We start from the raw sequence: 264560 nt of genomic DNA on the forward strand, positions 1-264560 counted from the left end.
TGCCCAGCAGTTTGGTGGGTGCTCAAATAATTTTTGTGGAAGGGCGACATGTGCTGTTTCTTCCTGTCACTGGCCGGGGGTGAGGGGATTGTGTTGGGGGGAGGAAAGCGGTTTCCCTTCTAAATGAACCTTTGACCCTGAGTTCACTCTCACTTCCGAAGAAGTTAACAAATTTAGTCTCTCCGACTAGACCCTATGGTCAGAGTATCTTTTATCAGAGCAAGGATCCCACCCCCAAGAGCAATGAAGAGTAAGTCCGATATTTTCCTTCTCAAGAGGACAAAGACCAAACCAAACCCCAAATCCAAATAAACAGCTTCCCTTTCCCCCAAAACATACAGCCCCTAAGCAAACCCCAAAGCGCCACCGGAGCCCTGCGCGGCCGCAGGCGCCCCCGACACACGCCACGCCACGCCACACTGCGTTAGGGAGGCGTCGGGGAGGGGGCGCGGAGCGCGGGCCGGGCGCGGCGGGGAGCCGGGGGGCGCCGGGCGCGCTGCCAGGCCGCGCCGCACCGCGGGGGCTGGCCGCCCCTCGCCACGTGGTGGTGGCAGCGGCGGGGTCCCGGGCGCCTTCCCAGCTGGAGAAACCCGGAGCAGCCGGGGAGGAGGAGGAGGCGGCAGCGGCGGCGGCGGCGGCGGCGGAGGAGGAGCGGGGCGGGCGGGAGGGAGGGGGGGCTGGGGGGAGGGGTGGGGGGTGGGGAGAGACCCGGCGGCGGCGACAGGGCGAGAGCGGAGCGCGGTGCCAGGGGGGTGGGGGCACCGGTGCCCGTCTGGGGAGGGAGCAGGCGGAGGGGGTAAGCTGCGATTACAAGCAGGAACCGGCAGCAGCTGTGAGTCCCCGGCGGGGCTGGGGCGGGGGGAGGGGAGCGGCGCCCGGGGGCCGGGCCCCGGGGTCGCAGGGTGGGCCGGAGGAGGGGGCGGGAGGTTGGCGAGCAGTTGGCCCCGGCGGGCCGGGGAGGGGAAGGGTCCGGCGCCGGCCGCCCGCGTTCACCCCCCCTTTCCCCCTCCGCCGCCGCTCCTCAGGCCGCACCGCCTCGGGAGCCCCCTTCCCCGGCCCGGGGACGACCGACTGGGGGCCCGGGGCTCGGCCAGCGGTGGGGGAGGGGGCTGCGTGGTCTCGGCCCCCGAGAGGGGAGGGGCGACAATTTCTGTCCGCCGAGCTAAAGGGGTTTAAAGGGCGCCTCTTAAAGGGGCCGCAGTAGGGGCCCGGGGCCGAGGAGGCACCCCCCCCCATCCGCCCTCCGCGGCTCTCACCCGGGGCCGCCGGGCCGGGGGGGAATGCGGAGGAAGGGAGCGTCTGTCGGGGCGGCCCAGGGGACGGAGCCCCCGCCGGCGGGGCCGGGCCCGAGGTGGCGGGCTGGGGGGCTGGGGGGTGTGGTGAGCGCTGGCGGGCGGAGTTGGGGGGGAGGGGATGCGCCTGGAGAGGAAGGGGTTAAAGGTGGGGCCAGCCCTACAAACACGCGCACACACTCCTTACTCGGCCCCGGTCACACGCGTTTCCCTGGCACTTAATGGGGAGTGGGAGGGGGGGGTGTTGGGACCCGGGCCTGCCGCCGGGCTTTGGGAGGTCGCGGACCCCACTGTCTCAACTCACACCTCACGCCAAGCCCCCTCTCCTACGCGCACACACGCTCCGGCGCGCGCGCACACACACCTCGGACATTCCCATAGTGCCTCACGTGACACACGGCCCCGAACGTGCCCACCCTTCACACACGCTCACGCACGCGTGCACACACAAACACACACGGCCTCTCGGTCACTTCCCAACTCCATCCCCGACCCCAGCCGCAGCCCTGCAAAGGCACTCATTGACTGTGACACACCTACACTCATTCACAGACACACACACTCCCCCCACACATGCCAACCACAGACACACATTCATAAACAGGGCCAGGAGAAGTACACACGCACCCCCTCGCCTACTCTTTCGGAGCCCTGAGTCATTCCTGCCCCCTCCCAGGGCTCCCCTTTTCCCTGTGTGCCGGCACATTGGCGGGCCAGGGAATTCTTTGGCGGTCCCTTCCCAGCCCCCCCCCCCCCCCCCCCCCCCGTGTGTTCCCTCTGACACTCTGGGAGGACTTCCTGTGGGTCCCAGGTCAGGGGCGAGGAGGGCCTGGAGGGTTGCCACAGCCCTGGTGTGAGTGGGGGAGGTACTTCCTTTTCCTGAACTCCGGGATCCTGCAGGAAGAAGCTGGGAAGTTGGGCGGGGGCCCCACAGAGGACGTCCTGACAGTGGTGGGGCTGACTCCCAGTCGCACTGGGCCTTAGGGAGGAGCCGGGGTGCCAGAGGCCTGGGATGAGGAGCTTGGCAGAGAGGTACTTGGGGAAGCGAGGCCTAGGGGTGGAGAGGGGCTGAGGAGTATCAAGGCAACCCCGGCTGGGCCCTGACTTGGGAAGGCAGTCCTTTCCTGTCCACAGGTCTCCCTGGGTTCTGGAAGGAACTCTTCCCTGCCGCTAGCCTGGCTTACTTGTCCCTACTTTTCTTCCCCCCCTCCCTCCAAGTTTTCAGTGGGTTCCAGCCCCTTCCCCCAAAGGCAGCAGAGAAGACAGGGCTTAGCAGTCTGGGGGGAGACGGGGGTGGGGGCTTCCAAGCTGTCTCTCGGCTGGCCATAGTGTTCCTTGGGCCAGGTCGAGGGGTATCAGAGACAGCGTCCAGGCTGCCCTCTCCACCGTTGCTCCTGCTCTCCCAGGAGGCCCAGTGGGGGCCGAGGCCCGGGCCCTTGCCATGGAGTCCATGTTTGAAGATGACATCAGCATCCTGACCCAGGAGGCGCTGGGGCCCAGTGAGGTGTGGCTGGATGCCCCAGGAGACCCCTCGCTGGGGGGGGACATGTGCTCGGCCTCCCACTTTGCCCTCATCACAGCCTATGGAGACATTAAAGAGCGGCTGGGAGGCCTGGAGAGGGAGAATGCCACCCTCCGCCGCCGTCTCAAAGTCTACGAGATAAAGGTCAGAACTTGGGAAAGATGGGGGTCTGGCCGTGTGTGTGTTACAGTAGGGGCTCTGAGGGGCAGGAACTGGGGATCCCACGAATCCCAAAGAGGGATCAGGACCCACACTCCCGGGAACTTGAGGGTCCCCCATGACAGATGTGGCTGCTGTGGATGGGAAGGGTCAGGAAGGGATCCTCAGGGCCAAGGGGTGGGACCTTGAATCTAAACAAGATCTGGTTGCTGGGAGATGCCTCCAGGTCGTGTGGATCCCACTTGAGCAGGGGAGGGAGGGACCAGGACTTCGAGGCAGGTTGTGGGGTGGGGGCCTGAGTGAGGCTGAAGCCTGGGCAGGGCGTTGGGCGCCAGCCATCCTGAGGGCCTGCCTGCCCACAGTACCCGCTGATCAATGACTTTGGAGAGGAGCACGGCTTCTCTCTGTATGAAATCAAGGATGGCTCCCTGCTGGAGATGGAGAAGGTCAGCCTGCAGCAACGGCTCAACCAGTTCCAGCACGAGGTGAGCCCCTCGCTGGCCTCCCGGCCCAGGCTGGTCTCCCGGCCCAGGCTGGTCTCCCTGAGCTCCCTGTTCCAGTGTATTTCTAACACCTCCCGCCCCCGCCCCCCAGCCTCTGTCTCCTGGATCAGAGATGGTTGTAGCCTTCCCTAGAATGGGCTGCAGCCTCGACCCCCCCTCCACTGGGTGCTGGATGTGCGGGCGGGGGAGGCACGAGGAGCCGCTCGGCCCGCACGTCAAGGATGGGCCTGACTGTGGCGTGCCCTCCACTCCCTCCGGGCCCCATCCAGTTGCAGAAGAATAAGGAGCAGGAAGAACAGCTTGGGGAGATGATCCAGGCTTATGAGAAACTTTGCGTGGAGAAGAGCGACCTGGAGACAGAGCTGGGGGAGATGGTGAGGCCTGGGGAGCCGGGGGTGCTCGAGGGTGAGACCCCACGTGTGTGTGTCTGTGGTGTGGAGCCCAGTGGGTTCCTGTGTGTCTTTGGGTGCCCGTCGCCCTTGGGAGTGGGGCTGAGTGTGTCATTCCAGTTGTGAGTGACTCCCAGCACACCCTGGCCATGCAGTGACCTGCAGACGCCGTGTCTCTTGCCTGTGTTTGGGTCTTGTGCTGGGCTGACTCTCTGCCTGCGGCCCTGTGCCTGGAAGGTTGCGTGGGTCGAGGGCAGAGGGAATCAGGTCTCTGTGGCTGCTGCGATGGGTCTCGGCCTGTCTGTGATTCTGAGTAGGGGTGTGCAGGTGGGCAGGCGTCAGAGTCAGGAGACACGGTCTCTGACAGCTCCTGCCTGCGACCTGGGTTAAGGCATTTAGCCTCTGTCCCTCCTCTGAAAAGGGCACATGATTACCACAGCGCTGTGTGGTTGTGGGGCATTTGTGTAAAAATGTCTTGCCTTAATCATCACCAACACTTACACAGCCCTTACCGTGTGCCAGGCACCGTTGTGATCTCTTTAGACACATTTACTGCTTTCAATCCTTATAACCTACAAGGTAAGTGAGGCTGTCCCCACGTTATAGATGAGACGGGTGAAGCCCAGCGTGGTTGTCACATAGGCAAATAGAAATCCTTATGCTTCTGAGGGGGTGGCTGTGTCTGGACCGAGGGGGCCGTGTGGTCTTATAAGCGTCCCGTGTGTTCATGACAGGGAAGAGGCATTAACTCTGACCTTGCAAGGGGCAACAGCCAGAAACATCTGCATTGCAGTTGCTGGGAGACAAGACCTCACACTCATAGCCACTGAGAGTGGAGTTGGGATGTGTGACTTGGGGCCTCGGCTCAGCTTAGGGGGGGATGGCTTCCCAGACATGCGGGAGTCCTGGGTTTGGGGGGCCCTCAGGGGTTCCCTAGTCCTGGGCAGACCCTACTCCTTTGTCTCTCCGTGCAGCGGGCCCTGGTGGAGACCCACCTGCGGCAGATCTGTGGTCTGGAACAGCAGCTGCGGCAGCAGCAAGGCCTCCGGGACGCCGCCTTCTCCAGCCCCAGCCCCCCGCCTGCCCCTGCCCCACCGTGTGCTGATCTGGACCTGCACTACTTGGCACTGAGAGGGGGATCTGGCTTGAGTCACGGTGAGATCTCCGCGACCCCCGACGTCCCTTCCCCAAAGTCCCCCAGCCTAACCCCCGTTTCCGCATCCTTGGACACCTCTCCCTTCTGGGACTGATAGTCAACACCCCATTATAATGTCTTAAATGTCTCCCATAATTACCCTATCCCTCTTTACCACCTGTTCCCTTACCCAGTTTCTCCCACCGCCCCGCCCCTTACCACCCGCTTTCCCTGGCTACCCCCATGCAGTTCCCGTGTGTGTCAGCAGAGGGCACCTCCACTCAGGGTCCCCCTGCCTGTCCTAGGTGGTGATCAGCAGAGGCCAGAGGATGCTTGGAGATTTGAATGTGGCCAGGGAAGCCCTTCATGAGGCCATCTTATTTTGTTCCTGGCCTCCAGGAAGATTAGAAGAGGCAGCTCAGGCCATCCTTCCTCAGAGCCCCCGTAGAGGCATCTTGGGGAATTTGGCCTCTGGCTGGCCCTTTCGGATCTCTCATGCTGCGGTGCTCACCTGTTTCAGTCTCTGCTGGTCTGGGAGTCGGTGGAGGGTGCCCAGCAGCCGGGCCCAGGCTGACGTTATCCTCTGTCCTGCCAGCAGGCTGGCCGGGCCCCACAGCCAGTGTGAGCGAGCTGGAGCGGCGGCGGTTGGAAGAGGCTCTGGAGGCTGCCCAGGGCGAGGCCCGGGGGGCTCAGCTTCGGGAGGAACAGCTCCAGGCTGAGTGCGAGCGGCTGCAGGGGGAGCTGAAGCAGCTGCAGGAGAGCCGGGCCCAGGTAAAGGGCAGGGACATTGGGGCCCAGGACCCTGCCCAGAGCTCCACGGAGGCCCCGGGGGCTGCTGGAAATAGCCTTTAGAGGCCCAGGACTTCCTTCCTGGGTATAGACTGGCCCTGGGAGTGGTAAAGAGGGGAGGAGGGTCCGGGCAAGGTGACCACTGGCATCTGACCTCAGTCTTCCTCCCTAGGATCTCGCCTCCAACCAGTCAGAGCGGGACATGGCGTGGGTGAAAAGAGTCGGGGATGACCAGTAAGTCACATCTGAAATCCTCTCCCTCTTGACCTCTGTGCCCTGGGGGTGGCATTCCCCAGGTCCTCCCTTCGGTTCACTTCTCCCACCCTGTGTTGCTTGGAGGACCTGTCTTCCAGTGTCAGGGCTGTGCGGTTTGGCTTGCTTATGTGGCTCTGCGCGCTTCCCAGCAAGGAGGTGGCGTTCTGGGATGTCCCCTTTGCTTTCTTCTGGCACCCAAGCTTATGCCTCCTTGCGGTGTCAGGGCTTGACAGATCTCCTCCGCAGCTTTGCTGCTCCGTTCTGTGTCGCCCGGTGAGTTTCTGGGCCTCTCTGGGGCCCCGTTTTCTGCCCAGTAACAAGGCCAGTTAGTTGGGTTAACTGTCCCCTCCCTGGTGAGGAGGAAGGAGGTGGTCTGTCTCAGGATTGGTGATGCCTTGTTTCCTGCCTCAGGAGAAAGCTGAGGCTGAGAAGAAGAGGGGCTTCCTTGAGTTCTGTGGCAGCAGGGAGGGGGAACAGAATGTGCTGTGCTGGGGCGGCCCTTGGGAATCATGGAGGGAAGGAAGGGCAGCAGGAAGTAGGGAGGAGCTGTCAGTGGGGAGTCTAATGGCGGGGGCCCCTGGGGCAGCACCGGGCAGCAAGCGAGAGGGCAAGCAGCAGCCTGACAGCACTGAGCCTGATGCTTTTCACATCCGCACCCTGAACTCCTCCTCTCCCGCTTTCTGAGAAACAGAGCGCACACCTCCTTCCGCCTAAGCCTTCTCCCCTGCAACCAGTCCGTGTGGCACAGACTCCCTATTTTCATTGGAGGGGAAGACTGAGGCCCTGAGAGGGGCAGGAACTAACTCTCCATCACACCGTATACCTGGCTACGGGACCCCAGGGGGCCTCCTTCCAGCAGGTTTCCTTCTCACCTTCCTCCCAACTTCTGGCCAGTTGGGGATACCCCTCACTTCCCTCTGCACCCTGGGGTGAGGGCCTGGGTGGAGCTGTGATAGCTGGGGGGGGTGAGAACCCAGTGTGTAGGACCGGTGGGTGGGATCCCTCAAGCCACGCTGCTGGGGGGGGCGGTGTTGGGGGTGTCTGTGCAGCGGGTCTGTCCTAGCTTGTGGGTCTGGGCACATCCTAACCCATGTGCCCAAACCTAGAACACACACACACTTCTAGAAGCCTAGCTTGCCTCAAAAGTTACAGTGAAGGGCCCTTTATGGCTCACCGAGTCCCACCCCCTCTTAGCAGACCAGCAGCGAAGGCTCCCTCCAATTGGTTGAATCCAGAGAGAGGACTTTTTTTTGGCAGGACTGGAATCAGAATAGCCAGGTTGAATCCTTCCAGGGATGCTGAGCAACTTTGCCTTACTGGCTTCGCCTCTGTGGCCCCAGGTTCCTGGGCTCAGAGGGCAGTCGTTACTGAGAAATGTGGGAGGAAGGTGAAAAGGGTGGAAGGCCAGAGAAGGAATGGCGGGTCCCAAGGGGCCAAGGCTGTAAGTGAGGGAGTGAAGGAGAGCTCCTCCCACAGGCGCTTGTGGAGGTGGGAGCGTCCATGCTGCCCCAAGGCCAGGACAGCCACCCCTTCCCTTCCCACCCAAGCCGCCTACCCCACCCCGTCCCTTTGGCCCGAGGAAGCTGCGCTTTGCCCAGGGGCTGGCCTGAGCCTCTCTTACCAGAGCTGACCTCCGGGCTCCTCCCCTCCGTCCCGGACCGTTGGGACTCCGCATGGGCACCTCCTAGACCTCTCACTCCGGAGCCAGCCAGGCTCTGCCTGCCCAGCCTCAGGCTTCTTTTCAAGCAGATCATCTCTGGACAGCCCCAGCTTGGCAAGAGTTAATTCTCAGAGGAAGTCCTCACTCCCCCGGCAGTTTTATTTTCTTATAAACTCAGCTCCTTTTGGTAATTGCTTCCCGAGTGCTCCCTCCCCAGTCCTCCCACCTGAGTCACCTGCTCTCAGCTCACTTTCCCCCACCAGCCCCTCCTCTTTCTTCCATTTTGTCCAGACCCTCCAGGCTAGTGGGAATTTTACCTATAGGCTTTCCCAGGAGAGGAATGCAGGGCTGGGTTATCCGCATAGGGGTCACGGGAATTCCTGAATCCAGGCTAGCCCTCCGATGAGTCTGGTGTGTTCCTGAAAGGTGCTTATCTGTCTCCGTTTGGACACTTCCAGGGCAGCCAGTTTTATTGTGGGGGCCCTAGCTGTTAAAATATCCCCCCTTAAAAAAAAATATCCCCCCTTATACTGCCACTGCCTCTGCTAATCCTACCTGCCCCCCCCCCCCAGTGGTCCTACCCATGCTGAGGGGACAGGCCATCGAGGCAGCCCTGGCCCCAAGGATTCCCAGTCCTTCCCATCCCAGCCCCGAGCCCACCAGCTCTGAACATCAGTGTTCCTCTGAAAGTGGCCGTGGAGACCAGACCAGGCCACTCCTCCACCCTCCAGGTCTGACCTCCAGGCAAGATTGCCCTGCTGTTTGGTCAGCCCAGCACTTGGTGGCTGGTGCCCAGGGGACAGATTATCCCAGAGAAAGAGCTGTTGGAGGTCAGTCAGGGGCCAAAGGCAGTGATGAGGGAGGGTGGGAGCGGAGACCAGCCTGCTCCTTAGGATACACAGGGAGGTAAGGAAGCTGGAGGGTCTCAGGTGGGGGGGGGGGGGATGTGCAGAACGCATGCCCCCACCCTCTGAGCCCAGCTCAGAGTCGCAGGTCCTGAGTGTGGCCTTTCTGAGGGTGTGGCTAGTGCTGAGGGTGGAGGGGAAATTGTGGAGTGGGGGTTCCTTGAGGGGGCCTAGGGCTCGGGTGGGCAGGCTCAGTGAAGGGAGTGAGGGTGCAATGAGGGAGGGGAGCCCTCCAGTGAGAAGATGGGGGCTCATTATGAGTGATGAGGGAGAGAACTATAGGGCTTGCTTTTTTCCCAACGTGGGGGGCTCAGTGTTGCAGCCCTGGCCCTTTTCCGCCCCCCCCCCCACACCCCTCTCTCCGCCCACAAGCCTCTGCGTGGGCTGCGGTTAGTGGTGGGGGAGAAGTGTGAACTCGGAGAGAGAGGATGGAAACTCTGCACAGAGGTCAAGGGCAGTGTGGGGTGGGTCAGGACGGAAGTCGGAGACCCCCGTGTACCCTGAACTTAGCCTCATGCCCCAGAACCAGCAGGCCCAGGGCCTCCCCCTTCACGCTTCTCACCCTCCCTACTTCCTTTCTTTCAAATCTCCTCCAGCCAGGGCAGGGGTGCTCACAGGAATTAACCCCTGAGCACTTGCAGCCTTGGGACTCCCCGAGGGTGGGGAAAGCTCTGAAGTTGGCACCCAGCACTCCCACCCGATTGTGGTCTGAGGGATCGGTGGGCTTTGAATCTGTCTCTGACTCTGGCCTTGCCAGGAAGGCAGAGAGCAGCCCTTACCCACACAGTCTCCCTAGATGGGAAATTGCACATCCTCCCCTCATTCTTAAACCAAAGTCGTTGAGCTGGTTGGTATTTCCAAAAAAGGATCAAAACGAGTGTCTTTCCTTCTCTCCCCCCCCCCCCCATCTCCTGGGCGCTCCCAGTTCTTCATCCGGGCTGGACACTGTGTGAGGCAGTTTACCTGCAAACCCTTGTTTCATTCTCCCCGAAGATGTGGTGAAGGTATTGTCCCCTTTTACCGCTGAGCAAACTGAGGTACAAAGAAGTTAAGTAGCGGGAGAAGGGAAGTGTGAATAGCAGGCGGGCCCTGAGCAGACGGGGCAATAGTACCTCGGGGGGGTGTTTTTCTGGTTCAGGTCCTTCCTCAGGTAGCAGGCTCTTCTGTGAGGGGCGATCAGACGATTTGTTGAGCAAACCTGGTCCGTTTTGAAAGGGATGGTTTCAATATGTTAACATTTCAAAAATCTAAATAGTTCTGCGGGGCGACTCCTGTGAACCAGGACCGTCCCGGTCCCACTGGGACGCGTGCCCCCGCCACCCCCACAGCACTCAGGATCACAGCCCCGGGGCGTGAGCTGCTCAGCGTGGCTGTCTCGGGGAGGGAGCCTTTCCCGAAGCAGCGAACATCGAGCTGTGCTGGGGGCATGGCGGGGCTGCCATGAAGAGCCAGGCTCTGTGGCCCGCAAGTCATAGCTGGTCGAGGAGAGTGAAGGGGCTCAAGGCGCCTCAAAGGAAGTGGTAGAGCGCTGGCTTGTTACAGAGCGACTTCCTCCTCCCCCCGGCCCGCAACCTCAAGGCCGCTCCACGGCCCGGTGCCTGTGGTTCTCTCCCCGAGGGTCGGGCGGGAAGGCTGATGCTGGGTGTGCCCGTGGGTGGTGGAAAGTTTGGTCCCTAAATTCCCCCACGAGGGTGAGGTGGCCGGGGGCAGCTGGGGGGCAGCTCTGGGCAAAGATGGAAGGGCTGGGAATGCTGGCTTTCTGTGGGCCTCCTGATGCTGAGTCAGCTGGTGATTCTGCCCCCCACGACCAGCTCCATCTGATCCTGACCCCCATCCTGCCCTGATCCGGATGCCATCCCTGGCTTTAACCCTGCCCCTCATCCTGACCCCCAACTGTGTCCACAATCCTGATGCAAAATGAACTCTCAACCCCAGCCCTAATCTGACCCTGACCCCAGCCTTAATCCTGACCTCAAGTGCAGCCCCAGTTCCCATGCCCTGGCCCAGCGCTAGCCCTCACCGTGGCCCCCAGGCCCCCAGTGACCTTCCCTGGGGAAGGCGCTGCAGGGTCCCTTGTGCCTCCCAGCTGGTTTAGGGGTAGAAAGAGCCCCTTTCCAGAGGAGGAGGCTCCGGTCCCTGACCTTCCTCATCTCAGTGGCTTTATCAATCACAGCGAAGATTATTGCTTCTAGATGAAATTTTGCGATTCCTGAATTATTCGTGGAAAGAATGAATGAAAGGACAAGTCAGTGAAGGGTGGAGAGGTTTGCAGCGGAGGGCGTCCTCCTTCCTGCCAGCTCTGCCGTTTGCACTCTGGCTCCTCCGAAGGTGCCAGCTCAGCAGGCTGAGGGGCCAGGAGCAGCTTCGAATCCCTGCTCTGTGCCACCCCTGCTCTGTGACCTTGAGCCAGCTTCTTAATAGCTCTGATCTTCCGTATACGTCTAGCACCTTCCTCTCCCCTCCCAGAGCAGGGGTGGTGATGCTCAGGCTACTGTGGGGCTCCCCAGCCTCCTTCACCTCATCTTTCCCTTCTGCCACCCACCCATCCCCCTTCCCCGCTTTCCTGATCCTCTTGGAAGGCGGTACGTAGCTGAGTGGTCAGTAGCCTGGACCTTAGAGTCCAGGGGGCCAGAGCTCTGTTTCAGCACCTGCACTGCTCCTAGGCTTGAGGACTCTGTAAGCCCCAGTTCTGTCATCTGTAACATGGAGAGAGGGGTGGCCACCTTGTGGGGTTGTTGTGAAGATTCAGGAACGTTCTTTAGCATGATGCCCGTGGTAAGCACTCATCAAAGTTGTTGTGAAGATTCAGGAACGTTCTTTAGCATGATGCCCGTGGTAAGCACTCATCAAGGTTACCTATCATTCTTTTCTCCCTAGATCCCTCCCAGGTTCTGAGAGATGCAGACAGAACTTTCCCCCGTAATTTAGGCAGTAAAGAAGTGCCCCAGAGCAGCCGTCTGCTGCCGTGGGCCTGACCCATGCTTCCCGAACAGTCAGTCGCAATGGTGGGAACTAGCGTTCAGGTGGGGGCCGGGAAGCCAGGAAATGGAATGTGTATTCAGGTGCACGTGTGCAAGCCCTGGTTGTGTTGTGAAGTTGAGATTTTTTCCACTGAATTGGCAGTGTTTTCTAATGTGAGTCATTCAGGTCCTTAGCATCTGTAGCAGCCCGGGCCTGTGAGTCTCGAGGTGGGAAGAGATGCTTGATGAAAGGGGCCATCCGGAAGGGCCGCGGGACGTCCGGAGATCAGACCCCACCACCTTGCCTCGGGTCTCAGAGGTCTTTGTGAGGCTGCCTGGGGCTCCAGGAGGAGAACGATACTCACCTGCCTCCCCACCCCCCTCCCCACACCCGGTCGGAGCTGGGGGAGGGGCTGGGCCTTCTGGGCTAGGGGCTTCTTTCCTGCTGACCTGTCTGTTTTTCTGTGAGGGGGGTGCCAGGAGCAGGGCGGTGGAAACTGGGGTAGCTCCTGACAAGGGGAGGAAGGCAAGTAGGGGAGAGATAGGGGCCTGGGAACTGAGTGTGGCAGGTGAGATCTCCAAGGCGGGGTGTGAAGGCGACGACCTGTATCTGTCACCTGAGATACAGCAGTGACGGCGGATGGGGAGAGAGATGGGGAGACTAGTGGCTGCCCCGCCGCTCTGTCAGAGGGGGACGCTCAGTCAGGGCCCTGCTCAGAGCCCCCTCCTGCTCCTGCCACTGAGGGGTCGGCGTGATCCTCCGCAGCCCCCAGTCTGATGGGGGAGACATGGCTCCTGCACTCAGTCTGAAGAGGGGAGCTGTCACTGGGGAGTCCCCAATTTAATGTGGGACACACAGGCTGGATCTTCCAGTCTGATGGGGGAGATGCCATTTCTTCCCACAGACCCATGAGAGGAAGGTCAGGGATCACAGAACAGATCACGTAAGGGCTGAGCTGTGATAGAATGGAGGTTCCAGCACCTCGGCCAGGGTTCCCCAAAGGACTCCCTCCTCTCTGCTCCCCTCCATCCCTGTGCACCCTCAGCTGGGTACTCTCTCTCCCTAGGAAGTGGGCTTGTCCCCCAGCATCCCAGCCCCTTTGCAGTAATTTGGCTTTGGCCCAAATGGGTTAAAAATAGTTTTGTCATGGGAGGGGCTTTTGCCTCCCCCATCACCCAGCTCACCCCAGGATTAGCTAGAGAGAACCAGCCAGTGAGCAGAGAGCGTAGAGTGAAGGAGCTCAGTCATTATCTACCCTCTGCACCTCGGCTTTTCCTGCCCTCTGAAGCCCTAACCTCAAGACTTCCCCTTCTCTCCTCTAGGGTCAGACACACACACACACACACACACACACACACACACACACTCACTCTCACACCATCCCTCATACTCAACTGGCCTCACTCCTGCCTTCACTCCCTCCCTTCCACATGCATCCTCTCTCCCATGACCATTACCTTGGGATGGGGACAGGGAACTCAGGGTCTGGAGACACCGCCCCCCCAGCCCTATTCATGCCTAGCACCCTACAGCTCCTAGAGCAAGAGGGCTTCCCCTGGGAGGAGATCCATTTGGAGTGGCTGAGCCTCTCCCTGCCACCTCTGTCCAGCTCCAACTTCCACAAAGCTCTCGAGTCCCTTCTGGACTTGGGAAGGGGGCGGGGCGATCTAGCGGAGGAAACCAAACCCCTGCCTCCCAGGCTGTGTCCAAGCCTAGAACAGAGATGAAAGCAGTGACCCAAGGCAACCACAGAGTGGCATGTGAGGTCAGGAAGAGCTCCCTGGAGGGGTGCAGCCCAGGCTGGGAGCGGGGAGGGGCAGCGCTGAGACAGAGAACCTTCCGTAGTTCTGGGTCAAATGACCCAAAGAGAAAGGAAGAGAAAAGGAAGTGGGTGAAGTTTTTGCTGCATTCAGAGCCTGTTCCAGCTCCACGCAGGTGGGCGCCCGGGAGGAAGTGGGAGGACGAAAGGGAAGAAGAAAAGGCAGATGGCTGGGGAGGCTCAGTTCATTCTTCGCTTCCTGACCGTCTAGTGGGCGCCAGGCCTGGACCGGGTGCTGGGAATACAAATACAGCAACATAATGCTCCCTTTCGAAGAATTCCCAGGGCAGTTCCAGAACAAGGCAACTTCTGATAAGGGCTTATTGTGGGTCGCGCCCTCTGGAGGTGTGCGGCACACAGCAGCTGCTCGCAGAGCTCTCCATGGAAGGGCTCCCTGGCATCCCGGGAGGTGAGAGACTGAGAGCTCAGGGGCAGCCTTGAGGTGGAAGCAAGAGCAGTGGGCCTGGCGCTTGGCAGATTTAGGAGCTGGCTCTGGCAAGCCAGAAGGCCATATCTTCACCTACGGAATGGGGGTCTTAGGTCGTGCGGCACTGGTCCCCAGTCCTTCAGTGAGGACTCCTCATGGACCCCCTGTCCCCCCCCCCCAGGTTGCATTTACACTTTTAGGATTCGCTCTTTGAGAAAATTCACAGTAACTAAAGCTACTATAAATTCAGTGCCGGTTTTTGATGAATCTGTGTTTTATTCGTCGCCACAGCTTCTGCACAGATTAGAAAAACATTCACACACACCTGTATCAGATGTGCTCAGGCCATAGACAATGCCTGGTGAACGCACAGGCTCAGGGACCCCTTGGCATCCCTGAGCTCCCCAGCCCCTAGTCTGGGAGCCACTGCCCTCGCCCCAGGTCAGGTTCACTGGGAAGTGAGGGAGGCTCCCTGGAAGAGGTGGCATTTGAGATCCATTCTGCATTTGGGGTAGGAGGGCCCTGGAGGGAAGGGAGAGTCAGGGGCTGGGGCACAGCCAGTTCTCCCTCCGCAGCCATGACCCTAAACCCACTTTCCTTCTCTCCTGCACTCCCTGCCCTCTGACCCCGGGGTCAGGGCAGGCCGGAGTCAAGCCTTGCCTGGGGGGGCCGGGGTGTCCTTTAGGGTGAATTTGGCGCTGGCTTACACGGAGCTGACAGAGGAGCTGGGCCGGCTTCGGGAGCTGAGTTCCCTGCAGGGGAGGATCTTAAGGACTCTGCTGCAGGAGCAGGCCCGGAGTGGTGGTGAGATGGGGCCCGGGATGGGGAGGCCAGGAGCTGGGTCTGAAGGGAGGGGGGCAGCTGTGGCTACCGTCCTGGGGCCACGCTTGCCTTCCTTTCCCCGCCGGGTCTTTCCAGGAGAGCGGGTGGGCGCTGGGCGCCGGCAAGCCCACGGCTCCCCCAGCTCTGACGCCTCCTCTCCCCACCACTGTCCTCCCTTCCACTCTCCCGGCTTCTCTTCCAGGCCAGAGGCACTCGCCGCTGTCGCAGCGCCACTCCCCGGCCCCCCAGTGCCCCTCCCCGTCCCCGCCCGCCCGAGCGGCGCCCCCTTGCCCCCCGTGCCAGTCCCCCGCCCCCCAGCGCCGCTCTCCCGGGCCCCCGTGCCCCTCGCCCCAGCAGCGCCGCTCGCCGGCCTCGCCCTCCTGCCCGTCGCCCGTCCCGCAGCGCCGCTCGCCGGTGCCGCCGCCGTGCCAGTCCCCCAGCCCGCAGCGCCGCTCGCCCGGACCCCCCGCCTGCCCGGCCCCGCAGCCCCGGCCCCCGCCGCCCCCGCCGCCCACCGAGAGGACGCCGGCCGAGCGCGCCTACGCCAAGCCGCCCAGCCACCACGTGAAGGCCGGCTTCCAGGGCCGCCGCAGCTACTCGGAGATGGCGGAGGGCGCGGGCTACGCGGGCGCCTCCCCGCCCTGGCTGCAGGCCGAGGCGGCCACGCTGCCCAAGCCGCGGGCCTACGGCGGCGAGCTCTACGGGCCCGGCCGGCCGCTCAGCCCGCGGCGCGCCTTCGACGGCATCCGGCTGCGCTTCGAGAAGCAGCCGTCTGAAGAGGAGGAGTGGGCCGTGCCCACCAGCCCGCCCAGCCCCGAGGCGGGCACCATCCGCTGCGCCTCGTTCTGCGCCGGCTTCCCCGTCCCCGAGTCGCCCGCCGCCACCGCCTATGCCCACGCCGAGCACGCGCAGTCCTGGCCGTCCATCAACGTGAGTGGGGCGTCCGCGGGGGTGGGGGGGTGGGCTCCCGGCCTTGGGCCCCGCCCCTCGCCTCCCCGGGCCGCCCCGGGCCCTGCACTTCTCCCTCCCTGCCTTTGGCTCGCGTGGAAGGGGCCTGCACCGGACAGCGCGGGCTCGTTCGGTGCCGACGTTAAGGGCATGGACTTCAGAGTGACAGTCTTGGATTTGATTCCAGAGTTTAAGCCTTGGCCGCTGTGAGACCAAGGACAAGCTACTTACCCTCTCTGAACCTCAGTTTTCCTATTGGCCAAATGAGGGCAGTGACTGTATGATCTCATTACGCTGGAGGGTTCCTGAGAGGGAGGCAGTGAGCCCTCTGCTGTGACACCAGTGATGGAGGCCGTGATGACCGGCACAGGTGTCAGGCCCACATGGGGACGGGCCTGCTCATCCAGTTCCCTCCATCTGGCCTCAGAGCCCCTGCTCTTTACTGGCTGTCCTACAAGACAGCCTGTCTTGGGGCTCTGTCATTTCACTGAAATAATGAGTTTCCTGAATATCAGAGCCAGCCCTTGCCACCTGGAAGGACCAAAATATATTCCAAAACCAGACAGAAAATTATTTTTGGGTTGTACATTGTTTGGGATTATCCATTGCTTTGAGTTATCCGGGAGCCGTGTCTTAGTCACTCTGGGGGCATGTCTGGGTCTTGGCTTCCCTCGTTACTGCAGATAACTGCCCCGGGGCGGCAGGCCGAGCATACACACCTCCTGGGGGCCTAGGCCCTGGGTTGGGGGAGTGCATGCTGAGCTGGTGGGCGGGGAGGGGGGAGGAGGAGGGATAGTGCTGGACAAAGGGGAACCAGGCCGTCTCTGCATGTTACAGTCCTCCTTGCCCTGGGTCTCAGGAAAGGGCAGGCTGGGCTGTGGGGACCGTGAGGGAGGGCTGGGGACCGTAAGTGACTTCCCTCTCTCTCCACAGTTGCTGATGGAGACAGTGGGCTCTGATATCCGCAGCTGCCCCCTCTGCCAGCTAGGTTTCCCTGTTGGGTACCCGGATGATGCCCTCATCAAACACATTGACTCCCACCTGGAGAACAGCAAGATCTAGGGTGCCTCCCCCACCCACTGGCTGTTTCTCCATTTTCTCTCATCACCCCCACTCACTCACTTTGAATGCTGCATGAATCTCGTGGGGGGCCCCTGCCCCTTGCGACCCCCAGATACCTCCACTAGCTACCAAGTCAACGTGTGTGCCGTCTTCCCTGGTCTAGGCACCACTCAGCCCTGGCTCTTCCCTGGAAGGCCAGCCGAGGCTCTCCCCAGCTCCCTGGCTTCTGCTGGGGCTGGGGGGCAGGGGGGATCTGGGCTGGGATGGGAGAGGCATATCCCACCCAGCCTCTCCCTCTGCCTTTCTGTTCTCAAGACAGGGTTGGATCCAAGAAGGTGTCTAGTGCTTGGGCCTGGGGGAGGGGGAGGGTATCAGAGGACTCTGGGAGCTCCCCTAGCCTCTCCCCAGGTGTCCATCTTTCTCAGGCTGTGCTCTGTCCAGGGAGCACCTCCCTGTGGGGTCCCAGAGCCTGCCTTGCACACTGATACTAGTTCCTCCATCCCATGGCCAGCTCGGGGCCCTTGTCACGGGCCCCCCTTTGGGGAAGGAGGCATCTTGTTTTGTTGCCATTCCCTGCAGGCCAGTCTTGTTCTCCTCCTCTGCCCCCCTGGGGAATAGGGAGGGTGGGAGTGGAGAGGGAGGACCCTGCAGAACTGGGAGGAGTCAGCCTAAAGAGGCCGCCCTGAGGGCAGGGGGTGCGGGGGACACCCTGCACCATGACCCCCAGGCCAGGGGAGTATCTGTGCTAGCCTCCCAGGCCCCTGCGCCCCCCTGGAGCCCCTAGCACCAAGACACAGGTTGTTAAGACAGATGCTCCCCTCCACCCTTACCCTACTCGAGTCCCTGACAGCACAGGTGCCCTGGAGCCCGTGTGTGACTCGGCCTCTGTTAGCTGGGTGGGTGCCATCAGCCCTGCCTCCCAGGCCAGAACCTACGGATGGGCCCAGGGTGCTGTTGGAGATCAACTTCAAAAGAGCTAACCCCCTTCCCACACCCCAGCGACCCACATTCCCTCTGTGAAATCTACCTCAGAGTCGTACCCTCAGAAGGATGGGTAAGCAGGAGGCCAGGGGGTCCCCAGGGCTGAGGTGGGGAGCTTCCTACGGCAAGAGCCTGCTGCCCCACGATGAATCCAACTCTCCCCCGCTCCCCACTGCGAGCCTCTCCCAGGTCTCAGCCCCGGGCTGGTGGCAGTGGGCGCTACCGTCAGTGCATGTACCATTCTGATCCAACTCTTCCAGGCACCCCCCCCACCGCCTCCTCACACCCCCTCGTCCTCAGTGCAGGGGAGTGAAGAGGTGTGTCAGGCAGGAAGGGACCAAGGACTCCAGAGACACATGGCATTGTACCTTGAGTGTTCCCCCCACCCTGCCCGGGGAGGGGAAATGGGGAAGGGGCCTGGAGAGGGAGGTGGGGGCCCCTGAGCTCTCTGAACAAATTGAAAGTCCAAATAAAACTTACCTGTTCCATCTGCTCTTGGTCTGTGCCCTCCGTGGCTGGGGTGGGGAGAAAACCCTTGGTAGCAGGAGGTCTTGCAAACTCCCTCAAGGAACCACAACCACGGCAAGGTGGGCACTGGACAAATGGGGTGCATGGGGCATCCGTGTTTTAGGGTGATTCTGGAGATGTGGGTATGCAAGTGGCCACAGATGACTTGTGACATGGACTTTATGTAAAACAGATATCTTTTAAATTAATTAATTTATTTCTAAAGATTTTTTATTTATATATTTGACAGAGAGCGAGAGAGGGCACACAAGCAGGGGGAGTGGGAGAGGAAGAAGCAGGTTTCCCACTGAGCAGGGAGCCCGATGCCAGGGCTCCATCCAGGACCCTGGGATCATGACCTGAGCTGAGCCAAAGGCAGACGCACCCCCCAGAGCCACCCAGGCGTCCCAGTAGAGGGTGTCTTTGTGACAAAGCAGCCAGCCTAGCCCTGAGCTCATGTTCGGGACTCTTGAATTTGCCCTCCCCAGCAGGCCCGGTAGGTAGAGGTTTTGAAGCCTGGGGGATTCCATAGCAGCTGTGTCTTCATCCAGTGATTTCTACATGTCAGGAGCTAGGCTGGGCCTCAAAGAATCCGTGTTCCGTGTCCTTATGGTGCTGAGAGCGGGGGGAGGGGCTGGGCTCCAGGCTCAGCAGCTGCCTTGAAAGCCCCACAACCTGGGAGGTCAAAGCCAGGTCACAAACCCGAGACCTCTGCCCCAGTCAGGTCTGTGCCCTCTGTCTGCAGAAAAGGCCTGAGCTCTATTCACCAACTCTGGGTGCCTTTCATTTCCACATGACCCCCGCAGGGCCAACGATTCACTTAAAAGGCTGGGGCAATTGCTCATCGAAGGCTGAGGTTCAGCTCCAGATCCAGGGCAAACATTCCTCCCCATCCAGTGCCAAGGTTCAAACCCCAGTGGCGAGATGTCCCAGCTTTCCCTGCTCCTCTGTTGCAGTTAAGAACTACAGCCAGCTTCTAAACGTTCTTCCAAACTTGATTCCAATGCAGCCAAATCCTGAGTGCCAAGAAAAGTGAGAATAGCCATCCCTATGGGATATAGCTTCATAAACCATGGTAAAAAAGGTTCTGGAACCTTCTGGAACATGGGCGCTCAGTACGCCCTGGTGCTCTTCCAGCTCGGTCAACTCCCATGGAAGAAGGCAGCACCCAGGTTTCTGGGTCTGGGTCCTCTTTGGATCTCTGGAAGCATTTGCTAGCATTTGAGTGAATTAGGGGTGGTAGAAGGACATGAGGCAAAGAGAAATCCCAGTCATTGAGAAAAAGGGCAAAGGATGACCTGGGAATGAACTACGGGCAGGGGCATGACCTGGGTAACCACTTCTGGTCCTTGGCATGTCTGAAGGTAAGAGGGAACCCAGGTATCCCACAGCCTGGACATCTTCCCGGTCACTGGGGCCAGGGGTGCTTGGGGGCATAGGGTGCATATTCTGGTAGTTTGTCTCCTTGATTTCTAGGGACCTGGGAAGGGACTCAGGTGCAGGGCAGAAAGTTACTGGGGCCTGCAAGGAAAGTGGGGAAAAGGGGAAAGCTAGTGTGTCCCCAGCCCATGTCCTCCAGAGCCACAGGCTCTCATTTAATGCCCCCCCGAAAGGAGAGGACGTGAGAGGTGGGGGAGCTGGAGAAGAGCTGGGGAGCCCCGCCAACACTCATCCCTCTCTTCCCAAGTAGGACAGTGATCAGACAGGGCAGTGGCTACTCTGGCTACTGTTACTCTGTGCGAGTAATGTGGGGGTCACTAGGGCCTGATAGGGTGTGGGGGCAAAGGGATCCAGATCACTAGGCTTCTGGAAAGATGAGAAGGCTGGGACAACTTTCACAGGGGCAGAGTGGAGGGAAGACCCCTGTTGAGGCTGGAGAAGACACCCAAGGGACCTACTGGCTCTTGCCAGCAACAGACCCAGAGGCAGACATGGTAGGGGTGGGGGAGATTCACAGGGACCAAAGCTATCATGGGTCTATCTCCAAGCGCTCAGTGAAGGGCCAGCGCCCAGTAACATTCTCTCCAGCTCTGGCCCCTCTGCTTTCAGTCTCTCCATTACCCACGAGCCGCCTCATCTCTGGGGACCCTGCACTCCTGCCCCTCTCCTGCGCCATGGAGACCCCTGCCTCTCTTCTGGGTCCCTGTGCAGGCTGTCAGCTCCTTCCAGAAGCCAGTGTGTGTGTGTGTGTGTGTGTGTGTGTGTGTGTGAGGGGAGAAGCTGATCGCTAACAAAGAGGAGGGGTGTGTGGGTGAGTCAGCCGTGTTAATGAGAAACAACTCACCCCGCTGATTAGGACTAATGAAGAAGAACAGAGGGGGTGACATCTTTATATAGGGTAGGGGGGAGTGAAACAGCTCCCCCAGTCCCACTTCTCCCTCAGCAGGGACAAGAAACGAACAACTTTGGCTTCCCCAGGAAAAATTGAGGTCAGACACCAGGATGAACCATCAAGAACAAGGAGGATTCTAACTGGGAAGGGGTGGGACAAGGAGACTGGGGGCAGAGGCCAGATCCCACGGGGGAACCCTGAGAGGTCCTCCAGAGCCCTGCTCCTATTCCTGCCCTTCCTCCGATTTCTCTGTATTGATTCCAGAGAAATTCTGGGCTCTCAGGGCTGTGCCCCCGGGTTGCCCAAGCGCCTTTGAGGTCTAACCACATCTGCGGGGCCGGGAGCGGGCTGTGGAGGACGCGCCAGTCTCTGAGGCTCCCACGGCAGCCTGGAGAGAAGGCTTGGCTTTGGGGCATTGACTGTCTATACAGATGGTCATGACCCAGGGAGGCCTGGCCAGGTCAAGGGCTGGAGGGGGCCAGGGTGGGGGGAGGACCTGGGCATCAGCCGGCTGCCCTGTCCTTGTGGCAGAAGCAGGTGCCCCTGAGAACCCACAGCTTCACCCACCCTCCATGCCAATTGAGCCAAGGGCAAGGGCACCAGGCGTGCCTCGCAGATGTTCCAGTTGGCTGTGTGAGTGTGGGCATGGGGGGAGGGAGGGGAGAGGCTGGGAGTGGGGACAGGATGGGTGTGGGCCAACACCTCCTAATTTGCATTACCACTGACACCCTTCTTGACCAAGAAAATGGAGCCAGAAATAACAGGGGGGGGGAGGTGGTTCCCTGGGGGGCTCTTGGAGGTTCTCCTTCCTTGCCTCCAACCCCCCCCCCACAGTGCGGGGAGGGAGGCAGGAGGTCAGGCCCTTTTCCAGCCCTATAGCTGGCCCCTGGCAGGGGCGATGCACCCACTGTCACTCCTCCTTCCTCAGATTGGGCGGCACGCCATCCCGACCTCCCACTTCCTTTGGCCCAGACACCCCAGACGCCCAGCCCTGCCTCAATCCTTCTTCGGAGCAGCGTCCCCTCAGCCCTCCCTCCTCCGGGAACCCTCTCCCTGGGGGCCCTCTCGCAGCTCTCCTGACCCCAGCTCTGCCTACCTTGTTCTCTTCAGTCTGCATCTGCTGCTCTGTCGGATTGGCCGTTTCCCAGGGCAGGCCCAACCTGGGAGCTGCTCAAGGGAACATTCTGCATGAGAAATAGTCCAAACAATAGCAGGGGAACTTGTGAGTAGATTCTAGAAGTGGCTGAGGTGGACCAGGGTCCATTGTGAGACCCTGGCCCGAGGGCTATGGGGTGAGAGGGAGGGGAGACTCCCAGCTCTGTGAGAGGCTGTGTGGTCCCCCTTTACCTGGAGGCGGTTCCTGTGCCAGACCTCTCCTTTGTGAGATCCGTGGAGGAAAGGACGAGGACTGTGCCATTTAGACATCTTTCTCCCCTGCCCCAGTGACTACCACAGAGACCCCCCCCAAGCGCATTTGATGCCCCTTGATGTGCACAGAATTCACTTCTGTCCCAAACGGCATAGGGAATAGGGAATGCCGTGGCAGCCGATTTACAGGTGGGAGTCGGGCCGAGCTCAGAGAAGGAGCTCCCTCTCGGCCAGAGGGGTCCGGGGCCTGGAAGAGCCGAGTGGTGAGAGTGGAGGCACAGCAGAAGGGCCTGGCAGGGAAACCAGGTCGCGAGAGACAGCCCAGAGAGCTGTGAATGCAATGTGGGAAGGAGCGAGCGGTGAACTGAGAACCCCCCCACTTCCCCTCTCCAGAGATGCTATTTTGGAGGGAGAGAATATATGCAGTGCAGGGGACAGGGTGGGGGGGGTATGCCAGCTCCCACAGGGGTCAGCCGGACCACCTGCTGCTTCCACTCCCGCCAGCCTGCCATCCCCACTGGCCCTGGAGCTTCTCCCCGCCTCCAAGCACTTCCCTCCCTGTTGGAAACAATCTTGCTCTCTTGAGCACAAGGGGAGAAAGAACGAGCTAGAAGATTTGCAGCTGGCCTCTTGGCACCCCATTTGAGAGTCCCCTGAGGCCTCAGACCTAGGGAGAAGCTTCTATTTCCATTGCTTCCCTGGAAAGGAGATGTGGAGGGTCTGTGGGACACGAGGTGAGGCAGGCGCCAAGTACGGTTCAGCGGGCCCGAGCGCTTCTCGCCCCCAAGCCTGTACTTAGGGTCCCCCCCTTCACATCAAACCGAGGGAGTGAGTTTGGTGTTAACAGAGGCCAGGGCAGAAGGTGCTTCCAGGGCCAGCTGAGTTGGCCACAGGAGCTCTGGTCCCTCCAGGCGGGGAAGCCAACGTTGGCCCCATGGGCCAAGAAGGCTGGACAGAGGCTGGGGTCAAGTAGAACCCTTGCTTGACATGAAGGGAAATTCCTGTGCCCCAGTTCAACCCCTCTGAGGGGCCTTGACTCATTTTGGGATGAAGGCTCCAATGCCCTGGGTGTTTCTGTGGTGGCTGGGGGCGGACACGGTGCGCAGAGAAGGTGAGCGCTGGGGCTGAGCGAAGATTTTGTTTTCGTTTTTGGAGCTTGGCTCCTTCTCCGCCTGGGAGTCCAGCTTCCCCGGAAGGAGCAGGGCTGGCAGAGCCAGGAAGAGGGCCCGACTTCGAGCCAGGCAGGTGCAGGGACTGTTAGGGTCGACTTTAGGAAGGACTTCGGTGAAGACTGTGGGGCCCATCTCCCAGATGAGTGGACGGATTTGGTTCCTTGGATGTTTTCCACAACTGATGCTTCCCTCCCTCTGAGTCTGGGCTGCCCTGGGGCGCTGCAGGCCAAGGCAACAGATGAGTGGTCCCTCACTGCAGGCGGTGGGGGGTCTGAAGGCTCCAGGGAGGAGGCGGACGGAGAAGGGTGGGTTCAGGGGCAGAAGACCTGTGTCCATAAGCCACGCTGTGGGTATGGGATTTGAGGCAGGAAGCCACAGGTGAGAACGCTGTCCCTCCTCTCAGTCCTCCACCCACTGTCCTGTCTTGCTTTTCTTCCAACCTGACCTGGACCTCAGACCAGGGAGGGACAGGGGGAGGGACGGCGGCTGTGGTGAAGGGGGCCTGGCCCCTCCCCCTGTGCCTGAGCCAGAGGCCTGCAGGACCTCTTGCAGGGGGCCGGGGGACGGCGGGGGGTGGGGGGGGAGTAGACTCAAGTTCCCTGGGGCAGAGGGACTGGGTGGAGGTGCTCAGCAGAGGGGCCAAGGGACACAGGGAGCCCGTGTCATTCCAGCCAGAGCCCCCTGCTCCAGAGGGACACAGGGCCCAGGCTTTCAGCCCAGAGGGAGGTAGGTGGACGGGGCTGAGTGTGTGCCCATCACGTCCCTCCCCTTCCCGGGACCCTTGGCCTTGTGGGTGCTGCAGGCCCCGAGCTCTCCTGCTCCCCAGATGGCAAAAGCAAACTGTGGATGGGAGGCAACAGGGAGGATCCGGAGATGGTGTGAGGGGGACTGTGCGCCCGGAAACACAGGTGAGGGGCAGCGAAGAGGACCGCTTCCTCCTGGGGTCAGAGAGCTCCTCGCCTGCCTTGGCGCCCCACTCCCTCCAGGCCTGGCAGGAGCAGAGGACTGAGTGGGACTTGTCAGAAGCGCTCTCAGCCACCACCCAGCGTGAGTCCTCAGAACTCTGGGATTTCTGCGTCCTCTGGTCCCAGGCACTGTCCTAGTCCCCTACAGCGGGCACACGTGGGTCTCTTCCCCACCGTCCAGCAGACTCACCCTGTCATGCTTAGCCCCACATACACAAAGCACACGACAGTCCCAGTTACACTCATACACACACACATCACACCCTTCCTCACTTTCCAGGCTCCCAGGGACAGCCGCACTCCTCCCAGCACCCACGGACTCTCACGGCCCCGGGAACACAGCGCCACCCGGGTACGGCCCAGGTGCCACAGGGAGATAGCCGCGCGCTGCCTCGCACTCCCATGTGACCCCGTGAGAATGGTGCGTACCGACACGCGTGGGACGTCCCACATGCACACGGGCATGGGCTCCTGGTTTGGAGGTCGCCCCAGTACCCAGGGCTGTGCCGGGAAGTGTCTAATAGCTGGGTCTCCACCGACAGCCCACCGCTCCTAGAAATCACATGATAAAGCTTCCCCGCAAATGGGCATCCCCAGGAGAGCTGCACCACCAGCAGTGACTCATTCAGGCAGCTTCTTTCCCCATGGGGGTGCCTCCTTTCCCTACCTTCTCTCACCACCCTGCCCCCTGTCCAGATCCCACTTCCTGCCCCTCTCACTTCTCCTCCTTCCCTGTCACTCGTGGCTTTGAGCTGGGGTTGGTACTCAGGCCCATCTCTTTCACCCTGGTTCCCTCCTTCTTTCCCTCCTGTGGCACTGGCTGCTAGGTGCGGAGGGTGGCGGGCCCATAGCCAATCCAGGCAGGCTTCCAGGAGGAAGAGGACAAGGGGGAGGGATGCTGTGTGTTTCCGGAAAAAACATAAACCTCTCTGCCTCCTTGTGCCTGGCCTGTCCCTGGTTGGCTTATTCTTCTCCCTGGTCATCAGCACAAAGAGTCCGATCAATGCTGCTAACTGAAGGGGAGAGAAGCTGCAGCTTGCGGGGCAGTGAGGGGAGGCGGTGAGAGCACATTCTGAGAGTGAGGACCTCTGGTTCTAACCATGCTCTGGGAACATTGCATCACTTCTCAGAGCTTCCGCTTCTCAATTTGAAAAAAAAAAAAAAAAAAAGAAGGGTCTGGACCAAGTGGTTTTAATTTCCTTCTTGGCTCTGACATTCTGGCATTCTGTATTTCGGAGAGTTTTCTAAAACCTATTCTGTGGGGAGTATCCCTTGTTGCTAATCCTGATCTTTTCCCAGCACATGAGGGAGACGAACAGATGCGGTTCGGGGTTTGGGGGGCAGTGGGTACCACAGACGGAGGAACTGGAGGCTGGGCCTGGGTGTCTGTAGGTTGGGTTGGGGACCTGGCGGGCCATGTACATTTGGGGGACCTTCCAGCAGCCTCTGCTCTCTTTGCTACGACTCCTAAATTATTCCTGCCACACTCATATAAGAGGAAACAGGGTGGGAAACGGGGAAGGGAGAGAAGAAGAAGGGTGCGAGGGAGGGAGGGAAGAAGGAAAAGGCAAGGAAATGAAAGAAAGGGGGAGAACCATGGGATGAAATGAAATGAAAAGGGAAGAGAAGAAAATGTTCCTCGTGGATGCAGGAAGCAACCACTCTAACCAGCCAAGGTGCCAGGCCGGCGTGGAAGGGATGGGAGAGCGAGGGGTTCCCGGTGGTTACCGAGCCTTCTTTGTGCCTCTGGGAGGTGGGGGTCCACAGGGCACCACCCCCCTGCCCTGGGCCTCCTGCTGTTGCATTTGCTGCTCCTCTGAAAACAACTCAAACCACAAAATTGGCTTGTGGTTGGGTGACTATCAGTCACTGCTATTCAGCTTGGCTTCTGAGGATGACTAAAGGGGTTGGAAGCCCCCCTTAGCAGCCCCCCAAATTTTCAGAGAAGTCAGAGGCAGAGATGGAAAAGTGGCTTATTTTGGATGGGATCTGAGCTCCCGCAGGGTGGGCTGCAGGCACTGTGTCCCAGGCATGTCTGTGGGTCCCCGGGGTTTGGGAGGGTCACCAAGGTAGGGGGTCACATCATTCCTGGACTGCCTCATCCAACAGCTTGGAGCAGGGAGGGGCTGAGGATGAGGACCCTCAGGTCCCCAGAAGGGTCTCCTCTCAAACTACCTTTTCCAGCTCCAATTCTCAAGGGAGCCAGGAGCCAAGCTGCTGCCGAGGCTGGGATGGGGCACAGCGGGTCCCCTGGGGAGGGCCTGGATATCCGTTTGGCAGCCCAGCTGGTGCCTGGGCCTGGGACCAGGGCGCTCACTTGGAATTCCCCTCCTCTCCCCCACCCCCAGGTGGCCATGTGACCTGGAGACAGGTCCCCTCTGCTCTCTGGGCCAAGTTTTGCTGGTGGTCTTTCAGGCAGGGGCGGTGGAGATGGGAGAAGCCGGGCTGTGAATGCGCATGCCCGGCCCCAGGCCCACAGCCCGTGTCATCTAGACAGATAGTTCTGGAGTTGACAGGGTCTACCTCTCCATCCTTACCCGGGTCAGGAAGAGAGAACCCAGGTGATCCAGAGTTCCAGGTGGAGGTGGGGCGGGTACTGTCTTTTTTTTTCTTTTGGATATTAAAACACTCTTGGTCCCTTTCCTCCCTCCTCCTTCCTTCATCTCAATGTCACGTAAAGTGGGGTCAAAGCATCCTTTAGAAAGTTTAGCTATTTTTATTGATCTGTAACATCTCAAAGGAAGAGCACTTGCCAAGCAAGTACACGTCAGGGCACATCTCCAGTCCCCTCCCCCAGCCCCAGCCTCACCTATCGGAAGGCTGAGACTAACTAAGCATCCCCACAGCCCAGTCCTCCGGTTCCATTCCCGGCTTTGAACTCCGTGCGGCGGGAGGGTGGATCCTATCCCTGCTCCGTCTTCCCTTTCAGGGACTTGATCATTAAGCCTCATTTCCCCTTCTTGAGATGAAAGACTTGGATTCTTTCAGTGCTGAACTTTGGTGCCTCTGCACGGCTAGCGAAGGGAGAGAAAGGGCAACCGGACCCTTGACCCTCCTGCCCACACCCCCATCACCTGGGTTCTCGCAGCCCCGGTGCCCAGCCTCGTCCCCGTTCTGCCCCTCACTCTCTTTCTGACTGGCCATTGTCTCAGTTTCTCTCTCTCCTGCTCTCATTCTGTCTCCCCATCTTTCTTTCTGTTTCGGTGCCCGCATTACCCCTGCCTGCCCCAGGCTGGGGGTGGGCACACGTGAGTTCTAGATTGCTGACTCAGGCCGTCTAACCACACTCTCCCCAGGATTCGCTTTCCCCAAACTCCCCAGCCCTCACTTAGGGTCTGGGAACCACGACTGGGCTCTCATTCCTTTGAGCCTTTGTGCAGGTGGGAAGGTGAAGGGTCTGCACACGACCTGCCTGCGAGCTGCCCCAGCAGCTGGGGGCTGGGGGTCCCCTGGTGGGCGGAGGAGGGGGAGGAGTCGGTCTTCTGAGAAGGGAAGTGCCCACCTCCTCTCTGATCCCTGAATCCCCCAACCTTTGGGGCCTTGGGGCCGCCCAAGGCAGGGGGCTTCTTCTCACTTAAGGAGGGGGAGGGAATCCATTTACTGACCCAGGCTGCAAGGTGGGGAGGGGGGTACCGACCAGACTTGTGATTCTGGGAGGGACGCAGAGCACGCAGCATAGAAAGAACATGCATGTGGAGAAAATACATGCCTCTCGCAGGCACATCAGAAGCATGACACATTCGTCGTCCACCCCATCCTCAGCGTTGGGGGTTGGGCGGGCCAACCCCCAATACCAACAATACATGTGTGTTAAGTGTGTGAACACACATACCCCAAGCTCTGTGCTCTCGCACACACATCCCGACCTAGAAGAGCAGGACTGGGGAGCTGGGCTGAGTGGGGGAGGGGTAGGACAGGGAAGGCAGGGTAGCCCCACCCCTGCCCCATACCCCGTGCCCACCGGCTGCCTCCCCGCCTCCCCATCTCCCCGTAGCTGGCAAGTCCTCTGCCCCCTTGACTTTTCCCAGCTTCGAGGAAATACCTCCCTTTAGGGGAAAGCGAGATCGTGAGGGGGAGCAGGGGAAGCACTGACTCGGGCAGAGGCATGAGCCTGATTTTCCAGTCTGGGGCGGGGCGGAGAGAGATGGCACTGGGGACGCCCAGGCGATGGGGCCTGACTCAGAGCCAGAACCACAGAGCTCCTCCGCTGTATTGTCGTCGGGGAACAAGAAGCCACCAGGTTTATAAGAAACTGCGATTCAGCTCTGCCCCCTTCCACCCCTCTGCAAGGGACCAAGGTTAGACTCGAAGAAGAACTTACAGCCCAGGCAAGGAAGAGACTCTGCCTCAGATTATCTTTTGGGAAATCTTCCCTGGGTTTGTGAAAGAAGGATGACAGCTTCAGGGGGTTTTAGATCTTGAGAAGATCTGGGACCAGAGGATGGGACCCTCGATTTCCCCATATAAGTCGCCAAAGAAAGCCCCCTCTCCTTGCTCTCAGCCTAGATCAGGAGTTCTTAATTCCCACTTGCTGTCTTCGGAGCCACTGCGGGGGCTGCGACGGGGCATGCAGGGCTCCCTAGGACCACAAATAGTCAGCCTGGCGGTGTGGGGGCAGCCAGCAGCTCCAGCTGGCTCTGCTGCCCCCCTCTTGGCCACTGGCTCACAGGGCCCAAGGTGAGAGCAGGAGGGAGAGTGCGGGCGGGTTCTGTTGGCAGAAGGGCAGAGCTGAAGGTGTGAGGAACCTCGGAGCGGACAGAGAGCAGGAGACAGCACAGCCCGGCAGGGAGCATGCCCAGCGGCCTCCTCCCCCCATTTCTAAGAGCTGCCCAGGTCCCCTCCGAAGCAGACAGAAGCACCTAACAGCTTGGATGTGTGGCAGGGGGGCCAGTGGCCGGGGTTAGGGAGTTCAGAGAAGTGAGGAATGGCCCTGCCCCCTCCCCCCGCCCTTGCACCTGGAAACCAGGACCCCTGGGTTCTTCCTGTCGGGACCGCTTCCCCCCACTGCTGCCAGACCCAGTCTGGCCTCGACTGTGCATCTGAGCCAGGCGCTGTCCCTTCCAGGTCCTAAGTCCTACTTCCCACCCCTCCCGACTCTAAGTGGGAGGGGATTTGCTGAGTAACGGGGCTCGATTCTGCAGGGCCATCAGATGGAAAAGGACAGAAGGAGTGATTTCCCAAAGTACAGGGGCGTGCTCACCACGTGACAGGGGAGGCCTTAGGGTCTTGCCCTTCTCCAGAAGAAGGGGAAGGACTCTGAGCCAGAATCGGGTTGGGTAGGATACCATGGGAGGAGAGGAGAGGGGATCAGAACAACAGAGAGCCTGGGGAAAATTAGGCATCAGTTTCCTCATCTGTAAAATGGAAAGAACAACAGTATCGTCTTTGCAGCTGCCATCACGGGAGAGGCCTGGTGCACGCACAGGGCTCAGCACTGGGCCATTAGCTCTGTGACTTTCATCAGGTATTTAACTTCTACCTCAGTTTCCTTGTCTGCAGAACCAGGACCATGATCCCTGGCCAGCTGACCTCGCAGCATTGTGACATGTAGTGAAGTCAAGGGTACGAACGGCTTGGGGTGTTCTCTTGTCTCATCGTCCCCGCCTCAAGCAGCAGTGGGGGGAGTGGGAGAATCAGGGAGGACTTGGGTTTCCGATTTCCAAACTCGCTGGGAGTCCGGGGATGACACAAAGTATAAGCTGGACTCAGCAGGATGTCCAAGGTGGCGGGAGCCTGGAAACCCTGGTGCACAGCCCATTCCTGGGGCCCTGAGCTTTGGGTGGTGGCCTTAGGTCGGGGTTTGTGTGTGTGTGTGTGTGTGTGTGTGTGTGTGTGAGAGAGAGAGAGACAGACAGACAGACAGACAGAGACAGAGACAGAGACAGTCGTGAAGACCGTGGGTTCAGTATCTCGATTTGCAGCCACTTGTCCGGTTGCTAAGGACATGCCTGACCATAGCCATCCCTCCCCAACCCACCGAACACGTCAGGTTCTGGTCCAGTGATGGGAAAGAAATGGAAGCAGGCACAGGGAGGGGGGCAGTGATGGGCGGCCACACCAGCTTCGTGCCCCCTGTGGCTGGAGCCGTGGGTCCGGGGCTGTCTCAGGACCCTGCACGGAGTGCCAGCTGCCCATGGCCCTGGTGGAAGGAGGTGGGCAGGACGCCTTGTGACACTTTGTGGGTAACTGAGGGGGGTGGGCAGCCGACGACAGGCTCCCGGGGAAATCTCAGGCTTGTGTGTCAGAGCGGATCTGTGTCCGGGGTGGTAAGTGGGGTTAAACTCAAGGTCAGACCCAGCCAAATCCATCTTCGTGCCAACATGGCCTTGGGTGTCCTCCATTGCTGGGAGAGGGACCCAGGTGCCCGCCTGGCTGAAGAGGGCGCCGCTCAGGCCTGGTTTGTCCCGCTGCTCGGACACCGGTTGCCTGCCTGCCTTCTGCGTGTGCCTGGGATTGAAGAGGAGGGAGGTAGAGCTGCCGTCCACTCCCGCCATGAGGGGCTGCCATCTGCATAGACTCTGGGGATCTCGGAAAAGGAAATGGATTGAGCTGCCCTATGAGGGGCTGTGGGAAGACAACGGAAAGAACTTCCCAACCTTAGGTGGCTGAAGTGGGAGATGGATCTATGCTGCTTCACGGGAGAGAACACTTCCAGGTGTCTCTGAGTTCTGCACAACCCAGTCACTTCTCTCCTACCGATGAAGTGCGTGGAGATCAGCGGCCTGTGCCAGATTCCTGGGCCCCCTCCCTCGCTCCTCCTTGCCCTTTCTTTGTCTTATGCCTTTCCCATGTCCCTGTTGTGTTTCGTGACAGGAGTTGAGAAGGAGAAGAAGGAGGGAAAGAGAGAAGTGAAAGCTCTGAGAACAAGCTGCAGGGCCAAGTGGACCCCAAGCAGGACGCGGAGTCGTCAAGGTGATGAAGAGAATGAGATGGTAGGTGAATTTGTTCAGCCGGTCAAGAAATGCAGGGTAAGTCAGTGGGCTGCCTTTGCAGCAGGAGGGCTCGAGGCAAGAAGATAAGAAGGGCTTCCAGAGGGGGCAACAGTCTCAGGCTCTGGACTAGGATTTGGGTGTCTCTCGTGGGCGGGGTGGGGCCGGACAGAGGAAGAGCTGCATCTTCTTGCCTGAGAAGGAAGGGGGTACCGCAGGAAGAGGCCAGCAGGTGGACGGCAGGTAGGATTCCAAAGGGTCCCCATGAGACAGGGCTGAGGGAGACAGAGGATCAGCTGCTGGGCCCGAAACCTTCTTGTCGCACTCCGAGCTCCCCGCCCCTGCAAATGCTCCCCAGCTCCCCCGCCCCATTTTGGCCCGAAGCCCCCAGGGGAGCTACGTGGCGTTCTCACCACGGACCCCGTGCCGGCTGCGCTTCTCCCTCTGACCTATTTTTTAATCATCTGATGGGATTTCACCCCCCCAAACCAAAGCCCTGGCCCCCTGGGCCCGTCAGCTCCACAGCGTGTCAAAACTGCCCCTGTCACTTTGCGTTGGTTTCTCAGTCCAGCCGGCCCCGCCCCCAGGGCCTGAGAGCAAGGGCTAATTACCCAGCTGCCGAGCCCCCATCCCCCTGCCCCTCCACCCCCAGACCCAACGGAGGGGCCCAGCACTGCTGGGGGGAGAAGCTGGGCCTCCTCACCCTCCTGCTGCGTGGCAGGAAGTCCTTCCTGCTGTCTAACCTCCATTCTTCCCTCTGACCTGCCCCTGGCCCAATCACAGACAGAGGATGTTGGGACTGGATGGGACTTTGGGATACCCCTTGAGGGACAGAAGGGGCCAAGCAGCCTCCTGCGGTGGGTTCAGGGAAGTCTTCTGGCCCCTCCCCCGCAATCCCTGCACGGAGAGCGTCATCAGGGGCTGGTGGTGGAGCCAGGATGAGAAGCCAGAGCTCCCCGGCTGTCTTTCCATTTGCTTCCGGGTCCTCCCCATTGATGTCTGTTTCAGTTTCTGTGCAGCTCTGCTCCCAGCCCTACCACGGGTGCCCCCTGCTGTGTCCCTCACTCCCTTGTCCACTCCCTTGGCCTGTGGAGCTTCATTTGGCGCTCCAGGGCTCTCCCGACTTGCTTTAGGCACCATTTAGGAATGGATTTGTCCCTTTATCTCTTCCCCCCACTACCTCCCACCTCCCCCTCTTCCTTCCCTCTTTCAGCCATCCCTGGTCCAGCCTGAAGCCTGCCCCATCTCGTCTCCACCCCACAACCAGAGGGACAAGCCAGAGGGCCTCAGGCCGGGGACAACAGGCCCAGCACAGATTCACAGATGGAGGTCCAGTCCCAGACAGACAGCCAAACAGCCAGACAGCAGCCACACCGAGATGGAGATAGACCTCAAGATACTGATAAAGAGAGATGTAGAGACAAGCAGACTCGGAGGCCCAGAGAGAGGAGATGCGGTCGGTAGGGAGCCTGCCCCCTGGCCAAGCCCACAGATTTTTTTTGCAGATTCCAGAGACAGCTGGAAATAAGGAAGACACAGCACACCGCAGGCAGAGACGCAGGGACCCCGGGAGGCCTAGCGAGAGTCAGACAAACTGGCAGAGAAGCTCTAGAGACTAATAGGGTCCTGGGAAGCCAGAAGCAGGCCTTGGAGAGATGGTGGCTGTGCAAGGAGTTTGCAGAGGCCCTGGGAGTGGCCTTATAAGAGAGGCCCCCTGGCCGGCAGAGCCCGACCCTGGCCAGGAGTTGTACTGTCTCCGAGAGCACAGAAGCCCGCCTGTGAAGGGGTTAATTTGATTAGACCCCACTCACCCTTCATTTCACACTGCTCCCCACCCCAACCTCCCTTTACCCAAAGCCTAGGGTATTCCCCTCCCCTCCTGGTAACCGGACCCTGCTTCCTGCCTGAGATTAAGGGCCTGTCTGCTGAGATTCCCCAGGAAGGGGGGGGGGGGGGACAAAGCCTCTCTTCCCAGGGCCTCCCTGAAGCTCGGGCTTGCCCATCCATAATCTGCCATGCCCCCACGACTGCAGACTTTCTCAGGTACCCAACAGCTTAGCATCCCTTCAGGAGGTCACAGGCGCCCTGGCCTGGGAGCACCGTGGGGGGTGGGGGCGGGGTGCTGTGTGGATGCATGTGGGGTGTGTGGGGTGTGGGTCTTGTGTGAAGAGCTGGGGCGGGGGTGAGAACAGTTAGCAACCAAGAGAAGAGATGGTCCCTGATAGGTGCCCACAGAGGGCGAAGGACCGAAATGCAGAAAGACCCAGGCATGGCCTGGAGCCAAAGGGTAAGGGCTGTCCAGCCTTGAGGGGTGTGGGGCAGGGAAGGGTGAGCCAGCCTAAGGGTGAGAACCCAGAGCCTTTGACTTTGAGATGGGTCCACACTGACCACCGGGTGCTGGGGCCCGGGGACAAGGACTCCTGCAGCTGTCATGGGGGGGAGGGGATCCTACAGGTGTTTACGCTCCCCTCCTGCCCTCCCTGGCTGTTAATCCGATGGTTCCGGCCGTGCTCTCTGAAGGGCTGGCGATCTGGGCCCCAAGGGGGAGGACATTTAGGGGGGTGGAGGGTGAGCAGAGGCATTTGCCCAAGGAGCCTGGGGAGGTTGGATGTAGGACGGGAGAAGGGGTGCGGCGTGGGGACTGGCTCACAGGTTCGTCGAGCGGAGCTCTGCGGGCTGTGTGTGCACACACGTGGGTCGTGTATACGCACAGGCTGGTGGGCTTCCAGGGGCAAGGGGGCTGAGGGGCTCAAGAACTCTGGCCCTGGCGTCAAGTTGCTAGGAGCTCTTTGGGGGCAGGGGCTGAGCCTAATTGATCACTGTGACCCCAGATCCCCGGGGCTGGGCCATCTCAGAGACACGAGCCTCCAGGGAATGGTGGATGGGCATTTCAGGAGGGGAGGCCTGTCTTTTCTGAGGTGCAGTCTTACAGAGACGCTCTCATTAGGCCCATAGCCCTTAGGGGCAGGCTGGAGGCTGGCCTGAAGGACCGTTTGTGAGGGTCCCATGGACACAGAGGGAGGAGAGTAGGATGCGGGCAGCTTGGAAGAGAGGGCCCAGCCTGTGCAGAGGCCAAACCCCTCCGTGCCTGTCTTGGGGCCAAACCCCTCACCTTTACAGGACCTCACAGCCGCCTTGAGATCCAGTTCACCTCGTTTGTCCTTGCAGGTCTACTGGCTCTTTTTGCTGACAAGGGAACCAGAGAGGTTAAGCTACTGGAACAGGCCACACAGCCAGTGAGGGCTGGACTTGGGGTTCCAAGCCCGCCGCCCATCTCCCTCTGCCCCACCCCCCCGACTCACAGACAGCTCTGCCTCTGTAGATCTCCTTCTCCCTTGCCCGTCTCCCTCTCTTCTGTCTTGCACCCCCTCTTTTTAAAAAAAAGATTTTATTTATGTATTTGACGGAGAGAGAGAGTGCGTGCACAAGCAGGGGGAGCAGCAGAGGGAGAGGGGGAAGCAGGCTCCCCACTGAGCAGAGAGCCCGATGCAGGGCTGATCCCAGAACCCCGGGATCATAACCTGAGCCACCCAGGTGCCACGACTCTCCACACTTTTTAAGGAGAGGACCCCAGGTGGCTGTTAGATTCTGCGGTAAAGAAGAAATCCTCTGGTCCTGGAGCTTTGATAAGAAAGTCTTCTTTCTCCATGCTGATGGCAGCCGTCCTCAGGCATCGAAGCCCTTCCATCCACCGCCCCAAGGCATGCACATGCAAGATCGGGCCCACTGAGGGTCGTTCTATGGCACAGGGTTTGGGGGTGGAAGAGCGGAGTGGGAGAGGAGCTGAGAGTGGGATGTGTGGACTCCCTGGAGCCCAGGGTCACCTGGAGTCCTCCTTGAACACACAGATTCTGGGGCCCTGCCACAGGCCTGGGAATCAGAATTTCTGGAAGGAGGTCCCCGGACTGCTCATTGTCAGAGCCTTCTGGCACAGTCTGTGACCCACAGGTGCGGCAGGTGCTGTGTGACATCAAGGGGAGCTCACTCATTTTGAGTCTTGAAACGGCTTGAAAAACAAGCCTTGAAAACGTGCGTGCGACACCAGGGTGAAGAAAACTAGTGTCCAAGCTGGTGGATTAGGGGCAATTGTCTTTCCTGTTTTCCAAACCTCTTCCAACGTGATTGCATGACTTTTTATTTATTATTATTGTTCTTTTTTTTTTAAGATTTTATTTATTCATTTGACAGAGAGAGAGACAGCCAGCGAGAGAGGGAACACAAGCAGGGGGAGTGGGGGAGGAAGAAGCAGGCTTCCAGTGGAGGAGCCTGATGCGGGGCTCGATCCCAGAACTCCGGGATCACGCCCTGAGCCGAAGGCAGACGCTTAACGACTGAGCCACCCAGGTGCCCCTATTATTATTGTTCTGACTCGAAATGGGAAGGCAGACACTCTCGTGGGAAGAGCACTGGATCAGGAGTCAAGGGACCAGGGTTCCAGCCCTGGCTCGGCCATGAGTGGGGTGTGAGTTTGACGGGTCATTCGGTTTCCCATATTCGCCATCCAGTTTGTGTCATAACATGTGACATGTTGGAAACCATGCCTCTCAACTCCTAGACACACACCCTGTGTAGCTTCTACTGGTGGACCGGCCTTCTGGACGCTCAGCAGGTCGATGGGATGGGAGAGGGGCCGGGAGGGGCAGGGATGGGGAAGGGAGGGGATCCCAGGGGGCCTGGTCTCCTGCTCCTCCTTCCCCACCTCTCCAGCCCTGGGGCCTGGGAAGAGGGTGAGGTGGCAACAGAAGGAGGAGGTGTCATTGCTAGGGTTCTTCTTCTCACCCAAGCTGGCGGAGGGGCGGGACTGGCAGTGGTGACGCTAGGGCCATTCAACCCCCGCTTTTCACAGGCACTTTCTTTTTTGGGTGGAAGAAATTAGAGTGAGGGGGTGAGGAATCTGGGGTTGATGGCCCCCTAACAGCCCCTCAGGTTCCAGACAGACTGCCCCCAGCCACTCTCTTCCTCCAGGGACATGTCCCCAAGTCCACCTGATTCTGAGGCTCATAATCCCTCCTGCCCCGGAAACCTGGGTGGGAGTTCAGGTCATCCTGTTCAGAGACAGGGGGATGATGGCTGGATCTCTTGACCTGAAGATTAATGTGGAAAAGAGGAGGGGGAGAGAGGGAGGAACAAGACTCCATTTGGCCTTCCACAGCCAAGTACTTAGCAAAAATGTCCCCCCAAAGAGATGTCAGCATTCAAGTCTCCTGGGAAAATTAGTCATTCAGGGGAGTCATACTGAAATCTCTCATGTTTCTCAAAAAGTAGCCAAGGGTCCTAAGGTCACCATCTCTTTCAGGCCATGCTGCCTCACTTGGAACAGCCGGCAGAGACTTCCCACCTCCCTAAGGCACGGGGTAAATGGTGGGTAAAGCGCTGGGAGGGGCCAGTCCCCAGTTCTGGTGCTGTGCGTAGCTGGTCCCCGTCCTCAGGGGGTTTGCTGATTCTCTCTTCCCCCACCCTCCCCGGGTCATGCCCGCCTCCTGGGGTTCCCAGCTTCGCCTTCCCCTGCCAACCTGCCTCTCGGTTCAGCTCTAGTTGGGAGCAGAGAGTCCCCGCAGACCCCTAAGGGTGAAGCCCTGTTGGGCTGGGACGGAGATGGGAGATGGGGCCAGCCCCCAGGGGAGAAGTGAGGAGGTCTGGGAGGGAGAGTGCGGTGAGGAGAAGGTTAACCTTTAACACGATGAAAATGTGAAAGTATTTTTCAAAAACACTCTTAAAAATGTAAATCTTTATCTGTATATTGACATGTAAAAAATTCCATGACACCTTGTTGAGTGAAAAAAAAAATACACATTACAAAGCAGCACGTGTGGTGTTGATACAAAATTGTGTGTGTGTGTGTGTGTGTGTGTGTGTGTGTGTGTGCAGGGAGTGATGTCTGGAGGGGTACTCACCAAAGGTTAATCCTGTTTGCCTCTGGGGGGTGGAATTTGGTGTGGTTTATACAGTCCCATTTTTACTTTAACTGCTTAAATTTTTTATGAGTATGTTTTATCTTTATATGCAGGAAAACTCCCAAAGATGCTATTTTTCAGCTTGGGGGGGGACTGTTTTCATCATAAGAAGACTCTGTGTTAGTCAACAGGAAAGGAAAATAGAGAAAAGCTCTGGTCTGGTGGCCCCATCCCGCAGGCAGCCCCCCAGAACAAGTGGGTGTCCTTCCTGTCCTGTCCTTCCTGCTCTGGATCTGCTCCGGGCAGCTTTCCCTCGGGGGTGAGCCCTGCTCCAGCCACCCTCTCAGGTGAGGCTCACAGCCCCTCGGGAAAGTGGATCAGTGTGTTTCCCCCTTCTAGGGATGGGGCACGGGAGGCTGACTTCCAGGCAAGGGAAGTGGCTTGCCCAGGCCCCACATACCTGAGTGACAGGCAGAGCCAGGGCCAAGACTCTAAGCAGCGGCAGGTCAGGGTTGCTTCCAGAGCCTTCGCTGCCCCTGCCCCGCTTAGGGCCCTGCAAATCTGCAGCTGCAAGGATCTCCACGCGATGCCCACCAGCGGCCAGGTCTGTCTAGGGGCTGCGGGAACGCGATGCATAGGACGCAGCCCAGCTGGGTCTCTGGCCCGCAGCAGGACCACAAACACTTCAGGCAAAGCCGCTCAGCACAGAGCCTGGGGGCACGGTGGGCATCCGAGGATCTCTTGAATGTTCGAGGTCTGAGCAGCTCGGAGTGAGTGCAGACCCTGCCAGTTGGTCGGAGCTGCGAGTGCTGCCAGAAGGCCCTGTGAGTCCCATCCGGGCCATCGCCGTCACAGAAGGCTTCCTGTAAGAGGGGACCTTTGAGCTGAGACTTGAAGGATGGGTGGAATTTCCACGAGGGTCCAGAGGAGAGACACAGGCTGGCATTTCAGGTGGATGCGTGGACTCTTCCAGAAGGCAGTCTTTCAGCGCGAACTTCGCGGCGCGCGGGGACTCGCCACACCGCGGGGGCCTCCAGTCCTCGGCGGCGACTGCATAGAATTTGCAGAGTATTAGCCACGAGGGGGCGGGGTGAGGCGGGGCGGCGCCGAGGTGGTGGGGTGGGGGGAGCCCGGAGAGCTTCATAAAGCCACAGCAAAGGCGCCGCGACGCTGGTGACAGCGGCCCGCTGGAGAGGGAGCCCGGGAGCTGCTGCGCGCCCGCCAAACGCGGGCGCAGGACCCAGGCGTCCGAGGCCGGGCTCCGGTGGGGGCCACCCCCGCGCCCCCGCCCCCGGGGCGCCGCCCCATCCGCCCGCCCCCCGCGACCCCCCGCGCCTGCCCCGCGCGCGGAGAGGGGCCGGTGTCCGACGGCCGCGGGAAGGTGCCAGCCCGCCCCGGATGGGCATCGTGGCGCGGGGCTGCGGAGACATGCTGACGGGCACCGAGCCGATGCCGGCGAGCGACGAGGGCCGGGCGCCTGGCGCCGACCCGCAGAACCGCTACTTTTACCCGGAGCCCGGCGCCCAGGACGCGGCCGACCGTCGCGGGGGCGCCAGCCTGGGGGCGCCCTACGCCGGCGGCGCCCTGGTGCCCGCTCCGCCCGGCCGCTTCCTCGGAGCCTACGCCTACCCGCCCCGGCCCCAGGCCGCCGGCTTCCCCGGGGTGGGCGAGCCCTTCCCGCCGACGGCCGGCGCCGAGGGCTACCAGCCCGGGGACGGCTACGCGGCCCCGGACCCGCGCTCGGGACTCTACCCGGGGCCGCGCGAGGACTACGCGCTGCCGGCGGGGCTGGAGGTGTCCGGGAAGCTGAAAGTCGCGCTCAACAACCACCTGTTGTGGTCCAAGTTCAACCAGCACCAGACCGAGATGATCATCACGAAGCAGGGCCGGTGAGTGAGACGCGCCGGCAGGGCGGGCGGCTGGAAGCCGCGGACGTGGTTTTTCTCTCCTGCCTAGACTTTGCTACTGTCTCCGCGCCCCTCACGGTCTGGCTAAGGCTTTGGGGGACGCGGGGACGGAGTTGTAGCGAGGACAAGAAAGTTCTGGCGGTTGTTTTCTCCCAGGACATCACCACCAACAGGCAGAATTCAGAAGGGAGCTGGAGGAGAGTGGGTGCAATGAGAAGTCATCGTGGTTTAGGGGGAGGGTACCTGTGGTTTCACCCAGAATCGGGGTGTGCCCTTGCCCCACTCTCTACCTCAATGGGGGTCTCAGGGGACAGAGGGGGACTGTGTTTTGGATTTGATAGGGCAGGACCCCTCTTAGCCCCTATGCGTGGGGAAATGGAGGAGAGGGCAGGGTCTAGGTGCCCCCAACAATAACCCAGTGCAACCCCCCCACCTCTCCTCCCCCCCCCCCCGTCCTCCTCCCCCCCCCCCCCCCCGCCCACCTCTCCTAGTCTCTTTGCTGCTGTTGTGCACAGGTCAGTTTTGGGAGGTGGGTAAGCCTGGGATTTGGTGACATGGAGTAGCAGTCGCCAAGTTTCCTTTCCGGTAGTACTTTGAGATCATATGTCTGGTGTGAGTGTGTTTTGGGGGGGGGGGGTAAAGTGTGGGGGGGGTGCAGATCCAGGCACAGGCCCTGCCGGAGAGCACACATGCCCATGGGCCTGAGCAGGTGAAGCTAACCTATAGGTCCCAGCGCCCCAGCCAGTCCCCCTCTGCTCCCTCCCAGGTCTGTCCCCTGAAAGTCTGCCTCACCCCTGGCCAGATACTTTCCAGTATCTGTAAGATTCAGCCTGGGGAACCCATGGCTCCATGGCTCAGGGTCCCCTGAGCCCAGGGCATGCAGGGTAGGGTTTGGGGCCGAGGGTGCTGCTTCCGGAGAGAGCCTCCTGCGTGGGGAAAGGAAGAGAAACTTGCCCCTGGTATTTGTTTAGTAAGCAATGCTGAGTGCGCCCTGCCTGGGTCTGGCATGTGAGAGTGTACCCCCATCTTTCCTTGTGGGGAGCTGCTCCGTCTGGGGACCAGGGAGGACCTCTGTATGGAAGGGCTGTGTCATCAGGACAGCCAGGAGGTGTCAAAGGGCAGATACCCGGTGTGGGGCCTGGGGAGGGGGAGGGGAGAGTCCATGCTGGCCCCAGGGGGGGTTGGCATTCAATCTAGGCATTGCTAGGACATTCTTCCTTTCCAGTGATTTCTGTGGGGTAGCGTGGGGTTGAGGGACCTGTCCACCTAAAAAAGCTTCAAGTTGCTGAGCTGTTCTTCCTTCTCTGGGATGAGCCCAGGAAAGTTGACATTTTCTTTTAAGGTGTGGCCTTTATCCCCTAAGCTTTCTGAGAATTCCTCTCTTCGTCCCCCAACCCCAGTCCCCTCTGAGTGCTCCCAGGCACAGCCCAGGCTTCTAGTCCTGTCAAGTCTGGACAGGGGACCCAGAAGATCCTATCCAGGCCCCTTCCTGCACAGACAGGGAAATGGGCTCAGAGACAGGAAGAGACTCTTCTGAGGTTACACAGCCCACCTGTCGCTGGCAGAACGGGCACCCGAACCCAGATGGTATCTGCCTGGGTTTCTTTCTCCAGCCCGTCTCTGCCGGGAGGAAAAACAGCCACCTACACTGTCCAGAGGCCTTGATGCGTTCAGAGTGCTTTCACTTCCATTCTTTCACTGCGTGCTACGTAGGCCAAGAGGTCTCCCCATTCACAGCTAGGGGACGGCTGGTGGCTTGCCCTTGGCCACACAGCAGACCTGAACTTGGGCCTCTACTCTCGGGTGCGCAGGAAGCCCTCCCACCCTGGGGCCTGGCCCAGGTCTCCCTGCCACCTGCTGCCAGGCCCCTGCCCTTCCAGTCTCGAGGGGCGGGGTGGACACAGCATCGGCCAGCATTGGAGCCGGTGGGTGCAGGGCTGGCTGTGGGCTGCCTGAAGGCTGGGAAGAGGGTGTCTCAGGGGATGCGTCCCTGCGAGGTCACCGTCACTACCCTTGTGGCTTCCTTCTTCCCTTTATGTTCTTGCTGAATAATTTTCTCTTGACAAGTCTTGTTGTCTCCCTTTTAGATCCATAAACCTACTTTCTTTTATTATGAAAAATTCCAATATATACAAAAGTACAGGAAAAACCTCCACCCACCCATCACCCAGTTTCAACAGTTGTTACCGCTGGTCCAGTCTTGTTTCTTCTTTATCTTCACCTCGCTTCCGCCTCCCACCCCCAGTCTGCAATTATGTTAGTGATGGCGTTAAGTATTTAGTAAGTAAATCTAGGCATTATATTCTTTCATCCTTAAAATTTCTCTATGCACCTTTAAATTTGGCTTTTTAAAAATTTATTTATTTATTTACGTATTTATTTATTTATTGCGGGGAGGGGGAGAGAGAGAGAATCCTAAGCAGGCTCCACACCCAGCACGGAGCTTGACGCTGGGCTCCATCTCATGACTCCGAGATCATGACCTGAGCCAAAATCAAGAGTTGGACGCTCAACTGACAGAGCCACCGAGGCGCCCCTAAAAATGGCTTTTTTTTTTTGGACATTTTATTTATTTATTTGACAGAGAGAGACAACGAGAGAGAGAACACAAGCAGGGGGAGTGGGAGAGGAAGAACCAGGCTCCCAGCAGAGGAGCCCGATGCGGGGCTCGATCCCAGGACCCTGAGATCATGACCTGAGCAGAAGGCAGAGGCTTAACGACTGAGCCACCCAGGCGCCCCTAAAAATGGCTTTTTTTTTAAATGTTTTTTTATTATATTATGTTAGTCACCATACAGTGCATCCCCGGTTTCCAATGTAAAGTTCTAAAAATGGCTTTTTAAAAGTAAACACAACAGCATTAACATACCTGAGAAGAAATTCAAAAATATCACCAAATTTCCCTGATCATTTCGTAATTGCGTGTGCTCGCGTGCCCGTGTGTGTGATAATCCTCTCACTTTCCGTCCATCCCGAGGGACTGCGTGGGTCAGACACTGTGAGGTCCCCGTTGGAAGGGGGCAGTGGCCCCTCACCATTTTCTTTGATGCCTCCCCTTGAATCAGACCTCAGGGGCCCCATGGTGGGGTGGGGGGACAGAGAACACTGCCCCCAATTCAGTCCCACCAGCCCCATCGCCTGGGTCCCTGAGCTTGGGCTCCAGTGATCTGGGAACTCGGCGGCCATTTCCTTCCACTACTGGCTTCTGAAGAGCAAGGCTTGGGCGCAGAGAACAGCACCCTTTCTCTCCTGTGTGGAGGGTTGGCCTGCCCCTCCGTGGGCTCCAGTGACCTGCCAGTCACCACCACATCACCCACGGCCTTCTTCCTTTTTGAAAAATCCTTCCAGTCCAGGCCCACCCACAGCTGCACGGCCTTTTGCCTTGGGCTGACTCACTCCCTCCCAGATCCTTCCTCTCCCACCCACCCTAGACCCATTCCTCAGTATGGACAAGTGACACAGTCACTCTCTCCTCCATGGGCAGCAACAGGGTGCGGCGGGGGGCCTGGGGGGCATTTCCCAGGGCCAGAGACTGACCCGGGCAGCTCAGATGCGGCGGGGAGGGGAAAGTGAGATAAAATGTTGGACTGGCCAGGGGGAAGGGTTGGAGTTCAAGTTTGTGTATTTGTGGAGTTTCGCGCGCCCACCCCGGACCTGGGCTGTGTTTCTGTGTGGCACTGTGTGTACTGGGAGTGTGTCGGTGTGCATAGAACAGTTGATGGTAGACATTCTCAGCAGAGGAAGAGAGAGGCGGGTGTCTGTGCGTGTGGGTGTGTGGGTGTGCATTCATTGCTGGCAATCCCCACTTTTCTGGGTGTGATTAGTTGATTATTATAATTAAGATAACTTTGGGTAGCTCTGTTGTTAAGTAGCTCAATTTGCATGTGTGTGTGTGTGTGTGTATTAATTTAGCGGTGGAGAAAACAGTTTCAGTGCCGCCTGATCCTCAATCACTGGCCTCGCAGCCATTGTGGCCTTCCCTACATTCTCGACTCCGAGAACTTTTTAGGTCTTTAAAACAATTTTATTTTCTTGCTGAGGGGAGGGGCTTTAAGCCTGCTTTAATTTGGACTCACTGGCTTCATTTCTCTTGGGGCAGGTGGAAACAGCTTTCCTTTCTGTTGGCCCGTTGGCTAGTGGCTGTGTGATTTCCACTGAGTTGGGTCTGAGGCTGGTGGGAGGAGGAGATCCAGGACCCTGAGCGCCGTTTGCATTTCCGGAGGTCCTAGGCACTCTGGAACAGCTTCCTAAAAAGCGCTGCTAATTTACATGCCCACGAAGCGTGTGCGAGAGGACCCACTTTCCCACGCGCTCATCAGCATTCGAGATCAGTTTTAAAACATCTTGCCAACACGACTGACACAAAAACTCCCTCCTTGTACTTCGTACGTCATGATGGTGCGTTGGAGCCTCTCCGAGGTGCTCAGGATGGGGGGGGGGAGGGCCCTGCGAATCATTTCAAGCCCTGAGCAGCAGCCGAGGACTTTAGAGTCGTGGGCCCTGTCGTCTGAGGGCAGAACGGTGAGTGGTCCTTTTGGAGAGAGCTTAGGTTGGCACCTGACCCTGTTCCTTCCCAGCAAAGTGTCATGTAAATCAGGGGCTATTTTGGGATTCCAGCTGGTGGAGATTCTAGACTTTTAGGATGAAATGAGACGTCCCTTCTCGTCTCCCTTTCCCCCATCCTCTTCCGGAGTCTCCTGCATTTCCCTCCAGCAGAGATAAGCGGGGTGGAGGGATGGACGCACAACCTGGGAGACCCCCGACTCTGCTCTCTCACCAAAGAGCCATCTGCTAGGCTCTCCGATCCTCGGTTTCTTCAAGTATAAAATTGGAAATAACATTTTACATTTCAGGTGAACTGGCAGCTGCTAAGTCGAGGCCCAGTGAATATAGTCCTTCTCTTCCTTTAGTCCTACAAGGTGGATAGGAACCGGTTATAGTCCAGAAAACGAGGGCAAGCCTGACCGCTGTCATACAATGAGCTGGTGGGTAGAGATGGGATGAAAATATTGTCTCTGCTTTCATTGTTCAAGATCTCATCCCTAACCTTTGGTTTCTCATGTCAGCTGGCCTGCTGAGCCTCTGGGACCTGGAGCCTAGGGCTAGAGATCCGGACTCTTGCTTGGGGTCCTTCCGGGGGACCAGCAGGCTTTGCTCGCTCTGGGCTGCGAAAGGATGGGGTGGAGGAGGGACCGGATGAGCTGAGTTTCACATCTTTCAAACTTCTTCACAGCTCTCAGAGGAAAAATGGATAGGAGTTATGGTCTCCATTTGTGGGTGAAGAAACTGAGGTTTGGTTGGGGGATTACTTATTCTAGGGGATGGGGCCAGTAAGTCTCTCTCTCTCTTTTTTTTTCCCCTCGGCATAGGAGAGTCTGAAGAAGACAGGAATGTGGGGAGACCTTCCCAAGATTATTAAGGGTGTTGCTCTGGGATCTTCTGGGGACTAGGGTGCACCCAAAAGTGTTCCCAGGCTTCTGGAACTCTCCCTCCTCCAGGTTTCCTGACTCATGGACTGGTGTCTTTCTGCCCATCCGGCATGACTTGTTGTAGGAGGAGAGGAGAGGGGTGTGGGAATGCAAGGTCGTTCTGACGAGGGTTTGATTCTGCCATTCTGAAAATTCTGCTCTTCTTGCTTGGGTTAGAAGAGAAAAGCTTGGCCATTGGACTTGGTGATGGGACTGGTGCTAGTAGAGATGGTGGTTGTAATAGTGGTAGTAATGGTGGAGGGGATCATCGTAGTGATGGTGATAATGGAGTGGATGGTTTGGTGATGGGGACAGTGATGGCAGAGGTGTGGTTGTAAGTGATGGTGGTGGAGGTGGTGGTGACGGTGGAGACGGTGGTCATAGTGATGGTGGTGATGGGGGTGTTGGTGGAGGTGGTGGTGATGGGGCCGGTGGGGGTGGTGATGGCAGTCGTAGTGATGGTGGTGATGGGGGTGTTGGTGGTGATGATTGTTGTAGTGATGGGGCCAGTGGGGGTGGTGATGGCGATCGTAGTGATGGTGGTGATGGGGGTGTTGGTGGAAGGGGTGGTTGTAGTGATGGGGCCGGTGGGGGTGGCGATGGTGGAAATGGCAGAGATGGTTGTGGTGGGGGCAGTGCTTCCTTCTCTGAATCATGACTCTGGCACAGTGGAAGAGAATGCAGCATCCCAACATCAACTTCCTCCACTTTTCCCGGGAAACAGGACTTTGAGTGTGAGGGTTGTGCTTAATAGAGTTCTTTTTTGGGTGGATGGAAAGCTCCATCTGGGATTTTAGGTACTTCTCTGAAGGCTCAGGGCCTGGGGCAGGGCCATACTGTAGACATCAGGCCCAGGAGAATGGGGCAGGGAGAGCCTGGGCGCCGTAGGGCTGGGAGCGTGTTGGAACAGTGAGGGCCGCAGTGGAGAGGATGGGTTGGGGCCTGAGACCACACCAGGGCTTGGGGGACTGAGGCATGAGGCCTCCTGGGAAGTGGCTGTGGGGGGCTGGCTGGTGGCTTTGCTCCCCACTAGGAAGCAAACTAAGGTTAGGGACAGTGGCGCGCAGCTAACGTCTAGCAACAGACGCTCTGAAAGAAAAACATTGAAAAAGCCCCGATTCACCGTGTTGGCTGACTTCCGTGGTGTAAATGCTCCTGTGACGGCTGATTTCGAGCCGTGCACGCGGCCTCACTGACTGCAGAGTCGGGAAGAGCTGGGCAGTCGTGCAGCTGTCTAGTATTTCCGTCCTGCAGGAACAAGAGATGTAAGTCACTTCAAGAGCAGAGATAACAGTGAAATGCAGTAACCGAACTGAGAAGTGGTGATTTTTGAGTATTTATGACCTTGGCTTATGATGCAATGTATTTAATTGTAAGTTTATATAATTTAATTTTGAACTATGGAGGTATGTAACAACTGGCTGGCACACTTCCTGGTCATTTCCAGTCGGTTCTCTGGCGGGATGGAAGCCGACTCCAGCACATGACCCAAAGCCTTTGTGCAGGGGTGGCCGTCTGCGAGGCTGGGGGCTGACGGTTGTCGGTGGGTCTCTCTGCTCTCCCCAGGCGGATGTTCCCATTCTTGTCATTTACTGTGGCGGGGCTGGAGCCCACCAGCCATTACCGGATGTTCGTGGACGTGGTCTTGGTGGACCAGCACCACTGGCGGTATCAGAGCGGCAAGTGGGTGCAGTGCGGAAAGGCTGAGGGCAGCATGCCAGGTAGGAGCGCCCTGGGTAGCGGTGGGCACTCTTTTTATCCGAGACTGGGCGCCCCCTGGTGGATCCAGGAGGAACCCCCAAGCCCTTGCCCCCCTACACCTGAGATTTAATTCCCCATCCCACCCTTATCCCCTCCCACTTCTCACTCCCATTCTGTTTGTCCTCTCTTCTCTATTCCACGTTAGCCTGTCCTCTGCTCAGTCCTCTGCCCACATCTCCCCTTGTCCTGCCCCATCTGGTCCTCCCCCTGCAGCCTTTTTTGACATCGGCCTCAGAAGAGGCAAAGAAGCCCCACTTCGCCTGGGGGTCTGGTCCCCGGGGGCTCCGTGCCAAAGAGGTTAACTGTCCGCAGGAAACCGCCTCTACGTCCACCCAGATTCCCCCAATACTGGAGCTCACTGGATGCGCCAGGAAGTGTCATTTGGGAAACTAAAGCTCACGAACAACAAAGGGGCGTCTAACAATGTGACCCAGGTGGGACTCCTTGCCATCCTCCACCCCTTCTGGTTGATTCTGTTCTGTAAAAGTCACTTTTCTTTCTCTCTGGCTCATTCTTTTCCACACGCCTGGGGAGGGGGGGGGATAAGGTGGGAGGGAGCTAAATCTCAGGGACAGAGGTGGGGTGGCATTCAGGAGGACACGGGCCAAGGCAGCCCTGGGGGTTTCTTTGCCGGACCCCAGGCTGCCATCACCTGTGCACCGTGCTGGGCATGGAGTTGGTGCCAGTGGCCCCCAGAATGGATGCAGAGTCTCTCTGAGTTGAGCAATACTGTTAACAGAGCCCCATCCCTGAAACGGGCTGCTTGTGCTCATCCCTTGGTCACAATGCACATCTGGGGGATAGGAGACGGGGCAAGAGGGCAGAGCTGGTGCCCTGGAGAGGCTGGGGACTGGAGCTAGGGGGCCTGGGGGAAGTTCACGGTAGCAGGACAGGGCAGTAGACACGGTGGCCTCAGGATCCCTTTCTAGCGGGGCCATCAGGCCAGCCACGGTGGGGGTAGAGGTCCCTTCGACCCCCGCAAGCATCCGGTTCTCTCTTAGATGATCGTGCTCCAGTCTCTCCATAAGTACCAGCCTCGGCTGCACATTGTCGAGGTGAACGACGGGGAGCCGGAGGCGGCCTGCAACGCTTCCAACACGCACATCTTCACCTTCCAAGAGACCCAGTTCATCGCCGTGACCGCCTACCAGAACGCGGAGGTGAGGGCCGAGAGCCGGCCTGAGCTGCGAGGGGCAGGAGGGGAGAGTGGGGCCCACGGCCTTCCTCGGTGGGAAATTCAGAAGTTCCCTAGCCCCTGACTCAGGACTCAGGTGCCTCTATTTCCCCTCTCTCTCTAGATTACTCAGCTGAAAATTGATAATAACCCTTTTGCCAAAGGATTCCGGGAGAACTTTGAGTCGTAAGTGCCGCTGGGTTCCATTCATCAAGGACCTCCTCTTGGTTCCTCCGGAGACTTGACTTCAGACGTGCGCCCAGCATGTCTCCTTTCTGCCCCTGGGGGTGGGAAGAGGTGGGATGGATGCTTGGAGGGCGGCGAGGCCAGGGAAAGAGGGTCCAGGGAGGGGCGTGCAACACACAGGCTCACAGGTGACTGGTTCTGTTCGTGACCCCTGTTTTCTTGCCTTCTTTTTTTTTTTTTTTTTTTTTTTAAGGATGTATGCCTCTGTTGATGCCAGCGTGCCCTCCCCGCCTGGACCCAACTGTCAGTTGCTTGGGGGAGACCACTACTCTCCTCTCCTACCCAACCAGTATCCCGTTCCCAGCCGCTTCTACCCCGACCTTCCTGGGCAGGCCAAGGATGTGGCTTCCCAGTCTTATTGGTTGGGGGCCCCCCGGGACCACAGCTATGAGGCCGAGCTCCGAGCAGTCAGCATGAAGCCTGCATTCCTGCCCTCCGCCCCCGGACCCACCATGTCCTACTACCGAGGCCAGGACGTCCTGGCACCTGGAGCTGGCTGGCCGATGGCCCCCCAGTACCCTCCCAAGATGGGCCCAGGCAGCTGGTTCCGCCCCATGCGGACTCTGCCCATGGAACCTGGTCCTGGAGCTTCAGAGGGACGGGGGCCAGAGGACCAGGGCTCCCCTTCGGTGTGGACTGAGATCACCCCTATCCGGCCAGAGTCCAGTGACTCGGGACTGGGTGAAGGAGACTCTAAAAGGAGGCGTGTGTCCCCTTACCCTTCCAGTGGCGACAGCTCCTCCCCTGCTGGGGCCCCTTCTCCTTTTGATAAGGAAAGCGAAGGCCAGTTTTATAGCTATTTTCCCAATTGAGCAGATGACACAACAGAAAGAGTGTCATCAGGTTGGAGGACACCAAGCAACACAGACCTGCGACTCGGGACTGGGGGGCCCCAGCTCCCTCTGTCCCTTCTCCTTTTGTAGTTGGTTGAGGAAGAGGGGGGCCAAGAAGGCTTCTGGGGTCCACTGGCTGCTTCGGGCCCACAACGACACCTGAAAGGCGTGTCCCCTGCCCCTTCCTTTGTCCTAACTACCGTCATTTACCTGGTGCTGCTTCTGGCTGCGAGTTCCCAGCTGGAGAAAAGAAGAAGGTCTTGGACACAAAGGAGCTTCCTCTCTCCTGTGGGGTGGGGTCGGGGTCAGGGGGCGCAGGCTGGGCTCTGGAGACTCGGCTGTCTTCCTCCGTAGAATGAACTTCGGGCAGTTCTGTTTGTGTGTGTGAAAATAAAGATACCGTGGATTCGACGCCAGCTGGCCGGCCAGCAACACAAGAGGACTCCGGTGACTTTGGGGCGGCTGGCCTGGGCCCCACCTGCTGGGAGCCAGTGGGGTCCCGAGGAAGGGGCTGGGAAGGGGGGGTTGGTGCACACCTCAAGAAGCAACGTCTTGGGGTGGGGGGTGGTTGTGTGTGTGCACGCGCGCTTGTTTCTTTTTCTTTTTTATTATTTTTTTTTTGGACTGGGGAGGCTATTTATTGTACAGAGAGTGATGTCTGGATGTATTTCTTTTGTCTTCATCACTTTCTGAAAATAAACATGAAACTGTAGAATGTGTCCTGCTTTGGTGCCCTGGAGGGGGGCGCGGATGGGGCCTCCCCTGGGAATTGCCAGGGGCACCTTCTCTCTCCAGCAGCAGCTGAAGTTCCCAAGAACCGGAGCCTCCTAGAAATCCGGAGAGGCTTTGCGGAGGGGACGAACAGAGCTAAAGCGAGGCCGCACGTGCTACCTCTGGCGCTCGGGTCGACGGTTGATTCCACCGCTTCAGGCATCTGGGGACAGAGAACAGTCCCTCTGTCTGTGTAGCGCCTGACTGTGGAGGAGGGCAGGGAGGGCAAGACCAGAGGACCCGGCCGGGTGGGGCTGGGGGCTCTGCACGGAGGAACAGCCTTGATTTCTCTCTGCATTTCTAGCAGCTCTGGTTCTCCGTCTTCCTCTTAGGGATGGTCAAAGATGAAAGGAGGAAATGTAAGTGGAATCCCACGAAATTGCTGTTTTCATCGGGCAAGAACAGCCAAATACTGGCAATTTCATATGATTCACACTAGCATCTGTAAAGGGCTTAGAACAGCGCCTGGTAAACAGTAAGCACCCAATCTGTACGTTACTGTTGTTGTAATTCTCTAGCTCTGTTTTTTTCTCTCTCTTTACACACATACTAAATGGTGTTTGTAAAATGACACCTGTTTCTTTTAAAGAATGTAAGCAAAGCAGAAAAGTGGAAAGACAGCAGTAAATTTTCCCAAATTTTACCACCCATCACTATCCTTAAATGTTAAATGGGTTAAATAGATAGACAGAAATACATTTTTATAACATCGGAATCATATGGAAAATGCTTTTTTTAAAAAAGATTTTATTTTTAAGTAATCTTTACACCCAGTGTGGGGCTCGAACTCACAACCCCGAAATCAAGAGTTGCATGCTCCCCTGACTGAGCCAGACAGGCTCCCCTGAAATGCTTTTTTTTTTTTTAAAGATTTTATTTATTTATTCGACAGGTTAGAGACAGCCAGCGAGAGAGGGAACACAAGCAGGGGGAGTGGGAGAGGAAGAAGCAGGCTCATAGCGGAGGAGCCTGATGTGGGGCTTGATCCCAGAACGCCGGGATCACACCCTGAGCCGAAGGCAGATGCTTAACCGCTGTGCCACCCAGGCACCCCTGAAATGCTTTTTCTTAATAAAAACTATGGAATTTGGTTTACAGAATTTAATAATACAAAACTAAAAACCTCATCAAGCAAACCGCCAGAAACTGAAAAACCCTCAAATGAACAAACGGATCGCGGAACTCGAGATACGTTGGGGTTTTTTGGTTTGTTTTCCACGATTAAAAGCTATTTCTTGAAAGAGCGCTCTAAGGTTTAAAAAGGAGCTTATGGGAACCGTTCAGAGGTTGGAATTACTCCTCACCCCAGCTCAGGGCATCCCCCATTCCAATGGGGGGGTCATCCTGGGCCCTGGGGTGTCCTCTCTCTTCTGTTGGAGCTTGGAAACTTCGTTTCTATCACAGGTCACATCCCCTCCTTTCTTGGTCTCTCTCCAGAGGCCATTTTCATCACCTTCTAGTCAGAAGAAGCAAAAGATAAGAGGACATAATGGGTTCCATCCTCCTTGGATTTGGAAGCTCAAAATTTTGTGAATGACGTTAGGAGTTGTGTCATACTGTGCTCTGTGGGTACAGATACTCCTCCCCGGCCCCACCCCTGTGGCTGTCACTCTCTGGACTTACTAGGTATTGGTATTAAATTGGCCCTAGTTCCCTTTTTGGAAACTGTTGTCGGTGATCACAGTACTCTTCTCCCCCACTGTTTTCATTTTTATGTTTTATGTTTATTTATTCACTTATTTTTTTTTAATTTTTTAAAAAAGATTTTATCTATTTATTTGACAGAGAGACAGCCAGCAAGACAGGGAACACAAGCAGGGGGAGTGGGAGAGGAAGAAGCAGGCTCCCAGCGGAGGAGCCTGATGTGGGGCTCGATCCCAGAACGCCGGGATCACGCCCTGAGCCACCCAGGCGCCCCGATTTATTCCTTTATTTTTAGTAATCTCTACACACAACACCCAATGTGGGGCTTGAACTCATGACCCTGAGATCAAGAGTTCCATGCTCTTCTGCCTGAGCCGGCTAGACGCCCCACCCCCCACTGTTTTTAAATGGGTGTTGTTTGCTTCATTGCATGTAAGGGAAGGGGGTGGTTTTATACACCTTACATTTTCCAGAAGTGTGGGGACATATGTTTTATATGCTTTGTTATTTGACTCATAAAGGTTCATGACTGTTATGTATTCACTATTAAATGTACCATTTACTGAAAAGGTAAAATACAAAGTACTAGAATATAACTTTATATTATCTTTCTATGCGTGAACATGGGGTGTTTCCTCATTTATTTAGGTCATTCTTAAGGTCCTTCAGTGAAGTTTTACAATTTATATGGATAGATCTTGTATCTTTTATTATATTTATTCTTAAGTAGTAAGGTGTTTTTCTCTATAAAAGGTATCTTTTAAAAATGCATGTTTTCTAAATTTCTTAAAAGTAATCTCTACACCCAACATGGGGCTCCAATGCACCGCCCCAAGATCAAGAGTCATATGCTCTATTGACAGAGCCGGACAGGCACCCCTCAAATGGTTTATTATGACTGATTTTTTATATGCTGATCATGAGACGCAGCCACCTTGCTAAAACTATTATGATTTTTTAGAGATTTGCTATAAATTCATCATTGTCTTTATGGCCAATCAGATTATTTCAAATAATGACAGTTTTATCTCTTCCTTTCTAATCAGTGTGCTTCTAATTTCTTCTTCTCACTACTTTATTGCACTGGCCAGAACTTCAGGTGCTAGTTTCTTGCCTCTTGGGGGCTAATTTCTCCCTTATTTATTCCCCTTTCTCCTTATGTTGGTTTGGCATTTCTGTAATTTATTTCTATTATGTTAGTGGTTACTCGGTACATCTTAATATGTACTTTTAACCTAACAAAATCTTAATGTCGAATGATATTTTGCCTTACCTTCTGGTCAATAAAACAATTTTAGATTAGCTCTTATCTTCCCTCTCCTGATTTACTATTGTTTTCTCTCTTGATTTACTGAGTTTGAACATTTCAGTTCTCTCTCTCTCTCTCTCTCTCTCTCTCTATATATATATATATATATATATTTTTTTTTAAGTAAATTGAGCGCCAGCATGGGGCTCAAACTCACAACCCTGACATCAACAATTGCATGCTCTACTGACTGAGCCAGCCAGGCACCCCTTCAGTTCTTTTTTAATCCCCACAGATTATACTCCTGTATTACTTTGTTGATACAGTAGTTGGCTTGGGTTTGACTTTATGTCACCATTCTCTTTCTTCATTATTCCTTTTTGCATTTTCTACCTCTTTTTATTTCTGGGACCACTTTCCTACTTCTTCTTCTTCTTCTTCTTCTTTTTTTTTTTTTTAAGATTCTATTTATTTATGTAACAGAGAGACAGCCAGCGAGGGAGGGAACACAAGCAGGGGGAGTGGGAGAGGAAGAAGCAGGCTCCCAGCGGAGGAGCCCGATGTGGGGCTCGATCGGGCAACGCCGGGATCATGCCCCGAGTGGAACGTAGACGCTTAACGACGGTGCTACCCAGGCGCCCCCATTTTCCTACTTCTTAAACTAAATCCTTTATAACTTCTTATAGAGATGGCCTCTTTGTAAATTCCTCATAAGCTTATTTCTTACAAAAATTATTATTTTCCCCCTCATTATTGGATAGTATTTTGCTGAGTAAACGATTTTAAGCGGATAGTAATTTTTTCTTATTTTATATACACTATTCCACCATCTTTTGGCTTCTGTTGTGAAATCTGCTGCTACTCTAATTGTCATTCTTTTGTAGGTTGTCTGCCCCTCTCTTTCCGCTTTCCAGACCTTCTACTTATATTTGATGTGCAACAGAACCACTATGATGTGACAAGGCATGAACTTATTTTTCTTGATCATATTGGGGATACGTTTTACTTCCTGAATCTGTGTATCCATGGTTTTCATTAATTCTGAAATTTCCCAATCATTATTTCTTTAAACATTACTTCTTTCCATTCTCTCCAATTTCACCCTTTGGGGCTCCAATCAGATGGATAGCAGACATTCTCAATCTATTATTATGCATGTCTCACGACTCTTTTATATTTTTTCTCCTTGTTTCTCTTTGCTGCATTCTGTATAAATTTCTGATATATCTCTTTAATACTACTTTCAACAATATCTAATATGCTGATTAGCCCACTCATCGAAATTTCTCTTCACAGTTTACAAGGCATTTTTCATAGTCATATGCTACATTTCCATTAAGTTTTTTTAATGTTTTTTTTTTAAGATTTTATTTATTTATTTGACAGAGAGAGGGAGAGCCAGCGAGAGAGGGAACACAAGCAGGGGGAGTGGGAGAGGAAGAAGCAGTCTCATAGCGGAGAAGCCTGATGTGGGGCTCGATCCCACAACACCAGGATCACGCCCTGAGCCGAAGGCAGACGCTTAACGACTGAGCCACCCAGGCGCCCCATGTTTTTTTAATGTTATTCTTTGCATTTTTTTTTTTTAGTTTTTTAAATTCTATTATTTTTAAGTAATCTCTACACTCAACGTGGGGCTCAAACTCACAACCCTGAGATCAAGAGTTGCATGCTCTTCTGACTGAGCCAGCCAGGTGCCCCATGCTTTGCATTTCTATGAGTTCTATTTTTTTCCAAATTATGTAATCCTGATGATTTCCTGTTGCATGTTTTCCCTTATAACTGCATTCTTTATTTCTGTAAACATTCTACACACAACCATTTTGTATTTGTATTCGACAATTCCAGATAATACTGGAGAGTGTTTGTGGAGGGTGTGATAGGAGTGTTCTCTAAATGTGTTGATTCTTCGGATTATCACTCATAGTGGATTGGCCTTCTTGCACACTTGGTGGTCTTTGTAAGGTCACATTTGATTTTGAACCCATGGAAGTTTTGTAAGACTAACTTGGGGCAACTCTCCTTTACAGATGTTGCCTCTGATTCAACAGATGGAGAACGCCAAATTATGGCTGGACTTTGGCCTCTAGCAATGTAGTCAAACTTCTTGGCTCAGGGCTCCAAAAGAATGAGACAGAAGCTTCCAGGCCTCCAAAGGGTAGGTCTGGAACTGAAACTGCATCACTCCCACTACATTCTATTGGTCAAGGCCAGCACATATAAAAGGAGAGGGGAAATGATTTTCCTGCTGGATGATAGCAGTGGCATGTACTGTCGAGCCATTATCCTAGGATTTTTCCTTCACCATCAATCTGGGAATTCCCTTCATGTCTCTCTTGTGTTGGATCTCCTGTATCCTGGATCACATGTCTTTTCGTTTATTTGTTCTTTTATTTTTCTGAAGGAGCTTTCTGGTACACAGGAGATAAAAATTCTGAGCTTTTAACATGTCCGAAAATGTCTATATTTCACTTGCACATCTGAATGACAGCTTGACTGGGTATAAAAGCTTTGGTTGGAAATCATTTTTTTCTTGGAATTTTCAAGGCATTTCTGCTTTGTCCATTTCTGCATTTTAGTTTCCAGTATTGCTCTTAAAAAGTCTGATGTCATTTTGATTAATGATTCTTTGTGTTACATTTTTGGATCCTCTCCTTAACTCCAGTGTTTTGAACATTCTAGATTATATGACTTGGTCTAAAGCACTTTCCCCCCATCTATTATTCTGGGGCACTGAATGAAACCTATCAATTCAGAGACTCTGTTCTTCATTCATAGGAAGTTTCCCTTTTATCCATTCTTTTTTTCCTTACCTTTTTTTTTTTTTTAAAGTAAGCTCTATGCCCAACTTGGGGCTTGAGCTCATGACACTGAGATTAAGAATTGCATGCTCTACCAACTGAGCTAGTCAGGCACCCCTTCCCTCAGCTGTTTTTTTTTTTTTTAAGATTTTATTTATTTATTTGACAGAGATAGAGACAGCCAGAGAGAGAGGGAACACAGCAGGGGGAGTGGGAGAGGAAGAAGCAGGCTCATAGCAGAGGAGCCTGATGTGGGACTCAATCCCATAACGCCGGGATCACGCCCTGAGCCGAAGGCAGACGCTTAACCACTGTGCCACCCAGGTGCCCCCCCTCAGCTCTTTTTAATCACATGGTAAATATCTTTTGATAATTCTCTAATTTTATTTCCTAACTTTAATTTTTTTCTGTTATTATTTTTTAGAGAGTTTTCACTCTTTATCTCCTGATTCTGTTATTGACTTTTAAATTTCTCTTATCTTGTTTTCAATTCTAAGAATTCTTTCTTGTTCTTCAAATGTTTTTATACTTGTTTTATGGATGAAAGATCTCATATCTCTAAGTATATTCACTGGAAGAGGGAGTTTTTCTTCTGCTTCTTGCAGTATCTCTGTTTTTCAAGTTCTGTTTTTCTGCTTGTTTAGACTCTTTCGTATTGGAGGTTTTGCTCAAATATTTGGTATCTTTGTTCATGTTTCAGAACAAAACATAATAATATAAATAATAATAAATAATTGTAAAAAGAACAAGGCACTAGAGCTTGCACAAAAGCTCGTGCGTGTATATGGGGGAGAGATTAATCAACCAGTGAGCTTCACTTCAGGTGACACAAAACAATGACCAGATGGGGGAACTGTCAGCGGTGTGCTGGAGCTGGCTTACACCAGCTTGCAAAAGCTAAATGTGCATCTATCCCCCAATTCTGCATTCAGTGACATCATGTTGGTAGATTGAAATTGTCCATGGACATTTCAATGCACATCAGCAAATGCAAGAAGTGAGGGCACGCTTCCTCCCAGATTGCTGGTTGTTAAACATAGATTGCCACACTACTGGGAGCTGACTAATAGGTTGGGGCCTTCACAATGAAACCTGGGAGGACTGTAGAGAAGTTTTTTCTCCTAAGATATTATTCGGTTCTCCTAAGTTCTCCTTTCAAATTTTTCCCTGGCTGACAGCATTCCAAAATGGGATATGAAAAAAGAAATTGGGGGTCCAGTTTTTCCTTTTACAAACTTTCTACTTTACTCTTTGACTCGTCTTTCTCAGCCACTGTCTTTGGCATACCCGAGTCCCATGTCTGCTCTCATTTTCTTCAGAGAATAACACTGTTCTTTTAGGATATATGTGGCTGCTCAGGGTAGGAAGAAGCCATGGGCACCTCGATATCCATAATTTCAGGCTTTTAGCCAACCCACCAATTTTCAGCACCATGCTTCAACTCCACCTGTCACTGTGACTGATACTCCCAAGTCCTGAGCCTCTTATGAGTTATTTGGTGGTAAATCAGCTCACCTATTGCTAGTCCTGTTTGTAGGCCTTTCAGGGTGTAGCTACATTTTAGGTTGTTGTCCATCTTGCTTAATCGGATGCTACTCCTTCATGTGCTTCCTATATTCCAAAAATTTGTCAAAATTTGTTATCTGCTTCTTTTTCCTCTGTTATTCTCTTTGTTTCTGTGGTTCCATACATTTAAAAAAATCCCCTATTATCGTGTTTATAACCAATACACAAAATTTAAACTAAATACTCTTCATTGATTTTTTTTTTAAGATTTTATTTATTTATTCGACAGAGATAGAGACAGCCAGCGAGAGAGGGAACACAAGCAGGGGGAGTGGGAGAGGAAGAAGCAGGCTCATAGCGGAGGAGCCTGATGTGGGGCTCGATCCCATAATGCCAGGATCACGCCCTGAGCCGAAGGCAGACGCTTAACCGCTGTGCCACCCAGGCGCCCCTCTTCACTGATTTTGAATGAAAACTTGTAAATCTTTCTGCCTTTATAAGTTGGCCTTCCTCCCTCCCCATTTTAGGAAAATTTTATCTAATTTCACCTCTGATTACCTCCTAACCAGTTAGGATTTATTGTTCAGGCACATGTGTAATTCTTTGGCTAGATCTCTATCCGTTGTTCTCTTTCTATTCTTTTCATAGTAAATGGAATAGTAATTCCATAGTAATGGAATATTAAATTGGGGGTGATTGAAGACTAATTTCTAAGGAGACAGTGATCCAGGAGTTTAAATGCCTGTATTTATGATTTACATGAATGCCTGGTGTCTATGGTTATAGCTATGTCTTAAATGTTTTATAAGAGCTAATAATAACAAGAGTTATAAATAGCTGGGTTTAAAAGTAACTGCTGGGGTTAAGATGTGAAACTAGATTAAGCACTAGTTTAATTTTTTCTCAGACTCAGCCAAACCCAGCTTGTATGAGTTACTTATACTTAAATTACCAATGGTTTCTCCAAGTAGGAAAGTGGGACACAGGAATTATTTCAGGAAATATCTAAGAAAACACAACTGCCTATGCTCATATCCTTATATGACAAATATCCTCTTTTTTTTAAGTTTTATTTATTTAAGTAATCTCTACACCTGATGTGGGGCTCAAACTCACTATGCTGAGATCAGGAGTCATGCTTTTCCAACTGAGCAGCCAGGCGCCCCCTATGGCAAGTACCCTTATGTGATGAAAGAGAAATTGTGGCCTAGCTATGTGGCTGAATCATATCCAAAGACACCAAATCAGAATGGTCTTTCACTACACTGACTTGGTTTTCCTTCAATTCAATTGTGCTCTTTAGAGCTTTCATTGAGAGTTTAAATTCTGCAATTGAATTTTAGTTCTCTTTTCAATCCCATGTTATCTCATCTATTTCCCCTTCATCCTGGCCTATATTTTTGTATCTCAATTCTCTCCTAAAGATTTCTTTAATTTCTTTGAGGATGCTGAATAGCTCCCTGGAATTTTCTTTTGGATCTTGTCATGGCTAGGCGATTGAGTGAAGCAACTTGCTACGTGGGATTATTAGCTGTAAATCAGTTAAATGAATAGTTGAAGTAGAACATTTTGGGGGCAGAATAATAGATATTGTGTCTTTAGACTATACTCTTCCTTTACGAAAACTCTACCCACACCCTTTTGTTTCCAGGGATCAGGGCCTGAAGACCATGTTTATATGAGGTGACCCTGCTCTACTTTATACTTCATCGTAGCTGGTTGGAAGAAGGTAGATACGTGAAGGAATTGGGGTTAAGAGTCATTAGTTTGGGGGGCACCTGGGTGGCTCAGTCGGTGAAGCGTCTGCCTTCAGCTCGGGTCATGATCCTGGGGTCCTGAGATCGAGCCCCGCGTTGGGCTCCCTGCACCATGGGGAGCCTGCTTCTCCCTCTCCCTCTTTCTGCTGCTCCCCCTGATTGTGCTCTCTCTCACAAATAAATAAATAAAAATCTTTTAAAAATAAAAATACAAAGCTTTTAAAAAAAAGAGTCATCAGTTTGGGATATCGCTTGAGTTTGGGTTGTATAAACTGTGGTGCAACAGGGCAGCCAAATAAATGAAGATGCAGAGAATGCAGTGTATGGGGACAGGAGCAGAAGAGGGTGTGCGAAGAGATAAAGTAATAAAATATGAAAGAGGGAGTGAGTGATAGCAAGAGCAAGAGCGAGAGTGAAGAAGAACTTCCTGGTTCCAGTTCCTCTTATAGTCCTATGAAACTTCCTCTTTGTCCTCTGAGCCACACCCACGTGTTAACAATTTTCCCTTAGTTGGGAGTGGGAGTCTGGGACTACTAAGGGAACTTTGATTAAGACACCCTTTCCCAGTCATAATAAGCAAATCACATCATTGTGAGTAAGAGGATGAAGAAAATGCTGCACATTCAGTTCTAATAGTGGGAGGATGTGTATTCAGCTCATCCCAAAGTAATATCAGATGATGCGGAAACAAGGTGAAAAAGTGTGGAAGTGGGTTAGTGCGGGGGGACAGAGACCACATCCTCATTTTGCCCCCGTGGAAATTATTTTCTGTTCCATGAGAAGGTTGATCCTGTCATTCCTAGGTCGTAGTGAAGTATTCAAGGCATGTTCCATATGAGCAGCAAAAGATTATAAATCTTAGCTTATGGCCAATTCCTGATCGTGGAGTTAAAGATGAGAGAAAGCAAAACTTCAAGCTTGCTGGTAAAGATCACCACCAGGTGTATTTTAAAATTAATTATGAACTTCATGATATTTCATCTCTGAAAATTGTGGTCTGCATCTCTTAAAAATAAGGATATTTGGGGGGCACCTGTCTGGCTCAGTCTGCAGAGCATGCAATCGTGGTCTCGGGGTTGTAAGTTTGAGCCCCACATTCGGTGCAGAGATTACTTAAAAATAAAATCTTTAAAAAGAATGACATTTCCTTACATAGCCACAATGTCATTATCGAACCTAACAAAATCAACAATAATTCCTAATATGTTCCCATATTAAGTCCCCATTCACATTTACCTAACCAGTTCGTTAGTTCCCCACTTGCAATATCATCATTATCATATGTCAAATTCCAAGGTATACATGGGTATCTTTCTATATATTTTCTTCCTTTTATTCATCTATTTGCCTATTACTATGCCAATAATACACTTTTTAAATGAAATATTTTGGGACACCTGGGTGGCTCAGTTGGTTAAGCGTCAGCCTTTGGCTCAGGTCATGATCCCAGAGTCCTGGGATTGAGTCCTGCATTGGGCTTCCCACTCAGACGCCCCCCTCCCTTGTGCTTTCTCTCTCTCACCCTCTCTGTCAAATAAATAAATAAAATCTAAACACACACACACACACACACCCAAAAAACAACCAAAAAAACCCCACACTAAACAAAATATTTTACTTTGAAATAATTGTAGAGTCACATGCCATTGTAAGAAACCATAGAGATTTCATATACACTTTACCCAGGTCTTCCAATGGCAACACTGACAAAACTATAACACAATATTACAGCTTGAATATCAACATTAATACAGTCAAAAGACAGAACATTTCCATGACCATAAGGATCCCTCATGATGCCCTTTTATAGACATGTTCACTTCTCTCCACACCCCACCACCTCCTTAACCCCTGAGGGTTACCCACTAATTAGTTTGCTGTCAATTTTTCCTTCATATATTTGGGAGGCTCTGTTACTAGGTCTGTACATGTTTATTATTGTTATTGAAACTTTTATCAGTATATACTGTTCTTTTTGTCTCTTATAAACCTTTAAAAACAATTTAAAATCTACTTGGTCTGACAATAATACAGCCACACCAGCTCTCTTTTGGTTACTATTTGCATGAAATATTTTTTCCATCCTTTCATATCAACCTCTTTATGTCCTTATATCTAACATGAATCTCTTGGAGAAAGCATATAGATGGATCATGTTTTTTTTGTTCCTTTGTGATCTTTGTCTTTTAATTGATGTATTTAAGCCATTTAAATTTAATGTAATTACTGATATATTTGCTTAAAATGGATTGAAAAGTGTTTTCTCCTCTTCTATTTTCTGGAAGAGATTGTATGAAATTGATATTAATTCTCCTTTGAATTTTTGATAGAATTCTCCACTGAAATGATCTGGGTTTGGAGATTTCTTTTTTGGAAGTTTTAATATTATAATTTTAATTTAATAGTTGTAGGCCGATTTAAATTTCCTATTTTATATTGGGCGAGTTGTAGATTTGTTTTTTCCTTTGAGGAATCAGTCCAGCTTATCAATGTTACCAAATTTATGTGTGTAGAGTTATTCATAGTATTCTGTACTATACTTTTAATGTCTGCAGTGTCTCTAGTGATATCCTCTGTTTTGTTCCTGATATTGGTAATTTGAGGGTTTTTTTTTCTTTTGCTAGAATTTTGTTAATTTTATTTATCTTTTCAAAGAACCAGTTCTCTGTTTCATTAATTTTCTCTATTTTTCTGTTTTAAATTTCATAGATTTCTGCTCTTTATTGCTTCCTTCCTTTTGCTTGCTTCAGATTTATTTTGTGTTTCTTTTTTTAAGTTCTTGAGGTAGGAGCTTAAATTACGGATTTGAGACTTTTCTTCTTTTCTTTTTTTTTTTTTTAAGATTTTATCTATTTATTTGAGAGAGAGAGAGCAAGCGAGAGAGCACAAGCAGGAGAAGCTGCAGAGGAAGAGGGAGATGCAGGCTCCCTATTGAAAGGGAGCCCAACATGGGGCTCAATCCCACGACCCTGGGATCACGACCTGAGCCAAAGGCAGGTGCTTAACTGACTGAATCACCCAGGTGCCCCTAGCTTTTTCTTATTTTAAAAAAGGATTTGTTTGTTTATTTATTTATTTATTTATTTATTTATTTATTTATTTATTTTAGAGAGAGAGAGTATGTGTGAGCAGGAGGAAGGGAAAAGGAAGAGAGAGAATCCTCAGACTCCCCATTGAGTGCAGAGCCCCACGTGGGTCTCAATCCCAGGACCCAGAGATCATGACCTGAGCTGAAATCAAGAGCCGGCCACTTAACCAACTGAGCCACCCAGGCACCCTGCATTAACTGAGTTTATAAAATTTCTGTTATTATATTTCTCAGTTCTAAAATTTCCATCTGGTTCTTCTTAATGTCTTCTATTTCTTGCTAAAACTTTCCATTTCTTGGGGCGCCTAGGTGGTTCAGTTGGTTTAGTGTCTGACTCTTGATTTCAGCTCAGGTCATGATCTCAGGGTGGTGAGATGGAGCCCCACGTTGGGCTCAGCACTGAGGGTGGAGCCTCCTTAGGATTTTCTCTCTCCCTCTCCTCTGCCCCTCCCTCACTCTTCCTATCTCTTTCTCTTTCTCAAGAACAAAATAAAAATAAAAATAAAAATAAACATTCCTATTTCTTTAATGACATTTTCTATTTTTTCACTTGTTTCAAGTGTGTTTGTTGAGCTATTTTTATCAGGGCTGCTTTAAAATCTTTGTCAGTTGATATTAACATGTTTTTCAACTGTGTTGGCATCTATTGATTTCCTTTTTCCATTCAGTTTGACAACTGTCTGGTTCTTGATACGACAAGGGACTTTCTACTGAAATTTCTACATTTGGGTATTATGTTCTGATACGCTGGATCTCATTTAAACTTTCTGCTTTATCTGGCTTCTTCTGACACTGCTCAGGCAAAGAAAGAGTTGGCATCCCTTCCTTACTTCCAGGTGGAGGTGAATGTCCAGGTTCTGCACATCATTTCCGCTGACACTTTGTAGTTGGGGCTGGGGATTGCCCTCAGTGGGAATGAAATTTCTGACTCTATATTTAGCCTTGCCTTGACACCGGTCCAGTGGGTTGGAGAACGGAAAGGTCAGTCACATTTTTACAGCCTGGCAAGGTTGGAAGTCTAGACTCCCCACTCGGTCTTTGCTGGCATGTGTGGGAATTAGGCCACAGTTCTTACTGTACCGTTTGGCTCTAGTAAAGTGGATATTGCCCAAAATTATCTGTATTGCTAAGTTATCGTTTTCCTGATATCCTTTAGCTCAAGAGAACAATCTTTCACAGGGTTTATTTGTTTGTGACTGTTGGTGTTTCCAAGTTGCTGGCTTCTTCAGCAACCAGTTGTGGATATATGGAGTGAAAAGAAAACCGAGAGACCTCACCACTGTGTCATTTTTCAGATCACAATCTCCCTATGCCAGTCTGCCTTCTTCTTTCCATCTTTCAGAGCCTTTTAATGTTTGTTTCATATATAAGAGATCCAGGGTTGTTTGGGTTTTTGTTTTTGTTTTTTTTTTTTTTAGTTTTTTAGTTTTTTGTTTTTCGGGGTGTTTTTGGTTTTGTTTTTGCTGTATTTAGGGGGAATAAAGAAAAATATGTCTCCTCCATCTACTGGAAACTGAACCATCCCCAATAACATGCTTTTAATTGCTGTATTTTATATTATGTTTTGACACTTGGTAGCAACTCCTGCCTCATTTCTTTTCTCTTTCTCTCTCTCTTTCTCTCTTTTTCTTTCTCTCTTTCTCTTTTTCTTCTTTTTTTAAAGATTTTATTTATTTATTTGACAGAGAGAGACAGGCAGCTAGAGAGGGAACACAGGCAGGGGGAGTGGAAGAGGAAGAAGCAGACTCCCAGCAGAGGAGCCCGATGTGGGGCTTGATCCCAGAACGCCGGGATCACGCCCTGAGCCAAAGGCAGACGTTTAACAACTGAGCCACCCAGGCGCTCCTCTTTCTTTCCTTCTTTCTTTCTTTCTTTCTTTCTTTCTTTCTTTCTTTCTTTCTTTCTTTCTGTTATACCCATGCACTTATCTTCCAGATTCGCTTTAGACTCTCAGCACTCCACATTCCCTTTTAAAAATCCCAATGGGATTTTGATTGGGATTATGTTAAATTTATAGATTATTGGAGGGAGGGATGTACTGCATTAGAATATTGAATTAATCCATTTAAGACCAAAGTCACTACTTTTATTCATGCTGTGTTTTATGTCCCTCATTGAAGATTTATAGTTTTCTTATATAATTTTTTAATAATAATTTTTATTATGTTAGTCACCATACAGTATATCCTTAGTTTCTGATGTAGTGTTCCATGATTCATTATTTGCATATAACACCCAGTGCTCCATGCAATATGTGCCCTCCTTAATACCCATCACCAGCCTATCCCAATCCCCCACCCCCCTCCCCTCTGAAGCCCTGAGTTTGTTTCCCAGAGTCCATAGTCTCTCATGGTTCATTCCCTTTTCTTTTTACCCCCTTTCTTTCTTTTTTTTTTTTTAATTTATTTATTTGACACAGAGAGACAGCCAGCGAGAGAGGGAACACAAGCAGGGGGAGTGGGAGAGGAAGAAGCAGGCTCCCAGCAGAGGAGCCCGATGTGGGGCTCGATCCCACAACACCGGGATCACGCCCCGAGCCGAAGGCAGACGCTCAATGACTGAGCCACTCAGGCGCCCCTGTTTACCCCCTTTCTTATTTAATTTTTTAAAAGATTTTACTTCCTTGAGAGAGAGAGCATGAGTGGAGGGGAGGGGCAAAGGGAGGGGGAGAAGCAGACTCCCTGCTGAGCAGGGAGCTATGCGGGGCTCAATCCTAGGACCCTGAGATCATGACCTGAACAGAAGGCAGATGCTTAAGCGACTGAGCCACCCAGGTGCCTCGGTGCAATTCTTTTTTTTTTTTTTTAAGATTTTATTTATTCGACAGAGATAGAGACAGCCAGCGAGAGAGGGAACACAAGTGGGGGAGTGGGAGAGGAAGAAGCAGGCTCATAGCGGAAGAGCCTGATGTGGGGCTCGATCCCATAACGCCGGGATTACGCCCTGAGCCGAAGGCAGACGCCCAACCGCTGTGCCACCCAGGCACCCCCACCCAGGTGCAATTTTTATTGGATTTATTCTTACACAGTTACAGGGTTTTTTAAAAATTATAAATGGGATATTAACCAGCACTTTGTAATTGATAAGTGTTAATGTATATAGAGTCATCAGTTTCTATATATTTATCTTATATTTGGCCACCGTGCTCAAACTTTTCTTTAATTCTTTCAGTGGCTTTTTTTTTTTCCCCTCTATGAAGCATCCCCCTCCCCCACTTTTCTTCTGGCAACAGTTCTACCGGTAACTCCCCACCTCATTTCTTTGAGTAACATCTGAAGTGCACGTGTAATCTGATAGAAGTCAATCACATCTCAGGCTCCTGAATGAAAGGTGGGCACATGACCCAGACAAACCAATCAAGACCCTTTCTGGAATTTTTATGGCTGTAGTTGACTGGGAAGAGGTTTTTTCTTCTCTGGTCATGGAGTTATCAGATACAATGTGGATGCCACCCGTAGCTGATGTCCTCTAATTGCATAGAGAAAGCCATTATAATTTGGAAGACAATGAAACTGATACACAGTATGAAACCAAGACAGTTGAAAGAAAGAGCAGTATTTATCCTTGTTTCCAATATAACACTGCCATTCTTATTCCATAAGCCAATAAGCCACCTCTTCTTTAAATTACTTTGACTGTGGTTGCTCTATTTGCAACTCAAAGAATCTTGACCATACACAACTGATACCAGAAGTGGGGTGTTGTAAGCCACAGAATTTAAAAGGTGGACCTGGCTAAGTGATGTGGAAAACAATGAGAAATCATTTCTTTCCGATCTGGAAAGATTATTATCCCCATGGAAATAGATCATTTAGCTTTTTTTTTTTTTTTTTAAGATTTTTTCTTTTCAAGTAATCTCTATACCCAACATGGGGCTCAAATTGAAAACCCTGAGATCAAGAGTTGCACACTCTACCGACTGAGCCAGCCAGGTCCCTGGATCACCTAGTTTAATCTCCTGTTGTACTTTAGGGCTCAGACTATGTGCCCAATGGTGTTGAAGTCACTGGGGATTTGATAGAAAAATATCAAAATATCAGATATTGAATGTGGTACACTACTGGTGGTCTTCAGTATGGTGCTGCAAGATAACAAAAATCTTTCTTTTAAACTGGACCATCAGGGTTGGAAAATTAGCTTTGTTAAGAAAGATCTAGTCTCTTTGTGACCAATGATCTTAGACCACTGAGAGATAATTCTGTGCTATATGTAATTGCAAAAGCTGAATTTTATTTTCTACGCTAAAGTTAGGAGGAGCCAGAGAAAACAATCCATTGTAATCATAATCTGTTTATTTTTTTCCCTCATCTTCCCCTTCTTTCTCTTCTGCTACCTCAGTGTTGGGTAACTTGCTTCACAGTCTCGACAGCCTTCTTGGCTGACAGCAGCTCCTGGGGCTACAACTTCCTTATTCGATATCCTGAAGAAAGAACAAGACAGTGCCCCAGCATTTTCAGCAAAAGTCCTATGATTCACTCTGATTGGGCTGCTAAGATCGTGTGTCCATCCCTGAACAATCATTTCAGCTTGGTAGATGGGAACGTACTGATTGGCATACCCCTAGATTTGGGGGTAGAAAGCAAACCCAGATTAAATCTCTTGGCAAAGAATGGGGGGTGGGCAGAGAGGGTTCCCAAAGGAAATTCAAGGTCTCCGTCCAGAATGGATGCTGAACAGTAAACCCCAGAAGTCCATATACCAAGAGAGAATCTTAACTTAAGGCCTAGATGGATAGTCAGAGCCTGTTGCTAAGAGACAAACCACAAGAGGCCAGCTCAGAATCAAGTTTCATGACTGGGCAAGATTTCTGGCATTGGTTACTTGCACATGGCATCCCTAGGAATTGAAATGGCAGACAGCCAACTAGGATTTAAGGGAGTTGTATCACTAGAGAAATCCCAAGCCTGGCAAATGGGGGCCTCTGATTCTCAGCCCTGAGATAATTCCAACTCTAACTATGCCAGCAGGAAGTGGGGCACTTGAACAGGACACCTCCCGAGAGGGGAATTCTCTTTTAACTGGCCATGGAGGACAACGGATGAGATAAATCCAGGCAGCAGCCGAAATCAGGGGCAATCAGACTTGCTAAGAGACACCTGATTTCACTGCCAGGGAAGGGAGTCCTTGCAGGTTGTGTCCTTTTGCCTGTGGTATTTTCTAGACTGCAGACCTCTGTTATTTTCCCTTCCTTGGTCTCTTTAAAAAAATATACGTTTAAATTTTTTTTTTACAAAAATAATAAGTGCTGGGGCGCCTGGGTGGCACAGCGGTTAAGCGTCTGCCTTCGGCTCAGGGCGTGATCCCAGAGTCCTGGGATCGAGCCCCACATCAGGCTCCTCTGCTAGGAGCCTGCTTCTTCCTCTCCCACTCCCCCTGCTTGTGTTCCCTCTCTCGCTGGCTGTCTCTATCTCTGTCAAATAAATAAATAAAATCTTAAAAAAAAATAATAAGTGCTCATTTTTGTAACACCAAATAAAACAAATAAAAGGTTATTAAGTGAGACCTTTGTCTGTTTCACAGACCCTCCTCCACTGGTGCACTCTCACCCCCTGGAGGGTTATACCATTAAGAGTTGGGTGTGGGTCCTTCAGAGGTTCTCCTACGTACATATAAGTACAAACATACGTCTAAACTGTGCAAGGGAGTAAAATTGAAAAACTTAAGTCTCCCTCTATCAATTCCAAGGCCCATTCCCTAGAAGTCATCACTTTCAACCATTTCTCTCTTTAGCCTTCTGATGGTACTTCCATAATGCCAGAATATATGTTACTATCTCTGTGCCTAGTTCATCAGATTTAAACAGTATCTTCTGACTTCCTGCAGTGAAAGGGGATGAATTTAGCTTTCTTCCACTGCTTCCCTTCTTTCCCTAATCCCTGCCGGCCACATACTTATTTACTTCTTCTATCATTTACTTTCAGGGCTTTAAATCATGTATTTAAACGTCTGTTTCTATTGCCTAACTTCTCTTTGGATTGTTACCTGTATAAAAATGACTTTATTTTATTCTCATACTTGACTGATATTTTGGCTGGGTATAATTTCCCCCTCGTATCATTTAGGATTAAGTTCAGCTATAAATAAAAGACCCAAAATAGCAGTGGCTCCAACAAGGTGAATTTAATCTTTTTCTCACGTAAAAGACTTCTGGGGGCTAGGCTCCCCCCAGTTTTCTACTCTGACACATGTAAGATGTGGTCCTTGTCCTCACGCTTGGAGACGATGGGCTCATATGGGCTTTCCAGGCAGCAGGATGGATGGGGAAAGGTGCAAAGAAGGAAAGGGACAGCCGGAACTTAGTCACATGGACACACTTAGCTTCAAGGGAGGCTGGAAATGTAACCTTGATTCTGATTGGCTATGTGCCCAGCTAAAAACTCAAGGTTGTATTACGAAGGAAGAATCACATGCGTGCTGCAGGAACTGTCCGCCCTCCTGTCGGCCTGCCTCTGGGGAAACAGATGCTGGGGCAACTAGTCTTGCCATTCCCTTTGCTGTCTGCAGGTTTTCCTCCACTGTCTTCTTGCACTGGGGTTGCCGATAAGACGGCTGATGACAATCTGATTTTCATTCCTTTGAAGGTAATCTGGTTCTTTCCCCTGGATGGTTTCAAGTGAGAGAGAAGTGCATATGCAGAGGACAGATCATTTGCCCACAATTTGCTTCTACCTGCACTTGTTTTTTTCTCAGACGCCTTCCTTCCTGTGCCCTCTGTGTTCATCCACTCAGCCCTTGTGGCTGTTTGCCAGCTTGGCTCTCACTCTTCCTGGGTGACAGCATCTTCCCGTGGCTCTGGCCACCACCGTGGGGATGAATCCCAATGATCTCCATTGCTTAATCTTTTTCTTCAGCCTCTGGATGCAAAACATCCAGTCTTCTACCGACTTGACTGACCCATGGCCACCCCGCCACCACCGCCAAACGCGCATCTGAACTTGCCACTTCCTCTCACTGCACAGAACGTTCTTCTGTGTCCCTCTTTCGAGGAACCACAAAGCATTTTGCCCTTTTGCCCATGACAGAAACCTCCCATTTCTGTGTGGTCTATGCCTCTATATGGTCTTCTTTCTTCTTGAACTTCCTTCTTCCTTTCTTCCCTTGGCTAATTTTGTTTTTTAATTTGAGAGAGAGAGAGAGAGAAAGAGAGGGGGTGGGGAGCAGCGGGAGAGGGACCAGTAAACCCCCTGCTGAACCCGGAGCCCAATGAGGGGCTGGACCTCATGACCCTGAGATCACGACCTGAGCCAAAACCAAGAGTCAGACACTTAACCGACTGCGCGCCTCCCCCCCCCCGGCGCCCCATTTCCTTGGCTAATTCTCATTCACCTTCCATAACTAGGGTGAGGGACACAGGTTTGGGAAAGTGTTTCCTGGGTTCTTTCTGCTTCAGTCTCGGTGGGGTGCCCCGTTCTAGGATTCCCAGGGTATCTGGAGAGTCCCTGTATCCCATCGTCACCGTGATACTTTCTAATTGTCCAAACCCTTGTCTGGATTGTGAGCTGTCTGATGGTAGAGACAAGATCTTGTTTCTGAATCCCCAACACCTAGCAGAGCACTTGGCACACAGAAGTGGGAGCTTCCATTTTTTCGCAGTCTGGCTCATTTCCCACATACCTCCGCTCACTGCACCCCCTTTTCTTCGGGGGAATTCCCTCCTTCACTTCACGTGGTCCTGAGGAGCTGTAAGCGGGGCTGCCTCTGCTTCTCTCTCCTCTCGAAGGGGTGTATGTATGGCCCGGGCTGGGGTCATCGCAGTCTCCCACACCCCTGGCAGCAGGTACCACTGACCAGAGCAGGACCAATCCGACTCGTCCTTGGGGTCAGACGCAGGAAGCACGTCCTCCTCACGCGGGCTTTGCTGGTCGAGGTGATACAGGCACGGGGCCATGTTCCCTCCAGGTGAAAGGAGTCTCTGCAGGACACAGCCAGGCAGAGATGAGTGGAGAAAAGACCTGGGCGGGGATGGGTTCTGATGGCCTTGAGTCCCGCGTTCCAGCTCTGTCAGCTCCTGTCTCCTTCCCTCACTCCTTCTCTCACAGCGCCTTCCCCCTTGATGCCAACCGACAAATTCCCTTTTTGTTTAAATTGCTTCGAGTGGGTTTCCAACACTCGTCAGTGCAAGGCTTCGGACTAACAGAGAACCCCGCAACAGTTTGGTGAAAACCTCAATAGACGAAGTGAGCCGGCCTGGCTCCCTGGCCGGCGCTCCCTCTGAGCCTGGCCGACGCCTCCTCAGCTGTGCCCTGCGGAGACGGCGACACCCCTCACCTGCACTTACAGCATCACGTCGGAACTCCTCAGCCTGGCAAGGGAGCCCTTTGCCAGCTGACCCCAACTGCCAGCCGATGTCCTGTCCTCTTCCCGGACAGCCTCTGTGCCAGCCAGATACATGCTCCCCACCGCGTGCGCTTGGCCCGTGGTTCCAGACTCTTCTGCATGCGTGCACGAGCCGCAGCCCGAGGTGCTCTTCTTCCCCTCCATGAAGCCAACCCCCGCTCCGAGACCAATCCCGAGGGGCACCCCCTTCACCACCTCCCCGCCCCTGCCTAAGCAGAATCCGGGCTCCTTTGCTGTAGCAGTCACCCTCTTGCACACCAGTACGCCGACTGCAATTATGGTTTCCTCATCGGCCCCTCCCTTGCTAGACAGCGTTCCTGAGGGGCAGAGAGCTGCTCTTCACCCACCTCTGTATCCCCTTCTCCCAACACCCACAGAGGCTTGTCGGCTAACATGTGATGAGTGAGTGGAGGTCTTAGGAAGAGGCTTCATTTCCTTATCTGTAGATGGGAGAAATGGGGCTCTTCTGACCCCACACACCCCCACGTTTCAGGTTTCAGAAGAGAGGCAAGTCCTAGGATCATTCACCAGGACCCACTCCATGCCAAGAGGATAGAGAGTGGGGAGGCAGTATGGATGCCACCCGACTGGCCTGCGTCTACACTGGTTTCTGGTTCAGTTAGGGATGGCACCGTACTGTCTTAGAGAACTCTGATGCTGCCTGTGATTCTGAGTTTTGACCAGCCCTGCCTCCTCCCTCACTTTCCACCTCCCAGCAGTGTTAGAAAGAACCAAAACGGTCAAAACAGAGGGGTTTTTGTAAATCTCCATTCACGTGGTAGGACAGAATCATCCCTGGGGGGTGTGGGTGAGCTTTGGGGGAGTCAGAGAAGCAGCCTGGGGAGACTCTTCCTGTTGCGTGCACACCTGTCCCCTGAGTGTGCCTCTGGGTTGCTGTATGAGGCTTCCCACACCAGTGAGAGGCAGCATGGCCACAGTCTAGAATCCAGAGTGGCTGTGTGACCTTAGATAAGTCACTTAACTTCTCTGGGCCGCAATTTCCTCATCTGTAAAGTAAGGATGGTAATAGCACTTACCTCACAGGCCAGCTGTGAGGAATAAATGAGCTAGTATTTGTGAAGTCCGTAATAAGTGCTACGTAAATGCTTGTTTAGACTATATTGGGATTTCATGCATGGAAATCCAATTTGGGGAACCCAGAACACTTTTTGCCCTTAATAAGGAGACCCTTCCATAGGCCTGTGGGTGTAGGTGGTGGTGGTGGACATGGTCCCGGAACCACCTGGGGGGTGGAAAAGAGACAGTGAAATTTCTCAAGTATCCACCAGAGGGCATCCAAAGGAGCAAAAGGGCCCTCTTCACCTCGGAGAGCCCACGGGCCTTACTGCCTTCCTGTACTTCCACTTGAGTATCTGTTCCGAAGCAGGTCAGTCAGATGGCTGACAGTGCTGCCCAGTCATGATAAATGACTCATACGGAAACCTCTCCAAATTCAGGCTGTGTGTACCCCAATACACATCACTCTTACTCCTCAGAGACCCAGATACCCCCAACCTTTAGCACTGTCCCTGAACCTGCTATCCTGAGGACTGACTGGATTTCTAGGAAAAGGGGTGTCAGGAGCTTCCATGACTAGATATGTTGGTCCCCTCACTCCGACCCCCACCCCGGGAGTCAGATCTGCCCCCTAGCCTCACCCATGGGGTCCTCAGATGCTCCTAACACACCATCATGGATTCTTCTCCTACCTCTCCTCTAGCTACCCGAGCCTGACCAGAGTCTGGGCTGGGTTACTTGGGTCCAGCTCTGCTCCTCCTCTACGGTTTTTCAGAGGGAGCTGTAAGGCGGGGAGGGGAAGGGGGTGGGACCAGAGACTTCCGTCTGCCCGCAGAGAGGGTGGTGGCTGTGGTGGGGAGAACAAGCCCAGAGCCTGATCTGTAGAGAAGCCATGACTGACAAGAGACATCACTACCCCTGGGTCACAAGGGGTGGGGAAGGTGGAGGATAGGGAAGGGAGGTCTCGCACAAACTCTCTCTCCTCCTCTCCCTTCCTCCCCACCATCCAGGCCCAAGGCCACCTTTCCAGCAGCCAGCCATGCCAGGATGCAGCCCTCCAGCCCAGAGGGGGCAAAGCCACTCCGGGCCCCTGCCCTCCACGGCTCTCCCACACAGGGGGAGTCGGGGCAGAGGGAAAAGCACCCGGCTCTGGGAGACATCAGCTTCCACACCTGGCACTGTCATCTCCTGTTGTCACCTCCCTGAGCCTGTCTCCTCATCTGTAAGTGGGGGTGGGGGGGTAACGATGCCACCCAGCTCAGGCAATGCGGCGGCAGACTGGTTCCTGCAGGAGATGGAATACGCGCTTGGAAGGTTGAGAGGAACAGGAATCCTGCCCACCAGCGGGGGGAATCAAAAATAGCTCCTAAAAACTACCTAACAGTTTAGTGGGTGCAGGAATAGAGAAGACAGTGGACACCTAAGTTCCCTCTCAAAAGACGGGGTTCCTCATTTCTGCGGGGCTCTCGCCGTCAGTCTCTGAGACAGAACACAGCATCCTTCTGTCGGTGAGCGGACTGATCCCTCCCCCCCCCCCCCCCCCCGAGTTAGGGAGCCCCGGGCGCGGGAGCTCCTGCCCCACCCATCACACGCCCCGGGAAACCCGCCTAAAACCGGCCAGACACTCCTCAAGGCCAAGAAGGCCGCGCGGGCAAAGGTGAGGGTCGAGGGGGCAGCGATGGGCAGGTGCCCACGGGCATCACCTTCAGCGCGCGCCATGGCACCGACCCCGGTGGCCGGGGCTGCGGTGGCCGGGGCGGGTGCGGCGGCGGGAGCCCGGGGGCCAGAGCCGCGCCGCCCAACCCGGTGATAGGCTGCAGCCGGCCGGGTGGCCGCGGGGCGGAGCCCGAGGACTGGAGACGCCCGGGCTCCGGGGCCGCTGCCGCGGCCGCGCGGAGGGAGCGGGCGCGCCGCGTCCTCGGTCGCCTCTGCCCACAGCGGCGCGGGCGCGCCGGTTGCCCCGGTTGCCCCGGTTGCCCCAGTTGCCCCGGAGCCGGAGCCGGCTGCAGGGCTGCGGGGCTGTGGCGCTGGGGACTTGCGGGGTGGCGGGGCGGCCGTCCTCGGACTCCGTGGCCCGCGCCGGGGAAGCCCGGCTGGACGCGGGACGGAGGGCGCGGGGAGCCCGGGCTCCGGGGCGGGACCCAGGGAGTCGGAGTCTCCGCGCACACGAAGGCGGGGCCCCTCCCCAGCTCCCGCACACGGGGACCGCGCCCCCCAGCCCGCACCCCCTGCAGGGAGAGCAGGCCCACCGCACCCCTGCCACTGAGAGTTACTGACGCGAGTGGGGAGGCTACGGGACCAGACGGAAAAGGCACCACAGATGAAAGGACTGAGGGTCAAGAGGTGGTTGGATTAGGGGCGGGGAGGGCACTGTGGAAGAAAAGGGGTGGGTGGGGTCGGGTGGGAGGTGTGCGAGGCAGGAGCCACTGCGAGCATCGTTTCATACGGGGTCTGTGGACCCTTTCCAGGCTGAAATTCTCTTTCCATGTATTTAATTAAGTCGCTGCTGGGTTTTTTTTTCCTTGCAGATCACAGCGATGCAAATTGATTGCAGAAAATTTGAAAATTTGCGACAGAATTCAGAGAATTATAAGCTGCTTCTAATCTTATCACCCAGAGACAGTCACTTGTAACCAAACTGTATTTAAATCCTATCCTGCTTTCAAGCTGTAACACGATATCAAGATCACTCTCCCATATCATCAATAATTTGTGAAAGCATGATTCTTGAAGTTGTGTCATATTTAAGTGGAGGAGTACATGACCCCTTGTTTAGCCAAGTCTTCATTTGCTGGAAGGTGAGGCTGTCGATCTCTAAATAGTCTCCCGCTGCTGCAGCCAACATCTTCCCACAGGAATCTGTGCCAACGTGTAAGCTTAGTCTTTTAGCAGAAGAACTAAGAGTAGGATCATTGAGTGAATACACGAATTCTCCTTCCCAAATTTATCTGAATTCTAAAAGAAGTACCAGCTCCATGAAATCTCAAAGCAATCCTAAGGGTACACAAGAGAGCACCGAAGCCCTACCCCGCCCCTTTGTCTAACTGCTGCCCCAGTGAAGGTTCGAGGTTTTCCCACAGGCACTGAGAGAGAGACGTACCCTAAGGTGTCTATGTGTCTATGACAGGGCAACAGCAGATCACAACCACAGTCCGATTTATTTGAAATTAAATCAATCATTGTAAGAAAAACACAGATTCCCTGTAGACAGAAACAGCTAATAGAAGAACATTTGGAAAGAAAGAACATAATTGTTTTGATAATGATGAACACCTGAGAAATTAATTAGGAACAAGGTGAGTTGAGACTTGTAGTGGCTTCCCCATTCTCCTCCCTTGGGGGGAGTGACCCCACCCTAGGGGTTCACTGGGGGATGTCAACTTCAGAGCTAAGGAGCAGGAGGGAGCCCACCTCATCAGACCCACCGCTGTCAACAGGCATCGTGAGAAACTCACATCTCCGCAAGCTCCGTCATAGGCAGCATCTGAAAGTCCCTTGAGTAGGAGGTGGAAAGACTTTCCAGAAAGGGAAGGAACACACTGGGGAGGAGCCGAAGTACCTCATATGGCTTTTTGTTTCTAATCCTTGTACCAGTCTACTTGGTGAATACTATTGCCCCGTTTTACAAAGAAAAAGTACAAAATCAAGGCCAAGTTCTCCCCACACCCAGGACCTCTTCATCTTTCAGTATCATTGTCTATCTCGGCACCTCACCAGACTGCAAGCCCTGGGTGGCAGGGTGCAGCTAGGCCGAGGCAGGGACCCCTGGGACATGGTGGATAAGGGAATACGATGTAGGCTTCTAAGAGGATTTCCGGCCTGAAGGACAGGTTGGGGTGTGCTCAGAGCCGGGGTGAGAGGGCTTCATAGGACACTGCCCTCAGTCCTGGCATAGGGAGTGAGGCCCAGGGCGCCCTCCTAGGCTCAGCTCTCAACCGGTCCGGAGCCAGGCCCTGGGCAAGGCCTGCGGGAGGCTGCTGTCCTAGGTGCAGTGAGGGCTGGGAGAGGATGGGCATTCCTTGAACAAACATAGACACCCCCAAACACGTTAGAAGCCCAGACTTGCCTGCTGAAAGTGGAACCCCCCACCACCACTGACACTCAAAGCACAGAGTGCTGGCGGCCCTGGCTGACCTGCTGACCATCTGCTTCCATCCCGGGTCCTTGATGCAGACCCTGAGGATAGTTCAGGGTTATATAGCCTGGGGGTGCCCTTCATTCATGACCCACTGATCCAGCCTTCCCCAGGACCCTGCTACATGACCTCTCAAACTATTGGGTCATCTTAAATGACCTGTAACCTTTCTTTGCCCACATACACCAAACACTGTGGTTTCTCTCAGCTTGGTGGTCTAGTTGCTGGAATTTACTCGGCTCTGAGGGTTGACGTACAGACAGATATCTTTCTGCCAGAGGAAAGCGGGCTCTCTTACTACTATGGGAAGGTGGGAGGAGAGGCCACATGGAGGAGAGCAGTTTGGTCCAACAGGGCTGTGTGGGTCAGGGGAAGCCACATCTGGGCAGGGAAGACGTCTCTTGGCTTGGAAGGCCAGGCTCCCAGGTGCGCCAAGAACCCGAAAGTCTTTGCTCTGGTCCCACAAAAAGGCCAGTCCTTCCCTAGGCCCTGGGGCCCCTGTCCTCTAGAATTAGGGGCCATAATGGCCTTGGCATCATAGCTTCCATCCAGCCTGCACTAACCCACTCTGGGGTCTCCCCTTTCAGCACCCCAGCTTCAAGGGTCTGAGGGTCTTTCTGCTAGCCCCGCACAGAGAGTGGGCCAGGATTTATCACTATGACCACCAAAGGAGACATGGGGACAGTGGGAGTCAGGAACAGGCCTTCAGTCCTGACTCTGCTTTCTTTCCAAATGTTCTTCGATTAGCTGTTTCTGTCTACAGGGAATCTGTATTCTTCTTACAATGATTGATTTAATTTCAAATAAATCCGACTGTGGTTGTGTGATCTGCTGTTGCCCTGTCATAGATACATAGACACCTTAGCGTACGTCTCTCTCTCAGTGCCTGTGGGAAAACCTCGAACCTTCACTACAAAAGCTTGACCGGTGAGTCTCACCCCGGGGGGGCAGTTAGACAAATGGGGGGGTAGGGCTTCGGTGCTCTCTTGTGTACCCTTAGGATTGCTTTTATACTTCACAAGGAGCTGGTACTTCTTTTAGAATTCAGATAAATTTGAGAAGGAGAATTTGTGTATTTACTCAATGATCCTACTCTTAGTTCTTCTGCTAAAAGACTAAGCTTACACGTTGGCACAGATTCCTGCGGGAGGACGTTGGCTACAGCAGCGGGAGACTATTTAGAGATCGACAGCCTCACCTTCCAGCAAATGAAGACTTGGCTAAACAAGGGGTCATATACTCCTCCACTTAAATATGACACAACTTCAAGAATCATGCTTTCACAAATTATTGATGATATGGGAGAGTGATCTTGATATCGTGTTACAGCTTGAAAGCAGGATAGGATTTAAATACAGTTTGGTTACAAGTGACTGTCTCTGGGTGATAAGATTAGAAGCAGCTTATAATTCTCTGAATTCTGTCGCAAATTTTCAAATTTTCTGCAATCAATTTGCATCGCTGTGATCTGCAAGGAAAAAAAAACCCAGCAGCGACTTAATTAAATACATGGAAAGAGAATTTCAGCCTGGAAAGGGTCCACAGACCCCGTATGAAACGATGCTCGCAGTGGCTCCTGCCTCGCACACCTCCCACCCGACCCCACCCACCCCTTTTCTTCCACAGTGCCCTCCCCGCCCCTAATCCAACCACCTCTTGACCCTCAGTCCTCTCATCTGTGGTGCCTTTTCCGTCTGGTCCCGTAGCCTCCCCACTCGCGTCAGTAACTCTCAGTGGCAGGGGTGCGGTGGGCCTGCTCTCCCTGCAGGGGGTGCGGGCTGGGGGGCGCGGTCCCCGTGTGCGGGAGCTGGGGAGGGGCCCCGCCTTCGGGTGCGCGGAGACTCCGACCCCCTGGGTCCCGCCCCGGAGCCCGGGCTCCCCGCGCCCTCCGTCCCGCGTCCAGCCGGGCTTCCCCGGCGCGGGCCACGGAGTCCGAGGACGGCCGCCCCGCCACCCCGCAAGTCCCCAGCGCCCCAGCCCCGCAGCCCTGCAGCCCGGCTCCGGCTCCGGGGCAACCGGGGCAACCGGGGCGCCCGCGCCGCTGTGGGCAGAGGCGACCGAGGACGCGGCGTGCCCGCTCCCTCCGCGCGGCCGCGGTAGCTGCCCCGGAGCCCGGGCGTCTCCGGTCCTCGGGCTCCGCCCCGCGGCCACCGGGCCGGCTGCAGCCGATCGCTGGGTCGGGCCGCGCGGCTCTGGGCCCCGAGCTCCCGCGACGCAGGCGGGCCGCACGCGCCCCGGCCACCCGCGCCCCGGCCACCCGCGGGCCCCGGCCACCCGGGGTCGGTGCCAGCGCGCGCGCTGAAGGTGATGCCCGTGGGCACCTGCCCATTGCTGCCCCCTCTACCCTCACCTTTGCCCGCGCTGCCTTCCTGGCCTTGAGGAGTGTCTGGCCGGTTTTAGGCGGGTTTCCCGGGGCGTGTGAGGTGGGTGGGGCAGGAGCTCCCGCTGCCCGGGGCTCCCTAACTAAGCAGGGGATCAGACATAGAATATTAGATGTAAAGGTGTGTTTTCTCCGTGGGGTGCACTGTGTTTGAAGCCGGGGTTTGGTTGCCCTGCCTGACCGCCAGAGGGAATGGGAACCTGCCCAGGACGCATGGCGGGCAGCAGGAGGGAGGACTGCCCAGGCTGATAAGATTCTAGTCTGGTGTCTTCTGAAGCGCACTTACTACTTGCTTGGCACCCCCAAGCTGATATTCTGCTGTATCACCACCCTCTTAGATGTTTCTGTCGGCTTCTGGAGGTGTGTGGGAGGAGCGGTCGGCATTCAAGGCTGGGCCAGACAGGGCTGAGAACCTGACTGTCCTAGGAGTACCTCTGGCCGGGCTTTGTGGAGGAAACTGATCGGATAGGTTAGGGCACATCTGTGCACTGGAGTTGCGCTGGCTGGTAGATCAAGCCCACCGCTGCACCCCCTTTCACACCGAACCCCAGGGAAGGACAGGAAAGATACCGGGGTGCAGGGATTGTATGTGCAAACTGGGCGCCCTGAAGGATTTCTGTAATATGGACATCAGTCCAGATCACTTGCTGAGGAAGAAACTCACAACGCACCGTTAGGCAGACACCTGCTCTGGAGCGTGAGTCAGGGCAGCTGGTAGGCGCTGCTCGGGGAGCAGGGAGCAGCGCCGCTCCCCCTTAGTCACTGCCGCTGAGCAGCAGGCATGAATGACACTTGCAGAAATGTGGAAACAGCGTGTGGGTCCCATGACAGGAAAGGCAGGATCTAGACGTCCTCACGTGCGGAAGACGAACTCCCAGCTCATCGCTCCTGTCCGCACATTTGCTGCCGATGGAAGGTCTAACATCCTGAGAGTTAACTGAGCACACAGGAGCTGCCTCAAGAAGGACGGTGAGTACTTCCAGAAGGCTGACTGGCAGCGAGACACAGCGGCAGTCCCCCGTGAGCCGTAGCTCCTGATGTCCGTGTCCTTGGTAGGCCCCCTCTGGCGCTAGCCCTGGGCTAGCCTATGACCTGCTTGAATCGGTGCGCTCTGGCAGAACTGTGCCAGCTCCGGGCTGAAAGCTTGTGTTCTGTGTTTGTGCTCTCGGCAGCCCTGAGTCACCATTTACGAAGTCCAGATACCCCGCTGGCGAGATGAAGTAGAGACAGAACAGAAAGGCCCTTAGGCTACATGGAAAGAGAAGCCCGGCTGTCCCGGCTGACCCCACCTCGACTGACCTGTCAGCTGAATGCCCCTATATGGGCCACCAGCGAGACCAAGAGAACGACCCACTGAGCCTGCCAAGAGCACAGAACCACGAGGAACTAGGTGTTGGAAGCCATTTAGTTTCAGGTAGTCTGTTAAACATCAGCGAGTAACTGAAACAGGATGCAAGATGACATCACACACACGCACCCAGAAGTCCTGGAAATTAAACATTTGATTGTTGGGGGGGCAGACTATGTTTCAATTTTTTTTTCTTAAGTAGTCTCATGTGCTTATTCTTTTAGAATACCAATAACATTTAGAATCACATTGTCAAGTTACAAAGACGATCAAAGAAGATGCCATTAAAATTTTTTGTTACAGGGGTGCCTGGGTGGCACAGCGGTTGGGCGTCTGCCTTTGGCTCAGGGCGTGATCCCGGCGTTATGGGATCGAGCCCCACATCAGGCTCCTCTGCTATGAGCCTGCTTCTTCCTCTCCCACTCCCCCTGCTTGTGTTCCCTCTCTCGCTGGCTGTCTCTATCTCTGTCAAAAAAATAAATAAAATCTTAAAAAAAAATTTTTTTTTGTTACAAAAGTAATATATGTGTATATTTATAAAAACAAGCCAAACAATGCAAACGGCATAAAGATGATTATAAAAACCTCTCTCTCTTCCCACCCTATTCCATCCCCCTGACACAACCATTGTTTAGAGCTCAGTGTGTATCCTTACATACCATTCTTTACGCTTCTAGAAACATGAAAATATATACATGTGGTCATGATTTTTTTCTTTTTCTTTTCACTTTAAAATAATGAATATTGGATCATATGGTTGACATTACTGTGAACTTTGCTTTTCTTATTCAAGAGTATATCATAAAAATGTTTCCTGGTCAATAAATATAAATCTTCTTCATCCTTTAATTTTTAAAATGTAGCTTTCCTTTCTAACTTTCATCATACAGTTTAAAGAGCTCCGTTATTCTGGAAGACTTGTTGTGAAAAGCATTAGCCTCTCACGGCCCCCATTATTTGTTCTCTGAGGCAACCTCCCTCAATTCCTTTAGCTCAAAATAACATGTTTATATAGCTACTTATTCATTTTCCAATTTGGAGACGGCATCTATTTATTTTTTAAAGATTTTATTTACTCATTTGAGAGAGAGTGAGGAAGAGCACGAATGGTGGGGAGGAGCAGAGGGGAAGGGGGAAGCAGACTCCCCGCAGAGCAGGGAGCTCAACTTGGGGCTTGATCCCAGAACCCCAAGACCATGACCTGAGCTGAAGGCAGATGCTTAACCAACTGAGCCACCCAGGTGCCCCTGGAGACAGTATCTATTTACTTCCCAGTATGGAACATAAGGATTTATTGTCCTCAGCACCAATCCCTATCTCATGATCATGCTTACCTCCCCACACATTCTCAATATAATTATATCCTAAATATGGCTAGAAATGCCATACCCTAGATCAGTATTCCATGTTTACATTACTAGGACCATGTGAAACCCTGTTCATAACTGAAACTCATAGAATTCCTCTTCTGAACCATTTTTTACAAGTCATCTCTACTCCCAGCGTGGAGCTCGAACTCACAACCCAGAGATCAAGAGTCGCAAACTCCACAAACTGAACCAGCCAGGCGCCTCGAAAAAACCTTTTTTCCCTTGGAAGTTAGTAATTGTTTTTGTTCGCTTTTCTATGAATATATCGCTACTCCAATCCCAAAGTCTTTGCCAATTATTTAAATTGTTTCTCAATACTTTTGGACACATCAGGTATTTTCATCCCTTTCATCAGATGGAAGTATCTTTCCAGAACCACATCTTCCCTCCTGCTCTGATCTGGGCTGACTGCTGTCCACACCACAGCCCACCGTCACCCTAGGGAGTCCTGTGGCTTTTCTCTTGAATTGGAGTCCTGATTCCTGTGTCCCATGTCTTTCCTTTCTTGGCTTCTGCCCTCGTTTCCGTAGAGTATATGTTTCAGTAGCTTCCTGAGAAGGCCTATGTGGCAAGTAAGTATTTTCAGAATTTGCACATCTCAAATTTTTTCATTCAGTTCACACAAAATTACGAGTTTTCCTGGGTACAAAATTCTAAGAAATAACTTTCCCTCAGAGAAGTTATGGTTCATTGCCTTCTAACTTCCAGGGTTACTCTTGAGAGGTCCAAAGCCTTTCTGATTTTTGATCTTTGGCCTGTGAACTCCTTTTTCTCTCTCTCAGGAAGCTCGTAGGGTCTTTTCTGGATCACTAGCCTGGGTGTTTTGTGATGATGTGCTTTGATATGAATCCATTTTATCTTCGCTGAAGAAATCTCTTCTGAAAGCTTTTGGCCTGCTCCCACATGAGAGGGTCAAAAATCCACATTTGGAGATGGGCTAAAGCTTGGCAAAGACTTGCCACCAGGTTCGCAGACCGGGTGACCCTTTTGTCTGCTGCTGTTTGAGAACGGGGTACTAGAAACGTATTGGAAGAGCTGAGCTCATGAGTGGGCTTACCCACAGTGGACTCGTGTAGAGGTCGGGCTGGACCTTTTGTGGGGAACCCTTTCGGGTCTTTCTTCATGAACTAGTTGGAGTTTCTAAGAAGGACCCTTTGACCCCTTGCCCACGGGGCTCAAGCCTCATGGCCCACTAGAGCCTGGGCACTAAGTGGAAGAAGAGGTTTGGGGAGGCAGTCTCAAAATTTACCATGTCGACATCACTGATCCCCCTGGTTCTTCAAGGGTGGCCCCGCCCTCGGCAACATCCGGCCTCTTGCAGCTCAGAGACCATTTATTCTAATCTCTCCACACAGTAAGCCCCCAGTTTTCTTTGGGGAATTGCAAGGGAATGTTGTTCAGCTGTGTTGAGTATGCAGAGAAGCTGAGGGTGTACCTGTTTCTTTCTTTCTTTTTTTTTTTTTTTTAAGATTTTCTTTATTTTTGAGAGAGAGCAAGCACACAAGCGGAGGGAGGGGCAGAGGGAGAAGCAGGCTCCCTGCTGAGAAGGGAGCCCGATGCGGGACTCGATCCCACGACCCACAACCCGAGCCCAAGGCAGACGCTCAACCGACCCAGCCACCCAGGCGTCCGGAGGATGTACCTGTTTCTTAAACAGTCTCTTAAATCATCCTCCCTATTTTTTCCAACCTCACCTTCTCCCCCATTTCTAGAAGTACCTAGCACCTTCCATTGCACAGCTTTTGGGGAACCATGTAAAACTCAGGGTCACCCTAGGCTTCTTCCACTGCCAGGTCCCTCGGCAGCTTTCTCGGGTTGGTTATCACTCCCGGTTGGTTTTCAGCTTCCAGAATGTCACGGATCCTGTCTCCCATCTCAATCACTATGCTCGTCTTTTAATGTCTGTAGATGTCTTTTAAAAACAACCCTTTAGATGTGATAAACAGACAGAAATTTGGCTCTACCTAAAGACATGAAGTGCGGTGGAAATGATAAAAATTCAAATGACAGTAAGATTCATTTTTTCCTTATTTTTAATCCCTCTAAAAGCACTTACTACAAAGATTAGTTCAAAATGGATCATAGACTTAAGTGTAGAACTATAAAAACATCTAGAAGAAAACATAGGAGACCGTGTTTTTGATTTTAGGTTAGGCAGAAATCTACTAAACGCCACACCAAAAGCATGATCTGTCAGAGAAAAAACTGGATTTCATCAAACTTAAAAACGTACGCTGGGGGCACCTGGGGGGCTCAGTCGGTTAAGCATCTGCCTTCAGCTCAGGTCATGATCCCAGGGTCCTGGGATGGAGCCCCACATCGGGCTCCCTGCTCAGCAGGGAGTCTGTTTCTCCCTCTCCCTCTGTTGCTCCCCCTGCTTGGCTCTCTCTTTCTCTGTCAAACGAATAAAAAAAAATCTTAAAAAAAAAAAAACTTACGCTGTTCAGATGACACTTTTAAGAGAATAAAAGGACAAGACGTAGTCCGGGAGACAATATTTGCAAAACATGTATCCGATAAAGGATTTGGACCTAGAATACATCAAGAAGTCTTAAAACTCAATAATAAGAAAACAACCCAAAAATAAAAGGGCAAAATATTTGAACAGCTGCTTCGGTAAAGCAGGTTTATTCATGATAAACAAGCACATGAAAAAGTTCTAAGATATTACTCTTTAGTGAAATGCAAATTAAAGGCACAACGAGATGCTGCTACACGTCTATTAAACTAGCTCAAAACAGGGACGCCTGGGGGCTCGGTCAGTGAGGCGTCTGCCTTCAGATCAAGTCATGATCCCAGGGTCCTGGGATCGAGTCCCACATCGGGCTCCTTGCTCAGCAGGGAGTCTGCTTCTCCCTCTGCCTGCCGCTCCCCCTGCTTGTGCTCTCTCTCTCTCTCTGCCAAATAAATATATAAAATCTTTTTTAAAAATAGCTAAAAACATAAAAACCAAATTCTCGACAATAACAACTGTTGATGAAGATGTGGAGCAGTCTGAGATCTCACACATTCTTAGTGGGAATGCGAAATGGTGCAGCCAATTTTTTTGTAAAGTTAAGTTTATACCTAGGATAAGGTTCAACAATTTCACTCCTCAATATATATAGAGAGATACACACACACATAGATATGTTAGAGAGAGGTGTGGGGAAGGGCAGAGGGCGAGGGAGAGAGAGAGAATCTCGAGCAGGCTCCACGCCCAGCGTGCAGCAGACGCAGGGCTCAATCTCATGACCCCAAGATTATGACCTCAGCCGAAATCAAGAGTCAGATTCTCAACCATCTGAGCCACCCAGGCGCCCCTCCACTCTTGAATATTTATCCAAGTGAAGAGAGAGCTCAAGTTCATACAAAAATGTATACAAAGATGTCTACTGGGGCTTCATTCATAATTGTCAAGAAATGGAAATACCCCAAACACCCTTCAACAGGTGAATAGATCAATTATGATACATCCATACAAGGGAAAACTCCCCAGTAACACAAAGACATGAACTGTGGATACCCACAACCACGTGACTCTCAAACGCATGAAGGTTAAGGGAGAGAAGCCAGGCTCAAAGGGCTACGTATTGTATTATTCCGTGTATATGCCATTCGGGACTAGGCAAAATTATTGGTGATTGTTGTGGGTTGCGGGTGGGGAGAGGAGTTGACAACACAAAGACACAGAGAATTCTGGGAGGTAATTGTGTGGTGGTCTCACTGTTGTATGCATTTGTCTAAAATAATAGAACTGCACTCTAGGGCACCCTGGGTGGCTCAGTCGTTAAGCGTCTCCTTCAGCTCAGGTCATGATCCCAGGGTGCTGGGATCGAGCCCCACATCGGGCTCCCTGCTCAGCGGGAAGCCTGCTTCTCCCTCTCCCACTCCCCCTCCTTGTGTTCCCTCTCTCGCTGCCTCTCTCTCTGTCAAATAAATAAAATCTTTAAAAAAAAATGCACTCTAAAGAGAGTAAATTTTGCTGTATGATAATTATACTTCAATTAAATGCATTTCATTTCATTTCGTGGTGCTTTGGCCGGGAGAAAAAGTATGTACCCATGCTCAATCCATAGTCTTTACCTGAAAACCACTCCATACGCATTTTTAAAGTAGCTTTATCATTTCTATGGTTAGTTTTACTACAATTTTATATGGAAAGGCATTGTATGGAATAATACGATATATCACATTTAGAAATACCGCTTTATCACTTTCCCATTTTATGAAACTATTTGATCCAAATTGCTCCTTTGGTATCATTATTCTTATTGTCACTACTGGGACTGTTGGAACACTTTCATCTGAGCTACTGGAAAATAAGCCATTTTTGCATCATGCAGAATGCTGTCCCTGGAAATTTTATCCCAAGATACCCACAAGCTATTTGTGATCTTCACCTGTTGTGTAAATTTCTTATTTTTATTGGGAAACTATAAAACGGACGAGGTAGAGAGAGCATACAGTGAAACCCCATATTCTCGTTCCCTCAAAATTAGCAATCATCAACCTTTTGGCACACTTGCCTAAACTATTCTTTCTGTTATTATTGCTTGAAACTCCAGAATTCACATCTCTTCAACTCTACATTTCTAACATATGATTTTTTTTCCAGAACCACAGTGCCATTATGGTGCTTAAAAACAATAATAATAATTCTCTGGTGTCATCGAACACCTAGTCCATTTCTTTCCAGATTTTCCAAGTGTTCCAAGAATGTCTTTTTACAGTTGGCTCACTTGAATCTGGATCTGGTCAAATCCATACACTTTTTTTTTTTTGAGAGAGAGAGAGTGAGCGAGAGAGAGAGAGAGCACGGGGTGGGAGTTGGGGGGGTGGGAGGGGCAGAGGGAGAGGGAGAAACAGGCTCCCAGCAGAGGAGCCTGATGCGGGGCTCAATCCCGGAACTCCAGGATCACGCCCTGAGCCGAAGGCAGACACTTAACGACTGAGCCACCCAGGCGCCCCCGAAGGTAGATATTTAACCAACTGAGCCATCCAGACACCCCGAGTGCTCACACTTTTTATTTTTTCAAGAATTTATTTGGAAGTGATGGATATTCTTTTTTAGGTTTATTTCTGTATGTATGTATGTATTTAAGTAATCTCTACACCCAACATGGGGCTCAAACGTACAACCCTGAGATCAAGCATCTCATTTTCTTCTGCTGAGTCAGCCACGCACCCCAAGTCCACACACTTTTAATCTAGAGTATTTCTTGCTCTCACCCGTCTTCATACTATTATCTTGTTGAAGAGACCAGGCCAGTTATCCTGTACAATGTCCCATTTTCCAGATTCTTCTGTTTTGTGCCTTTGTGATGGTATCTAACTTGTTCCTTTATCCTCTGTATTTCCTGTGAACACGAAGTTGGGTCTAAAGCCTTGATTAGATTCAGCTTTACCTTTTCTGTTGGACGTTTCAGCGGTGCTAAGTGGTGGAGCTAAGTACTTCACATCGCACGCCCCCAGAAGGCCCACACTGCCAGGCTGTCCCATTCTTAGTGATGCCAATATTGATCTGTGGCTTCGGCTGGTAATCACTCGAAGCCTCCGTTATAAAGTTGCCCATCAACGTTTCATTTATGCCATGATTTAAAAAAAATAACCTGGGGCACCTGGGTGGCACAGCGGTTGAGCGTCTGCCTTCGGCTCAGGGCGTGATCCCGGCGTTCTGGGATCGAGTCCCACATCAGGCTCCTCCGCTATGAGCCTGCTTCTTCCTCTCCCAGTCCCCCTGCTTGTGTTCCCTCTCTCGCTGGCTGTCTCTATCTCTGTCGAATAAAAAAATAAAATCTTTAAAAAAAATTTAAAAAATAACCTGATCCTCTTAACGCATAGAAAAATGTGGAAATGAAAAGAGGAGAAAATAATCATTCATGTTCCTGCCACCAGAGACCATGATACATGCTGTCTTTTAGATCATGTCTTTCCATTTAGTGCATTCATTTTCCCTTGCTGTGGTCATACTGATGTAAAATTTTATATTCCACTGGAGCATAACTAAAGCTTTGTGAATGTTACTTTAATTGCAGCAACGTACTAATCGTCAGTGTTACTAAAACTTCTGAGCCTGAGTAGGGTAAGGCCGGCAGGCAATAGGGAAGAGGCTTGATTTCTCCAAAGCTGGGGGTTGGAGGGTTGGGGGATGAGGGGTGACAATGGAGAGTTTTGCTGTTACCCTGAGCAGCACTGACTCCTGCCAGGTCCCTCAGACTTTAGAGCTTCACCCCTGCTTTCACTCACTCATGGAGAGAAGTGCCCTTTGACTCTGGCATCTGTGTCTTGAAACCATCCCATATAAAAGCACAAATGAGGAATGGCTATTTATTGCAGCATTGGTTTTAATAGCAACAACTTAGTGTCCCAGCCGGGAACAAATGAATGAGTAAATAACAATAGAAATTATAAAGTTTCTTTAAAAATGTGTATGGAGTGGTTTTCAGGTAAAGACCACAGATTGAATAGACGCACATACTTTTTTCTCTCTCAAATGAGTTTATTTCAGCAATATTAATTGGAGTATAATTATCATACAGCTGTGCTGTATGTGCAGGAGCAGACTGTGGGAAGATCCAAGGTTGGAGGCCAGCAGGAAAGAGAGGGACTAGCAAGCAGAGGGTTCCAGGAGGAGGCTGGTCCGATCAGTAAATGTGGAGTCTAGGGGCTAAGAGGGAAGCTAGGTGTGGATGGGGTTGGGGAACAAGGACAACAGAGCCACCATCCCGGCTCAGTTCTTCAGTGCCATAAGAGAGTACCATAGACTGGGTGGCTTATCAACCATAGAAGTTTAATTCTCACAGTTGTGGATGCTGAGAAGTCCAGAATCAAGGGAACAGCAGACTTGGTGTCTGGTGAGAGCCCACTTCCTGGTTCACAGACGGCCATCTTCTCCCGTGTGCTCACACTGGGGGAAGGGGCAAGCCACCTCGCTGGGGTTTCTTTTATAAGGGCACGAATCCCATTTAGGACTCCACCCTTGTGACCTAATTACCTCTCAAAGGCCACACTTCCTTTTTTCTTTTCTTTTCTTTTCTTTTCTTTCTTTTCTTTTCTTTCCTTTCCTTTTCTTTTCAGTAATCTCTACACCCAGCATGTGGGGCTGAAACTCAAGAGTTGCACAGGCTCTGCCAACAGAGCCAGCCGGGCATCTCCCGGCTTCCTAATCCCATCACACTGGGGATTGGGTTTCCACTTATGAATTTCAGTGAGGAGGGACACAAACATTCAGTTTATAGCTCTAGCTAAGCGCGAGCTAGCTTTTGCCGGAAGTAGTGCGGTTTGCTCTTGGCCGTTCTCCCCAAAACATTTATGGTTCCCCTTCATTCTATCTTCTCACAAAACCCAGGGTTCAAAATGCAATGCTGATAATGGTTGGAATGATGGTTTAGTTTCAATGGTATTGGGCTCAGGTTGCCAGCTTCCTGAATCTATTTCTTCGGGAGTACACTCATATTACACTACTCTATTGCTTGAGTTGTTTGTATAATAAGTATGTATAATTTTATTTACTTGTTTGGGGGGGGCACTGTTGTTTGCCTGACATGCCATGTCCCCATCGTATACATATTTGGTTATGAACATATCCACATATTTATACACATACGCATACATACAAAGGCAGGGCCACCAGCACCAAACAACTCCTGGGGCCCCTAGGAGTAGGAGAGAATGAGGGGGCAGAATATTTATCACGTCTGAGGTCTTTTATACCTTCCTTTTTGTTTGAATATTCTTCTAGGAATACATATTTCTTTCAGAATAGAAGTAAACTAAGGTAATGTTCCCACCCTTCAGTGCTTGCTGCGCAGACCGGGCTGCCCCTGAGAATCACCTGGGGAACATTTTCAAAATAGTTAAGACCCAGGGGCACCTGCTGGCTGTCGGTACAGCATGTGACTCTCAATCTCCGGGTGGTGAGTTCAAGCCCCACCTCCCGTGGTGAGCTTACTTAAAAAAATTTTTTTAATTAAAAAAAAAAAAAAAAAGCAAGGCCCAGACCCCACCCATGGCCTTTCATAAAACTCCGCAGAGCGATGGAATGTGCAGCCGGGCTTGAACACCGCATTAGGTCTGCTAATTCCATTTTTAGTAATTTAGCCTAAAAAAAGTCAGAGGAGGACCAAGATTCAAGGACTTTCATTACTATGTTATTATGATATATTTTAAGGGTTATAAATCTAAGCCTCTTATTCGCCAATGGAATATTCCACATACTTTAAAAATCATGTTTTTGAGGACTGCGATGCAAAACCATGTATGGTGTGATCATGTAACATTTATAGAAGACAATGTTAATGATTGAAAGTCCCTGGGGGCACCTGGCTGGCTCAGTCCCTGGAGCCTACCACTCTTGTTGTTGGGGTTGTGAGTTCGAGCCCCTGTTGGCTACAGAGATTACTTAAAATCTTTTAAAAGAAGAAAAAAGATGGGGCGCCTGGGGGGCTCAGGCGATTCTGCGTCTACCTTTGGCTCGGGTCATGATCCTTGGGTCCTGGGATGGGGCCCCACATAGGGCTCCCTACTCAGTGGGGAGTCTGCTTCTCCCTCTCCCTCTACCCCTCTCCTTGGCTGTGCTCTCTGTCATATAAATAAATAAAATCTTTAAAAAGAAAGAAAAAGAGAAAAGAAAAGAAAAAATACAAGGAGAAACTGACAACCTAGACAGGGAACTTGGTCGCCACCTCCTCTCCAGACACGGGCCCTAAATTATTCTGCCTTCAGACATCCCTGCCTCCACGCCTCTTGTTCTCGCCCCTTGTGGCTCTTCGGCCCCATTCTTCCCCTCTTCCATCCTCCCCTCAGCCAGGACATTCTTTTTCAGATAATCGTCCCCTGACACACCCCAAACGCATTGAGATGGAGAAGGCGGAGAGGGATAGAGGGTGTAGTGTTTGGGCGAGGCCGTCCAGGACTGCGGTGCCGTAGGCCTGCTCTCCCTGCAGGGGGTGCGGGCTGGGGGGCGCGGTCCCCGTGTGCGGGTGCTGGGGAGGGGCCCCGCCTTCGTGTGCGCGGAGACTCCGGCCCCCTGGGTCCCGCCCCGGAGCCGGGGCTCCCCGCGCCCTCCGTCCCGCGTCCAGCCGGGCTCCCCGCCGCGGGCCACGGGGTCCGAGGACGGCCGCCCCGCCACCCAGCGCGTCCTCAGCGCCTCAGCCCCGCAGCCCTGCAGCCCGGCTCCGGCTCCGGGCCAAACGGGGCAACCGGGGCGCCCGCGCCGCTGTGGGCAGAGGCGACCGAGGACGCGGCGCACCCGCGGCCTCTGCGCGGCCGCAGCTGCGGCCCCGGAGCCCGGGCGGCTCCGGTCCTCGGGCTCCGCCCCGCGGCCACCCGGCCGGCTGCAGCCTATCGCCGGGTTGGGCGGCGCGGCTCTGGCCCCCGGGATCCCGCGAGGCGGCCACCCGCGGGCCCCGGCCACCCGGGGTCGGTGCCAGCGCGCGCGCTGAAGGTGATGCCCGTGGGCACCTGCCCATCGCTGCCCCCTCGACCCTCACCTTTGCCCGCGCGGCCTTCCTGGCCTTGAGGAGTGTCTGGCCGGTTTTAGGCGGGTTTCCCCGGGGCGTGTGATGGGTGGGGCAGGAGCTCCCGCGCCCAGGGCTCCCTAACTCGGGAGGGGATCAGTCCGCTCACCGACAGATGGATGTTGTGTTCTGTCTCAGAGACTGATGGCGAGGGCACCACGGAAATGAGGGGTGCTGCCCCCGATGTGTGAATCCCCTCACCATTTTGGGGAGATGCTTTGTATCCTTTTCTTGGCAGAAGAATTGGGAAACTTGGGGCAGCAACTGGCCTCTACACTCCCACACTCTGAACTCTGCTCTCCTCTCTCGGGGAGGACCTGCCGCTGCAAGGGGGTGGCGGAGCCAGGGGTGACACTAGCCACCGTTGCCTGGTGCTCCACTGCTGGGACAATGCTGAGTCGCACCTCTCCTTTGATAAAGGAGAGAAACCCAAGAAGGAGCCGGACGATTATGATTATGCCCGCTCTGCGAAGGGGAAATGGGAAGGGGAGAAACTGCAGAGCCGGGCCTGAACTCAGATCCCCCCGCTCTTAGCCCAGTGCTCTTCCCTGCCCACCCCACCTGGCAGGTGTCAGAAGGGCAGTGTGGTGGCCCAGGTGGCCCAGCTAGGAGGAGAGGTTACCCTGTGCCCAAATGCAGTGCTAAACGACAGAGAGGGGAGAGACGGCCCACGGGACCTGCCTTCCCCGCCTCCCAGCTTCGCTAGCTCTCTTCAGGGGTCCTCAGTGAGATGGCTTCCCACACCAGCCAAACTGGCCCTGGCCCAGCTTCCTTCTCGTCCCCAGTCTCATCCCTAATCTCATCCCTCCCAGGAGGCCACAAGGGGACCCTCCCCGCCATACCCTACAGGAGCACAACGCAAGGAATCTTCTCAGGCCTGCCCTTCACATTTGGAGGGCCCAGGACAGGAGTAAAACATGGGCCCGTGTATCATATGCTAAATACTGAAAGATGACAAACTGAGCTAACAGCTTAAAATACCTTGTCTTTCAGCCTTCACAAAATATAACTTCATTATGCCCGGAAAAGTCTGGTTGGAATTTAGTTAGGATTCTCACACTCCCCTGAGCTCCTCGCCAGTGTAGGGACACTGGCCCTAGGCCAATGGCTGACCCCCACGTCTGTCATGCTCTGGGAGGGGGAAACACAGGGGTGGGCACAGTCAATCCTTGACGGGGTGTACCTGGGAAAGATCTAGAAGTTGGTTAGGAATTCCAGGATCCCTGGTACCCAGACTGTTATCTGTGAGGAGTCGGTAGCACATTCCCTCAGGCCCTCGGATCCTAGCCCCACGAGGCACTGTCATGGTTCCCGCTCCAGGGTGTGATAGCTCTAGGGGCTGCAGAGGCAGGAGGGGTGTTAGTGGAAACGCAGGGGAAAGTTCTCTTATGATGGCTCGGGGGGGGGGGGGGGGCTGGACCAGCTGTCCTCGACAGGCAGTTACCTGGCAGGGAGGAGGCAAAGGGGGCCTGACCACTCTCCCCCAACCTGAGCAGTTGCTAGGAGTGGTCAGGGACACCTGGGTCTCCCAGAGAAGGAGTTTCCTGACCCGGCATTCTCTGACAAGTGTAGGTGGCCAGTGGTTGAGTGCACTGGCCATCTGGCAGGAATGTGGGCAGGACAGGGTCTGCACTGTCACTTATCGCTGCTGCCCAGTGCCCCCGCCACTGCCAGATTCTTGGGGGCCTAACTCTGAGTGAACAGTGGGTGCAGCCAGGTGGGCTCGGGATGTGCCTGAACTGGTCCTTTCAAGAGACCCAGGCGCCCTCTCGAGGATGCTTAAAGAATTTCACCACCTTGGTCCTGGATGCAGGCTCAGAAGACAACTCTCATCCCCGTTCCCTCTCTTTCCTGCTCCTGCCCGAACTTCCGATTTCTTCTTCCACCCACACCTTTCCCAGAACCCAACCCACCCATCATTTTGAGTGGCCCCTCATATTAGGAACCAGGAGGACCCAGCATCCTCAGGGTCCTGGCCTCATGGGGCAAAGTGACGACGGTTTGGACTTCCCTTGCTAAAGATGCTTCCAGCACCCTAGTGTATATATGGAGGGAATCCTTTCTGCAAACTGAGGATTTTGTACCATGGCGTCGGTCAGGTGCTGTGGGCACCCACCTGTGCTCCCACGGCTTGCCTTTCTTCTGCTGCAGAGTGGGGGGAGCCCGGGCACCATCCATCTCAGACACGTGCCATCAGGCGATGCAGGGAGGCAGGTGCTGGCCTGTTGGCCTACTTCCGCCATGAACACCCACTCAGCTTCAGGGGGATCAGGCCCTCACCCCGATCTCCAGGAGGGGACGGTGAAGTGCCCGTGAGAACTGCAGAACCCAGCATATAACAAATCCATTCCACCCCCTGCACCAAACTCTAGCACGTGTCCCTAGAATGTCCCTAGGATGACCACAGCCCCTCTTTAAGTGCCTGTCAGAGAGAGCTCAATACGGAATTTAGTATTTGTTCTGGCAAACACCTGCTGATAGGCCCCTGATTTACCTTTCTTAGAGCATCTGCCTAAAAGGGCTTAAAATTATGACTCCTTCCTCTGTCCCTTTGAGGTATACATGTATCTCCTATGACTCAGGAGTGTCTTTCTCAAGGACCTGAAAGCCATTCCTTTGAAATGTGGTCATCAGGAAGGATAGGGCCTGTCTCCGAGTCTCTGTGGGAGGATAGAATCCGGACTTTGATCGTTGCCAGCTAGCAGGCACCCCTGGCCTAATTGCATTTACCCTGGCCGATCCTTTGTCATTTTTCACTTCTCTGACTACTGGAGCCCCCGCTCACCCCCCCGTCCTCCCTTGGAACGCCCAGTCACCTCTGCACAGATCGAACGGAGCTCAGCTCTCCCCCCACTGTCAGTGGTTTCTGAACAAACTCTGTTTTCACCCTTTTAATGTCCGGCCGTGTTTATCTTTGACACCGAGGCTGGCTCAGCAGCCGTTCCCTTCTCTGGTTTTATTATAAACACATACGCACGCACCCCCTAAACCACCCTTTATTCAGAAGATTCGGGGAATTTGTAGGTTATAAGTATGCTTAGCCTTTTTGCCCCTGGCGACCCAGGCATCCCCATCAGCTATTCAATAGCTAAATTTAAAAAGACCATTTTCACCTCTCTCTGGATGGAGGGGTTGGGGTCGGAGGGCCCAAAGTGGGTGAGGTGAGGACTGTCACCTCTTTCTCCCTCTGCCACCATTGTTGGGCCCCAGTGTTTCCCTGCTTCTCGAGCTGAGACTTTTACTCATCCAGGGAGGTAGGTCCCTGGCTTTACAAACTGGGTACCTTCTGCCTCGCACCTTTCCTGAGCTATGACATGGGGCCACTAGGCCCATATTCCTCCTCTTTGCCCCAGGTCCGCCATATCCTCCAACCCAGACTGGGGGTCCCGGTCTGTGGGGGGTTGCCCCAAGCCCAGTGGTGAGCAGTGCTCCTGGGTGTCGCCAGGCTAGACTGAGAGAGGCTTGAGAATGGGGCCCACTATTCCTTCCTCAGACCAGACTGGAGCACCCCACCCCCATCTTCCCAGCAGCTGAAAGGCGGCCACTGTTCTCTGTACCCACAGCTGCTTTGGGCCCTGCACATACTGTCCACAGAGCACAGCCCAGGGCCAGAGCTCCAGACTCCCCTCAGCCTGGCCTGAGCACCCCGGGAGTGAGGACACACCCAACCTTGGCCGGAGGGAGGGGGTTTCTAAGAAGACAACAGTCCTCGGCAAGGAACGTCCCCAGAGGAGCAAAACCAAGCTGACCATCTTCCTGCAAGTGACTTGGCACCCAGGGCTGGGGGGGGTGGGATGCTGGTCGGGCCACAGAGGGCCTGGCTCCTGTGGGCAAAGAAGTTGAAAAATAACTTTGGAATTCGGTCTGTTTGAAACTCTTGTTCTTAAAATATGTGCGAGTGGAACATATGCCAGTCAGGTGTGCTGTTGCTCAGAGTGGAAAGGGTTGGGGAGGAGGGCAGTGGACCTTGTATTTAAATATTTTATTTATTTATTTATTTGACAGAGAGAGACAGCCAGTGAGAGAGGGAACACAAGCAGGGGGAGTGGGAGAGGAAGAAGCAGGCTCCCAGCGGAGCAGGGAGCCCGATGTGGGGCTCGATCCCAGGACCCTGGGATCACACCCTGAGCTGAAGGCAGACGCTTAACGACTGAGCCACCTAGGCGCCCCTGGACCTTGTATTTAAAAAACCTGAATGTGTGCCAGTTTTGGCTTTTTTTTGGGAATGGGTTGAGGTTCTCTCTGGTACATGGTATCAGGGGAGTGTATTTGTTTTAACTTTCACGCCCTCTGGAAATAAACTGTAGAAATGTGGAGGGGGAGGGGAGAAGAAAAGGAGGATTGGAAGGGTTGCCATAGTTCAGGGGTCCCCTCTGTTCCTGCACATACCCCCCACCCACAGAAAGTGTGACTTGCTCTGGGCACATGCATCAAACCAGAGTAGGGCTTGGGGGCCTGTCATTGCAGCGGGACAAGGTGAGGGGCTAAGGGACAGCTAATGAAGTCCGGAGCCTGGGCCACTTTCCATACATTCTCCTCTGACGTAAGAGAAGCCGAATGAAGGAACGAAGTCTCCAAACCGAAAGGGAAGGCTCTTGACTGAGACCGCACAGCTTTGGTCACAGAGCTGGGACTGGACTCAGCCTTGGTTGGATGGGGGAGCAGAACTTGTTCGCTGGTCCCTTCCAACCCCGCCCCCCACTCCCACCTCTCCTTGGACACTCATCAGCCTAGGGGTGGGAGGAGACCTGACCTCGGATGCTGGGTGTGGGGGTCAGCACTCTGTGCCAGAGGGGGACGGGGACCACACAGCTTTCCGGCTGAAGAGGGCAGGTTTTTCCTCTAGGTGCTCGGAAGCAATGGATGTATTTGAAGCAGGCCCGAGGCAGCCTATCTCCTCTTTTAAAATATCACCCTAGGGGCACCTCGGTGGCTCAGTCAGTTAAGCCCCTGCCTTCAGCTCAGGTCATGATCTCAGGGTCCTGGGATCTAGCCCTGCATCCGGGCTCCCTGTTCAGCGGGGAGCCTACTTCTTGCTCTCCCTCTGCCCCTCCTCTCCGCTCGTGCTCTCGCTGTCAAATAAATAAATAAAAGTCTTTTAAAAATAAAATAAAATATCACCCTAAAAGTCGGCATTAGAACAGAAGTGCCCCGGGGAGCTTCAAGGTGATAATCCAGGCAAAGGTTGCAAAAGGCCCAGCCTAAGCCAGGGGCAATCCCGAGAAGGGGCCGGAGCTGAGGCATCTGAGACAGAATGGACAGGACACGAGGATTAAGGGAGAGAGAGGACATGGGCTGTTTAGCCCAGGTGAGTGGGTAACTGCGGGCCTTCACTGAACTTACGCATGTGTTTTTATTTTTATTTATTTATTTTTATGGGGGGGGGGAGGAGAGGGAGAAGGCGAGGGAGAATCTCGAGTAGGCTCTGCGCCCAGTGCGGAGCTCGATGTGGGGCTTGATCTCATGACCCCGAGTTCACGACCTGAGCCAAAATCAAGAGGCAGACACTTAACCTACTGAGCCACCCAGGTGCCCTGAGATTATGTGTTTTTAAATGAATGGTCTCAGGCCAAAATGTCGGACAGTCTTTATTGGCGCTTGGAACGTCGCTGCGATTCACCTTCCTCGCAGGCGGGCGGGGCGGAAATGAGCAGCAACAGGGGCGGACAGCCAGCTCGGGCCGTCCGGGCTACATGGGGGACCCTGCTCGCCCGCAAGCAGTACACAGGTACACGCACACATGCACACACGCCTACACAAACCCACTCTCACGCGTGCTCACTCACTCCCTCGGGGTCTGAGGCCAGGCGCCCTGCCTGCTCTGTCGGCTCCCTGCCTCCGGGACAGGCCTCCTCCACTCGGGGGGGACCTGCTGAGCTGCGACGGAAGGAAACCGCTTGAGGACAAGGCCGAAGGAGCTGAAGCCGCAGGCATTTAGCAGTTTGGGAGAAGGGGATCCAGGAAGATGGGAGAGCTCGCCAAGGACTAAGCAAAGGGAGCCCCGACGGGCCAGGGCGTGGGGCAGAAGATGCTGGAGACGGGCGTGGGAGGGACGGGGGGTGGAAGAAAAGGCCATCTCTTCTCCTTCGCTCACTCCAACTGAACAGCTGGGGCCAGAGCCGTGGGCATAGGAAGCCTGGGGAGCATCAAGGGGTCCCCTGTGTCCTAGGAAGGCACTAAACGGGGAACAGGTCCTGGAGAGCCTGGAGTCTCCCCCAAGTACCCCAAGGGGGACAGAAGGGGAAATGACAGAGCAAGAAGGGACTTACATGCTGGTTGTCCAGGGCAACAAGACTGGGGAAGCAAAGATCCTGCTTCCCACCCCAAACGGGGGGTGGGCAATGGGCTGAGAGGCAGGCCCTCTGGCCAGCAGAGGGGACGGAGCCAGAGCTCTAGGGCAGTGAGCGGGGGAGCCTGGCCTCACCCGTATGTCCGTGGCGGGCAGAGGCAGGAGGGAGGAATCCGAGCCTCCTGCCCCCGAGGGGGCCGGGGCTACCAGAGCACGGCCCCGTCCAGGTTCCCGTAGCCTGGCTCAGCCCGCAGCCTCCAATACGTGTTGTTGGTCACCCACCACTCCTTCCCACTGCTGTCCGTCTGCCGCCTGGGGGAGGGAGAGGGTGAACAGCGGGAATGAAGGCCAGGGTTTCCTGGCCTCCCACAGCCTGCCGCTCGCTCGGAGCAAGAAGGCGCTAGGGGAAGGGGAGGAGAGCCTGGAAGGCAGAGACCCCGGCAGAGGGCAGAAGTACCGGAAGAAGCGAGCCTGGTGGATGATGTTGTTCTCCTCCATCACTCTACGCCTGTCCCGCTGAAGCTGCTCGATTCTTCTCTTCTGGGCCTCAGCGGCCTGTATGTTCCCCTCCTCCAGGTACCTGAGCTTCGAGACAACAGTCAGTGGAACTGCCCCCCAGACCCAAGGCCTCTATCCCCTGCCCAGCTCTGTCCCCGCCCAGGACCCATCTCCCTGAGGCAACTCCATGAAGGCAGGACAGGCCCAGCTCTGCGCGGAAACCCGCGGCGGGGACGGAGGAGCCCAGCGGTTCTAGGGTGGGGCCTGCCTGACACTGACCTCTGGTCTGGCCGGAGCCGCGTGTCCGTGGAAGGCAGTGACCGTTTCAGCTCTGCTGTCAGCTCGTTCAGCTCCAAGGCAAACTGAGTGAAGCCGAAGTTTCGCTCATGGTCTGGGGGCATTGAGTCTGGGGGGAAGGCAGGGGGCTGGGGCAGGTGGACTGTGCCGGAGCCGCCCTCACCCCTGCCCAGCCCTCCCCGACCCCCCCACTTACTGGGTTTCCAGATGCACTGACCGCTGGGCAGGGTCCCCCGGTAGAGCCCCTCGTGCCACTTCCCGGAGAGCCGGTGGAGGACGCGGCCACTCCGGCTGAACACGGCACCCTGCACCTCGTGGATGTTGGAGCTCCAGTACTTGGCCTGGGGTGGGGGTGGGGGCAGGGCACTTAGGGGCGCACCCCCCCCCTGGGGTGAGCCGCTGGGGGCGGACAGGCAGGCTGGGGGCGCCCACCTTGCAGAAGGTGATCTTGCAGTGGCAGGAGCTGTCCTGCGTGTTCCGAATGAGCACCTCCCCGTAGTGCTCGATCCAGCGCTGGCCACTCAGGATGTTGTGAATGCATGACGTCACCTTGTTCCACTCAAAGTGGTCCCCGAACCTGAGAGGGACAGAGCGGGGGAGGGCAGCAGCGGGCCGGCCCTGGGGCGCAACTGCCACCCTGAGCCGGGGAGTGGGTCGTGGGGGTCTGTGGAAGGAGCACGGGGGCCCAGTTCTGCCCCTGCCGTGGAGGATGACATATGTATCCAGCAGAGCGGCCTTCGCCGAAAATCTGAGGCCAACACGTCTCCACTCATTCGATCACGCTCCTGAGGGCCTACGTCTCGGGAATGAACACACAGGCAGGGTCCCTGCCCTTCGGTGCCAGGGACCAGCGTAGCTCTGCTCACGTCTGTTGCCCGGCTCACTCCCCACCTGCACTCACTACTCTAATAGGAGAACAGACTCGAGGCTCTGGGGCAGCACGTCTCTTCGCTGCTTGCATGAATTATTAAGTGGCAGAATCAAGACTCCCAGCCAGGACTTCTGACTCTCGAGTCCAGGAGCCTTCCGCCTGCGCGCCGGCCTCTAGCTGACGCCTGGACCACGCGGGCTAGGCCGCCTTCTCCTCTGGCTGCCGTCCCCACTTCTAAAATGACACGAGCTAATGAGGGTGTTTCAAATGTGGTTTGTGCTCGGTCCTGAGGTCAGTTTAGGTTTCTGTGGGTGTGTGTGTGTGTGTCTGGGTGTGTCTGTGCATCGGCTTGAAGTTTCAAATGCATTTCTTACTGTGAGTCACGGTCAAGAAAGTGTGAAAGCCACTGCATCACACGACCTTGATGAGCCCTTCCCGCTCTACTATTCTAAGATTTTTCACCCTTCTTTATGCACAACCCTGTAAATACAGGTGTCACGTGTACAGGCACTGCCCCACGTCAAGCAGCTTCAGGCCAGACCTTTCTGTCCCGTCCCTGCCACCTCAGCAGCAGTGGCCTGGAGGAAAGCCTGTGGGCGGGGCCTGGCTGCCGAACGCTATGAACACCCACCTGGGCAGGCTGACCACCCACCTGGGCAGGCTGACGTTAACCGTCCCCACAGGCACAATCTCCAAGGATTTGCCCCAGAACTTGTTCTTCCACTTCATGTCTGGAGGTGGGTTGGGAGAGGGAGAGGGAGACGTGAGACCAGAGAGTGTTCCAGCACCTACCCCCCGCCACGTGCCCTTCGCCCCCACGTCCACCTCACCATGCCCCCCACGCCTCACCTTGCCAGAAGATGAAGTTCTCGGACTCTGCGTGGCACGCCGAGATAGGGGGGTGGTGGGAGACCTTGGTGAGCAAAGAAGGTCTCTGGACTCTGCCTCTGAGGACCCCGGGGTCTGCTCCCGACCCCACGGCTTCCCGAAGTCCCTGCCCCCCATTCCCAGCTCCCCTGCAACCCAGAGGACCAGTTCGTTTCAGGTCTCTTGTCTCTGTCGTCCTTGGCCACCACCCAAATTCTATCGTCCTCTCTTTCCCCATGAGGCTTCACTTTCCCTCTTCTTGTTCACTCCCCCCGAGAGGCCCAGAACCCCTGTTCCAGCCTACGAAGTCCTCTAGCAGTGACAGCTGGGGCCTCTCCTGTGCCCTCCCGAGTACCCTCTCTCCCCTCACCGTCCCCTCCCTCATCACTGTCACAGCCTCCACACCACAGCCCTGGAAAAACCTGGCCTTGTCCCTCTTGGAACGGCTCCATCTCTGGAACTTGAACTCGGGTATCCCACAGCCCGCAGCCTGGCCTCTCTCCCCATTCCCTGGGGCCCACGGCTCCTCCCAAGACGTCTCTGCTCTGCTTTGTGGCGGCAGCTCTGGCTTCACCTCCTTCCCCACCACCCCCTCCCACCCCGGCTGAGATTACTCCGTCACCTCCGCCCTCTCTCCCTGCACCCCCCGACAACCCGCTGCCACCACTCGCCGCAACGCCTAGCATCGATCAGCCTCCTCTGTGCCACGCCTGGCTCCCTGCTCTTTAGACACACAGCACACACTGGCAACTCCTCATTCTAGCTGTGTCCACACACAGGCCCACTCCTCCTCCGTGGACAGACACCCGACCCATCCCCTTCACACCACATTAACGCCCCCATCAGAGGGACGGCAGAGATGGCAACTCCTTCCACCAACTTACGGCTCCCACCCTGACCCCAGTCCCCCGAAACCCACTGCCAGGCCCAGCTCTTCCCCACCCCGCTGCCTCGCACCCCTTCCTGCAGGCTCCTTTCTCCCCATCCCCCCTCTGCCCTGCAGTCTTTCCCTCTCCATTTCTCCTTCTCTCTGAACAGAAACATCTCCTGTTTCTTCCATCTTAAACAAGAGTAAATGTTGGAGCACCTGGGTGGCTCAGCCCATTAAGCATCGGACTCTTAGTTTGGGCTCAGATCATGATCTCAGGGTACTGAGATGGAGCCCCGCGTCTGGCTCTGAGCTCAGTGCAGAGTCTGCTTGTCCTTCTGCTCCTCACCCCTGCCCCTCTCTCTCTGTTTCTAAAATAAATAAATAAAATCTTAAAAAAAAAAAAAAAAAAAAGAGCAGGGGCACCTGCGTGGCTCAGTCATTAAGGGTCTGCCTTCGGCTCAGGTCATGATCCCAGGGTCCTGGGACCGAGCCCCGCATCGGGCTCCCCAGTGGGGAGTCTGCTTCTCCCTCTGCCTCCTGAGCCTCCCCCTGCTTCTCTTCTGTCTCTCTTTTTCTCAAATGAATAAATAAAATCTTTTAAAAAACACAAAAATACTTAAAATCTAAACAAAACAAAACAAAACAAAACTGCTTCAACTCTATCCCCACCTCTGGCTGAAACCCTCTCTCCCTCTTCTTTCCCTCCTGGTAAAACTTTCTGGAATCAATATGTTTCTCTATTTTAATTTAATCTTTTATTTATTTACTTATTTATTTAGAGCTCACACACAAGGCGGGGCAGAGGAAGAGAGAGAATCCCATGACCCCAAGATCATGACCTGAGCTGAAACCAAGAGTCAGTTGCTTAACTGACTGAGCCACCCAGGCAGGCCTAATTTTATTTTTTAAAATACACTCTACACCCAACGTGGGACTTGAACGCAAACCCTGAGATCAAGAGTCACATGCTCTACTGACTGAGCCAGCCAGGTGCCCCATTTAATTTAATTTTATTTTAAGTAGCATTTTTCTCTATGTTACTTCTTTTTGCTACACACCCACTGTAATCCAGGATCAGCCCCCAGCCTTTCTCTGAAAGCTCCCTCACTCAGGAAACCAGGGACACCTCCTTGAAGTCCTGGGGACCACCTGCCCACCCCCTCACCTCAGAGCTCCTCTGCCTTCCCTGCCCAGCCTCCTCTCCAGACCCTCCCCCTGGGGCAGCCCATGGCGTCACCTGTCCTCTAAGCTGGGGACTCCCGGGTCTGTCAGCCCCACCCTTGGCTCCCGGAGGAGCTCCACGCCCACATGGCCCAGGGCCTACTGGACATCTCCCCCTGGAACTCAAGCCCACACGGATAAGGAGTCTTGCTAATTCAGTCACCTGCCTCTCGTCCTTTCCATCTTGCTCACTGGCACTGCCACACACCCGCAGAATCCCCCAAAGCAGATACTCGAGGCCACTTCCCACGTCTCCCTACATCGACCACCTCCCCTATCCCTTGCGTAACAACATTCTGCGGCCCACCGAGTCTTGTCAAGAACAACGCAGACACAGCTCCCGAATCCAACAGCCACGCGATCCGCCTGCCGCCGGCCAAGCGCTGGTCCTCAGCAGCCCTTGCACAGTGACCTTCTCTGACCCACCCGCACACAGCCACCTGCGTGCTCTTTAGGGAGCCCGTCACTACTGCCGGAGACCCTCCGATGACTCCCCACGGCCTCCGAGGTTTGAAAGCCACCTCTTCTCCTACAGGGCTCCTCAGGGTTTGGCCCCGTCTCATCTTCAGCTGCGTCTCTTGCTCTTCCTAAGCATGCTCCATCTGTTCCTCTACACTGTCTGGAGCATTCCATTCTCCACCCCGCCCCCACCGTAGTACTCCTCGTTCCTCCCTCAACACTCAGCTCCCGATCAGCCCCTAGAGTCCGCCTTCCGCGAGGAGCTGAACAGCAGCCTGGGAGCTTCCAGGCTCTAGAACACGGCACCGTAACTCCTTGCTTCAAGCCGGCCCCCCACACTCGGCCCGGGGCTCCCCGGAGCAGAGGGCCCTCTGCGCTGCCACCACCACGCGGCACAGCGCCTGGCACCAAGCCATCTGCCCTGCGCTCTCCCCCGGGCCCCGGCCCCTCGACCGCCCGTGTGGCCCACCCCCTTCTTCCGGGGCACACACCTGCTCGCTGATGAAGCGGAAGCCCCGGTCAGGCCGCTCACACTCATAGGTCTCCCCCAGGACAGGGTTGAAGGGCTTACAGCCTGCTCGGTGGTACGTGGACGAGTAGGCAGACACGGCAAAGGCTGCGATGTACACCTGCGGGGGGGAGGGGGAGAGATGCCATTGAGGGGGGAGGGCAGCGAAGGGGGGGTGCCACCCCACTGCCGGCAAGGACTGGGGGTGCCGAGGTGGAACCCCGGCAGCGGGGAGGAGCCCGGCCGGGAGTTGGCGGGGTACCATGCGCTCGCAGGGGTCGGCCGTGCGGCTGGCCTGGTCCAGGAGGCTGCTGTACTCGAGCTCCTCGCACAGCCGCTGCAGGGTGTTGAGCGGCTCGTTGAGCTGCACGGGCATGGACACCTTGGACAGGTCCTTGCCGATGTTGTTCCGCAGTATGTTCCACAGGCTCACGTCGGCTCCTGGCCCGCTGGCTGCTGGCAGGCAGCGGCGACGCGGGGGCCCTGCAGCTCTCCCTGGAACACAGGCCCCTGGGGCCCACCCAGCCAAGTCGCTCTCCCTCCGGGCACGGCATCCTGACCCAGCAGGTGCCCAGGCCAGCCCCGAGGCGGCGCCCCCCCCCCCCCAGAGGGGCTCCTAGACAGACTCACTCCCAAGCCTCCCCTCTGGACTCGGTGCAGGGCGGGGCCCCTGGGGAGCCAATTGCAGACGAGCTCCTGGGGGACTTCGGGGGGCAGTAGGGCCGAGAACCACTCCGAGAGGGTGGTCCCCACGGCCGGAAACCCTGCACCCCAGAAGCCCTTCCTGAGCCCCCACCCTTATCTTCAGCTCCCCTCCATAAACACAGAAACTGATGTCAGGATATAGATTATTCAGCCCATTTTACAGATGAAGAAACAGGCTCCGAGAAGTAAAATGACATGTCCAAAGCTACACCGCTGAAGAGCGCCAAGGTGGGAGCTTCTGCCTCTGCCTCAGGCCCCAGGCGAACCTTCTCAAGAGACTGCACTGGAGGTTACCCTGGGGCCCTGAACCTGACCCAGCCCCAGAGCCACTCCTGGAACATTCTGCAGCTCACAGCTTCACCTTCCTCGTCTCCTGGGGTCACTTCTGGATCAGCATCCAAAGCCGTCAGCCCACCAGTCACCCCAAGAGACAGCCTCCCAGGGGCCTGGGCTGTGGACAAACACCACTTCTACCCCTCCCCAGCCCCTCCATGGCTGCACACCCAGCGGGCACCTTTCTGATAGCGCTCAGCTCCCCTGAGGTCCAGCACCTCCTCGGACAGGCTGGTGGTGATTTCACTAGTGCATGACTCCTCCTCCTCTGAGCCCTGGGCCGGGACAGATGACAGGCTGGGCAGACTGGGCCTCCCGGGCAGCTGGGCAGTGCCCAGGGCCTGGTAAGACCCTGTGCCCTGCCACTTTGGGAGGGGGACGCCTGGCCCTCTCGCTGAGGGGAGAAAGCTCAGGGACTTGGTGGTACACTAGGACAGGGCAGCAGGGCACTGCTGAGATCCAGGGCAGGGGGCAGGGCAGTGCTGGCGCTGACAGGCTCGCAGGAAGATGGCAGGGTGGGGCTGAGGCAGCCGTCTCAGGAGAACCAACGGGAACAAAGCACACTGAGCTGAGGAAGGGTCCCCAGCAGAGACTTCTGAGCGGGGACACAAACCCAGCAGGTCTGGACACATGGCCAGAGATAGCAGCCGAGGTGTTAGAAAGGATTTGGGAATCTACAGGTTCCAGTCCCTCTGGACCCCATCCCAATATTCCCGGGGCTCCCCCTCCCCAACCTCACCTCATTCTCAGAAGAGCTGGCAGAGAGGAGAACCTCACAGGCATCAAAGAACTCTGTGTGGGAATCCGCAAGGGACAGGACGCTGCTCTGGGACAGCTGCGGCGTCAGCTCCCGCCCCTTCATGTACAGAGCTTCCTGCTGTGGGAAGGAGGGGCGTCAGGCCGTGCTCCCCGGGGAGGGGAGAGAGCATGGGGGGATACGAAGGGGTGCCAGAGGAACCGGGAGCAAGGAGACAGGTTCCCCACGGCCACGCACTCTGCCGGGCGCTGGCTCTGAGCCGGCCTCCAAGGCTTCCGAGTGTATTAACACATCCCATCCTGACGCTCACCCTATGCGGCAGGTGCGATCATGACCTCCCACTTCGCAGGTTGGGACACTGAGGCTCAGGGCCACAAAGCGGGCGTGCAATGGAGCCAAACTGAAACCCACGGAGCCCGGTCCCAGAGTCTGTGCTCAGAACACCTAAGTCCCAGCTTAGCCAACCCTCAATCCACAATTGTGGGAGCCTGGCCCCCATCGGTCAGATTCTTTGACTCTCTGTTTCCTCCACCATGAACTTGAGGGTAAGGATCATGGCCTCACAGGACCCTGAATTAAAGGTAAAAGCACTGTGCACACACTGGCCAGGCAGGAATGACCACGATGAGGCTGCTGCATGAAAGGGGCTGGAGCTAGGCTCGCCTGGGTGGCTCAGTCGTTAAGCGTCTGCCTTCGGCTCAGGGCATGATCCCGGGGTCCTGGAATCGAGCCCCGCATTGGGCTCCCTGCTCGGTGGGAAGCCTGTTTCTCCCTCTCCCACTCCCCCTGCTTGTGTTCCCTCTCTCACTGCCTCTCTGTCAAATAAGTAAATAAAATCTTTAAAAAATTAAAAATAAAATAAAGTAGATAAATAAGTAATTTTTAAAAAGGGGGCTGGAGCGAGGACTTCTGGGCCGTTTCGGGTCTGAAGACCAAGAGTGCCTTGACTTCTGCCGAGGAAGAAGGTGCAGGAGAAACGGTCCTCACAGCCTAGCCTGGCTCCTACCTCCTCCGGGTTGAGGGAGCTGAAGGAGTCCGCAGTGGTGTCCGAAGACACGGAGAGTGAGTGGAGGCGCCTCGGGCCAGCGGAGGCCTCGGAGACCTGCAGGGAGAGGGTGAGGGGCCAGGGGCCAGGAGGACAAAGCCCTCCCCACCTCACCACGCTGCTCTCTGCACAGACTGCCTCTGCCACCCACTCTCTCCCCAGACCCGGCTCTGCTCTCCGCCCCAGGCCTGTGGGCCTCGGCCTTGAGCCCTCTCCTCCCGTGGCTCCCCGGTCCCTGAGCCTCACCCCCGTCCGTGACAGCTCTGAACCCTGGTGCAGGTCCCTCAGTCGGTCCCACTCGGCAGTGAGGGCAGCCAGGACGCTGCTGAGGGAGTTGTGCACTGTAGGGGCAGGGGCAGGCATCAGGCTCCTCTTCTCCCTGCCCCTGCCTGCCCCTGCCGCCCCTCCCGCACGCACTCACCCTTCTGGGCCAGGGCCCAGAAAGTACGCTGCAGGTGGGCATAGTCTGGAGGCGGCAGCCCGCGGGGACCTGAAGGGTCCCGGGACTCTAGGTAGCGAGACAGGTTGGGAACAGAGCCGTGGAGACGACCCACCTGCAGGTGAAGGGCAGGGGTCAAAGGTGACAGCCTCCTTCACGGCTTCCCACCCGGCGGCTTGGGGTCCATGCCCCACCTCACCCGTCCAATGGTGTCGTCCTTGGCAAAGCTCTGTGTGCACCACATGCGGCTGGTCCGCTTCCCCTTTCTGGGTCTCTCGGTTGTCACTGAGGCCTGGCACGTGGACGGCAGAGGGGTGGGGGGGGAGTGTCACTCAGGGTGGGGAGAAGGGCAGCAACCACGAAAGCCAGGAGAGAGGCAGATGGCCCCAGAGGGGGGCACAGAGACATCTGACATCGCAGAGGAAGAAGACGGACGCCCTAGTGGATGCGTGGGCACAGCAGCAGGGGTCAGCCCCAAGGGGCAGAGACACGACCCTGAGACAGTCTGGACATGCGAGGTGAGTCAGCTAGGCAGATGCGTGGCTCTCCAGGGAAGAGCAGTGTATGAGGGAGCCTGGGGAGCTGTCCCAGGGACGCGGTGGGCACGCAGGCATCTAGTGGGAGAGACCCCAGGCAGGCCCCTGCCTCCCCCCCGGCCCTCACCTGGTGCGTGGGGATAACAGGGGCCGAAGGGATTCGGTGCAGCGATTCCAGGCTCTGGAGGAGTCTGTGTAGCTCCTGGAGCTTCCCCTGACACTCAGATAGCTCTGTGGGAAGAATGAATGAGAAGTCCCTCTCCTAACACTGACCGGGGACCCCAAAGTCTGTCCCTCAGCTTCCCGTCCTCCTCCAACACTTCACCGGGCAGCCACAGAAACCGGGACCCGGGATCCCCCTCCTTGGCTCAGGAGCCCAAAGCAGTTCCCCGTCTCAGCCCTGGTCTGGCCTCACCCTGGTTTCCTGAGAGGGCTGGCACCCCAACCCCCACTGTCACCACAACACACCTGAACCCTGCTGCCCCCGTGCAGACTGCCTCCTTCCGTCCCCGCTTGCTGGCCTTCTCTCTCCCAGGCCAGCATCAGAGGCGCCTACTCCAGGACCCCGGCTCTGGAGTGCTCCCCTTTCCTGGCACTACTCCCCAGGACCCCTCGCCGCACTGGCATTCTGTATCTTCTTGTTCCTGAGTCCGGGCCTGGGGCACAAGCCCTGCCCTCCTCTCTAAGACTGGCGCTCCCCAGGGCAGGCCCGAGTAGACCCGGTGGGCTGGAGGCCGAGGCTGTCTCCTCCAGCAGCCCAGGTTCCCAGAGGCCGGGATGGAGATGACAGTCCTCCCCCTTGTGACTGTGGATGCCACCTAGACCCAACAGCATGGGCCCTGCCCACGAGGCGCAGTGCCACGGGCCCCTCACCATGAGAGCAGCGGTCTAGCCCATCACTGTCCCTCAGCCAGGAAGACACCTTCTCCCGAGGTCCAACCCCAGGTAGAGCCGAGGCGCTGCCAGCTGCTGGAAGCTGGGCACCAGGAACCTGTGGGGTGAGTCGAGGGTGAGGCGGGACAGTGCCCACCTCCCTGGGTCTCATGGTTCTCTGAAGCCACCACCCCTGGATCCCCCTGTCACCTGCCCCTGCACAGAGCCCTTCTTACCTTCCGGTGAGTGGTGCCGGGCAGCGAGCCTCGGGGCATGTCTAGGCGCTGGGCCAGGCGGTGGGCACGAAGCTGGGCCACCCAGCTCTGGAACAGGTCCTGGGATTTGATCTGCAGAGGCGATGGAGACGGAGAGGGAAGCATGAAAGGAAGGGCTGCTTCACAGTGCTCCCCAGCTTGTGCAAAGGCTCCTTGCAGGGAAAGCAAAGCACAGCTTCCCCAGCAGTCTGAGCCCTTAGCTCTGTGCCTGTGTGCAGAACAACCGAGAAGGCGGTCTGCCATCGGCCATTGTATACGATGGGAACGCCCTTGCTGTCGACCTCAGGGACAGACCCTCAGCCCCCGACCCTCTCAGGTGTGCCCAGTGTCTCCGCTAGGCTGGGGCCCAAGCCACCACTCGGCTCCCAGGAGTGTCACCTTGAGGTGGTAGATGTTATCTTCGGTGTCAAGGTCAATGCGCTGGGCCTTTTTGTTGATGGACATGACAGACAGTCGGACGTCAATGGAGCCGTGAAGCTTCCCCTTGGTGATCTGGAATGCAGGGTTGGCAGGGGGGAAATGGGACTTTTTAGGCCCCCAGGGACCACAGAGCCACCGTCTTTCTAGAGTCACCTAGTCACCTAGAGGTGACTCTAGGCTCAAGGGCCAGGCAGTGGGTTCACCCTCACCCCCAAGGCACAGTGTCGGCAGGGACTTGTCAGTCGTCCTCCTGTGCACAGAACACCCCACTACGTCAAGCCACATTCTGAACTCAAGGGAGTCACAGAGCAAGGAAGCTCTCAGGAACCCACAAGGCCGAGAAGGCAAACACCCTCTTGGAGCCAGAGCCTGAGCGCGTAGGCCTTCGGTTCCCGTTCCCAGCACGGGAACAGGACGAGGGCGCGGAAGAGAAAGCTCCCGTTTCCTGGACACTAATTTTTGTGCCGGGCTCTGTCCTGAGGGCCCTCACCAAGATGGGGGGAGTACGACGGGGGGATCGTGTTCTCTCCATCTTAGAGATGAGGGAGTTGAGGCCCAGGAAAGGAACGTGCCCAAGACCCCACATCCAGAAATGGTGTAGCTGGGATCAGACCCTGCTCTGGTGGCTTCCAGATATCCCTGCCTGCTCAGAGCATTCTGGGGCCACACTCATCCCACGACCCCCAGCAGAGGCCCTGACTCACGTCTTGCCGAGTGGTTGCATAATGAAGGATCCCGTCCTCGAGCACGAAGTATCTCTGTGACATGGCCGAGAAGGAACGAGAACCCAGGAGGCCGAGAGGAAAGGGTATGGGGAGAGAGCAACCACACACATGGACTTTTCTTCCCCTCCACACACACAGCCCCTATACTGCCCACGCCCTCTTCCACGCCCCCCTCCGCCCCTGCATCTGGCCCCTCCCTTTGCCCTGCCCACCCTACCTTGTGCCAACCCTTCAAAGGCCACTTCCTCTTCTTGAGCAGGTGGCCTTCCTGCCTCTCCGGCATGATGCCCTCTGCTCCCAGCCTGCTCCGAGGCTCCTCCACCACCTCCCACAGCTCAGAAGCCTGCAGCCCAGGACAGAGAGGTAGGAAAGCAGTGGGGAAGGTGACCAGTTCTGCCCCCCACTTCTGGGCCAAGCTCTCTCCACCCACTGCCTGCTTCCCCACTCTCAGACCTGCTGGGCACTGCTCGGCTTTGCAGACAGAATGCTCTCGGCCAAGGAGTTAGGGACCCTCTCTTGGAAGTCCATGGAGAAGGGAGCAGCCACTCCCTGCCGAGAAGGTAGAGCGCGGTGGAAGGAGAAGGATGTCACCTTGTCCTGAGGGGACCCTTGAAGCAAGAGAGAGACCCCATGAGCACCTCCAACCCCTCCTGCCTCGTCTGAGATAAGAGCTCACCCACATCTGCTCACCTGCCAGGCCTTGCCAAGTGTCCCTTCTGCACCCTGGGCCGGTTTCCCTGCCCACACCCTCCGGCTGCGGCCACCACTCGGAGGTGAACGAGCTGAACTCGCAGCAGCCCGCAGGCCGGTGCCAGGAGAAAACCACAAAAGTCTGCCCAGCCCCACCTTGGGCCCACATTCTCAGGCTCTAGGAAACACTCAGTGCTTTCTCTGGAGGATTCCCTGCGGGTGATCGGAGATGAGGCATGGGAGTGAAAAAAGAGGCTCTAAAAAAGGACGGAGGAATTCAGAGACTGGAAGCAAGATCTCAATCCGGTTTCTCTCTCTTCAGGACCCCTGGACATCCCTCCCCTCTGCTGCCCTCCTGCGCCGGAGACCCCTCCTGCACGATCCCTCGATCCCTCGGCAGAGTGCTCCTAATCCCTTCATCCCGACTCCCCACCAGTCGGTCTCCAGATCTTCTATCTTCTGCATGGGGGAAACTGAGGCCTGAGACAGCCCCCTCCCCATTGTTCCCCATGCCTCACCCTAGGATGCCTGCCTGAGACCCTCAGTCCCCCACCAAAGCCTCCCTTCTATCCACCCAGTCCTTGCGGCTCCTGAGAAGTACCGCCCACCCGGAGGGAGCAGGGGACAAGGCCCATGGAGGCACTGTGTGCAGGAGAAGGGGTGGCCAAGAACATGCCAAGGTCCACACAGGTCCCGCAGCAGTGCCCACAGGCGCCCTTGGCACCAGCCCTGGCCATCCTGGCTCCACGGGGAGATCAATAATGCATGAGGCTGTGTGTGTGTGAGACAGGGAGGGCACTGGAGGGGCGAGGCTGGCCCGAGGCTGGGCAAACGGCTCAGATCTTCCAATGGAGCCAGCAAGCACCTGAGGAGCGGAGGCCAGGAAGGGACAGGGACGCGGTGGGCTAATGGTGGCCGGGAGGTCGGGACGGAGGGGCCCGTAGTACAAGAGGCTGACCCGGGGTGGGGGGTGGTGGTGGTAAAACTCCTGCATCTGGCCATTGAAAGTTCCCAAACTCTTCCGGTGTTTGGGTACCCCTGTGCCCTTTTCCTGGCCCCGGAGGACCCTGGCCCCTCACTGCTGGCAGGTGGAGGGGGAGACTCTGTCCGTAGAGGGTGCGGGGTCGAGGTGAGCCAGGTTGGTACCCCATCGCCACTTCCATTCCCACCCCCGTCTCCGGAGGGGCAGACCCGCCAGCTTCAGGTGGGAGGAAGCCTGCCCAGGCGATGTCAGCAGATGCCAGCACGGCCCCCTTACCCCAGGGTCCATGGACGCCAGTGCTCCTTGGCCCGCGCTCCGCTCTGCCTCTGAGTCACCGTCTCCGAGTGGCCCGCTCCCTCCTCACGGAGCTGAGCAGTGGCAGCAGCTGCTGCAGGAACCAGGAAGGAAGGAGACGTCGGAGCCTCCCCTCCAGCCGGATCTCCCCACCTCCCCCTCCCCGGCCCCTCCTCCCGCCAAGCTCCGGGCGGCCGCTCAGCTCTGCCCCCCTGCTCCCGGGAGGACTCAGGGCTGAGCGGACTCCCCAGCACCGAGGTAGCCTGGGAGTGGGGGCAGAGTCCCCACTGGGCGCAGTTCCAGACAGATCACGGAGGACTGGGGAGATGCTGGCCTCAAGCCAGTGGTCGTAAAGGGTTTACTCGGACTAGCATGGCCTTGACCCCACTTAGTACCCAAGGCCATTTCCTTATTAACCGCCCCCCTCTCGTTTTACATCTGAAAATAGATTGCAAAATTTGGAGCCAGCAAAGGTATCAGGTTGACGGGAAGGGATGGATGCCCCTGGGGGACCACAGTAGACAGTGCCAACAGCGCAGTCAGCAGGGCAGCCACGGGGGGGGGGGGGGGCAGGCAGCAGCCCCCACAGAGGCCGTCATCATGGGTGATGCCCACCGGGGCAGGACCCGCCAGGGCTGGAGGCATCTATGAGTAACACAAAATTCCCCCCTTGCAGTCTCTGGATCGGGAAGGGGTCTGCAGCAGCGACCAGCTGGCTGTTAGCAAAGCCTAGCTGGAGGCAACTCAGGGACCCCCGGCCTCCCTTTCTGAGCGCCTCTGCTCTTCTGCTGGAGTACTGGGTTCAGCTCAGTACTTGATTCTAATTAAAAATCAACTCTTAAGAAAGGTCTAAACCTGGGACTCCTGGGTGGCCCAGTCGGTTAAGCATCTGACTTGATTTTTGGCTCAGGGTTGACAATGAGCCCTGCTTCGGGCTTCGCGCTCAGCGCAGAATCTGCTTGAAATTCTCTCTCTCGGGGCGCCTGGGTGTCACAGCGGTTAAGCGTCTGCCTTCGGCTCAGGGCGTGATCCCGGCGTTCTGGGATCGAGCCCCACATCAGGCTCCTCTGCTATGAGCCTGCTTCTTCCTCTCCCACTCCCCCTGCTTGTGTTCCCTCTCTCGCTGGCTGTCTCTCTGTTGAATAAATAAATAAAATCTTAAAAAAAAAAAATTCTCTCTCTCCCTCTGCTTCTTCCCCCACTGGCAGACATGTGCTCCCTTAATACATAAAATCTTAAAAAAAAAAAAAAGTCTAAACCTCATTAAAGTGAATGCAAAATGGACTGACAGCTTTACGGACAGTGAAGCTGCTTTCTGGAAATGGAGTTTTTAATGGCGGGGCCTCAAGCATCACCAGCAGGTGAAGGGTGCAATGTGGGGTTCTTTGATCCAGAAAGGATGTGGGTCACCTCCCCCACCAACCTCAGCCCCACCCAGGCCTTGGTTTACCCTACAGGATCTTAGACATCTCTCCGGAGATGCCTGTTCTCTCGGCCATTCAGAGCCTCAGCACAGCTCCTGCAGCCTCAGGAAGGCGGTGGTGGCACCCAGCAGGGTTCTGGGAGTCAGGGAGGGCCCTGGGCAGCACTGGCCAGACCAGCTCTGACATCCACGAGCCTCAAGGGCCTTTTAATTCACTTCGTATTGACCGAGCATCCCTGGGGCATACAGCACCGAGCTGGGCCCTGTGGGAAATTGGTCCTGGACCAGGCCACAGAAAAGCTGGTGAGATTGTCAGTCACAGTGGTGCCTCTCCAGGACTAAGGAAGAAGCTGTGGCACTGCCCCAGGTCTGGGAGGAAAGTTCGACAGCCACGTTCCCTACTCCAATCAAGGACAAGGGCAGGCTTCTAGTTAAACATCCTTCTTCATTAGGAACTTCTGGTTCTCCAAGATTTGGAGGAGGCCTCCCACTCAAGAGCCTCCAGACCCCCTCATTAATGCGGAATTCTGGTTTGCCCCAGCTCTTTTGCTCAGAATCCCCTGGGACATGTTAGCTACCGGGCAAAGCCGGCAGCTGCCTTCAAAAGGACAAACATGTAAGAGATGCCATTTGTGGGATTGGTCCAGGGAGGTAAGAGACCTGGACACGGAAAGAGGAAGGATTTTCTAGGAGGGGAAGTGAGAATCAGAGGTAGCCCTGAGAATAAGTCTACACGGAGGATAAGCTTGCAAACAACAAAACAGAGGAAGTACAATGCATTTCATTTTATCGTCAGTGCTCCCAACCTTTCCATAATGTGACACGCCCCGAGGGTGGAGAATGAACATCCAGGCACACCCAGGACCCTAATGAGGAAGCTCCAGGGCAGAAATTCAGGGCATGGTCTTCTGCGCAGAGAGGCCTATTCGGCCTCTTATTAGCTGCATGACCTTGGGCAGACTACTGAACTTCTCCATGAAATGGGGGTGATATGGTGACATGGTGAGAAGAAAAGAACCGGGGCGTGTCAAGTAGTGAGCACAGAGGCTGGACCACAGGCTCTCCGGAGATGCCACTCTTAGCACAAGTACCGAGGGAGCCATTCCAGCACGGCGGGCCCATGAGGGGATAGGCTGGGAGACACGTGCAGCAAGGGACAGAGGACATGGAGGCAGAGGCAACCTCCCCACATGTTCAGCTTCTCTGCCCTGGGCCCAAAGAGCCAAAAGCCTGCTCCTGTGAGGCCCCAGGGTGGGGACACTAGGGACAAAGACAGCGATTCCCAGCCTCCATTCGGAAATGGAGCGTCTCTGCATCCCCGGGGTGGTCTTGTATCTGAGGAAGTCGGGGTCAGTGAAGTCAGGTCATAACGCCACTCCCCCCCCCCCCCCCAGTGCTTCCACATCGCTGATGGACGAGGGCACGACCAACGGGGTAGAGTGTGCTTGTGGGCAGGCTGGGGACAACGGGCTGGTTATGAGTTCGGAGCAGGGTCAGGAGAAGCAGGCTGCCCGCTGGCCGGCGTGCCGGAGTCCCCCTCCTGTTGCTGTCGGATGTACCGGTCCAGCAGGGCCGTGAGCTGGAAGGGCTGGTGCTGAAGCAAGAGGTGGGTCTGGGCCATGTGGAAGGTGAGTCCGCCTACCAGCTCCCCCTGCACCGAGGCCAGGCTGGGAAGCTGGGAGTAGTTGATGAAGCCCTGCCTGCTGAGAATGGTGTCATCGATGCAGCCACCTGGAAGAACACGGGGTCAGCACGGCCCCCACAAATGCCTCCCTCTGAAAACAACGCTCCAGCTCCAGGTTCCGACACGTGCTCTGTTGCCCTTCTCCACCTCCCAGCCTTCCCCCAAATCTCGTTCCCACGCCTGCCCCACCCAGCTCCCCCTCAGTTTGGGACTGAGCCCCTCCCTTGCTTCCTAACTCTTCCCTAGAAAACCCTCACGTAAGACACCCACCTGGCCCAACCCCCACCAAGTCATGGTTTCCTCAACTTTCTTAAGGATCCACAGAGCGTATGTGTAGCGGGGTAGGGGGTGGTCCACAGAGACCTAGGCAACCAGTCTTCTCTACAGGAGAATCATCTCCGAGGATCCCCAGCATCAGGGGAGTCTGGGAAACATTGCCCCCTGCCCCTCAGTGCCCTTTACCTGGGCTATTTAAGTCTCTCCGTCTGTGTGGCTTCCTGCGCCCCACTGCTAGACTCTAGGTGTCTGAACGTCCTCTGCCTGCAGAGCCCCGTCTCTGCTTTCCCTCCTCTTCCTCCCAAGGGCAGAAATGACGCAGGATCGGGGTGCCGGTGTGGCTCAGGTGGTTAAACATCGGACTCTACTCTTGGTTTCGGCTGAGGGTCATGATCTCAGGGTCGTGAGATCCAGCCCTGCATGGGGCTCCCCGCTCAGCACGGAGTCTGCTTCTCTCCTTCCCCCCTCCCTCTGCCCCTCACCCCGCCCCCCTACCTGAGCAATCTCTCTCCCTAAAATAAATACATCTAAAAAGGAAGGGAGGGAGGGAGGGAGGGAGGGCGGGCGCAGGGTAGTGAGCCGACAGAGGTTCCGAAGGGACACAGGCAGCCCTCAACAAATGATGCTACTGACTCAGGCCCCATCCGTGAGAGGATGTCCCCCCAAGGTTGTCCACAGTTTTACCCACATGTACTCAGCAGATGGTACCCACGCCCCTTCACCCCATCCTCGACCCGCAGGGGTGCTGGCTCACCTAGCAGTGGCAGGAAAGGCACACCCTTCAAGATTCGCACCATCTCCTTGACCTTGGGCTCCTCGCTGACCAGCAGCAAGTTGTGCCCCACAAAGAGGGGCAGCAGGTTTTGGTACTTGGAATCCTCTAGGAAGGGCTTCAGAACCTGGAACAGCAGGAAAGACGGCTTCCTGGGGACAAGTGGGAGGAAGGGGTGGCCTGATGACAGGCCAAGTCAGGCCGGGGGTGCCAGCTGACAGTCTCCTCGGCCCCCAACCACAGTGTAGGCACCGGGCCGGAGGGCTGCTTGCACCGGGGGCCTGGCAGGGCGGGGCGATGGGGGAGGGGTCGAACGGACCCGATCTGGGGAGCGGCCCTGCGCTCTGAGTTGGCGGGGCAGGGGAACGTGGCGCCTGCACCCGAGGGCTGGTCCCTACCTGGTTGGGAAAGATCTTCATCAGGATCTTGTGCTTCCGCAGCCGGTGCCGGATGACAAGCTTGTCCTCCGCACTCAGAGCCACATTCTGACAGACAGCTATCATTCGGTTCTCTCGGAAAACTGCATCTATCTCCCGACGGAGGAGCCGGATAAGGCCTGTCTCCTGTAGTCAGGAAGGGATGACCAAGGGGACATCAGCCGCCCTTCTCCTTGACCCCCCTTTCTCCCTGGGGGACGGGTGCTGGAGCTCCCAGTGACACCCAAACGTGGGCCCGTCCAGTCCACAGAGCCCAAAATGCCAAGCAGAATCAAGTGCATGTGTCATTTTAAAGCATCTGGCCCACGGGGTCAAAGAGGGGAAGTAATGACGTGGAGGGCTGGGTCCTGGAGATCTACTTCATTATGGCTACGGAGACAAGATCACTTCAATCCACCACCCCAGCACCAAGGCCAGGCGGTGTCCTCCTTACCTCCTGTGGGGGCCTGGGGGGACATGGTAGGCATCGTGGGTTGACAGCGGGTTTTGGGGGGATATACTCAGTCACGGCCATCAGCTTCTGCCGCTGGAAGTGCATCACACGACGATGGCGGGTAACAGCCTTGGAGCCACAACGGACAGTCTGGAGGGTGGGCAGCCGGCCTGGGAGGGGAAACAGCAACGCTGTGACGTGCAGCCTTTGGGAGTCCTTAGCTGGCCTCAGATGGAGAAAAAGCCCACCTCTGGGCAAGACAACCACGGCTCAGAGAGCTAGACACAACACAAGAGTGGGACAAGGAATTGTCTGCTAGAAATCCTAAGTCCCCCGAACTTCTCTTCTCTTTAATGGGTGACCTTAGGTCAACTGCTTGATCTTGTGAGGCTCCCATTTCTCCAGCCCTTCTATATGCACAGAGATGGGGAAAAAAGATGAGAACAAGAGAGAAAGTATTTTTTGAACACATTAAAAAAAGGGGGGAGAGGATTGAACAATTTTTTTTCTTTTTTTTAAGATTTTATTTACTTATCTGAGAGAAAGTGATGGAGAACACGAGCCGGGGTGGAGCGGCAGAGAGAGAGGGAGAAGCAGGCTCCCTGCTGCAGGGAGCCCGATGCAGGGCTCGATCCCAGGATCCCGGGATCATGACCTGAGCTGAAAGCAGATGCTTAACCCACTGAGCCACCCAGGCGCCCCACAAATTCTTTCTTAAATGGCCAAATAGTAAATATTTTAAGTTTGAGAACCATACAATCTGTTACTACTACTCAACCGTACCGCTGTGTCATGAAAGCAATCCTAGACAATACGAAACAAGCAGATGCGGCTGTATTCCAATAAAACTTTATTTATAAAACATGGTGACCAGTCCTGCCACAAGAGGCCAACCCCTGGTCTAAGCCAGTGGTTCTCAAGGTGTGCTCCCCCCACCCAGCCAGCAACATCAGCATCCCCTGGGAACTTGTTAGAAACACAAGCTCTCAGGGCCTGTCCTGCCCTCCTGAATCAGAGGGGAGCACTGGAGGGGAGCCCAGCAAACAGCGGTTGTAATACGCCCTCCAGGTGTTGCAGATGCATGCTGAAGACTGAAAACCACTGCTCTAAGCACTGCTCCGAAGCCTTCACCCATGATCTGAAGCAACGGGGAAAAGAAGTTCCACGGCCCTCACAGCTCCCCCAGACAAGCCTCCCTTCCCACCGTTCTGGTTTACAGGCATCAGTGGCGAGCACCCCTCAGAAGACAAGGGAGCCACTTGAAAGCCGTAAGCCTAAGTGACCCCTTCATCTTCAACAAAAGGACCCTGGCGCTAGCCCTTTCCACTTTCAGCCCTTCCTAAGATTGGGATGGGATCTCAGGGAAAAGTTCAGCTGGAAGAGTGCTCTAACAACAGAGCATGGAGGTTTGCTGGGGTGAGAGTTTTTTTTGCCAGCAGCCACAAAACCTACGTTAAGAACACGGGCTTTGGATCAGACAGAACGAGGTTGGTTTTGGGGTTTGGTTTTTTTTTTTCTTTTTTTTTTTTGAGAAAAAGGGAGGGGGGCAGAGGGAGAGCGAGAATGTCAAGCGGGCTCCAAGCTCAGCAGCATGGAGTCCGACGCGGGGCTCAATCTCACCACCCTGATATCATGACCGGACCCGAAACCAAGAGTCCGATGCTTAACCGACTGAGCCATCCAGCTGCCCCACAGATGCAACCAGATTTTAATCTCTTCTGGCACTTACTAGCTGTGACCTTACCACTCACTCAACTGGTCTAAACTTGAATTTCCTCACCTGTAAAGAGGAGATGATGATGACTTCTCCATGACATGCTTTAAGATTTAAATGAGATAATACATGTAAATCATTTACCACCGTGCCTGGCCTATGTTATGTGCGCAAAATCATTCATTAAACAAACGTCTATTGCAAGCCTACTAATGCCAGGCACCACGTCACCTGCTGGCTATACTGAATGAACATGGTTCTGCCCTTACGGAGTTTGAAGTCTAATACAGGAGACAGCACATAAACAAATGCAAAATTACAGACTGTGAAGGGTAAAAGGGGTCCATGAACAGGCTGAAAAATACAGATGTAACAGGGGAAACCTGCTTTACAGAAAGTGGCCAGGGCAGGCCTCAGCAGGTGACATTTTAGGCTAAGACCGTAAAAAGGTGGCACAGCGCCAAGGTCGGGGCGGGCAGTGGTTCAAGCAAAGGAAATTAGAGGCGAGCAAGAGCTGGGTGGTGGATTACAGAAGTCCAGAGAAGGGGGACTCGGCGGAGGGAAGAAATATTGTGGTTGTCGCTGACGTTGTTGCTGCGCTTCTCTTACTACTACTGTCTGCAGTCACAGGGAATTAGACGGAGGAGGAGACTAGCGATCTAGCTGGGGTCATGGGTCATCGGGAGCCTTCTGGAGTAAGAGATTGCGGGAGAGGATCAGTAGTGGAGGAGGGGAGACAGAACTAGAGAGCACCGGACGGAACGCGCCGTGAGGACTTGGGCCGCTCCTTACCCGCCTGGGGCAGGAGACCCCCTCGCAGCATCCCAACCACGGCCGCAGCCATCGCCACCGGAAGAACAGACGGGAGCCGAGAGGGACAGAAGAAGCTAAGAATTGTGGGAAGTCCTGGGGCCGGAAGTCGCCGGCTGGAGCACTAATCCGCATGCGCCGAACCTTGCGTCTGCGAGCCCGCCCCGCCCCCAACGCCCAACCTGGCGTCCAGTCTCCTAGCAACAACGCTTAGAATCTTGGACACAGCTCTTTTCTTTCGATCCTCACCGGCCACTCTCTACCCACAATCCCCCAGTTTTTCTAGCCCCTTTGCGCCCCTCAAACTCCAGAGCCCCCGCCTCGATTTCCTTTTGTCTTCCACCCCACCTCATTAATTTGCTCTGAATCAACCACTTTCCCTTGTCCCTCAAGTCTCCTGGGTTCCGCCATCCCCGGGGCTGTCCAAGTCGGTCTGCTTTTTTCCCTTCGTTCTAATCCCATGCCAGGCCAGTAGCCTTTAAACCATGCCCGGAGGTGAGTAGGGGATGGGGTGATGAGTAGAACAGTTGGGTAACAGTGGGGTCAGGCTTCCAAGACTAAGAAATGTAACGATCGGATTCATCTTTTCTCAGCTAAGCTTGCCCAGAGTCCAGAGGAAGGGGGCGTGTGCATTACTGAAGCCCTTATCACTAAGCGGAACTTGGCTTTCCCTGAGGATGAGGATCTGTCGGAGAAGATGTGAGTGCCACGGGGAGAAAAGGGGTGCTGGACGATTTCACAGGATGACCAGCCCCCTGAGCTGTACTGGTTTGTCAACTCATCTTTGCCCCTCTCTTTACTCCACGCATTCAATCAGTGGTCATGTCCAACTGATTTTGCCTCCTTAAACATTATTCTATTTCTTTTTTACCATGCCCACTCAACTGCCTTATACAAGGCTCTAAGCCATCACCTTCCAACAAACTCCTAATTAGTCTCCCTGCCCCCAGTCCAGGACCCCGGTACTGTTGCCAAAGTGATCCTTTTAGATGATAAATCTGACCAGGTACATCCTGATAGAACCTTCCTTGGCTCTCTAGTACTTCCAGAATAAAATCCAAATGCCTTAGCATGAGTTGACCTCTGTTGCCTTTCCAGCCTTATTTCCTGCCGTTCTCCACAATTCCTCTAAGACCCGTTTTCACACATTAGCACCCTACCTCTCAGACGTGCTCAGCAGCATCACCTGGGAGGCTGTTAGTAATGGAGACTCTCAGGCCCAGCCCAGACCTACTCAACTGGAATCTGCATTTTAACAAGACCCCCAAGGGACTCAAAGGCACATTCAAGTTGGAGAAAGCCTGAATTAGCACATACTGTTCCTTCTGTTTGATAAGCCTTCTCCTCATCCCCTTCTCACCTTCCCGGTCAACTCCTACTTATATGTCACCTCCTCCAGGAAGCATTCCCTGTCCCCGGATTCAGAACTCAGTGCACAGTACTCCTTTAGTCCCTTGTACTCGTGTCCTTCATCCATTTGTCATAGATGTTTGGCCTGTTTCCCTAATAGTGATGGGCAGGGACTCTCATTTGTCTCTAGTGGGCACTCAGTAAATGTGGGATGAATGAATGAGTGAATGGAACAAGTGCTTTTCCTTCCATGGACCACTCAAAAGGGAAGTGAGGAAGGATCCTCCTGCAGAGATTGCCTCATCTCTGCCCCGGTCCCTGCTTCTACCATCCGAGCTGGCCCAACAAAGTCTTCCCTTGCCTGTGAGTCTCTCCAGGAACCATAAGCTGCTATCACCCATTTCCCAGTCCAAGGGCCCTCTACTCCTCTCACCTCTGATCCTTCCCAGTGCTACTGACCAAGATCCAGGGCTCCAGATCAACCAGTTTCATGATCTGGACACCCCTTCATGAGTCAAGAAGTTGTTCCTGACATCTCATCAAAGCCACTTAGCTTGAAACATCTTTCTTCCTCCCCCCCTCCCATCTTCCCTGCTAAGAAACCACGGAAGGGGCGCTCTGTTACAACACCTATCTGCTGACCGTTCTTCCAGGTTTCACACTCTGGCTGACCTACAGACTGTCCGCCTGGACCGGGAGGGAATTACCACCATCGGGAACCTTGAGGGCCTCCAGAACCTTCACAGCCTTTATCTGCAAGCGGTAACTTCTTGCCTCCTGCCCTTCCTCCCCCTTCACCCTCTGTGGACCAAGTCTGTTTAATCCAAAAGCAACCAATCAGGTCATCTTGCCCATTCCCTGGCGTTCAGGTAGGCAGATCTTCACTGAAACTGTTCCCAGATGGGGCGCCTGGCTGGCTTATCTGTGGAGCATGCAACTCTTGATCTCGGGGTTGTAAGTTCAAGCCCCACATTAGGTGTAGAGATTACTTAAAAGTAAAATCTGGAGGAGAGGAGAGGAGAGGAGAGGAGAGGAGAGGAGAGGAGGGGAGGGGAGGGGAGGGGAGGGGAGGGGAGAGGAGAGGAGAGGAGGGGAGAGGAAAAAAAAAGAAAAGAAACTGTTCCCAGATGAATCAGAAATTCTCTTCCACTGAAAGACCAATCCTCTCAAAAGATATTCTGAGCATGCTCTCAAATCACTGGTTTTTGTCAGACACTTCTCTTGGTCTCGAAGTTCTTTTTGGTGTCCATCCTAAATCTCTCATGTTATATAAAGCTTGAGCCCATTTCCTCTTTTGAAGAAGTGGAAGAGGGAACCAGAAGACTCCTCTGCACCCTTCAGAACCTTGAAGGCTGTTTGTTGGTGGTGGTGGTGGTGGTGATGGTGGTGGTGGTGGTGGTGGTTGACTGGCTGATTTTCAGTTCCCTCCAGGTTGAATATACGCAGCTCCTTTAAACTTTGCAAATCAAAGGAATGCATATTCCTCACCCCCTGTGTGTACCTAAGCCACCACCAAGGCCTTTGCTATTTCCCCATGGCCCCTTGGTTTCCTTCTTGATTTCCAGGCCCCTCTTTGGTTGTGGGGTGAGCAGGGTATACCGTCATGAAGTGTAGCCAGGCCCCAAGTTGAAACCTTTCACCATCCACCCAGAGAAAACAAATCATCCCCAGGTAGTGAGAACCAGTTCAGGGAGCAGGGGGGTCATTCCCAAAGTGCTGGCTCTCCGGCTGCACCAGTAGACGTAGTCTACCCAGTTTCCCCAACTCGTTTGCTTTCTGCAGAATAAGATCCAGCGAATTGAGAACCTGGCCTGCATCCCATCCTTGCGGTAAGTGGTTTCAGGGCTCAGGCCTGGGGGAGGGGGGAGAGAGAGGGAGACCCGGTCCCGCCCCAGAGAACTGGTGCAGACCTCTCCAAGCCTAATGTGTTGTCTGCTGAGGGCCCAGCAAGCCCCACTCTGCTTCCCCCACCCCAGGTGGCCATGGGTCCCCACTCATCAGCGGGCTGCTTAGCCAGGGGCGCTGGGTGCTGGGTGCTCTCCTCCCTGCCTCCAGCGGCTCTGTGATTCAGCTCTGTCTCTGCACCCCTCCCTTCCCCCACAGCTTCCTGTCTCTGGCAGGAAACCAAATCAAGCAGGTGGAAAACCTCCGTGACCTCCCACATCTCCAGTTTCTGGACCTTTCTGAGAACCTGATAGAAACACTAAAGCTGGGTAAGAATGCCCGGCCCCGGCCCCAGCTCATGGGATGAGCCTTGGCCGGGGGGGGGGGGGGGGGGGGCTCCTCTCTGCCACCATCTCGCTATGCTTGCAGTGGCAGCACAGCCTCGGAGGGGTCTGGGCTGTACAAAGAGGCAGTGGCTTTGGGCCAGAAGATGGGTATGACAGCCTCCTTCCCCTCTCCCTGGTGCGTGCAGATGAGTTCCCCCAGAGCCTTCTCATCCTCAACCTGACTGGAAACAGCTGCACCGGCCAGGATGGCTACAGGTGAGGAGGACCTGAGGGTGGGAAGAAGTGGGGGATGGCCAAGCTCCTCCTCCTAGGCTCCCTCTCAGCCTGCAAACCCAGGGTCACCCTCCATGGCACCTTCTCCTCCATCACCCCAGCTCAAGTGGAATGCTTTTTCTCTCCCACCCGCACGGAGCCAGCCCTTAGCTCTTTGGGGCTGACCGCAGGCCCATCTCCCCGCCTGTGAACCCCACCCCTCCCAGTGCGGTTGCTGTGGCTTGTGTCTGCACAGCCTCCCAGGCTCACCACCCAGGGGTGCTCTCCTGCGGGGGCGCCTCTGCTCTTTCCGCCCTGCAGGGAGCTGGTGACAGAAGCCCTGCCCCTGCTCCTGGACCTGGACAAGCAGCCTGTGGCAGAGCGCTGGACCTCGGATGAGGACGAGAAAGCCTCGGGCGATGAGGAGGAGGAGTTCCCGGAGCTGAGTGGCCCGTTCTGCACAGAGCGAGGTGGCCCTGCTTTCCAAGGCCTGCACCCTCCCTAGAACTCCCCTCTGCCCCGTGGGGCACTGGGGAAGCTAAGAGAGCTAGGGAGGCAGCCCCAAGCCCAGGGCAGCATCTGGGTCAGAGAAGGACAGTGCCACTGGGGCCCGGTATCAGCCTGGCATGCAGGTGACGCGTTCTCCCCACCCCAGCCCCAGCCCCGGCCCCTCCCCACCAGGGATGGCAGTGGGTTAGTTTGCTCAGGGGGTCAGCCAGAGACCTCCTGCCAAGGGCCTTCCTGCCAAGCCTGGGGCTCCATCTACCATCTTGGTCCCTCCCAGGCTTCCTCCAGGAGCTGGAGCAGGAGATGGGCAGACACAAGGAGCGCAGACGGCAGGCAGCCCTGACTGATCACCTTCTGAGGATGGAGACAAAGCCCACCCTCACTGACCTCCCCCTGCGGCCTGGGGGGCCCGTGGCTAAGGACAGCAGTCCCTCTGTGAGTCCCAGGCAAGGGAAGGAGACGCCCCCCAAGCCCGCCTCCTTGCCACAAGCCACCTCTACCACCAAGAAACCCTGCCCTCTGGTTTCCAGCCAGCAAAGCACTGTCCAGGCGAAGAAGGGGACCAGAGCAGCCACAGCCCCCAAGGCCTCTGTGGCCGGGGCCGCCGGCACAACCAAAACTGTGACCAAAAGAATCAAGAAGTGAAGTGTACCCCGTCCCTGCAAGCAATACCCCAGGAACAGGAATGGGGAAGAACGGGGCATGGGGTGGGCCTCCCCTCCTTCTCAGACCCCGCACCTGTGGTAGGAGCCCACCCCAGTAAAATGTCTCCCGGCCCTGAGTATGTCTTTCATGTCGTTGGGGGGCATCTCAGGGGACGCAAGCAGTCAAGGCAGTGGGAAGGAGTCACAGAAATACAGAACCCGACTCTAAAGAACACGTTTCTGACCTTTCGGGAACTACCCAAAGGACTGGCCCACCTCAGGTCCCCACCTGGCTGCCTGGGCCCTGAGCAGGCCTCACCTTGTGGAAGATGCCGTCTTCCGGGGGGCACATCTCACTGTCGCCCTTAGGGAGGGCCCTTCCAAGGTTCGAGCTGAGGACCAAAACCCCGTGGTTCTAATTCCCCCTAAACAGTAGCCCCATAGTGTGCCAGGCATGTTCTCTTGTCCACACCCGTTCACACACCTGGGGAGACCACCTCTCCTCACACACCCTTGCCACAACTTTCTCCATCTAGTCCCCATCACCCGAGTGAGAAGACCGCGCTGCCCAGCAAGACAATCAGAGGCCCTGTCGTCAGCTCAGGGCCACCCTTTGCCCTCGCCTGGCTCTTCCACCCCCCGCTAGACCCGGGATCAAGTTCACTGAGCAGCGAAATAATGAACTTTATTAAGTCAAAGGCCGAGCTGGCTGTCCGGAACAAGGCTGAGGGGACTGAAGGGCTTGTGCTGATCCTGCTGCCCCAGGGGTCCCGTGCCCACCCCAGGCCAGGAGGAGCTGCGGCGCTCAGGCATACACCTGGCTCTCCCTCTCCACAAAGGTCTGGAAGAGGGCACCCAGCTCCTGCGGGGGTGGGGCCCACTCCCCGGCCAGCAGCCCCCGCGCAGCCTCCAGGCCTTCCTGCTCCAGATCGCGTTGTTTCTGCCGGAGCTGCTGCCCCCGATCCTGCCAGGAAAGGCGGAGATGAGTCCCCGGCACAGGCTTCCCTCTGGCTTGAGGGGAGATACCTGCCACCTCCCACAAGCAGGAGAAAGGACAGGGGCAGCTAGCTTTGAAGGCAGAGACTCCTCTCCCCAACTCTAGAGTCTCTCCTCCACTCCCAGGTCCCCTCATATTTCCAGAATCCAGATTGGGGGTGGGAGAAGTGAGTCATGGCCCCAGAGTCGCCCCTAGTCCCTGGGGGGTTACCTGCTCCTTCTCCATCAGCCCCAGGGCCACCTGGTGTCCACGGTAAAGGGTGTGCCGGCGATCCACCTGAGTCTGGAATCGGGGCTGGGTCCGAACAGGGTCTTGTGCTCCAAAAGTGGGCGACAGCACCTGGGGGGCCTGGGCCACCCATGCCCCGAAGATGAAAGGTTTGAACACTGACCTAATGGGACAGAGATAGAAGGAGCAAAGGCTATCACAGCCCCTCATTCCCCCTGCCTGGCACGCGCTCCGCTGCCTTCCCCACCCTCACTGCCCTCACCTGGATGGGTCCGGGGTGGCGGTGAGGAAGTGGACACAGGGCTGGGCAGGGTCCCGGGGCAGGATGGACACCATGCTGGCCGTGGTGCGGAAGCCTCCGGAGTCCATACAGATGCCACTCTCCTTGTTCCTGAGGATGCCCATCATCACCTCGGCCGTGATGCCCCCTGTGGAGGAGGACATGCTGAGGGGCCCCCGGGGTGGAAGGGGGACCTCTGGCCTTGGGTCAAAGCCGTGGGAGAGGAGAGAGGCTGGCACCGCAGCGGCCCCCCAGGCCCCCAGCCCGCTGCCATCCCCTCACTGACCTTGGTGCTGCCGCAGCAGCTCCCGCCCGGCCTGGAAGCGGGCTTTGGCAGCCTCCATGCGCACCGGCTGCTGGGTGAGGGAGAAGACCTGCGCGAAGTCGAAAGTGCTCTGCCCACCCCACCAGCCCTGTGCCCGGGCGTGGGTCCGCAGCTCCGAGTGTTCGGCCGAGATGTCCGTGCCAATGCTCAACTGGTTGGAGATGTTGCGGGCGCCCTCTGCAGAGGGGGTGGGGGGGACGGCTCACAGATCACAAAGCGCCTACTCTGTGCCAGGTGCCGAGAACATGGTGCAGAGACCAGCCCTGCCCTCGTGGGGAGGGAGATGGCGATAAATGGGAACATGCAGCTGTGGTGAGTGCCATGAAGAGGCACCTGCTTGCATGTAAGGGGGGAACCTGACTGCCAGGGAGTCCAGGAAGGCTCCCCAGAGGAAGCGGCAGTCTAGAGCACAAGAGGACTTAAGCAAATGAAGGGGGAAGAAGGGGTCCCCAGTGGGCTCATCTCCCACCTCCTTGGGGGGTGCCTACTACCCGAGAGGTGTGCACCTGGATCCGCCCTGCCCTGTCTCCCTCCCGCCCCCATCCCACCGCCTCCCAAGGCTGGCACATGGGGACGCCTCCGGGAGGCAAGCCCCAGGGCCGGGCTCTCACCCTGGATCCTCTGTGCGGCCCACAGCCTCCCCACCGTCTCCAGCACCCATGCCTCCGTCCGGTCAGCCAGTAGGAAAGTGTTGTGGTAGCAGAATGGTGCAGGGTCCTCCCGGCAGCTGCCCCCTTGCCCATAGCGCTCCAGCAAGCCCGCGATCACGTGCAAGGCCTCCAGGGCAGAGCGGCTCCGTTCCAAGGCCAGCCTGGCATGAAGAGAGGTGCAGGGACCAGAAGGGCAGTGAGGTACCGGTGGCGGCGGGTGACAGAAGCCCCAGGGGACAGACGGAGCCCAGAGAGGCCCACGTCACACAAACAATCTGCCAACAGAGGTTGTATGGAGCGCAGTCGGGCCAGTGGTTTTCCAGCTCTGCTCTGAGGGTCCCATGAAGAGGCTTGAAACAGGGTCTCAGAGAGAGAAGCACACCGAGTCACCCAGCCTCCCTTCAACCAGAGCTGCTCTGCTGTCACTGGCTTTATACACTGGGACTTCGTAGGAGATTCCATTTGGAAAAATAAATAAATAAATATGCACTTCTATTGAAAAAAGAAATGTGAAACCACTGCCCTATTTCTGGGCCAGGGGAGGTGGGGAAGTGGCCACACCTGGGAGCTCCTTGCCAGACTGGAGATGGGGCCAGGAGAGCCTCTCTGGGGATGGCAAGGGGACACCAAGATGGGAGGCCCCCTGTGACCCCGGCATAGGGGAGGGAAGGATGGCCTGGGTCAGTACTCCGCTCTCAGACCTCCCGTGTGCAGCGATGAGGGAGGGCAGGTCCCCACCTGAGCAGATCCATGCCCAGCAGGGCTTCCCCCTCGCCAACGGGCTCCTTGGTCCACACGGCCTCATTGCCAATACAGACGCCATGCTCATTGGCGCCCATCTCGGCCCCCCAGAGCCAAGACGGGCGGCTCAGGATCACAGCGTGAGTCTTTGACACCTGGTCCACCTCAATGTAGGTGCACTGCAGGTAAGGGCGAGAAAGGGAGAGTCCGCTCAGAGAGGGTGTTGGTATTCCCATTTTGCAGACAAGGAGGCTAAATGCGAGTCTAGGTCCAGGTTGGTAGACTAGAAGGTCATGCTCTTTCCAGCACCTGCGGTGGCCTTCCCGGGCGTGAGGAGCAGAGGAGGAAGGTCTTAGACGGCCTAGATCGGCCACAGCTCCGACCCTTGCATAACGCCTAACCCACCTGGAGCAGGCTCCCAGGGGCGTGAGTGCTGGCCGGTATGAACACCACCTCCTGCACTTCGTCCCGGGGCCGGTCAGAGTTCTTGGCAAAGATCACGGCTGGGACGGCGGAGGCCGGGGGTACCGAGACGAAGCAATCGCAGGAACACGGGGCGTCGGGGTTCCACGAAGCCATCTGGGGACAGGGGGAGAGAAGTGTGTCCCCCTCGGCCACCTCTCCACCATCCTGGCCAGGGCTCAACCCCTGGGAGACCCCTCTCCCAACAAGTGTCAACAGACACTCGGAGGACCCTGCCGTTGGATTCGGGATGCTCAGCACCGCACACACACCCGACGTGCGCAGTGCGCCGCAGAGGCACCGGCTCTCGGCCCGGGCTCCAGGCTGGGAGGCAGCAGGCGGGCGCAGAGCGCACGCTCCCAGGACCGGGAGCCCGGCCCTCCGGGGCAGTCGCGGGACCCCCACCCTCCCTACCCCACCCTTTCCAAGAGTCCCATGCCCCTCTTCTGTCCCCTCTTTCTCTCTTCCCCAAAACGGTGTGCCCCTCACCCTCTCTCCCTGCAAGATCCCCGCTTAGTCCCGAGCGCCACCGCCTCCGCTTCGGGTCATTGGGCGGAGGCTCCCAGGTGACCTGGAAGGCTTTGGCCCGGGGGGCGGAGCCGGAACCAAGCGCTTGCAGTTCTTCCGTTTTCCACCAGGGCGCGCGCCAGCACTACTTCTGGGAGCCAAGCGGCCTCGGAAACCGGGCTAGGCTGCCTGCCCTTGCTCGCGCCGCTTTCAGGCGGGATAAAGGCTGCAACGAATCCGGGGGCACTTCCCTTGGGGTCACTGTGGGGAGCGGGAGCTGGGGGTGGAAAGGAGCCCACGTGAAAAGAGAGGAAAGAAAAACCGGGCAGATCTGTTAGCGCGGATTGCTGGGGCATCCGGAGGAAAAAACTCTTCTACTGGTGTCCGGGTTTGAATCACAAAGGTGCGACCTACGCCCAGCCCCTACCAGGGCGTAAGATCTGTCATGGTCACGGGGCAGGAGGTGTAGGAATAACTTAATCTAATGCATTTTTTTTTTGAGCACAAATGCTCAAAACCCACCTGAGCCCCCAAAGGTAGATTCTGCCCCACAGTGCTGAAACTCCTAGGAAATTTTGAAAGGAAATTTGAAAATTTCTAGTTCAAAGATTTGGTGCCTTTACATATAGTGAAACTAGAACAGCAAAGAAGTCTTGGCCAAGGGGGCACATACTGGTGTGTGGGTGGACTCTGATCCCAAATGTTCTGCTTTCCGGGTCATTTTCCTCTTTAAACCCTCTGCGTAACCAATATTTGAGCAAATACATCTCATACCTTCTTGCTCTGTGGAGCCCGCCAGGAATGGGGACAGGAGAGACATTGCAGATTATCTACTTCTCCCACATCCATCCTGCCAACCAGTCAGGGCTGCTGCTCAGAGCCCTGGCCACAGCATCCCAGCCTGGGGTCATTCCTGGGATGGGAATAAAGGCCAAGGTTTCCCCAGGAGTCAGGCTTGGGCAGGTGCACCAGATCAGGCTCTTGGGGGATCTGAAATCTGAGATATTTCCTAATTCCGATAGGTATCCAAGGCTGATTTTGAAGAGGGAGCTGTCCCCAAGGAGATGGGCTTCACTTTCAGAAGGGGCACTGCTACTTGCAGAGAAGAATTAACTAGAAGCTGGGCTGGAAACAGGGAAGAGCATCACCTGAAACTCAGAGCACTGGCATCTCATCTTGCTTCTGCAGTGGATCTGAAGTGTCTCTTTGAGCAGGTCACTTTTTCTTTGAAAGCCTCAGTTTCCCCAGTGGCAAAATGACAGCACTGAACTAGATCTCAATGGTTCTCAACCACAGGTGGGGAGTGGAGACGAGGGATTCGTTTTCAACCACACAACTCCCACTGCACAACAGAATACTTTCATACTCTTTCCATGGACTGCCAGCACCAGCATCACCTGGAAGCTTGTTTAAAAAAAAAAAAAGCAGAATCTGGGGCGCCTGGGTGGCTCAGTCGGTTAAGCGGCCGACTCCGGATTTTGGTGCAGGTCATGATCTCGGGGTCCGGAGATTGAGCCCTGCGTCGGGCTCCCCGCTCAGCAGGGAGTCGGCTTCTCTCTCTGTCTCTCCCTCAACACCCCCCCCCAATAAATAAATAAAATCTTTTTAAAAAGATGCAGAATCCTGGGCCCCACCTCAGACCTACTGAATCAGAAGTTGCATGTTAACAGCACCCCAGTGTAAAGTTTGAGAAGTGCGGCTCTAATACGCCCCCAAGGACATCACTTGGTGGGGTGTTGGAGAGTTCATCGGGGTGTCTTGAGAAACTGCATGGGTGACTCTAATACGCCCTCTACCGGGTGAAGACAGCCAGACTGTTCGGTTCCTGAGATGCTTTCCAAACCCATACTGCTAGGATGCTGAGCTGTCGAGCCTGCCAGAATTAATGGAAAGTGAAGGTTGCTTCGGCTGTCGACCGGGAGGTGTCGTGAGGTTGCTGTCGGAGGTCATTCCAGAAGCAAACGTCAAGGCCGTGTGCTTACAAAGGTGAGCACCCAAAGCGGCGGGGAGCCGCGCCGGCCCCCCTCCTGCACTTCCCTGGCCGCCCGCGGGGGGGCAGGAACGGGCCTGAGGAGAAGCGTGTGTCTGTGGGCCACAGCGCCGCCCCAGGCTGCGGTTGCCAGGTTGCCGGCTCCTCTGTCACTTTTCCATTCCTGATTTCACTCACCAACCCTCGAGGGCCGGCCGGTGCTCCCACCTCCCAAGAGAGGAGGTGGCCGCTCAAAGCGGTTGTCCAAAGGGTCAGCCCACATGGCCTGATTTCCCTAATTCCTCTCTGGCCCCTCCAGGATCGTCCTGCTGGGGGCGCCAGACCTGAGGGGTCAGTGGTGGCCTTGGGCTCTGTGGCGCGCGGGGGGGGGGGGGGGGGGAGGCAGGCCCGCCGAGCAGCATTACTGCCAATGCGGGCCAGTGAGCAAACATCAGAGCCCCACCAAAGGCCCCCGCTAAGAATGCAGGTCAGCAGGAGGAGCTGCGAGGGGAGGAGGGGTGGCCCCAGCCCTGCCCAGACAGGCCCAGCCGGCCCCACAGCTGCCCTCCTGTCCCTGGGGGCAGCGATGGGCTACAGGAGAAAAGGGCTCCCCAGGTTCCTGGGGTCTAACTCCGGCAGAACTAGGAAGACAAAAGAGGCACCCCATGGAGTGGGGCCAGCAAGAGGTCCCGGGAACACAGGCCTGCCCCTCCTCCTCTGGGGCTTCGAAATCCAGGAGCAAGAGAAAGCAAAGAGCTACTCCCCCAAAACCAGTCAGCTTCCATCTGTAACCCCTAAATCATGCTGACACCCCCCCATCCCAAAGTGGCCTTAAACTTTGTGACCCCAGATTCTCCCAAACAGGTGATGGGATGAGCCAACGTAGGTACCAGATTTGGCTCCAGGAAATTGGGTTAGGGCTGGATGGGGAAACAGGAATCTGACTAGGGAAGATTACGATTGTGGCCAAAATGTCGGCTGGGAAGGTGAAAGAACACAGTACGCTAGCCTGCCCCTTGGGAGCGCGAGCTGCTCCGCTGTCACCCTTCCTAGCTTTGGGCCTCTGGACTCACGAGGGTTTTCACTCATTGCAGTCATTTTACTCGTTTACCCGGGAGAGCGTGTGCCGGTGGGCATTTCTGCACATCCCAGGCCGCCCGGTGGGTCCAGCGAGGGTGCGTTGCTGTGCACTGTGTTTGTGTAACTGTGGCTGGCCCTCTAGCTGGGTTACAGCGGGGTCCTTCCCTCCTACTTTCCAGCTGGGTGGGAGCCCATCAGATATCTTGGCTGCCTTTCATCGCCTTGTCCCTGATAGCGATCATCCTGGGTGAAGAAATCGCTGTCAGTCACCCCCGCCTCACTCACAGCCAGAGGGACCGATCACACCCCCACGGGGGCGGGGTGACCGACCAAGCCGGGAGGCTGGCTCTCTCGCTCTCTCTGGCAACGCAGGGAACCGGCGTTCTTGGCAGGGGAGGGGAAAGAGGGGGCTTATACGTGGAGGAGGAAGGAAATATCTAGAACCTTCTCATCCACAGGCAGGGACAGTCAGCCCAGCTATCAACCCTGAGGGAGCTCCTCCCTCCTCCCGCACCAGCCACCTCCTGGGGAAGGATCTGACCCTTCCATCAGCTCGGCCCCAAACAAAGGGAGGAGAGGCTGCAGCAGGGGTGCTGATCAAAGGAAGTGTCCACCCCACCCTGCAGCCGGCCTGGTCCTCACTGCAGGGGGACACTGAGTCAAAAAGGAAACCAGAGCTGGAAGACAAATGAAGCAATGATGTGGTTGATGACTTTATTATGGCATAAAAAACACAGGCTGTTTCTTCCTCCTCCTCCCCCCCCAAAGTGGGTTCACAGCAGTTAAAGGAAAAAAAAAATCCTACATTTCTCCTCTAGGGGGCTGCCTAGAAGGGGGTAGACAGCCAAGCAACCTAGATCTATAAAGGAGGGGTGCAGAAGAAAACCCATCCAAAGCCCTCACCCACACCCTCAGAGCTCAAGGCCTCCAGAGGGGGAACATCAGTGTCCCCCCACCGCCCCAACACCCATTCGGGAGTTCCCCTTAGAATGGTCACTGGGGAAGGCTGTCCTGGTGGCACAGAGAGGGGGTGGCTGGTTTCGATGGGTGGAGGAGAAAGGCATCCCACACCCACGGTGCCCTCCCTCTCTCCCCCTCTCTCCACCTGGCCAGGCAACCTGTGGGCCCTGCCAGCTCTCTCCTGCCCCCAACCCTCTCAGCAAGGAAAGGGACCTCTGGTTGGGGTAGCAAGAGGTAGGGAAAAGAGGGAGCAAAAAGAAAGAACATTACTTCTTAAACTACCCCAGGCCCATGAGTCTCTCAGGGAGAGTCACCCTGTCCCTTTTAAGAAGGGCTCCCTTCTATGCAAATGCATATTCCTACCCAGACCCCAGACCCACTTCCCATTTAGTTCCCAGTCCTGGGACTGGGCTCCAGCATCCCCAAGGGAGGAAGAGATGCTGTGGGCCTAAGTCCTAGGACCTTGGATGGGTGAACAAGGTGGGGTCTCTCTAGCTGGAGACCCCAGGCTCAGTAGAGAAACACACACACACACACACACACGTACAAACAACATGCACACACACATGCCCTAATATTAAATAAAATACCTTTTGCTTATAACTTAAAAATCAATACACAACTAATCCTCGCATAGGGCTCTGGGTGGAGAAAAGAGGGGCAAGGGGTCAAGGGAGGTCAGAGGGAATCTTAGGGCCTCTACCTCTAGCTTGAGAAGGGGTACTAGTTCCAGATCCTTACCCCTGTCAGCTTCCTTCCCTTTGCCTGGCTCCACCCCTGCTAGGCTCTCTTCTTCCCTCTCCAGTCCCCACTCCAAGATCACAATCAGGATGTATTTCTAGCATCTAAAGAAGGGGACAGGAACTGCTTCCTGGACATCACGTCAGAAGGCAGACCCCTTCCAGTGGGAGAACACCTCCTTCATATGGAAGGGGAGTCCCCCTGCCCAGAACTGAGATGGAAAGAAAGGAGCCTCCTAACACACACTCTACAGGAGGGGCAAGGCTTGCAGGCAGCAGAGAAAGGGGAGGGGAGAGAAAAAAAAGAGTGGGACTTAGCTTCTCAGTGAGTAGAAGCCGGCTGGGCAGGGGCAGAGTCCTCCACTCTGAGTGGGGACCCCTGGAGGTCCCTCTGCTGGAACACCCCACCTACTCCCCAGGCAACCCAGGTAACCCTCTTCCTTCCGTCCCTAAGGGGGAAGGCAAAGGATGGGGGTGGGGGATGCAGGATGAGAAACGACATCAATTCTAGGGTGGGGGCTGGGGCTTCTGGTTGCCTTGAAAACCTAGATAAGGTAACAGATGGGGAATGTGAACTACGCTGAACTTTATTTTTCATAAAAACCATGAGTTAAGGACTGAATCCGAGTTAGAGAGGTAAGGGGTTAGTTCCTTCCATTGCCTCACCAAATCCCTTTCTCTCATTTTAGAAGGGGAATTTTGCCCTCCCCCTCCCAGTCTAGCTCTCTCCTCCACCCCACTGCTCTGGCTGGGAAGCCGGCAGGGAAGCCGGCTGGGATTCTGGCCTCTTCTCCTCTTCCTTTATGGTTCCGTCAGGGTTTGGAAGGGTTAACCAGGAGGCATATCAAAGGAGTTATTTCTACACCGATAGCCCTCCCGACCAAATAGAGACCCCTCCCTAAGGGAACCCCTGTCTCCCCTACCCCACCTCAGCTCTCCCTCGGGAAACCATAGGGACAGAAGCACTATAAGGGGGATGAAAGGGACCTGGGCCGCAGGGCGGGTCCGGAGGCGCTTTTATGTCCCGGTTCCCAGGCGCTGAGGACGTGTCCAGACAGCTATCCCCAGCGCCCGCGGCGGCCCCACTCCTCTCTGCTCCGGGGACGCGCCATCTCTTCCAGCAGGTCCCCTCCGCCCTCCAGCCGCGGTAGGGGTACCCCATCCCATCCCCCCCAGCCCGGGCACAGGAGCGAAGTAGTGAGGAAGGGGAGGCCAGAGGGGCGTGCGCAGCCCCGCCCAGCTCAGCCAAACACGTCTCGTCCAGCCCCAGAGACTAAAAGAACCCCTAGCGCCCGGTCCCCCTGACCCCGCACCACTTTCCCTCCCCCTCAATAAATAACCACCTTCTCCTCTGACTCAAGTCGCTCCCCCCAGGGCATCAGGCCGGGGGGCTGGGGGGGGGAATCTCTTCTGATGCCCCCAGGGGAGATCAGCGTGGGGGGCGGTACCGGAGCAGCTCAGTTGGAGGGAGCCACGCCGCCCTCGGCCTCCCGCTTGCCTTTGCCCCCGGGGGGCTCCACCGCTCCGCCGGCCTTGCCCTCGCCAGTGGCCGCGCCGGCAGCCTCCTCTTTGGCGCCCTCGTGGGTTTTCATGTGTTTGGCCAGGTGGTCGCTGCGCATGAAGACGCGGCTGCAGACTGCACAGGGGAACTTCTTGGTGCCCGTGTGGGTCTGGAGGTGGCGCTGCAGCTCGTCGGAGCGCGTGAAGCGCTTGCCGCAGAAGAGCCAGTTGCACACGAAGGGACGGTCGCCGCTGTGCCAGCGCAGGTGCGCTTTCAGGTGCGACGTCTTGGCGTAGGCTTTCCCGCAGCCCGGGATGTGGCAGTTGTGCAAATGCTTCTTCTTGCCGCCGTCGGGCCCGCACGGAGCCCCCAGTCGCTCCGCCTCCAGGCAATTGGGGCAGCGGCACACGGTCTGGCCGGAGCTGCGGGGCACTGACCGCCGGGAGCCTTTGGGCCGGGCTGCTCCATCCAGGCTGGAATCCAGCCCCTGGGACTCCGGGGCGGCCGCTTCCAAGGCCTTAGGCCCGTCGGGAGGCCCCAGGAGGTGCTGCCCTCCGGCGGCCGGGAGGAGGTGGTGCGGGTGTGGGTGGGGCGGCGGCGCGCAAAGCTGGTGGTCTCCGACGTAGCCCCCCAAGCCGGCCTGAAGCGCCCCGGGGTGGCCCGGTGAGGTCAGCGCGCCCTGAGTGTGGGGGAGGTCCATCCAGCTGGTGCCCGGATGAAGGTCCCACCACGAGCCATCCTCCGTGCCCGGGTGAGTTGGCCGGAACCACGATTCGTAATGGTGTGACATGTCCGGCTGCAGGAGCTTGGAAAAGGGTCCCGGGGCCAAGGGACTGTCGCTTTCCAGGTCCTCGCAGGTTACCCGAGAGGAGGCCCCCGGCAGCTCATAGCCCTGCGAGAAGTCCACCTCAGGGCCCAGCGGGAGGCTCTGCAGCTCTCCAGGCTGCAGCGGGGAGGGGTAGTCCCCGGCCTCCGGGCTCGTGTGGCCCTGGTATGTTTGGAGAGGCTGCAGGTCGAGGCGCGGCGGGGAGGCGTGAGGCGCGTCCGTGTGCTGGCTGCCCAGAGAGCCGCAGACAGCGGTTAGCATTGCCGGGATCCGGAGTGGGGTGGGGAACAGGGATGGTCAGGGGCACCTCAGGTGGGACCTAAAGGAGGCAAGGAAGAGGTGGAGTGAGGAAGGTAACCAGCTCACTTTTAGTCCTAACCCAGATCCCCTCCCCGCAAAGTCCTCCTCTGCGGCTGGGCCCCGCAGGTGAAAAGGGGGAACACACCTCTGAGTGGGGACTAAAGACCAGTAAACAGAATTTGGGAGTGCTAGCAAGGGTTGAGGGTGTGAGGTTCTCAGCCAAGGGGGGAAGTCTACCTTCTCCTAGCTGATCCCTCCTACAGGACCCAGCTCGTCCCAAGAGTTGGGCTGGTCCCCGGCTGATAGGTCAGATAACACCTACAGCACAGTGCTAGAACCATCCCCACCCCTGGTGCCCAGGCCAGCGCCAAGAGCGGTGGCATTTACCCCCTGCAGACCGGCTGCCACCCCCAATGGGGGACTTAAGACCCATCTCTGCTTCCCTAGTTCAACTCAGGACACAGATGAGGAGAGGGTGGTGGTATGTTTTTGAAACTCAAAGCTGGAGGTGACCTGACTTTCCAAAGCCCAAAGCAGGTTCTGAGACATTGGAGAAAGAGACCTCATTCCATCCCTGAGGCATGTTCAGTGAGAAAGAGCGTTTCACTGTTTTGTACCATTTGCCTCCGCTCTCTGCCTGGCTGGGTTGCCATGGCCCCACCAAACCCACTTCCATGCCTGGCCCCCACCCCTTCCCCTCCGGCAGGGACTTTGCCTCCCTGGGGGGCAGCCACAGTGCCAGTTCCCAGCGTTCGTCTCCCCACCAGAGAAAGTTAAGCCTCCTCTCCTGTCCTGACCCACACAGGCGCCAGCTAGCTGTCTGGCTGCTACCCATGCCCTCCTCCCACCTAGGGGAGGCTCAGATGTGAAGCTGGGAGGGGTCAGCTTCCCCAGAGAAGGGGGTCAGCCATAGAAGAGCTTACTAATGAGCTCAGGAAGGTAAAATTGTCACCAGCGTAAGGGATGCAGAGTCAAAGTGGGAACAGTGAAGGGCAACAAGAAAAACCAAAATCACAGAAATTACCAATTACCCCAACAGATTATATAAGGAGGTGCATTCTCGGCATGGACCCCTTTTTAGGAGTTCTGCGGATGGTTCCCATGTGCAGCCAAGTGTTGAGAACCACTGCTACAGGCCCACCCTCTTCTTTAGAATAAGAGGAAACTGAGGCAGTATTTGGAGAAGTGACTTGAACAGACATTCATTTACTTGTTCAATCAACCAATATGTACTGTATGTACCCCTGTGAACCAGGTCTCTGGGTTCCCAATCCATAACCCTTTCTTTCTCTAAACTGTCAGCAACCTAAAGATGTCCACCCCCTTCTTAACCACTTATCCGTGACCGGAAGGTCCTCTTTCTCTCACCACCTACCACCTCTCCCCAAGGCCTGGGAGCCCTGGTGCTTCAGGCGCGGAGTCTGTGCGCCTGGCCTTCTCTGATGGTGGGGAACGAGGTGCAGTGGTTTAGGTCAGGGACTTCTTCCCAGAGCAGGGCTGACCCTACCACCTTCGGCCTCTGTGACCAGAGCGGGGGCCCTGGTAGTTTGGGAGGGAGGCAGAGGGGGACTGGGGCGCCTACTCAGGCTCCGGCTGCCTTACCACAAGAAAGGAACAGGGTGAAGCAGCAGGAATGGAGCCTCGGGCCCAGGCGGGGCAGCCCAGAAGGGGCTGGGCGGGAGCCGTGGGGCCTGGGACCCTAATAGCTTTTGGCGTCTGGGAATTGCCCCAGGGACTAGGGGGTGGAGAGGCTAACCACCCAGGCTCCAGGGTGGCCTCTCCCGATGCAAAGCCAGGGAGTCCAGCCCTGGGACGCAATGGCCCGCCTGCAAGGTTTCGGGAAGGGAGACAGCAGGGCACGCACTCTCGGCTTCCCGCTCCCCAACGCAGGAAGCTGGGCAGAGACACCCTTCTTCCCTCCTCCGCCGTCTCCCTCTCCCGATCACCCGCACTCAGGTGGTCAGGACTTCCGTACTCCCAGTCCTCAAGGTTCCAGTACTCCGGTTGTCCCAGTTGCTCCAGTTTCCCCGGTTTTCAGCCTCCTCGGTCCCTCGTCTCGCCCTTCGGCCCAGTTGTCGCTCGGCCGGGGCTCTAAGCCTCCTCTGATTCTTTAGGACCACCTCCCCCAAGGCCGCCGGAGGCTGCGGCGAGTTCGGGACTCATCTTTCCGAGGGGATCCCCGGAGCGCGCACCCCTCGCCGCCCCGACCCTGGCTCCTACCTCGAGGCTGCGCTCGGAACCCGGGCACGGCAGGCTGGCGCGCTACCGACGGGCGCTCATGGGCCCTGCGCGCCAGCGGGCTCTCCAGCGGCGAGGGGCAGGAGCAGAAGACGAGCGGGAGCCGCGACCAGACCCTGCGGCTGGCGGCGGGCGGCGGAGGAGGGGCGGAGGGCCGGCGGGAGGGCGGGCGGGCGGGAGCCAGGGAGCGAGCGAGCGAGCGAGGCCAGCTCCGCCCGTGACTCACCCGCGCTCTCTGCCTTCATCCTCAGCCCTGCGCTCCTTTTTCCCCCGAGTCCGTGGCCCCGCCCACCTCACCTGCCGCCGCCTTTAACCCTTGCGGGCTCGGCCGGACGGGAGGCCCGAGCGGCCAGGCCAGCGAAGAGGGGGCGGGCTCGCTAACTAGGTCGCCTCCCGCCCCTCCCTCGCTCCTCCCCGGCCCCTCCGCTCCTCTGGCGGGGGTCCTGGGCGGAGCGTTTCCCAGGCTCCGAGACCCGCCCCTCGGGTGCAAAACTGCCCCGGAGCCGGCTGGGTCTGGCGGGGGACGCAGGACTCAGACCCTGCGGGCCTGGAGAAGGGGGCGGGTCCTCGGGGCGATTAGGAGCGTCCCTTGGGCGCCGCTGGCTTCCTACCCGCTCGACCCACTCGCCCGGCCGGGCGGCGCTGCCCCGGGTACCGAGAGGAAAGGGAAACAGGACTGAGCGCCAAGGATGTGTCCGGTCTACCCCAGGCCTAGGCCGTGAGAACTTTGGGCTGCCGCCCTCCTTCACCATTCCCCCCTCCTCTTCTCTCCACCACCACCACCACCCTCCCCCGGCTTTTTCGCCCGGGCTTTCCGCCTCTCCCTCTGCGGCAACTCGGCTTTTTCGGGTGACTTCTTCTCCTCTGCCCGCTCCCCTGCTCTCCCACTTGCCCTTTTCTGCCTGCCCCTGTTCCTCTCCCGGGCCTCCTCAACTCTCACCCCCCATCTCCCCTTGGGTAGCAACCCCCGAGCATCTTAAGTCCATCTCTCAAATACGCGCCCCCCTCGGTCCGGGAGCTGCTCAGCCTCGGACGCCCTGCCACCTTTGCTCCCCTGCACACCCGGCTCTGAAAGCTAGGGTAGGCGCCTGAATGGCCCTGGGAAGGGACACTTCTGGAAAGAATTGCTCGACCCTTTGCCACGATTCTCACCTGAATGTCTAAACCCAAGGTTCTTATGTTTGGGAAAGAGTCTGGGGTTCCTTTAAGGAAAACAAATGCACGTACACAATGCAACATTCTGGCAAAATTTCAGGGCGCTCACGGCGCCCACCGAAAAACTTCTCTCAAGGTCCCACTTGGTCGAGATATCGAGCGCGGGTGGCTAGAGGAGTTCCTCCTTCTCCTCCCCGGCGGCCTGTGCGCCCCGTAGTCCGATGCTCCCTTCCCCGCCGCCTTGACTTCCCGAAGTGACTTCTTTCTAGCAGGGGAATTCTGATCGATTTCCATATTTTTTTTCTTTGCGCCGTTTGGCTTTCCCGTCGCGCTTTGCCATCGGCTTTTTAAATTTCGTTTTTTTTTTTTTTTTTTTTTTATTGACAGTCTATTACGCACGGCAGGACCAGAGTTTAGGATGATTCAATCTCACCTCTACAGCCTCAATTCCACCACCGTTGCTTTACCCGGCTCGAATTTCCGTTGGGGACATACTCGAAGTGCCACTACAAAACGACTAAACTCAATCCACAAGCCCCTTGAAAATCAGCCTCTTTGCCTGCGTGGTTTTCCCCCCAAACACACACGGTCTTATATCCAGAGTCAATGTCTGATTCGTCGGTTCATCTCCCTCTTTTCTAAGACTCAATTTCCTCATCCCGGCCACCTGAGTTCAAGCTGGGAGACTTTCCTGGGGCTTAAAGGAATTGATGTACCTAAAATACTTAGCCCCTGGTAAGCTCACAGTAAAGGGAAGATGTTGTTATAGTTATTAAACAAGTGGGGTTCCCAGCAAATGTTTGTTGGATTAAGGTATATTCACAAGATCTTTGGAAAGAAGTTGGTGGACCTAAATTCTCGCCCCGGCCCTGGACTTGCTAAGCTGATCTCCTGGGTCAGGTTGCTCTGAGCCTCAGTTTCCCTCTGGGTTAAAATGCAATTAGAGCAGTTGCCCTGCAGGATAAAAGACAGGTGCTTGGGAAGCCTGGAGGAGCTGCCGGAATGTCAGGGATTGTGCTTTCTGATCAGTAGAATTTCCTTCTTCCGGCCGCTACCACCCCGGTGCTGCAGATTCTCAAGAATCGCTCGGGATCTTTGCGGCCACTGCCACATCGACAGCTCTCTAGCGACGTGGTTTTATCTCTGTTCACTCTGTTCACAGCCACGTCCAGAGCGGAGCCTGTGACTCAGGCTCCTGTGTTAAGTCTGATGGGACCCGTAGGCTTCTCTGCCTCCTTCTCCCCGGCAGCCCACTGGCCTTCTGGCTATTCCTGAAACTACTGCTCTTACGGGATCTGAGCAGGGATCTGAGTCCCCCCTCCCATTTTTTTTCTAGGCACCAGGTTATCTTATCTTCTTGGCTCCTTCCGTCTTTCCCTGAAAAGCAACAGGGAAAGGGGTCCAGCCCCTGGATGGTAGGCTTCCCACCCCACTTTCATCCCAGGCCCCCTTTAACCTCATCCCACTCTGACTGGCAGCCACCTAGGTTCCCAGGAGCAAAGACCCTCCATCTGCCTGTGGTTCCTAATATGGTTGTCTCAAAAAATTCAGCCATCCTCCTTTCCTGCCCTGCCTAGCTTTCTTTTTTCTTTTTTTTTTTAAAAGATTTTATTTATTTATTCGACAGAGATAGAGACAGCCAGCGAGAGAGGGAACACAAGCAGGGGGAGTGGGAAGGAAGAAGCAGGCTCATAGCGGAAGAGCCTGATGTGGGGCTCGATCCCATAACACCGGGATCCCGCCCTGAGCCGAAGGCAGGCGCTTAACCGCTGTGCCACCCAGGAGCCCCCCTGCCTAGCTTTCTGCCTCTGACTCGGGGTACTATCTTCTTTCCAGGCCCCCCTCTACTTTCCTTCTTCTGATTCCAGTCCCTTCCAATTTCCACCTGCCAGATGGTTTCCTACTAAACAGTGCCCCTGGTCTGATGTTGACTAGACTGCCAACATCACCCCTGCCCAGTACCTCTTAATGTCTTCTCGAAATTGAACAATGCTGCCCACCACATCTCCCACACGAGCAGATTTTGCTCAGGACTTGGGCCATTTCTGGTCTTTCTCCCTCATTCCCCCAAAGGGATAAATAGATTTTGCCACAAGTGTCCAACCCTGCCACCCCTCTTCTCACACCTCATGTATACTCAGCAGTCATTCTGCACCTGGAACAGGTTAGGCTCCATGGTCATCATGACCACCATTTGTTTATTGAGCACCTACTATGTTCCAGGCGCTTTACACAAATATCTCTCAAATTCTATGGGCATGCAGCAAAGTTGTTATTTTTCTTATTCCCATCATACAGAGGAGGAATTCTGCCAAGGATCAAAGAAGTTCAGTGACCTGCCCAAGATTACAGAGCTATTAAACGAGACAGAGAAGGAAACTGAGTCCAGATCTGTCAGGCTCCAAAGCCCTGTTCCGCCTGCCACTGCATCTGGCCTCGCTAGGGCAGCAGTGCTGGCCCCGGCTTTCCTAGTTGCTGAAGGTGAAGGGGATCTCATTCTTAACTGATCTCCAGATCAAAGCTATCCATGATCCTGCCTTTAATAGGACAAACTGGTCCCGTCTTGGATTGCTGGGACAAGTCACAGCTCTATCTGTGGTCCCTTATAAAACTCATTGTCCTGTGGAGACTGCACTAGGAAAATATCAAAGCTGGTTTGCCTATAAAAATGGTCTAGTGCAAGTCCTCATTTTACTGGTAGGGAAACTGAACCCCAGAACAGAGAGGCAAGTAGCTCAAAGTCATCGGAAAGTTGGAAGCAGATCAGGGACCAGAACCCCAGTCCCCTAACTCCAGGTTGTTCACGATTCTTCTCCACTTCCCACCCCCACCTTCAGGCCACACTTGGAAACCTGCAAACTAATGATCTGGACCCCAACACATTCCTCCTTTCCTTCCTCCTTCCCGTTCTCCTCTCCCGTGTTCCTAGGAAACTGGACAGAATCCAGAGCTGGGGCCAACATGGTTCTCTTTCATTCATCTGTATTCATTTAGCCGACACTCACTGAGGGTTTATCTAGGGCCGGGCACTACCCTGGACATTAATTCTATTATAAATCCAAATATCACTAGCTTCCACATCTGTTTTCAGTCCAAAAGATGAAGCCGGCTGAGGCTAGTGCGTTCGTGTGCTGGGCTCTGTGTGTGTGTCTACACTTGCGTGTGTGTACCCATCGTGCCTCTGTGTACCAGGGACTTGGAGGTGGGCTGGCTGTCCCCTCTCCTCCATCACAAAGGGAGTTCCCCACGGGATATGCACGGAGTCTTCTCCCTTATCGCTTCTGCAGGTGTCCTATCATGCACGAACGTCCATGTGGCGAGCGTGCCCTGTATGTCTGTTAATACCTGCCCATCTTTTCTCTCAGAATGGAACCCCTGGTCGTCGATTAATGACACTGCACTTCTGCCCCAGATCTCAGCCCAGCCCAGTCCAAAGACCTCCAAAAGAATCCTCTTTGGTTCTCCATACAGAGCCCCCCAAGCTCTCCCTCTTATCTCCTCCTCCCAGATTCAGAGAGCATCGAGCCTTCCAAACCCTTCTCGATGACCCCTCTAGAGTGGAGACTTGAGCCTCTTGCCCCCTGAACTGGACAGGGAATAGCCCCTCTTACCAGTCCATGGAGCCCAGAGCTGGCAGCGGCAGTGAGGGGCAAGTGGGGGTGATGGGAGAGCCAGACTTTATAAAGGAGGCGACAGCCAGAGCCAGAGGGGGAGGTGAAAGTCTCGGGCAGGGCTGCTGCCAAGTCCTCACGGCCGCTCGGAAGCTTTTAGGATAATCCAGGAAACAGTGGCCCCCGGCTCTCCTGGGGGAGTGGTAGGGGGTGAGATCTGAGTCTCTGAGGTCTGCCAGGAAAGGAGGATTTCAGCTAGAGGAGGCAGCTGGGGGTGGGGGATGGAGGAACAGGACTTCCTTCCCTCCTTCCCTCCTCAGAGGTCAGACAGGCAGTGGGAGAGGGACAACGTGGTTCTCACAGGATCCAGCGGAGAGATCTCCGATGGCTGGAACTCTCCACATTCCATCTCCCTCCTTCAGAGGTTTTCTCTGTGGATTTGGTGGGAAAGAAAGAAGTACCACTTTTAAGACTTGAAACACACACACCCCCTTCTAGCCAGTCCCTCCCTGCAGAGCTCCCCATCAGAGAAGACTGTTCAGACGGGTCTCTCCTGCCTTTGCTGGAGCCTCTATTGTCCTTTCCCTCATCCCCTTTTCAGATACTTTCCAACTTGGAACCCCCAGGATCCAAAGTAATCCACTCTTTGGATCTGGGATCTCTCATTGTGAAATGGGGTGGAAAGACCGTCTCCCCAACTTCAGATGGGGTGGGACAGCTTCGGTTGGACAAAAAGAGGTCACCTAAGACCAGAGGCAGAGCCCAGCCAAGAACTTTTACAGACAGTTCAGGAATCCTGGGACTCCAGGAGAGGGAAGAGGCTGGGAATATGGCCTGGAAAGGGAGATGGGGCCTGGCGGGGAATTTAGGTGGTGGCCCCACGTCCCCAACATTTATATGAACTTAATCTTAGGGTGGTTGTAAGGTTAGGCATGTTGGCTAACAGGAACATGTCCTGGAGCAGAGGGGACAACAGACCAGGAAGGAGAAAGGAGATGAAACAATAAGACCGGTTTCCCAGAGCCCTCTGAAGCTAGCAATTCTGACCCACATCGGAGAGTGGCCTGGAGACTTTTCAAGGGGTCACCTCTCACGCTCAGCCCTAGCCCAGCACCTCTGGTGCCAGGACAGCCACTGCTGTGCACCCCTCCATGTGCACACAGAACCCAGTGACCCAAGCCTTGCATGCTACCTCCCCCACCGAGTCTAGCGCAGGGTGAGTCAGGGAGCCTTCATCCTGAACTCTTGTCCTGCCCCTCCCCCTACACCCCCAGAAAACTCTAGACTGGGGATTCCCAGTCCCTTCATTAGCTTTTCAGTAATTACCCTGTAAAGGCCCTGACAGGTCCTTCCTCTCCCCATTTCAGAGATGAGAACACTGAAGCCTGTAAGAGCACTAAAAAGCTCAGCAGAGAGCTACCCATGAGGCAGGAGAGAGTAGAGTGGCAGGGGACTTCGGAGGCAGAGCTGCACCCCTTCCTTCAATCCTAGGCCAAGTTGGGATGCCAGGGCCAGCACAGCTCCCTGGGAGAACCCAGGCGTCAGGACTGTGGCAGCCTCCAGGGACGGGCTTCCCTGTTCCTCCCCACCTTCCAGGCCAGAAAATCAGAGTGAGGGGGGGAAACAAGCTGGGGAGACCACACAGGTGGAGTAAATAATGTTAATACGGGAGCATTATCACTAGGGCATTTCCTCATGGATAAATGTCTCAAATACCAAAGGATGCCTCCAAATTATAGTTAATTACAGAGTTGATTTGCATAAATTATAAGGTGAGCATACAAATTCTTTCAATCGGTTCCATATGCTTAGGTAGCAGGTCCAGTCCAAAAGATGGGAGAAACTTGGGGTGGGGGGAAGTTGGGAGGGAAGAAAAAGACTCAGTCCTTGACCTGGACCTGCTGGCCCGCACCCCTTCCCCCAGCCTCTGGATCAGTAAAGGGTGTATGGAGACCCTGACTAGTTTGCGGAGAGAGGAGCTAGCAACACGACCCAGACCCTATTTGGCAGGGGACCCCCTTTCCTCTTCTGTTCGCACCTCCGGAACAACCGAACAACGCGCTTTCCCACCACCGATGAGGGGTGGGAGGGAGAGATGAGGTAGGCCTGCCAGTGGTGGGCACAGCGGGGCCCAGAGCTCTGTGCCCGGGGGTGGGGCTCCGGAGTCGCTTCTGGGCCGCGGAGGGAAGGGGAGGAGTGCTGGAGGACGCCAAGGCCAGCGGGTTAATGGAGCATCCAGGCCCCTCTCTTGCTCTCAGCTCCCCCCGGAGCCACCCCCTCCCCCACTGCAGTCGTTCCCAGAGCCAACCCTGGATCCCAAGTTTGATGTTTGCCGCTGCCTGCACCTTCCAGGTGGCTCCTCAGGGGCTCAGACTCCCAGACTTTTGTCTCCAGCGCCTGGGCCCATTTCCTCTGCCCTCGCCTCCCAGCCCCCACCTCCTCCCTCACCCACCTCTAGTGACTAAGACTCTACTTCCTCCTCCAGCTCTCCGGTTTGTCCCTTCCTCCCTCCCTCCTGGGCCCCCATCCCCTCCCAGAGGCCTGCCTCCTTCTGGTCCTCTGTCTTTCTCCTCCTTGCCCAGCCTCCCTCCCCCACGCACCCTGTCTCTGTCTCCGCCACACTCCGTGGTCAACTTTGCTCTTCCCGTTCGCCAACAGCTTTCTGCTGCCCCAGCTGCTCACCCTCCTGCCCTCCAACTTTCCTACCTCACGCCACCCCACAAACCCTCCCTGGATGTGGTTCCCTCCTTTTTTCCCCATATACTGCTCCAAAGACCGAAGCTACTGGATTAGTTTGAGCAGAGATGAGGAGGCTGGGCTGAAGTCCCCCAGGGGCCGTGGGTGAAAGTTTACCTTTGTCTTCTCATCCAAAAGTCAGCAAGATGGAGGAGGGAATGAAGAAAGGGCCTAAAATGGCTCCTGGGACTTAGTAAGTGCTTAATAAGTATGTGTCGAGTGGAGGAAGGACCATTGGAAGTGGGCGCTGGTCTGTGAAAATTCTAGGGACGTGTCCACTTGGTGACAGGAATTCCTTCTCTTCTGGAATAGTTTTCAGGTCTCTTCTGGGGTTTCTGCCACTTCTTACCCAACCAGCTAAGTTGTCCTTTAAACCAGTAACATGAATCATGCTGAAATGCCACTCCGGCCTGGCCCTCTCCGTCTCAAACACCTCCAGTGGCTCCCCAGTGCTACCTGGGACCTTCAACACGCCCCCCCCCCCCAATTTGGCCTCCATCCCCTTTGCCATCTCCACTTCCACTGGTCCTTGGTCAAACCCAGCCCAGCATGTCCAGCCACCAAACGCGTCCAGCCTTCCTACTTTTGCTTACTCTTTTCACCCCTGCTGCCTTACTCTGCCCCAGGAAAGCGTATCAGCCTTCCCGCTCCTGGCTCCAAGCCTGCTTTCTCCAGTGAGGTCTTCCCTTATTAGCACATCACGGGCGCTGCTCCTCAGAACTCCCCAAGTACTGATTGCCACATGCCCCATTTCCTTGGAGTTGTGTTCTTATCTTTGCCACCGGTCAGTAGGCTCCTGGAGGGCAGGGGCAGTCTTTTTCGTGCCATGGCACTCCGCCTGGCACCTTTTTCTGAAAAAGGTGGATAAGCCACAGCTGAGTGAATTAGAAAAATGTTTCCCTGGAAGCAAGGCTTCCGGAAGCTCCTCAGTTAGGGAGGGTAGCAGTGAGGGCGGAAGGCTGGGTCAGGTGGGAAGACACAACAGAGGCCGTGAAACCCAAAGATTCATGAAGGAAGTGAGCCCGGCTTTCCGGCTGGTCACACACGTGCACGCTCGTGTGCGCACACACACACGCGCGCACACACACACACACACACACACACACCCTGCCGCCCTCCCTGACCCTGGCCCCTGCTTGTGTGATGGACGTGGAAGGACCCAGCAGGATGTCTGGGACCTGCAGAGCTTGGGTGAGAGCTGAGGGATGGTGAAGGCCTCTGCCCTGTCCTGTCAGCCTGCTTGGAGCAATGAGTTGGAGGTTTGGAGCAAAGAGAGCGGCAGCCGGGAGAAAGAACTGGCAGGCCGGCAGCCGTGGAGGAGAGCAGAGGCAGAAGCAGCAGCGTCCCCTTTGTCCCTCTGTGGGCACTTAAAATCCTCACCAGGGTGAGGATTAGGTCATGCCTCAGCTCAAAAACATTCAATAGCTTCCCATTACCTACAGGAGAAAGTCCATACCCTTCCGCCTGGAAGGTAAGCCCCATTCCCCATCTGATCTCAGCCCCCTTCCAGCCTCGCCCCTCTCCCTCCCCAGGTCCCCGCCACAGGGGGCTTCTACTCTATCCTTGTTGTCCACACGTTTTTCTTTTTTTTTTTTTTTTTTGAGATTTATTTATTTATTTATTTTAGAGGGGGAGGAAGGGCAGGGGGGAGAGAGAATCCCAGCAGACTCCCCACTGAGTGCAGAGCCTGACTCAGGGCTTAATTTCAGGATCCTGACCGAGATCGTGACCTGAGCTGAAATCAAGAGTTGGTCACTTAACTGACTGAGTCACCCAGGTGCCCCTGTCCACACATTCTTAGGACACATTCTGCTCCTTGTCTGAAATGCTCTTCCTCATTTCTCTGCCTGGGAGCTGCTATTGATCCTTTGAAGCCCCCTCATATGTCCCCCTCCTCCAGGAAGTCTTCTGCTGCTCTCCAAGTTACCCTTTTCTGTGTCCCAGAGTCCTAAAATACAGAGGGCTTAACACTGATGGGTGATAGAATTAGTTGTGTGTGTGTCAGACTGTGGGCCCCTTGGGAGGTTGGAATTTTTTCTGGTCATTCTCTGGTCACCTTTGTACGCCCCCCGCCCAGCATCTCATACAGTGACTAGTAAGGAGGGTACAGTAAATATATGGACTTATTTGCATCCTTTGCGGAGGATAAGGGTTGCCAGGCAGGAGGTTGGTGGGTTCTCTATAAATCTCGTTGTCACGGTCACCCATCGATTGCCTTATAGACATCAAGACGCTGCACGATAAGCATGCCTTGACCTTTCCTCTTTCACCCCCCCCCCCCACTGTGCCCAGTGTCCTTTCAGGAATCCAAGATCAGGCTGGCAGACAAGGCACTGAGAGGCCCCGAATCCCATGCCCTGGCCAGTTGGGCACTGCCACCAACCCACAACCAGGGTCTCCCAGGGAACCTCCAGCAGGATCCCTTGAGAAGGGGAATTAGAGGGGAGGCCTTGGTATCAGGACCTGGCAGGCAAAGTCAGGCGGGTAGTGGGGAGGGCGGGCAGTGCCCTGGAAAGGGGGCCGGTCTCATTGTTGTGGTCTGTCTGGGAGATTCCTCCCCTTTTTAATTTGCTTCCTGATTGAGGGTTGGCTCTGCCTGCCCAGCTCCCCCATCATTATCTGCTGCCGGTGGCTCAGGTGCTGGCGAGCCTGGCGTGGCCCCTGGGTTATTACCTGGAGCTCTGGGGGTGGCAGAGGCTGCCCCTCTGGCCGGGGTGGGGGCCTGTCTGGAATTTGCCCCGACCCTACCACCCACAGGACAGCCATCCCGATGCCTGGCATAGTGGACACACTCAGGGTGAGGGGCTGTTTCTAGGAGAGACAGCTCGTTCCAGGGAGACTTTGAAATCTGGAAGAAGGTTCATCTGTAAAGCGCCTACAATATTGATTCACCCCGAATCAGAGCTATTCCCTAAAGGCTAGTGAAAGGTACTTAGGTTAGACATCAAGAAGAACTTCCCAGGCATGTTGGCAATGAGGTAGAGAGGGCAGGGAAGCTTGGTGATTTCCACCACGAATTCTCCCTCTATGGCAGGGTTCAGGAAGTCAAGAGTCCTAGGGGAGCAGGGGTGTCATTGACCCAAGAACCCAGGACGACTAGAACCCAGGATCTAGGAACTTCCTGTAGTGTGGGCGCTCCTTCTGGAATGCCCGGGAGCATTAGTTAGACCTCAGACCTCTGGCCGGTTGCCCTCAGGCACAGCTTAGAAACCTCGAGGGGAGAAGCCTTGCCTCTCCCTCTCCCCCGCCCCAAAGCTCCTGCCCTTTGCCCCGTCTCTGATTGGGCCTGTGGGCTTCAAGGCCCTGAGATAATATCAAGCAAACAGGAAGTGCCGAATTAGAGACATGAAGTGTGTTGTTTTAGAGGGCGCCCAGCGCCAAGCAGCGGTGCCAGGTTGGCAGCCCCGGAGCCCGGCACCCGCCTGCTCCCCGCGCAGCCAGCTGCCCCTTCACACCCTCAGTTGGGACCCTGGCGGGAGGGCTCCCGGGAAAGGCAGGGAGCGGGGAGGCAGGGCATGGCAGCGGAGGGGTTAACCAAGGGATTCTGCTTTCTCCTCACCAGCTGAACTGTTGTGTGTCGCCTCTGATTCACCCCGGGCATTTAGTCACTCATTCAGCAAATATCTGTGAGCGCTTACTCTGTTCCAGGCACGTGCTGGCCACAGTCCCTTCCCTCTGTCTCTGACACACTCCTGACTCAAATGGAAGCTGCAGGGAGACACGGGCTTCTGTCCATTCCATCCCCGGGGCTCGGAATGGGGCCCGGCACTCCATGAGGGCATTGGAGTTGAGTGGATGAGTGGAAGTAGGATGGATGGTGGAAGCAGGGGCAGGCAGGCAGGAAGGAGCCCTTAGCATGGGTCTAGCAGGGTCCCGGGAGGCTTCGGTCCATCGATGGTCCACAGACGCTCTTCTCCCCATCCTGGCTGCCCCCACACAGACCAGGAGGGAGCCATGATCTGTTCTCTTGCTCTGATGCCACCGGGGAGTTCTGCCTCCAGACGGCAGTCAGAGGATGAGGAAGGCAGGCGGGTGGGGCAACAGGGGTGCAGGAAAGCCCACCAGGCCCCTCCCTGGGGAATCGAGGTGCCCGAGGTCGCCCAAGGCCTGGGAGCTGACTGCTCTCCCGGGTCCTGGTGAGCCGCCCTCTGCCCCAGCCTCCCCCGCCCTCGGTGATGGTGCCAGGCGAGGTTTGGGGCACGGCAGAGGCTGAACCAAGAGCCACCCCACCTTGTTCCTGCGGCTCCATCCCCCCCCCATCCACACCCAAGAGGTGAGATCCTGGGGCAGTTGGCATCTGACAGCCTGGCTTCGACTCATGCCAACAGCTTGGAAGCTGCAGTAATTAGAAGGGAAGAGGGAGAGAGGGGGAGCTGAGAGAGAAGACAAGCTCCGGAGAGAAACCTTCCCCTGCCTGCCGCAGGGCAAACTACTTCAAACGAATTCGTTTCGCTCTTGTGAAACTGAAGACAATTTCCTTTTCTGTCATAAAACAAATTATTGCTCATCAGGAGCGCTGGGCTAGTGTCTCTCCCCAGGGTTTGCTCCTGCTCCCATGCGAGGCCCCCAGGTGGGCAGGAAGATGGGGAGTGTCAGCGGAGGGGGCCGGAGCACAGGACGGGATTCAGTGGGGGGCACTCTGGGGGGGGTAGGGAAGAAGATGTGGAGAGATGAATGTTCCCGTCAGGAGTGAAAGAGCCCCTTATCCCCCTCATCAGCCTCCTCCACTGACCAGGGAAGGAGCCCAGGACCATCCCGCTGGCCCTAACCCCCAAGGCTGGAAGGGACCCAGGAGGTCATCCCATCCATCCCCCTGCCTCAGCGCCAGCCTGGAGGAGGCTCACCTCCTCCCTCAGGCACCTGTTCGTTGGGTAGAGGGGCGGGGACAGGAAAGGGAAGCCCAGAGAAGCTGAGGAACTTGCCAGAGATCACTCAGCAAATTAATTAATGGCAGATCCAGGATTAGAATCCAGTGGGTTTTCTTCCAGGCCAAGATTGGAGGATGCCTGGGGACTTTTGTGAGCACTTTTGATGATTCTGGACTGCTCCGGTCAGTCCACGGCATCCGAATCCCGCTGCTAGGGGAGTGGGAAGAGGGGACGAGGGGACGGGCAGATGGAGCAGGTTTCCTCCACCCTCCACAACGGGCTCCCACAGCGAGCCTTGGCTTTGGAAAACACTTCCAGGGAAACTCTGGTCAGACCCCCCAGAGGAGCCGTCGGACTTTCTCTCTTCCCGCCCCACCCCGCCCCACTAGGCTTTCATAACCCACCCTTTCTCTTCACTGCCCTGCAACCCGGGCCAGGGCTCAGGGGAGACACGCTTCTTATTCCTGCTTGTCAGTTCTTCCCCTGATAATCGCCCTCATTCAAGCCCCCCCTCTTCAAGCCCCACTGTCATGGACTTTTCTGGGGTGTTTCTAATCGGGGTGGGGTGAGATCCAAGCCCCATCCTCTGAGAACTGCTGGCTTACCTCAGCAAGAGCCACCACACATGCCAGGAGAGACCCTGGCAGACTCCGGCTGAAAGAGTGGGGGTGGGGCGTCAGGACTGGGGAGATGGGCCAAGGCAGGAAGGGGGAAGCAAGGCCCCGGGAGGGCTTCCTGGAGAAAGCAGAAGGAAGATGTCAGGAGGCATTTGGAGTAGAAAACCCAAGCTGCAGAACTCTTGGAGATGAGGAGGAAGATGGGCCCAGGTTGGGGAGGCATCACGGTGCCTGGGAAGGGACGGGGAGCCAGGACGGGCAGGCACCTGGGAGGGTCCGACAGCAGCAGCCATTTCCAGTGATGTGGAAACCGAGTTTTAAGCCAGGGTGGATGGAGAAATGTTGGGGACTGGCTGCCAGACCGGAGCAGCCAGACGTCTGTGGGGAGCAAAGCGTTGAGGACGGCGTCCGAGGGCGGAAGGGAGACTGGAGAAGTCACCCGGCCCACCTCTCTGCCCCCAGGCACACTGTTCCTTTCCCTCCCAACCCACTGGCCAGCACTCTGTTGCTTCCAGGGAAAGTGGGGCCTACCACCTGCCCAAGCTCTCCACTTGATAACACCCCTAGAAGTTTCTCCTTGGGTCCAACCACAATTCCCCTGGTGGCCAGTGGGGGCTTGGCCAGGAGAGGGGTAGGAGGGAGACTACAAGCAACTGCTCCCCCCACCCCCGCCACTCCCCCAGTGGTTTCCCTTGGCCAGGAGAGAGACAGGGAGGAGGTGAGCAGAGGGCAGGGCTGGGAGAGGATCGTGTCAGGGCGAAGACTCTGGCTCATCGGACACGCCACGCTGGGAATCCGAGAATCCGCGGTGGGAATGGGCCGGGCTGGCAGGAACAAAGGATGAAAGGGAGGTTGTGTGGCCAGCTGGGACGTCCACACCCACTGCTGACGTACCTCAGCGCCGGTGACCTCAGCCGGCCATCAGACCCCATCTCATTGCGCTGTTCCAGTGTGGTCCCCCTGCACCCAGCCCCTTAACAGGGCCTGAGAACATCAGGGAAGTCGGTCAGACTCCCAGAAGGACCTGCTGTCAGGATGAACTTGGGGAATGACACTCCTGAGATGGACAGGGTCAGAGGAGGGGATGCAGGAGGTGAAGAGAAATGACAAACCTTAGAAGGAAGAGGGGAGAAGCGTGATGGCAGGGCCCCTTGGCCTGAGGATCAGAGTACCCATGATCAAAGGTTCATGTCTAGGTAAGGATTCTAATGATGGGAGGACAGGGCCCAGGTTGGCCTGGAATATGGAGGATTTAGGGTAGACACTAAGAAGAACTTCCTTGCTTTTGGGTAATAGGACCACCAAGAGCCTGAGTGCAGAACTCCACAGACAACATGGGAAGTGTGCGATCATGGGTCCCGTGCAAGGGCAGATGGCCACTTGCCCATCTAGCCAGTCAGGGAGCTCTGACTCTCCCACCCTGGCTCCCTGGACCCACCCAGCTTCCTGGGCTTCCTAGAGAACCCCATCACGAGCACCTCAGCTGGTCGCTTGGACCAGGAGGGATGTGGACGACTGTGTTGTTACAGGGGTGGCTGCCTCCCGCTTACCCCACTCTGGGGAAGGGATGGGCTCTTACCCTTTTTCTCTCCCAGCCTTGATGCCAGGGGCCTGGGAGGGGAGAAGCCCTCCGATGGGGGACCTCATCTGCTTCTAAAAAGCTCAGCACCCCTGGAAGCCCTAATCAGACCCTCAGGTACAGCCGCACCTGATGTTCCTCCCCCAGCCCCTCACACCTGCAGACCCAGATGGACATGGCTCCTCCCGTCCAGAGTTCTGCACGGAATCACACAGGCGGTCCCCTGCTGTCACACACACGCACACACACATGCACGTGAGTGCACACCTCGCACACCTCACACACCCACACACCCTCCTAGGTCATCACTCCCTGAAAGGCTCGCTCAGACCCCAGGGCAGGCAGGTGCTGCCGAATCCCTCCACTCACACACCCGCGGCAACCACTAGTGCACGCGCCTGTGCCCGCGCCCATGCCCCCTCACTGTGTTGCTGGGACACACGGTGGTCACACACACTCTCATGCTGACATGAGACCTTCCCCCATTCCAGAGGAGCCCCTCGCTCACGTGTTTCTATCACACTCTCTACTCCCACACTGCAGCCCCCCCAGTGAGCACCTGCTACCTTCCAGGCCCAGGGCTGAGGACACATGCAATACGGCGCTTCAAGGGATTTGCTCCAATGGTGAAGGGAGACTGGGACTAATTTATTTTTAAAGATTTATTAATTTTTTTAAAGATTTTATTTATTTATTTATTTATTTATTTATTTGGGAGAGAGAGAGAGAGCACAAGCAGGAGGAGCGGCAGGCAGAGGCAGAGGGAGAAGCAGGCTCCCCACTGAGCAGGGAGCCTGATGCGGGGCTCGATCCCAGGACACTGAGATCATGACCAAAGCTGAAGGCAGACGCTTAACCGACTGAGCCACCCAGGTGCCCCAAGATTTATTTATTTTAGAAAGAGAGAGAGATTGGGGCGGCGGGGTTGGTGTAGAGAAAGAGGGAGAGAGAGTCCCAAGCAGACTGTGTGCCGAGCGAGAAGCCCGTCTAGGGGCTGGATCTCACGACCCCAAGATCATGACCCTCATATCACGACCTGAGTTGAAACCAAGAGTCAGATGCTGAACCGACTGCGCCCCCCGGCACCCCGAGAAACCCGGACTAATTAAACAGACTGTTGCAAAGCAGAGCATCAGGAGCTGGAAGAGGCAGAAGCATAGAGGACTGGGGAGACCAGCTCAGTCTTGGGGGTCCAAAGAGCCTATCCTCACAAAGTAACAACTTTCCCACGCTTAAATAACCCCCCGCGAGAGGCTAAGTGTTTTACGTGCATCATCTTACCAATTCTTCACAACCGCCCCATGAGGTAGGCATGCATATCCCCATTTTACAGGGGAGAAAACCGAGGCTTCACTAAGTGAGAAGCAAACCCACGCAGCTAATGAAGTTGTGCGACCCAGATTCCAACCCAGAGCTGCCTTGTCAGGGCCATGTGCTCACGGCCACCATTAAATCACCGCCGTCATAGATTCGAACTTTCACACTTGTGAGGCCCTCACCTGCTCCCTGGTGCTTCTCAGCAACCCTCCCGATGCTACCCAGACCCTCCGACTCCCAGCCCTCAGGGGCACACCCAGGCCCAGCTTCCAGCCTCTGCTCTCAGGCACCCTCCCTCCCAGAAGACAGAGCCACTTGTCCCTAGAGGAGCCATAATTGGCAGGTGCCGAGGCTGCCGCCAGAGCTTTCGAACAGGCAGAAGGGAGGGAGGAGAAGGGTTCCTGAGGCAGGGGGCTTGGGAGCTGGGACGGGGGGAAGGGGGGGGCTGGCTCCAGTGCCCTCTCCTCTGCTCTGCAGGTGTAATTAGCCCTGGCAGATGAAAGGGCGTCTTTGAAAGCGGGTGAGATCCTTGTCTGTCAGCAGGGCGCTCTGGGTGGCATCGGCAGCTTATCCTGAAACCACACACGGCACCAGAGCCGGGCTGTCTGGGTGCTGCCCGGGAGGCGGAGAGGCGGACCCCAGGGGTGTGGGCCCTGGACTCCCCACTCCCCAATATCTCAGCCCTGAGCACCCCGTCTCTTGGGGCAGGAGCTTCTCAGAACAGAGAATCCTTCAGAGCCTGGCAATGCCAGCCCCATAGGCTGCGGCCCCATCTCTGGGGCCTGAGGGGACAGGGTAGTCCCTCCCCTCCCCCGCCAAGCTGGACAGGAGGCCAAGGACAATGGCTCTAGGCAGTCCTTTCATCCTGAGATCTCAAAGCGCCATCTAATTAACCCCACCCTGGTCGGGGACTTCCTCTGGAGTCCCTTTGGAGGGGTGTGGTCTGGGACCAACAGTTCCCAGATCCCAGCTTGGATAGGAGACCCAAGAGGACAAGGTCTCCCAGAATGTTCATCCTGTTTGGGACCTGGGAGTCTAGAGGACCGGCAAAGTGGGGGTGCTGACAACAAATTCTGAAAGGGGGTTGGCGACAGAGGATCTCAAGGGAGCCTAAGTTTGAGACCCAAAGGGGACAGTCTCTGATACATCCCATCTCTCCCCCCACAGACGGGTTCAAACTCAAGCAAAGGGTGAATCTCACACCGTGTGGAGTGAAAGAGGCCGGACACAAGGGTGCACAGTACATGTCTCCATTCATAGGAAGGCCAAAAACAGGCGAAAAAACCCAGTCTATGTTCTTTGAAGTCAGAGATTCCATTACCCTTGAGGGGTTTAGTTCAGAAGGGGGCACAGTAAGGGCTTTGGGACAGTGGTAATCTTCTGATCCTTGGGCTGAGCGCTCGTCACCCAGGTGTGTCCATTTGCTGGAAGTTCACCCCCTAGTTTACTTATTATTTCTTTAGGTCATATACTTATGACACTTGTCTATTTGCTTGTCATAGTTCAATAAAGGTTCACATTAAAAAAATATTTTTACACATCAAACCAAAACTTTGCTTTATGATTCCTTGAAGGGGCTCTCACAGCTGCCTCCTTCCTCGGCTGGAAGATCACAGGGGTCACTCCAGAATGGAGACCTGCTGAGGCCGGATTCCTGGCGAATTTCTTGACTATGTGTGTGCGGGTAAGAAGGGGGGATGTGGAGCTGTGCAGAGTCAACACGTTGCTATGGGATCCTGCACCCCTTTCCCTACCACCCCTCCCCAACATTCAGGCAAACACACTAATCAGTTCTACTTTGCTGAAAGCCAATGGATGCTTTGATGCCAAGGGAGCCAATGAGATGGCCAGAATCCCGGCTTGCCTCTGCCCCACCCCCTCTATCTGCTCCTGAAATCCGTTCCCAGTTCCCCGTTGGGTCCCACCCTCCCCCCCCCCCCACCCATGGTCAGCTCTGTCCCTTTCATCTCCCTCCTCTGCTTCAGGGCCTAAAAGAGGCAGCTGGGGAGAGGTGGAGGGGTGTTTGTGAAGGAGTCTTTGGTCCCCACCTCATCAAATGACATCCTTGCTTTGCTTTGTCCTTCTACCCTGGAAAAGGGCAGGAAGCATCGCATTCCTCCACTGCCACTGAGGGAGAGGGCTTTGAGCTGGACCTTCAGGGACAGCTTCCTGATAACAGGGACGTTAAGAAATCGTTGGAGAGAGGGAGGATAGAAGCAGGAGAAAGATGAAGGTTGCTTGGAATACTGACCTGCCTGGAGAGGAGATCTCCTGATAGCGTCCTAGGCTTGCTGGCATTTTACTGCAACAGACGCCCCAGCCAAGCATGAACGCAGCGAAGGGGCTTCCTCCTGGCGTCACATCTCTGGCTGGAAGGGATCCTAAATGTCGGGGTTTCCTAGCTGGTACCCCGGAACCCACAGCCATACCAGATACTGAAACTCCGCCTGTGGGTTATGTGACCTCAGGAGGGGCCCACCCTTTTCTGTTCTGAGCTCGGTGGGTGTTCCACGGGTGACCTGGTCTCCATTGGTTTGCCTGGCTCCCTGATGGAGCCTAGAGCTTACCTTCTCTAATTTGCTGGCAGATCCCAGCACTCCCAGAACTCACCTTCTCTAAGTAGCTCCCCTCCAACATGCTGAGAAGAGGGATTTGTTCTCTTCCGACCTTCCTTGGGGGTGGGGGGCAGAAACCATAACTCCCCAACTATTCCCAAGGACCTGTGTTTGTTTCCTTCACTAACTGTATCCGAAGCACCAACAACAGTTTCTGGCACATAGTAGGAGCTCTAAAAACATGTGTTGTTTGATGAATGGTTCTTAGGCTCAGAAAGTCCCTCCTCCAGAAATCCATCCTACATACATCCCTATAGCTGCCACTTATTTATTTATTTTTTTAAAACTTTATTTATTTAAGTTATCTCCTCCAACGTGGAGCTTGAAGTCACCACCACTGGGAGATCAAGAGTTGCATGCCCTTCCAACTGAGCCAGCCAGGCGGCCCCCCCACCATTGCTGCCTTTAAATTTTCAGTTGTCCTGGCCTCAGGAGAGAGGGGTCCCCTGCCATCAGTGATGATTGAGCGCCTACTGTGTACAAACCTTTGTGATATGTGGCTCTCTTCATAATTTGTCTTGGCTCAACCCGATGCTTCTTACTGTCTGTCCTCCCGCCTCCCCTCCGAGCCCAGCCTTTATGCAACGTCAGTGGTCTATTCTCCAAGAGTTACCCAAGATTTAATAAAATACAACAAGAAACCAGAGGTTTGCTATATTTGTTTGCCCATTCTGTATCTTTTTTGTCTCCATTCAAGAGAAATGGAAACCTCTCCATTCCTCCGTCCTTCTGTGCGTCTCCGGCTCCCTGCGCAGGCTTCTCTGTGGCCCGGGTCTCTGCTTCTTCGCTGGAGTCTCTCCCTTTATCTTGGGGAGTGTCTCTCTGTTTCTTCCTTGGTGCGTGGGTGCGTCTCGGGCTCCCGTGCAGGCTCGCAGGCTCGCTCTCTCTTCTCCGGTTCCTTTACAACACATAGGTAAACAGGTGACTGCGGATTAGACATAGGAAAAAAAAAAAAAGAAGCAGCAGCAGTAGCTAGCGCGGAGTGTTTTCTCCCAGGTATCAGGGTCGCAGGTAGCTCCAACCCTAACTGGGAGCAAGTCCCGACAGGTGCAACTCCTGTCCAGATGTTGCGCAACGCGAGGCGCGTGCCCGGAGCCCAATCCTGGGTCTGGTTCCCGGGCTGAGGACTGGGTGGGGGGCGGTATTCAGACCAGAAAGATTCTTTCAGGTCCCCGTCCGGGAGCCAGACGCCCGCCGGCTCCGCTCCTGCCCACCCCGGCTTGCTCGCGGGGCCGCAGGGGGAGGCCGAGCGGTGGCTTGCCGGAAGAGGACAGTTTGGGACCCGGGAGGGGAGTTCCCTGCGTCTGGGCCGTGGGGGGAGCTGCAGGCCGGCGGGGTGAGTAAGGCCCAGCGGACGCAGGAGGCTCAGTGGCGGCGGCGGCGGCGATGGGGAGGAGGGTAATTACGCAGGGAGGCTCTCGCCACAGCACGTCCCCACAAATGAGAGGCCCCGGGCCCCAGACACCACACAACAAAGCAGGAGGCAATTATTTGGCTCCAGTGGGAGGGGACAGCCCTTCGCCGGCCCACTGCCGCTGAGCACCCGGCCTCCGCTGAGGGCGCAGGGGTGGGGGTGGAGGGGCCGCTCTCGCCAGCCCCCTGTGAGCAGGGCAGGGCCCGAGGGACTCCCGCTGGGTCGCCCTCAGAGGGGGTCCACGTTTAGGAAGGCAGAGCGGCAGGAGGCCCTGGGCACGATTAGAGCCAGCCCTCAGCCAGCCAGGAGCCTCCCACAAGGCCTCAGGGGAGGCCTCCCGGGCACCCCACACGAGTGAAGCCAGGAGGGCCCGGGACGCCGGGTGGAGCACGGAAGGAGCTCTGTGGGTCCGGGGGAAGCCAGTGGCCAACATCTGAACCCCCCCTTCCCCAGCTGTGGCCACACAACTGGCAACCCGGAGGCTCTCAGGCAGGTGGGGAAACCACAGAGGAGGGAGCGGGAGCCAGGGAGATTCCAGAGCACGTGGCCAGTGCTGGAATTCACACAATTGATATGCAAATCAAACGCAAATTGGTCCCCCCCCCCCAAATCATCAGATCTGGCCCCCGTGGCAGCAGAGCATGCCTGATCAGCTGGGGGTACCCCAGCCTCTGCTGGCCTCCCTCTCCCTCTCCAGCCACCCATGTTTGCTTCAGGAAAACTGTTAGCAAGTCCTACCGATACCTTCGATTCATGTGGAAACTTCCTGCAAAGGACTTCCCCCTCCTTGAGGAGAGAGCCCAAAGTACAGATGGAGAAAAAGAGGCCGTAAGAGATTCAGGTACTTTCCCCTGTTCTAACAAAACACCTGGCGGATGGCATGGCTCCTGGAACCTTCTGACAACGGCCCTAGATTATCAGCATGCCAGCTGGGGGAGGAGAAAGAGCCCGAGCCCTGGACTCTCTGGCCTCAGCTCTGCCCCTACCTTGCTGGGTCACCTCAGTCCTGTCATTCTGTTCTCTGAGCCTCAGTTTCCCTGAATGTCCAATGGCCATCTTTGGGAAAAAGGCTCTTCCAGACATGGAGTCCTCTTTTTTTTTTTTTTTAAAGATTTTATTTATTTATTCGACAGAGATAGAGACAGCCAGCGAGAGAGGGAACACAAGCAGAGGGAGTGGGAGAGGAAGAAGCAGGCTCATAGCAGAGGAGCCTGATGTGGGGCTCGATCCCATAACGCTGGGATCACGCCCTGAGCCGAAGGCAGACGCTTAACCACTGTGCCACCCAGGCGCCCCTGGAGTCCTCTTTTTGGACCACTGCCATCCAGGGCTGCTGCCCCGAGCCAACTGTCCCCCTTGTCCTCACCAGCTCTACCCTCGCTGCCCCAGGCCAACCAAGGATGAACCCCTAACCCCTGTCTTTCTCCATCTTCGAAATCTCACTCAAAATCCACTTGAGGGAGCCTCCTCTGATTAATTCTGCTAAACTAATAGCTCCTTTACGTTGGGGTTCCCTCCGTCTATGAAAGGCTCAGCATTCACAACTCTCCCCTATGTTTGTCCTGGCTGCTGTGTTGCAGAAAGAGCTTCTAAGTCATTTTGAAAATATGTATAGTGTCCCATTGTGCTCCCCCACCCCAGGATGGAGGCAAGGACTGTTTCTCCTCCATGAGACTAAGGGCTTCCCAAGGACCTGGGTTGTGTCATTGGGACAGAGAGCCCCCATGGGGTGGGACTGTGTCTCTGCCATCAGATCAGGGCTTTTCTCTAGGGCGGAGCACTCTGTCTCCTCTATCTACCCCAGCCTGGATTTGGCGGGGTAGGGGGGACGGACCCAGACAGCCTGCCTTTCCCAGGTCTCCACTGGCCTATTCCTCATTTCTTAGCTTCCGCCTCAACCCCGGACGACGGACGACAGCCGACAGCCGGGGTGGACACTGCTGCCGTCACCCTCTGCTGCCCAGGAGTGATTCTGCCTCTTCCTTCCTCAGGAGACTCAGCTCCCGGGCTCTGCCTCATCCCCTTCCTCCTCCTTCCTCCTCTCTCAGCCTCCTGCCTCCCTCGGCCCTCTCTAGGGCCTCAGGGCAAGTATTTGCCATCTCCCTCCCAGGCTGGTGCATTCCTGGGGCTGGCTCCGGGCTCCCTGGGAGGCCTGAGAGCCCTGCTCAGCTGCCCTTCACCCTCAGGGCCGCCTCACTACCCCCCCGGAATGCCTGGGTCCCTTGCTCGCTCCCCTCCCAGACGTCCTGGCGACGCTGGGGCTCCTGAAGTCCTGGACCGCCTTCTCCGCTCCGGAGCTGGGAAAGCTATCAGATCAGCCTGACGGCCATGCTAGCTGCAGGCAGCCTCCCGCGCTTCCCTCCTCCACATCTCTGTCACCACCCCAGGGAGCCTCCTCGCCTACAACCCTACCGCCTTATATTCATCTGCGGACCACATTTTTTTTTTTGATCTGGCCCAAGCAAATGACAGCAAATGCAGTGCAAGCCAGTTGCAAAGAGGCGGGAGCACAGAGTGGCCCTGACCGAAGGGAGAGGACTCCGCATCTGGAAGAGCCTCGCCTTTTTTTCCCAGAGATGGTCGTTTGACGCTCAGGGAAACTGAGGCTCAGAGAGAAGTGACTTATTCAGGCATTCCTGGCTGGGATGCCTAGGACTTTGGAAAATTCCAGGAGCCACTGGCCTGAGTTGGGCGACAGGGGTGCTCTCCTCTTCCCCCAGACCTCGTTTAGCTGTGGCCCTTCTTTCACACAGTTTCGGTACTTTTCCTTCTCTATGATTTTCCCCTTCCCGGCCTCCTGCCACTTCTTGCTCCCCGAGGACAGGAGATGATGGAGGTCGTGGCTCTTGTGGACTCCGAGGGGAGCTGAGAGGCCTCACCTGCCCTCCTGAGAGCTCCCCGCTGGCCTCAGATCCCTACGACCAGAGTGCTTGTGTGTGTGCCCGCGATGTATACAGACGTGTTGGGCTGAAGACTGGTGACATGGGGTTGGGGGCGGGTCTGGCTGACATATTCCAGCATCACCACCTCCTCTGAGAGGAGGAACTTGGGGCCCCTCCCCCGCTCCAGCAGGGAGATTTGGGGTTGGAGAGGCCAGAGAAGAAGGCCCCGCGGAAAAGGAGGGGGTAGTCACCATCAAGAAATACATCCCATCGGTGGATGTTTATTGAACACTTGCTATGTTGCAGGCACCGAGCTGGGTGCTGGGGATGCGGTGGAGGACAGGACAGCCTGCCCTCAGACAGCACGAGGGGCGGTGCTCAAGCCTGGGCTGTACCAGCATCGCCTGGATGCCCATTAAAATGAAAGGCCCGGGGCGCCTGGGCGGCTCGGTTGGTCAGCTAAGCGTCTGCCTTTAGCTCAGGGCATGATCTCAGGGTCCTGGGATGGAGCCCTGCAGGCATCAGGCTCTCTGCTCAGTGGGGAGCCTGCTTGTCCCTCTCCCTCTGCCTGCTGCTTCCCCTGCTTGTGCGCCCACGCTCCCTGTGTGTGTGTGTGTGTGTGTCAAATAAATAAAATCTTTAAACTAAATAAAAGGAAAGGTCCCTCTTCATTCAGCAAGTCTATGGGGCCCAGGAACATGCATTTAGACAAGCATCTCCCCTTCTCTTTCCCTATGACGTTGATGCAGGTGGTCTGGGGACCCACACCGGAAAAGCCCTGGTGGCATGTCCTGGGTTGTAAGAAGAGCCTGGAGCTCTCACAGAGCCCCGGGGAGGCAGGGTCTCCCCTCATCGCTAAGCAGCAGGCCTGCCTCCCTCTTCAGATGCCGCCCGTGGACTAAGAGTTCACACACTCAGCGCCCCCCCCCACACACACCCTGTTGGTTCCTACCCCTCACCTCCCTGGGGGCCCCAGGGCACCTTCTCCACAGTCCATAAAGGGTGAGCACCAGTGGGGAGGGACGGCAGGGCTGTCTGGCTGAGACCCCTCCGACCACACTCCCCACCCTTCCTGCCTGGTCTCAGAGGGGCTCCTGGACTAAGGGTCTGGGCTGCAGAGAGAGGAGCCAAGAGGAAGGCATTTGAGAAGGAGAAAGAGAGGGTGAGAGCAAGGCGAAGGGAAAGAGGCTGCCCCTCCCCACCCCACCCCCCAGCGCCTGGCGTTTGATGCTGGGGGTGCTGAGCCATCTCCTCTCCCGGAAACCGAGGCCAGACAGATAAACACAGATGGAGGGAGAGACTCAGCTGCTTTATTTATGGGCCTGGTGACAGGCCCTCTCCTGTCTCAGAGTCCCTAATCTACCGGGCGGAAGAGGCATCCCACCCCCTCACTACCCTCTTCCCTCCCTCCTGAGACTGGGGCTCAGCCAGGCTCCAAGCCTTCCCCAGCCAGTCAGGCACAGGCCTGTGTGCCAGCTCCCGTGGGCTGGGAGAGAGTGTCCAGGTGCTCTCCCCCAACAAGACGGGGAACCCACGGACGCGGAAACCCACCCTATCTTCATGGGCCATCAGGAACCATTGGTTCTGCAGGGAGACCCACCCCCACGAAGGTGCCCAGGGACTGGAGGAAGGGCTAGGTGCCACCTCAGAGGGGCCTTCCCACCAAGAGGTCGGACGGTTCAAGTGTCTTGACTTGGGAAGTGCCTGAGGAGACCGACTGGGCCATTGGGGCCGCCCCCCTCCCCCCCCCCCCCCCCGGGCCTATCCGGAGCAGGTGCTGATGGGGGATTCCCTGAGGCCCCTAGAGGCTCAGACCCAGAGCTGAAGGCTCCAGGGCCCCTGCAGTGCTTCCCTCTAATGGCAATTAGCATCCACACAGAGGGGGCTCTGGGGACCCACGACAGTTCCTCCTTCTCCCCACCCCCAGCCCCCCACACACACGCTGGCATCCTCTTATGAAGGGTTCATTTCACTGTGGCTTTCAGAGTGGGGTCCAGCTGGGGCCAGGCCTCCCATCAGCTGAGAAACACGGATTTCTTCAGCTCCCTGCCCTGTGCCCGGCTACACAGCCCCTTCGTTCTGTCCCTTTTATCCAGGTCTACCCCAAATCTGGGTAGGGGGAGAAGTAACTCAGCCTTCCAGGGAGGCCCCAGGGTTGGAGGTCAGAGAGCAGTAAAAGGGCAGAAAAGAGGGAAGTCAGGGAGGGGGCAGATCCCTACCTGGCGGTGGCTTTGAGACTGGACCCAAGGAGCCTTGAAAGCCCCAGAGATTCGAGGATTTGGCTCAGAGGATCAGAGGGCCGGCTCCCCTGACTCACAGTGGCCAGACAGGGACCTGTTCAACTCGCCTCTCTTTTTCATTTCAGTGACTTTGGTTCATCCATGAGGTCAGGGAGGAACTTCACCAAAATGACACGCTTCCCCTCCCCCTCCCATTTCAGCTGGTCCCCAGCCTGTCTTCCAGCCCTCCCCACCTCCCACCTTCTCTTAGCGCCCTCCTCCCCCCTGGGGAAAAGGGGCAATTGGGAATCCTGGCTCAGATGTACTGATTTACTGTGAAGTCCCAGGCAGTTTCTTTTTTGGATAAATGGGCCTGGCTTAAGGATAAATGGCATTCACTGGCCTCTCCCCCTAAATCTACTTCACGTTCTCTTCTAGGAACCTCTCCCCACGGATGCACTCAGCCCACTCCCTAGGGCATCTTCCCAGTCTCTGAGCACCACCTCAAGAATTCCATCCGTTTGCTGTCTGTCCTTGTTTCTGGACTCTTGTTGAGTCAGGGATGGGCTCTATCTCCCCCGTCAGTCTGGGAAATCTTTGTGGTCAAGAACCATGTCTCCCCTATCTGACCAACAGCTCCTCCCTGAAGGGGTAGCCTTCTGGACATCCTTCCAGCACTGGGCACAGGCCCCCCTGCCTACTGGCGGGGCAAGAGGGAGGAAGGGAGGCATATTCAGTTCTCCACCCGGTGAACAGGTCACTGCAAAGGTAAGCCCAGGGAGCAAAGGGGAAAAGCTTCCCACTTTGAGAACTTTTAAGTTGAAACTGAAAAGAAGAAAGGAAGAAGAGAGAGCGTTTTCCCCCCAAGATTCTCCCGAGAGCCTCAGAGCCTTCCTCCAGCCCCACCTCCCTACTCTACTTGCTTCCCCCTCGAGGCCCAAGACCGAAGACAGTAGCATCTGTGCCATCTCTTCTGTAGTGGCATTTGCTCCCTCCTCCTCCCACTTGCCTGCCCCCCCGCCTGAGGGCCCTGGCTCCTTGCCAGTGGCCAACCTGCTCAGCCCCACCCCGGGTCCTTCCTCAGGACAGAACCAGCTGCCAAACCCGAGAGCCCCTTCTCCCCAAGCATAGGCAGTCTGGATATGTAAAGCAGCTTGTGGACCACTCTGAACTCAGGGGTCTGTCTCTACTGGGGACAGGGAAGATGAATGTGTGCTCAGCTTGGGTATGTTTTCACCGCCTTCTGTCCCCTCCCCTCCTTCAGGTGATTTTGGGACCTATGGTCTGGGAGAGGTCACTGTGTCCATTCATGCCCAACGCTCCACCACGCTGGATAAGCATCTCGTTGGCTTTGAGACCCCTAGGTCTTCTGAAGCAATGAAGCACACGGGGACCCTTCTCTCCACTTGACAGGAGGGCCCTAACATGACATCCCCCTTCATTGCTGCCCTCTCTGCTCCAGGTCCCTAAGGAGACCCACGCTGATCGCAGCTCTCCTTGCTCTCTCCTGGAGAGAACGGACCTGACCCGTCCACCTGGGTCTCAGCCAGAGAGCCCCACAGAGCTGCCGGGCGGGCTGGCTTCCGGCCTTCCTGTTCGAAGCCTGGGCTGCTGGAATTCCACCCCGATGTCTGATGCACGGAAAGTGGCTGTCTTCCTTGTGCCAGCTGCCCCGAAAGCTAACAAGAGCTCTCGTTTACTGAGCCCTTAGTATGGGCCAAGCACACACATGGTCTTCATAATCTTCACAACGACCGCTGAAGTGGGTCCTATGATTACCCCCATTTTACAGATGGGGAAATGAAGGCTGTGACAGACAGTGGTTGCCCTTCCTGCCCAGAAGGCAGCCCACGTTGGGCCAGGGCCACGGTCATTGTTGCATGGACAGCAGGAGTGGCCTACTGTGGACAGAGCTCTGCTCTGGGCAGCTGAGGGAAAGGGCGGCACGCCCACGAGGCTTTCTCTTGCCAAGACGGCTTCTGGAGCAGTGTTCAATCTGATGGGAGAGACGAGCTCCTCTGGGAGCTGCCAGGCTGAGAGAGGAGTCTGATGGTACTAAGGAAAAATCAGCATCCCCTGCCCGCTCCCCCCCATGCCCACATCCCAGGGAACACCCACCAGAGGCCTCCACGACCGCATCTCTGTCCTACGTAGGAGCCTAGCTCCTGCTATCCCATGTTCTGGGAACACACAGGGATGGGTTTCCTCTTCCCCGCGTTTCTAGAGCCAAGGACAAGAGTACACCCCTCCCTGAGGCTGAAAGACTCTTGCTGGACCCAAAGGCCTGCTGACTTCCCAGGCTGAGGGCCTCACATGGAGGGAAATTCCCCGACAGCGTGGGGGCCCCCCTACCTAGAAGCAAGGGGATGGCTGGCATGAACTCTGCAGGCATCTTGGAATTCCTTGCCTTCCCATTTCCTCTTCACCCCGGCCAAGCCCGGAGGATTATGACAGTGCGGGCAATAAAAAGTGCCTAACCGGTTGTTGACCAGCCGAGGCTGCTCCCCGTTTCCCTCCGCGGGGGCGGAACCGGCAAAGTCAGTTTCACTTTTGCTAGTGCCCAGTTTCCTGATGGTGGCGGGTGCTAGCGGAAGCGGGGCACCCGGGGGTTGCCAGTCGCTGGTCCCCGATGCTGCTTCCAAGGTGGGTGTGCCCCAGGAGGCAGACGGCCCCCAGAGAGGGGCAGAATTGCTCTTTCCCTGAGCAGAGAGGACAACACGCCTGCTGGCCTGTGTGGGAGCTGGGAGGCGGTGCAGAGGATACCCTCTGCCCTGGGTGACAGTGCCCTCCGTCTGCTTCTGCACTGGGGGCAGAAACGGAGAGTGCCGGCTCTGGAGCCTGACTGCCCGGGTTGGCATCCCGACCGTGCCATTAGCCAGCCGGATGATCCAGGGCACATTCCTTAAACTTGCTATGCCTCAGCTTTCTCATCTGTAAAGTGGGGCTAAGTGTGCATGAAGTACTTAGAGGAGGGCGGCTCTTCCTTTCCCTTCCCCAGCTCTGATTCCAGCAAAGACAGAGCCAGGCGCGGGCTCCTCACCTTCCCGGCAAACCTGCTCTGTCCCTGGTATCGTCTCCCCCGGGGAACCTTCCAACAGACTGTCCCCTCCACTGGAACTGGCCGCCCTGCTTCCTCTGCAGCTCTCCCCTCGTCCTCTTCCCCCAGCCACCAATTCCCAGGCCCAGGCCCCTCCCTTCCCAGCCTGCCCCTCCCTTCCCAGCCTGCCCCAGCCCTGAGACACCCCAGGCCCTGCCACCCGAGGCCCTCCGCTCTGCCCCGTCCAGCTGGGTGTCCAGTGTCCCCCATCAGAGTGGTGTTTTACTACCGAATCTACTGGCCCGTGCAAGTCATGTGTGGCCTTCCACGTCTCGGGCAGTACTACCCCCTTGCCCATGCCTCAAGCTCCCCATTTTGATCCAGAAAAGTGGCACAGTCACTGGGCTGCCTGCCACCTCCGACTGCACCCGGGGCTTGGCAGACAGACAGCCACCTGTCTCAGGAGGCTCAGATGGATGCCGAAAGGCGGTGGAGGCCAAGAGGCCTCCCCACCAGAGCCCCGCAGAAGCCCCTCCGGCCCTGATGCTGTCAAAACAGACATTCGGTTACAAGGTCCAAACCCGGCCAGGTAGCGGCTAATGCCGAGGAGCCAAGTGGGACTCCCCAGAAAACCCCTCACGCAACTGCTGCCCTCAGAACTCCTTTAGCCTCTTTTTCCTGCCCCTGCTCTGCCGTCTGCCATCTCTTGGGGCGGGGGGGGGGGGGGGATGCTTACAGGTGGGAGGTGGAGTGGGAGGCTGCTTGGCCCCCAGGGGGGCAGCTGAGATTTATGGGACTGGATTTTTACAGGCTGGGGAGAGGCCCCGGGCAGGAGCTGCGGAGCCCAACCAAGGAGCAAATGCGTACAAACCTCCCGACTTGAAAGCTGAGCAACGGGCAGCCCCAGGCCTGTGGTTGGTGAGAGATTTACAGCTCTTGCACAAGGCCTGGAGGGGGCCTGGGGAGCTGCAAGGACACTTCAGAGCCAGAATAACTCCCCACCAAGGCCTTCACCTTTCTCCTCTAGGAAAAAAAATTACTCACCAATAGAACAGGCTGGAGCTGCCAGAAAGATGGTTATCGCTGTAGGGACCCCGCCCACCCGGAGACTAGGTGACTCCCAACTTCCTCCCCCACCCCGACTCTCCTGTCCGCCCCCAGGTCAGGGAGAGGTGCCTGGGGCCAGGTGGGGGAAGGGGGGTGACTTCCAGAAGGGGCCTCCATCTGGAAGTAGGGACGCTCATGTTCCCATGAACCCTTTTCCCAGGAAGTGGGGGCAGGAGGGGAGGGTGGGTTCTGGCCAATTCTGGATGAGTCTCAAGATTTAAGGAACGCTTTGAGAGTATGTTTGTGGGGTAGGAGTCTTCCCTGAAGGGAGACAGGAATGGCTCAATAAGGACACAAAAACACAGAGAGCCCGGTGACCCTGTGCTTGGTGGCTACCTTTCCTTTAAGCCGATGAGCCAGAGGCTGAGCTGGAAACCTCAAGAGCAGATGGTGCCCGGCCCAGCCCCAACCCTCAGCTCTTGCCCACCAAACTCTGCTGTCAAGCTTCCCTTGGGCCTGACCCCAGGCTCTTCTCCCCGTCCATGAAAGAATTATCTAGTAGTCAATGGCCCTGTGTCTAGGGCTTGACATCACTGGGGGCAGCTCAACTAGTTTAAGGGTGTGTTTCTGCTTCCTCCCAGACTCTGGACTCTGCACCCCATCACCCTGAGTCCCCCCTCGTCTCTTGCACCTTCATGGAGCAGCCCTGAACCTCAGCTGGGTGGAGGAGGGGTGCACTGCTAACCACTTAAAAGGGCCCCAGGGAAGCATCCTGGGACAGGTGAGGAGCTAGAGCCTTTGAACTGGGCAGGAGGGTGGGGGTTGCCGGAAGATGGAAATCCTGGGCCAGCACTTGCAGGACTCCAGGCAGAGGGATGGGGACGAAGCTCCATAAAAGGCTGACCCACCCTCTCTCCAGTCTGGCCTTCCCCTCCCCACTCCTTAGTCCAGCCTCCTAAGACCAGAGCTGGCGCTGAGACAGCCAACTGAGTCATGTCTCGGGTGCCCAGCCAGGTGGGCACAGACTTGCCCATGGCCAGGCCCCACCCTGAGTGGTCGGTCAGCACTCCCCGGGAAGAGGCCAGGGGCACAAGCAGGGAGAGGACAGAGGCACTGCCCTTCTAAGCAGGGCACTGTTCTAATCCGGCCCAACGGGGAGAGAGGCTGGGGTGGGGAGGGAGCCCAGTGCTGGGCAGAAGGTGGGTAGGAGAGCAACTATGCTCTCCTTTCATCCTTTCTTCTGCTGATTGGCAAGCAGGGAAGGAAAGGAAGACTCACTTGAGGTCAGTGTTCTAGCAGGGAGGGAGCGGAAGTCAGAGAGGAAAATGGCTTTGCTCCCTTGGTCCCCAACCCCCCCCCCCCTCCTGCCACCAGCTTCAGACTACAGGCTCGAGGAGGAGTGGGCCGGGCTGGTCAGGACCTGCCTGCAGCCTGCCTTCCTCCCCAGCAGGCCGGGGGAAAATTACTCTCCTGGTACTGCTTTTTATTTTTTGAAGCCAGATCAAAGGTGGGACCCAGCTGGGAGCCCTAGTAAACTCTCAGCCATGTGGAGCCTTCAAGTTTCAGCCGGGGAAGCAGGAGCTGTGGGAGGGAGTGGCCCAGGCCCTGGTGGCCAGGGTCAGGGGCAGACAGGAGACAGGAGTGGAGCTGGGAAGTGGGGACCAGTCAAGGATCAGGGACTTGAAGAATCCAGGCAAGGCCGTGGCTGTGGTCGGCGAGGCCGTGACTGTGGTCAGCTTGGTTTCCACGGCTGCTCTCTCCGAGCAGGGACCCACCCACGGAGGTATGACTCCCTATCCCAGCGTCCAAGCCAACTGGAACGGTGTTGAGATTAGTCAAATGTCATCCCACTTTTACTTCACTGCCCTCTTCCACCACCTGCTCGGGGGCACTATTTTGTGTAGCCAGGAAGCCTTTAGATTAGATAGCTGTGCTCCCTCCTGCTGCTGCAAAAAAAAAGCACATTCCCCCTTTCCATGCCTGCCTTCAAACTAGAAAGAAAGCATCTCCTTATTTCCTTTATACTTTCTCGGTGAGAACTTGAAACTGAGAGCCAGTCCCGAGCCCAGCACCATCTCTCCCCACCTCCCTTTGTCCTGTCCACGGTGTCCTCTTGTGTAGGCCAAAAGACTGCCATTCCTGTCTGGGGGGGGGCCTCCCTCCTCTCTAGGGCAATCGTGTCTCTCCTCCTTTCTGGAACCTCACTGCCATCCCCGATATCGTGGCTGGAAGGGGCGAATGGGGTTCCTCATCCACACTGGTTCCCAGGGTGAACGCGTGTCTGGCACTATCCCTGGGGACATGTTGTGTGGGCACCCAGACACCCCCCATTTCTTCCCTCATGCGTTCTGAAGTCTGGAGAGGCTGGATCCTGACTGACACCCTGGCAGAGCCGAGGTGTAACCAACAGAACAGAGACAGAGCTCCCCGGAGCCTCGGCTGGCCGCGCGAAGCCCTCTTTCATGGTTCCCCGGATTCCCTCCTTGTCACCTCAGGCAGCAATCCTTTGCCCCAGTTCCAGCTTCTCCTGAGGCGGAGGGATGGACAGCGAGCGTGTGCACACGCGTGTGTGAGTGTGTACACGGACACACGTACCTAGGCGGGTTTGGATATAGAGGGAAAGCAAGGACAGAGTGGCACTTCACAAATTCTGTTCCCACTGACGCATTATGTGACCTCAGCCAACTCCACCCCCTTCTTAGAGCCTCGGTTTCCCCTGGCCATAAAATATGGGGTTAATTGTCCCTCCCAGGGAAGCTAGGAGGGTAACTGGGCAATGGCTCTGAAGTGTCTAGGAAGGGAAGGAGATCTATAAATACAAGTGATCATTAGAGGGTACTTTGCAGCCATTTTGTGGGTCCCAATGTATTATTACTATTATCATTGTTACCGTCATCGCCACTGTCACCCACTTCCTGAGTCTCTGCTGGCTGGGTCGGCGCTTGCCGGTGAAGCACGGATGCTCCTGAGCCCGGCATCCCAGCCAACGGCCTCACCGACCCCACAGCCTCCATACTCAGGGTGTCTGCAGAACCCTCAGGAGGCCAGTGATGGCTGCCAAGACGGGGCTTTGACAAGAGGGGGTCAGGGACCCAGAAGAGAGACGGAGACAGTGCCCACCTGGGGAATTCACTTTGTCCCTAGGATCGTCTCCAGTCGGCCACGGGAAGCCTGGACTCAGAGATGCAGACACGGAGCTGTGGTCATCGGATCAGGAGGGGTGGAGAGGGCGAGAGGCTGAGGCAGAGATAGGAGAGTGTTACCAGACATGGTAAGATGAGCTGGTGGTAGGAACTGATTCCTTGAAGAGGCAAATGGCTCTTCAAGGAGTCTTTGTAGCGGCTAGAACATTCCCTCTTTCCAGATGAAGCAGGGCATGGGCCTGGCAAACAGTAGGCACTCAATGCATGCTTGCTAAACTCAATTTATATGCTTGCCTTTCCCTTCCAGTAAGGTTAAAAAACAAAACAAAACAAAACCAACAACAACAAAAAAAACAAAACCCAGCATCTGCTTTTAGAAATGCCTTGGGTGCCCTCTAGTGGCGACAAAGGAAGGCTGAGCGGGCACAGGTGCCTTCTACCCTCAAGGGCTGCTCCCTGGGAAGGGGGGGGGCGGGGAGAGGGAGGAAGGAGGGTCTGCCCTTTCTTCCTGAGGCTCCACAGACCTCATCCCAAGGGGACTAGGGGGTAGAAAGAACCAGGTAAGGAGGAAGAACTCTGTGGGGAAGGATGGGTGGAATGTTCTTGCTGGAACATTCCATGGCAGTTGGTGGACAGCCATCGGGTCTGGCAGGGAAACCAGGGGACAGAGGGAGTAGACAAGTCAGGGCATGGGTCAGGAGTGGCATCCCTGGGCAGTGGAGAAAGGGGTGGCTGTGTGCGTGCCCCTGGGGTGCGGGGTCAATGTTTCGTGCTCAAAGAAGAGTAAGGAAACTTAGATCATTGAAATCCTAGATGGGCCAGGGAGAAAAAAAGTAATGAGATTCACTTAAACTAGTTGTTTGTACCACATTTCTCTGGGCACGTAGGAGTGGCAGGGATGGTTCGACAAGTCTGCAACTTTGATTTCTCTGTAGGTGGAAAGAGAAGGGATGAGAATGTGGAAAACCAGCAAGAGGGATATGGGAGAAGCAGAAGCTACTGGCAAAATCCTTAAGGGAGCATGAGCCAGCTTTCAAGGCTGAATTGGCTGTAACTCTTCAAAAATAAACGATAAAGCTTGGGTTGTAGCAATGAGTAAGGACCAACAAATAGTCAAGGCTGGGACGCTGACGTTCTTCTGGCTTCTGAACATCCAGGACCTGCTCCACCATTCTTTTCACAGAAGGCCCCGGAAGGAATCTGGAGCTTCCTAAGGGCAGAAACTGCACTTCTGCCTCCCGCCCTCCTTCTGGTGCTCTTGCCCATCCTTGGGGATGGATGGGGGCAACTACATGCAAAAGACAAGGCCAAGGGGGGTGTCAGGAAGCAGGAGAAAGACAGGAGAATCAAGAGGGAAGGAGGTGAAGAGGGAGACAGGGAAGGAGAAGTGAAATGGAGGTGGAGGGAGCTGGGCCTGGCAGAGAAGGGAAGTCCACAAAAAAGTATTAAAAGGATGCAGTCGTTTAGTCAGTCAACAAACATTTACTGTGCACCTACCCTATAGCAAGCAGTGTGCTGCAGGGGGTGGGGAGGGAGGAGGTGCAGGGGTGAACAAGACAAAAGTGGGGCTTTAAGGGGTGGCAAAAATGAGAAAGGGAGAGAAATCGACCACTTAGAACAAAAAGAGGCTGAGAGTAGTTGGAAACAAGAATGGAAATATCACCAAGAGAGAAAAGAGAAAGAGAGAGAGGGAACCTGCCCCCAGGCCCATCGTGAATGAGACACAGCTGGAACCACCTGTCAGCCCTGGCTCCCTGAAGACCAAGGCAAGTAGAGAGGGGCAGGGGAGAAACTCAGGAAGGGGAGGGACAGAGGTGGGGGAGGGCAGAGGGTGAGACTGTTCATAGTTTGTCACTTGGGCACCCACAGTGGAAAGATGTGCAGGCTACCGAGACATTTGGTTGCCTACTGGAGTCACCCAAGGAATTACTCAATACCATCGCCAGCCCCCCCCCGGAGATTCCGATTTTCTCCACCTGGGATGGGACCTGGACTTCAGAATTTATGAATAGCTCTCCAGTGAGTGTGAAGTGTGGCTAGGGAGAAAGTGGACATTAGACGCTGCCCGCCTGGCCTCCTTCCTCTCATGAGGATGGAGGCCATCTAGAAAGCAGCGACCTGTGGGAAGAGAAGTTGTATGGTGGTTTTGGGGGTTGTAAACGAGGCTCAAAGACTCCAACTGTCCTGACAAAGTATAAGGCACTTCTGTCCTTAGAAAGTGCTGCCTTCCCTGGGTGTGCCTTTGGTAAGAAAGGAGCAAGAGAGCCTAGAAAGAAGGAACAAAACAAGGCAATGGCGGTCTTTAAAAGGGAAGAACAATTCAAGTAACTCAAAACGGCTGCCAAGTTCTCTGTTTTTGCACCCTGTTCCCCCACCCACACACATGCACCCCCCCACTTCTGCTGTCTTCATGATGGGGCCTCTGGGGTGAGAGAAGCACAGCTGTCCCAGCTTTCGTCCCACAACAGGTTTGGCAGTGGCCCAGCAGGATATTCAACCTCACCTCCCCCCAAAAAAACTCCCTGCACCCTAATATAGCTGAGTCACTGAACTGGGGTGGAGTCCTTGGCCTGACAGTGAAGCAATCTTAACTTGAAAAATGGCATGGGAACAGAATGTATGGTCTACATAAACAAGTCCTACGTAGATGTAATTGTATGCAAATATTCATTCTTTAACTCCACATACATTTCCTGCCAGTCCTCCTGGACAGGCCTCAAACCTTCCACTGCAGCTCACAGCTCAGCGCAGGAGTCAGAAGCGAAAATAAAAAGTGTGTTAGCGAGTGAAGCCCTCTGCTATGGCTCAGCGGGAGTTAGCTGTTCAGACTTTGAGCAGGGGCTTGAAGGATGTACAGGAGTTTACCAGGAGAAAGGAAGGATAAAGTAGGAAGGGAAAGGGAAGACATAGTGCTTAGGAAATGTGGAATCTTTCCTTGACACAAAAGGGTAGGGTTTGTAGGAAGGGAACAGGGTGGGGGGAGGAAAGATCCACAAATAAGTGTAAAGGATGTGGTCTGCCTCCTAGTCCGGAGTTCGAGCTTTTTATCCAGGAAGGCATAGGGAGCCAATAAAGCATCTTAGGTAGAGGAGTGATAGCTCCTAGAGTCCGGTTTTTCAAAAGCTAAGTCTCGGAGGGGTAGACTGGAAGAGAATATTTACATTTATTCATCAATTCCTATGTACTCGGCATTGGCTCTGTGTTTTATCTTATCACTCCAACCCTTTATGATAGCGTTTTTCGAACTGCCAGTCATGATCAAGAAAAGGCAGGCAGGCAGAAAGGAAGGGAGGGAAGAAGGAAGAATAACAGGATAGAAAATATCAGCATATCACGGGTAGGAAGGTTTAGTATTGTTTGCGGAAACTTTGTTATACATTCTCGCAGGAGTGTAAGTGTACTGTATCAGGATTCAAATGTATTTCTCGCTGTGCTTTACGTTTAAAAAAAAAGAGAGAAGCCGCTGCTCTGAGGTGTAGGTGTGATGAGCCTCATCGTACAGATGAGGACAGAAGGCGGGGGGAGTTTCAGTACCCTGCCCTCGGTAAGTGGGATGTGTAAATTTCGAACCCAGGCTGGTCTGAAGCCCGAGTAGATTTCTTGCCGAAAAATGCCAAGGCAGCGCCCTCCAATCCAAGCTCTGTGTGTATTCACACAGCGCCTCATTCAAGGAGGTAAGTGGGGCAGGACCAACTCTGTCCACCCGAGGCGCTGGTCAGAGCGCATAGTCCAGGGTGCCCCAGGCGCACAGAACCCGATTATCAGAGGCAGCCCCGGGAATCTCCCTTTAGAGAGAGCTTCAGGTGATTTGGGCGGACCGCCCGTTGGAGGGGGGGGTCGCTGCAATAACCAGGTGAGGATGAACGGGGACCTGAACCAAGACGGCGAAATAATCCCTTTTCTCAGAAGTGTCACGTAGCCCCAACTCCCGCTATTGTTGGACTCCTATGCCTGGCAGCACAAAGTCGCCTGGGGGTTCATTTCCCTCCGCCGAGGCGCTGAAAGGCGAGGGACTAAATAAAAGGCTGGTGGTTTTCCACTCACCAGGCACGGGACTTGAGTGGCCGAAGAGCAGGAGGCCCGTGCCACACCAGGGCGACACTGGATTGAAGTGTAATGTATGTACTATTTATAGGGCATTTCTGGGCCTCACCCTAAGGACTTCTGATTGGCTTTAGGGGAGATCTATCACTCATCTTTTGGGTTCGAGGTGGGTGGAAGGTCAACTACGACCAATACAAAACCACTCCTCGGCTAAGCCCCTCCTCATCTAGCTTCCTGTTGCTGTCCATCAACCACCTCGTGGGCGGGACTTTGCCTCCCGCCAATTGGCTGGCGAACATGTCGTTCACTCTTCAGTAGTTTTCCGGTTGGTGCCCTCTACCGTCCATCAGTGACATTTCACAGGTCTATTGGCTAAACCAACGTCGCTCTAGACGCCTCTCTTTGATTGGTTATTAGTGCTGTCGGTCCCCAATGTACTGAACTCTTATTGGTGAAAGCTGCCGTCGCTCGGGCGGTGGCGGGCTCCGGGATTGGCGGGTGCTGGGCGGGCGGTGTCAGGCTCTCGGTGGCGGCGGAGGCGGCGGAGGCCAGGGAGGAAGATGTCGTAATGAGCGGTGGGTCCTGGCCGCTGCCGGCGGGGTCTTCCCGGCCCCCAAGGGCCGGGAAGACGGGCAGAGGCCGCAGGGACGGGAAGCCGGGGTTGGGGGTTCCCCCCTGGGGCCGGGCCTGGCGCCGGGGCCCGGCTTCGGGAGGGGCGGGGGAGGGAGGATTCCCGCCCGAAGGAGGAGCGGGGCTGGCCAGCCGGGCGGAGGCACCCGGAAGGGGGCGTTCGACTCCCCGCCCCCTCGGAGCCCGCTGGGCGGGAGGGTGGCTCTTCCGGGGGCTGGCGAGAGGTGCGGGCACCCGGGCGGGCCTGGCACCCCCTCCGCCGGGTTGCCGACCCGCCTCAGTGCTGCCCGGCCCGTGGCCATACCCTGGGTCCGCTCCGAGGAGGCGGCCGACGCTCCTCGCGCTTGCCCTGTGTTCAGGGGACCCTCTGCACTCTGACTCTAGGTGCCCGCCAGCGATTCAGGGACCTCCCGAGTGCAGAGAGGGGCAAGGGAATGCTTGAAATGCAGACCGCGCGAACCACATGGGCACTGCTGGGCATAGAACCCGACCTGGTTCCCGATATATCCCAGTGGAGAGATGGTGTCAGGACACTAGGGCACCCCCTAGGACAGATGACTTCTCGCTTTAGACTGCGGAATGGGCAGAAACCCTCCGTTTAATGTTTTTACTTGGGTCTTTGAGCACCAGCTAGATACATGCAAGCTCTTAGCAGAATTGTGAGCCGTTTAAGAGCTTGTTGACAAGAGTTCCCAGCCTGTTGGCTGATGCTCCGTCGGGGGGACTGTTGATTCCCAAAAACCAGGTGCAAACCTAAGGAATGACAGGAGAAATAAAACAAAATGGATACTTACTTTCTTCCTCCACCCCACCTCCAACCCCATTGCTGACTTGAGGTTTTCAGCCTCCTACCTGTGCTTCTTGGCTTATGTTCCCAGTGGCTTTCTAATTTTAGTTGAAAAGAAACTGTGTCTTCTCCTCTGGGCAATCGAGAAACCTGTCTTCACTGCGTTCCTTGGTTTCTATTCCAATATACCCTCATGTTTGTTTCTTAATTAACTTGATCCAGAGGGACTCCCTCTGGCTTTTCTCGGTGCACATTCTCCCAAAGTTTGTTTTTCTTGAGGTTACTTCTTGCTCACTTACTAGTTGATTCCTAGAGAAAGGGAGGGAGGAGCTAGGGATCTGCTTTAAGCAATGAATTGGCTCATGGTCCCCCATTACCCTGTTTTTAAGGGATGATTTACGGGTGATGACTGTTTGAAGGAACACTAGCATGCACTGTCTAAAACTTGCATGTTCTAACCCAGAAGGCATTAAGTATCATAATGGAGGGCTAGGTGTTGAGTTGGTGTTTGGGGTAAGACTTTTAGAGCTAGAAAGTTTGGGGTGTTAGCCAGTTCACAGGGAGGCTGTTAAAGGAACAGTGGTGGAATCCATACCATAGAAGCCATTTTGATTAATAACACAGAGAAACATGTTGTCTGCAATAAGGTATGTAACTGCAGTGTCTTGTTTTAAATTCTGTGTGCGATGAAGGGGGCAAATCTGTCAGACAACCTAGCGGTTGGGCTGATGATGTCAATGTTCCAGTGGCTTCTAACAGGCATTAATACCTGTTGGAAATGGATTCTCATTGGCTAAGGTGATTGGTAAGTTTTCAAATTCTGGTTCTTCCACTTGGTTGTAGAGAGGTTTAACCTCTTCATTTGAAAGCAGCAGCAACAAGAAGAAAAAAAAAAGCTGGTCTGACATAATTATGAACCCCCTGAGCTAAAGACACAGTGTCTTTGCCAAGGAGACCCAAGTGGAGTTAGCTTATAATCAGATCGTCACCTGACTGCCCTGTAGGGAGAACTGGCTCCAGGAAGAAGAGTTTGGCATCAGTGTTGACAGCACATAGACTGGCCAGTTTTGTTTTTGTTTTTTTGTTTTGTTTTCCCTCAGATCCTATTAGTTTGGGCCTCTGGAGCCCTGTCAGAGGAGAGAAGAAGCTGTAAGAAGATTTTAGCGAATTATCTGGGTAAAGGAGCTGCAGGGCATAACAGCAGATAGGGTAGTTCTTTGGATATCTTGGCCTCGAACTTCCTCCTTCTTCTGTTGGTTAGTAGTAGCCCTTGGAGAAGCTGCAAGATCCGTGCAGCCTGAACTGTCCTTTGCCATAGGCATGTGATAATTCGAGTTTGCTTTAAGCAAGTCTTGCCCACCCTTATGAAGACATTCTAAACTTGTTGCCAACCAGTAGACCCCTGCTATTGGCTTGAGTTCAGCAGTCTTCTAGACCTTTGTCACCCCATTTCTATGATGGAAATGTAGCATGTTCTTTTATGACTTCTCTTTGCCCCCTCCGTTCTCTGTTTACACACAAATTGGAAGCCTTGCTTCCAAAGATTGAAAAATGTAATTATTTTGGAGGGGGTGGGCAATGGCCACAGAGTGAAAGATGCAGAGAGACACTGCTTTAAAGTATGTATAGAGTATGAGAAAGTGTAGAGATGTGAACACTTCTGAGTTTCAATGATTATGTGCCGCAGTTGAAACCTTGTGGGCTGAAGACTTGAAGTAAAATCTATTTGGAGAAACTCCAATACTTTCTTATGAGTTTACTGGGTGATACATCTGGTTCCTTTGGGTAGCTTAACTGGATTAGGGAACTTCTCCTAGTAAGTTCTAAACTGAGAAAACTTGGCCTACCTGCTGGACCAAATCAGTACAAGCTGGACTGAGAAATGGACATCAGGATGGAATGCATTTGTTGATGTTTTTGCTTATTTGTTTTTTTGCTATGAATTGAGAGGGTAAAAGCATGGGACACTACCAACTCAAGGGCATTGTCAGCCTAAGTAGGGAAGGGATTAAAGATCGCCCTAGAAGAGATGCTCCTAGGTGGTACTGGTAGATTTGTTCTAGTTGACAGGATTCCAGAATGGAAAACTAATGTCTCTGCTGCCTCACGGGATGCTGGGAAGATAACCCAGGAGCAAGCTCGGTCAGCACTCGCTGCTTGGGGGAAGCCACGGCCTCTACCACATGTCTAGGAAGTGCTCTTTCTCAGTGCTCCACGGCCGCCCCTGACACGGGGGATTACCGCGCTTCTCATCGGGGCGGGCTCCCGGCTGGCGGGCTCTTGGGAGACGAGCTCTGCTCAGGGGCCATGGAGAGTGAAAGGGCTGAGTGCCCAGTTTAGATGCTGCTCAGTCTGTCCCCGTGAGCGGCTCCGAGCAGCATGGAGCTGTCAGGGCTGTTTGTGTCACCGGCAGAGCATGTGTGTAGGCCCAGCTGTTTGAATGCTTCCTCTGGACACCTCATTCCCTTAGCTGCAGTTTCAGCGTCAGAATCGCGTGCTGTACCTGGCCAGAAGCCTCACCACGTCGCAGTGCCGAGGTTGGCTTGGGTGACTGTTGTGTTGGTTCTAAGGGCTCTGAGATGCCCGTTTGTCCTTAGGCCATGATTTAGGCCGTTAGGTGGCCTCTTTGATTTCAGCCGTGGGGTTGAAGCGGCCCAGGAGCCAGCAGCAGGCACTGGCCTGCACCCTGCCACATGTCCCCTCTCTCGAGCTTCCTCTTTGGGGTATTTGTCACATCTCCTCTGGGGCTCAGTGGAATCACAAAGCGGTTTCTCAGAGAGTGTGGCTAGGGAATAAGAGACAGCAGGGTCGTGTGATTGGAAGTGGACTATTTCTGCCCCTGGTCAGTGTCTAACAAAGTCTTCTCAGATTGGCCTCAACACAGACGGAAACATTTCCCAGCCCTCAGAACACTAAATGGTAAGGCAGGCCTCTCTTCCCCGGGGGAAATGAAGTCAGCAGTCATCTCCGAACCTGTCCGCACCCAGGATGAATGCGATGAATGCGGGAGTGACTCAAATAAATGTGCCAAAGCAGAGAAAACGTGTTTGTACAGAATGCTCTTCCGGGGGGAAATGTGTGTCTTGCTTTCTTTTTTTCTCCCGATCTCCAAGACAGTTCTGAGGTCAGTATTCTTTGTACCATTTCCTGGGGCTGCTCTGTCAGAGTGCCGAGTTTCCACCGCCCCCCGCTGCCCTGGGTCCCCACTCACTTCTCCAGAGTCCCTTCTAGGACCACTGGGTGTGACCCAGGAGGATACAATCTAGCAAGTGACAGTCGCATTTTGAGGAGGGTATCCATATACCCTCCAGGTGCTCTCATTATCTGAACCCAGTCAGAAAAGAACTCCCCCCACCCAATGTATGTTAATCAAAAGAAGCATTGAAATGGGGTGCCTGCTGTGTGGTGATGAGGTGTGGGCTTGGAGCTGTTTGTCCAGGAGCGGGATTGGACCGTGCTGGTGTGCACACAGGCACTTGTGCCCTCGTGAGGTGACTGGCAGGCTTGAGAGCTCCATCTGGGCCTTCATCAGCTGAGGGACCTGGCAAGTGGATCCCAGCCTCGTGCCAGGACACGCACATCTGCGGGTTTTCTCCTGTGGTTCTTAAAACTCCCATTTAGGCTCTCCCGCTCTGCAGCCTCCATGATTCATTCATTCGTCCATTCAGAGAGAATATACTAAGCACCTACTGTGTGCCAGATAGGAGGGCTACGTCAGTGGGTAAAGCAAGGGGATATCCCTGGCTTTAGCAAGCTACATCTTAGTGGGCGACGGTAAATAAGTAACTCCTCGGTATGAGATGATGGATGAGAAGTGCTAAGGAGAAAAACAGAACAGAGGACAGAAGAATGTGCAAGGGTGCAGTTTGTATAGGATGGTTAGGAAAGTTTCAGTGAGAAGGTGACGTGTGCGTGAAACCAGACAGAAGGGAGAGAGTTAGCCAGGCTCAGTCTGGGGTCAGGGGTGGAGGGTGAAGGAGAACAGCAAGTGCAAAGGCCCTGAGAAGGAGCCAACCCCGGCATGTCGGGAAACCGCAGGGAGGCCAGTGTGGCTGAAGCATAAAGGGGAGTGATGGGATAGGTCAGAGGGGTCACAAGAGACAGGTCACATAGGGTCCTTATGCGTTGTGGTGGTGACTTTGGTTCTTACTTTAAATGCGAGAGGGGATGCGGGTGGGGGCGTTCGGAGCAGAGGAGTACCCTGAAGTGTGATGGGGCTCATTCTGGATGCATGTGAGGAATAGGCTGATGGGAGCAAGGTCGGAAGCCCAGCCAGGAGGTTTTTGTACTTAACCAGGGGAGAGATGATGCAGAACAATGTGGGTGATAACGAGGGGTGCCGGTGAAAGCAGTCAGATTCCGAATGTATTCTGACGGTAGAGCCACAAGTGTCTGCTGACTGTCAGACGGAGAGTGTGGGGAAAAAGAAGGGGCAAGGATGACTCGCAGGGTTTTTAGCACCAAGCCGCTGGAAGGACGGAATTCCAGCCACTGCATGGGGAAATTTGAAGGAGACACAGAATGAGAACGATATCAGGGGCTAGTTAGATTTGAGATGCTTGTTAACATACCCACGTGGAGACGTCAGTAGGCAGTTGGATATACAAGTCTGCAGATACCAATTTGGAAGTCATCATTACATAGAACCTGTGTATTGTTGCTTTTTAAAGCCGTGAGGCTGGATGAAAGCACTCAGGAAGCAGGTGTAGACAGAAGAAAGGTAAATGCTGAGACAGCACCCTGGGGCCGCCCAACCAATCAGGATTTGAGGAGAGGAGGACCCAGCAAAGGAATCTTTGAGGAAGTAGCTAGAGAGGTGGGTCAGCCTGGCAAGTGTGTCCTAGAAGCCAAGTGAAGAAAGTTTCAAGAAGAAAGGGGTCTGCTGTCAGATCAACACATAGAATGAAGCCTAAGAATTAATTAACTGTTAGACTTAGCAACACGAGGTCACTGGTGGCACGAGCAGTTTCTGTGGCATGGGCAAAACCTGGAGCAGCTCCAGGAGTGGCAGGAGAGGAATTAGGGGCAGCAATTACGGGTAACTTGCAAGGGGTTTTGCTTGAAAGAGAAATAATGGAACTTAGCTGTTGTAGGGAATTTTAACTTCTTAAAATGAAATAGTGGGCCCACATAAGGGTCCTTAGCTGAAGCTGGGGTCAAAGTTGGGCGCAGGGAAGACAGGATGGCTCCTTAGGTGTCTGGGTAGAGACAAGGTCTTCATTTCCACCCTCCTCCTCTGGTCTGAGGCATGAGCAAGCCACCACCCACAGCTGTCCTCCTGAATTGGAAGTCATGAAGTTCCTTTTACCCTTATTGAGCTCTTCTGTATGGTTATTATGGTGCTGGAGACTTGCTTCTCAGCGGTTTGGAGTCTTTAACTACCAGTATTGCTGCTTCCTCTGTGCAGGCCAGTTCTCTTAGCTCATTTATGAACGCCCTTTGAGGTCCAACTTTGTTCTCTTAAACTAGCCATGGCTTGCTTTTCCCTTACCAGCACTGAATTCTTCCAGGCCAGGCAACTGGGAGAGACTGGGCTTAGAAACTGTTTTGTTGGCTTCCGGCCCAGCCGAGCTGACCAAAATAGCCCGCAGAAGGACTGTTTGTGCAGAGTGAAATTCCTCCAGGGGAAATACCGTAGCGCCTGGCCAAGAAAGCCATGGTAGGAACCCATGAGGCAAAGAAAAAAAAGCCAAGTACCCCCAAGGTCTGGCTATGGAGTTTGACCCAAGTTCTCTCCAGAGGGAAAAGAGCTTCCTAAAGCCTATTGTGTTATTTCTTAGGACCCCTTCTCTGATTCCTTGTGTATCAGGAGTCGTGTTCTCAAGTGAAAGACCAGTGGAATGGCTCTCAGTCTGATGGCCAGGGCTTCAGGGTCCTGTCTGAGGCCTCTTCCTGGTGCTCCCGGAGCCAGCCCATGGAAGGACTTCTAGGACAGATACCACTCCCTGCTCTGTGATGGGTGTGAGTGCTACGAAGGGGGCGGTGGGGCTTTATACACTGGCGTATAGCAGGGGCACTTGATCCATGGGAGAGAAGAGGTCAGGAAAGGTTATTACCTGACTGAGTTATAAACCAAGCTCTGAGGACCGCAGTTGGCCAGATAAAAGAGAGCACGCGCGTGTGTGCAAACTTTGGCTCCAAGTGAGAGAGTAGTTCCAGAAATGGAAGACACTGACGTGCCTGTGGGGAGAGATGGAAGAGCAAGAGAGGAAGATAAAGGAGCGGTAGAGGGGGGTAGGGCAGATGGTTTTGGCTTTTACAAGCTTATCATAAGATCATCTGGAAGGTATTGAAGGGTATAATCAGGGGAGTGGCTGGATGGGATTTGCATTTTAAAGATTCTTCTCTCACTGATTGGAGGCTGGATTAGAGCGGGCAAGGCCAGAGGCTGGGGAGCCATTTTGAAGGCCTTGGGCGGTAGTCCAGGCTGAGCAGAAGGTGCTTAGTTACAGGGTCATGGCGAAGGGGATGGAGAGCAGTGAGTGGATTGGAAAGAGGTTTATATTTAGGAGGTAGAATCATGAGGACTTAATGAGTCACTGGCGATGAGGATGACGTTCAGGTTTCCTTGTGATTAGAAACACCAGAGAGAGGCTGGTTGAACCAAAGCCTCATCCAACCTGCAGGCGCCGAAGGGCCTCTGGGTCGTGTGCTGGGCGTGGTGTGGCAGTGCGGTGAGAGCTGGCCTGGCCCACCCTGGAACCCTCCTGTGAAGATCGACAGAGGCATTAAGCCCATGATTATTTGAAGGGTGGCGAGGGTTACCAGAGGGGTTCACCTCCTCTCAGGGGTCTAAGTAAATGACATGCTGGATCCGGAGTGGGCTCTCAGTACATTTTGCTGGAAAAAACCAGGCTGAGACCTGAAGGGTGAGTAGGAATTAGCTAGTGAAGTGAGAAGAAAGAGCTCTGAGCAAGGAAAGGGCAGCAGCAGAAACGAAGACTGCAGGGGGGCCTGTGGAGGCTGGGGATGAGAAAGCTGGGGAGAGAATGGCCAAAGGTGGCAGCTCAGTGTGGCCAGTCCTGTGGCCCGTCCAAGCGGAAGGCCCATGAAGGGCTGGTAGGTGTACCTGTCTGCCACTCAGGAGACCGGGGCCACATGCAGACCCGGGAGTCGTCAGTCTGTGGACAGTACCTGCAGCCTTGTCTGTGGGCATGGTCACTTGTGGACCGGGTATTGGGAGAGAAGGAGGGGTGCTGAGGAGCAGTAGTACTGAAGGGTGGCAAAAGGAAGAGGAGCCCACAAGGGGAAGAGGAGGCCAGAGAGGTAGGAGAAGATCCGTGGGAATTTCGAGGAGGAGGAGATAGGCAAAGAGTCAAGAACTGCTAAAGAGTGTCTGTTGGATCCAGTGATGAGGAGGTCCTCGGTGACCTGGGCAGGAGCAGTGTCAGCAGAGAGCTGCGGCTCAAGGAAAGTGAGAAAGGAGGGAAACAGTAAAGTGCTGGCGGTTTTTCCACCAAGTTTGGCCAGGGAGGGAGGAGGAAAAGGCTGTAGGTGGAGGGGATAGTGGTAGAGACGGACGATCTGTCCGTAAAAAGCCGGAGGCTCGGGATGCCTTTTCTGCAGGTGTTGGAACTAAACTGGCTTCCAGTATGAGGAAGGGAAAGTCAGAGGTGGTGCCGTCAGGCCCTAGACCCCACCCCCCAACCCCCCAGTCTGGAAGCCTTGCTTGATGCCATCGAAGTTCTCCTTGGAGCCTAAGAGAGCTACTGTTGCTTGTGTAATAAATCACGGTAAATCTTCACCAGCCAAGGGACTGTTGGGAAAGTTTTAGCCAACCTGAATTAATGAAAAGTCTGACTGACTGAACTCCTAAAGGAATGCTGCTTTTCTTTGAAGAATACTCAGTAAATCCCACTTACCGGGCTGCTAAATGTAGGTTTCAGTGACCGGATGTAAACTGTTAAAAGCAAATGGTACGATTAAAATGGTTGAAGTGAGATTATGCCCAAGAGCCCCTTTGCAGTCTTCATACACTAGCCAGCCTCACTCTGAGAAGTATGAAGACAAATTTTAGACACAATTTATGTCCGAATTACACGTTTAAATAGAAGGTTCCAAATTAATGAGGTTCAGAGTACCTTTGATCATAGTCCTGCAGTTACGTATCTACGCTACTTCTGAACCACTTTTCATTTTCAAACACCCAACTGGAAATACTTCTCTTTTCCCTTTCATGGTTAATCCCAGGATATCATTCTGCAATGGCAGGGAAATCAGTCTCTGTTTTGGTTGCCCAAGCCTGCAGCCCAGGGGCCGCAAAGCTCAGAGCGACTCTAGGAGAGATACTTACAAACATTGGTTTGAAACCTAGAGGATTATTTCAGGAGCCAGCTGGGGAGGAAAATGAAACCAAACTGAAATGGTACATCGAGCCCAGCAGTTCTGCAGCTTGCTTCAGTAAATGCTGCTGCTATAACTTCCCAACTGAGGAATCGCTCTGAGCCCAGCCCAAGCTCCAAACCGTTCTAGTCCACGGTAACAACGACCGCAGAGGGAGAGAGGAAGACAGGAAAGGGAGAGGAGTAAGAAGCACGAGGCCTGTTTTCATTTCATTTGCACCCTGTCCTATCCTAGTTCCGTTTCCTTAGCAGAAGATGTCTGCAGGAGAGTCATTCACCAATTTTAGTTAAGGGAACAGAGTCCAGGGGAGCCTCCTGGGAGGGCCCCTGCCTTCCCTTCCCAGCCTTGGCCGCCAGTAACTCAGCTTGTGTTTTTAACAGCAACATGGTCTGAGAATTTAGAAAATCTTCAAGATCATTTAGTCCAGCTTTCCACCCCATCTAGACATCCCATCTCCAACAGAGACACATATCCTGCCTCTAAACGATTCCAGGAAAGGGAGAACATCACCTCAAAAGGCAGCTAATTCCAGTTTTTGAAAAGTTCTCACTTCTATTAAGCTGAAACCTGCCCTTTTAAAGTAAACTCTACATCCAACATGGGGCTCAAACTCACAGCCCCTAGATCAGAAGTCACACTCTCTAGCTACCAAGCCAGCCAGGCACCTTAAAATCTGCCTTCTTGATGTTTCCAGCCTGAAGTCTTTGAACCACGTATGGGATAAAAGCACTGGTGGATATCACTGGCCACACCATTGCTGCTGTGCTCTGAGCAAGCTCCAATGGAAAATGCCCCTTTCAAAATATCCCTCAGAACGAAACCTGACACTCCAGATGTGGCCCAAATGTGCCGAACACACCAGGACGATTATTTTTATTCCTTTATGATTGAACTTCTGGAAATGCAGCCAAGATTGCAATAGAGTTTTGGCCACCGTATCCAGATTCTGTTGCCTCCTATTTAGCTTTGAGTCAAACCCACTGGGGCTTTTTCACAGGAGAACCACTATTAAGCTCTGTTCCATTCTATATGCATGTGCATTTTTTTTTTTTTAAAGATTTTATTTATTTATTCGACAGAGATAGAGACAGCCAGCGAGAGAGGGAACACAAGCAGGGAGAGTGGGAGAGGAAGAAGCAGGCTCCCAGTGGAGGAGCCTGATGTGGGGCTCGATCCCATAACGCCAAGATCACGCCCTGAGCCGAAGGCAGACGCTTAACCGCTGTGCCACCCAGGCGCCCCGGTGTGCATTTTTTTTTTAACCCAAGTGCAGGGTGTACTCAACGTCAAAGTTTAAACCACTGTTCATTGATTACCCACTGTGTGCTTGCTGCTCTCCACAGTAATTACTGACGCCTCCCAGGATCCCAGGAGGGTGCTGTTCTCCGTCCTGTAGGCGGCACAGTGAGCCTGCGAGGGATGCCCCAGCCACCCTACTGATGATGGCGTAACCCCAACTCTCATTTAGGTCTGGAGCCTCGTGCTCTAAAGCACTGCATATACTAGTTTTTAGAGATCTCTTTGAACCCTAATACCAACACCCAGTGTATTTATAATCCTCGGTTTTGGACATCTGCAAGTTGAACTTGTCTGCTTGGCCTTCGCTTGGTTTTCCAAACTTGAGTGGTGGATCGACCACTCTAACGCCGCCTTTTCCAGCCTCTGGGGCACAGAACCAATTTACTGAGTCACAGCCAGCATGTAAAAAGATGAAATAGAGTAGAAGAATACCGAAGTCCATCACACATAGGAAGGGCAGACTCTATTTCAGGAAATGCACTGCATGAGCACAGGACAGGGAAGCGTGTGGGTACGCACATACTGGGTCTTGACGTAAACTGTTTTTAACTGTGGTTCATGGTCTAAATAGTTTGAACACCACTGCTCTAAAGGAAAAATGTTTTTGAGTCAACTTAGATTGTTTTCATTATAATGCTGCAACTTTACTTAATTAGGCACAGAAATCTGTTTATCAGCTCATTGATCTAGCTCCTATAAAATTAATTAAATAATTACCAAAAAGCCAGTAAAAGTCACATCAAGAGTCTCATTCTGGGAAGATGACATTTGATTGAACCCAGATCACTGCTGTCAGCGTAAGCACGGCCGACTTGACACTTTGGGCTCCTTGAGTTTCGCACGCCTACCCTGCAGTGTCTCGTGCCAAGCAACACACTCCTCCCACGCTTCTGAGGAGCCGTCATCCCTCACTTTGCAGAAATGTAGCACGAATTAAATGTGCAGAATTAAGTTGTCTTAATTAGCCCACGCAGTCAGAGTGGTGCCACCTGGCACCAGTACAGTTGGAAACACACACACACACACACACACCAGCCCTGAAGCAGGCAGCCTGGTAAAGCAGCAGTCACCCAGTGGACGCTCATTTTTAAAAGATGACCATCACAGTGATAACACAAGAAGAAAACATTCTGGCAGAAAAAGCATGTGCCTCCAAGGGGACGCTGCAGACCCTCGTCCTGGGACCCACCCATAGTTTGAGACACCCTGGTTGCCCTTGCAGCAGCAAACCCCTCAGGATGGGAGGATCTCAGCACTTAAGGGGGAGGCACATCCGGCTTTGCCCCCAAACTAGGCTGTCCTGCCTGTAGTTTCTTCCCTTCTTGTTCATAAGAAGATGTCAGATACCTTGTTGAAATAAAAAGCACAGTGTATACCCTTCTCTTGATGTATCCATGCAAAACCCCATGAGACAGCATGGCTCTGCTTTTGCAACCCTGTGCTTACTCCTTACGATCATTGTTTCCTTCAGTAATTGTACTGTGCTGTTTGGTCATGTGTTCTCGGATTTTGCCAAGGATCAGTGACTGCGGTATTTCAGGATCTCCCTATATGATTTTGTCCAGAGCTGCCCTTTGACTTCTCACACGGTTTATTTCTCGGAAATAATAACCTTGTTTCTGTATTTCCCGAAAGTCACTTTCCAAAAGCTCAGGATGCAAGTCTCACTGCCTGGGGCCCTTTTCCTTAGTGATTTCTGAACTACAAGATGGCATAGATTCTCCCCCCCCCCAATTCTTATGATTTCCACTTTACTTTTATTTCTCTTATATCAGATTTAAGTTCAGAGTAGAGATTCCCTTCATTACTTCCTCAACATTATTTTTATTAAAAAAAAAAAGCAGAATAGAGTATATTGACTGAGGGAAAATGAAAAAATCCAGAAAAACCAGGAGAAAAATTCTTTAAGTCAAGCAAAATTCTACCACCAAGAGATCATGAGTTTTAACATTTCAGCATTTTCAAAGACTTTTCCTGCTGTATTCACATACAGAAATACGTACACGTTCAACAAAAACAGAATTTACTCTATTTTCATTCTTCTCATTATATTCAGTCATTAGTTCTAGTCTTGAAGCCTTTGGGGCCATACCTGTTATCCTACGTAAATTCACTTAAAGCGGTGACCCATATGCGGCAGATCGTTACCTGGGCCGTGGCGCTTTTGCAGTGAGGGCTGAGCGTAAAGCACCTCAGACTTCCTCATGGGGCAGGTGTGTCTTTGTCAGGGATCCCGGCTGAGAGACGCTTCTCTCCCAGGCTGGCTTGGCATCTGGCTATAGCAGGAGTGAGCGAGAAGCTTGGGTTAGCACTAGAGGATTAACCGGAGTTGCGGGGGTGCGGAGGACCCCCCTGCTCACCAGATGGGGATTCCGACCTAGCTAGAGGGAGTCGGCCGTGCCCTGTGGAGACAGCTCCATTAGGTCACTGAAGCTGGTCTTGGCAAAGGCTCGTATCTTGGTGTTGTCCCAGGCTTTATGATGCCCGGAGACAGGACCAGCTGCCCTCACAGCCCCGGATGGAGAAGGCAGAGGAGATACGGGGTGGCTAACCTTGAGTGGGGAGGTGTGAGGAAAGGTTAACCTCTCAGAAACAGCAGCAAAGAGAGGCAAGAAGAGTATCTGAGGCCGGTGGGCCTGGGTTCCGTTTGGAACCATCTTGTGCATTATTCCATCTCTTTCCCCCAACAGATCCACAGACCAGCATGGCTGCCACTGCCGCTGTCAGTCCCAGTGACTACCTGCAGCCCGCCGCCTCCACCACCCAGGTGAGCGGGCAGCGGGTTCTGAGGGCTGGGGGCTGCATCAGCCTGGAAGCACGCTCAGAAGCTGACATCAAACCACCACAGAAAACTCTGTACTGGCTTGCTATAAACACCCTGGGATATGAGCCCCGGGAAGGTTCGGTTGTCTGTTTTTTCTGAACGGAGAAGCCAGGGCCACTTACCTGAGGTGGCATCGTTGAGTCGGGGAAAAGCAGGATTAAACTCAGTGCCCCTTCCACCGGACCCACTGACCATACACTCCAGAGGCTCTGTCCTTGTTGCCTCGAAAGAGCAGCCCTCTCCGCTTTACCAAAGTGTTTATCCTTCCTGTGACCCAGCCCTTCCTCTTTCCCTCCCTCCCTCAGTCCTTCCTCAACTGAGGAATCAGTGGCCCCTTAACCCCTATGGGCCAGTGGACTTCTGCCTGAGAGCTGAGGATGATTCCGTGACCCCCTGAGAAGCAAGGCTGGTGGGAAGTAAGGGTATTCACACTGTCATAGGGGCTTCTAGAGAGTTCCTTCCTGAGAAAGATATTGCCTGTTCTTTCTCCCTGAGAGGAGGAGGAGCCAGCAGGGAAGGGGAAGATGTCGGCACCGTGCCGACCACAGAGGCGGCGAAGAGCCTGCCAAGAGGAGAGGACCATGAAGGGCAGAGGGTGGCCGGGCAGCAGGTTCACGTCTCACCTTTCCTCCGCTTGTTCTCTCGCAGGATTCCCAGCCATCTCCTCTAGCCCTGCTTGCCGCAACATGTAGCAAAATTGGCCCTCCAGCTGTGGAAGCTGCCGTGACACCTCCGGCCCCCCCCCAGCCCACACCACGGAAGCTTGTCCCCATCAAGCCTGCCCCTCTCCCTCTCAGTCCTGGCAAGAATAGCTTTGGAATCTTGTCCTCCAAAGGAAACATCCTTCAGATCCAGGGGTCACAGCTGAGTGCCTCCTATCCTGGGGGGCAGCTGGTGTTTGCTATCCAGAACCCCACTGTGATCAACAAAGGGACCCGATCAAATGCCAATATCCAGTACCAGGCGGTCCCTCAGATACAGGCGAGCAATTCGCAGACCATCCAGGTACAGCCCAGTCTCACCAACCAGATCCAGATCATCCCCGGCACCAGCCAAGCCATCATCGCCCCATCACCATCCAGTCACAAGCCTGTCCCCATTAAGCCAGCCCCCGTCCAGAAGTCGAGTACGACCACCGCCCCTGTGCAGAGCGGGGCCAATGTGGTGAAGCTGACAGGTGGGGGCGGCAACGTGACGCTCACTCTGCCCGTCAACAACCTTGTGAACACCAGCGACTCCGGGGCCACCACTCAGCTCCTCACGGAGAGCCCCCCCACCCCACTGTCTAAGACTAACAAGAAAGCCAGGAAGAAGAGTCTCCCTGCCTCCCAGCCCCCCGTGGCCGTGGCCGAGCAGGTGGAGACGGTGCTGATCGAGACCACTGCAGACAACATCATCCAGGCGGGCAACAACCTGCTCATTGTTCAGAGCCCCGGTGGGGGCCAGCCCGCCGTGGTCCAGCAGGTCCAGGTGGTGCCCCCCAAGGCCGAGCAGCAGCAGGTGGTGCAGATCCCTCAGCAGGCCCTGCGGGTGGTGCAGGCGGCATCTGCCACCCTCCCCACCGTCCCCCAGAAGCCCTCCCAGAACTTTCAGATCCAGGCGGCTGAGCCGACGCCTACTCAGGTACCACACGCACCCTCTGCTCCCGCCTCCCTCTCCTTCGCACTGAAGGGCTGGCGCTCCGTTCCCCCTCGGCTTGCTTTGCAAGGTGACGCTGATGCATCTCCCAGCTTGACCTGAGTGCTGGGAGTCCGTGTTGTCTGGGGCAGGCAGTGAGTGGCCATTTCTGCCCACACGTGGGGTCTCTTCAGTTCAGAGGGTTACGTACAGCTCATCCTTAGAAATCAGATGAGACATCCCTATACACCTATATTGTCCACTTTTTCTTTTTTGGGAGTCTTCTTTGGAGGGTGGGTGGGGGGCAGATCTATACTTTTTAATAATAAAATTTGCTTTTTTATGTAGAAAACTACATACTCAGAACGGTAGCGAGAATGAAACGAATTTCAGTCAGAACCATAGAATTTGATGTAAAGCAAGAAAACGAGAATTCTGGTCATTGCTAATGGCAAGAAAAAAAAATTGGAAGACACAGCCAAGCTTGATGGCAGGGACACTTAGGCTAGATCCATCTGGGATGTTAATAATTCAATAAGAATGTTCTTATTGGGGCTTCTGTGAAGGTGCTGTATTACTGTGGAATCTATTTGGCTCTGTGAGGCGGTTTTACTCTCTGTGCATGTCTAGTAAATGCCAGAGATTATGCCCATGGTGCAGATGGAGAACCTAGAACTCAGGAAGTATCCAGGAGCTCATAGGGCATAGATGACAAGAGCCAGGATTCAACTCAAATTTCTGACTTTAAACCCCACACTCTTTTCCGCTTTTCACCTTGACTTGCTGCTTCTCGGTGTGGCAGGTGGTACAGTTAAAATTGAGGACAAAGTTGTTGCTGTTGTTGTTGTTGTTTTAAGGACCTTTTTAAATATAAGAACAGAGCTCCTGCCATTGAGGAATTTATAATCCAGTTGTCTGGAGAGAGAGAACTGAGGCATCACAGCGAGTGACAGTAGTGAGTTGTGTCCTCTCCTGGGTGGAAAAGGAGTGCCCCTAAGATCAAGCTATGGACATGGAAGTCACACAGGAGGAAATCTGAGGCCTGCCCTGGAATGCCTGTGCACTCCTGGCATATCCTGTGTCGCCAAGTGATTTTCCTTAAATTGTTTAATTTACTTACTAGAATTCCTATGAGGTTCCATTACTAGACCTACCTTACAGATGAGGAACTGAGATGATGGCCGCTCAGGGGCACACATCCTTGGCGGTTCGTCCCCTCCCGTCCATGAGGTCCCATATCTTGAGATTGATGGATGCAGGGCTTAAACCCAGGTCTTCCTAAGGAAATAATCATACATATGGAGAAAGTTTTAGCTACAACATTATTTCTTTTTTTTTTTTTCTTAAAGATTTTATTTATTTATTCGACAGAGATAGAGACAGCCTGCGAGAGAGGGAACACAAGCAGGGGGAGTGGGAGAGGAAGAAGCAGGCTCATAGCAGAGGAGCCCAATGTGAGGCTCGATCCCATAACACCGGGATCACGCCCTGAGCCCAAGACAGACGCTTAACCGCTGTGCCACCCAGGCGCCCCACAACATTATTTCTTAAAGATGACGTAGTTTTCCAATATCCTGAGTGCTGTATATTATACAACTAATATTCTGTTAACTGTAGATGTAGGCAGTTTACAATCTTATAGCTAACTAAATCCCTGAAGGTAGGGCAAAGCACATGCACATTTTTTCAAGAGGTATTATATTCTGTATCAGAAAATGGGCAGTCCACAGCCTGAGGTCAAATCTGGCCCGCCCTTCTGTTTTTATAAATAAAGTTGAATTGGAATGCCCGTGTGCGGCATTTGCACTACAAGGCAAAGACCTCATCATGACCTGCAGAGTTTAAAACAGTCAACTCGCTGCCTTTTACAGAAAAAGTCCGCTGACCCCTGCTCTATATAACGAACAAAAAATGTTCTAGCAACAGAAACTTCAGATACACAGAAAATAGCAATGATACGTAAAAAGGCACGATGAGATTTGTGTATTCGTTAAGAGATGACATGAGGTTTGTTTCTTTGCTTTTAACTGAGAAACACAGTCCCAAATAACCCAGGAATTAAAATAACCCTAATCAAAATCACAGCCGGATTTTTTTTTTAAAAAAACAATTAACTTTTTGCTTCTGGATCATTTGAGTGTAAGTTGCCACCATAATCCCCGTCACTTCCAAATGTTTTATGGAAAGTGTCCCATTATTACATGCAAGGACATTCTGCATGACAACAATACAACCATCAAACCTAAGAAATTAGTGAGGAAACATGCTAATGTCTTTTGTTCCCCGGTCTTTACTTGACGTTCATACTGTGACACTTTCAAAGGCTATAGGCCAGTTATTTGGAGTATGTTCCTCAATTTAGGTTTGTGTGATGTTTACCCATGGCATGTGGATTGTGTGGTTTTTTTTTGGGGGGGGGTTGTTGTTTTTTTGTTTTTAGAACTATCACAGACGTGATGGTGTGTTCTCACTGTACCCTAAAAGTGCGTGTTTTCACTTTGTCTCAGTACCCGTGACGGGTAAAGAGATGCTTGCCAGATTTCTGCACCTTTTTTTTCTTTGTAATGAATTAGTATTTTGTAGGGAGATACTTTGAGATTATGTAAATATCCCATTCCTTATCAGACTTTTTCCCACTTTAGTATCTTTTATTATGATAGAGATTTTCTTAAAATTAAGGTTTCATTCTAGAAGAACTTTCTATTTACAGAAAGGTTGCAAAGGTGGTACAGACAGTGTCTGTTTCCCTCTCGCTTGGTTTCCCCCATTGTTAAACATCATTAAGTTACCAGGTACCTTTGTCAAAACGAAGACACCGACGTTGGCACATGACTGTTGGCTAACTCCACACTTGATTTGGATGTCACCAGCTTTTCCATTTATGTCCTCTTTCTGTTCCAGGACCCAGTCCACATACCACGTTGCCCTTAGTAGGCATGTCTCCCCAGGCCCCTCAGGTGATAGCTATTGGTCCTTGTTTTCCATGATCTTGACAAGTCGTGAGGTGTATTGTCAAGTATCTTACAGAATGTCCCCCACTCTGGGGTTATGGACTTTTAGAAAGAATGCTACAGAGGTGAAATGGCCCTGTCACATTATATGAGGAGCGTGTGATATCCGCATGATGTCCTGGTGGTGCCCTGTCCCTGATGTTAACCTTTATCGCTGCTTAATGCAGTGTTTGCCAGGTCTCTTCATTGGAAGTTGCTACTTTTCCCTTTCTTTGTTCTTTGGAAGGGAGTTGCTAAATCTCCCATCTTCGGGGGTGGGAATTAAGCTCTCCATCCTGGAAGAGAAATTATCTACATAATATTATTTGGAATTCTTCTATAAGGAAGAGTTTTTTCTTCTTTGTGCATTTACTTTTTTAATCGTTCATTTCTAGCAGTAGAGGCTCATGTATATTTATTTTATACTTTGGGGTATAATCCAGGACCATGTTATTTATTTTGTTGCTCACATCGTTCCAGCTTCGGCCATTTGGAGAGCCTTGAGGTTGGCCCCTGCATCCCCTGGCAGACTCCCACCTTTTTTTCCTTTCTTTCTTTTTTTAATCAGCTTTGAGATACTCACATACCATGAAATTACCCTTTTAACGTGTACAACTCAGTGGGTTTTAGTATATTCACAGGGTTGTACACCCATCCCCGCTGTAATTTGAGAATATTTTCATCATCCCCAAAAGAGACCCTGTACCTTTAGTAGTCACTCCTCATTTCCGCTTTCCTCCAACCCCCCTGGCAACCACGAATCCATTTTCTGTTTCTACGCATTTGCCTATTCTGGACATTTCGTTTAAATGGAATCTGACAGTAGGTGATCTTTTGCAGCTGACTTCTTTCACTTAGTAATAATGTTTTCAAGCTTCATCCCTGTTGTGGCAGGTTGTCAGGGCTTTGTTCCTTGTATTTCTTAGCCCCAGCCGGGGATTGACCGTTCTTCTTGGACAGTGTGGTAACAGTTGTTTAAGTCTGTCATTCTCTTCTCCATTTGTTTATTTATGTCTATAGGGACTATTAGGTTCTCATTTTATTTAGTGGGTTGTAATCCATTAGTATTACGATTTTGATGTTCAGGTTATCCCGTTTGGCCAGTGGGAGCCCACTTGAGTTGGCTCCTGTGTCCTTTCCCCATGTTACCCCCATTCCTTGAGGACCTTCTTACTTGCTGGTACCACAGGTGTTCCAAGCTCTTGTACTGTCCCTGCCCCCAAACCTGGAATCAGCTCTTTTCTCCAAAGAGCCCTGGTTCCTTTTACTGGAGCATGATATTTAGAAGCTAAGACCCGGGTGTTGGGTGAGCTCATTGCCCCTGGAGTGTTGCTGCTCCCAGCCCTTCTCAGCGGACACAGCCAAGAACTATATAGAAATACACATACGTATATATGTACACGCATGTAATGCCTGGATAGATAGATACAGGTGTAGACACACACGTACGCCTACATACATACACACATTTATATCTGTATTTCTCTCTCTATATCGAAACCCAAGAGTTTCCTCTGATTCATATCTAGTGCCACACATTTCACTCTAGTTTCTCCCTTTCCATATTTGTAAACTTCTCTGACAGTGAGAAACCTCGTTTCCTTTAGCCTTATTATATTCCTCTCTGGATCTCAGCTCTCTCACGTGGACACACTCCTCAGCCTGCTGGGGCAGCGACACCTGTGCCCAGCCACGGTCATCACTGCCCCACAAAAGCCCTCCTCGTCCCATTCAGGCTCTAATGTGCATATCTTGATGACTTTTGAGACACATTCCCAAATTTCCCTCCAGCGAGCCCAGACCACCTCACACTCCCACTCCTGATGTAAGAGGGAGTGCCTGTTTCCCTGCTGTCTCACCAACAGTGAGCATTACATTTTATTTCTCCATCTTTGCCAATCTGAGATGGAGGACAACTGTTTCTCATTGATCGTGCCTCCTAAGAGCTATTTTCCTTTGTTTGGTGGCCATTCACAGTGCATCTTTGGTGATGTCACCATTTAGCTGCCTTCTGATTCTCTAATTCTGAGGGCTGGCGTTGTATTTTTCCATGCTAAGGAAATTCAGTGTTTGGTTTCCATTCAACAATTAGCATTTGCTACCTTAATACGGGGATGCCTTCGGCAATGTGTGAATGTAGGTCTGGGCCAGTTGGAGAAGACTTGGATGGACCAAGAGATACCCCCACATCTCACTTGGGCGGTGGCAGGGGGGTGACAAAGGCAGGGGCCCAGTCTCTCCTGGGGCACTGACCCTTTTCTCTGGCCCTTCCAGGTCTACATCCGTACGCCTTCCGGTGAGGTGCAGACGGTCCTTGTCCAGGACAGCCCCCCAACAACAGCTGCAGCCACCTCCACCACCACCTGTAGCAGCCCTGCATCCCGTGCTCCCCATCTGAGTGGGACCAGCAAAAAGCACTCGGCCGCAATTCTCCGGAAAGAGCGCCCCCTGCCAAAGATCGCCCCCGCCGGGAGCATCATCAGCCTGAACGCAGCCCAGCTGGCAGCCGCGGCCCAGGCCATGCAGACCATCAACATCAACGGTGTCCAGGTCCAGGGCGTGCCTGTCACCATCACCAACACCGGCGGTGAGGGAGGGCCCCTGAGCCAGGGTGTGGGCAGTGGGCCTGTTTGCGCCGCCCGTGAGAACTGTGGGCCAGCCCGGGGTTCCCAGTCACCACAGCGAGGATACTGCCCATCATTTGCCTGCCCCTTCCAGCTTAAGAGTATGTCCACTTGGTCCTTAAAGTCACCCAGTGAGATAGTTTAAGACACATGTTGGCCCCACCTGACAGCTGAAGATCTTGAATACGATGGAGAAGTAAGATGTACTCAGGAAAACCCTCCAACTAAACTACACATGCAAATTAGTTTGGTACAGACCCGAGAGGTGTTCAAGGGAGGTCCCAGGTAAAGGGACTTGAGAGGAGGCTTCTAGAAGGAGACAGCCTTGAGTTAAGGTGGTAAGGAGAGGATGGAGCCTTTGGCAGTGGGCATGGCTTGTGCACTTCGGTTCGGTAGTAATTTGGTAGTATTTCCAGTGTGAAAGTGCCTTACACATAATCAAAGGAACATCGTTGCTATGGAGCAAAAATGGTTCCTTGCACTTTAGCTGGCTGTTCTTTAACCGGGTGAAGAGCACTTTTCAAGGTAGTGCAAGCTCTCCAAATCTCCTCCCGTCATCCTTGCATGAGCTTAGGGCACTTACGCATCGCGCATCTAGGTTAAGGGCACGGGATGCCTCCACCCTGAGAAACACCAGTGTGAGGTCAGTGACACTCCCCCTGCTTTGAAATGGTTTTATGCATGTCAGAGAGGACTTGATTTTGTCCTGGTTTCTCACTCTTAGTACCAAAAATCGCTGGGGACCTTCCTGAGAGCAGAGTTGGTACCTCACGAGGGCCTGAGCTTGGAGGAGTTTCCAAAGAAACACTCCAAGACAAGCCAAGACAGGAGCCTTCCCCCCTGCAGTCATGTGGGCTGTGTAGTGACTCAGGACGTCGACTGTGATCTCAACTGCCTGGGTTCAGATCCGCGTCCTACCAATGATAAGCTATGACCTTGACGTGTTATTGAGCTTCAGGCCCCTCCACTATAAAAGAGGAATCATAGTGTCTGGTTTATGGAGTTAAGAAGGTGAAGCAAGTGAATACATTTGAAGCCTCGAAAACGGTATCTGGCCCATAAAAGCGTCACACAAATAGCTGCTGCCATGACCACCTCTATGGTGGGCAGAAGGGCAGAAAGGCGTCCGGCTTCCGCACCCTCAACGGTGCCCCCCCGTGCGCTACAGGGCAGCAGCAGCTGACGGTGCAGAATGTCTCCGGGAACAACCTGACCATCAGTGGGCTGAGCCCCACGCAGATCCAGCTGCAGATGGAGCAGGCGCTGGCTGGGGAGGCCCAGCCTGGGGAGAAGCGGCGCCGCATGGCCTGCACGTGTCCCAACTGCAAGGATGGGGACAAGAGGTAATGTAGGGGTGGGGGTGGGCCAGACCACCAGCCTGCCACGTGCCCTGTGCCCCCCAGCCCTTCTCTGGGACACAGATGGAGAGGGGATGTCCTCCTCACCCTTCCCGTGCCCTCGGACCTGACCTCGCATCCTCTCTCCATCCTGTCCTGCCTCCATCTTCTACCTCCTCCCTTTCTTGGCTTCCCGTTCCCTCCGTCCCCGCCCCTCCACCCAATTCCCAGGTCTGGAGAGCAGGGCAAGAAGAAGCACGTGTGCCATATCCCCGACTGTGGCAAGACTTTCCGGAAGACGTCCTTGCTGCGGGCCCACGTGCGCCTGCACACCGGCGAGCGGCCCTTTGTCTGCAACTGGTTCTTCTGTGGGAAGAGGTTCACGCGGAGCGACGAGCTGCAGCGGCACGCCCGCACGCACACAGGTCTGCCGGCCGCCCCGCGGCACCCTCCAGCCCGCACCCCCTCCGCTGCCGACAGCGGCGTCCCGACTCCTGGCCCTGCCGAGGAGCTGCCACGCTGAGCGAGAGCTACAGACTGTTCTCAGGGGGGTCAGGATGACCCAGGAAGTTCTTTCAAGCCTAACCTTTATTGCAGTGTTTCCCAAAGGGAGGTCATTTACCTGACCCAGCCGCCACGACTTCCGCCAGAGCCCGTAGTCACTTATTTCACCAGTCCTGACGTAGAGGGCCAGGCACCCTACAGGGCTTTTTACCCAGGAACTGATTTAATCCTGGGAGTGACTCTGTGGGGAGGGCTCTTTGACTGTGCCCATTTTACTGAGGCCTGGAGAGGTGGCCGGGTCACCCGGGTAGTGACTGGTGGAGCTGGGTTCAAGCCAGGCCCTCTGGGTCCCAGGTCCATTCTCCTAATCACTTTCCCACACTGCGTTTCCTACTATTTACCAAATGATTTCCCTCACATCGTTTCACTATTTTTACTCATTTGTGTCCAGTGCCATCTGTTTGACCCTTCAGGCTTGATATCATAGTTACAGAACTATATAAAATATGAAAACGTCCGTCCATCTACTACCAAATGCCGCTGCGGGTATCTCCAGCGGCCCCCAGCACACACTTTGAGAACCGCTGCTAGAGCGAGGGCCTCCGTGAGCTGACCCCTGTCCTGGGACTGCCGTCCTGGGACTGCCGATGGGGCACAGGACCTGAAGCTGAAGCCCCTGGCCGTTGGGGGGCGGGGAGGGGGGAACAGATCTCACGGGCTACAGAGTCAATACTGACAGCAGCAGCTGGCAGGTCGGCGAGGAGGGGGCCTTTCCTAGGAGGGGGAAGACGCAGAGCCAAGGTTAGTCACAGGGATGGAGATCAGAAGGAAGCAGGTGACAGCCCTACACAGGAAGAGCCCTAGGTGCAGGTACAGGGGCCCAGGTATGGGCGCTTCAGGTTAGGGAGGAGGGATGGGATCAAAGGAGCCGGCAGAAGTGACCTCACACGGGGAGGAAAGAAATGAGAACTGCCAGAGGGTTTAGGTGAGTAGACCATAGGGAGCGGATGTGGAAGCAGGATGTGGGTAGAGCAGGATGACAAGGCGGTGCCAGCTTTACAGGGTGCCCCTCACACCTCACACGCGCTCCCTTGTCCCCGCTCCGAGTGACATGCATCTTGTCTTCCCAGGGGACAAACGCTTCGAGTGTGCCCAGTGTCAGAAGCGCTTCATGAGGAGTGACCATCTCACCAAGCATTACAAGACCCACCTGGTCACGAAGAACTTGTAAGGCCAACTGAGGCGAGAGGCCCCGAAGATACAGTCCCTCATCTGTGTCCTGCCTGGGCCCCTGGTGGGAAGGAGGTCCCTGGGCTGCCCTGGGCCCCTCCCTTCTGTTCTGCGACTGTCCCCACAGGAAGGGGCTCTGCTGCCCTGTCCTCGCCTCCTTCTCAAGCCCCTTGGCTCCGCCCTGGCCCTCCCCTCTCACCTCGAGCTCCCGGCCTGCCCAGACCGTGGACGTTGGCCGTGCCCAATGAGACGTTCTAAACCAGGACGAGTGGGAACCCTTATTTCCAAAGGAAAAACATGAATTTCACTCCGTCGAGGAGCAAAGTGAGCCCCCCCAGTCCTCTCCCCCCAACACTGCCGGAGTCGCATTGTGCCATGTCTCTCTCTCTCTCTCTCTTTCTCTCTCTCCCTCTCCCTCCCTCTCCCCCTCCCTCCCCCGCCCTGCCAGCCACCTCGGACACCCCGGGACCCCGCGCCCAGGGTACCACTGGCACCCCCCCCCCCCACCCCCGGAGAGGCTCACGGGGCTGCCTCCACTCCACATGCCCAGCCCTGCCACAGCTCTCCTCCAGCACATTCCAACTTTCTATTTAAAAAGTCAAGCTACCCACTGATGCCCTTTTTCTATGGAGAACGTTGCCTTATACTCTACTTCAGATGATGAACACTGTGTATTGTGTGTGCTTTAAAGTTTTATTTAATTGCTCCCTTCTTCCTGTCCTCGTTACTCACCTCCCCCACGCCTGCTTCAGTTTAGGGTTTGGGGGGCATTGAAGAGCATATGGATTTTTTTCTCACTCTAGCAATTCTCTTTTCTAAATGACACAGCATTTCAACTCAGATCTGGATTCAGATAAAAACACCTTCACCTCCTGGCCCTCTCCCCCCTCCCCCCATCCCGCCCCAGCCGGCCCCAGCTCTACTCGTGTACAGTGTATATTGTATAATGGACAGTTGTGTCTACTACATGTTTAAAAACATATTGCTTGTTATTTTTGAGGCTTTTAAATTAAACAAAAATCCAACTTTATTTTTAGTTGTAACTGCTTGAGGTATGTTTTATGAATTAAGTGACAGATTTGTTATCCTTTATTAACGATGTACTTTGTTGGTCAGCACTGGGCTGACAAAAATTTTTTCTTGCTAATAAATTTAGTTGCCTGAGGCAAAATCTGCAACCGGGCAGTGCAGCTTCTTTTATCTTTCCCCTCAGAGAGCTTGGAGGGGGGGACTCCAGAAGAGGGAGCCCTGGCCTCTCCCAGCCATCCGCAGGGAGACCAAGGCAGGACCTGGCCCTCCTGACCTCAGCAAATGCAGGCCAAAGAGGGCAGCGGCCACACGGACCTCCTGGCCTTGGCACGAGCCCCCAGAGCACCTGCCTGGCACCGCGGGGCAGGGCCTAGCGCAGGCGTTCTGCTTCTGTGAGCCAGTGTTCGGGGCACCAAAGCTGCCGCACGCTCTGCCCACAGACTCAAGCCACGGCAATGCCTTCCTTACGAGCGGGAGAGTTCCTCTGCTCAACTCCCCAGCCCCGGGAGAGAGAGAGAGCCAGAGGGACCTTGGCGTAGTCACTTCCCGGAGGCTAGAGAGTCCGGAGAAAAGGCAGTTCCCTAAGGCCAAGATCCCTTCCCAGGGTGGAGGGCTGGGAGCCCAGCTTTACCCAGGAGAGGACCCCGGCCACGGATTGTGGTTTTCGTCCGTCCCGCACCCCAGACAGGGCAGCACAAGTGCTGCAGCTCTGAAATTCTGGCGGGGCTCCTGGGGGGTGGGGACTGAGTTCTGAGGAGGACTTCGGTGCACGGGTGTAACGCTAGCGGGGCCAGAAGAGCATCCGGGCGGAAGGGAGAGGTGAGTCACACACAGAACGGTATGTGCTTTCTCCTTGTAACACCGGGCCTCTTCCCGTCGAAGGGACACGGCGAGGGTCGCTGCTCTGCGCAGGAGCGGCCAGGCTCGGTGTTGAGCTGTCTGCTCCCTCACTGTGTCCAGGCACTGGCGGCCTGCCTTGGCAAGCAAACGGCTTTTCCTCAGAGCCAGTCCACCCTCACCTCTAAAGAAAAGGTTATGATCTCAGAGAGATCACAGGTTCTCTGCCCCTGATCACTACACAGAAGCCCTTCGGGTGAAACCGGACCGACAGCTGCGTCTACCTGGCACCGAAGCCTCGGCCAGCTTCCATCAGTCCTCTACCTCCTCGCTGCACAGGCAGGGGGAAGACGTGAGGAGTGTTTCTCCCTCCCTCGCGTGTGGGTTACGAGACTGGAAAAGTGTCTTGCTGTGTCCTGAACTGGGATTGGTGGAAAGAAGGGGAATAGTAACACATTGCCCACTTTTTGCCACATTTCCCCCCTTAGCTTTGCTCTGTGGCACAAAGAATGATCCTTTCCTGAGAGCGGATTCCAAGCCATGTGTTTTTATGCTTCATGTGTGGAAACTGACCCAACCCTTGGGCAACCTTTGGCGATGAGGTGCCAGCCCCCAGCAAGCAGAACTGCCTGTTGGCACTCGGGATTTCCCTTCTCCAGTGAGATACTCAGGTTCGGAAGTTAGGCCTATCTCTGCCTCCCATGGGTGCCTGAGGCAGTCAGGGAGTGGGAGAGCGCATTCTGCCCGGTGTGGGTGATGGCGTGAGCAAAGAACAGGGAGACTGGTGGCAAGTGAGCCCTCCGCGGCCTTTATTCTGCCCTGATTTACTGGAGATTGCTGGTGGGGGGGAGGGGGGTATGCCTGTTGATGGCGCCATGTGGCCCCAGCTCACCCCAGGCCAGAGGCGTCCCCAGGACACCTGGTAGGCCCTGGTTGAAAATCTGGGAGCAGGCCACCCCCAGTAGCTCAAGAGTGGGGGTCATCCTGCCCAAGTTCCCTCCTCTGCCTCCTTTCCTCCTCAGGGTCATCTGCCCCAAGGCCACCCCCCCATCGCACCCTCCTGTCTGCTCAGTGATGCTCAACACTGTGGCTCTTTGGCCCCAGATACTAGGATTACACGCCCAGAGGGAAAGGGAGCTGGGTCCCTCCTTTCTGAGATCCTCCCTCCTGAAGGCAATTCCAGACAAAATACCTTCAAAAAACAAACAACTAAGCCAGCAAGTAGAGCTCAGTCCATCTTTACAATCACCTTCTGAGGGCCCTTTGAGGCCCCACACTTGAGTCTGACCGAGAGCCACAGGCAGCCATTCAGGTCCTGGACCCATCGGGCTCATGGCTGACGGAACATGGCTGAGGTATACACGGTGGCGGATTCCAGGGACCCTCACTCAGTGATTTACTGCCTTGGGAGGCTTCTTGTGACCTGACCAAGGTCTTTGGGACTGCGATGAAGTCACTAAAGGGACTGCAGTCATGTTGGGACAGGTGGCAGCTGGGTTTCCTAGTGAAAGAGTGGAAGAGGGAGAGGAAGGGACAGGAAGTGAGCCCGGGAAGATGGGACTACAGAACAGGGGTGGCTGAAAAGAAAGCAAACCACGGCGGGATAGGGCAGAGAACCAGGGCTTGAGGAGGGAGTCAAACACTGGCTCATCGCAGTCCTGGATGAGAGGAAATGAGAAGTGACCAGGGGTCAGGCCAAAAGCCAGGACCGACCAGGATTTCTCAAAGGAAACTAAGCAGCAGTCAGGTCATATTCCTTGGGTCCTGCCTGGGAACCCAGCATCAGGCACCCTTCCTCTGCCAGTGGCCCCAATTACCAAGGCAGCCAGGGCTGGGACTGAGACTGATGGCCCAATACCTCACTCAGCCTTGGAAAACCTAACATCCCTCCAGCCCATGGAAACCCTCAGCCCCAGCCCCCACCAGGCCCCAAGGCCCACTCACCATGCCTGGCACCCAGCTACGGAGAAGCTTAACGGAGGTAGTTTATGCATAAACATTACAGAAGAGCGTTTCCTGGCCGGGATTTTGAGAAAGAGCCCGAGACAGTAAGGGATGTGGTCTCTTCCAGGAAGGCACTTCTAACAAGGGCTGGGGCCGAAAACGAAAGGATGCAAATGGAAAGTGATCCATGAGCACACACAAGGCTTGTGAGAGGGGCTAGCCACACAACCATAGGCAGGCCACTCAGGGAAGGGCCAGCCTCCTCCAGATCCCACTGCAAGCCTCTGAGGACCCGGCTCCCATCTGGGCCCCCCAATACCCATACGACTCGGGGTCAGGTAGCTGCTGGCAGAGCACCAAGTACCCCCTCTTTTGTGTGTCCTGAGTGCACCCCAAGGCTGGGCTCAAGAGTGCCCGAGCTTCAGGCCCCCAGCACACCCTTCCGGAAGGCTGCATTTCACCGGCATCATTACCGCCTTCCTGGGCCTCTCCCCCACCCCCCATCCTCCTTAATTCTCCCAGGCCCTCTTCTCAGACATTCTCATCCTCCCCCATGGCTTCAGGTGCCACCTCGGGGGCTCATGACACCCAACCCAGTCTCATGAGCCTAGACCTCTCCCCTAAGCTCCAGACCTCATTATCAAACCTGGCCAAACATGCGTGTCCCATAAATCCTCACACTCAACAGGTCTGAGCGTGACATGCCCCACGGCGTCTCAGATTATCCTGGTGAGCGGATTCCCTCGCCTCTGGCCCGTTCCAAACTCCAGCACCAGGCTCCTGGCTCCCAGCTTCTGCTGTGTTTCTCGACGTCTCCCTGTCCCTGCCTTGCCCTCCCTGACCCACCAGCCACTCAGTCACCAGAGCCAGATCCCCAAACACAATCACAAAGATCCAGGTGAAATACAGAATTCAACCAAACAATTAGACGAAAAGGTGACTTAAGAACATAAAGGTGAACACATGGGAAGAAGACAGGCAGGGCACAGTCCCCCCCCCCCACAGCCCTTTTGTTTCATACCGAGAAACCAGGGTGCCCCCTCTGTATGATGAAGCATTATCACACATTTTCTATTCACTTAAGACTCTCTCGAGAAAAGATTAATAATTTTACAAAGTTGGGGGAGAGGGGAGGGTGGCAAACTGTTTAAGAAAAAGCAGGAACAATACAACATTTATTTCTCCCACGCAGACAAAACCCCCTCTGGGGTTTCAGCGGTAGCAGCAAGGCTGGCCCCTCTCTCATTTGCGCTGTGGGGCTGCTTTGTGATCCAGACACCAAATCCCACTAGGCAGAAAAGCACAACACAAGCCTACTTATTATTTTCAAGGCAGAAAGGAAAATCTAAAAAGGCAACGAATTGCAAACTTCCTTGCTAATCGCCAAGGATGGGAGAGGCTGTCGGAATCTTGTACGTTTTCTCTCCATCTGGTCTTAAAAAAACAGAAATTAGGGGCGCCTGGGTGGCAGTCGTTCGTTAAGAGTCTGCCTTCAGCTCAGGGCATGATCCCAGCGTTCTGGGATCGAGCCCCACATCAGGCTCCTCCACTGGGAGCCTGCTTCTTCCTCTCCCACTCCCCCTGCTTGTGTTCTCTCTCTCGCTGGCTGTCTCTCTCTGTCAAGTAAATAAATAAAATCTTTTAAAAAATAAAAAATAAAAAAACAGAAATTAGATACTCTGGTTCGACAACAGCAAGAAGGATAAATAAAATAAAATAAAATAAAATAAAATAAAATAAAATAAACCAGAATTGTTGTCTAAAAGCCTGGCTCTTTCCACCATCGGATCATCAGCCCTCCCTACTTGTCCGGCCAGCTGCCCACCTCACCATCTTCCTCTAGGAGAACCACGCTGTCCATTCCACAGCTCCCTAACACATCGTGCCTAAACCACATTGTTCCCTCTTCCTGGCATGCCCATTCCATTGTCCATCTGGCAAACACTTACTCAATATGACAAATCAAATGTCTCCTCCCTTTACGAAGGCTTTCGGACTGTCGGACCCCTGGAGACCACTTTTTCCTTTCTGCTCCCCTTTTCTTCACAGAAGTATCTGTTAAAGAAGTATCAGCCTTCAGATCTGCCTCTCCTGTACACTACAAACTCCTTGTGGGCAGGAAGCACGTCACCTTCTTCAGTTTAGTATTCTCAGGCCTAGCTCAGTGCCTGGGCCAAAAGAAGTCTTTAACTGGGTGGCTCAGTCTGTTAAGCGTCTACCTTCAGCTCAGGTCATGATCCCGGGGTCCTGGGATCAAGTTCCACATCTCTGATCAGCAGGGAGCCTGCTTCTCCCTCTGCCTGCTGCTCCCCCTGCTTGTGCTCTCTCTCTCTCTCTGACAAATAAATAAAATCTTAAAAAAAAAGTCTTTAACAAATGTCTACAGAATGAATAAATATCTAAGCTCTTAGCGCTCTTAAACTCTTAGAGCTATCTGAGCTCTTAGCTTTTAAGCAAACTATTAAATGATCCTAGTCTTGGTGCCCTAGCATCCCAGGTCCAGGGGATCAGAGCCCAGGAGTGCTAAGAGTGTGGCCCTATGAGCAAATCATCTGTTGCTGAAAGGCACTAATTATGCTTACACAGGTCCAAGCGCGGGGGCTTGGGAGGAGCTGAGAACAGCAATGTTCTCGTGTAGAAAGACAACCTCAACAAGAATTATGTCCAGTCAACTCTCTCAGTCATGTTGATGGAGGAAAACACTGCAGCAAAAAAATTCCAACCAGTGGAGAATCCACAGATCCACATCATTAAGCCTTCAGACATGTATTATTTCATTGCAGCAAATTGGTCTTCCAGATTCCATTTGGATCAAGCTATATCCATATAAGAAAAGATGATAGGTATCTAACGTGGGGCTTTATGAAGCTTAACACCTGGTAATGCAGAGAGCTGGGTAGGGCAGGAAGTTCCCCTTACCTGGCACAGTCCTGGGGTGCCTGCCTAGTGGCTCTTGGAGATCCCCTTCCTGTTGGTGGTGGAAACCGGGACTACAGAGAGGACTTGACCCAAGGCTGCCCCAGCCAGGCCAAAGCCAGGATGGGCACTGGTAGGTGTTCCATGTCTCAGCCCTTTGTCCACAGTCTGGACGTGGCTCTGCGCAGCCACCTGTTCCCCTGGCTTCCCCTCCCTGAGTCCCCCTCATAGCTGAGTTCCCCTCTGCTATGGCTGGCATTACTCAGGAACTAGACTCCTACTACCTAGGAAGGGCAAAACGTGAAGAAGGGAGAAACCCGGCTAAGATGAGGGAGGTCAGGGAGAGGTGGGGCAGTGGCAACCTTTCCACCTACCAGAACACTGGCTGGTGTGAACTCCGCTGCACCACGGAAGGAGAAACTATGAGCAAAGGGCGCAGCATGCTCTGACCCAGGGTTAAAGAAATGAGGCAGAGAGAGGGAGCTCAGAGCTGCACAAGGAAGAGGGCTCTGGTCTGGGATGGCTTGATCCCAAATTTCCCTTTCCCCCTTTCCATTCAGCAGTCTTCCTTCCCACCCCACAGTCTCTTCCTGACCCTGCTGCATCTCCCCCCTCCCCACTCCAGAGAACCCCCGCCCATACACTCATGCACAATACACAGCACCTATCCTGTGTGATCCACAACTCACTTCAGCCTCTCCCGCTCTCCAGCCCCAATTTCTTCCCCCAACCGGACTGCCCCTCCTTCTGTGTCTCCCCATCACCTTGCCTCAGAGTCTGGCCCCTAATTCCGTTTTCCATTTGTCCTTTCCCAGCCCACCGGCTTCCCCCCCAGGGGATACTTCCTGCACTAGGCTGCCTCCAGGCACCTGCTAGGGGCCAGCCACTTAACACTGACCACTCCCCTCAAGCCCCCATTGACTCATTCCCCGCCCCCCGCCTGGGCGGCTGCAGTCCCTATACCTTTAACAAACCTCCACGTGCGTGTTAACGGCGGTGACAGCATTTCCTTGTCTCTCTGCTCCCGCCCCCGGAGGCGCCGCCCATTGGCTGCTGGGTTCCTCTGTTCTCGCTCTAATTGGCCTCGCTCCCGGAAAACTCCAACCAATGGCCTCTCCGCGCCTCTCTCCCTCCTCCGACCCTGAGCTCCCATTGGCTCCGAGGACTTAGGACCTGTTAGCAAGGCCTGGCGACTGGCGAATTCTTCCGTCCCCCGGGTAAACTCCCGGGCTGAGAAACTGGTTCCGAACCCAACTGAACCCAGCGCTGGGCGACGCCGGGTCACGTGGCTGGCGGCCTCATGACGTGCGGGCTGCGAGGCGTCACCGTGACGTTCGGGCGACCTGGCGAGTGGCCCCGCTACCTCCACCACCTGTGCGGTGGCGGTGTTGTCATGGACCTGGGCCCGATGCGCAAGAGTTACCGCGGGGATCGAGAGGTGCGGCCACCGGGGCAGGGCCTCCCTCAGGGAGGGGTCCCGTAGTCATCCCGCGAGGGGAGGAACCCCACGGGGTGGGTTTGGGGTCACCCCCGTAGGAGAAGGGGTTCAAAGACAACCAACGAGGGGAGGAGGAGCTTTGGGGAAACAAGGATGAAGAGAGGCTGCGGGTTGCGGTGGGCGAGAGCGCGAGCGCTGGAGGCGGCCGGGGCTGGGATCCTGCCATTCACGGGGTGCATCTCTTCGGGCAGTAACAACCTCTCTGGGCCTCAGTTTCCTCACCTGGGAAGTGAGTACCTAACTCGCAGGGATATTGTGGACTTTGATGTTTGCAAAGTGCTTAGACCAGTGATAATCAGTGTCTAAATATTTGATAAGTAACATAAGGGGGAGGGGTACTGACTCACGAAGGGAGGGGAAGAGAAAGCTCCTAGATCTCGCTGCCGCCAGCCCCTTCCCTTCCCTTTTGGAGAAGTTCTTTTCCTTTTCCCTCCTCAGAGGGGAAACCAACAGAACTGTTTTGGAATAGAGGCCTGGAGCTGCAGTTTCGAAATCTAGTTGTGGGTGAGCATTTCCAGAAATACTTGTTAAACATGCAGTTTTTCATTGAACCTCGGAACTACTGTTTTTGTGGGGGTGGAGCCCAGGAGTGGCTTTTTTTGTTTGTTTGTTTAAATGCTCCCCAGGTGATAAGTGACACTGATGACATGAAACCCTGATTCATCCACTACTGGGGGACCTGGCAGGTTATGCCACGGTTTTACGCCTCTGTCCTCACCTGTAAAATAAAGCTAGCAGAACCTACTTCCTGGGTACTGTTTTTTATGAAAAGTGCCTGGAGGGGCGCCTGGGTGGTTCAGTCGGTTAAGCAGCTGCCTTCCGCTCAGGTCATGATCCCAGCGTCCTGGGATTGGGCTCCGTGCTCAGTGGGGAAGTCTGCCTCTCCTTCTCCATCTGCTTCTCCCCCCTGCTCATGCTCTCTCTCAAATAAATAAATAAAATCTTTAATTAAAAATAAAGTGCCTGGCACAGTACCACGTACACAGTAAGAATTATATGTGTTTATTAAATAAAACTCTCCTTTCCCAGGCATTTGAGGAGACTCATCTGACCTCCCTGGACCCCGTGAAGCAGTTTGCTGCCTGGTTTGAGGAGGCTGTTCAGTGTCCTGACATAGGAGAGGCCAATGCCATGTGTCTGGCTACCTGCACCAGGTGGGCATAGCTGGAGGCCCGTCTGTGGGTGGGTACAGGTGAAGCAGGAACTTAGGAAGCTCTCGACTTGATGGAATGCAAATTTGTGCTTCTCGCTGGGTTACTAGTATGCTTTGTGGCCTCAGGCAAGTTACTTGTCCTTTCTGGGCCTCAGTGTCCTTACCTGTAAACCAAAGATCAGACTTCACTTAATTCCATTTCAGTAATAAAATGTAGTCCCTCATTCATCTCTGCCCCTGAGGCACTCACCCCCAACACCCTTGTCTCCCTCATTGCCCCATTTACCCGATTCCCATCTGTCCTTTAAGAGCTACATCTCCTGGAACCTCTCCAGAAAGCTCTCTCCCTCTCCTGAGATCTAGCACAGTGCTTGGCTGTATTATTTATTTGACGATCAATCATATACCCCTGAGACACCTCTTACATTAGCCTGTTATTCAGCTCTTGTTCCCCCTCATTAAAGTGAGTGGCTCAGTCGGTTTAAGCATCTGACTCTTGGTTTCGGCTCAGGTCATGATCTCAGGGTCCTGGGATGGAGCCCCGTGTCTGGCTCCCTGCTCAGCGGAGAGTCTGCTTCTCCCTCTCCCTCTGCTCCTCCCCGCCAAGCTCTTTGTGTGCGCACGCGCTCTCTGTCTCTCTCTCTCAAATAAATAAATGAAATCTTTAAAAAAATGTGTAAGGCCTTGAAGGCAGGGCTCTGGTACTGTGCCCCTGGATATCCCCCAGAGCTCTGAGCGGAGGACCTGATGTAACCACCCTTTCTGTGATGCTAAGCATTGACCGACTGTGTTACCGTTGGTCACGGCCTGAGAGCCTTGTTAGCCTGCTAGCGCTGTCCTAATAAGATACCACGGACCGGTAGGTGTGACCAACAGAGATTTATTTGTTCACAGTTCTGAAAGCAGAAGTCCAAGATCAAGGTGCTGTCAGATTTGGTTCCTAGTGAGGCCTCTCTTTCTGGCTTATAGATGGCCACCTTTTTGCTGTGTTCTCACATGGCCTTTCCATGGTGCGTGCGGTGCGGGGAGAGGTTGGGAGAGGGAGCGAGAAGGAGAGAAAGAGGTATCTTTCTGGATACCAGGCCTATTGGAGTAGAGTCTCACCTTTATGACCTCATTTAATCTTAATTACCTCCCTAAAAGCTCTCTCCCCAAATACAGCCGCATTGGGGGTTAGGGCTTCAACCTCGAATTTTAGGGACGCAGTTCCGTCCATCACAGGTCCCAGGCAGTGAGGTCATACCTGCACCTCCAGGACAAATCCCCAGGCGGGGGCGGGGGGGTGGGGAATGGGTAGCCTGCATGCCCAGACAGCGCAGAATAACGGGGCGCAGGTGTGGGGAGCGCCTGGGGAGAGGGGTGGCAGCAAGGACAGTGACATGGGCTCTGACCACGCGCTCTGGTCCTTGCCCCAGAGACGGAAAGCCGTCTGCGCGCATGGTGCTGCTGAAGGGCTTCGGCAAGGATGGCTTCCGCTTCTTCACCAACTTCGAGAGTCGGAAAGGAAAAGAGCTGGTGAGGGGTCTGCAGGGGCCAGCCCTGGCTTCCTTCATCGCCCTCCGGTGCCACCCCCACCCTGCCCCACCTACTGGCTGTGCTCAGGCACCGTCCTGCCTGCGGGCCTTGGCTCTTGCCCTCTCTTGGCCGTGAATGAGTGCTCTCTGTGACCGCCCCACCTCTGTCATCTGCTTCCCTAAGTAGCTCCTGTCCCTTTGGCTCTCAGCTCCCGTGTTACCTCCTCGGGAAAGTCCTCGATCTCTGTGCCACATCAGCCGCTCTTCACCTTCGTGGTAACTTGTAACTTTACTTTCTGCCTTTTTTTCGGTTTGTAACGGTGCATTTGTTTCCATGATTATGTGATTGATATTTGTCTCCTCTGCTAAACACCCAGTACCCTCTGTGGGGGCAGAGGCTGCATCCATTGTACCCCTGCTGTTGCCCCAGCACCTCTCCTGGTGTTAGGCCCAGAGCTGATACTTTGTGTGCATTCGATCCATGAATCCAGAGGCCTGCCCAAGTCCACGCCGGCCACAGATGCATTTCTGAGGACTTGCAAATCTGTGGATGCGAGAAATGGCAAGCCTCCCTTTGGAGTCCACGCGGCTTAGGTTTTCAGCATGGCTCTCACACTTCCTGTGTGAACTTGGGCAGGTTCCTTAACCTCTCTGAGTCTGTCTCCACACCTGTAAAAGCAGGCATACCTTGGAGGGTTTAAATGAGATGTTACAGTGAATGCATCCCTGTGGGCCTGCACGCTTCAGCCTTCCTGCCTCTCTCTGCATGGTGGAGGTGTTCTCCCTGCTGTTCGGGTGGCCGACTGTGAATTCGCTTTCATTTCCAGGACTCCAATCCCTTTGCTTCCCTTGTCTTCTACTGGGAGCCCCTCAACCGGCAGGTGAGTGAGCATTCCCAGGACGGCCTGGGGCTCGTCATGGATGAGCCCAGTGGAGGGCCCCAGGCTCGGCAAACATCCTGCCTCTCAATTAGCTCTTAATGAGCAGGTCTAGCTGGAGCCAGCAGTGGTGGGGCAGTGGGGAAGGGAAGAAAGAGAGGAACGGGGCCTTTGTTGGTGGGGAGGGCAGATGGCGTTGAATGCCACCCAGCCAGGGCCCTCCCTGAGCAGGTGCGTGTGGAGGGCTCCGTGAAGAAGCTGCCCGAAGAGGAGGCTGAGTGCTACTTCCACTCCCGCCCCAAAAGCAGCCAAATCGGGGCTGTGGTCAGTCGCCAGAGTTCTGTGATCCCCGATCGGGAGGTGAGCTGGGGTCCTTCTTAGTTCTCTGGGTGGCAGGGGCCTTAGCTCATCCCCAACAGCTGTCCCCGGGGGGTACCAGGGGCCCTCTGTCTCCAGCAGAATGAAAGGATGGTCTCCTAGGGAAGTAAGGATGGGGAGTGGGGAAATGGGCTTCCTTTGTCGGACCCTCTGGTTGGACTGTGCTCCCAGAGGAGAGAGGCCAGCATCCCTTGCTCACCTGCGTCCCCAGTGCCCGGCACACAGCACATGCTTAGTCAGTGAGTCACTGACTCGGTCCAGGCCTTCCTCTATTTCCTTCCCCTGGACAGTATCTGAGAAAGAAAAACGAGGAACTGGAGCAGCTCTACCGAGAACAAGAGGTGCCAAAGCCAAAGTACTGGTGAGTGATACCTCGTGGTCATCCAGACAGGGGCACCAGAACCCTCATGTTTACTCAAAACCACTCTACCTGTGGAATTACAGATCTGCTTCCCCCACCCCCCACCAGGAATCCTTATTGGATTCATCCCTGCAACTTCCTTCAAGGGGCCCTGGGATGGGCTGGGATGGGGACCAGGGGGTGATGGGCTGGAAAAATGCACAGAGTACCAAACCCACTGCTTCTCCTTGAAGGGGTGGCTATATCCTGTACCCGCGAGTGATGGAGTTCTGGCAAGGCCAAACCAACCGTCTGCATGACCGGATCATCTTTCGGCGGGGCCTTCCAGCGGGAGACTCCCCTTTGGGGCCCATGACCCACCGTGGGGAGGAAGACTGGCTGTATGAGAGACTTGCCCCCTGACTCCCAATCTGCTGGCGCCAACTGGAGCTGGGGCCGGCTTCAGCGGGACCCTTCTGAACTCAGCCCATTTCCCTCCCCGCCCCTTACATTTAAGGCTCTTCAGAGTTCAGGCTCCGAATTCTGGATTTTCAGTTGGCTCTCAGGTAGGTAGTCTAGTGGAGCGTAAACAGTGACGTAGAGAATCACAAATGGAAAAGAAAAATGCCATAATTATTTTCTTGACCTTGAATGTGATTTATTGGAATGGCTCCCTCTAGAGGTAGTAGCTGGTGTGATTCCCTTTTCTGGTGACACGGGGTGGGCCCGCCTGCTGCCCTGTCTGTTAGGGTGTGACTGAGTCATACTGCCCGAAGCTGACTGGTTCCAGCATTAGCACCTGAGCCAATCTAGCCGATCCGTTTTTTCTTGTCAACAATTTGAAATTTGAAATGGAGAGACCCAGAGTATGACAGGCGTTGTAGCCAAGTCCTTAATGGCAGCCAAGAAGCAACGGCCCGCAGCTGCTACTCTTATAATTCCCTGAGTGACCTTGATCCCTCCTTGTCATGTCTGGGCTGTGTAACTCCTCCTCCTGCCTCAAAACACCCATTCTCCCTGTTTAAAAAAAAAAAAAGTTTTTGGCTTAAACTAGCCAGAATCAATTTCTATTGCTTGCAACTAAAGGAAACTTCATGAACGTACTTACTAATAGGATATTTTTATAGCCCTGTACCCTACTGATAACTGCCTCCCGGTATCTGAGGCACAGCAGTGTGGAAAAGAGATTAAATGTGTTCTCTGCAGCTCCAAAGGACCCAGAGGTGGGAGTGGCATGGACGTGGGTTGCCTCTCTCAGTTTGGGGAGAGACTTCAGACAACCAGGACTGCCTAAGAGGGAGTGGGCTGTTAGGTAGCAAGTGTCTCTAGAAGCATTCGATCCCGCGTAGTCAGGAGTTTTATAGAAGGGAATCCTGTGCTGGTTACCTGTGAGCCAGGCAGATTTCAATCAAGCTTGACTTCCCATGTTTGTTTCTGAGACCTACATATGTGTGTATATGCATATATATATTTCATTTTCCAGGTATAAAACTGTTATAGAGTTACCTTTCTGACTACTCACGCATCCCCTTCACCTACTTCCCCACCCCTGTGGACGATGACTGCTAGACACTGGTTTTCATCCATGCTGGAATTACCCAGGGAACTTTAATCACACGTGATTTCACTGGTCTGAGTGAGGTCCGAACTTTGGGCAACTTAAAAGCTCCCCCAGGGACTTCTGTGCAACCAAAAGTTGAGACCCCCGGGTTTAGATCCTTGCTACTCAGTGTGGGCCACAGACCAGCAGCAGCACCACCTGGGAGCCCCCCTCAGACCCATGAATCCCATTCTGCATTTAATAAGCCCCCCCACCCCCCCGGTGATCGGATGCGGTGTCCCCAACCTCCACCAACGAACGACCTGCCACCCTCACCATTGGATTCTTCATCAAGCCTGGGCTGAGGCCTATGTCGAGCTGTATTTGCACACTTCTTGAACACAAGTCTGGTGACCAAGGACAACTTGAATGAATGGCCTACAGGCTGTGGAGGGGAGCCAGGCTGGGTAAATGTTTGCTGTGACTAAGCCAGAATCCGAGAACTATTATTTGTACGTGTTGGCGTGGAACTTGCCAACTCTGTAAACTGTTTCATTCCACCGTGTGGGCGTGTGCAGTGTTCAGTCTGCCATTAACCAGCTCCTCCAAGGGCGGCCGGCTCGGGCTTGATTCCCCTCTTAAGCCCTAGCGCAGGAGAGCACGATGCTGACCCTGTGGCCACCAAAGGAGAGGGTGCTGGGGTGCCCTTCTCTACCTTGTCCTGTTACTGGGACTCTGTATCCTCCACCCCCTAGCTCTTGAGCCTGGGTTCAGCTGTTCTTTCCTGTTCTTTTACAATCACTGTGCCAAGTCTGTAATAAAAATTCGTCAGCCATGTGTGATATTAATGTTCAACCTGGCCTGATTGCATCCTCCCATCCCCCACCAGCCCAGGAAGGAGGGAAGTTGGGGGTTTAAGGGACCCCTCCCACTCCTCTCCCTTGAGGTTGGGTGGCCAGCAGGGGGAGCCCGCCGCGCAGGGTTGGCCCCTCCTGGGCAGCGCAGGCCAGTTGGAGCCGGCCCCTCCTGCCTCCCCCTTACCCCGGTTGGGTCGTGTCCCAGTGAAACTGTGGTTGATAACCCGTAGCCTCAGCTTCTGCCCGTATTTGCACTCTCGGTACCTCCTCGGGCCTCGTGAAAGCTTGCAGCTGCCTCCTTCTGACTTCCTGGCCAGCCAGAGTTCCCTTTGGCTTTTAGCGCACAGCCACCCCCTGCCCCAGCTTAGGGATACACGTGGGGTTTCCTTGGAGGATTCCTGTGGACATCACTTAGAGGCTGGAGCAGGATCTCACGCACCAGGCAGAGGGGCTGTGGACCCTCTCACCTAAGAGGGGTAATGGTGGCCATGCGGTGCCAGTATTGGGTAGAAGCAGGGCTTAGTGGCCCAGGGCCCAGCCTCATGCCCAGCCCCCACCTCCCTGAAGCAATTTCAGGATGGGCTGAAGTGGCAGACCCCTCTGGTCTGGTGTCTCAGAGTACACTCGGCCTCCGAGCTAGGTAGCTTTCCCCCATCGGTGCCAGAATCAGGATTCCAAGCCCCGGGCATTACCCTCTGCCACCCTACGTCCCCTTCTGCAGAAGGTGACGGGACTCCCTTCTTTGCCCTGAGCCTCAGTTTCCCATCCCCCGAGCAGAGGCAAATCAAGAGTGGAGAGGGCTGTGGGCAGCGGTCAGGTGCACAGGCCAGCTCTGGCTTCAGTCCCAGCTCCACCATGGCAAGCAAGTGGCTTCACTTCTCAGCCTCAACTAACTCAGCTGGAAAATGGGGATAAGGACAGCACCTGCCTCAGGTGACGAGGGGATTGACCAAGGAACCTCATGGAGTACTTGCCACAGGGCCTGGTCCATTGTAAGCTCCCTGTAAACACTAGCTATTCACAGTGGACAGGGCTAGAGTATGGCGGAAGTCAGCTCATGGGGCACTTTACGGATTGGGTAATCAGACGGACCCTAGAAAGTTCTATGTGGTGGGAGGGATAGGGGAAGAGACCTTGGGGAAGGCAGCACACCTGAACCAGCCTGCCTTCCCTCCCTCCAGCTCCTGGTGTCCCTCACTCATCCTCAGAGTTCCCCCTGGCCTGGGTGAGGCCACCCAACAAAGGACCCCTTGTATGTATCTGTTTGTTTTGGTAATACATTTCCTGAGCAACACTCCCTGGGGTGGAGTGACCCGACAGTCTGCAAGGAACTGACCTGGAGGCTGCAGGACCACATTGTTCAGTGGCCACCTCAGTCTCTCCCTGTTCCCACCAAGAGCTCCACGGATGGGTCCAATTTTTTCTAGCTCCCAGCTCCTGGGGCTTGAGAAAGATCTGGATCTAACAGCACAGGGAACACACTCTTTCCTCTTCCTTAAACAGAAGCTGTGGGCTATGGTGGAGCTCCTTAATGAAGGAAGGGGGAGGAAACCAATACTAACTGAGCACCTACTATAGGACTACTTAGGGGGCACTGAATACTGACCATTCCCATGAAATAGATATTATTACAGAAGAGGAATTCGAGGTTCAGAGAACATTTTTAAAAAGTATTCCCCCAGATCACCCAGTTACTAAGCGGTGGAATGAGAATTTGAGTCCCGATCCTAAACCAAACCCCCACAAGTGTGGGGTCAGTCACCAAAGGTCTCCTCCACTCTCTTAGAGCCCCTGATGGTCTCTCTGTTGACCACTGAGCTGAAACTAGCCTCTTCCTTTGCTATATTTTCATACTGAGGACCCCTTTACTTTTTTAATAAAAAAGATCTTATTTTTAAGTCCTCTATAGACCCAATGTGAGGCTCAAACTTAAAGCCCCCAGATCAAGAGTCACATGGTCTACGACTGAGCCAGCCAGGCACCCCCTGATGCTTGAAAGGAACCCTGAGCACTTCATTTCCATGCAGGGAGTAAAGGCATGAGAAACAGTCCTCAGGAAATGTGGGACGGAAGCATACATAGGTTCTCTGCTTTTGCATTGTTTATTACAAAGAGAGAAACCTACAATTATAATTTTTTTTAAACAAAATTCAAGGCTCCAGGACTCATCTCTGGGGCTTGTCCTTCTTAAATACTAGCAGGAGGGGAGAAGAGAGCTGGCTGCTTTTAGCTCCTACCAGAGCTTCCCTACCCGCTCCCCGAATTTGGACCCACGAGCCAGTGCATTGTCCCTTTGAGGATGTGTGCAGGAACCCGTGGGGTCCCTCACCTGGCCTTCTGCAGCACACCCCCCCCACCCCCAGAGTGCCAGCGTCCTCCCCTCCCTGCACACCTGGGGGCAAAGTTCCAGGAAGTTTCTCTCTTGTGGTAGGAGGTGAGCTCAAATTCAGGGTCTCCGCCTCCTCCAGCTCCAGGAAACCACCCCGTCATGTGGCTTCTGGAAAAGTCATGCTCAGAATTGGTCCAGGCAACAGTTGCGGGTAGAGAAAGTAGAGGGAGCAGCAATCGAAACTCACCCTCGACCCTGTACCCCTGGAGGAGGTGAAGTCTGTCCCCTCCTCTCTCTGATCCTCGCCCACGTCCTGGGCCGGATCTGCTACTGCTTTGAGGAGGGCCGTCCTTCCCGGGTGGGACTTCTCATCCTTGGACTGGAGTGCCTTTGTCTGTGCTGGGGGAGGAGGGAGGACTCCGGGAGAACCCAGACCTTCCAGAAAGCTGGGACACATAAATACAACCCTAAAACCAGACATTTCCTGCCAGCAGGCGTCAGCTGCCCCCACGGCGTCCGCGGTGGCCGAGGAGGCCGGCGTGGCAAGCTCCTGTCTCAGATCCGGCTGACGGCAGGAGTAGGGAGGTGCTAGCATCCTCCTTGGCCCCCTTCACTGTCCTTTGGCCTCCCTGTCGTCAAAGAGGTTGGGGTTCTCTGCCAACGTGGCCCGGACTTTCTTCTTCTCCTTGAAGCGGCCTGAATTGGAGACTTTGACGTGCTTGCCCTTTGTGTTCTTGTCCACAATCTTCTCCAGGCGGGTGTTAAAGTTGTCGTTGGGGCCCCCGCCCTCGGGCCGAGGGGGCTCTGCGCTGCCCTCCGTTTGAGCATAGGTGTCGGGGATCTCATATAGCACCTTGGGAGTGGATTTCTTTTTCCGGAGGAAGGTCAGCTTCCACCAGCCGACTTCGGTCATGGTGGTCCCCGGAGCCGAGGGTGGGGCGTTCTGCAGGAGCAGGGTGGGACAGTGAAACGGGTCAGTGGGGACAAGGGGGGTGCCTTGGAGCAGCCCTCTCTAAACTCCTAATCATAGGCTATTTTAAGAGTCCAGGCCTGGGAGGATTGAAGGTGGGGCCGAATGAACCCAGGGTTCGGGTAAGCACTACAATACGAGAAGAGAGGGGTCTGGGGAACGGGTGGCTGGCGTCAGATGGACAGAAACATCCTGTGCATTTTGTTTAGAATTCACTACCAAATAAATAGGATTTATGATTTGGAGAGTAATTTGGACTTCCCAGTGGGGACCAACAGGAGTGAAGGAGCTGTTGTGTGTGTGTGTTTCTAGGTTGGAGGAGCCTCAGGCTGGGCCGGGGAAGTCCTGGGGACTGTCCCAGCCTCGTGACCTCTAGCAAGTTACTCCTCTGGACCTCAGTGGCCTCACTTGTCCCTTCCAGCCCTAACATTTAGCTCTAACATTAACCCCCGGCCTCAGAGGGAGGTATGCTTTGCAAAGTAACACACGAGAACGGCAATAATTACTGAGGGATGGCTCCTCCCCCCCCCCCCCCCCCCCGGCTTCCATGAGGACAGGAGTTTGCAGGGGAGCTGAAAACCTGGAGGGAGGTTTGGTGGGGTCACAAGGTCCCCGTGAGATAAGGTGATCCCAGACCACACTCTCCACAAGGTACCCAACGGAGGTAGGGCTTGGGAGCTGACATCCAGGCTTCTCCGCTGACAAGAGACGAGCCCTGGCGTGATGTGTCCCGACGCAGAGGTGGCCTCATCTTTTACTCATTTCCAGAAAGGTGCTGTCTGAGCTAGTGGGAGCTCTAGGAGATGAGGCTGCCTGGATATGGTTGCCAGGTGGGGCTTGTAAGAAGGAAGAAGGAGACAGCAGACTAGAGGAGTTCCAAGCAGCAGAAGGGCAGGCAGAGGGATGAGGAATCAAGGCATCTCTGGGCCTGGAGAGAGCAGTGGTCTGGTTCTCAGGACCCTGCATGTGGCTGGGAAGGGTCCTGGGGAGGGGGGAGTAGCCACCATACATCAGAAAGCTAGATGGTCAGGCGGCCCGAGCACAGGGGAATAGATCACCTCCTTTTAAAAACTGATGGTCTTAACTATATTTTCTCAAAAAACCAGAAGGAAATACGACAAATGGTGAATAGTAGTTTTCTTTACGGAGAAGGAATGTTTTCTCCCGGTATTTCTGATTCCTAGGTATTCCATATCTAGATGGATTTTTTTTTTTTTTTTAAGAGAGGGAGCATATCAAATTTGGGGGAAGTGAAAGCAGGATGCTGACCTAGGCTTGGAATGGGTTGAGTGCCCGCCTCCGTGGGCCCCTTGCTGCTGTGGTCCCCTGTCCCTCCATATACTCAGCCCCATGCGCAGAGCGCATGCCTGATGGATTCCTTCCTGCCTCTTTGTCTAGGAAGCAGATCCTACATTGCCAGCTCTGTCCCTCTAGCTGAGTTCAAGTAGCAGAAGAAGCCCAGGGGAGATCTTGTGCAGCTCCCACTTAGAAAGTGAAGGAGGGGGTGAGAGCGGCCGGGTAAATACTTTCAGGGCACCCTGGAGAGGCGAGCCCATGAAGGGGACAGCCTGAGAGGTTTGCTTTGGCAGCTTGCCCCAGCCGGGCTTAGCACAACCTTGCACAGAACTTGGTGTTCCAGAATGGGTTTCTGGAAGGAGTTGTGGGGAGGGCACTGGTTTGGCCCGTGGGTGCCCCACTCGCCGCCTGGTCTGGGGCAAGGCCCATGACCCCACCACCGCCCATCCGGGGTTGCCAAGGAACTCGGGAGTAGAGGATCCAGCATCTGAGCTGACAGTAACCATGTGACTGCCCACCTCCTTGAGGGCAGTGTTTCTGCCTGTGCGGTGGCCACACACCGGCTTTCGTGGGTGCCGCAAATCGCCATCCACAGGGCTTAACTCTCCTTGGAATGAAGGAAGTGACGGATCACAAGGAACTTATCAGTAAACCACAGAGAAACGGAAATAGCCCTCGGACCCTGCCCGGAGGGCCTCCACCATGGCACGAAGGCATCTGTTGGCCTTGAACTCTGGTCTAAGCTGCCGTTTGCTGTCCCTTCTGTCCGAGAGGACCTACGAGCTTCGGTAAGAAGTGTTTGCCCCTTTTCGGCAAGACTATGAAAGACATATGGAAGTCTGAACAGAACAGATAAATTAGAGGACTATTCTTTGTTTTACAAACTAACCAAACCATAAGATTCTTTTAAGTAGTGAGCCACCCCAAGGTACTATAAAATCTGATTTGCTTTACATCAAAAAAGTGCTGTGATATCAAAAGCTATTGAAAGTTGGAAAGAGTGATATACCTACAGCCGCATCCCCGAGCCGAATCCCAGAACGCGGGAGGGAGCTGGGGGCAGAGGCGGACTTGGGATTTCAAGCAGACCCAGCATTTAGTGACATGTGGTGGGCCACGCAGTCAGCGCGCAGGGCCCTTAGCTGGCCAAGCTGAGGGCTGAGCCCTTGCCCTGGGGCCCTGCAATCCGCCAGGAGGATAGAAATCAGCCCTGAGGGTGCTAACTACACGTCTGCTGTTTGCACAGCTTCGAGCCCACAAAGGGCCTCGTGCGTGGGACAGCCTGCCGCCCCGGCTGAGTTCTGTGAACTGCTCTAAGGGCCTTGTCCAGACTGGGCCGGGACCCTTCAGGGCTGGAATGAGTTAACCATTGACTCTGTTGGAAGTAGAAGGGTGGCGGGGAGTTGAGGAAGCAAGTCAGCTCTGGGCTTTAAGACGACACCCAGAACCCCCCAGCCCATAGCCCTCTGTAGGGCCCCTGATGGCACTTCTCCATTCTGGATAAGACTGGGGTACCCTGGAGAGGAACAGGGAGACCTTCCTACCAGATAGCCAGAAACATCCTCCAGGCTGGGGGCTAGACTCCAGCTTAGCAAGCGTTAATGGAGAACTGCTCCGGACTGAAACTTTCCCAGAAAGAGCTCTGCTGGAGGCCTGGATGGACTCCAAGAGCCAGTGGGATGAGTCTGCCTTTTGCCTGCCCACCTAGGGAGAGATGGGAGCTGGCCTGCCTGGGTTCCCCTTCCCAGTTAGGCTTGTCAGCCACGGAGGCAGAACTGGGTGCCCTGACTGGGCTCTGTGCCTTGGTTTCCCCACCCGCTCACCCTCTGCCTGTACCTGTAATCCTGACTGCTCCGGGCTGGAGGCGAGACCTTCCTTGGAGGAGCTGAGCGTGGCAGCTGCCCGGGCGGGAGACTGGGAGAGGTAGGGGTGCCTCCAGGGTGCCACGCCAGGCAAGACTCAGGCCAGAAGAGCTGGGTGGGAGCAGCTGCACGGCAGGTGCAAGAGAAACAGGTGCAAGAGCGGTACCTGCTCCACTGCGGCTCCAGGAGTCAAGGTGAACCTGAAACCCAGCCCCTCCCGGCTAAGTAAACAGAAGCAGAGGCCGGATCGGGCTGATGAATATTCATTACCCCAGAAATCCAATCCCAGGGCCCCTGCACCCACCCAGAAGCCAGGGTCCTCCAGGGATCGCCTGTGCAGGAAGAGGAAACCCCAAGGGAAGTCTGGGGCAGGAGAAACAAGGGAGCCTCTCTCCTGTTTCCCCACTCTTATGGGCCTGGTTGCACCCCCTAGCCATAGTCAAGGTCACCCTCACCCATTTCATGCCCCGAAGAGGCTCAGACCCTCTCTAGCATGGTCCGTGCTCGGACGTTGCCCCAGGCACAACCGGGAAAGGGTTAAGCACCGCTGCTCCCGCTGCCCGGGCGGGACAGGGTGCACCCCATCTCCTTTGAACTCCCGAGTCGAAACCAGTCCCTGGTTAAACTGGTTGGCAGACCGGTTCCCAGGCTGTCTGCTCCACCCCAAAGGCTCAGGCGGGCACAGGGTGGGGGGCTGTGGTTCCCTCCAGACCTCGAGGGCCCCTCCTCAAGTTGGGGAGGTGGGGTGGTCACTATCCCTATCTTGGGCCAGCCTTTCCAGACCCAACCACCCCAGTACATGGGCAGAGGGGCTGGGGGGCAGTTGTATTTGTGAGGTGGGAAGAGGAGGGAAGGCAGAGTGTGTGCAAACAGGGGATGATGGATGTCCTCGCTGACCACCCCTCCTGCAAACCTGCGTCGTGTCCAGCCTGGGCTGCCTTTACATCTCACTCCATGCCTCAGAGCCTCAGAAGAGAAGATGATTCTGCTGCTACCCTAGGGTGGCCTGTTCATGTTGGCATTCTCTCTCCCCTAGGACAGGCATTTCCTGCTCCGTCAGGGTCCCCGCAGCTGCCTGTCCCAGGGCTGCCCAGCTTCAACGCTCAGTCTGCCCACCCAGCTACCTTCCTCCAAGGACTGAGTGGGTATGTGCCAGGCTCTGAGCGAGGCACTGGGTAGAGAAAAGGCAGACGAGATGATTCCCCGTTTCCTTGGGCTCCTCCTCCCCTCAACCAACTCCCAGACTAACCAACTCTCAAACCTGCCCTACCATTTCCAACCCTGCTTCTACTCGGTTCAGTTTCTCATGGCCTTGTGAGTTCATATTCCCCTCCTTCCTAAACAGCTCCCCCTACCCCTAGGCCTCGAGTGGATAGTCCTTCAAAACCCCCCCCATGGCCCACAGTGGAACCCACTGAGCCTGGCCCTCTTAGGATGGGCCTCTCCCAACCCCCCATGAATACTCTCACTAGTCCCTTTCTCTGCCTACCTTCCTGGGTGCAGAAGCTGTCTAGGAGGGTGAGATTAGGAGTGCATGCTGCGCTTTTGGTCAGGAATGGCCTCCTGGGTAAACCAAGACAAACTCCTATTCATCCCTCAAGACCCGAATTCATTATTATGCCTCCTATGCCACCAGAAGTTGTTTTGGTCCACCCTGGAGAAGACGCCCCAGTGAGTTGACTCACATGCTTCTATTTAAATGATATATACCAGAATTGATTATATATGTGCATGTGCTCACATATATACCTACATAGTATTGTAATGATCTAGTCATATATTTGGCTCCCTTAGAGAATTTTAGTTCTTTGATTTTAGCCAAGAATTATCTACCGCTGATACAGACCTGACATAACAGGGTCCTAAGGCAAGCTTTACAACACTACACAAATGAGAAATAGAAATCCTGTCTTTACCCTAAGAAATTCTTAGTCTAGCTTGTTGCTCATGTCCCACTCTTCCTGGGTCAGGTAAATGCGAGAGAAAATCCATTTATTTTACTTGTTGTGATCTCAGCTACAACAGGCTTGCTGTTAATCATCATCTTTCCAGGAGTTTATGTGAATTAAGGATAGCTTGAGTCCTACATTGGGTGTGAAGATTATTTAAAAATAATATCTTAAAAAAAAAAAAAAGGCTTATACATGGTTGTCCCAGGACAGTGCCCACAGATTTCTAGATCTGTTACTTTCTCTGAAAGCCCCATCTTTTTGAGAGCGGATGCCCAGTCTAGAAGATACCAGAAGAGGCTAAACATTCATCCCAGCCCAGGTGTTAGGAAGAGACTGGAGGGATAGTGGGACGGGCCCCAGCCTGGGATAGAGTAACAAAGGGTCAGACAATTCCATGTGCATTAGAAGGACTCCTACTGGAAGCACTCATTCCGCCTCCCAGACTCCAAAATCTAGGCCTTTCTGCTGCTTGGGACCTAGAGGGGCCAGAATCCTGTTCTCTGACCCCCACCCTGGAGAAGGCGCCCCAGTGAGAACCGCAGTGGGCCGGATTTGGTGGATACCCACCTGTGGCCTGCCACTGGAGAAGGCCGCGGGAACCACACGCAGGGTGTGGAGGCTCTGGCCTACCCTCCTGAGAGGGACCAGCCTGGGAAGTCAGGCCCAACCCTTGGCCTTCAGGAGATTTATTTCTGGGAAGAGCAGTGTTGGGAGGGGAGTTTGAGATAAGGCTATAAACTGTGAATATCTTTTAAACAGCTTGCTTTATTGCTTTATGTTTTTTTTTAACCTTTAAATGCCCCTCCTTAGGGGCGCCTGGGTGTCTCAGTCCGTGGAGCTGCTGACTTTTGATTTCTGCTCAGGTCGCGGTCTCGGGGCTGTGGGATCAGGCCCCGTGTTGGGCTCCACGCTCAGTGCAGGGTCTGCTTGAAAGTCTCTCTCTCTCCCTCTTTCCCTGCCCTCCCTTTCCCCCTGCTTGCCCTCACGTGCTTTCTCGCTAAAATAAATAGATAAAACCTTTCAAAATAAATAATACATAAAAAGCACCTTCAAGGTACATTTTAGGTTCAAAGTATGATATTCCATATACAAACATGCAACGGGCATATCTTCGAAATTTGTCCTTGTTGAGTGAAGCAAGTAAAATACACCTAGGGAGCCCCTAGGGCCTTGATGCCCTATTGTGGCACAAAGACACACGGCCCCATTGGATTACAGGTGCAAACAGTTCAGGGGGACTGGTTCTAAGTCCTGAGCCATAGAAGGAAGGATGCAGAAAAGAGCTGGGGAAGATATAGCCCTCCTCCTAGACCAAGTGACCCTGGTCCCCACTCATTACTAAATACCTGCCTGCACACACCACACGTCTTATTCCTTCGTTTACAAGCATCCATTAAAGCACCTGGCATTCCGTGTCAGGTGGCATACAGGTGCTGCGGGTGCCGGGATGAACGCCCTGCCCTCCCAGCCTGCAAGGTGCTCACAGACTAGCTGTGGGGACAGACTGAAGAAAAACCACCCAGAAACTACACTACACACACCAAGAGGCCCAGCCGAGGCTGCTGAGTTTCCAGGGCTTTCAGCCCAGCAGGCAGATACAACACACACACACACACACACACACACACACACACACACATGCACGTGCACACACACACACACACACACACACCCCAGTCAGTATGGCCGTGAGCGAAAACACAGACCATAAAGTAATAAACCTATGGAGGATAAAATAAATGGATTCTTTGAATGTCAAGGGTAAGTAAGCCTTTTTATGGCTATTGTAGGAAGATAAGTAATGGGTGTTCTTGCCCAGAACGAGGGATGGTAAGAAAGAACTTTGGAACGGGACATGGACTGCAAGGGGGGGGGGAGGGTTCTAAGTATCTGGCACAAGAACAGGGGAGAAAGTGGGAATCAGGCTGAAGAGGAGGGAGGATGAGACCCGAGACCCAAGACCCGGGGCTGAGGTGGCTGAGTGGAGTGAACGGGGTAGGCAGGACTGCGGGAGAAGCCACATCCCCTAGAGAACAAGAATGCAGGCTGGGGAGCCGGACAGGCCTGGGTTTGAATCCCAGCACCCCCCCCCCCAACTACCAGCTGTATGATCTTCGACAAGTTACTGAACTTAGCTTTGGCTCCCTTACCTTTTAAAATCTGGCTCAGTACTCACATTATATGGTTGCTGGAAGGATCAAATTAGATAAGGCTTGTAAAACGTTTGGGTCTACACGGCACACGGCACACGGTTATCAGGGCACAAGGAAGCTAACAACAACAGAGGGATAGTCAGGCAGCCTGCACGTACAACACCCTGGGGCTCTGCGCTTTCCTGTCCAAAACTGCCACCGGCCTGCTGTGTCCTTCTCCACTTCCCTCAACGTGCTGCCCTTTCCCCAGTGTCCTGTCTGCTAAATCCGCACAGAATTGTGAGAATCACAGTCAGAAGCATCCCACACTTGCCACCTTCCAACAGCTGGCAGCCCCAAGCACCTGATGCCCTGGAGACCAGACCACTGATGTGCTTCCCTGCCCATAGGCCCCCTGAGGTTCCCTCTCACCTTGGAAAAGGACAAATAACTGCAGAGTGCTGCCCGAAGCCCACACTCGTATGCTCTCTGGGGCAGCCACCCTGAGCTGAGGCCAGCAGCGAGGCACAACTATTCTCAAACATCCTTCTGTTACACATGAGTCACCCTGGGGCCCTGTGGGTGGGGTGACGTGCTGGTGGTCTCTGCCTCCACCAACTCACCCTGCCCTGCTCTGTTGGTTCAAGGAGGAGGGACGCACCTTGAGGGTGGGGCAGGGCCTGCTTCTTGGGATGTCCCAGGGAGCCAGGAACACCTAGTTGGAGCCCAGTGAAGTGTTTGTTTAATCACAGGGGAGCCCCAGCAATTCTTCCAGCCTGAGTCAAGACTCTGAGATGGGAGCCAAATTCCCATGAGAGAGCTCTGAAGAGGACCCTACTTCTACCCTACGAGCCATTTCCAGGGAAATCTTTCAACCCACTTTATAATAATGACGATTAATGTTTCTCTCTCTCTCTCTCTCTCTCTCTCTCACACACACACACGAGTCTACAAAGCATGACAGATACATTAAAGCATGTTGTAAACTGTAAAGAGTTATATAAATCCAGTTTGTTTATTTATTTAAGCCTATGAACAGAAATACCAAGATAATCAGGACAGGTGCTATCTCTACGTTGAGGAAACTGGCTGGCAGAGAGGTTATGGAAACAGTCCAAGATCTCACTGGGCAGAAACCTAGGTCTTCTCACTGCTGTACCACACCACCCAGTTCAATAACAAGTTTACTGGGTCCCAAGTGCTGTGCTGGGGCAGAGGTGGGGGGACCTTTAGAAAGAACCAGGAGGAGCCTCTGGGAGGAGCTAACATCCTGGAAGGGGAAGGGCCCCAAATGGCATATTTGGCCCTGTGAGATCCCTGGTGATCTATCCTTGGCCCACCCAGTCTCCTCACTCCCGCCATTTCTTGCCCAGTCTCAAGCCCTCCCTCAGCTTCAGCTACTGCATGGACAGATCCATCAGTCAGCCTGTGGCTCTCCAAAGCTGCATGCCTAGCCCCAGGGCTCCCCTGAACTCCAAAGCTATAGACCCAAGTGTCTCCTGCATACTTTTCATGTGGGGGCCTCCCAGCACCACTAATCAGGTAAGTTCAAAGCCAAGAGCCCCTCCTCCCCAATACCTGCTCAGCATCCTGTATCCCTGTCACAGGTGGTGACACTCCCCATCCCACACACCTAGGTTTCATCCTTGCTGTCTATCTCCCCCATCAACACGGCCATTTGATGGCCAAGTTCTGTCCATTTCCCTCTAAAACATCTCTCAAATGCAGCCCTTCCCCTCCTCCTCATGTCTTGTCCCAGCTCAGGCCCTAATCTCTGCATAATAACCTCCTGACAGTCTCCCCGTCTCCAGTCTTATCTTCCATGAATCAGTGCTCCTTGCAGTCAATCTGAATCGGTCCCTCCCTGCTTCGAGCCTGTCAAGCCCTGCATTGGTCCCTCTCTGTCTGCAAAGTTTAAGTCCAAGTTCCTTAAAGAGGCTCCTCCCTGTGATATGACCTTTCCGCCTTTATAGTCTCCTCACTGGCCACTCCTTGCCTCCAACCTTTTACTGCACAGCGACTGGCCAGCGTTTGCGGCGCCCCCCCCCCCCCCCCCCCCCCGCATCACCAGTTAAGACCTGCGCAAGTGCCTTCTTGAAATTCTTCCTTTTTTTTTTTTTTTTCTTTAACAAGGGGCCCTGCATTTTCATTTTGTGCTGGGCCCCACCAATTATGTTTCTGGTCCTGCCTGCCTGTTGTTCCCTGCACCCCTCTTGCAGTTTGTGGCCTCCAAAGCTTTGTCTATGAGGTCTCCTCCACCTGGAACACCCCTCCCCACATACCCCTCTTTCTGCAGCTCTTCCTTTAAGACTCAGTTTAGGGGGGCGCCTGGGTGGCACAGTCGTTAAAGGTCTGCCTTCGGCTCGGGGCGTGATCCCAGTGTTCTGGGATCGAGCCCCACATCGGGCTCCTCCACTATGAGCCTGCTTCTTCCTCTCCCACTCCCCCTGCTTGTGTTCCCTCTCTCGCTGGCTGTCTCTATCTCTGTCAAATAAATAAATAAAATCTTAAAAAAAAAAAAAGACTCAGTTTAGGTGTAATCTTTGTGATGCCTCCTTCGCCTTCCCTAATCACCCAGCACGTAGCAGGTGCTCAACACGCGTCTCTATCAGATAAACTGAATGGGAACGCAAAGTGTGACAAGAGCCACAAGAGACCTACAAACTACAACAGACGGTAAAGCGAGGCAAGGCGGGAAGGAGGCATTTCTAACGGCCTCCGGGTCGCTAGAGCCGGCGCTAGGACCCTCTCGGCTGGACCGGTAATCCCTGCCCCGAAGGCTCCTCGCCCACCTGGCCGGAAGCGGCGGGAACAAGCTCTCGGGCGCCGCCTGCCGCGACCTCGCCGCCCCTGCAGCTTTTTCTCGGAGCCCCCGCCCCTCTTCAGCCCTGAACCCGCCTCGCGTCTCCCATTGGCTGTCTCCCGTTCTCCCGCCCCTCCTGGGCTCAGCCATTCGGAGCCCCGAGGTGGGTGGGGCTTGTAGCCAGGGGTGGAGCGCGCAGCCCGATTGGCTCTGAGAAAGGTGGCGACGTGGCCGGAGGAGGCCCGTTCGTGCCTAAACTGAGGCTCAACCAGACCAGCGCGGGATTGGTTGTAGGTGGGGCGGGCCTGGGTCGCCGGCCGGAAGCGGAAGTGGAGGAAAGATGCAGGTGTGGGCACAGGAGGTGGGGGAAATGGGGCTCTTGTCCGGGGTCCTTGGACTGAATTCAGCCCGTTGGTCCTTGGCCCGCTTCCCCGGCCTCCCTCCCGGGCGCGGCCATCCTCCCGGCCCATCATTCTGGCCCTGCAGGGTGACGGTTGGGCCCATGAAATGAGCGCGCGGGTGGCACGCCCCCTCCCCGTGCTCACGCCCTGTTCCCCGCCGTGTTTCCCGCCAGGACCATCAGCACGTGCCCATCGACATCCAGACCAGCAAGCTGCTCGGTAGGAGGGGACGCCCCGCGCAACCGGCTGTCAGGGGGAGGCCCTGCCCTTTGCCCCCTGTCGCCAACAGCTGGGAGCCCTGACGCCCCGAGGCCCCTGTTGAGGCGCCGACCACTCGCCATCATCTATGCTCCCACCTGCCACCCTTGAAGGAGCGGGAAGGAACCGCACATAGAGTCTGTACTTGACCTGCCTCTTCTACTTTATCCAGCTCGTGACACGTGCTGTCAGATCATCCAGGCACAGAGTAATGGCTTACTTTAAAGACGGTCAGCTACTAAGTGGCAGATATGAAATTGGAGCTTGAGTCTGTCAGGTTCCAATGTCTCCGCTTTTTTATTAAAAAAAAACTTGTTCTCCTTTCTTTTTAAAAGCTTCCATCTTCTCTTGATTTTAGGAGAAAGAGGGACAGAGACCCAGTTGGTAATAAGACCTTTTAGTGGCCGGGCCATCTCCCTGCTGTCTGTGTCTGATCTAAATCCCTCTCGGTTCAGGGCCAGGCTGGGACCTCTTCATTATGACCCTTCCAGGGCAAGCGCACAGCTCCTGATTCTAAGATGCTCGCTGCACTGATGGGTTTGATGCCAGTGTCGTCGTTGAGATACATCTGCTTGACTACCTACCCCCTTCTAGTTCTGTGACATCTACAGAATTTTTTCTTTCTGAAGCTTTTAGAGGAATACAACAGAGGGAGTATAACCGGTAACTAGGGTGGGTTGGCAGTTGGCGGGTGTATTAACAAGGACAAGGTTCTGGACTCACCCCTGTGGACCACGTGGTCAGTTCTGTGCAGTGGCCACTTAATGGAGCTTCTGTGGTGTCATTTCGGATTTGTCCCAGTTCTTCAGCACAGGGGCGCTCTTGGTGTATGAGCTTGTCACTGGTCATGAAAAGGACCAAGAAAATAACAGTCATGCGTTGAATCCTCTACCAGGTGCTGTGTTAGGCACTTAACGTTGTGAAAATGAGGATTTTTTACTAGGATTTATTGAGTCCTTGCCGTGTGCCAGGCACAGTCCTCTGTGTTTTACCTTCATTCCCTCTTGTATTCAGTATCTTATTATCCCCATTTTATTTGTGGGTAAACTGATGCACAGAATGGCTAAAGGACTTGCTTAAGAAAGTTGATAACTGGGGATGCCTGGGTGACTCAGTCGTTGAAACATCCGACTCTTGATATCAGCTCAGGTCATGATCTAAGGGTCATGGGATGGAGCCCCGCGTCAGGCTCCGAGCTCAGCAGGGGTCTGCTTGAGGTTCTCTCTCCTCTGCCCCTCACCCCCACACTCACGTGCGCTCTCCCTCTCTCTCTCTCTCAAATAAATCTTTTTTAAAAAGTTGATAAGTAGAAGCCAGGACCATCTGAACACAAAGCCTAGCTCTTAGCTCTCTCCTACTGAGGAAACGTGCGTGGCTCTCATCCACCCACGCCTTCTGCTAAAAACACAGATCCGGGCGCAGAGTCGGGAGGTCAGTCACGTTGGTATTCCCGTGGTGCCAGGTGGTACTTCGCTGTTGAGAGCAGACCAGAGGTATCTAGTCCTTAGGGCGCTGTGGGTATTAGGGGCTTTGCAGTTGTTCATTCATCCGGTACTTGGCATAATCATCTTGTATTTTCCATTGTCGTGGTTAATCCCAGCCCTGAGGAAGTGGAAGTTGAAAAGCACCCTCTTGTCAGGAAGAAAGATATAATTACCCATGGAAGCAAAAATATTATGGAGAATTTAGAGTGGTCACAAGTCGCACTTTGATGTCAGGACCAATTTGAAGGTTTTCTTTATCCCTCTGTGGCGGCAGTTGCTCTATCAAAGTCACTCTGCGATGGAGTCCGTTTAACCCCAGGGGTCCCTTTGAGCCCCTCTTTATTCCTACGATCCCCACACCTTAACCAATACGCGTACAACTTTCAGCCGGTGTCTTAGCCTATTCCACTTGAATTAGTGATGGGCTTTTGGCTGCGCGAATGGGAATGTGTGATTTGGGTGTTTCTCACGTAGACTGGCTGGTGGACAGAAGGCACTGCAGTCTGAAATGGCAGAGTCTGGTGTTGACCATCCGAGAGAAGATCAATGCTGCCATCCAGGACATGCCAGAGAGCGAGGAGATCGCCCAGCTGCTCTCTGGATCCTGTGAGTGCCTCTGGGTTACATTACTGGAGCCCCGTCTTCCCTGGAGAACTGTATATCAGCTGAGCTGCTCCCTTGTTGTTTAGCTGTAGGCCTGACCCCTAGAGAGAGATTTATTTGGGGGGTACAGATGCTGGTTTCTTCCAGCACAACAGGCTGAAGGGGAGAGCTGTGCATGCTAAAATTCTCAGCACATTCACCCGTCGGCCACGTGCCCAGAGTAGGTGGGGAAGACACTATAATTCCCAAAGTCTTTGCTCTTCCTTGCTTTGCAGACATTCACTACTTCCACTGCCTAAGGATTGTGGACCTTCTCAAAGGCACTGAAGCCTCCACAAAAAATATTTTTGGCCGGTACTCTTCACAGCGAATGAAGGCAAGTGTGGGCCAAGCTGGTAATGTGCAGCTGGAAACGTCCCGTCTCCAGGGTCGGAGGCTCTGGTCTCGCTAAGGGTCCAGTGCAGATGCCTACGCAGACTGTTTCCTGAGCTTTCTCTCCATCCCCAAAATTTATACCAAAAGTAGACCCTACCCCTGGGTTTACATTTTCAGGCCTGTTGCTTTGGGGAGCTCTCATTGGCGCCACATTCTGAAAATGAAGTGGGTGGTCCAGCCAGCGTTATGAAGGAGGACAAAGGCTCTGTGTCTGATGAGATGTGAAGGCTGGGGGAGCCTCCCCTGTTTGGGGCTTGAGCTGAGATGTGGCTGCTGAGCGCTATTCCAGCTCACTTCTGTTTCTGTCCTTACCCAGGATTGGCAGGAGATCGTAGCCCTGTATGAGAAGGACAACACCTACTTAGGTAAAGTTGCCCAGCCTGGGAGGCCCGGTGTCTGTGGGGCAACCCACTCCCCGAGTTCTGAGACACTAGGCTTCCGGGAAGCACAGTCCGTGTGGGGGAAGAGGCTGGGGTATAGATGTTTGCCAGGTGGGCAAAGAAATTCCCCCAAAGAGTGTTGAGGGGAGGAAGAAGACCAGGCAGGTAGTCGGCATTAGCCGGGCCTGGCCAGGCAGGTGTGTTTTGGTCCTTCACCGCTGACCTCTTGGTGACTGACTCTCTCTGCACCCCTATTCCCCACTGGGCAGAAGAGGCGTGGGTCATCCGGGGGTCACATCGGGTGCCTGAGAGAGTAATGACAGGGCACATTGTACTTCGGGTATGTTTCCTAAAAGTCCTAATAATAATAGTTCATGCTTACCTGAGCATCTGCTGAATGCAAGGGGTTATACTCATGTCTTGTGTGCGTCCTCTCTCTTAATCCTCATGGGAAATATTCTTGCCCCAATGTTGGAGAGGAGGATTGGATCAGAGAGGCTGAATGACTGTGTGAGGTTTCGTGGCTGGGAGGGGAGGAGCTGGGAGGCCAAGCCTGTCCCAGGGGCATGCTTGCCTCGCGGCGTGGGCATCTGGGGTGAATTTCCCGGGCCCTCTTCAGTGGAACTCTCTAGCCTCCTGGTTCGGAATGTCAACTATGAGATCCCCTCGCTGAAGAAGCAGATCGCCAAGTGCCAGCAGCTGCAGCAGGAATACAGTCGCAAGGAGGAGGAGGGCCAGGCAGGGGCGGCCGAGATGCGGGAGCAGTTCTACCACTCGTGCAAGCAGTACGGCGTCACGGTGAGCCTCTGGGGGCCTGAGCCCAGCTCCTCCGTTTCAGGGACTCCGCTTCGCACCACTCCTGTCTCAGGCCTCCTCTTCCATCCTCTGTAGGGAGACAACGTCCGGAGAGAGCTGCTGGCCCTGGTGAAGGACCTGCCGAGTCAGCTGGCCGAGATTGGGGCAGGGGCTCAGGCCCTGGGCGAAGCCATCGACCTGTACCAGGCCTGTGTGGGCTTTGTGTGTGAAAGGTAAAGGACCGCAGTGTCCCTCCAGCAGGGGGGACGGTTGGCCTGTGTTCCTCGGCTCTTCTGTCTTCCCCGCCTGTGTTTTCCCCACATCCCATTTGAGTTTTCGTTTCCACGCGTGAGCCTGTGGCAGCCTCGGCCTTGTGCGCGGAGGCGCGGGCTCCACGCGGGGGCCTCGGGAGGGTCAGCCGGGTGCTGTGTCGCAGCCCCGCAGAGCAGGTGTTGCCGATGCTGCGGTACGTGCAGAGGCGGGGGAACTCCACGGTGTACGAGTGGAGGACGGGCGCGGAGCCGTCGGTGGTGGAGCGGCCACGCATGGAGGAGCCGCCCGAGCGGGTGGAGGAAGACGCGGTAAGACAGCCTGGCGAGAGCCGCTTCCCCACACATCTCTCCCCCTCCGCCCGAGTTCAGAGCCCCAGAAGGAAGAAGGTGGGATTCGGGTGAGAGAGACTAGAGCAGGAAGGGCCCAGAAGGCCCTCCTCCTTTTTTCCGGCCTTCTCGAGGCCAGAGTATAGAGGAGCCTCAAAGAGACTCGGCAGAGCTGGCTGGCTTGGAACTAGGAATCCTTCAGTCCCTTGAGCTCTCTGGAGATGGGCTGTCCTTTGGGGCGCCCAGGGGCCGTTGCACTTAAGTGGTGTGCTTGTGCCCCCTAGAGGGGCAGCTGAGGCCTCTGGGGAGGCACGCCCCTTTTCTTTGACCCACTTTCTGTGCGCTAACACTTCCTTCCCCTTCTAGATTGACTGGGGTGACTTCGGAGTGGAGGTGGCTTCTGAAGGGACTGACTCTGGCCTCTCTGCCCAGGCTGCTGGAATTGACTGGGGCATCTCCCTGGAATCGGACTCAAAGGTTAGGAAGCCCTTACGGCCCGTCACTCTGAGGACTTTCTGTGATCTCTGCTTTGGGGTTAAGAGAAGTGTTGTCTGTCTTTAAAGACGTTACTTGAAGTCCATAGCCCTCAGACCAGGTGTGGTCCAGGGGGAGGCAGAGCTTCCACAGGGACACAGCAGAGGTTTAAGCCCTTTTCTCACGGTATCCGGGGGCAGGGTGTGGGGGGATAGGCAGGTGGTAACTCTCCAAGCAGGGATGAGGGTAGTGGGGTACGTGGCCCCCGCCGCCATCTTTGCCGCCGACGTCAGGGCTGCACGTCCCTCGTACCGTTGAAATGTGCAGGCATTGAACTTACCAAGGGCTTTGGCTTATGCCGGCTCCCTTTGCTGGGGAGCATTCTTGCAACCCTGCTGGGGTTCTTTGCTTTCCACCCAGGAAGCTGGGGGTGATGGGATAGACTGGGGAGACGATGCTGCTTTGCAGATCACGGTGCTAGAAGCCGGAACCCAGGGTAAGTGCTCCCTCCCCGAAGCCCTGGCAGAAGTGGGTGCTCAGAGGTGCCCGTATATCCAGAAACAAACAGTGCACTGCCAAGATCGGGCTGCTCACACATGTTTTCTCAAAATCGTGATGATGATGTCAGAGTAGGGGGGACGGAGAGAAGTTCTTAAAGTTAAGTTTAGAAGCTCTCAACTTTTGAGATAGCGAATATGGGTCATCTTTTCTGGTGGGAGATTCCAGGAGGGCTGGTGGGCTTGGAGGTCTGACCTGACCCCCCCGCCCAGCGGCGGAGAGGATGTAGCAGCGATGTGAGCCGCTAGAGGGCAGTGCAGGATGAAACTTGGTGGCCCGCCAGAGCCGAGGGAACCTTTGCAGGCCCTGAAGCCAGCTCTGTGCTCCTCCCAGACTGGCCGTTGGTCCTAGTGTCTGATTCCGGCTGAGATGTGTGGGAGAGGGTAACCCCCCCCCCCCGGGGTGAGACAGCAGGTAGCTTTAGTGCAATGAGTTTGTGTCCAGATGAACCCACCAGAACCTCTCAAACTTGAGGGTCTTTTTCTCTGGTCCCCAGCAACTTTTTCACCCCTCCGTCTCTCTTCCTGGCAGCTCCGGAAGGTGTTGCTAGGGGCCCAGATGCCCTGACACTTCTTGAATACACTGAGACCCGGAATCAGTTCATCGATGAGCTCATGGAGGTACCTTTATCCTCTGGGAGGACCCTTCCCATTTGTGTTCTTCTCCATCTGTTCCCTTCCCGGTGGCCTGCTGGCTGGTGAGGGCCTTGTGGAGTGGAGTTCATAGTCGTTACCTGTTCCTTTCCCTTTCTGCCCAGAGAGGCCCCTCTTAGCCTCCAGGGCAGAGGAGGACAAAGGGATCACGTTTCTCTGGTAGAATAAGAGTGACAAGATATGTGGCTGGTTCCCAGATGCTTCTAGCCCTTTCTTAGTCCAAGGCTTCTCAAACATGGATTCCTGTTCCCTGAATCTCATTCCTCTCACAGAGAGAAAATACCTTCACTGGGGCCAAGAGAACCCATCGACTCTCTGTGTTCTTAGTTTTCTGAGCTACGTGCTGGGAGGAAGGAGAGATATCCAGGGCTGGGGATGGGGGCCTGGGACAGCAGGAGGGGACGGAAGAGCAGCCGTGAAGGCTGCCTCAGGCTCTCACGTTGTAGTTGATAAGTTTCTAGCAAGAAAAGTATTCAGAGGAAATAATCCCTCGTCACCTGGAGTCCAGCCTTCACATCTCATTCTTGCATTTTGAGCAGTCTGAGGGCTTAGCGTCTGAATTCTCGTCTTGGTTCTAACCAGATCCTCTTGTGCCCTCAGCTCGAGATCTTCTTGTCCCAGAGAGCCGTGGAGATGAGTGAGGAGGCGGACATCTTGTCCATGAGCCAGTTCCAGCTGGCTCCAGCCATCCTGCAGGGCCAGACCAAAGAGAAGACGGTTACCATGGTGTCGGCGCTGCAGGATCTGATTGGCCGGCTCACCAGTGTTCGAATGCAACACCTGTTTATGATCCTGGCCTCACCAAGGTCCGGCTTTCCCCCTGACGTGGGGCCGTTCGGGAGCGTGAGGTGGGGGGCCGCCATCTTGAGCAGCCCCGACTCCTTGTGTTCCCCTTCTCCACGACCCCTCAGCGCTCTTCTGTGCCTCCCATAGCAGCTCTGTCACAGCTGGGGTCACGGGTTCTCTTGGGGCCGGACGAGGTGGTTTGAGGTGTGCAGGCAGGTTCTGCTTCCCAAGTAGGACTGGGAACCGGGAGCCACACGCCTCGCAGAGAGGGGGCTCAGGGTGTGGGGGCCGAGAGGCCGGCTCGGGGTTTGGTTGCCTGAGCCTCCCCTTTCCTGGCAGGTGCGTGGGGCTGCACGGGTTCCTCCGCCGCACCCCGCACTTACCGAGTGCCCCGCACAGGTATGTGGACCGCGTGACTGAGCTCCTCCAGCAGAAGCTGAAGCAGTCCCAGCTGCTGGCCCTGAAGAAAGAGCTGATGGTGCAGAAGCAGCAGGAAGCACTTCGGGAGCAGGCGGCCCTGGAGCCCAAGCTGGACCTGCTGCTGGAGAAGACCAGGGAGCTGCAGAAGCTGGTGAGACGGGGAAGGCAAGCCTGCCGGGGTGGGGGGAGGGACCCCACGCCGTCCCTCCAGAACGAGGCACCCCTGCGTCTCTGCTTCCCGCCCACTGGGTGTCACTGTCTTTCAGATTGAAGCTGACATTTCCAAGAGGTACAATGGGCGCCCCGTGAACCTGATGGGAACCTCTCTGTGACAGTCTCCGTGTTTCTACCTGCCCGTCTTCACAGCCTTCGGGAAGGAGGGTGGGAAGCCAGGGCTGAAGGGCCAGAGACCAGGCGACTAGAGGATGGAAAGCCACATGAGGGAGCCATCCCTGGACGTGACCTTGACACTCACTGTGCTCTCTGGCAAGGGCCTGTCTTGACTGGTCCTGTGGCCCGTCAGCCTAGAACCTCAGTTTTGGCCCTTCTCATCATCTAGTTGGACTTAATAAAAAAAGGAAGAGACTCTTGCTTCACTACTGACAGTTTTTGCTTCTCGGGGCCTTGAGTCAAGGCTGTGCACCTGTTTGCCTGGGGTTCTTGATCCCGTGGGCTCCCAAGGCCACTGGCCGTTCCAGTGAAGCTCCAGGGTAAGGACATCCCCCCTTTGCTTCTGGTCACACGGAGGGCCCCAGGTGAGTATCTACAAGTGGTTCCGCAAGGGGTTCTGGGGTAGCTGAGTCGGCTGGGCCCCTTTCTCTCCATGGCCAGGCTAGACAGCCCCACTCAGCCCAGAAGCCCAAGGGGACCAGTCAAGTGGCAGCCTTGTTGGAGCCAGCAAAGCTGTATTTTCCTTTTAATCACAGCTTACCTCCAGGCAGAGGGAGAAAGCGGTCTGGGGAGCAAGGGTCTGATAAACAAGGTGGAGACAGGAGTTGTCACCCTCACTAGCAGCCTGTCCACTTCCTACCCATAGCTGCCTGCGTTGTGATTGGGCAGAGCCCACCCCAGGATAGCACCCCTCTCTCAAGCCACCCACCCGTCCCCATTTCCCAGGAAGGGTAGGGGTTGGGGGTGGCCGGCAATTCGATTTTAATTTCATAGCAGAGCAGTTGATTCATGGCTCTTTGTCGCTGGCGTTGACTCCCGTAATGACTTTCCATCAAAATGAAAAGTGGAGTGACACCACACATTATTCCTGCTGCTTGTTATCTCAGTTCTGGGGAGGGCCGCCCCCTCCCTGCTGCCTTTCAGCCGTCCTGGACAGTGAGTGATGGCCCCTATTAATCACCGACCCCGCGGACTCCGGCGGACACACGCTATCCAAAGGAGAGAGAGATAAGGCAGCATGAACTGCTCGAAGCCGCTCCTATCAATTAATGTCAGCCCATCGCTTCCCCCCAATCTTTGCCTGTTCACCTCCTTTTGGAGGTTTTGGGGGCTGAAATTCATCTAGGAATTGGAAAAGGAAAAATGTTGGTGCGGAACGTCGAGGTAAAACAGTCCTTAGCGCCCATGGACGTAAAGGGGACCGGGTGGGCTGCAGCCTGCCCTCCGTCGCCGTGAAGACGCTCGGCCGTCGCGAGCTGTCCGAGTCTCTTAGTCCCTTTCCCTCTGAGACGGTAGCTGCTACCTCCTGCCGCACCTGTTCAGCTGCGGGCTCCGCTGGCCTTCTGGCCTGCCTCTCGCGGCAGCCATCAGCTCACCGAGGCATGCTACCCTCGCCCGTTCCGTGTCCCTGTCCAACCACCAGCTGCTACACGGGCGGACGCCCCCGCTTCCGGGCACCGAGCTGGGGGGGAAGCCCTGTGGGCCATGTGACCGTGGTGGGCTGGGTTCAGGCCTCCAAAGTTCCTGCTCCTGCCCTTCCAGAAGAGCGCCTTGCCCCGCTGCTCTGCTCTGCCTGGGCGGATGGCAGGAAGCCCTACAGGCTGAGGTTTGGCCATCTTTGCAGGAGGGGAAGTGGGTTTAGATAGGGTTTTCTCAGCAGATTTGGGGCACCTTGCTAAGCGGTGTGGTTAGGGGACTGTTCTCTCTCCGAGGGTTTAGGCCTGGTCCACTGCTTATCTGGCAAAATGAAGGCCTACCCTCCACTGATGTCAGTTGTTTCTTACAAGCCTTGAACCCCGTAACATTAGGCCCATTGTCCAGAACCTTGAGCTCCAGTTGCCTCTGGCCTGGGCTTCGCTTCCCGGGGCCCACTTTCCCTCCCACGCCGAGACGCTGAAGATCCCCCCCACCCGGGCGCTTTGACCCTGCAGGAGAACAGCTCTGTGTCTCCAGATGTGCTCCCAGATTTCCCCTCTGGTCGCTCTGATTGCAGTTGGGTTCCTGCTTGCTTTTCTCTGGATCGCCTGACAGAATCCATTGTGAGGATCACATGAGTTACCATACGCAGAAGCCTGAGAACAGTGCCCGCCCGGAGCCAGCGCTCCTGGACCAGCGGAGCTCTTAGCTTCGGTGTGTGAAGCAACGGTTAAGGACCTTTCATCCCGGTCTGACTGGCCTTCCCGGAAGGGCATGGCGAGAGGCTCTTTGTGGAGCTTGAAGACCAAGTTCTGAGCAGTCAGGGTTCCGGGGCTGCAGAAAAGTGTTCTGGGAGAGGGGGAGGAGGTGGGCCAAGATTTAACCCTTAGTTTGATGTGAATTGTATTGCCAAGAGTAACCCTACTCTCGTGTTCACCTTTATGCCACCTTTTTCCAGAGAAGATTCAGGCTCTCACCACTCAGCTGACTGGTCACCCTGCTTCGGACAAAGGCAGAGTCCGTTTCCCTAGATCCGCCCCCGCGGCTAAATCCCGCTGCCCAAGCCGCATCACCATCTCTCTGCCCACATGCAGCCTTTCTTCCCACACAGGCTCCCACGCCCGCTCAAAGCGCGGCTCTTGTTAGAGTCCACAGAAGTAGGGTCCCTCGCTCCGCAGCCCCTGACGGCTGGCCATGACCATGAGCTTCGTGGAGTGCTGACAACTGTCCCTCTGGCTTCTGGCTGCCCACTAAGGGCTTGCCAAGGAGCTGGGGGTCCTACGCTTCTAGAACTAGTTCCCCGTGGCCGGTGTGGGCAGGGATTATCTGTGTCATCCAGATGGGAAATCTCACCTGCTGAAAGAATGTTCTGCTTCGGAGAACTGGCCTGGAACTGAGGACCAAAGGAGAGCAGGGCCCAGGCCTCCGGGAGCGGGAGTGAACTGTGGTGGGGCCGTGGGGTCCTGCTCGCTCACTCGCGTGCACCTCCCCGCTCTCCGTTCTCTCTTCCTCCTTAATTCCCAGATGTTGCTTTGGTTTCCCCCCTAGAAACACAGGTCCTGTGGCTCTTCCCTGCCGCCTCATCTGCACCCCCTTGTGCTGTCACTGATTTTTACTTCTGCCGCCCAGTCTCCACTCCTGTACACACACATACAAAATCTGATCAGGGTAGTCACTTAGGAAGGAAGCAGGCAAAGATCCAGGCTGCCTGGGTCCCATCCTGACTCTGTTCTTGCCACCATGTGATCTTGGGCAAGTCCCTGGACCTCTCTGTGCCTCATTTCCTTCACCTGTAAAACGAGGACAGAGACACTACCGGCCTCAGGGCAGGGAGCCGCGGCCAGTGTGTGCAGCGCCCGGATGGTCCCCGGCCCAGTCCGACTCCAGTGCCACTGTTATGAGCGGGGATGGACCGGAAGTCCCCTGGACTGAGGTCAGAAACTTGTGTTTGGGTCCTGGCTCTGTGTGTCCCAGATATCCCAACATGTCCTGAACCAAACCCATTGTCTTCTCCATGCCACTCTCCATCCTCCGATATTTCCTCTCCGTCCCTCAGCAGGTGCCCAGCCCCTGCTTTGTCACGCCCATCATTCCCCTGCTTAGAAACTCCAACACCCCCTTAGCTCCCTTAGCCCCTAGAGTAGCAGGCCAGCCCTTGGTAATCGGATCTCTATCCTTCCCAGCCTGGGCATCCGCCCGAGACACCGAACCCACATGGGTCCCCAGGCCCCGGCCCTCTTCTCAGCCCCCTCATAGCCTTCCTGCCCCCGCTCAGATAAGGCCCAAAACATCTCTGTGGGCATTTCCAGGCCCTGACAGGAGGAGCCCCTCGTGCTCACCCGCAGCCCCGAAGCCGTGTGGAGGTGCCCTTCCCCGCTCACGGCGTCAGTGCGGTCCTGCTTCTGCCCTCCACACCCAGCTGCCTGAGGATCGGAACTGGGTCTTGCTCACTTTTGTGTCCCCTTTGGAATCTCAAAATCAACTCCGAACTTCAGTTGCCTTCATGATCTCGAAAGTGACTTTGACCTTTAAAATATTACAGCCCTGGGGCTCACAAGTTAGCCAAAAGGAAGAATCCCACAGAGCCCTAGAAGCTGGGAAGAAAACCGGGTTTAAGTAGGGCTTTTAAAATGGACTAAAATCCCGTCTACACGTTTTCCAGGGAGAGCGCCTGCCCTCAGCTTCTCCTGGGCTCCCTCTCCCCTCTCTCCCTGTTGGGTTGAGGGCTCTCCTGGAGAGCAGAGGAGAGGGCTGTTGTCCCATGCTCCTGGAGACACCATTGCTTCATAGACCCGGGTCTGCTGTGAGGCCAAGGTCAGCCCCCACTACTGAAAGCCGCTCAGACACGGCTCTCAGCAAGCTGCTCTCCCGCTGCTGCGGGATCAGGCCCCAGGCTGCCGTCCTGCCGCAGGTCCCGGGGCCCAGCAGGAGGGCGTCAGGCCCGCTCCAGGGCTCTGGAGGCCGAGGTGCCAGCTGACCGCACACCCGCCTGTCCTCCAGGTGCCCTTCCTCTCAGCTGATGCGCGGCCCCCTCCTTGGGTAAACTGGCCCTGAGTAAACTCTTACCTACCCGGCCCACCACCCTCCTCTCATTCCCCAGGCTTCAAAGAAAACCAGTTTGAATATTTAAACTCCTGTGTGTCTAATAAAAAGTTCTGCACTATTTAACGGCCCAGCTATCCATTACTGTCGGGAGCTGCCCTCTCCCTCCCAGCCTGCCCCTCCCTCCCTCTCGCCCAAACCACGTGCAGCAAGGCCATTTGTCAAAGCGCTCCCGCTGTGGGCTGTGCTTGGCTGTGTCGAAAAGGACAAGGCGCCCGCAGGGGAAGGTGGGAATGAATAAAGGGGCTATGCAAATTGCTGCTTAATCTGCAGAGAAACACCCAGGCTTTGGGGAGATGCTCATTACTTCTTTTAACTGTGATTAACGGGCAAATTAAACCCAAGCCCTTAACTCTCTCCTGGCAGAGGACTCGAACGCAGAGCCCGGGGCCTGCGAGGGTGGAGGGAGGCTCTGGTCTGTAGCTGCGGCCCTAGGGACTGGGAGGGAGGAATATGAGTGCTGCCCTTAGCCATCAGCGTGGTCGGCATTGTCGGTGGGGTCGGAAGGAGGAAGCCCCAATGGGGTGGGGACATAAACTGCATGTGTGGGGAAGGAGGGCTGCGTGGTCTCTTTCAGGGGTGTTTCAGTCACTCCAGAAAGAACAGATGATGATATGTTGGGATATGCAGCCCTTCTTACCCGCCCCACCCCTCCCCGCCACCCCTCCGCAAAAAAAAGGGAAGAGAATCCCTTAGGCCTCACTTGCCACGACATACAGATGGGACCAAAGAGGCTTTAGCCACCAACAGTCCCTGGTCAGGCCAGCCCCAAACCCAGTCCCAGAAAAGCGTGTGTAAGTAAACTCTGGGTGTTCAACTCCAAAACTGACCTTGAGGCTGATTAGCCAGGGAAGGGGGGAGGAGGTAAGGAAGCGGGAGGTGGGGGCAGGGTGTTGTCATGGGCATAGAGACCTGGGAAGAGTCTGACAACCAGTTATGCAGGTTATAGGTACACACGGCGCGACACCCAAGCTAGAAGGGATCAGAGATCCAAAGTGTCTCTCCCTTTCCTACTCCATCCGTGCGTGGTTAGGTAACGTGACCCAGCTCATGGCACACGGTGGACCACTTTAACCCTTTCCGAGTGTACAATTCATTGGCACTAAATACTTCCACATTGGGTTTTTTTTTTAAGATTTTATTTATTTATTTGTCAGAGAGAAGGAGCACAAGCAGGAGAGCAGCAGGCAGAGGGAGAAGCAGGCTCGCCACTGAGCAAGGAGCCCGATGCGGGACTCGATCCCAGGACCCTGGGATCATGACCTGAGCCAAAGGCAGGCAGGCATTTAACCGACAGAGCCACCCAGGTGTCCCCACACTGCCACACTGTGGTGCAACCATCCCACCACCCAGCCCATCCGTTTCCATGGGCGATGACCGAGCCTTTCCGTAAGACCTAGAACCACCTCTCACAGAAGGCAACAAGTGAGGCGGAACTCCATACGCAGGAAAGTTGAGCCTGAAATCGAGAACATTGGAGAAGGCCAGCCGGAACTCGGGGCACTTGAAGCAGAGGCCTGATGCTGCTCCGGAGGCGGGCTGGGTGGAAATCCTGTAGGGACTCCCCGTTAAATGCAGGTCCCCTAAGCCTGAGCGCTTAGGAGGTGAAAGATGACAGACAACGGTGACAGCCTGTCTGTCAGCCTGACGGGGCCGAGGAGAGACGCGGCCCCGTATTTTATTTTGTCGGAGAGTGGATCAGTGGGTCTGTCATGGAAACCAGGCCTGACAGCTCGCTCAGCGACTCCGCTCCTTTTCCTTAACTCCTGTGGCCCAGCTCTGCCATCTATTAAAACATCCCGGGCTGTCAGGGATATTAAAAGGCTCTGTCACTCCTTCTTAAAACAGTCATAAATACAATCTGGACGTGAGCATTTGGGCAGGAGCCCCCGTGAACGGGAAGAGCAACAGCAGGTATGCCCGCCTTGCCTGACAGCTGAGGCTTTGGCGCGGCTCAAACCGGGAGCCCCGGACTCAGCTCCTTGTTCCCTCGCGCCCGAGAAGCGAGGCCGTCTTCCACATCTGCCGAGGCCCGGCATTTTGAAACAACAGCTCTTGCGCAGAGGATGTGGCCTTTGCAAGCGTGACCACAAGCCTCAGCTTCTCTCTGGTGCCTGGGGCGCTTCCCCGGCCCCTGTTCGAAGTGTCCGTCTGCGCGGCCCGCTGCCCCAGGCCTCCGGGGCAGTGCGGTCGGGGGAGGAACGAACAGGTAACAAGAGAGCCCCAAGTTCTCCCTCCACGGTGGAGTTCGCCTCCTGTCCCTCTTTTACCTTCCTTGTCCCGTGAAGCCTCTGGGGCCGACCCACCTTGGTAAGAAGAGCCTTGCTGGGGGGCCAGGTGGGCTCCCCAGAGTCAGGCTGGAATTTGTAAGCTTGCTAATTGGAGGACCCAGGTCAGCCCTGAATCCTTGAATCTCTCCAAACTCTGGGACCACAACTCTTTCTGCCTGGGGGCTGCTGGCCTCAAACAAGGAGGCCTCCTCCTTTCTATATATTTAATAAGCACACATGACCTCTCCCAGCTCGCTGGGAACCGACCCCTCTTCTCGAGAGGGTCCTATTGGATGGAGGGGGTTTCTCTAGTTTGGAGCAGAGCCAAACAGCCGAAGAGACCAGGCACAATCCGCCTGTCGAATTCTGCCTCTGGCCTCCATCTCTGCCCGTTGGACCGGGTGGTCACCGAATGCCTAGTTTGCTGAAACGCGCCGAAGGCCCTGTCCATGACCTTGTGTGTTGCCATCAGGGCGGCGCCCAGGACCTTGTCATCTCGAGCTGCCCCGTCTCCTGCCCACCCAGTGTGCAATGGCTGGATTCGCTTCCCCGCCAGTAGTTCCACTCAGCTTTGGAGAGTTTTTAAACTATGGACCGTGTTTCCAACAAAATTACCTTCTCAGCAGCTTTTCCCAAATATGTCAAGTCAAGAAGTGTCCGATTGTTGTCTTTTCTTTCCGCGGTATTTACTGAGAGCCTGCCTTGCTTTGTGGCGCTCCCCAGAGAGCACAGCTAGGCCTGCATGTGGAGCTAAGAGAAGACAGGTTTCTTCCTAACGTGAGGACGCCCCCTCTGACAGCCAGCAGTGCCCCCAGGGCCCAGGTGAGAAAGTCACCGTCACCGAGGACCTTGGGGCGGACGCTGGCTGGGTATCTGGTGGGGCCGCTGCAGACGCTGGGAGATGGGGTCCATGACTCTGAGATTCACTGGTTTGGGGCACTCGGTGCGTCCCGAAGCAGGACAAGGCCTAGCAGCTGTTCACCAGCTGCCTTCCATGTGGCCATGTTGCATTTTACTCCCAGATGGTCAGACCCCTCACCCTCCAGGGTCATAGGGCCCGCTGCTGCCGGGCCGTGGGCCAGGCCTTCTTTGCTCTAGTAGCCCTCGGGCAGGATGTGGAGAGGAGAGAGATGGAGCTGAGAGCCCCTCCGGGTGAGAAAGGCGCAGAGCTCTCCCCGCTGGCTCTGGCTCTTGCTCGCTTCCACGGACGCCTCCTGACTCCTCCTGCCCACTCCCCCCCCAGCTTCACCTGCCTCGCATTTTCCCTCCTTCTTTTGCTCTCTTAACCCCCCCATCTCCATGGCGATAAAAGGGGAGGTGGGGGGGGCTGTGCCCTATATTTCGAGTTGCTTCACAATAGCCCCTTTCTCTGGAGCCACAGGGGCTGCCTGTGGAACTAATCTCCCCCTGCCCATCAGCTCACAAAGGACAGGGAAGCCCCTCCCTCAGCCCCCGCCGCCCTCGGTGACCCCGAGCCCCGTTTCCGGGTGCGCTTTCAGCCCTCGGGGCCTGCAGCTGGGCCTCTCTCACGGGATCCTGCACACAGGCAGGGTCACCCCGGCTGACCTCCCCCGAGGACAGAGGTCAGGCCCCTTCTCCGGTCTCTGATGTGATTGGAAGGTTGCTGAGGCAGGGGGGAGGGAAGGGGGGCCTTCTCTTTTAATGTAAAATTGAAAGACTCCCTGTGCCTTCCTGTCTGTGCCTGTCTCCGCCTGGGTCGCCTGGCCTAGGACCCCCTTGGAAATCTGGGCATCTTGGAAAGGGGCTAAACTCCTGGCAACAGGGCTTGCCCAAACCTGATCCCAGAGTATTAGAATCCTAGAAATCCTGGCGTGGGAAGTGGGAGAAATCGCTCCAGGGCAGCTGGGCAAGCAGAGTCAGCCCTGGTTGTCAGACTCGGGTCCTTGCTTGCTGCGGTGGGCTTCTAGACACCCCCGGGCCTTGCTATGCTCATCTGCAGAGTGGGAATGATAGATAACACCGCCAGCCTCACGGGTGGGGAGCGTCATGCACGGAACAGGGTTGTGAGCGTAGAGCCTGGCTCCTGGCAAGTACTCAGGATACCGTCGCTGTGACTGTCTCAGGCAGGGGGGGATTCCCAAGCTTTAGGAAACATCTCCTTAGCTCAGGCCAGGGCATCCCCATCTCAAAGTTAAAGACGGGGAAGGCACTACCCCCAGTGAAGAATATTCGAGGCAGTGTAGCTGGTGGGAACACAGACTGGAAAGTCGGAATGGCTGGAACTCAATCCCAGCTTCACCCCCTCCCGGCAAGGACACCTCCCTTTCCTCCTGCCTACGATGGACACGATAATAGTATCCAGTGCCCTGGGTTCTTATGAAGATCCAGTATGTTCACACACGTAAAGTGCTCAGAAGGGAACCTGGCTCGATGTCCACGCAGCATAAACGTTAGTTGTGATTATTATTGATATTGTGATCGTTGGGTCTCTGTGGGCCTGATTTCCTGAACAGAGCTTATTTCAAATATTCAAAGCCTTTGTCCCTACAAGTCCCCTCTCTTCTCCATGTTGCACAGCACGTTCTGATTTCTGGCAAGGAGTAATATACGATCACTCTTACTTGCTGGGCTGATGAAAAACCGCACATTTTGCCCGTGTAGACAGCCGCTCTAAAGAAGGGACGCGGCTAACCCAGAAGGGGGTAACTGGCCTCTTAGAGAACGAGGCCAAGTGAAAGACAGGAGCTCAGAAAGGTCGAGGGAGGTCTGGCGGGAGCTGCCGACAGCTCTCCTTACCTGCCCGGCTTATTACCGGAATCATTTCAAGAGATGATTTAATGTTCTCCCTCTGTGGCCCTGTTTGCTCCTGAAGGGAAAAATAAATAAATAAACAAACCCAACCACCCCAAACAACACATGCTTTATGAGAACATCACTTACTAGTTTTTAATGGCACAGTTATTAATATAACTGTCCCAGCACCTCCCCTACATCTGATCACCGGTGAATTATGAACTTTGAATTCTGATTAATTCTGATTGCCATTCCCATTACTGCAAACATCTCCACCCGGTCCCGACAGTTCGAGAGAACCCGCCTTCCGCGTGCACAGAGAGCTCAGAGGCTGGAGCCTCGGCTGATACCCCGGCTCCGGGGGCCAAGGCTGGGGGATGAGGCAGGAGAGTGAGAAGGAACCAGTAGAGGTGGGGCGGGGGCCGGGGGTGGGGGGGCGATGCCTGTCGGGTGTGGTGGTGGAGAAAGTGCTGGAACGTGCCTCTAGTTCCATAACCCAGCCCAACCTCCTACCTTCCAAGACCTCCTTTTCTTCTCCTACAAAATAGAGCTTTTAAAGAATTCTTTTCCCCTTTGCCATTTTTAAGCAGGTATGATGTGCCAGGCATTGTGCTCAATGCTTTTCTCCTTTAACAAATTCTCCTTACCAGTGTATATAATATTAGTTTAATCCCCACTTTGTAGATAAGGAAACTCAGGCTCCCAGAAACACAGAAGCCTGCCCGAGGTCACACAGCTGATAAGCAGGGATGTTGGTTGACAACGTGGTCTTGACTGATTCCAGGGCCCAAGCCCACACCTGTTCGGCTACACTGCCTTCCAGGGGCAGTAACACCTGTCCTCCTACCTGGCCCGGTGCGGGGGGTGGGGGGCAGTCAGATGTGCCCACAGGAGTGCAAGGGCTCTGTCAACCACACAGTGCTCTCACACACATGGTGGTAAAAGGGCTTTCCCAACAGAAGGCAAAAGAAGAGGTTGGGCTGGGGTGAGCCGAGATTAGAGCTGCCAAAGACAGGACAACCGTCTCGGGTCCCCTCCCTCTTTGGGAGCCAAGTACTATCATTCAACAAACTTTGCCAAAAAAAAAAAAAAAAAGAGCTGCCAAAGACAGCAACATCCCAAGTGGACTGAATTTAGCAACGAGCATGGCCACATCATAGCAATACTCACTTTGGAAGAGTGCATTATAGTTGATTTCATTTGACAGTTGTGGATAGACAATGATAGAATATTCTTATGTTCTGAGTCTTCCCACCCCCATCAAGGGTGTTTTCTCTTTGGGTCTGGCTAGATGGTCCTCAGACACTCTGAGCCGAGCAGGACTCTGGTCTGGTCGGGTGGGTCAGATGCTGCTTTCTCCTGCCACCCAGGACCCTGGCACCACACAGGGCTGATGGCCTTGGGGAGAGGAGATCTTCCAAAGACAAGCTGTGGGAGTTCAGCCACAGTAGGGAGTTGGTGGAGTTGGCAAGAGGGCACAGAGGGGGCCACAGGTGGTGGAGGGTGGGGCCGGGCCCCCCATGTTTTTCCTGGCCCAGGCCAGGTTTGCTGGCCACAAGGGACCTCAGGCCTAGGCTGGCTGCTTGGTATTCTGCTCAGGCCCCTGCATCTTGCCTCCCAGGGCCCTGCCGGTGGGGCCTTCCTCCCTGAGCCCAGCCTGGGCCATGCATTATCCTCGCAAGATTGAGGACCTAATGGAGGTGATCAGCGCCCGGGGGAGCCACTCCATCCAGGCTCTGGAAGGAAGGCAGAACAGTGCTCGTTGGCTCCTTTCCCCACCCTGAGATTGGGGTGCACTTTGCGGGGTGGTCCTTGGCACTGAGGAGGGGCTCCCTGCAACCCCTCTGAGAGGGCTCTGGACAACTTCAGTCCAGGAGGTGACATCACAGCAATCCCTCTCTTCCTCTCCAGAGGATACCCTCAATATCCGGGGCCCCCCCGGGGGAGACCCCAGCCACTGTCAGCCCTCTTGAAGGACTTTCTGCTAGCTTTGGGGCGGGCACGCTCCCACCTCTACCCCACCCCCTCGCCTGACTGCCAGCTGGCCAGCGTTGGAGCCAGCCCTCCACTGCCCATTGTTCCTGGCTCTCCTCCCACGGTGGGAGGTGGGGGGCTGAGCCTGGTCCCCCCACCCAGGTCAGGAGCACAGGGCAGCCCCTCCCCTTTGCAGGCTTCAAAGGCCCAGAGGGCTAACCCTTGCCACTGCGGGGCCTCCTCTCTGGGAGCCGTGAGGGGGGCGGCTGCCCCCAAGGCAGCATTCAGTGGCTTTCTGGGAGTGAGTAGAGCAGGCGGGGGGGGGGGGGGGGGGGGATGTGATCGTGAGCATATTGGAGGTCAGATGAGGGGAGGTCCTGAGGCAGAAGGCCTGGGAAAAGCCTGGGGCTGGATGGGAAGCAGCAAAGGTGATGTAAGAATGCAACAATGCTGCCCCTCCCAGGAGCACCCGGCCTTGACTTCACGCGCACAGTGGACCAGCTGCTGTGTCCACGCATCGTGTAATTGCATCCTCCTGGGAGCCAGTGCTTCTAGAGTTTTATCTCACAGAGGGAGAAAATCAGGCTCAGAGGGGTTAAGTAACTTACCTGGGCTACACAGGGAGGATCTGAACAAGATTTGGACCCACATTGTTTGACTCTGGAACCTTGCTCCTAACCACAGTGCCAGGCCACTGTAACAGGAGGCTAGGAGGGAAAGCAAAATGAGCGATGGGCCCCAGCTCCAAAACACCCACCTGGCTTCATACACATCAGCAAGATATGTGTTTCTTGCCAAAGAGCATCCAGGGATCCCAGAGGTAATTGTCTTCACTGAGCCCACATACATAGTGGCTTTTTATATACTATCTACTTAATACTATAGGGATTTTTTTCCCTTCTCTTTCCAGCCCTGTCCCCCCCATCCCCCATCCCAGGCTTCTTCACTCCTCTTCTTCCCAGGCTAACATTCTCTCCTCCTACCATCTGCTCCCAAGATGACCGACACTGCCCACCTTGCTTCCCTGGGGATGGATGGGTCCGGGACTCATCCCTCCCCCAGGTGCTGTAATTTGAGGGGCTGCCCAGCTGGAATGGACCCAGGGCCTCCCCAGGCTGCCCTCCCGCCACTGTGAGTTGGCTGGCCTCTGCCCTCTGCCCTCTTCTGCCATTAACCCTGTCACCTGCCGGACATCAGCCCCCGGGCCCAGTCTGTCATCCGTGGCCAAAGATGGATGGGGGGCGGCTGGGAAGCATAAGTGGCGACCCCTTAATGAGATCTGGCGGGGGAGGGCTGGGCTCTATCAGGCAGCAGCAGGGCCAGGTTGGCAATAACGGCCCTTGCTGAGCGTGACCCATTTTCCTTCCGTAGAGGGGAAGACAGTGGAGTGAGAAGCTGCGGGACAAGCTTGGGGGCCAGAGGATTATGTTGCCACCTCCCCGGAGAGAGCCTGGAACGGGGAGACATGGGCAGAAGCTAGGGAAAAAAGATGACCCCCCCACCTCTCATTCCTTCTCCTTGGCACTGTGACCCCAGCTCCTTGGGAAGAAACACAGACACAAAGAATCGCTAGGGAACAGGAGACCAGCTGCCTGGCCGGGGGCAGCCCCAAGGCAGTCCCGGGAGACTTCGTGTCTCCTGTCCATGTGCAGAGAAATCAGAGGGAGGGAGGCTCTGTGGGGTGTTGTCTACAGAGCGGGGAGCATCTTCAGAAGGGCAAGGAAAGGGTCCTTTTGAAGCAGGAAAAAGAGTGGGATGCAGGAGTGGGGGAAAAACGTTATCGGATGGTCACCTACACATTTCCCCCTTAGTGATCCATGGACTTTTAAAAGGAAGAGATGCTGGAAAGCCTCAGTTCTCACCTTTCATTGTACAGATGGGGAAACTGATGCCTAGGGAGGGGAAGAGGCCCACCCACTTAGTGGCAGAGCCAGAGCCAGGATCCAGGGTTCTAGATCAAGCTCGTTTACTTGGCACCTGCCTCACTCTCTCCTCGCTTCTCACCCAGGAAGAAAATACAACAACGCTGAAGTCATTCTTGGACTCCTCTGAAAGGGCTTGCTCCTTCCCAGCTCCTTCCTGCCCCTGCCCCCCCCCCAGGGAGAGTACATCGCCCCAGGGCTTCCGGCAGGTCTGGGAGATAGACTGGGGGGGGGGTGGCTCCTGAGATCCTAGCCAGGAATGGGGAGCCATCACTCCCTGCGGATGTGAATGAGGTTGGTTGAAAATAGGGCTCTTTGAGTTTGAGTTTGAAGTTTTATGATTCGGGTTGTTGTTGTTTTCTCCCATTAAGAGTAAGGAGAAGCACCAAGTGCATGCCCACCAAAGGTTGGCTGCAAGACCCTTTGACCCTTTATTTGGATGTTATCCACGGCCGGTCCATCACCAGCGCCGTGCCCTGGGTTCTCTCTGTGATGATCTCTTGGTTCCCCCCCTCCCCAAGCTGCCGAGCGCAGGCTGAGCAGGAGTCCTAGTGTGGCATCTAGAGGTGGGGGGGTCAGGAGGATTCTGGTCCTGGTTCGCTGTGTGGCCCTTGGCCATTCTTTTAACCTTTCTGGGCCTCAGTTGCCTTATATTTAATTTTATTTATTTATTTATTTATTTATTTATTTATTTATTTATTTAAGAGAAAGAGAGCCCACAGAGGCAGAGGGGGAGGGAGAGGGACAAGCAGACTCCGCACTGGGCGCCCTGGGGTTCCACGCGGGGCTCGATCCCATGACCCTGAGATCATGACCGGAGCCAAAATCACGAGTCCGCTGCTCAACCCGTCTGAGCCACCCAGGCGCCCACAGTTGCCTTGTATTTGTTTAAAAGGCGGTGCTGGATAACGGTCTCCGCACTTTTCTTTTTTCTAAGGTAAACTTTATGCCCAACATGGGGCTCAAACTCACAGAGCCGAGATCAAGAGTTGCGAGTTCTACTGACTGAGCCAGCCAGGCGCCCCTCCCCACCCTTCTTCTAAAAAGAAGGACCAGAACGCGGGCCCCGAGAACGCCTCGTGTGCATTTTTCAACTCTGCCTTGGGTGACATCCAGTTGGTAGCCTGGAATGGGCTTTCTGGGAGTATTTACACCCCAGAAATTGGAAAATGCGGCAAATCAGGACTTCTCCACGGTGACCCCAGTGAGAGGCCGCTGTTCACCTGTCACCAGCACACCGCGGACCGGAGCTCTAGCCTGTGGTATCGCAACTAAAAGGCAGGGGCGCTTGGTGGCGCAGTGAGTTAACGTCCCACTCTGGGTTTCCGCTCAGGTCGTGATCTCAGGGTCATGAGACGAGCCCCACGTGGGGCTCTGCACGCAGCGTGGAGTCTGCTTAAGACTCTGTCTCCTCTCTCTCTGCCCCCCCACCCCACCCGCTCTCAAATAAATAAATCAATTTAAAACACACACACACACACACACACACACACAGAAAAAAGCAGAACCGCTTGGGTTGAAGCAGGAGTACCCCCCACCCCATCAAGCTTGGCCCAAATCCAGGATCGTGAACTGTCATACAAGGAGAAGGCCGCGGGTTGTTCCGGCTCTAAATTCTGCGGCTCTCGGTAACAGGTCGCAAGAGGAGACAGAAGGGAAATGCAGAACCATCACGACGCTTGGGTTTTACCACTGTATTTGGCCTCGTCTAGCAGCAAGTCAGCTTTGAGGAGCCAGGAGAGTTGCTTAACCCTGCAGGTCCTGAGGCCTCGTGGTGACCTCTGAAGGCCGGGCCTTCCGGAGCCGTCTTCCACCAGGAGCTCTCTGCACCGAGAGGCAGGAGGAGGTGGGGGGGGGTTGGGGGGGATGCCACCCATCTCCTCTCCTGGCCTCCCCACCCACAACTGTCCCCCCCCCCACCACCTCCTGGGTGAAGGAAGGTGACCTAGGCACCGAGAGACCCGCAGCCATCTGGGGGAAGCCCAGTGGCCTTCATGCATCTGTACTGGAGAGATATCAAACAGGAGAGGCAGACTAGAGACATCAAATGCAGGGCTCAGCGCTCAGCTCCAGCGGTCCCTGAACTTGACGATTTTTTTTTTTAAGATTTTATTTATTTACTTGAGACACAGAGAGAGAGCACAAGCTGAGGGAGTGGCAGGCAGAGGGAGAAGCAGGCTCCCCACTGAGCAGGGAGCCCCAATGCGGGGCTCGATCCCAGGACCCTGAGATCATAACTGGAACCAAAGGCAGGTGCTTAACCGACTGAGCCAGCCAGGCACCCCAGACCTTGACAAGTTTTGTTTTGTTTTAAATTTATTTTTTTAAAGGTTGACTTATTTATTTTAGAGACGGGGTGGGGGGGGCAGCTGGAGAGGGAGAGAGAATCCTCAAGCCGACTCCCTTGTCTAGTACGGAGGCCGACATGGGGCTTGATCCTACGACTCCCAAGATCACAACCCCCAGATCACGACCTGAACTGAGATCAAGAGTCGGACACCCAGCTGACCGAACCACCCACACGCCCCGACTGATTGATTGATTGATTGATTTATCTAAGTCATCTCTACACCCAATGTGGGGCTTGAACTCACAACCCCGAGATCAAGAGTCGCATGCTCCTCGGACTGAGCCAGCCAGGCGCCCCCTGACCTTGACAATTTTTGTATTTCAGTAACGTTTGGTGGGATGGGATTGCTAAACCCAGGGTTAAAATCACATTCATTTCCAATTTGGTCTCTTCAACAGGGAAAGTAGAGGGTGGTCACCAGGGATCATAACCTCATTCAGCTTGGGCTGAAAGGACCCACTCAGCAAAGCAGGTTTCACTCCTACAGTTGCCCAGGTTCTGTGACGAATACAGAAGTCAATATTCCCAAAGCTTGCTTGCTTTCAGGGTTATTAGAATCAGCCGGGCTGATTCATTCTTGCGGGGGCGGGGGAGGGGAGAGCAACAAGCAAAAGGAAAGAAAAATAAATGTTTGTAGCTGAGAGAAGCCTGACATTTAATCTAGTGGTTTCTCAATCTGCCAATCGTAAGAATTACTAGGAAGATTTTTAAAATACAATTTCTTGCCCCTGCCCCTAAATTTACTGATTTAAACATCTCCACTGGGGCTGGGATTCTGGTGCTTGGGAGCCATGAAATTCACCCTCCTGGCCGCCCGCAGTAGAGACGGAGGCCACCAATTCAACTTTGTCTTCTTTCTTTAAAAAAATTTTTTTTTGATTTATTTTACTATTTTTTAAGTAATCTCCTTGCCCAACATGGGGCGCCAACCCCAACACCAAGATCAAGAGTCGCGTGCTCCGCCCCCTGAGCCAGCCTGGCGCCCCGAGTTTGTCTTCCTTCTCTTTCTGAAAGAGATTTCCTCATTCTCCCTTAGCAAATATAGAAAATATTTTTTTTTAAGTTCTTCCCTGCAGCTAACCTCAGTCCCTGCTGCATTTGTCACCGGCTCATCTGCGTAACTCTACTGATGGCTTTGAGTTTGCCTCCATGCCGACTGTTCTGGGTTTCTTCCTTCAGGCCACAAAAACGAACTGGGCATCTCCTAATGGCCAGGTCCGACATGCGGTGTTGGGGAGACCGTGGTGAGGGAAGTGGGCGGGGTCCTTGGCCTGTGCGCTCTCAGCCTTGGGAGGGAATCAGCACTGAACTAGCTACGTGGGGTTGCTGGGACAGGGGACATGCGGTGAGGGCTAGTGTCCCGGCCGTGGCCTCAGGGCAGTCTGGGGAAGGAGGATGGCAGGCCAGGGATCATAGTTCCTGGCAGAGACAACAGCATCGGTGGGGCTGAAATAAAACAGCCGAGCGGACCTGTAAGAACCGAGTGAAAATCCCTGCAGCTGGGCATTGTGCCTCCCGAATCTTTCTGCCATTCCTCCGGCCCTTCCCCGAAGCCCCTCCAAGCTCCTCCATGACTCTCTGGGCCCCATGGAGCCCACAGCAAGACAAAGAACCTTTGTCTGATCAGCTGAGCTATAATGAGAGACGGATCCCCAGGACACCCATTTAGGCACCAGCGTGGGCTGGGCACTGTTCTAGGACCAGCCCCGGATTACGGACTCACGGGCAGCCATGCATTTTTACAGTAACTCCACGATGTCCGCCTTGGAGTTGATTTCTGCCTAACTTCCCTTTCAGCTCTCTTTGTAAAAGCCTGGCCTCTTGGCTGTCTTGGTACTTATCTCTTTCTAAAGTGGAACAAGTTGAGAATAGGCGGGTTTCGGGGAAATCGCCTGTCCCCAGGGTCCTTCTCCAACAAAATGCAGGTCAAACTGAGCTTTGGAGTTGAAAGCTGATTAGTGTAAATGCTCCCATCTTAGAGAGTCTCACTAGTCTGCCCATCAAGGCTGCTAAGCCCATCCTGTCTCATTTGCTGCTGGGGGGGCGGGGAGGGAGAGGCGAGGATGGTGCCGAGTCGGCGCTAGACACAGATGTGCCAGGCAGAATGGCATCTCCACGCAATGGCTCCTGGAAGGGAGGGCAGCGGGGAGGGGGGGCAGATGCTGAGAGGCTCACAGGAGCCATGCCAACAGATGGGTCTGCCTGGGTCCCCGACTGAACCAGCTAACCCTTCCCGAGCCGACCCGTGTGCAAGGCGGGGCGGGGGGGAGGGGTGTTGGCAGAGCCCATTATTGTTCCCTGGGATCCCAAGTGACGCAGTAAGGGCCACGAAGGAATTCACTGGTCAATGCTAGCCCGGTGGGTGGGAGCGGGGAGGTCAGGAAGGGGCAGGCACGGGGGTGGGTTTGCTTGGATTAGCCCCTGGGAGCTGAGCCAGCCGGGCGGGGAGGAAGGGCTGCTTTGGCATTCTCCTGCAGTGACGACGGGACCTCCCCGCCTGCCAGGCTGCTGGTGTGCAGAGCCCAGCCCCCTCCCCAAAGAGCCCCTGAGAGGGGCCAAGAGAGGGGGAAGGCCACCCGTGGCCTTGTGAGGCTGAAGCACAAGCTCCTTCCTCAGCTGCCAGGGAAGAATTTAATTACCAATTAAAGCCCCCTCCATCTGTTTCGGGCCTGCCAGAGAGCTCTCTCTACCCTTTAATTACATCTCTGACAACAATTTAACTCAATTAGCTGGTAAACACAGCAGAATGCAGGCAACCCAGGGCACCCTCTTGTCCCTGCCATCTGTCTGTCCGTCTTATGCTCTCCCCACTCGCTCTCGGTCTGCCTGTCCTGCCCGTTTCCCCCTCTCCTTTTGACCATCCCCCCTCCTCAGTTTGCTCTTTTCCTTCTGTCTATCTTCTCCAGCACCTCTTGTCTGTCTCACACCAGCTGGGGTTCCCCCCCATCTTTGTCATTCTACCTTCCTTTCCCATCTGCTGTCTGTCTGTCCCTTTCCCCCTGCTCTGTCTTGTTCCATCCGTTCGTTCCAACTTTCTGTCCTTCTCTGCAGGCCAGTCTCCAGAGAGCCCACCTGTTCCCTTTCTACTTCCAGTCTTCTTTCTCCTTCTATTTATTTATTTATTTATTTTAGAGAGAGAGAGAAAGGGGGAGGGGCAGAGGGAGAGAGAGAATCTTAAGCAGGCTTCACACCCAGTGCCGAGCCCCAGGTGGGGCTCAATCTCACGACCTGGAGATCATGACCTGAGCCGAGATCAAGAGCCCGACGCTCAGCTGACTGAGCCCCCCAGGCACCGCCTGCGTCCCTCCTGCATTTAACCAAACCCATCCCTTCAACGTGTCTTCTCTGAGACTCCTCCCTGGTTTGTCTCCCTAACCTTTATCAGCTCTTTCGTCCACAAAGTACAGACGAATGGGAGCCCGAGGTGTCACCGCGGCCGTGTTTCGAGCCTGTCCCTTGCCAGTCACCGGCTAGCGCTTTCCGTACTCTATTCTGTTGAACCTTAGAAAAATTCTGTGAAGGAGGTGTAATTCTCCCCATTTTACAAGTGGACTCACTGACGTGTTGAGAGATTTTGCAGCTCGGCGTGAGATCGCGGGCAAGGGAGCAGCCTCGGAGATACTTCGAGAGGGCCAGCGTACTTGGGGAAAGGCTCTGTGTTGCCAAGATGAAGGGCAAAGCAATAGGTCCCCAGCTAACGCGGGATGGAAATTAGGGATGATTTTTGAGAATCTAACCTCCCTATTTCTGCTGGAGGGAAACTTCCAGATTCTAGATTGCCACGGTGTGGAAGAAGTTCCTCAGTCCCCTGAGAAAGTTAAAAAAAAAAAAAATTAGGACCCCCCCAAGGGGTAGGAGAGAAACAAGTAGGCTATAATTACCCTAGCCCCCCTCCCCTGGAATGAGGGGGGGTGGGCTGGAGAGAGGGGCAACCTGATCCGTCTTGTGGACAGGCAGGGACATGATGGAAACCCCGGGTCAGCCAGGTAGCCACATGGCTGTGGCTCCCGCAGACCCCAGCCAGATAAAACTCATCTGCTTTCTTCTCCCGTCCGTCCTCGGCTGACTAATCATTCTTCCTGTGATTAAAACAGAAAAGAATTGGGGGGAACCTACAGCAGAGAAGGGGAGCCTATTTCTTATCTCTGTTTTCTACCTTCCTTTGATTTTAAGATGTGTAGTCCTTCCTCAAAGGTTGGTTTCACTTGGGGTTTAGAACCCACACACCTCCACCCTGCTTTCCGCCACCTTCAACGGGAGTGCCGGGATCCCAACGAAATTCCGCAGAGGCAGGAACCGTGCTCCGAAAGAAATGCCAAATATGGCCTCGAGTCAGTCTGAGTACAGGGACTGGTACATCACCTAGAATTTTCATCATCAGAAATCTCTCAAGGGGAGTCCCATTCTGCAGGTAGATATGGAAAGTTCTGGGCAGAGGCAACCAAGTGGCAGATGGGAGATTGGAATAGAGGAGAGGCAGAGAAGCAGAGAGCACTCGAAAGGAGGTTTCTCGTTCAGGCTTCCCAAGCCTTATGAAAGCAGTGGGTTTGTGGGCAATTGCTGTAAACACGACATAATAAGGACCACAGAGTAATGAAGCTGGTGGGTTGTTTTGTTTTTTTTTTTTTCCAAGTAGACACATGATTGCCTAGAATTTCAAAGTTCAAGGGACCAGAGAGATCTTCTCAACCCAGGGTCCTTCCTGCTGCAAGAATTCTTATTACAGTAGCCTTGCAAATATCCTTCTTCATATACTTCCAGTGACAGGGAACTCACTATCGCACTAGGTATCCCCTTTCTATTTTCAGATTCGTTTAATATTTAGAAAATTATTTCTCGGGGCGCCTGGGTTAAGCGCCTGGGTTAAGCGTCTGCCTCCGGCTCAGGGCGTGATCTCGGCGTTCTGGGATCGAGCCCCACATCGGACTCCTCCCCTGGGAGCCTGCTTCTTCCTCTCCCACTCCCCCTGCTTGTGTTCCCTCTCTCGCTGGCTGTCTCTCTCTGTGTCAAATAAATAAATAAAATCTTTAATAAAAAAAGAAAAGAAAATTATTTCTCGTATTGTCTCCCTGTAATTCCCAACCTCTGTCCTATTTTCACCTTGTGAAGTGATGGAGAACGTGTAACCCTTCTCCCCAGTTTCAGATGCGAATCCAGTGTCTAGAAAGGAGCCAGTAGGAATCCTGGAGAGTTGAACCATCCCTTGTTCCTTCCCTTATTCCTCAAATGCTGTCCTTTCAAAATCTCATTATTCTCCTTCTTTGTGCCTCTTTTCACTAACAATGTCTTTCTTTGTAAATACTGCCCTAGGCCTACAATGAACGCTTTAGATGAAGTCCAGTGGGCAGAAGACAGAGAAAGACTATCACCTCCCCTGTATCTGTATTAATGCCGCTCAGAATCTGTCATTTTTCTATGGCAACCACAGACCACAGCAGCCTCTATCATGTTGGCATATTGAGGCTTCAGTCAACCAAACTTACGTGTTTGGGAATATGCCACCTTTAGGCCGTGTGTTCCTTATCCCTACTGAGTTAATGCTTTTAGTGCTAAGTACCAAACTATCATTTAACCCTTTTAAATTTCATGTCACTCAACACAAGTAAACTAACACAGACGGAACATTGGCAGGTTTCACTGGGTTCGTTTTGGGCCATTGTTCCCATCCTACCAAGGTCTTAGATCCTGAGCCCGTCACTCAAGTATTAACCAGCTATCATCCCCAGGTCTGATGTCCTCATCCAACCATCCCTAAAGTGCTGAAGAGTTCTGTGTCTCCTGAGAGGGCAATTTTGAAAGAACTGAGGTCTAAATGAGTCTCTCTCCTTCAAATGGAGGCCGTAGTTGGGATTTTGGTTTTTCAAGAACTTTCGATTTTGGTAAATTTCTAACACAGAAGAAGATCAGAAGATGGTACAGAGAACTCCCATATGCCCTTTACCCAGATTCATCCACTCTTTCCATTTAAGCTCCATTTACTTGATCTTCTCTGTCCACGTGTTTACATATGTATTTTTCCCCCAAACCTTTTGAAAGTTGGAGACATAGTGTCCCTTCAGCATTTCGTTCCTAAACACCCACCTACGAAAAACAGTGAAACCATCCCACCTTCCAAGGATGAAGATCTGGTACCTCTGAGGACAGCGAAACAAAATGTTTTGAGCCATGGAAACTTCTGGAACAAGTGCCTCCACCTGATGAGATCACTGTGGAGGGAATATCCTCAAAGGGAGCTAGGACTCCTAGGGCATTTGCTTATAAAGCTGCCTCATTCCATGATAGTCAAACTGCACACCATCTTAGAGCTTCAGCTTCTGGAGAACAGGGCCTGTAGGAGAGGCGCCTCCTTCTCGGTTCATCTGTTGAGGTATTGGGCTGCTGGAGCTAAGCCCCAGGTTTAGCTCCCCAAAGGGGCTATTTTTACTCGCCAGAGAGTGAACCCTTCCCCTCTAAGATCAGTCATAAGGGAGTGAGGTGGGCGAACGAAGATATGCAGGGCAATCAATTCCCAACAGCTCACAACCCGTCAGGCTGAGGGAAGATGGGTAACAGTTGACTTCCCGCCATACTCACTCCATAATGGACGCCCAGCCAACACGAAAGCCCATCAACAAGCACGTGGCAGCAGGCGGCACAGTGACTTGCTCAACGCAGGCTCCCACCAGAACTCAGCTTAGTGATGACCAAACATTTCTGTAGATCTCATCCCTCTCACCAGGTTCCAAGCCTTAGATTAGAGCTCAGTGCTTAATTGCTCCCCTTTCTCCCTCTCTCCTGACATCTGTGAGTCACCAAACCTTTTCACGCTTCTCACACTTACTCTTTCCTCTCCATTCTGGTCCAGGTCCTACTTTACTGTCTCCCTGGACTCTGGTCTCTCTTTTGTCAATTCGATCTATGTACTATCACTAGATTAAATTTCCCTTTAAAAAATCTCTATCTATCTATCTATCTATCTATCTACTCTCTCCATGTCTGTGTTCAATATTCAAATTCAATATTAAGTTTCCATTTTAGATCCAGCCAAACTCACTCATCCAAAAGCCTTTGCTTTTGCTCTAACCCTTACCCCATCCACCCCGCTCCATCTCTTACTTCTTTAGAGATCTGGTCCCCGTGGCTTCTTTTGGGGCAATGCCTAGCTCCAAGTCGTGCACCCCCTCCCTTCCAGCTGAGGGTCGAAAGTGTCTCTACTACGTATTTGGCACTTGACATGTGACTCCTTCAATAATTTGTAATGTCAGTGTAGCTAGTTTTTCTCGTAAGAAAGACTATAAACCCTTCAAGAACAGATATCATGTTCATATCTCTTCCCATCTTATATTTAATATAATGCCATTTCTATAGTTGGAGCACGATGCATGTTCAGGGCTGGTGACCATAGGATTTGTTTGAAAAGGGTATATACCCGAGAAATGATAACAGATCACGTGTACTGAGCACATAATCATTAGACACAATACCATACACTTTATGTGGACTGTCTCTATTTGTTCCTTCCAGGGATCTAGGGACAATTATAATCCCCATTTTACTGATAAGGAAACTGAGGCTCGGGAAGGCTAAGGAATCTGTCCGTGATCATCCAGCTAGTGCGTGAAAAAACCAGGATTCAACCCGAATGGTCTGATTCCAGAGCCCCTGCTCTTAACCACCATGTGATGGCCATTAAGAAGACAATCCTCCCACCCCGAAGACTTTAAATAATAATTGTGATGCCGATGATAATAAATAAAAATTTTCCAAGGAAAGTAGGGCTCTGATTTGTTCAAGCAGCTTTTCCAGTGTTTAATGACTTCTGTCTCGCAAAGCTCTTTGGAAGTATGAATTCAATCCTTTTTTGTTAGAGAATATAAAATCAGCTGCAGAATGAAGCATGAGAGACTATAGACTCTGAGAAACAAACTGAGGGCTTCGGGGGGGGGGGAATGGGATAGGCTGGTGATGGGTAGTAAGGAGGGCACGTATTGCATGGAGCACTGGGTGTTATATGCAACTAATGAATCATCGAACTTTACATCAGAAACCAGGGATGTACTGTACGGTGACTAACATAATATAATAAAAAATTTAAAAAAAAAATCATCTGCAAAGTCACATTAGAATTGTACCTGGTCTTTAAAGGACTACTTTCTTCTTTTTACTTTGTGTTCAAGGGTTAGTAATGAGGAAGACTAACCTCAGAGAAGTCTAAGTTTACAGACCCTCTCCTTGTTTCTGAATCCCAGGCCTGTCCAAAAATCCATCATCTTCAGCCTCCACCACCTCTCCGAATTCCTAATGAGCTGGGGCTTACGGGAATTTGGTGAAGATGGCAGAAGAGGGGTAGAGTTGTGTTTTCTCGGAATCGAGGTCAAGTTTGGGGTTCCAATGGGGCCCTCGGTTCCCCATGACTCCAGAAAAGTAGACAAAGAAAACAGGAAGCATTCTGTGTTCAGTCTGTGTTCATGGAAGACATCTCAGCAATGCAGACCCCAGCACAGCCAGCTGATGTCACCAAGAGAGGAGGGGAAGATGGAGGAAAGAAACAATGGAAGAAGAGACAAAGAGAAGGGAGGGAAGAGGAGCAAAAAGTGAAGATGGGAAATATGAAAGAAGGGGTGACAGCAAAAGGGAATAGTGGAGGACAGAAAGAGGGACAATTGGGAGCTATCGTCCTTTGCCCACTTCCCTTGCGCCCCATCCCTAACCCCACGGGTGAGGGCCTCTCGCCCCTCTCTGTCATCCAGAGGGGACCCAGACCCTCACCCTCTCCGACTTCCGGTGCTGTCTCCCCGGCCCAGAGGTTGCAAACAGGGGAGCCTTGTAAACAGTTTGTGCAATTTTCCTTCGGTTTCCCTGGGAGTTGCCGGTTTCCCGGGGCCATTCCTTTCCCTGCAGCCCTCGGGGAGCTCCCTCCCCGCAGACCCCAGCCCGGGCTCCAGCCACCCCCCTCTCCTCCATTCCCCCAGCTCTCTGGAGGGGCTCGCGTCTCCCCGATGCGCTCCGGTCTCTGTCTGAGCCATCCATCAAGGGTGGCAGGCTGAGGGAAACATGAAAAAGAGCCTATTTGGCTATTAACATCCCCTCCCGCTTTGTTGTCTCTCTCCTCCCCACTCCCCTTCCTGCCCCCCACCCCACCCCTCCCCTTCCCCTTTTGCGGGAGACAAAACCAGACTGACAAGCTGAAGACTCAAACATTAATCAAACCGCGCTCCGGAACAACCTCTCCCTCGCATTAATAAATACATTTGCGGCCCCTCATTGGACAGTTGGCCTAATTTGTTTCTCTTTTGCGGGGTGGGGGGAGCAGCCGCGCCCGCGCCCCCGCCCCCCCCCGGCTCCCAGCAGCCCCGTGCAAAGCAGATGTTCCGCCGCGGACGCGGAGCTGCGCCGAGCCGCGCGCCCCGGAGGCCGCGGTTGTCATGGCGACGGCCGGGCCGCCTGCTGTCGCCGAGCACGCTGTCTCGCCCGCTCAGTGATTACCTCCATCTCCGTAGCGTTCGCCATACGGCCCGGCTTCTAATCAGATCCCCTCCCCTCTGCTCCCCACCCCCTCCTCTGCCCCGCGCACTACCCCTCCAGCTCCCGCGGCCCAGGGCAGAGATGGCCCGCACTCGCGTGTTCAGGAATGACCGGCCCCAGTTGGGAAGAGGTTCTGTGCACCTGAAGCCATCTCTGGTGGCCCTGGACTCCCCGCCCCCATTTCCCCCACCCCCCGCGGTCCAGCTCCCAGCACTCTTCCTCCCCTCTCCTTGGTTATGTTGAGGCGGTCCCCGAGGTCCCCAGGAGAGGTAAGGCAGGCAACCCTAGATCCCCTTCCACCTGGGCAGGACTCTTCCATTCTGATTCTGAACGTGCTAGAAATTTCTTTTGCACAGCCTGGAGGTGAGGTGGGCTCATGGAGCCATCAGAGCCTTGGTCCAAGCTCTGTGTCTGGTGCTAGACCTCGTGTTTTCTCAGACTAAGGGAGGAGTGGAGGGACACAGGTCTGGTACTCAAACGATGCCGCCTGGCCCGAGTTTGGCTCCGGGTGACTTTGACCCCCTGGCCATCACACACACCACATGCTTCTCTGCAACCAGGCTGAGGGGGTTTGCTTAGGGGTGATCTCCCATGCACTCCCAGCAGGCAGTCTTGCAAGCCACATATTCTGTCCCTTGTCCAGGCCTGGTAGTGAGCAAGAGGCAGTTGGAAGGCCTCAGGGCCTTGGGGTCCCCAGAGGTCTTTCTATTGAAAGAAGAGAATCTTTTCCTTTAGACTCTGAGGCTTCATTACAAGACCCAGACATCCCTTCCCAAACACCTCTGGCTTCAGGAGAAACAGGGTAATAACAGAGGCCGCAGGCAAAAGAGGACCGAGGGGCTAGGGGTGAGGCCAGCCTGGAAGCAGAGCAAAACATGTGGGAGAGAGATATGAGACTGTGGGTGTCGATTCCATATTCCAGGCTAATTCACAAGCCAGGAAGTCCAAGGAGGTTGGAGCAAAAAATAATGTTGTTTCAAGTGAGGGACCCCCCTCGGAGTGAGGAGAAGTGGAAAAGTTCTCAGCACTAGGGAAAGCTTCCTCAAACACTCCCTCTCCATCCAAAATGCCAGCCTCCTCCCAATGTCGGCCTGCAGAGTCCCGAGCTGCATCCACCAATGAGAAGAAAAGCTGCACTCCGGGCTCTTTCTCCAGAGTCTACTAAGAATCCTCATGTTAGGGCTGCACGGGCCTTTCGAGATCCAAACCAATCCTTCATTTTACGAATGAGAAACTGGAGACTCAGAGAGGGACCATAACTGGCCCGAGATCCCCTACTTAGCAAATAGGGGCACCCCGCTTTTGCTTTCTGTTATGGTGGCCGCTGGCACCCCTCCCTTTCGTCTCTCAGAGGCAACTAACTGGCTGGGAAACTGGTTTCCAAGAGGCACAGGCAGAATCCCAAAAATCTCAGGCCTTTGTCGTCACTCTGTCTCCAGAAGACCTGTCACCTGCAGGCAGCGCCCCTGGAGTGACAGCTCCCATCGGCCCTGGGCCAGCCCAAGGCCTCTCTCAGGGGTGGCGGGGTGGGGAAGGAGCTTTTGTGGGGCCTCCCTCAGTCGATTGTCTGCAGCTCTGTCTTTGTCTGTCTGTCACTCAGAAGTGAACCGCTGGGGGGAGAGGTCAGGCTGGTTGGTAGAAAGGGAGAAAGAGGCCTGTCCCTGTCAGGGAGGGGTGGGGGGGAAAGGAGGGGGAGGGAGGGGAAGGGTGCAGCTTCTTCAACCTCTTCATCCCCCCTCCCTCCAACTCCTCAGCCCCCCTAGGGAATTCCAGCCTTTGCTCATTTTAGGACCAGGGTAGCAACTGCCCACAAAGACCCTTCTCTTCTTGCCACGTGAGATCTTGGGTCGCCATTGGAGATCTGCTCGCTTACCCCTCCCTGTCTGGAAGAAGGGGCTGCGAAGTCCAACTCAAACCTCTGAGGACAGGGGGTTCATCGTGCCCCCTTTCCACTGAGCCCCCTCTCTCACTCCTCTCCTGTGCTTGGCTGTCTCCCTGCCCCGCCTGCCTCATCAGATTGCCCAGGCTCCCCCCCCCCCCCGCCCCTGCAATCCCACACAGATCCATCCCCTGAGAGCCCCTGTTTTCAGGCTGCCCCAGCTTCTCCTGTACACGGCACATCTCCCCAGATTGTGCGGTTTCCAGTCTCCCCATGCTCCCCCTGCACACGAGTCTACCTCCCCAGCCTCAACGGTTTTCAGGCTTCTCACTCTCTGCCCCCCTGTACACGAACTGTCTCCCCAGATCCTGCTGTTTCCAGGTTCCCCCCTGTTTCCCCGGTATACAAATTGGCCTCCCCGGGTTCAGCAGTTTCCAGAACCCCCTTGTTCTCTCACTAGGCAGTTCCATCTCCCCAGATTCAGCTGTTTTCAGGCTCCCCTCATTCGCCCTGTACACGGATACCTCTCCCAGGTTCTGCTGTTTCCAGGCTCCCCTATTTCCCTTGTACACGGATCAGCCTCTAGCTTATGTTGATCCCAGCTGCCTAAGGGATTCCGCGGGTTTAAGGAGAGTGGAAGGAAGAGGTGAGTCAGGGAGAGGAGGAGGAGACCGACTGTCATCAGGGAAGCTCCTTATTTCTCTTGTGACCTAGAGTCCTAAGCAGCTTGCACACGGCGGCCTCTAGGCCTCTGACTCTGTAAATAGAGCCCTTGATCCTATCTGCCCCGGGACACCCCAATTCCCTCCTTCCAGCTGCTGCCCAGCATCCTCAGAGGGCCCCATCTTGAAGGGGGTGCTTGTGAACGCCCCGTGGTGAGGCAGGCAGGAGTCCCCCCAAGCCCTGGGCTGTCTCTCAGCCCGGCCTCCTGGTCTCTCCCCTGCTTTCCCTCCACGCCTTCCCAAATCCTCTTTGTCTCTCGCCTAGCTCCCCTCAAGCCTTCACTAGAACTTAAAGGAGACCCCAAATGCACCCCCCTCAGAACAAAAGAGTTACAGAGCTAGAGACCCACACTTTTTTTTTTCTCTTAGTTTTTCAGGAGCCAATGATACTAATCTCACGTCCTGGAAATGCATTCTGTGCCTGGACTAGCACCCCAGCATGCTTTGTAAACACTAGTCTTATCCTTGTGGCACAAAAGCAGCCTTCCTGTGTCCTAATCCTTGTGGGGGGATGGAGCTGGGGATGGGGTGGGGTGAGTGCAGTATATTCCACAAGGTTTTCCAGGAGTCTTACCTTCTCTGATTCATTTCAACATTGCCCCCAAAGTTTCTAGTGGGCCCTAGAGAAGTGTGTCTGATTCTCCATCTCCCTCTTCCACTCACACACCCCCCTACCCACCCATTAACCTAACCCCAGCCATTTTGTCAGTCATAACGTTCCGTCTTGCCGGCTCCAGCAAACATTCTGGGTTCACTGGGAGCACATAGGAAGGGCAGGCCCACTGGGCCCTGGACAGTGTCCTAACAGAAGAGAGACCTTTCTTCAAAGCGAAGCCTACACCTGGGCTCAGACCTCACTGCCTCTGCTCCCAGGACCCGAGTGGCTTCCGTTTCCCCAGCTGTCAAGTGGGGATGACAGTCCCTGCTTACCTCACAGCTCGGGGAGGGCAAATAAAATTATGTATGTGGAGGAGACAGAATTCTTTTACAGAACATGGCAAGTGTGAGCTATTTAAGTAAGCCTTGTTAAAAGAAGTCTATGCGAGAAACTGCTTTGTCTTTGGTACGTACATTCTCCTTCCACTGTTTGAAAATAAATCTGGCCGATGGTGTTCATTTCTTAATTTCATTATTTGAAAAACACTGTAGGAGGTAGTGTACCTGGAAAGCATACAAACTCCCCATACACCTTCGTCAGTTAAGATGTGGTTTTAAGGGGTGCCTGGGTGGCTCAATTGGTGAAGCCCCCAACTTTTTCCTTTTTTAAAGATTTTATTTTTAAGCAATCCCTACACCCAACACAGGGCTTGAACTCACAACCCTGAGATCAAGAGTCGCATGCTCTACCAACTGAGCCGGCAGTCCCCCCAAGCGCCTGACTTCTGATTTTTGCTCAGGTCTTGATCTCAAGGTCAGGAGTTTAAGCCCTGTGTTGGGCTCCACGCCCAGCATGGAGCCTACTTTAAAAAAAAAAATTTTTTTTTTAATGTAGTCTTAAAATGGTTGAATTGTAATGTGTGTAAATCACACCTCAATAAATCTGATGGGAAGCATACAAAGAAAAATGTGAGTTGGGATTCTGAGTCAAGAGCCTTATCTTTTTAAATTGCCCGGGAAGGCTGTCCTTGTGGAAATGCTGTCTATAAATGTTAGATTCGGCTGTTCTGCAGAAAGCAGGGGGCAGTGGGGCAGAGGGAAGTGAGTGGGGTTTCAGGAAACCCTCATTCCTGTCCCCACTGTCACTTGTTAGCTCTGTGACATCGACAAAGTCGTCCTTGGAGCTTCACTTCCTTCATCTGAGGGTCTCTGTCTTGCTCTCCCACAACCACCCAACTTCCTTTTTCTACCTCAGAGCATAAACTGTGTTCAGTGCCCCAAGCCTCTCAGCCCTCGTCTCCAGCCTTCAGCTACCCTGGGGGAGTGGGGTCACGTCTCAAGTGTTGAAAACGATATCTGATTTTCTTGACAGCGTATTTATAGGGGCCCCTCTTTTCTCAGCACAATTGTTGCTGGTTCCTAGGTCCCTCCCCCCATCCTTTCCACCAAGATGCTCAGACCTCTCTCAGGGGATGCCCCCCACTCCCAAGGTTCTGTTCAGTCGTCTAGGGATCTCTAGGAAGGGACTCCAGTGCTCAGCACTGGGGGATAACTGCTGCCAGTAGGTAGTAGAGAAGCCCCCTAGATCTGGTCCCTGCGGGCTTTCCACTGCCCTATCCCAGTGCCAGTCCGGCAGGAAGGATGGAAGTGGGGCTTGTCTTACAGCACCATCTTCTGGGCAGAACTGTGAGAGGCGATGCTCCTTGCTGCCATTCAGAGAAGGCGGAGAAAATATTTGATCACTGAAGTTTCAGAAATCTCATCTGCTTCCCCATAACCAAGTTCTGAATTTTGGATTTTCCCAGCCATCTGTTACGAGACCATGTTCCAGGAGACCTCCAACCTTTTGAACACAGGGCTGGAGCCTCCGGAGCGGAAGGGATGGTCCTTCACCCACTGGATCCAAAGCAGCTGAGACCAGCCTCTTCCAGTCATTTCCGTCAGTGAAGTCCCGCCTCCACCTATCTACCCCGTGTGTCCCAGCATACCCACCTCGGGAACCCCTGTCAGTCACTAAGGAGCTGTTGCCTGGGGGTAGGGGCATGGCCTCCATGACTTCCAGAGTTTTCTTCTATCCTCAAGTTCTCCTGAATGAGGATTCATTGCAGCCAGGAGAACAAGATATATCTTTTCAATGCCTTAAAAACCAAGTGTCTAGGGGCGTCTGGGTGGCTCAGTTGGTTAAGCGTCTGCCTTCAGCTCAGGTCATGATCTCAGGGTCCTGGGACTGAGTCCCCACATCCGGCTCCTTGCTCAGCGGGGAGCCTGCTTCTCCCTCTGCCTGCCGCTCCCCCTGCTTGTGCGCTCTCTCTCTCTCTCTGACAAATAAATAAATAAAATCTTAAAAAAAAAAAAATCCAGTGCCTAGATAAAGAGGAGTTGTGGGTCAGGTCAAATGTGATCGGATTCCTCTGGCTACTTCTTTTTCTTTCATTGTGTGTGTGTGTGTGTGTGTGTGTGTGTGTGTGTGTGTGTGTGTGTTCAGACTGGGGGTAGGTGAGGGTGATAAGAAGGTACCAAATATATAAGCTACAATGTAAATTTATTACTTTTTAACATACTTTTTTTATTTTTTACCTAAATATCCAAGTCATTGTCCCCAACAAAGTGGTCCCTTTGGAAGCCCTCTTTTGGAATGATCACCTGGAATTACCTGAATTGCTTCAAAAGCACCAACTCAAACTCTGAATGGAACTTGAGTTTTGCAAGCTATTTGGTGACACGATCCTCAGTCAGGCAGGGTGGCACTGTTTTAGAGAGAGGATGAGGAGTACCATGAAAGCGATTGCCTTCTGTGGGTCATACGCTGACGCTAAGTTCTTCCCCGCTTCATTCCACGTTGCACATTGCTGGCAGAGCTCCTTGCTCAAAAGACAGAGTTGATATCACTTAACTGCTCGAAAATCTTCAGGGGCTCCCTGTAGCCTTCAGAATATAAGCCAAGCTCCTTAGCTCTGAGCTTGGGGCAAACAGCAAAGGGCCGTAGAGTCCGACCAGCATGGGCTTAAATCTCACCTCTGTGCCTTGAGGCAAATGATCCAAACCCAAAGGTCCCCTCAGTTGTAAAAACAAGGCTAACAACATCCACCTCGTTAGGTTGTTGTGAGGACAGTTATGTTTCTAAGGTGTACAGAGTAGTAAACTAGGTACGTGGCTGTTACTCCCCAGCATGGCATTCACCCTTCACCCCCATCCAGGAGCCACCTGTCTCGGGACACACCTCCTGTCTCCACACACCCCAGCCTCCCCCCCAGAGACACGCATCCCCCATTCCAGCTACATTTGCCCACCTGCGGTTCTTTGAACGGAGACTCTCTGCCTTTTGTATGCTAATACCATTGCTCCCTTCTTTCTTTCGTATACATACATCGTGTAACACACCATCTCCTCCGTGGATATTTGTAATCTCTGCATATGTGACTTTGTTTCCAGTCCAATCAGGAACTGTGTCTTTCAATTCCTCTTAGATGCTCCCACAACCCTCAGCAAAGTGACTGGCTCAGAACAGACAGTAAATGTCTGTTGAAAGAATTCACTCCAAACAAAAAGGAATTTTACTATTACTATTATTATTATTATTATTATTATTATTTATCAATGCTGTTTTCTTACCAAAGGGTCCACTCTGGGGGCGGCGCTCGTCTGCCCGTGCAGGGTAAAATCTGCGTCTGCTTCACCATGGCTCTCACTTCTTTGGAATTCAAATTATCTTAAGATGTTTTCCAGTTTTAGTTGGCAGAGATAAGGACGAGATTAG

At 54.6% G+C, this 264560-nt stretch overlaps 11 protein-coding genes and 2 long non-coding RNA genes across 27 annotated transcripts; 6 read left to right on the forward strand and 7 right to left on the reverse strand.

The window, feature by feature from the left end:
* Positions 1-763: 763 nt before the first annotated feature.
* TBKBP1 (TBK1 binding protein 1) lies at positions 764-18116 on the forward strand. Of its 2 annotated transcripts, none has more exons than XM_026513022.4 (10): positions 764-832; positions 2699-2958; positions 3336-3458; positions 3746-3850; positions 4840-5020; positions 5596-5771; positions 5962-6023; positions 14502-14620; positions 14841-15568; positions 16520-18116. In XM_026513022.4, exons 2-10 carry the CDS (start codon positions 2734-2736, stop codon positions 16646-16648), a joined length of 1848 nt encoding a protein of 615 aa, XP_026368807.1. In that variant the 5' UTR covers positions 764-832; positions 2699-2733; the 3' UTR covers positions 16649-18116. The 2 variants fall into 2 exon arrangements, with proteins under 2 accessions (XP_026368807.1, XP_026368805.1); XM_026513020.4 differs by lacking the exon at positions 764-832 and adding an exon at positions 2084-2324.
* Positions 18117-38139: 20023 nt separating this feature from the next.
* On the forward strand, positions 38140-48897 carry TBX21 (T-box transcription factor 21). The gene is made up of 6 exons (XM_026513025.4): positions 38140-38685; positions 45738-45892; positions 46245-46366; positions 46934-47092; positions 47231-47292; positions 47546-48897. The coding sequence occupies exons 1-6, from the start codon at positions 38195-38197 to the stop codon at positions 48162-48164; spliced, it is 1608 nt and encodes a 535-aa protein (XP_026368810.1). The 5' UTR covers positions 38140-38194; the 3' UTR covers positions 48165-48897.
* Positions 48898-94663: 45766 nt separating this feature from the next.
* Positions 94664-109197, reverse strand: OSBPL7 (oxysterol binding protein like 7). Of its 5 annotated transcripts, none has more exons than XM_026513026.4 (23): positions 109026-109197; positions 107531-107685; positions 107295-107420; positions 107057-107110; positions 106311-106424; positions 105894-106004; positions 105658-105775; positions 104912-105015; positions 104448-104540; positions 104231-104363; positions 104056-104150; positions 103771-103866; positions 102747-102884; positions 102189-102282; positions 101232-101479; positions 100953-101090; positions 97893-97956; positions 97696-97774; positions 96605-96749; positions 96369-96513; positions 96155-96281; positions 95835-95957; positions 94664-95689 (listed from the first exon to the last, which is right to left on the reverse strand). In XM_026513026.4, the coding sequence occupies exons 2-23, from the start codon at positions 107603-107605 to the stop codon at positions 95581-95583; spliced, it is 2529 nt and encodes an 842-aa protein (XP_026368811.1). In that variant the 5' UTR covers positions 107606-107685; positions 109026-109197; the 3' UTR covers positions 94664-95580. The 5 variants fall into 5 exon arrangements, 4 of the variants coding, with proteins under 4 accessions (XP_026368811.1, XP_048080359.1, XP_044245212.1 ...); XM_048224402.2 differs by having other exon boundaries at positions 102747-102881; positions 109026-109184; XM_044389277.3 differs by having other exon boundaries at positions 102747-102881; positions 103771-104150; positions 109026-109186.
* A 2039-nt stretch (positions 109198-111236) lies between these two features.
* On the reverse strand, positions 111237-116665 carry MRPL10 (mitochondrial ribosomal protein L10). The gene is made up of 5 exons (XM_026513035.4): positions 116575-116665; positions 114069-114238; positions 113597-113761; positions 113181-113325; positions 111237-112197 (listed from the first exon to the last, which is right to left on the reverse strand). Exons 1-5 carry the CDS (start codon positions 116624-116626, stop codon positions 111941-111943), a joined length of 789 nt encoding a protein of 262 aa, XP_026368820.3. The 5' UTR covers positions 116627-116665; the 3' UTR covers positions 111237-111940.
* A 170-nt stretch (positions 116666-116835) lies between these two features.
* LRRC46 (leucine rich repeat containing 46) lies at positions 116836-121713 on the forward strand. Its single transcript, XM_026513034.3, has 8 exons — positions 116836-117087; positions 117186-117291; positions 118596-118704; positions 119725-119771; positions 120046-120155; positions 120359-120428; positions 120747-120895; positions 121210-121713. Exons 1-8 carry the CDS (start codon positions 117078-117080, stop codon positions 121575-121577), a joined length of 969 nt encoding a protein of 322 aa, XP_026368819.1. The 5' UTR covers positions 116836-117077; the 3' UTR covers positions 121578-121713.
* Positions 121714-122240: 527 nt separating this feature from the next.
* Positions 122241-125826, reverse strand: SCRN2 (secernin 2). Of its 3 annotated transcripts, none has more exons than XM_026513031.4 (8): positions 125749-125826; positions 125203-125376; positions 124795-124976; positions 124018-124217; positions 123368-123583; positions 123064-123229; positions 122784-122964; positions 122241-122540 (listed from the first exon to the last, which is right to left on the reverse strand). In XM_026513031.4, exons 2-8 carry the CDS (start codon positions 125374-125376, stop codon positions 122382-122384), a joined length of 1278 nt encoding a protein of 425 aa, XP_026368816.1. In that variant the 5' UTR covers positions 125749-125826; the 3' UTR covers positions 122241-122381. The 3 variants fall into 3 exon arrangements, with proteins under 3 accessions (XP_026368816.1, XP_057174137.1, XP_057174138.1); XM_057318154.1 differs by lacking the exon at positions 125749-125826 and adding an exon at positions 125532-125627; XM_057318155.1 differs by lacking the exon at positions 125749-125826 and adding an exon at positions 125532-125628 and having other exon boundaries at positions 122453-122540; positions 122784-122921.
* A 6024-nt stretch (positions 125827-131850) lies between these two features.
* SP6 (Sp6 transcription factor) lies at positions 131851-133148 on the reverse strand. The gene has a single exon (XM_026512284.3). It carries the CDS (start codon positions 133101-133103, stop codon positions 131973-131975), a length of 1131 nt encoding a protein of 376 aa, XP_026368069.1. The 5' UTR covers positions 133104-133148; the 3' UTR covers positions 131851-131972.
* A 21054-nt stretch (positions 133149-154202) lies between these two features.
* On the reverse strand, positions 154203-171751 carry LOC113265561 (uncharacterized). The gene is made up of 3 exons (XR_003320066.4): positions 171665-171751; positions 167598-167714; positions 154203-154776 (listed from the first exon to the last, which is right to left on the reverse strand). It is a non-coding gene; the product is annotated as an uncharacterized LOC113265561 (long non-coding RNA).
* Positions 171752-172157: 406 nt separating this feature from the next.
* On the forward strand, positions 172158-197027 carry SP2 (Sp2 transcription factor). The gene is made up of 7 exons (XM_026513037.4): positions 172158-172239; positions 185414-185490; positions 186196-187170; positions 192429-192741; positions 193947-194121; positions 194347-194540; positions 195750-197027. The coding sequence occupies exons 1-7, from the start codon at positions 172233-172235 to the stop codon at positions 195848-195850; spliced, it is 1842 nt and encodes a 613-aa protein (XP_026368822.1). The 5' UTR covers positions 172158-172232; the 3' UTR covers positions 195851-197027.
* LOC113265564 (uncharacterized) lies at positions 172868-203714 on the reverse strand. Of its 3 annotated transcripts, none has more exons than XR_007191171.2 (5): positions 203539-203649; positions 188319-188442; positions 184872-184999; positions 173147-180981; positions 172868-173047 (listed from the first exon to the last, which is right to left on the reverse strand). It is a non-coding gene; the product is annotated as an uncharacterized LOC113265564 (long non-coding RNA). The 3 variants fall into 3 exon arrangements; XR_008961222.1 differs by having other exon boundaries at positions 180944-180981; positions 202579-203649; XR_003320069.4 differs by lacking the exons at positions 172868-173047; positions 173147-180981 and having other exon boundaries at positions 184528-184999; positions 203539-203714.
* A 21-nt stretch (positions 203715-203735) lies between these two features.
* On the forward strand, positions 203736-210718 carry PNPO (pyridoxamine 5'-phosphate oxidase). 4 transcript variants are annotated; one of them, XR_008961221.1, is made up of 8 exons: positions 203770-204013; positions 205103-205227; positions 206950-207016; positions 207568-207621; positions 207850-207978; positions 208287-208357; positions 208591-208902; positions 209820-210718. XR_008961221.1 is itself a non-coding variant. In XM_026513038.4 (7 exons), exons 1-7 carry the CDS (start codon positions 203876-203878, stop codon positions 208757-208759), a joined length of 786 nt encoding a protein of 261 aa, XP_026368823.1. In that variant the 5' UTR covers positions 203736-203875; the 3' UTR covers positions 208760-210718. The 4 variants fall into 4 exon arrangements, 2 of the variants coding, with proteins under 2 accessions (XP_026368823.1, XP_044245214.1); XR_003320067.4 differs by lacking the exon at positions 206950-207016 and adding an exon at positions 206642-206741 and having other exon boundaries at positions 203864-204013; XM_026513038.4 differs by lacking the exon at positions 206950-207016 and adding an exon at positions 206642-206741 and having other exon boundaries at positions 203736-204013; positions 208591-210718.
* PRR15L (proline rich 15 like) lies at positions 210712-217403 on the reverse strand. The gene is made up of 2 exons (XM_048212957.2): positions 217165-217403; positions 210712-214005 (listed from the first exon to the last, which is right to left on the reverse strand). The coding sequence occupies exon 2, from the start codon at positions 213973-213975 to the stop codon at positions 213673-213675; it is 303 nt and encodes a 100-aa protein (XP_048068914.1). The 5' UTR covers positions 213976-214005; positions 217165-217403; the 3' UTR covers positions 210712-213672.
* A 6891-nt stretch (positions 217404-224294) lies between these two features.
* Positions 224295-232509, forward strand: CDK5RAP3 (CDK5 regulatory subunit associated protein 3). 3 transcript variants are annotated; one of them, XM_026513040.4, is made up of 14 exons: positions 224295-224423; positions 224652-224697; positions 226695-226826; positions 227099-227199; positions 227575-227623; positions 228258-228436; positions 228530-228666; positions 228870-229014; positions 229399-229509; positions 229927-230002; positions 230596-230684; positions 231318-231523; positions 231903-232074; positions 232190-232509. In XM_026513040.4, exons 1-14 carry the CDS (start codon positions 224418-224420, stop codon positions 232253-232255), a joined length of 1515 nt encoding a protein of 504 aa, XP_026368825.1. In that variant the 5' UTR covers positions 224295-224417; the 3' UTR covers positions 232256-232509. The 3 variants fall into 3 exon arrangements, with proteins under 3 accessions (XP_026368825.1, XP_044245215.1, XP_026368826.1); XM_044389280.3 differs by having other exon boundaries at positions 224403-224438; XM_026513041.4 differs by lacking the exons at positions 224295-224423; positions 224652-224697 and adding an exon at positions 224704-224944.
* The last annotated feature ends 32051 nt before the right edge of the window (positions 232510-264560 follow it).

Source organism: Ursus arctos, unplaced genomic scaffold (genome assembly GCF_023065955.2).
Source record: "Ursus arctos isolate Adak ecotype North America unplaced genomic scaffold, UrsArc2.0 scaffold_24, whole genome shotgun sequence".
NCBI classification, from domain to species: domain Eukaryota; kingdom Metazoa; phylum Chordata; class Mammalia; order Carnivora; family Ursidae; genus Ursus; species Ursus arctos.

Excerpts from the sequence above, each read along its gene's own strand:
- LRRC46 (XM_026513034.3), top strand. Across the intron at positions 118,705-119,724 it reads ACAGCCTTTATCTGCAAGCG|AATAAGATCCAGCGAATTGA; the intron begins GTAACTTCTTGC and ends TGCTTTCTGCAG. Across the intron at positions 120,896-121,209 it reads CCCGTTCTGCACAGAGCGAG|GCTTCCTCCAGGAGCTGGAG; the intron begins GTGGCCCTGCTT and ends GGTCCCTCCCAG.
- OSBPL7 (XM_044389276.3), bottom strand. The coding sequence starts at position 107,605 with ATGGACTTCCAAGAGAGGGTCCCTAACTCCTTGGCCGAGAGCATTCTG. Across the intron at positions 105,776-105,893 it reads CCGGCACCACTCACCGGAAG|GTTCCTGGTGCCCAGCTTCC; the intron begins GTAAGAAGGGCT and ends CTCACCCCACAG. Across the intron at positions 104,541-104,911 it reads CTGTTATCCCCACGCACCAG|GCCTCAGTGACAACCGAGAG; the intron begins GTGAGGGCCGGG and ends TCCACGTGCCAG.
- SP2 (XM_026513037.4), top strand. Across the intron at positions 194,122-194,346 it reads TGCAAGGATGGGGACAAGAG|GTCTGGAGAGCAGGGCAAGA; the intron begins GTAATGTAGGGG and ends CCCAATTCCCAG. Across the intron at positions 194,541-195,749 it reads GCACGCCCGCACGCACACAG|GGGACAAACGCTTCGAGTGT; the intron begins GTCTGCCGGCCG and ends TTGTCTTCCCAG.
- TBX21 (XM_026513025.4), top strand. The coding sequence starts at position 38,195 with ATGGGCATCGTGGCGCGGGGCTGCGGAGACATGCTGACGGGCACCGAG. Across the intron at positions 38,686-45,737 it reads ATCATCACGAAGCAGGGCCG|GCGGATGTTCCCATTCTTGT; the intron begins GTGAGTGAGACG and ends TGCTCTCCCCAG. Across the intron at positions 47,293-47,545 it reads TTCCGGGAGAACTTTGAGTC|GATGTATGCCTCTGTTGATG; the intron begins GTAAGTGCCGCT and ends TTTTTTTTTAAG.
- TBKBP1 (XM_026513022.4), top strand. The coding sequence starts at position 2,734 with ATGGAGTCCATGTTTGAAGATGACATCAGCATCCTGACCCAGGAGGCG. Across the intron at positions 3,851-4,839 it reads AGACAGAGCTGGGGGAGATG|CGGGCCCTGGTGGAGACCCA; the intron begins GTGAGGCCTGGG and ends CTCTCCGTGCAG. Across the intron at positions 5,021-5,595 it reads GGGATCTGGCTTGAGTCACG|CAGGCTGGCCGGGCCCCACA; the intron begins GTGAGATCTCCG and ends CTGTCCTGCCAG.
- PNPO (XM_026513038.4), top strand. The coding sequence starts at position 203,876 with ATGACGTGCGGGCTGCGAGGCGTCACCGTGACGTTCGGGCGACCTGGC. Across the intron at positions 205,228-206,641 it reads TGTCTGGCTACCTGCACCAG|AGACGGAAAGCCGTCTGCGC; the intron begins GTGGGCATAGCT and ends TCCTTGCCCCAG. Across the intron at positions 208,358-208,590 it reads GTGCCAAAGCCAAAGTACTG|GGGTGGCTATATCCTGTACC; the intron begins GTGAGTGATACC and ends TTCTCCTTGAAG.
- PRR15L (XM_048212957.2), bottom strand. The coding sequence starts at position 213,975 with ATGACCGAAGTCGGCTGGTGGAAGCTGACCTTCCTCCGGAAAAAGAAA.
- SCRN2 (XM_026513031.4), bottom strand. The coding sequence starts at position 125,376 with ATGGCTTCGTGGAACCCCGACGCCCCGTGTTCCTGCGATTGCTTCGTC. Across the intron at positions 124,218-124,794 it reads CTGGGCATGGATCTGCTCAG|GCTGGCCTTGGAACGGAGCC; the intron begins GTGGGGACCTGC and ends TCTTCATGCCAG. Across the intron at positions 123,584-124,017 it reads GGCCGCACAGAGGATCCAGG|AGGGCGCCCGCAACATCTCC; the intron begins GTGAGAGCCCGG and ends CCCCCTCTGCAG.
- SP6 (XM_026512284.3), bottom strand. The coding sequence starts at position 133,103 with ATGCTAACCGCTGTCTGCGGCTCTCTGGGCAGCCAGCACACGGACGCG.
- MRPL10 (XM_026513035.4), bottom strand. The coding sequence starts at position 116,626 with ATGGCTGCGGCCGTGGTTGGGATGCTGCGAGGGGGTCTCCTGCCCCAG. Across the intron at positions 113,326-113,596 it reads TGAAGATCTTTCCCAACCAG|GTTCTGAAGCCCTTCCTAGA; the intron begins GTAGGGACCAGC and ends CTGCTGTTCCAG. Across the intron at positions 112,198-113,180 it reads GCCTTTCCTGCCACTGCTAG|GTGGCTGCATCGATGACACC; the intron begins GTGAGCCAGCAC and ends GTGTTCTTCCAG.
- CDK5RAP3 (XM_044389280.3), top strand. The coding sequence starts at position 224,418 with ATGCAGGTGTGGGCACAGGAG. Across the intron at positions 226,827-227,098 it reads CCAGCTGCTCTCTGGATCCT|ACATTCACTACTTCCACTGC; the intron begins GTGAGTGCCTCT and ends CTTGCTTTGCAG. Across the intron at positions 230,003-230,595 it reads GCTAGAAGCCGGAACCCAGG|CTCCGGAAGGTGTTGCTAGG; the intron begins GTAAGTGCTCCC and ends TCTTCCTGGCAG.